The sequence below is a fragment of the Bos indicus x Bos taurus genome, chromosome 3 (genome assembly GCF_003369695.1).
Source record: "Bos indicus x Bos taurus breed Angus x Brahman F1 hybrid chromosome 3, Bos_hybrid_MaternalHap_v2.0, whole genome shotgun sequence".
NCBI lineage: Eukaryota > Metazoa > Chordata > Mammalia > Artiodactyla > Bovidae > Bos > Bos indicus x Bos taurus.
In genome coordinates, this window is record NC_040078.1 from 14,144,406 (window position 1) to 14,424,460 (window position 280,055).

Sequence of the window (280,055 nt, forward strand, 5' to 3'; positions counted from 1 at the left end):
TTCCCTCCTTCTCCCACCATTTATCCAGTCTCCTCAGACTTGATAAATGCCTTTCCCTGACAGTCCCTCTTAGTGGGTCTCCCCACCCTAGACTCCCAGCAGGAAGACAAGTTGACCCCCAAACCCCACAGATGAGGTGGGAGGTGTCCTGGTGTCCTGGCTCCACCTAGTGGCTTCTTGAGACATCACACCCAGCGCGCCCTCAGGAGGCTGCCGCAGGCCTCAGAAAGCCCTTGGAAGGAGGCTCTGGCCAGGAGTCACTCCTTGGCCCCAGCCTCGGCCCTGGGACCCCTCTTCTACTCCGCCAGGGAAGGGGCCGGTGGCCAAGAGCCCAATTCTTCTTCCTCTCCCTTCTCCCACTTCATTTCTGCTTGATCCCACAAGGCAGAAAAGTTCTTCCTGGAATTAATATCCAGGCCTCTTGCTTTGGCTCAAAGAACCGAACTCTGGCAGGGAGTTCTGTGGTGGTCCAGTGGTTAGGACTCAGCGCCACAACCTTAGCTCAATCCCTGGTTGGGGAACTGAGATCCCACAAGCTGCTCAGCTCACCCAGGAAAAAAAAAGAAAAGAAAAAAATAAACACACAAAAACCCACTGACAATTGTTCCTGGCTGGAACTGCAGCTTTCCAGAGATGACATGGGGGGCGCCCTGGGGTCAAGACAGATTGTTTTTCATTCTTGGAGTGTTGGAATCCCCGGGGTTGAAGAAGCCACCAAGGTCCTCTAGGACAGAGCCCAGAATGGATCACCCTAGAGTGTCCTGTCCCCCAATAACGGGGCTCACACTCCATCTGGTGGCAACTTCCTCCAGGACAGAAACAAGTCCTATGGTCACCTCCTTTGTCTGGGCTGGCATCTGGGACCATAGCTTCTACCCATCAGGTCTGGTTCTCATTTCTGGGCCCCCTAAGAAAAGTCTGGGCCCTTTTACCCAAGAGCCCCTCAGCCCCTCACGTACTCCATCAATAAAGAATTACCTTATACACAGAGACATACCTCTCTATTCCCCTTACATCTCCTCCCTCCTCCCCAGAGGGAACTCCTATCCTCTCCTTTTTTATTTAAACCATTATTTTGCCTTTCAAAAATATTTTTACTACATATGTGCATGTCTCTAAACAGCACATGGTTTACTGTGCAGGTTTTACTGCTGTTTGCTTTTTTCTTTTAACAAGATGTTTGCGAGTTTCATCCACGTTTATGCATTTCCACAGTTGCATTGAATGAACACACCTCACAACTGTGGAACATTTAAAAACCCTGATAGTACCGAGACAACGTGGAGCAATGGGAATTCTGTGCACTGTTGGTGGGGAGTAAGCTAGTATGCCCACTGTAAGAAATGGTGTGGCGGGAATTCCCTGGTGGTCCAGGGTTAACACTCCGTGCTTAGTCAGGATCAGATAAGCCTCACTACCAACACAAAACAAAATGAAAATCCACGGATGTGACCGTGTCCAGTGGAGGTGAAGACGTGCCTTCCCTCCCAGCAGCGATTCCTTCCAGTTGGCTCCCAAGAGAACACTAGGAGGCCCAGCAAAGAGTGTTTGCAGCAGCATGGGGGTAACAACCCAAACACCCCTCGGCTTATTCACTCATTTATTCATTTCACAAACATACATTGAACGCCTGTTGAGAATCAGGCGCTTGGACAGACAGGTGACCTCTTTGTGCTCAGGTAGGGTGGGTTATTATTGCCCCCATTTTATAGATGAGGAAGCTGAGAACCAGAGGTTAAGTGTCTCTCCAGGACTCAGGTCTGCCACCAGAGCCTGCACTCTTTTTTACAATTAACTAATTAATTTGTCTGCATTGGGTCTTAGTTACAGAAGATGGAATCTTTCATTACAGTGCATGGATTCTCTAGTGGTGGTGCCTAACCCTAACCCTAGCCTTAACCCTAACCCTTGCGCTGTGTTTACTGAAGCCCACACACTCTCTGCTTCTGGCAAGCGGGTTTAGTTGCTCGGGGACATGTGGGGTCTCAGTTCCCTGACCAGGGATCCAACCGGCGTCCCCTGCACTGCAAGGCGGCTTCTTAACCACTGAACCACCAGGGAAGTGCACAGAGCCTGTGCTGTTAGCAGTCTTGCCACTCAATGGGTACATTATGGAGTGTCTGTGCCCCCTTCAGAGGGGTGCCCAAAGCCAAACTCAGCTATGGAATGTGGCCAGACCAACGTGGGTTTAGACAATCAGTCCGCAAACACCGGAGGGGACCTCAGTGCAGGTAGGGCATCGGGTACCGCCAAACACAGATGGCACCTTCCATGTCTGTTCTGGGACTCCAGCTCAGTCCCAACCCTGGCCCCCAATTCCAGCTCCAGTCCAGCCCCAGATGGCTTTTTCTGTCCACTTCTCAAACCGGGTAGGTGGGTTGTGGTAGGGTGAAGACTGGATGACTTTAACCAGGGGAGAGAGGTTTGAGTCTAAAGTTAATCGTCTCCCAGCTCCATGTGGCCCAGGGTGGCTCCGAATGAGATGCCAGAAGAAGCATGAGGGATGGTAGAGATGAAAGACTTCCATTTAACACATAGCCAGGACATGGAGACAGCCTGAGTGTCCATCAACAGAGGAAAGGATAAAGAAGATGTGGTGTATGCACACACACACACCGGATATTAATCAGCCATAAAAAGGAACGAAATTTGGTCATTTGTAGAGACGTGGATGGACCTAGAGACTGTCACACAGAGTGAAGTAAGTCAGAAAGAGAAAAACAGGACTTCCCTGGGGGTACCGTGGATAAGAATCCATCTGCCAATGCAGGGGACACAGGTTCCATCTCTGGTCTGAAAAGATTCCACGTGCCTTGGAGCAACTAAGCCCGTGTGCCACAGCCACTGAGCCCATGTGCTGCAACTACTGAAGCCCGTGTGCCGAGAGCCTGTGGCCTCCACTAGGCAAGGAGAAGCCACCATAGTGAAAAGCCCGTGCACCGAAACAAAGAGAAGCTGTGGATTGCCGCAACTAGACAAAGCCCTCGTGCAGCAATGAAGACCCAGCGCAACCAATAGGTAAATAATTTTCTAAAAAGAGAAAAACAAGTACCATATATTAATGCATATATATGGAATATGAAAATAAATTGGTATAGATGATCTTATTTAGAAAGCAGAAATAGAGACACAGACAGAGAGAGAACAAACGGATGCCAAGGGGGGATGGGATGAATTGGGAGATTCGGGTTGACATATATACACTGTCAACTACAAATCGGCACTTGCCATGTACCTCGACAAGGATTAATTCATGTGCTACTGCAGCTGCTGACCTTCACCTTCAACACCCCTGGAACGAGTTCAGGGTAGAGAGCACTCCGGGGGGAGATCGGCATGACAGGTCTTCAGATAGTCAGGTATTTTCAGGAGGTATTTTATGAGTCCAATTGTTGTATCTCCCCATATCTAGAAAAGCACTAAAGTCCTTCGTGTTCATGACTGTTCCTCGTGACTAGCAAAGCTTCACAAGATGACCAGAAACCTTCTGGAAAAATACATGCTTGATGGCATGTATTCCTTCTTCGCCAGAATCACATGTATACTGACATTTCCCTCTCTGCCTCACTGGAGCAGTTTCTCAGAGCTAATCTGAAGTGCTGTCTCCCAGGCTGCAGTCCTCATTCTGGCCCCAATAAAACTTAACTTGCAGCTCTCCTGTAGTGCATGTTTAAAAAGCTGACAACACTGTTGACAGTATGTATAAAATAGATAGCTAACGAGAAACTGGGGGCTTCTCTGGTGGCTCAGATGGTAGAGAATCCACCTGCAATGCAGAAGACCTAGGTTCAATCCCTGAGTTGGGAAGATCCCTGGAGGAGGGAATGGCTACTCACTCTAGTATTCTTGCCTAGAAAACCCCAGGGACAGAGGAGCCTGGCGCGTCCATAGGATCACAGAGTCGGGCATGACTGAGTGACAACGCTTTCACTTTCAATGAGAACCTGCTGTGTAGCACAGGGAACTCTACTCGGTGCTCAGCGGTGCCCTATAATTAAAGGGAAGGAAGTGCAAAAAAGGGGACATATGTAAATGTTTAGCTGATTCACTTTGCTGTACAGCAGAAACGAACACAACATTGTAAAGCAACTACAATAAAAATTTGAAAAAATACTCATTCTAGCCGATGAGATTTTACCATGGAAGCAGTATGGTTGAAGTTTTGTTATCAAATTTATTTTATCGTGTATATTAAAAAAATAAAGGAATCACAAATTTGTCTGTGAAAAAAAATAGTCTTCCCCACGTGGTCCTCTCTGATTCATCTTCTGCCCCACGTGCACCCCCCCACCCGACTCCCCTGCTCGCATCATCACCTTTTTCCCCATAGGGAGGTACAGGCTGAGTCAGAACTCTGAGTTCAATTTCTATTCGTGTGGTCTTGGATAGGTTACTTATGTTCTCTGGGTTGTTTCCTTTGTTGGAAATCATGAATGACAATGATAATATTACCGGCCTCACTACCTAGATATTATAATTTTTAAAAGAAACCTTGCGCGCGCTCGCAGGATTTCCCCAGGGAATGTGGCTTTTCTTGAGGCAATAGCGCCCCCTGGTGGCTGTACCCCACTGCAGCCCCTTTTCTTAATACTTTGCGGGGGTGGACACCTGAGCTGAGCCTGAGTCAGGCGACTGCTTCTTTGCAAGTTGCTCATCGAACCACAGACCCAGAGAGTCAGAAGGGAACAGCTCATTATTCTGTCCTCTATCTTCTCTCCCTGAATGACCTAGTCCATGCTCACAGTCCCCCTTATCCACTCCATTCAGGCATCCTGTTTCTAAATGTGATCCCCAGCCTTGCACATTAAGCATCTCTTCCTGGGCCACCATCCCTCCCTGCCCTAGGGCCACACCACGTGTATGGGAATCTTCCCTGCCCCTCCTTCCTCTCACATCTAGCTCTTCCTGGAATGGATACACCCTAAGTATTCTCATACTCTTCCCTCCTCTCCACTAGGTTCCAGTCTCATCACCTCTGAGGTGGCAATTGCCTCCCCATCGGCCATTAGGTCATGACTGACTGTCTCCTCTCCACCCCACCTGAATTCTATCTTTCTAAGATGCAGAGCTGGTCAGGTTACCATAGGTTAAGTTTAAAACCTTTTCAAGGCTCCTTGCTGCCTGGAGAACAAAGGCCCAAATTTAAACATGCTACAGTTTCCTTTGTCCCCTCCCCGCAGTTTATCACGTCAGACTCTTTGTGATCTCATGGACTGCAGCAAACCAGGCCTCCCTGTCCATCACCAACTCCTGGAGTTTACTCAAACTCATGTCCATCGAGTCAGTGATGCCATCCAGCCATCTCATCCTCTGTTGTCCCCTTCTCCTCCTGCCGTCAATCTTTCCCAGCATCAGGGTCTTTTCCAATGAGTCAGTTCTTCTCACCAGGTGGCCAAAGTATTGGGCTTTCAGCTTCAGCATCTGTCCTTCCAATGAATATTCAGGACTGATTTCCTTTAGGATTGACTGGTTGTATCTTCTTGCTGTCCAAGGGACTCTCAAGAGTCTTCTCCAACATCTCAGTTCAAAAGCATTAATTCTTCAGTGCTCAGCTTTCTTTATAGTCCAAATTCAAATCCATAGACGACTACTGGAAAAACCATAGCTTTGACTAGACGGACCTTTGTTGGCAAAATAATGCCTCTGCTTTTTAATACGCCATCTAGGTTGGTCATAACTTTTCTTCCAAGGACTAAGCGTCTTAATGTCATGGCTGCAGTCACCATCTGCAGTGATTTTGGAGCCCCCAAAAATAAAGTCTGACACTGTTTCCCCTGTTTCCCCATCTATTTCCCATGAAGTGATGGGACCGGATGCCATGATCTTCGTTTTCCGAATGTTGAGTTTTAAGCCAACTTTTTCACTCTCCTCTTTCACCTTCATCAAGAGGCTTTTTAGTTCCTCTTCACCTTCTGCTATAAGGGTGGTATCATCTGCACATCTTAGGTTATTGATATTTCTCCCGGCAATCTTGATTCCAGCTTGTGCTTCATCCAGCCCAGCGTTTCTCATGATGTACTCTGCATAGAAGTTAAATAAGCAGGGTGACAATATACAGCCTTGACGTACTCCTTTCCCAATTTGGAACCAGTTCCAAATCAAGTCTCTCTACCCAATTGCATTCTATGGTTTCCACCTCTGTCTTCCAACATGCCCATTGGCTCCCTGAGGATGGGGCTCCCCCATAGTCATTTTTTTATCCCTTCATAATATTTATTTAGTGCCTCTGGGGCACCTGGCACACAATATGTGTTTTATAAATATTATTTGAATAAATTAATATGGAAACCAAGACCCAAAGACGTGAACTGACTAGTCCAAGGTTGCCTAGAGAGACAAGACTCTTTTTTTTCCTGCTCCGTTTTATTTTTTAAATTTTTATTGGAGCATAGTTGCTTTACTATGTTGTGTTAGTTTCTGCTACAGAACAAAGTGAATCAGTTGTACATATACCTATATCCTCTCGTGTTTAGATTTCTTTCCCTTTTAGGTCACCACATAACATTGAGTAGAGTTCCCTGTGCTGTACACTAGGCTCTCATCAGTTATCCATTTTATACGTGTGTGTGTGTGCTCAGTCGTGTTGGACTCATTGCGATCCCACGGACTGTAGCCCACCAGGCTCCTCTGTGTATGGGATTTTCCAGGAAAGAATCCTGGAGTGGGTTGCCATTTCCTACTCCAGGGGATCTTCCCCAACCGGGGATTGAACCCATGTCTCCTGCATTGGCAGGGGATTCTTTACCACTGTGCCACCTGGGAAGCCCCTTTTATATATTATATATCTCCCCTAGAGAAGGAACTAGCAACCTATGCTAGTACTCTTGCCTGGGAATTCCTGTGGACAGAGGAGTCTGGCGTGTTACAGTCCTTGGAGTCATAAAAGAATCAGACACGACTTAGCAACTAAATAACAACAGAGTGTATGTATGTCAATCCCAATCTCTGAATTCATCCCACCTTCGCTTCCCACCTTGATATTCATGTTTGTTCTCAATATCTGTGTCTCTAATTTCTGCTTTTCAAATAAGTTCATCTGTACCATTTTTCTAGATTCCACGTATTATTAGATGATATTTGCTTTTCTCGTTCCGACTTCACCTGTATGACTGTCTCTAGGCCCATCCATGTCTCAGCAAATGGCACTATTTTGTCCCTTTTCACGACTAAGTGGCATTCCATTGTATATATGTACCACATCTTCTTTATCCATTCCTCTGTTAATGGACATTTAGGTTGCTTCCTTGTCTTGGCTCCTATAAATAGTGCTGCAATAAACATTGGGGTACATAAAAATATTTCTGTATTTGGCCTTACTTATAGCATGTGGGATCTTAGTTCCCCAACCAGGAATCAAACCCAGGTCCCCTGCACTGGGAGCAGGGGAAGTCTTAGCCATGGGACTACAAGGGAAGTCCCCTAGATGTGTTTTTGAATTATGGTTTTCTCCAGGTATATGCCCAGGAGTGGGATTGCTGGCTTATGTGGTAGTTCTGGTTTTAGTTTTTTGAGGAAACCCGGTTATGTTCTTCATAGTGGCTGTGTCAACTTACATTCCCACCAACGGTGTAAGAGGGTTCCCTCTTCTCCACACTCGCTGCAGCATTTATTGTCTGTAGATGTTTTGATGATGCCCATTCCATCCGGTGTGAGGTGCCACCTTACCCTTGTCATAGATTAGGCGAACATGGGTGTGTGGGTTTATCCCTGGGCTTCCCATCATGTTCCACTGATCTCTATTTCTATTTTTGTGCCAGGACCACAGGAGAGATAAGGCTCTGTGTGCAATGCTTTTCCCGTCCCGCTTGCAGCCCCTCGGTCCCTCCCCCAGCATGGAGGATGGGGAGGCCATCTGGACTGTTGTGGAGACTTGGCGAAAGGAGAAGGGTGCCAAGCCATGCCAGCCCCATCACCCCTCCAGCTGGGAAAGGAGCAAATGAAGAGAGAAGGAACATTTCTGTCTCCTGGCTCCAGCTCCATCTCTAAGCCTCCCTCATGTGATGGGGAAGAGCAGGATGGAAAGGCAGGGTCCAGCCAGGACCCAAGGCTCTCAGGCCAAAGCCAGTCTTCCCCTGAGGGGCCCTGGGCTAGCTCTCTGCTCTGCTGATCACTTCCTCAGCACCAGCTGTCTTTCCCTCTTTAGTTCTCCAGGTCTCTTGGTACAGAGGTTCCCAAAGTTGTCGTCTCTCTTACCATCTGGTCTCCATCCCGCTCACTTCCTTCTTCCCGTCTCTTGTTGCCAAAAGACTTATGACTCCTTGCTGATGTTACGCCTGCCACATATGTCCAGCAGGACCCATCTAGTCCTGCAAGTGGAGGGGAAGAGAGAAGGGGGATAGAGGGATAAAAAGGAGGGGCCAAGTTAGGAGTGAGGCAAGAGTGACTTCTTGGGACGTCTCTGGCAGTGCAGTGGTTGAGACCCCACGCGTACAATGCAGCGGGTACAGATTCCATCTCTGGGTGGGAACTAAGATCCCACATGCTGCATGGCCAAAAAAAAGAAAAAAATGGGTGACTTCCCACCCCTGCCTTAGCCTCTGCATTAAAAGCAAAGAAGTGGGAGGCAGGGGAGGTAACAAAATGAACAGCTTTAGATCTTTCTGACCACTGCCTGAAATGACATTCTGTTGTGTCTCCCTCTCCTGTCCCTTAAGGACACTTTGGCAGGCCTCCTTCTGAGGCTTCCTTCTCTGAAGGAGGGAGGAAGAGACAGGAGTGACTGACACTTATCCAGTGCTACAGCCAGACCCCCTCAGCTTCCCTTGGGAGTGGTGACTCCCGAAGCTTGCTGCCCATCGGCGAGCTTCTTACAGAGTCCTCTAGGCACACAGAACCTCACCTGTCCTTCTTGGTGGTCCCCTCTATTCCTACCCACCTCTCTTCAGTGTCTGTATATCTTTTACTCAGTAAGGCCCAGGGAGCAGATGAACCAGGCCCCTGCCCTAAAAGACAGCTACCCAGAAGTGGGACCCCAGTGTGCCTCCAGCGGGATGCCCAGTCCTGAGGAGTCATCCCCTTGAAAGGCCTCACTGACTTGCCTCGGTGGGTGTCACCTTCCCCTCTGAGCAGGAGAGGGGAACCCACAGCTGCCCTCCACGGCTGGCCACCCTGCACTCCAGTCCTGCTGCATACAGCCTCTTTACCCTCTGTCTCTCTCTCTCCTGGAGACTGGGACACGGGTAAGCCCTTCCATGTGGGTCTGCCAACTTTCATTAGGATACGTATGATGCTCAGAGCCTGTTATGCTTTAGTTTGAGAATGTACCTTTAATCCTGAGACATGAGTAGATTCAGAAAGTCTTCATCGGGGGCTTCCCTGGTGGTCCGATGGCTAAGACTCTGAGCTCCCAGTGAAGGGGGGCCCAGGTTCAATCCCTGGTCAGGGAACTGGATTCCACATCCTGAAACTAGAAGATTCTACATGCTTCTACTAAGACCTAATAAAAAAAAAGAGAAAATCTTCATCAAACAGTATTCCAAGTTGGCTTACTAACTGCTCATCTTCCTCTGGGATCAATTCCAACCTGCCAAGTTCCCTCTTAAAATACTGTGTCCAGAACAATATTCCAGATGTGGAGGGCAAAAGGAATGTCACCACTCCTGATCTGGAACTTCACATCTATTACTTACTTGTATCCTTTTTACTTTTTCAGGTAGCTTCATCATGGTCCTTGGTTGATAATGAGTTTGTGGTCTGCTAAAATCCCCAGGTTTTCTTTACTAGATAGACTTTACTCTTTCCTTATGCTGTTGATTTTTTTTTGAAATCTAAATCAGATCTTACATTTATCCTAATTAAAATTCACCTGGTTCATTTTTTCTCCTATTCTATCAAAGCCTAACTCCCATTTCCTGAATAATATGTAGATTTAATCAATACAGTTTCTGTGATCTCATCCATCTTTATTAAAAGTTTGTGATCTACAGGACCAAGGACAGAAACCTGAGGGCCCAGGGAGCCCCTCAGCTTTGTCATAGATGTCTCTGGCGATGGCTACTGAACTGTTTTTTGTTTGTTTGTTTAAATTTATTTATTTCAAATTATTATTTTTAAAAATATCTATTTATTTATTTGGCTGTGCCAGGTCTTAGTTGAGGCATGTGGGATCTAGTTCCCTGACCAGGGATCGAACCCGGGACCCATGCATTGGCATTTTGGAGTCTTAGCCACTGAACCACTACAGAAGTCCCTTAAATTACTTTTTATTGAAGTATAGTTGCTTTGCAATATTGTGTTAGTTTCCGCGGTACAGCAAAGTGAACCAGCTATACATACATCAGATATACATAACCCCTCTTTTTGGGACTTCCTTCTCATTTAGGTCACCACAGAGCACTGAATAGGGTTCCCTGTGCTGTATAGTAGGCTCTCGTTAGTCATCTGTTTTGACGACTACATAGTAGATAGTCTGAATTTGGCAATAAGGAGTTCATGATCTGAGCCACAGTCAGCTCCTGGTCTTGTTTTTGTTGACTGTATAGAGCTTCTCCATCTTTGGCTGAAAAGAATATAATCAATCTGATTTTGGTGTTGACCATCTGGTGATGTCCATGCATAGAGTTTTCTCTTGTGTTGTTGGAAGAGGGTGTTTGCTATGATCAATGCATTTTCTTGGCAAAACTCTATTAGTCTTTGCCCCATTTCATTCCGTATTCCAAGGCCAAATTTGCCTGTTACTCCAGGTGTTTCTTGACTTCCTACTTTTGCATTCCAGTCCCCTATAATGAAAAGGACATCTTTTTTGGGTGTTAGTTCTAAAAGGTCTTGTAGGTCTTCATAGAACCGTTCAACTTCAGCTTCTTCAGCGTTACTGGTTGGGGCATAGACTTGGATTACTGTGATACTGAATGGTTTGCCTTGGAAACGAACAGAGATCATTCTGTCGTTTTTGAGATTGCATTGAAGTACTGCATTTCGGACTCTTGTTGACCATGATGGCTACTCCATTTCTTCTAAGGGATTCCTGCCCGCAGTAGTAGATATAATGGTCATCTGAGTTAAATTCACCTATTCCAGTCCATTTTAGTTCGCTGATTCCTAGAATGTCGATGTTCACTCTTGCCATCTCCTGTTTGACCACTTCCAATTTGCCTTGATAGATGGACCTGACATTCCAGATTCCTATGCAATATTGCTCTTTACAGCATCGGACCTTGCTTCTATCACCAGTCACATCCACAACTGGGTATTGTTTTTGCTTTGGCTCCATCCCTTCATTCTTTCTGGAGTTATTTCTCCACTGATCTCCAGTAGCATATTGGGCACCTACTGACCTAGGGAGTTCCTCTTTCAGTATCCTACCAGTTTGCCTTTTCATACTGTTCATGGGGTTCTCAAGGCAAGAATACTGAAGTGGTTTGCCATTCCCTTCTCCAGTGGACCACATTCTGTCAGACCTCTCCACCATGACCCACCCGTCTTGGGTTGCCCCACGGGCATGGCTTAGTTTCATTGAGTTAGACAAGGCTGTGGTCCTAGTGTGATTAGATTGACTAGTTTTCTGTGATTATGGTTTCAATGTGTCTGCCCTCTGATGCCCTCTTGCAACACCTACTGTCTTACTTGGGTTTCTCTTACCTTGGACATGGGGTAAATTCAGACTTAAATTGAAGAAAGTAGGGAAACCCACTAGACCATTCAGGTATGACCTCAATCAAATTCCTTATGATTATACAGTGGAAGTAAGAAATAGATTTAAAGGACTAGATCTGATAGATAGAGTGCCTGATGAACTATGGACAGAAGTTCATGACTTTGTACAGGAGACAGGGATCAAGACCATCCCCAAGGAAAAGAAATGCAAAACAGAAAAATGGCTGCTGAGGAGGCCTTACAGATAGCTGTGAAAAGAAAAGAAGCAAAAAGCAAAGGAGAAAAGGAAAGATATATGCATCTGAATTCAGAGTTCCAAAGAATAGCAAGAAGAGATAAGAAAGCCTTCCTCAGTGATCAATGCAAAGAAATAGAGGAAAACAACAGAAAGGGAAAGACTAGAGATCTTTTCAAGAAAATTAGAGATATCAAGGGAACATTTCATGCAAAGATGGGCTCGATAAAGGACAGAAGTGGTATGGACCTAACAGAAGCAGAATATATTAAGAAGAGATGGCAAGAATACAGAGAAGAACTGTACAAAAAAGATCTTCATGACCCAGATAATCATGATGGTATAATCACTGACCTAGAGCCAGACATCCTGGAATGTGAAGTCAAGTGGGCCTTAGAAAGCATCACTACGAACAAAGCTAGTAGAGGTGATGGAATTCCAGTTGAGCTCTTTCAAATCCTAAAAGATGATGCTGTGAAAGTGCTGCACTCAATATGCCGGCAAATTTGGAAAACTCAGCAGCGTTCACAGGACTGGAAAAGGTCAGTTTTCATTCCAGTTCCAAAGAAAGGCAATGCCAAAGAATACTCAAACTACTGCACAATTGCACTCATCTCACACACTAGTAAAGTAATGCTCAAAATTCTCCAAGCCAGGCTTCAGCAGTACGTGAACCGTGAACTTCCAGATGTTCCAGCTGGTTTTAGAAAAGGCAGAGGAACCGGAGATCAAATTGCCAACATCTGCTAGATCATGGAAAAAGCAAGAGAGTTCCAGAAAAACATCTATTTCTGCTTTATTGACTATGTCAAAGCCTTTGACTGTGTGGATCACAATCAACTGTGGAAATACTGAAAGAGATGGGAATACCAGACCACCTGATTTGCCTCTTGAGAAACCTATATGCAGGTCAGGAAGCAACAGTTAGCACGGGACATGGAACAACAGACTGGTTCCAAATAGGAAAAGGAGTACATCAAGGCTGTATATTGTCACCCTGCTTATTTAACTTATATGCAGAGTACATCATGAGAAACACTGGGCTGGAAGAAGCACAAGCTGGAATCAAGATTGCTGGGAGAAATATCAATAACCTCAGATACGCAGATGACACCACCCTTATAGCAGAAAATGAAGAGGAACTAAAAAGCCTCTTGATGAAAGTGAAAGTGGAGAGTGAAAAAGTTGGCTTAAAGCTCAACATTCAGAAAACGAAGATCATGGCATCTAGTGCCATCACTTCATGGGAAATAGATGGGGAAACAATGGAAACAGTGTCAGACTTTATTTTTTTAGGCTCCAAAATCACTGCAGATGGTGATTGCAGCCATGAAATTAAAAGACGCTTACTCCTTGGAAGGAACGTTATGACCAACCTAGACAGCATATTCAAAAGCAGAGACATTACTTTGCCACCAAAGTCTGTCTAATCAAGGCTATGGTTTTTCCAGTAGTCATGTATGGATGTGAGAGTTGGACTGTGAAGAAAGCTGAGTGCTGAAGAATTGATGCTTTTGAACTGTGGTGTTGGAGAAGACTCTTGAGAGTCTCTTGGACTGCAAGGAGACCCAACCAGTCCATTCTGAAGGAGATCAGCCCTGAGTGTTCTTTGGAAGGAATGATGCTGAAGCTGAAACTCCAGTACTTTGGCCACCTCATGTGAAGAGGTGACTCATTGGAAAAGACTCTGATGCTGGGAGGGATTGGGGGCAGATCCCAATCTGGGGACGACAGAGGATGAGATGGCTGGATGGCATCACCAACTAGATGGACATGAGTCTGGGTGAACTCCGGGAGTTGGTGATGGACAGGGAGGCCTGGCGTGCTGCGATTCATGGGGTCGCAAAGGGTCGGACACGACTGAGCGACTGAACTGAACTGAACTAGTAGATAGTACTGTACGTATGCCAACCCCAACCTCCCAATTCATCCCCCCTTTTCCCCCTTTGATATCCATAAATTTGCTCTCTGTAGCTGTGTCTCTATTTCTGCTTTGCAGATAAGTTCATCTGTATCATTTCTCTAGATTCCACATATAAGTGATATTAAACAATATTTGTTTTTCTCTTTCTGACTTACTTCACTCAGTATGGCAGTCTCTAGATCCTTCCATGTCTCTGCAAACGGTGTAACTTCATTCCTTTTTATGGCTGAGTAGTATTCCATTGTATATATGTACCACATCCAGGTGTCCTGCATTGCAGGCAGATTCTTTACCATCTGAACCACCGGGGAAGCCCTCAACATTCCATTGTATATATGTACCACATCCTCTTTATCCATTCCTCTGTTGATAGACATATAAGTGAAGTGAAGTGAAGTCACTCAGTCGTGTCTGACTCTTTGCGACCCCAGGGACTGTAGCCTACTAGGCTCCTCCGTCTGTGGGATTTTCCAGGCAAGAATACTGGAGTGGGTTGCCATTGCCTTCTCCAGATAGACATATAGGTTGCTTCCAAGTCCTGGCTATTGTAAACAGTGCTGCAGTGAACACTGGGGTTCATGTATATTTTTAAAATTTTTATTTATTTATTTACTTTTGGGTGGGCTGGGTCTTCACCGCTGCGTGTGGACTTTCTCCTGTTCCAGGGAGCAGGGCCTACTCTTTCTTATGGGCTTCTCACTGTGGTGGCTTCTCTTGTTGCGGAGTATGGGCTCCAGAGTGTGGTCTCAGTATTTGTGGCTTAATTGCTCTGCGGCATGTGGAATCTTCCCCAACCAGGGATGGAATCCATGTCCCCTACGTTGGCAGGTGGACCACCAGGGAAGTCCCCTCCATGTGTCTTTTTGAATTATGGTTTTCTCCAGGTATAGCCCCAGGAGTGGAATTACTGGCTGATGTGGGAGTTCTGTTTTTAGGTTTTTGAGGAACCTCCATACTGTTCTCCATAATGGTGGTACCAATTTACATTTCCACCAACAGTTTAAGAGGGTTCCCCTTTCTTCACACTCTCTCCGGCACTTATTTGTTCTGTAGATTTTTTGATGATGCCCATTCTGACCACTGTGAGGTGATACCTCATGGTAGTTTTGATTTGCGTTTCTCTAATAATTAGTGATGTTGAGCATCTTGTCACATGTGTTTTTGGCCATGTAGATGTCTTCTTTGGAGAAATATCTATTCACATCTTCCACCCATTTTTTCATCGGGTCATTTGCTTTTGATATTGAGCTGCATGAGCTGTTTGCATGTTTTGGAGATTAATCTCTTGTCAGTTGCTTCCCTTGCAAATATTTTCTCCCATTCTGAGGGTCTTTTCATCTTGTTTATGGTTTACTGTGCAAAAGCTTTTAAGTTTAATTAGGTCCCATTTGTTCGACTAATGAACTTTGTATCCACTCACTGTAGAATCAGGTAGCCTGTGTGTCCTGGGCCCAGGGACATAAAAAGTGCAGGCAAAGGCCTCACAAAAGTCACAGTAACAGTGCAACCCCGCCTCCCAGCCCCGGGGAAGGAGAAGACACCTGGCCCACCTTGCATCCATTGAGCGTCTCCTGGCCCATGCTGCTGCTGCTGCTGCTAAGTTGCTTCAGTTGTGTCCGACTCTGTGCGACCCCATAGACGGCAGCCCACCAGGCTCCCCCGTCCCTGGGGTTCTCCAGGTAAGAACACTGGAGTGGGTTGCCATTTCCTTCTCCAATGCATGAAAGTGAAAAGCTTCATGAAGTCGCTCAGTCGTGTCCGGCTCTATCGACCCCATGGACTGCAGCCTACCAGGCTCCTCCGTCCATGGGATTTTCCAGGCAAAAGTACTGGAGTGGGGTGCCATTGCCTTCTCTGCTCCTGGCCCATAGAGGGCCTCATTTTCCTCAGCTTCTCATCACATCAAGTAGTAGTTCTCTGTTTAGAACTGGCTGGGTCTTGGTGTCAGCTCCACCAGCTGTGGTCGTGGGACCCACCTTCTCCTGCCTCGGGAAAATCAACATCCCGCTCATCTCCAGCATTTCAGATCATCTCTGGTTCCCAAGACTCTCCAAACTCACAAGAGTGGCTCACGGGAAAGGTATGCTCTAGCTTGATGGCTTTCAAGGCTTTTTGTACAAAGACCTCCCTGTACCTGATCTTGTTTGATCCTCAGAACAAACACCTGGATATGGATAAATATTAACCTCCTTTATAACATAGGTGAACTGAGGCTCAGTTGGAGAACCTACGTGATTTGCCTAAGGTCAATCAGCTAGAAAGTGTAAAAGTCAGACCCAGGGCTCTCTGCATGAGACACAGTGCCAAACATCTCGCCTGTGGGTGACAGTGAGGGGCCCAGGAGAGAAAGTCTCCACACCCCTGCCACTCCAATGTCTCCAGGGGACCCCTTCATGGATCCCAGGGATCTCAAGTATCATCTCTCCCTGAATAGCCAAGAAGTGAAAAGGGAAGGAGAGACTCCAAGTCAGCATTCCTGGGTACAACCCTCGGGAGGCCTCAGCCCAAACCGAACGGCAGGATTGGTGAGGTAATGTGGGGGTGGAGATGCCTCAGCCCCCCACACCATGTCCGCTGCCCTCTGCATTCCAGTGGACCAGTGAATTCAAACTCCACTTGGCCTAATGGGATAGCCTCCAGGTCATTGATCCTGCTGTGCTCCCTTCTCAGAAAACCTTCTCCACCCTCTGTGCTCCCCTGGGTCTCCGTGGACTCCTCGGATGCTAAGTATTATGACAACCTTATTGGTTACCCCCACCACCGTTGTTGCCCTCCCGTTAGCAAATCATGAGCTCCTCCAGGGGTGGAACATACTGCTGACACAGAGTAGGTTTCGAGCTAAATTGGATGCACATGAGCAGAAATTCCTTCCCCCTTCAAGGAATCTCATTATTCTCCGCTCTCCCCCTCTGACGCTGGTTCCCCTTTACAAGCCCCAACTCCCACCTCCTTCACTACCCAGTTCAAGGACCTCCCCTCCTCCAGAAGGCCTTCCCAGCTACTCCCGCCCTCAGTGAGCTCTTTGTCTCCTGAACTGTGGAGCTCTCAAAGGGATGTTTTGAGGATTCAGTCAGATAACGTAAATAAAATGTTAGAACATGATTTGGCACATTCCAAAGGCTGGATAAATTTGGACGCCTTGTGACTAAGAGATGCCTCTTTCTGCTTCTTCGTCTTGGCACAGTCTGAGAGCCACCAGGGGGCGACCTCTGCACAAAAATCCCTGTCACCGAGGACGGGCTGGAGTGTCCTTCCCACTACCCACCCCCACCGACCCCCGAGAACTGAGAGTGAGAGGTGGGGTTTCATTACCTAAAAGGTGGGTATATGAACTTCAGGTTATATGAAAGAGGAGTAGAAAGGATGAGGTGAATAATGGAAAGAACACCCTTTTGCCTGCTCCTTCGTTTCCTGATGGAGACTGAGGAAATGGGGTGTGCGTGCATCCGCGGTGCCTCCCAATAGCACATACTTGGTGCTTTCCAGGCAATGTGTTTTCTGACCTCTGTCTTCAATGCAGCCTTCTTCCAGTATTTCAGGAGGGTGAGTCTTTGCTATTTAGGAAAAACATGGCCACATCTATCCTTTCAGCCGTCCCATGAGAGTTCCATCAGCGCTCCCATTTTATGGATCAAGAAACTGAGTCCGAGAAGAATTCAATGACACTTTTCTTGGATGCCCTGAGTAACAGACACGCACCCCCTCGCAGGCCTAAATCCCTGGATCCCTTCCACAGGCTCAGTTCTGTGTATTATCTCCTTTTATCTGGGTTGATGACCTTGCCTCACGCCCTCCTTCGCCTGAAAGCCACCGCCATCGGATCGGATTTTCCGGCATGGATTTTCCCTTGGTTCCGCTCTACAGTACCCCGGGGCGGCAGGGACAGAGGCTGCCGCCGTCGCTCTGAACCCTAAGGGGTTAAGAGCTGTGTCCCGCCCCTTTTCCCGCCAGGCTGGCGGGAGTATGAATAGGCTCGCTCCCACTCCCGACTCCCAGTCGCTCCGGTTGCTCCTCGCCCCGCCCCGTCATTGTCCCCATCCGCGTCTTTTCCCTTCCGTCCCCAAAGCTTTGAGAGCTGCTGGCTTCTCCTGGTGCTCTCCTGAGTCTCTCCACCTTCGGTGGGTCAGACGAGCAGGATGGAGGGCTGCCTGGGGGAGGAATCTTTTCAGATGTGGGAGCTCAACCGGCGCCTGGAGGCCTACCTGGCCCGGGTCAAGGCGCTAGAAGAGCAGAATGAGCTGCTTAGCGCGGAGCTCGGGGGTCTCCGGGCACAGGCCGGGGACACCTCCTGGAGGGCTCGTGCCGACGACGAGCTGGCGGCCCTACGGGCCCTCGTCGACCAGCGCTGGCGGGAGAAGCACGCGGCCGAGGTGGCGCGCGACAACCTGGCAGAAGAGGTGGAGGGCGTGGCGAGTCGGTGCCAGCAGCTGCGGCTGGCCCGGGAGCGGACCGCGGAGGAGGTGGCCCGCAGCCGGCGTGCGGTCGAGGCCGAGAAATGCGCCCAGGCCTGGCTGAGCACCCAGGCTGCGGAGCTGGAGCGCGAGCTGGAGGCTCTGCGCGTGGCGCACGAGGAGGAGCGCGCCGGCCTGAACGCGCAGGCTGCCTGCGCCCCCCGCGGCCCCGCTCCGCCCCGGGGTCCCCCCGCGCCAGCCCCGGAGGTGGAGGAGCTGGCTCAGCGGCTGGGCGAGGCGTGGCGTGGGGCAGTGCGCGGCTACCAGGAACGCGTGGCGCACATGGAGACGTCGCTGGGCCAGGCCCGCGAGCGGCTAGGCCACGCGATGCAGGGCGCCCGCGAGGGTCGCCTGGAGCTGCAGCAACTCCAGGCAGAGCGCAGCGGCCTTCAGGAGCGCAGGGCCGCGCTGGAGCAGAGGCTGGAGGGCCGCTGGCAGGAGCGGCTGCGGACCACTGAGCAGTTCCAGGTGAGGAAGCCGGGGGCGGGGACGGGGCAAGACAAGGCTTCAGGAAGTCCTTTTGGGGTTCAGAGACCTGGGAAGGGGAGTGGGCAGTGGGCGTGGCTGTAGATTTAGGGGCCACTTTTTAGAAAACCATGCCTGGTGCCGCCAGCCTGGACTCTCACAACTCTGGCTAGTGCAGGGTTGGAGGTTCAGGTTCCTCTCAAAGCACACCTCGAAGGGCCGAAAGGCCCAAGACGTTGTAGCATTCTCCTCCCTGTCTGGATGGCACCTCCCACCCTGATGGCCCCTGGGCCCCTCCCTAGGCTCTGCTATCACTCAGAAGATGCTCAGGATTTGGCCTCTCAGTCTCCAAGTTCTCAACAGCCCTCCTCCCCCTGGCAGGAGAGGGTGAGGGGCCCTGGATGAGGGGCCACCAGCCCCTTCTCCCTTGTCAGGGCTCTTCAGCTCCTGAGTACATTCCAGAGGCCTGGGACAGCTGCTCCCCCTCACACTGCGCAGATGTGACCAGCAGCTGAGAAAACAGCCTCCTGCCTGGCCCAGACAGAGGTCTCACTATCCCCCACTCCCCCTTCAGAGGAGAAAGATTCCAGAACATGAGAACGTGTGGGAAGTGGAGGGGGCGGGGCCGAGGGTGGGGAGCGGGAGACAGTGGCTGGGACCCCGGCGGTTTGGCTTCCAGTCCTGCAGGCTCCAGGCCTGTTGATTAATCGTTTTTCCTTCTGCTTCCACTTTTCCCCCTTCTCCTACTCTCTGTAACCCATCTCCTCTCCTCCCTCACCTCCCCCTTCCTGTGGGAGTTGAATTCTGAGCCGCATGTGCTACCATTTAATCAGCATCCTCAGAGGAGGAGCCAGGCCGTGGGATAGGACTGAGAGGGGCCCTTTGCAGAGGCTCCAGAAGGGGGTTTTCTGGGCAGGGAGTGGGGTAGGGGAGGCAGGAATCTGCTCTGCGGAGAAGTTAATCAGGAAGCGAAGCTGCTGCTGCAGCAGCCAAGGGGGATGGAGGTGAGTGAGGGGGAAGGAGCCCTCCCCTTCACTGACTACCTCTGGGTTGCTCTGCAGCTGGCCGTGGAGGCCCTGGAGCAGGAGAAACAAGGCCTCCAGAGCCAAATCGCCCAGGTCCTGGAAGGTCGGCAGCAGCTGGCACACCTCAAGATGTCCCTCAGCCTGGAGGTGGCCACATACAGGTAGAGCCTGACCCTGACCCATGGGGATACACAGATGCACAAGTCTATGTGGGGGCAGACTCCTCGCCTGAAGGGGCCCAGAGCCATGGGTGGGGTGGGGGCTCTGCCACCACTTGGTCCTGTGACCCTAGGCTGATCCCTTCCACCTAAGCCCACCTGCTCTCCTGTGGGTTCAAGACCGGAGAAGTATCCTGTGCCCAGGAGACCCTCCAAGGAGCGGTGATATAGCTGAGTGGGACAGCCTCGAAGGAGAAGGCTGGACACCTAGAGGTCATCTGCATCCAGAACATTACCCCCAAGGGGCTGAAAAGCCCAGTCCCTGTGTGTGCACACTCACACCAAGAGGGTGATGTCCTTGAGCAGCCTCAGGAAGGAGGAACCGCAGGTGTGGGCTGGTGGCACCGACTTGCCACCTGACCTGGGCCTCAGTCTCCCGGTCTGGAGGATGGGAGATGGGCTAGGTGACAACCAAAGTCCCTTCCATCCTGAATGTCCGGGGGCCTGACTCCTATCAAGCCTTGGTGCCCTTGGCCTTGGCCTTGCCCAGCCCATCTACTGACCATACCCTGTTGGCTCAGGAAAGGTTGAGACCAAGGAAGTGCTGCTTCTCTGGCTCTGTGGCCTTGGGCAAACCCACAGTCTCGCCTGGGAAACTGATCTGGTTAGCCAAGGCCCCACTGAGGGAGCCTGAGGAAGGAAGGGGCTTTGCCATGGTGAAGGATTGCGTACTGCAAGCCCGCAGGGTGGGGCCAGGGCTGGAGAGCCTATGAAGACAATGCCCCGAGAATCCACTGACGAACAAAAGCAGGGGCCCTGGAAAAAGCTCAGGAGGGGAGGGGAGGCAGGGTCCAGAGGAGGAAAGTCAGTGAGGCTCCAAGGATGAGAAGGAAGGGGCTCCACCTCCACAGAGATCAGAGAGCAGCTCGGTGCTGCAGCAGGAAGAACCGAGAAAATGCTAACCAGACTCAGAGATGATGAAGAAGAGCACAGAGCCGATAGATGTTCGGCATAACTTGTTGATTTGATCGGTCCTCCTTCCCCGCAACTGGTCCCCGCCTTCTTAGTCCCCATGGGACACTAAGGCAGGGGCGTGGACACAAAGACCTTCATTGCCCTGAAAGGCTTGGGATCCAGACTACTTAGAGATCCCCAGATAAGAGCCTTGACCCCTTGTCAAACCACTGAGGGGAAAGGTCTGGGCAGGCTTAACCTGGGTTTTGAGGCATGAAAAGGATTTGGAGAGAGGGAGCTGAATTCTTTTGTTTTTGTCTGTAACCAGCTCTGGGGGCCCTGGGGGAGGAGGAGGAGGAGGAGGGGGGAGCCTATCCCATGGGAACGGCCTGAGAATTCCCACTTCCCCAGGGAAGCCCCCTCCTCAGACCCTCCAGATGGCGGTGTGGACAAAGGCAGCAATTAGCATGAGAATCGGCCCCCCACCCGGAGGATGAGGTCATAGGCCTGGGATGGGGAGGGGACTAGTCTAAGCGCTGTGTGGGGGTGTGTGTACTCTGTGTCGACTGTGTGGGAACCGCTTGTGTGTCTGTGAGTCCAGCTGTGTGTTCAAATAAGTGTGTGACTCTGTGTGAGCAGGTGTGTGCTATCTGTGGGTGTGACCATGTGATTTCATGGGCAGAGCCAAGCACAACCCCATTGTGGCTTTTGTGTGATAGTGGTGAAAGTGAGGAGGAGGCCTGCCAGGCGGGGCCTGTGACTTTCCCCTGGCTGGCTGGCCTGCTGGCCTGTGGGCAGAGGGCTGACCCGGCTTTTCTTCCTTCGTCCCCAGGACCCTCCTAGAGGCTGAGAACTCACGGCTGCAGACACCTGCAAGCGGTTCCAAGGCTTCCCTCAGCTTTCTGGGTAAGAGGAGGGGCCAGGTTTCCCCCAGAACTTTACCTTTGCTTCCTCTTCATACCCCAGAGCGATTTATTTTTTGAGATGAGAAGCAGGAAAGCCTAATTCTTGACCCCATGGCCCCTAACATCAATGAGCATGCTCTTAGCCCAGCCCAAAAAAGGCAGGAGCAGGGTCAGGGTACTCCTCCCCATCCCAGCTGATCTGTCCTGACACCATTTTCCCCTCTTTGCCTTTCCAGACCCTAAGCTGGAGCTACATTTCCCTGGGACCCCAGAGGGCCGGCGTCCGGGACCTCTGCTTTCTGTCCTGAGCCCTACTCCCCTCTCCTCACCTTTGCCTGGTACCCTTGAAACACCTGTGCCAACCTTTCTGAAGAGCCAGGAATTCCTTCAGGCTCGCACCCCGACCTCAGCCAGCACCCCCATCCCACCCACCCCTCAGGCTCCCTGCCCTGCTGTAGATGCCGAGATCAGAGCCCAGGATGCCCCTGTGTCTCTGCCCCAAGCACGAGTTGGGAGGCAACAGGTGCCAGAAGTCATGTGGGCTGAAGCCAAGGTGGCCATCCCCGCCAGCGTCCTGCCAGGACCAGAGGAGCCTGGGGGCCAGCAACAAGAGCCCAGTCCAAGCCAGTCCCCTGAAGATCATGCCTCCCTGGCTCCAGCCCTCAGCCCTGACCACTCCAGTCTAGAGACCAAAGATGGAGAACCCAGTGCATCTAGAGAGTCCAGCAGATCCCAGGAGGAAGATGAAGGCCAACTGTGGGGGCTGACAGAGAAAGAAACAGTGGTAGAGGCCAAAGCAGTGAGCAGCTTGCAGCAGGAAACGTGTCAAGAAGAGGCGGGTCTGGACGTGAAAGAAATCCAAGATGCCCAGGGCCCTTTGGAAAAAGAAGCTCTGAACTCTCTGGAAGAAGAGATTCAAAAGCCATCGATTCCACTGGAAAAACAGAGCCATGAGACTATAAGATCTCTAGAGAAGGAGAATCTGGAATCTCTGAGGTCTTTGGAAGAAGAGAACTTAGAAACACTAAAAATACTAGAAAAGGAGAATCAAGAATTATTGAAGTCTTTAGAAGGAAAGGAAACGGAGGTAATGAGATCTCTAGAAAAAGAAACTCTAGAACTACTTAAGCCTATAGGAAAAGAGGATCCACAGACATTGCCATCTCTAGGAAAGGAGAATCAAGAAATAATGAGGTCTCTTGAAGTTAATGTAGAGACATTCTTATATCCAGGAAAGGAAAATCAAGAATTAGTGAGGTCTTTAGAAGAGGAGAACGCTGAGTCATTGAGAACTCTAGAAAAGGAGAGTCAAGAGCCACTGAGATGTCAAGAAGTAGAGAACCAGGGAACACTGAGACTCCTAGCCAAAGACAATCAGGAGCCACTGAGGTCTCTAGAAGAAGAAGACCAGGAGACGTCAAGACCGCTAGGGAAAGAGAATCATGAATCCCTGCGGGCTCCAGAAGATGAGAATCATGAGGCTTTGAGACCTCTAGAAAGAGACAAACCAGAGTCCCTGAGTTCTTTAGAAGAAGACCAGGAGGCAGTGAGACCTCCAGAAAGAGAAGACCAGGAGCTGCTGAGGTCTCTAGAAAAAGAAGACCAGGAGCCACTGAGGTCTCTAGAAGAAGACCAGGAGGCAGTGAGACCTCTAGAAGAAGAAAACCAGGAGCTGCTGAGGTCTCTAGAAAAAGAAAAAGAGGAGTCACTGAGGTCTCTAGAAGACCAGGAGGCAATGAGACCTCTAGAAGAAGAAAACCAGGAGCCGCTGAGGTCTCTAGAAGACCAGGAGGCAATGAGACCTCTAGAAGAAGAAAACCAGGAGCCGCTGAGGTCTCTAGAAAAAGAAAAACAGGAGGCGACGAGACCTCCAGAAGAAGAAAAACAGGAGCCACTGATGTCTCTAGAAGAAGACCAGGAGGAAATGAGAGCTTTAGAAGAAGACCAGGAGACAGTGAGACCTCTAGAAAAAGAAAAACAGGAGTCACTAAGGTCTCTAGAAGACCACGAGGCAATGAGACCTCTAGAAGAAGAAAACCAGGAGCCGCTGAGGTCTCTAGAAAAAGAAAAACAGGAGGTGATGAGACCTCCAGAAGAAGAAAAACAGGAATTACTGAGATCTCTAGAAGACCAGGAGGCAATGAGATCTCTAGAAGAAGAAGGCCAGATGACATTGAGCCCTCTAGAAAAAGTGAAACCAGAGACACTAAAGTCTCTTGGAAAAGATCAGGAGATAGTTAGACCTCTTGAAAAAGAGAATCAAGAGTTATTGAGGTCCCTAAATGAAAAGAGTACAGAGGCAGTGAGGTCTTTAGAAACAGAGACTCCAGAACCACTAAAGCCTACAGAAGAGGAAAACCTGGAAATACTGAAACCTCTAGAAAAGGAAAGTCAAGAGCCACTGGGGTCTGTGGAAGGGAACCATGAGACACTGAGACCCCCAGAGAAGGAGAATCAAGAGTCACTGGGCTCTCTGGCAGAGTGGAACGTGGAGAATTTGCAGTCTCTAGAGGAGGCCGACAAGGGAAGTCTAAGGCACTTGGAAGAGGAAGAGGACGTGGAGCAGGAAGAGAGTCAGGCGTCACTGAGGCCCCTGGAGGAGCAGGGGCAGGAGCTGCCACTCTCTGCACAGCAGCAGAAGTGGGGAGATGCAATGCAGGGGGACCAAGAACTGGATCAGGAGCGGCCTCCGGGGAGGGCTGGAGTGGACAGTGGGGATGGGGCAGAGCTGGAACTGAAAGAACTGGATAGCTCCCCTGCGGAGGGGGAGGTGGTGGAGCAGGGTCAGCTGCAGCTGACAGCCACAGGTGAGGCCTGGGGCCCAGGTGAGGGGCAGCCAGGCAGCCCTGAGCCCAAAGAGCAGAGGCTCCCAGCTGAGGGTGCCGGAGGGGCAGGAGGCGCTGCGGGCCTCCAGGACCCTGAGGAGCAGCCAGAGCAGGTGGGGGCCCTGGGCCTCCCGGCTGCCCAGGGAACATCAGAGGTGATGGAGCCCGAGTTGGAAGATGAGGATGTGGCCCCAGGGGGTGGCCGAGCCTCCCCAGAGGTCACCTTGGAGTTAGAGAGGGCCATGGGCAGGTCTGAGGGAGTGGAACGGGGACCCGAGCAGGAGGCAGTAAAGCTGGAGGACCCAGGTGGCCTGGCCAGAGAGGAGGTGATGGAGCCACCCCTGGGGGAGGGAGGTGTGGCAGCAAAGAAGGTACAGGGCTTGGAAGGGCCCAGAAAGGAGCTGGAGGAGGCAGGCACTCTGGAGCCTGAGTCCGGGAAGAGCAGAGACCCGTTGGAGACTCCTAGGGACTGGGAGGAGTCAGAATCTGGGGCCCTTGGGAAAACAGAGGAGCCAGTCTCAGCTGAGACCTTGTGGTCTCACGAGGGAAGTGATACCCTCCAGCCCAGGCCCCTGGGGTCAGAGGGAGCTGAGGAGGATGCCAAACCACTGCTGGGGCCCCCCAGTCTGAGGCCCACTGAGTCCTGCTTGCCCAGCCTAATCCCTGAAGATGCCCCTGGGCCCCAGCCCCTGGCTGAGGGGAACCAAGAAGCCAGCTGGGGGCTGGAGGGCAGGGCTGAGGTCGTAGGAAAGGCAGGAGGTGAGCAGGAGGATCTGGGCTCTGGGGGGATCCCTGAGGGCCTCCAGGAGGAAGGGGAGGAGAGCAGAGAAGAGAGCGAGGCGGATGAGCTAGGGGAGACCCTTCCTGACTCCACTCCCCTAGGCCTCTACCTCAGGTCCCCCGCTTCCCCCAAGTGGGACCTGCCTGGAGAGCAGAGGCCCTCCCCTCAAGGGGAGCCCAGAAAAGAAGGCTGGGATCCTGTGGTCCCAGCCTCCAAGAGCCTTGGGGCCCAGCCCTCAGAGGAGGAAGAAGAGGAGGGAGCTGAGGAGGAGGAACGTGGCCATGATTCTGAGCTGTCGGAAGAGTTTGAGGACCTGGGGACTGAGGCTTCTCTCCTTCCCGGGGTCCCGGGGGAGGGGGAAGAACCTCTGAGCCAAGTGCCCCAGCTGCTCCTGGAGCCTGCAGCCTGGGATCGTGATGGTGAATCTGACGGATTTGCAGATGAGGAAGAGAGCGGGGAGGAGGGCGAGGAAGAAGATGAAGAAGAGGGGAGGGAGCCAGGGCCAGGGCATTGGGGGCCAGCGCCCTCTGTGGGCAGCCTCCCCGCCCTGAGCGGCCCTCAGGGAGGGCACCTCCTGGAGTCTGAGACCGTGGGTGTCAGTGTCCCCTGGGACGATGGCCCAAGGGGCGCGGCAGCCGACGCCCCCGTGACTGCCCTGGAGACCGAGTCCCAGAACAGCACTGAGGCCTCAGGCTCAGAGGAAGAGTCTGATGCTGCTCCCCTGGAGACGGAGGACCAGGTCCCTGGCCCTCTGGGGACCCTCAGCGGGGTGGAGGACACCCTTGATGGTGGCCCAGGCCCCAGCCTGAAGGAAGAGCTGGAGCGCGTGAATGGGGGCGTGGTGAACGGGCTGGAGCAGTCCGAGGGGGGAGGCCAGGGGAAACCGGGGGCTGCTGGAGGGGACCGAGGGAGCCCCTCAGAGGAGGAGGGGGCTTCCCTGAAGGCCCCATGGGCAGGGGCTCCTCTTCACCTGGGCCAAGGCCAGTTCCTGAAGTTCAGTCAGAGAGAAGGTGATGGAGACTCCTGGTCCTCAGGGGAGGACTAGAGAGAGCTCTCCTACACGGAGGCATTGGGCGGAGGGGCGTCCCCAACCCCCTCCCTGCTCGGGGCAGCACCCTTAACCTGCACTCTCTTGACCTGTGGTTTCTATCCCAGAGGCCCGGTTGGCCAGGGGGAAACGGGTGTGGCAAAGGGGCCCGGTCCAAGCGTGGAGACTCCGGGAATAGCTGCCAGCCCCCTGGCCTCTGCATAGCAGGGACAGCCTGCCTGCACCGTCCCGTGGGGCTGAAGCCAACTGAACCTGTAGGACTAGCCCCTCCTTTCCATCGCAGCTCCTTTCCTCCCATCCCATTAGCTGGAAAAGGCCAGGGCTCAGCGGCCCTTCCAAAGGGAGGGGCTCTGGTGTTCCATGTGCCAGGGCTTACCAGCTCTGCCCTTCCTCCCTGCACCCTCATGAGATGGTTGGCTGGTGGCTAATGAGGGTGAGGGGGTGCTCCTGTGTCCTGACCCCTCCATAGACCTGCCATGTTGTGGCCCCGTCTGGCTCATCCCCGCCTGAATAAAGTAATGCCTCCGCCTACAAAGTCTGGACTCTTCCTTCCTCAATTCAGGGGAGCCTCAGGGTTGACGCAGAGGCAGAAGAGCCAGGGTAGAGGGGAGCAGGAGACGCTGGTCTTGGGGAGGGGCTGCCTGCTGGGGAGAGAAGATTCTGGAAGGCCTCATGGTGGAGACAAGCCAGGCAGGGGAAGGCTGGGGGTGCCAACCCAGGTGACCTTGGCGCCTGCAGAAACCAGGCTTGTCATCATCTCTGCCCACAGCGCTGATTACAGGGATTAGGGCTTGGGGCCACCCCCACCGTTGCATGTCCTCCCTGCCAGCCCCTCAGCGCCGCCAGCATAATAAGCCCCCTTGCCCCCAAACCCAAACAATTGTCTGGCCTTGGTGTCTGTTCAGACTGGCCGGGTCAGAGCCGGGTGAGGGAAGAAGGAGGTCTGTTCTGCCTCAGTCTGGCTGTGTGGCCTCAGGTCAGTGCTCAACTTCTCTGAACCTCAGATTCTGCCACACAAGGACAGACATGGGCCTCCCAGGGCAGAGAGAGCAGGGAGCAGGCTAGGAGAAGCCAGCGGGTTACAGGTTAGATCTTCAGTAGGACCTCCTTGCAAGCGGAAGCAGGAGACAGGGAAGACAAGAAAGTGGAGGTGAGGGGGGATAAACTGAAGCTGTCTGGTGAAACGAAAGAGCAGTGATGGGATATGCTGATGCCTGGGGTTAGATTGGGGGTCCACCCAGCCACAGCAACTTCCCAAGAATACCCCCCTTCCCAGGAGTTCTCTGGGTCCCTGTATAGAGCCAGGAGGGACCAGGGGTGCCCGGATTAGGCTGGGCTTGAAGGCCTTGTAGTCAGGATACCCAAATAGAAGCCACTCCCCCATCTGAGCTCTGGAGGGAAGAAAAGCAGGCCAGCGACACCTAAATACTCTGGGTGGGGGTGGGGCAGGAGCTGCCAGATGAATGTTCTCGGTTGGAGAGACAATCCCAAGGCCAGAGGCAGGCCCTTTCTTTTCTCGGGCCTCAGGTTGAGGCCAGGGGAAGATAACAAGATGAAATCTCAACCCCTCTGACTTTAGCTCGTCCTCCCAACAAGGAGGGGGTGGACAGGAGGCCCCCGACAGGACCCCACTGTCTGCTTCTCTACCCACACCTTCTCTGCCTTCTGGGAGTTTCTGTGTTGGTTATCCAGGCCTCCCATTTCACACACACCCTGGCCCTTGGGGTCTATGATGCTGGTGGCCCTCCTGGCCTCCACTCTCCTTCCTGTGCCCATTGCTAACAAGGCCATGTCTGATCTCACCAGGCTGCCAGGCTGGGGGCCAGCACACTGGCATCCGGGCAAATAAGGCCCCCTCCCTGCTCCTCTGATGGGACAGACGAGCCCTGTACTTGGTCTCCCCAGGCCCTCGGGCACCCCCACTTAGGCGAAGGGCCAAGGACAGAGGCTGAGTCCTTCCCTGTGTCCGGGCCATCCTGCCACCGCCCAACACACACACACCAGGGCCCCTAGTCCCCTGCAGAACTATAGCCATTTCTGCTGACATCTCTAAGAGGGGGAGGAATGTCAGTTAGACAGAAGTGAGGACTCTCTAGAGGAGGTATGGCATGGGAGATGTGTCCTCTCTGGCAATGGAAGTCTGTGCAGCTGGAGAAATAATGGTTGGATGGAAACAGGGACTGTCAGCTGCTAATGGGGCATGTACTGTGCGCCACGGACCATGCTAGCGTTGGGAGTCCAGGGTTCCTGACCCGGAAAGCTCTGCCTTCTAACTGAACAAGGGCTTCTGAGTGGAAATCATATTCGGAAACGGAGACAGGCAGGAGACTGTGGGAGCAGACAGCAGGCTCCCACCTGATCTGAACTGGGGGAGGCTGGGAGGAGGTGGTCAGGGAAGGCTACTCTAGGAGCCTAAAAGAGGAGCTGGAGCTGGCAGGTGTAGGGAGGAGGAGACAAGAGGAGGGGGAGGACAAGCATTCTAGCCAGAGGGAACAGCATGTGGAAAATCCTGGGGCAGGAAGACAAGTTTGTGCATTTGACGGACAGAACGAAGGCTTGTGTGACCAGAAGGTGGAGAGTGAGGGGTAAAAAGGTTCACAATAAGGCTAAAGAGGAGTTGGGGGCCAGGGGGCTAAGGCCTCCCTAGGCAACCAGGAAATACGGCTTTCATCCTAAGGGAAATGAGTCTCCGAACTTTCCGGCTGCTGTGTGAGAGTGGATTGGGGTAGGTAGAAGGGCTTCAGGGTCTTGCCGTGGTCCAGGCAGGGGATAAGGGGAGCAGGGGGACTGCAGAGCAAGCGCAGAAGGGAAGCAGAGTCTCAGGACTTGGTGATCCACTGTGGGAGACAGAAAGGTGGCGGCTCAGATGGTAAAGAATCCACCCGCAATGCAGGAGACCCAGGTTCAATCCCTGGGTCAGGAAGATCCCCTGGAGAAGGAAATGGCAACCCACTCCAGTATTCTTGCCTGGAGAATTCCATGGACAGAGGAGCCTGATGGGCTACAGTCCAAGACGTCACAAAGAGTCGGACACGACTGAGTGAGTAACATTTCACTTTACTTCTGGCCTAGAGGTCACCCAGAACAGAGCCCCCAGGAACTCCAGCTGGGAGGACACTTGGGCAGGAGCCTGAGAAGGAGGACCAGGGGACTGTGGTCCCTCGGAGACGGTGTTGTCTCGAAAGCCCTGGGACAGCGTGGCCTTGGTCTGACACGGTGCCTGGGGGCCCAAGGGTGCTCAGTAACCACAGACTGAATAAATAAGTGAATGAATGAATGACTGTGATGAGGTCAGACAACAGGAAGCATTCGGGAGGGTGGAGTCCCAGGGGAGGGAACCAGGAGGCTGCTCCCGCCATCCCCCAACCCTCCCCAGCACAAGGACAAGTGGGAGGTTATTCTGGGGCCTCCTCTGGGTAAATATAGCCTCTGAACGGGGTGGGGGCAGGGTGGGGGGCCGGAGGTGGCTTCCTCGGTTTGTTTGGGGCACTTCCTTATAAGGCTGTGCAGGCCGAGGCGCCTGGGAGGGTGAGGTCAGGGGCTGAGTTCTCCATTCAGCCCAGCCTGATGCTGTCCCTGCCGCCCTGCCGCCGGCTGCTGCCAGAGTCCCAGAGGAAATCAAAGGCCTGGGCTTTGGGCTCTGGCCAAGGGAGCTCAGAGTGCGGCCTCTTAAAGAGCCCCTTCAGCCTCATGTCTATGCAGGAACCCAGTCTAGGGTGGGACAGGGGGGTCTGTCCAGGGTCCTCTCAGAAAGTGATGCCGGAGGCCTCGGTTTTCCCATCTGCACAATACAGCTCAGACTGGGTCATTCCCTGAGGCTCCATGCAGCTAAGAGACCCCGCAGCCTAACCTCTACCCTTCCCACTGCAGGGTCTACACTTTTTGCTCTGATCTCTCCCTGGTAGCTCAGCTGGTAAAGAATCCATCTGCAATGCAGGAGACCCTGCTTCAGTTCCTGGGTCAGGAAGATCCCCTTGGAGAAGGGAACAGCTACCAACTCCAGTATTCTTGCCTGGAGAATCCCATGGACAGAGGAGCCTTTGGGGCTAGAATCCATGGGGTTGCAAAGAATCAGACACAACTGAGCAACTTTGGAGACCAAAGACTCAGAGTCCACTCATTGCTTCCCGAGGCCCTGGCCCCTCAGCTCCCCACTCTCAGCCCCTCCTTGGGGCACCAGCTGCTGCCACTTGACCCTGCGGTGTCACAGCTGCTGTCAGAAATGCCGTCCTGTCAGGCAGGCCTGGAGGAATGTGATTTAATTTCAGCTGGAATGTGCCCTCTGCGGCTGCCCCTAGAAAAGGGAGCGAATGGACACTAAGCCCACCTAAGCCCAGGAAACCCAAGAAGGCTCTGGGCTTGGGGACAGGCCCCTGGGTCCCTGTGAGGCCCCCACTCCCACCCCAGAGGGAATGGTAAGTTTCAGGACAGGCGCTGCAGCAGAAGACGTCATGTGAATGCCGCCCTACTGGATCAAGGGAGGACCCAGGTACCCGCTCCAAAGTCCTCAGGCCCACTTGGAAAAGACAAAGGGGAGTCTCAAGTGAGCCACCAGGGAAGAGAATTTTTGGCTCAGGGGCAGGAAGAGGGACAGAATAGCCTCAGGTGAGGGCCCGAGGAGTCTGCGATCAGAAGCAAGGGAAACACCGTCCTCTGTTTCCTCTTTGATGATCCAAAGATTCCACATCCATCTCTCCATCCACCCTGGGGGCTCCTCTCCCTTCTCCCCTCCCTTTCTAACACAGCACCTCCACAGCCAGATCGTTTTTCTTTCCCAACATTTGAGAAGTAATAGACTCTGCCTCCTGCTCCCCGACCCTCGCCCCAACGCCACCAACCCAAGGTCTCCAAAGTGGACACCCCTCCTGTAACCTAACTCCTGTTTCTCATGCTGTCACGTCTGTCCCCCCTCTTTCCCCAAAGGGACAGACCCCAGGCCCCAGAGTCCCAGGTCCGAGAGGCCCCTTTGGTCTTCTCCTCTTGCAGTCATAAGCTCCCCTCCCCACAGCCCTTATTCACTCTCCCCACCCCCATGACTCAGCTGTGGCACCAGAAATAAACCGAGGCAGGTGCCAGGGGGCCACTGTCGAGGAACCACCTCCCAGCAGCTGCGGGCTCAACTGCTGACAAGCGGAGCCCAGGGGCCCAGGAGGGGTGGCTGGGAGACTTCAGTTTCAGGGGTGGGGAGATGTCTGGCCCCCTCCTCCGTCTTCCCTGCTAAGGAGAGACACCCCCTCGCTGTCAGCCTCACAGACCCCCTCTCCTTCCTGTCTCCCCCTTTCTGCCTCTCCTCATCTTTCACTCTTCCACTTCCTCCCCTCCCTCCTCCCTGGCTGCTTCCCAACTCTTGAATCCTTTGATGTCTCCTGGATTCCCTCTTTTTCTATTGGCCTCATTTCCCTGGAAGTTCTGTGTTGAAAGAGAACTTCGGTTTACCTTGATGGGGATAAAGGTACAGAAAGACATTCTTGCCAAGGATACTAAGAATCCTAAGATGCCACTTGGGGTCCAAAGAACATGGGCCCAGGGGTGTGGGCTGCTCCTTGGCTCGAGTCCAAAGTGGTCAAGCAACAGGCTTCCCTCTGTTAACGGCTTCTAAAGACCTCGAGGAAGAATCATCAGGGAATAAACACAGAGGTCACAAGATCTACCCACTCAGAGTGTTGATAAGAGTCTAGAGTCTTTCAGCGGAGAATTTCCTCCCAGAGTTCTTCTTTCTCCCTCTTTGCTTTTCTCTCCTCTCCTTCCCAACCTTTTCTCCTGCTCTGCCTCAGGCTTCCAGTTCTCCCTTCCCAGGAGGAAGCAGGCAGTTTTACAGGAGGCAGACAGGAAGTGAGATCTCAGGAAGGACCTCTAGCCTGGGGAACAGAGGAAGCTTTCCACTGCTGGAAGCCTGGTACCTGGACCCTCACTCCCGGCAGGGTCTGACTGCCACTCCTGGGGAAAGCTCTCCCGCCCACGGGGGTCTGACAGGCTGAGCATTTTTGGAAGTCTTTGGGAGCTACTGTGTCTCAGAAGGCAGCCAGGACAATGGGGCCCTGTCTCTCTCTGCACAGGAGACAGGCTCACAGACAGAGCCTCAGGACTGGGACAAAGGCACCAGTGAGGTCAGGGCAGGGTGCGGGAGTCGAAGTGGGAGAGTAGGAGAGGAATGGGGAAGGGGGATGTGGGTCAGAGCAGCCTGAGCAAAGCCGGGGACTCTGGTGGATGGAGGACCTCTGGAAAACCCACCTCCCTGGGCTCTCAGGCCCATTCTCAATGCTCAAACCCCTAATCTAGGCTGGGCCTCCTCTCTCCACATAGACTCAGACATCCTCCGACCTCCCTCAACCCCAGGGGAAAGGAAACCCTGTGGGGGACCCCATTTTAGACATGTGGGAAGGTGGCTGGAGCTTAACCACATATCCAGGGGCTTGGTCAGCTGTCTGCTGTGTCCTGGAGGCCGAGGTAGATACAGGTGGGCCCCTATTCGAGCTGCCCAAAGAGATGGGGCTGACACTCCATGAGGGGCCAAGTCCCCCTGTTCAAGCCAAGAGAGGCCACACACACACACACTGGTCCAGGGGTTAGTTTCTGTACAGGGTGCTGAGTCATCCCTAGACCAGCTCTCTCTTCCCCAGGAAGCCCAACAAAGCCAGGAGCAGGCTTCCGTTTCCGGCAGCCCTGCCTAAGCAGCTCAGCAGGTGTCAGGGGAAGAAGGGGGAGGATTCTCACTCCAGCCCTATATCTACCTCTGAAACTCTCTTTATCCACTGATCAGTGATGGTGGATCCCTGCCTACTACTGTCCTGGAGATTCAGAGAGAAAGCTGATGAAAAGGCTGGGAAACCAAGCCCCCTTCCAGCTCACCACCAGGGTCTCTCGGGGAAATTCAACCTGCTACCTAAACTCTATCTCTGTGAGGATATGTTTCTCAGACAACCTCCCTTAAGAACCCAAGGACAGACACTTCCCCTTCCTCAGCCTTCTTTCAGACCCCATCTTCAAAGGCCCACTTTGGGCTTGATCCACTTACAACTCCAGCCTAATGCTCTCGACCTCCCTGACGGTGCAGCGCGTGGGCAACTGCAGGGTAATAGAGGGTAAAGCGGGGTTCTGCTCTGGCCCCAGGATCATCTTCCCGGCAGCTCCATAAGGAGCAGCCCTGCTCCCTAGCCACGCTAGGCTGGGTGGGGAGGGCAGAGGCTGGGGCAGGAGAGCCTGGGCGAAGAGAGGAATGTGGCTCTTGGTGGCAGGTAGGCCTGGGAGGCCAGTGCTGGCGTCTCAGAGATCAGCTGGCTTGGGGTTTACATACCTGGGGAAGGCCCAGCGAGGCAGGAATGGCCTGGGAGCCCCTAGCTGCCCCAAACAAGCACTTGTCTTTCTCTGTACTCTCTCCTGTCTGGGTCTCTTCATACCGCCCTCTCTAAACCTCTTGCTCCTCTGGGTCTGTCGTCCTGTCCTTCAGCTTTATCAGGTTTTACTGACTTCTACAAAAGGGGATAAGAAATGCCTGCTTGTGTGAATGTGGTGCAACAGTGGGCACAAGCAGAAGTGTGTACACACGACGGTGTGCACACGTGTATTCATGAGTGTGGCCAAGTGTGGGGAACTTCAGCAATAAGATTCATCCCCATCAGGAAGTCAGACGGCACCCTGACACACACTTTCACCAGGAGGCACAAGGCACAATTCAGTGCACTGCGATGAGGCACACACACAGCCGGTCATTCTCTTTTCAGTGTTCAGAGAATGACCTCATCATCTCATTCTCCGCTGACTCACAGACCCCAGGGCCAGCTCAGCCTGGCCGGAAGTCCTACCCTCCCCCTGTCCCTAGCCAGCCGCCCCGCTTCTCTTCCCAGGGCGCTCCTCAGAAAGACAGATCGCCGGCGCCCCCTGGCGGTACCCTGGGACTCCTACAGGTTGGCTCCACCCACGCACGCGCGCACAGGCACGCTCAGGCCGACTTGCCTGCAGCCGCAGCGCCATCTGCTGGCCACTGCCTATGGGCCTCGCAGGTCATTCCCCAGAGCCCAGCCCGCCGCAAGGCTGGGGAATCTCTTCTCTGTGCTTGTTTCCTTGTTCCTGCATCTCTCCTCCTGCTGGAATAGGCCTGCTTGAAGTGTAACCCCCTTCGTTCCCTTCACGCTCACTCTCCTTGCGAGAACTCCCCTCTAGAACCTCAGAACGGGGACACCAGGCACCCACCTCTCTTCCTCTCTGAACCCTCAGCCCCTTTCTCCCCAGACTGAACTCCAGTCTGCTTTACTGGACACTGGGCACTCCAGCTTCTTCCAAATATCCTTACGCTGTTTCCCAAACCCTGTGTTTCATTCATTCCATAAACACTGGACTATTCTGTGCCATGAACTCATATCCACTGACATCTTGACTTCACTGACCTTCAGAAACTAACAAATACAGAAGGTCTATATCCTGTAAGGCCCGGCCCAACTCCACTTTTTTCTCTCTCTTTCACACACACTCACACACACACACACACAGGCATCAGACTTGCTTGGGCTCAAATGCAGCTTTATTTTCTGCTTGTTTTACAGGTACCCCATCCTGCAAACCCATTCTCTTGGGAAACAGAATGAGTGGGTACAGGGGCCTCCAGGGGAATGGAGGGGACAGGATGGCTGGCAAGGAGAGGGCAGTTGAGGCACTTAGAGACCTACTCAAGGCCCTGAGGCCCAGAATAGGAGGGAGAGGGCCTAAGGCAGGACTGGAGACACCCAGATATTGATGTTACAGAAAAAGCCAAACGAATTTTTGGCCAACCCAGTATTTCCCAGAAGCCCCTCTGGGCACTACCATGTGGACTTCAGCTGCACCCCTCTCATGCTGTCACTTCCCGTGGTGGAGAGCATGGGTCTAGGGAGGCTTGGTGGCAGAGGGCAGTGCCTGGGGCTTTGCCCCTTAGGGACCTGGAGCAGGATTGGGAGAGGGATTCAGCCGTGCCTTCCAGTGCCCCACGAGCCTCCACGGACGTCCTTCTTGGGCCTCTACTGGGCGCAGAGCTCGAGCCTGGGAAAGACACACACTCACCCTCCACCCTTGGGCTCCTTGTCTTTTCTCTTCTCAGAGTCTGCCCTCTCCTGTTCTTGCTCCTTGACCTCTGATCTCATCAAAATACTCTCCCTGGCTCAGCCCTTAAGAGCCCAGACTGTGGCTGCATATTCTCAGACAGCAGCGCTGAAGGGGACCCCAAGAGCATTCAGCCCACCTCCTCTGTGCCCCAGAGAGCGGTAGTGATGACTCCAAGTTTACCTAGCCAGCGATGGGCAGAGCTAGGAGAGCCCAAGGCAATATGGGCTAGTGTCTCCCACCTTTCTCCTCCTGACACTCACAGGCCTGCGGGGCACACAGGAGATCTGGGGAAGCCCCCAGCGACCATTCTCCTGGCAGCGGATCAATGGTAGGTTGCGCTGGGTCAGCCCCTCCCGGCACCGGTAACGAAGCACTGTGTCGACTTCATAGCGCAGCCGTGGGCGGCCAAACACTTCAGCCAGGGGCAGCTCTGGTGGGGGCCCACAGGACACTGCAGGGAGAACACAGTCAGGAACTGGGAGCCCGGCTCGAGCAGTCCCCAGAGCTGGGATGGAGGAGAGGAGTAGGCCACGAGCTGACATACAGAGAGGGGGCGGTGGAAGGGCTTCCCTGCGGGCTCAGCGGCAGCGAACCGCCTGCCCGGGCGGGAGACAGGGGCTTGATCCCTCATCCGGGAAGGTCCCAAATGCTGTGGAGCAACTAAGTTCACCACAACTACTGAGCCTGTGCTCCAGAACCCAGGAGCCGCAAGTACGGAAGCCGGGCGCCAAGAGCCTGTGCTTCGCAACAAGGGAAGCCACCACAGAGCTCCTGCACTGCCAGTAGAGAGCGGCCCCCTCACCGCAACTGGAGCACAGCCCGCACAGCAAAGACCCAGCGCGGCCAAAACCAAATAAAATAATAGAACCGTTTAAAAGAGCAGGGGTTCCTAGTGAGCCTGTCTAATTTGTTATCCCTCCCTTGCTCACAGCCTGGGGCACACTTCCGATTCCTCAGTGTAGTTTTGCACTCTCCTCCTGCACACACATCAGTTCCAGGATTCCCTGGCCCCCACCTCTCCTCCCTCTTGCCTGCCCTCACCCAGCCCCATCTTGCAGGTGTAGGACAGGTGGTAGTTGCAGGGAACATCACTCCATTGTCCCTGATCGTGCCACACCATAACCACGCAGTTCTCTCCGGACAGGAAGTAGCTGTCTGGCTGCCCAGGGTTCCAGTTCTCATAGAGCTGGGAGGGCAGGGGGAGGATGCAGGAGGTAATGAGGAGCTCCAGCACCAGGAGTACGAGGAGGAATGGACCTGGAGGGCTTGAGGAGAAGGGGGTCGAGGAGGGGCACCAAGAGAGGGAAGGCTAGAGGGGTGGGGAGTAGGGGACCCCAAAGGGAAAAAATGTCAGGGGATTTGGGGGTAGGGGTAATGGGAACCAGATGAGAAGAAAAGAGAAGGGGACACAAGGAAGAAGGGCCAGGAAGAGGGAAAGGCACAGGGCCAAGAAAAGGAGACGGAGAGATGGGGGTCACTGGGGGTGGAGGGTAGAAGTGCTTCGAAGAAACGACCTAGACCACGTGAGGGGTGGTCGGAATCTCTCACCAGGGGGACGCCATCTGACCACAGGAAATCCCCTTCGATGGTCCTGTCATTGAGCCCGATCCACTGGTACTCCCGGTATCGATCTGGGGGACAACCGCAGAGACGAAAGTGTGCAGTGAGCTTTGCTGCCAGCAGAGGGCGGCCATTCCCCGTCACTGAGCGGTCTGTGGGCGCTAGCGGGCCAAGTCCCCGCAGCCCCAAATCCACCCTTCCCGGTATCCTTATTTCTCCCTCCAACCTCTGCACACGGCAGGAAGGAAGACAGGGGCGTAGGGGTGAAGGAAGAGGAAAAATACCACTAGGGCTAGAAAAGGGAAAGTCTGGAAAAAGTAAAAACTTTCAACAGCGCCAGAGTCGGGGAGAGTAGATGGAGGCAGGAGAGCCAGGGAGGTGGGGAGCGATTATAAACGAGCCCCCAAGGAACCACCAGGCTTATGCAGGTGTGTTTTCTGCGTACTTCTCAGCCCTCCTCTGCCAGAAGCCCCACTGCCCACGTGTGGAGTGGGAAGGAGGGAGACAGGAAGGAAAAGTGAATGAATGGATGAGGTAAACCAAGTAGTGAGTACCTGAATGAACGTATAAGGGAGTTAATAGCACACTCTTTAACTGACTGACTGATGAGTGAGGGAATGTGTGGATGAGAGAACAGGTGGCGAGGGTCGCCTCCCTCCCTGTCCCCAGCCCACTGTTGATGAAGTCCTGTTCCTCCGGCGTGCTGATGCTGGCCAGGTGCGCGCCGTACATCCGGCACTTGTTCTCCGCCTCCTCCCAGCTCCTTCGGGCAGAAAAGTGCTTGTAGCAGGCACCCTGGAAGGCGTCCCAACCGGGGCTGCAGAAGTGGAGGCCTGGGACACAGAAGGGCAGGCAGCTTATAGGGAGGACCCCAGAACTCTGAGAGGCTGGGTCCCCAGACAGGGAGACTGGGCTCCTCCCACCGCCGCAGACCGAGGGGCGGGCCTGAGGGCAGGAGGGCGCGCCCAAGAGCGAGCGCCTGCTTAGGAGCTGGAGGGGCCTCGTGCAGGGCGGCCCTGATGCCTTCCTTCTCTGCAGCGAGAGACCAGGGTGAAGGCTGGAGTCCCGACCTGGGTCTCTGCCATCCGCCATCCGAAAGAAAAGCCGAACCTTCCTCTCCTCCCAGGAGAATGGAGACCGACAAGTACTGAGTGTGCCTGCCAAATTCCAGGCTCACAGACTCCCCGAGAGAGTCGTTTTTGGTTCCACTTAACAGATAAGGAAATTGAGGGTAGGCCTCGGAGAAGTTATGTGATTTGTCTAAAATGGTAATTCATTATCTGCGTTTCCACTGCAGGAGGCCTGAGTTCATCCCTGGTAGGGAACCGAGATCCCGCCAGGCGCGCGGTGTGTCCAAGAGCAAGGACAACAAATGGAGGTTCACTAATGACAGGTCCACAGGGGAAGTGTCCCCTTCCCCCTCCGCCCCCCTCCCCCAGAACCAGTGCACTGTGGCAGGGCCTAGGCTTCAGAGATCCCCCAACCACAGCCCCTCAACACACTCACCAACATCGCACAGGTCCCCCCCATAGCCAGGCAAACACAGGCAGCGGACCCCCTCCTCCTCCTCCAAGCATGTCCCGCCATTGTGGCAGGGGCTGGGGACACAGTCACCTGAGGGGAGAGAAGTGAGGTGGGGGGGCAGGGGAGCACAGCTCTGCAGCCAGCCCTCCAGCTCTGACTCCCTTGTCCTGGGGGCTGTCACAGCGTCCTCAATGTTCTCCCTGAAGCCTGAGTTCTGGGTTTCTCCTCTCCTCACTGTTTCAGCACTGGCTCAGTCCTATGCTGGTCATCGTTATGCCTGCCAGTGTGGGTTCTAACGGGACCAAGGGGATGTGTCCAGGAAAGCTCTCAGGGTATAACTCCACCAAGGGGAAAGATATCAGGCTGTTAGTCATGCACCCTGGACTCTTACCTAGCTTCTGGCTCTGCTGGGTGACATTGAGATGGTCACTTTACTTCTCTAGGTCTAGAGTTTAGTCCCCCAGCCCCTGTCATTGCTCCAGGTCTTAGCATGATTCTGGGTAGTTTAGATAGGCTAGGTGGAACTGAAGGAGAGGACAGTCACCATAGGAACAGTGAGTTCTGACCTGCCCTTTACTGCTTCTGAGACCTGATACTGGGGTGGTCCGGGAGGGAGCTAACCTGGCTCCCCCTGCTGTCCACTGGGCAGAGTCATGCCCAGAAGCTGCTGGGGGAAGATCCAATGTACTTCCCTCACTCTATGCCCTCTCCTTCCCCACTGCCCCCAACCCATCCCAGGAATGGAGCCCAGTAGCTCCCCCTGTCTTGCAGCACTGGCTCCACAGTCTCTCAACATCATCCAACCTCTGCCTCTCCTCCTTATCTCTTCAGACTCTCCCCACTCACCAGACTCCCCTTTCCCCCTCCACTTGGGGCCTTCTGAAGGTTCCCCCAGCCTAGAAACCCTTTCAACTCCTTCCTTCTGGTTCCCTCTCCTCCAGGCAGTCTTCTTGGACTAACACACTACCCTGAAGGCCTGCAATCTGTTATCTAGGTCCAGCTCCAGCTGGCTAGGCCATCTGCCTCCTTTTCTGCACTCTCTCTCAGGATGCTGGGTGGCTGCCCCTACGCTGGGCCTGGGTGCTGAAGGGGCTGACAAATTCGACTGCTTTCTGTTCCAGAGGACCGGGAGAAGATGAGCTCACAGACTGACAGGACAGGTCAGGGTTCTCAGCCCAGCTTGGGGCGGGACCTTCAGACCATGCCATCCACTCTTGGAGGCCAAGGCCAGGGCCCACAATGCTTCACTCTGGCCCGAGATCCCACTGCCTGGTGGGGATCAGAGCAGAGGTGGGGGGAGGAGGAGCTGGAGTTGGTTCAAAGAATTTTTCTGGGATGACCTAGCTGTTCTGGGTAAAATGAATCAGCTGTTCCAGCACCACACTCCCTGTCATCACCCTTTCTGCCAACAGTTTCTTCCAATCTGGTGTTGCTGCCTCCCAGGGTGAAGCAAGGAGGGGAGGTGTTTTACTTAACTCCTTAAGCACTAGGTCCTACACAAGGTAGGAGTCCTGAACTCCCTTTCCATTCCTCACACTTTTCTGCTCCCCCTGGGGTCCTCTCTGCCCAACCCTCCAATCCTGGTGGACAAAGACCCTCAAACTTGGTCTGTGGAGTCCCACCCAAGCCAAAGTTCCCTCTCCCTGGCTGTGAGTGGCAGAACCTGACCAGGAGGGGAAGCTGTGTTGTTGGTGAAGGAACTTCTCAAGACTTTCTGGTATTCCCATCCCCCCACCCCTTTTGGATCAACTATTATACACACTCAGAAAGTTATCCCTGCCTTCCTGCTGCAATAGCGGGCTGGAGGACCACTCACTCATCCCCCAGGTGGTGTAACTAAGACACCACAGATACTTCCAATGGTGCTCCTCTCCCACCAAAGCCCCTTCCCGCCCAGTGCAGCACTGTACTCCAAGGCCAGCTGGGCAGGGAGCCAGTAGTCAAAATGCATGAGCCTAGGTGTGATGCAGAGACCCTGAGCCCACCCTGGACCATCTAGAAGAGTGGTCCTGGGACTAGGAGGATCCCAGCCTTCTCCAGACATCTCCATGTGGAAATTCAGCCTTCACTGAATAGGTAGGGCTTCTTGGTCTCAGACCCCAAAACCTAACTCCCCATTCCCCCTCCCTCCACACTTTCCATCTTCCCTTGCTGATCTGTGTCTTCTCCAGCATTAGCAACTTTGAGATCCTTTGGGTTCAGGGAGGGTAAAATAGCGGGTGAGGGTAGTCATTAGCACAGGAGTTAGTGGAGGAGGGAGAGATCATGGGCATGAAAGTGAGATTCTAACCCCCGTGGATGTTTGCGGGAGGGGAACAGGCTCTTGGGGCACCTGGATGCCAGGAAACGGCCTCCACGCTAGGATGGGCTCTCTCTGTCAGGACCCTGTGTGTGCGGCTCTAGATGGGAGCCAAGAGGCTGGATCAGAAGTGAATACAAAGGGACATATACACACACATGTGCGCACACGCACACACACACACATGCACACACTCTGGGCTGCAGAGGTTTCTCCCTGTCAGAAGTGAGGGAACACAACTCCCAGCACGCCCACAGACTGAGAGACAGACTTCTCTGGGGTAATGTGTAGATGTCAGGGGACAGGAAGGAAGGCAGAGACAAGCCTGAGGAGAGCATGAAGAAACAGCAAGGGGCTGTTAGACCAGTAGGACAGGAAAGGGTGCAGGCTGAAGATGGAAAAGGAAGAGGCACAAAGACACACAAAGACCCAGGGAGAGAGAGAGAGAGACAGAGACAGAGATGGAACCACAAGAAGCACCAAAGAGCTACCCAGCACACAAATCCATGGGATGAAAGGGGCAAACAGCTGGGGGTGGAGACAGAGGGTGCCAGAGTTCTGGTTATAAAGCAGTTTAATAGAGATTTATTTCCAAGGCTTGTTTCCATGAAACAGTTGAAAAAAGTACTTCATAGAAGTAGTTGCTTAAGGCTCTGTGGGGATAAGGGCTCTCCTGGACCCCAAAGGTTGAGGGGTGGGAACGGGACTCCAGGCTTCCCTGATACCAGTGGGAGGCAGCTGAAGGGAAGAGGCATACAGGATGGGGAGGAGGCAGCAGGGGATGGGCCTGGGCCTTGAAGAATGCAAAAGGCTGTGAGGGCACCCACTGAGCAAGGCCTGAGGGTGCTCTGTGGGGCCAGTGAGATGTGAGTCACAGGTAGAGAACTGAGGCTAGGAAAAAGTTCCAGGTGGTTGGTGGTGGGGCTGGGGGTCACAGTGAGGATTCCAGAAACAGGGAGAGGTCACAGGGTGGGAGTCACGGAGTTGGGGGTTATAGGGTGAGAAGTCAGAGAGCTGGGATGGTAGTCACAAAGTGGGGCATCCAGGACTGGAAGCCTGCAGGTGGAGGTGGGTAGGAGAATGAAGGCAAAGGGGCAATGGTGGGTTAAAGGACTATGGGTCAGGTGATCCAGAGCTGCAGGGGGAGGAAGAGGAGGAGGAGAAGGAGGGAGGCTGAGCCTTGGGCAAAGTTACCTGATGAGGGGGCCACGGCCACTCCACCACGGCTGGCACTGTCAGTGGGCAGCACTGGCTGGGCACGCACTGAAGTCCCTGCTGGGACAGTTCTTCTGGAATTCTCTTCAGAGGGGGTCTCCAGATCCCTGGTATCCCCAGGGGCCCGTGTGGCTGGAAGCAGGGAAGGGGCATCCTCGGAGCTTCCTGTCTCCTCACTCTCTCCTCGAGGGGCCCCAGAGAGCTCAGGACCCCCAGTCTCCTCCTCTATCTCTCTTGCCCCAACCAGAGTGGAAGGTGGGGGGGATGCCAGGTTCCCCTCCCTAGGAGTGGGCAGGGTCTTGGTGGGTGGTCCAAGGACCCTTGGAGGCCTGGGAGCCTCTGGCTCATCATAGGGTGGTGGTGATACACCAGGCTGGAGGGCAGCCCTCACTGGAGGCGATGCCTGGGTGAGTGACTCCTCTGGAACGGGCTCAGTGGGGAGAGGGGCCTCTGGGTCCAGGCTGCTGAGCTCACTGGGCCAGGCCCACAGGGCCTCATCCTCCACCTCCTCCTCTTCTTCTTCCTCTTCTTTCTCTTCTTCACCCCTGTATCTCTCTTCTTGCTCCAACACCTTGCCTTCCTCTTCTGAGGACCCCAATGGAGGCACAATGGATTGGGTTTCGAATTCTAGGCAAAGCACAGATGATTCAGCACCAGGGACAGCACCCGCCAGAGGACAGGAAGAAGGAAGGGGAAGCGGTGGACAAGTGGGGCTGGGGAGGGTGAGCCCTGGGGGAGAGGCGAGAGGCTGCCCTGGGGAGGAATTGTCTTTGCTCTGAACCAGAAGAATTTCAACCGGAGTTGTAATATTAAGGCAACACTTGAGAAGGCTCTGTGAGGTGTCATTAGTCCAGGAAAACCTGGTGGTTGCATCTCCCTCTACCAGTCTGTTAAAATTCTGTTTATTTTGGATAGGTGATGGGGAGGAGGGACCAAAGAAAGGAGATCCTGCCTTCCCAAAGGGCAGCTTCTTAGTCCAGGCATCTCCAGATCTAGCCATTTGGGAGTGGGCTCTGCTGGAAAGGCAAAGGTTGGCAGAGGGACAAGGGCGGTGCCTTGCACTACTGTGCTGTTGAGAGGGCAGAGCCACAGTGGGGACAACCCCGGCCTCAGCCCAGGCCGGCCCCTTCTGCCTCTAACTTCTTCCAGGCAAAGACACCCCCAGGATGAGAGACTTGAGTTACCTAGGAGGGTTCTAGGGGCCTCTGCTGGGTCTTCTGGAGTGGAGCTCCCACCACCTCCATCCTCTATAATGGGGATGGAATAGATGGCTCCTCGGGACTCGCTTTCCACAGCTTCCTGGGGCAGCTTCAGTTCCTCCAGGGTCTCAGTCACTGTGACAATGGCTTCCAGTGCATCAGAGGCCAGGTGAGAGGCTGGGTTGGCTGCCTCAGGGATGGCAGAAGGCTGGGCAGAGTCTGTGGCAGAAGGAAAGTGCCAGTGGGAGGTTAGAGAGGTGGCTCTCCCCCCAGCCCATGCCTGCATGTGAGGGCTCTGGGTTAGACTGAGAGATCATGGAATTCTCTTAATTCTCTCTCATCCTCTCTGTGAAGCACTCATGGGGCCCAGGGAGCACCCCAGGACTTCATCACTCATTCCTCAAGCATTAATCAAGTGTCCACTATGTACCATGCCAAGCAATCTCCTGGGCACTGAGGACGGAGTGCAGAGCCAAATAGTATGATTTCTGCCCCTATTATTATATTCTAGATACAGATAAGCAATTAAACATACATTATAACTTTACCATCTAAAGAACAATTCAGCAGAGTAAGGAGATGGGAAGTACTACTTTAGACAGACTGGTAAAGAAAGGCTCAGGAGAGAAGCCATCCCTTGGAGACAGAAGGATGAACAGAATGGCCTCAGCACTGTGGGACCCTGGGTTTGGGGCAAGATGTGAGGGATCCCAGTCATTCCAAGACTTTAGAAATGGATGGGGACAGGCTGCCATCACCACAGGAGAGCTGAAGGACAGAGAACAGGAAGGACATTCCACCATCACCACCAGACGATCTCAGTGTTGGGGCAAAAGGGCAAAGGATGAGCAGACCTATCATTTCAGGACCTGCTCTCTTCAAATAACCAGATTTTTAGAATGAATTGACTTGTCTCTGGGGAAGGGAACCAAGAGCAGAAAACCAGTGAAGGGAAGGTGGAATTGGGCTAAGAAAAGCCCTGGGGGCTGTCCTTGCTCAGCCAGACAGCACAGGACAGCATGTCCTGCCTGCCTTTGTCACCTGCTCATACCAGACGGAGAAGGCAATGGCAACCCACTCCAGTACTCTTGCCTGGAGAATCCCATGGACAGAGGAGCCTGTTGGGCTGCCGTCTGTGGGGTCGCACAGAGTCAGACATGACTGATGCGACTTAGCAGCAGCAGCAGCATACCGACAAGCTAACCTGTGCCCTAGGCTGCTTCTGTCCCCACCTGCTCCCCACTCTAGTCATCCTCCTCCCTAGCTCCATCTCCTGATTCAGTTCCTCTTTCCATTTCATCCCAGAATAGTGCTTGGCATATAATTACAATCAGTGTTAGAAGTGTTAGCTACTGTTATTATAATTATCATCATCACCATTATCCATGTTCCAGTAAGCCTATTCAGATGGACCTGTCTTCCTGTGGACTTGACTTTCCTACTCCACCCAGCCTCAGGCCAAAGCTGTCTGGAGATCAGTCCCAGTGGAAGTAAAGCTTTTCTCCCAGTCTTTCCTCATGCTGGGAGTGAGACATCTTGTCTTCAGTCAGACTCGGGGCTCCCATGGCAGCAGTTGCATCTTCCTCCTTCAGACTAGGGGCTCCCTGAGGGTAAAGACTGTTTCTTCTACCACCATTTCTGCCTCCAGCAGAAATACCAGTATTAGTACAACTAAAGTACCAGTACTACTGAAGGCTCCCAGCTGGGGCAAGGACTCAGATACTCTACGGCAATGCCTCCCTAACTGTCAGTCACCCTTGGCCTGGGCCCTGTGCCTCTCCTCTAGCTCTCAATATAAGACGTGGGCAGGAAGCTGTCTCTACACCCAACTGTCCTTAAGGATCTGCTCCCTGTGAGGGGTAGGGGATTACATCTGTCCATCAGTATTTGGTGTTAAAGAGTTGATACCTTCAAGCTTAAGCTGAAGGCTCTGGAAACCCTGCTGAGGGCTCTGGAGGCTATTTGGTTAAGTGAAGTGGATCATTCCTTGGATTCAGAGAGTGTTGGTCATCTCTGCTCTGTTCATGAGCTGACCAGAGATGGAGACATGATTGGCAGCCCAATAGGGGAGAGGGGGCAGTTTAGGCAATGCAGAGAGGTGAGCCCTCCTTGAGGCCACACAGACCAAGTCAGAGGGCACCACCCGCAGCACCAGGAGGCAAATGGCAAAGACCCAGGAGAAACTGGTCAGGGCCAGGGTGGAACTGGAGGGCTCGACTCTGACTGCCTGAGGTTGGTCTCAGCCTCTGCAAGGGAGTGGGCTCACCTCGGAAGCAGTAGACGTTGAAGCGGCTGTGCTTGTTGGGGAAGCCAGTCTGGTTGGGGAAGAGGAAGAGAGTCTTGACACCAGGGAGGCCCCCACCACAGCGCTGGCTGGGGGTGACGATGGGGTAGCGCACACTGCCATCAGCCAGCCAGCCAGGGCTGCAGCGGTCCAGGCCACCATCCCAGGCTGCATACAGCTGGCCGGTGGTTGCAATCTTAGCACCCCGCTCCTGGCAGTATGTCCGCGCCTCCTCCAAGGTCAGCTTGTCTGGAGGGGCACCCAGGAACAGCTCTCCTGGGGAGGAAAAAGAGGCTGGGTTACCAGGAAGGTAGCTCCTTCCACCCGGGGCTCCCACTGGGACTCTGGGCAAGCTCCTCTGGGCCTCAGTTTCCTCATCTGTGACATGGAGCCCATCGTCCTACTTCACAGGATCAAAGTCTTGACAGAACCTTGCTGCTGCTAAGTCACTTCAGTGGTGTCCAACTCTGTGCGACCCCATCGACGGAAGCCCACCAGGCTCTCCCGTCCCTGGGATTCTCCAGGCAAGAACACTGGAGTGGGTTGCCATTTCCTTCTCCAATGCATGAAAGTGAAAAGTCAAAGTGAAGTCGCTCAGTTGTGTCTGACTCTTTGCGACCCCATGGACTGCAGCCTACCAGGCTCCTCCGTCCATGGGATTTTCCAGGCAAGAGTACTGGAGTGGGATGCCATTGACAGAACCTTAGGATGGATACTACTACTCAAAGGAACCTGGCCCAACTTCCTCATTCTGCAAGGAAGGAAACTGAGGCTCAAAGATGCTAAAACGTAAAGGGATGTATGGAACCTTCTGGTGGGTCTGATGGTAAAGAATCAGCCTGCAATGCGGGAGACTGGGGTTTGATCCCTGGATCAGGAAGATCCCCTGGAGAAGGGAATGGCTACCCACTCCAGTATTCTTGCTTGGAGAAACCCATGGACAGAGGAGCCCAGTAGTGCATGGGGTTGCAGAGTCAGACACGACTGAGCCACTAACACTGGATATCCACCAAAGAGATGTACAGCAGGTGGCAGCAGAGTCAAACTCAATCTCCTATCTCAGCCACCTGTCTGGAGGCTTTGGCTGTGAACCTGTCTCTATGACAGTGTTTGGACTTGTCTCTATGACAGCGTTTGGAGAGAGGGACACTGTTTCCCTTACTCCTGGCTACACACTTAAACACAGTATGGTAAGGTCCAGCAGAGGCCCAGGAGGACCTAAGGGCAGCCCTGGAGAGGGGTCTCTTCCCCTGGGAACCTCCCACCCCCAATCACCATTTAGTTCTTCAGCATAACAGTAAACATCATAGAGGTCATCGGGGTCGACCACTCCGTAGTTCCGGACCCCAGGGAAGCCATCCATGTCTCCATAACAGGCCTCTCGTGGCGTCTGGATGGGATACCTGGGGCGGAAGTACAAATGCCTTCACCAGGAGCCGTCCTGTGGTGACCCCCGCCCCCCACCAATCACATTGCTTTCAGTGCAGCCAAGTGTCTTCTCAGCTCTGCAGAAATGCATCCCCGCCAGCACACAGTCCTAACCCGCCCGCCGCAGACCAACTTCGTCTCCCACAGGCAGGGAGCCCTATAGGGCCCGCCTGTGGCAGCAGCCGGCAGCCCCTGGTAGAATCAGAAGCCATAGCCCCCTCAGAAACAACTAGAAATTCGTGGTCAACAGCCCCAGCCCACCTCACGGTCTGGTCGGACAGCCAGCCAGCGTCACACTGTTCATAGCCCCCGAGGTAGGCGGCATAGAGCTGCTCCGGAGTGGCGATTCGGGCTCCGATGCGGGCACAGGCCTCCTGGGCCCCAGCGAAGGAGAAAGCGTAGCGGGCAGAGCCCTCCCGGTAGAGAAAGACGACCCCTGAGGGGCAGAGAGGACCCTGAGGCGGGATCACCCAGCACACTGACTTCCCCTTACTCTCCTTGTCACTCCCCTGTAGACAAAGGGTAAAGTCCAGATTGTGCTCACTCTACAGCATGAGGGACTTAATTTAGACTGTGGGTAGAATTTTCCTCCGCCTGAAGAAAGAAAGGAGGTAAACTCCTTTTCCAGTTCGGTCTGCGTCTTCTAGGCGTCTGCTTCCGTCCCACACAGTGGGCTCCCCTCCCCTTCTCCGGGAACCCTCTCCATCTCCGACCTCTCACCTTTGACCTTGACCTCCACCGCGTCGCTGCTGTCGTCGATGCCGTGCTGGACCTCGCAGCGGTAAATGCCTGAGTCGTTGGGCCGCAGCTCACTCAGCACCAGGGAGACGTCGGTGAGTGACGCCGGGTAAGCAGGCAGTGCCACGCGGAACCGGTAGGCCTCGCTCACCTTGACGCGTAGGCCCCGCGCCACTAGCACCTCGGCCTCCCGGCCGCCGGACAGGAAGGTCCACTTAACCCGCGGGGAGCCCTGCGCGGCCCGGCGGCTCGGCGACGGCCGCAGGTAGTGAACGTGGCATGGGATGGTGAGGGCGCCGCCCAGCACGCCCTGCAGCGGCGCGTCGCCCGCGATGCGCACGCGGAAGGCCCTGTCCTCTGTGGACGGGCGGAGCCGGCTGGAACTTCGCGTTGTAGATCTACCGCGCCCCACCCCGGGGTTTCTAAGCCCCGCCCCAGGATCCCAACGCCCCGCCCTCGGGTTTTCGTAACCCCGCCCCCCGGCCCCCAACCAGGAACTCAGGGCTCTGGCCGCTGAGTCCTGCAAACTCACCTGTAGGTCCCTCACGCCCACCCCTCAGGGTCGACAGACCCGTCCACAAAGTCTCTCAGCTAGTTTTGCCCCCAGAGCCTCCCAATACCACCCTAGGATTCCTGGGCCCCACTCTGGGTCCTCAAGCCTCACCCCTGGGTCCTGCAACCCTCTTCTCAAAATTTCCCTAGTCTGTTCCTTCAGAGCCCCTTTCTGGATTTCTTCCAGTTCCATCCCTGTTCAGCCTCGCAGCCCCATTCATAGTCCCGGAGGGTCCCCCATCCTCCACCCTAGAGACCGACAGCCTTGTACCTAGTGCCCCACCCCAGCCCTACTCCCCAAATTCCATCACCCTATCAAGGGCCCACAAATCATCCCTGATTTTCAAGTGTCCCTGCATAGGCCCTCCCCCACAGTGCTCCCAATTCCTGGGCCCTGGAGGCTGACAGAGGTTGCTTAGGGCTGGACAAGAGGCTCCTTCCTACCACAGGGGAGATGTAGGAGACAAACCATGACCCTGAGTGGGGTTACTTACCTGAGCTGTCTCCTTCCAGAGCATCAGCCAAGGCCACAGGGATCCAGGCCAGAACCAGGGTTGCCAGGAGGGGCAGGAACAGTGGGGCCATGCTGCAGGATGAGGGAGGGACTGGAGGAGGAGAGATGGGATTAGACCTCAGGATGGACTTCTGACTCCCCACCGGATCCACATGGATCATACATATCCTGACTCCAGGAGCCCACTGTCCCCACCTCATTATTTATTAACACTCCTTCTGATCCCTGTCTCCCCCCAGGGGATTCTTATTCAGAACCAAGACCTGGGTGCTGTCAGCTCACCATGTGACTTCAGGCAAGTTCTTTATTCTCTCATTAAGCCTTTATTTTCTTACTTGTAAAGGAGCACCATTACTACCACTTCACAGGTTGTGATGAGGCTATGTGCTTTCAGAGTGCATTCCATCAAAAAAGAAAAACAACAGAAACAAATAAACCCTGCATACAGTAAGAGCTCAACAAGTGCTTATGGCATATAGCATAATGGCAGATGCTATTATGCTTAGAGTCCCCTCTGTCCTCCCAGGGCCAGACTTGTTTGGACCCTCCTCCTCCCACAATACCTATCCAACTTTTCCTCCCTATACCTTCCTCCCTAGCTTCCTCCAGGAAGACTTCCTAGACTAAACCCAGGCAATGTACAGCTCTCTCCAGTCTAACCCCTCCTTGACCTCCCCCCTCTACACTGCACCATTACTTATAAGGAAACTCTTCTCTTTACCCCCCAGCATCCTCCACCCCCTCCTCCTTGGCTGCCTTCTCCCTCCTTCCCAGCCTTTCCTTTCTGCCTGGCACGGGCTTTCCCACCGGATCTCCTGGCTCAGAAACCAGCTGGGACAAAGCCCCTGTCTCTGCTAGTCTGGACTCCATCCAGCCTCTTCCTCCCCCAACTCCAGCACCAGGCTAAGGGGGATGTGTGAGAATAAATGAGAGGGACCATTTCCCATCTGCTCTTGGCCATCAGAAGCTCTGAGAACTCAGACTATTCCTCTGAAGATCTCAAGGCACTTATTACACTCTCATAATGGATGGGTGGGGGTGGGACATTGAGAAAGGGCTCAGAGAGGGATAGGGTTGAAACTGAGTCCCCAGTGGAACCAAGTCAAGTACCAGGCCAGTGTGCCCCAAGGAGGGAAGGCTGCAGAGCCAACTTCATTTTTTAATGGTTGGCCTAGCCTCAAAAGAGCATGGAGTCCCAAACTGCCATGGAATAGGCCAGGGGTGCAGCAGGAGAGATGAAGGTTAGACTATAAGCAAGACTTCCTTGACATCAGGCTTCTTCCCACTGGCTACTCCCCATCTTCCCTGACCAATCAGGCTCTGCCCTTGTATATATATATATATATATATATATATATATATATCCCATTTCCTGAGCCTGAGCTGATAGGAAATTACCCTCTTCTCCCAGATCCTCCCAAAGATCCCAGATCTTCCTAAGGACGCCTCCCCACCACTGTGATCTCCGTTTCCCCAGTGTGGCTGGGCATCATTTCCTCAGGGTCAGAGGTGGGGGTGGAATGGCAGGAGCCAGATACCCAGAGCCTCTCTTTGACCTTTGAGAGGGAGGAGGTTCTTGTTGGGACCCAATCAGAGGAAGCTGGGAGCAGCTCTGGGCATGGGAGCACTTGAGAGGACTGCTTTCTGGGGTTGGAGAGGGGACCATTTGGCATGAACAGTCAGTGCCTGCCGGGTGCTTGGGAGACTGTTTTGCCGTGCCTTTGAGCTGTGCCAGGTCCTGAGCTAGGCCCCTCTCTGGCACCTTCCCTCCCCTCTCCCTGGGCTAGGGCTGGAGCTACTCACAGCTCTTTGACGGGCGGCCCAGAAACCCATATAGTTGGAACCACTCTGGGACCAACACCCTAGAACCTCCTTTCACCCCTGTTACGTAGGTGGGGGAATGAGGGGAGAAAGTCTGAAGCTGATGAGGACCTGGATGTGCTGAATCATGGAGGGTATCCCACCCCTACCTCCAGGATTGGGTGTCACTGATTAGCAAGGCCAGGAGGGTGGCTCTGATTGTGTGGTTCCTAGGAGCAGAGAGTTCTGCACACCTCCTACCCCCTCACCAGTCCCGCCAAGCTTGGACCTCAGCCCCTTCCTGGAATAGCTAGAAGTCCTGAGAAAACTTAAGCATCCCCTCTTTTGGTCCAAGACTTAGACTCAGGGATCCAAGCCTTAGTCTCCATCCCACACATCCTCCCACCTCCGTTCCATCTTCTCATTCTCCAGAGCTGGACACACCACTCCATCTCTAACCTCAGGAGCTCAGCACTCTTCCTGTCCCTTCCCCTGATGCCACACCATTCCTCCACTCCAGTTTCTGGATTTCTGCCCTTGTGTTGAGTTTCCCCAGCTGTTTGGGAAACTTCCCTCATGTTACAACATTACCATTCCTGTCTGACGATGGATGTCTATCCCCTCACAGGCTTCATAAATCCAGTCCACAGAGAATCAAGACCAGGCTGTGTGTGCCCACCATCTCCATGCTGAATGTCCACCGGCTGGCAGTGCAAGGTCTGCCCCATAGGAACTGAGCTCCAGTGCTCAGCAGAGTCAGCAGGGATGCACAGGAGGCCAGAACTTTGGTCACCTCAGGGGGGAAGCTTTCAGCTATCCCCTTTGAGGCCCTGTGAGGGGCAACAGGAACCTACACAATATCATTGAGGCCTTAACAGGGCCTACAGGAGTAATTGCAGTCATTGTAAAAAATAGGCTTATTTATTGGAAGCACAACTAATAATATGATTAGCAACATCGCCAGCTGAGCTATTGTGAATTATAAAACCTGAAATGTGGGTGATGCTGTTATCAACGGCAAAGTTAGCCATGACAGTACAGGCACTGGTAATACTTGGGGTGGATCTGTGGGTAACAGTGTCCCTTGATCTCACTGTATTACCTGGAATAGGAATAACACAGATACTAATGATGCTAATAAAATTGATGGCAAATCTTAGTCCTGTTAGAACCCCGTGGGCTGAGCTATTCTGATAGGAAGGGAGTATGGAAGTACTTGACGGGGGAGGGGAGTGCTTCCCAGCCCAAAAGCAGTGCTAGGAAGGAAAACAGGAGTGCTAACTGGAATTCCAGCTGACAGTTTCTGTCTACCTGAGCCAGGCCTCTTAACTAAATGCTTCCCATGAATGCCTGTGTGCGTGCTAAGTTGCATCCAGTCCTGTCTGACTCTTTGCGACCCCATGGACTGCAGCCTGCCAGGCTCCTCTGTCCAGGGGATTCTCCAGGCAAGAATTTTGGAGTGGGTTGCCATGCCCTCCTCCAGGGGATCTTCCCCACCCAGGGATCGAACCCTTCTCTCTCATGTCTCCTGCATTGGCAGGCGAGTTCTTTACCACTAGTGCCACCTGGGAAGTCTTTTCCATGTATAACCTCAACTTTAAGAAAAATACTCTTTAGGCATTACATCAATGAGGAATCCGAGGTTCAGGGAGGTCAACTAATTTGCCCAAGGTCACTTATCAAGTAAGTTGGGATTCCATTTCCAGTGGGCGCCAGGACCACCCAATACAGAGGCTCCTGTCGGCTGTCGCGCGAGCTACGAGGAGGTACCCCTAGGGTGGCCCGCCCCGGCTCCTCCCGCGCTGCTGCCTGCACCGTGGGTACCCAGGGGCGGAGGATGAAGGTCGGAAATCTCCGCCGTAGTGCTGGGACTGGAGCCCGCAGCAGGGAAGACGCGAGAACCCAGAGGGGCGTTCCCATGAGCTCGCGGACTCGAGGGGGCTGCGGGTTAGACTGCAAGCAGCAATGGGGGTGCCAGCGGCAGAGCTGGAGATGGCAGGATTGGTAGCAGGGGCCGTGGGCGCTCCGAGCTGGCCGACAGCCGGCCTCGCCGAGGTGTCAGGGGTCTGTGGGGTGAGTGCGCCGGGGCCGCGGGAGGCAAAGGCTGAGGGGTCGGGGCAGCAGACCACAGGGCAGCCGCCGGGAGCGCCCTTCTCTCTCCCTCCCAGGTGGGAGGCCGGGATGCCGTCACACTCACCTACCGGCAGGCAACTGAGGACCGGGGTGGGGGTGAGGCACCGCGAAGTTTGCCCCCTCCTTTGGGGGTCTCTTCTGGGTCCACGGCTCGGTCCTGCAGCTGCAACCGAGACTGCGGCGGGGACTGCGCGGGCGCGAGGAGAGGCTGGGCCCGCAAGACGCTCGGAAGAGGGCGCCGGGCCGCTGGGCGCCGCACAAAACCCCCTTTCTTTCCCCCCGCCCCCGCCCCGCCCTTCCTCGAAGCCGCCCCTGCCCCCAGGCTGGGAACGCGGGGGGCTCGGGAAGATCACGCGACCCGCTGCCTTCTCTGCATCGGTTCCCGGCGGCGGCAGCCGCGAGAGCAAGGACGAGCGAAGTAGGACATCGTCCTGGGGATGAGAAGCCGAAGACTTGGAGTAGGGAGGGAGGGAGGGAAGGCAGAAGGGGCGGGCAGGGAGCGCTCGCGATCTACAGGATGATGTTGCAGCTGGAGGGATGGAAGTTAGACTGTCGGAGGGACTTCCCGTTTTTCAGGGGGAGAGGAGGAGGGACTCAGCCAGTAGAGAAAAGGATGAAGGGAGAATGGGAGGGAGGCTTTGCTCCTGGAGAGACATCACACGTATAAGTGGGGGAGGGAATCTCTTTTTTGGAGGCAGGATCAGGTGCAAGTGACCTTAGTCACCTCCCTGGAGGAAGCTCTGATTGGGTTTTGTCTTCCGTGATGCTCCCACTCCCTGCACAGAGGAGGAGCTGACTTTGCAGCTGGAAGGATGGAGGTTAGGCAGCAGATTCATGGGTTAAGGAAAGCAAGTCAGGACCTCTCTAGACATGGAGGAGGGGACGTGGCACTGTGAGCGGACATTACTGGTCATGCAAACCAATGTGCAAAATGCAGGCGTTGCTGGGAGCCCAGAGGGACCGTAGGCCAGAGCTGTCGCTGATGAATGCACAGCCTGGTGCCAAGGGGTGGGCCTTGAGAACTGCCCAGCGGCTGGGGACTCCTCAGCGCCCAGAATACCAATGACACCCCCTTCACAGCTCCAGAGCCTCTGCCTCCCTCTTCTTTCCCAGGCTCTCTCTCTCCTTCCCTCCTCCCTCCTGGGATTCCAGGCGAAGTCCATGGTACAGACTGCGGGCAGGACAGCCAGACGCCTGGATTCTCTCCCCTGGATACCAGGGAAGGCATTGAGGATAGATTGTCAGGGGCTTGGATCCCCACAAACTCCAGCAGCACCTCCAAAATATCCCAAGGGAAGTGGGCTGCCTGTAATGGAAATGCAACCTCAAGGCAGGTCCCTTGCCCATCCAAGTCACTTCTGTATGGGATTCTGGACTGCACTCTATTGGATGCCCCAACTGTCCCACTCATCACTGCCTGGGCTGCCATTCCCTGTGCTGTGGACTTGGCTCCAAAGGTCTTGAGAAACTCACAAAACAAAAAACCCTCAAACAGAAAACTCTCCTCTCCAAATCCTTGAGGACCTAAAAGGTATTATTCTAGCCCTTTCGCAGAGACCCATCTACTGTAAAGACAGGGCAAGAAAACCAGTAGTGGGTTGTAAGGTCCCTCAGTAAGAGACATGCCCCAGGCAGGGATGCAAAACTGATGGGGACAAAGCAAGGTGCCTGGGGAATCTGGGGAGAAAGAAGCCTCAGTTAATCCATTTCATTAAACAGATACTAACTGAATGTCCACTATGGACCAGGCACTGTTTTAGGTCTTGGGAATGCTGTCCCATGTTTTCTAGTGGAGAGGAGGGGATCTGAGAAGGCCTCTGGGGACAGATCTGGGCAGCACCTGGGTAGTCCTGGGACCTCCCTTTGTTCTCCTCAGACCTTGCATCCCCGAGCTGAGAGACAGTCTCAGCACTGGTGCCTGCATCCAGCCTAACCCCCACTCAGGCTCATCTCCACATGGGGCTTGATGGAGCTTGAGCACAGCCAGGCAGAGCCAGGCAACTGAGTGGCTGAAATTCAATCCCGGTGGTGGCTCTCATGTAACCACAATTCTTGCCTCGGGGAAACCTGGCTGTGACCAGACAAGACAGAGAAAGTGACCTTCCTCGCCACCTCCCCTTGTGACTAGAAATGTGGGCACAGGTTTTGGTGCCCTGGAGGAGTCCAACCTCCAGCAGCATCTGGGTCTGGACAAGGGCTGGAACCAGACAGTCTGTTCCAAGAGGCAGACCCCTGGTGGGAAACCAGACCTGGTGAGAGAACAGTCGGCCACTGCTGTGAAGATGTTGAAGAGAGCAGCGCTCTGGAGTCATGGGCACTGAGGTCAAACTCCTGTACCACCATTTGCAGTGACGAAACCTTGGAAAGGTCATTGTTTCTTTGGAACATTTCTTCTTGTGTACAACAGGCTGAATGGTATCTACTGCACTGGGTAATATCTACTACACTGGGGATGGGTAAGGGAGGCACCATAGCTTAGGCTCAGCAAAATCTAATTGTTTTTTTTTTTTCTTTTTTAATTGAAGTAGAGTCATTTACAATATTGTGTTAGTTTCAGGTGTACAGCAACAAAATCCAAAATCTAATTATTTTCCTTTACTAGTCATACACACAAACTGTAATCTGCACCAGATCTCCTGGCCAGGAGGTCAGAGGGCCACTTCCCTGTGAATGAGGTAGAGGGCTCATTATTTGAGAGAGGAGTCCTTTCCCAGGGGAGGAAATGTGCACCCTCCCAAGACTTTCCATTATTTCCAGATGTGAAAATTCATACCAAAGTCTAACCTTGCCTTTGATCTGGCAATTTTTGATCAGGGAATTTCTTTACTTGCATCTTGACCCATGGCCATGGGACAACCACCCCACCCCACCCCACCTACTGCCCATTTCTCTCCTCTTTCTGAGAAGAGATAAAACCAGGACTTTCCCTTCTAGGACTCAGAAAGGGATCCCCAGGGACTGGCTGGAAGCAAACAGGATAAATGGAAGCAGGAAGACTGAAAGTCAGTTTTCAGGTTGAACTTTCTGCCCCAGTAACAGGAGGAGCATGTCTCGGATAACCTTAGTATCTTCTGGACGAGGAAACTGAGGCCAGAGTGGTGAAGTAACTGTCTAGGGTCACAGGGCATGTACTTGACGTGACCAAAATCAAGTCTCCAGACTCCCAGGCGTGGGTTCTTGCCAGGGACGCCAGCTGTCTCTCTCAGAGTAGGGAAAATGGGGGAGGTAGAAAGAAGAGAGAAGTAAGTGGGGGGCAGCTCTGTGCCCTCTCCCACGTGCAATCCAGCTGGCTGTCTCCCAGCCTCCTGGATCCTGGAGAGTTTTCCAGTCTCTCTGGATGAGAACAATCAATCTCCAGACCACTCCCCCGACCCCCACCCCGCCAATATCCTCCTTCTAGGTCAAAGCTGAGGCCATGACCCAAGTTCAGGAAACAGAATCTCCCCTCTCCTCCCCTAGTTCTAGCATCTCAGCTCCCCGCCATCTCCTCTTAACCCTGGGCCTTCCTCACTGGACTGCCAGTCAGTCACAGTGGCTACTGAGAGAGCTTGTCCTTCCAGCTTCTGGAACACCTGCCCCCACTTTCCCAGACCCGGGTGGGGGCCCAGGCAGCTTGGTTCCTCTCTGAGGCCCTGCACATTGCACAGGCACCTGGATCCTGTGCCATGGGGACATGGGAGTGGGGCTGAGATGGGGGATGGGCATGGCGCTGAAGGCTGGCACAGCTGTGTTTGGAGAATAGGGGCTTTGATAGCTTCTGAAAAGGGCCAGGAAGCATGGGACCCCAGCCCTAGGGAGGGAGGGCACAGGAATGGGCTCCTGAGGGCTCCTGCAGCTGACTGTGGGTGGGAGGGGAAGTAGGGTGGCGGGGAGACAGCGCCGGAACCTGTAAGCTGCCCAGCACTGTGGAAGAGACCCTGCGACATGAGCAGGAGCCAACTGTCCCCCTGAGCTGACAGACCCTCGCTTTGAGGGCTGCAAACTCGTGTTCAGAGGAGACCACAGCTGAAGGAACTGGAAGCCTCAACCCTGAGTTCTTCCAAACCTAGTTCTTGAGAAAAAAGTCCATGCCATCTGCAGGTTCCCTGCTGCCCCTCTCCCACCCCCTGATGGGGATAGACAGCTCACTTTTTCTATTCTGGGGCAGGTAGGTACTCTCTGAGTCTCAGTTTCTTCACTTTTAGAATGGTAATAACACCATTTTATGGTTTTGATGTTGGAACCATATAAATGCTTTATATAATTAGAACAAAAAAATTAAACTGGAAGGAATTAATTTTAAATTAACTTAAATGGAGGAAAAGTGATGTAATCCCTAAAATTTTAAAACAAAATGAAACAAATGCACTAATTATATATGAAGTTGGAGGTAAACCCACATAGAAGAATTTTCTTTCAAGTGATTATAACACTCAGCATTTTCTATAGATCCCCAGGAACAAAAAGAACCATGGAGATATCTTACTGTTGGCATTATTATTTTGAAAAGTGCTATTATGGTGATAAAGCAAACAAGTAATTATAGTAATGGTGTTCAGAAATAAGATTTTCAGTGTAAGAAAAGGAAAATTAAACAAAAACTGCTCATCTTAAAACTGAATTGGAAATAACGGATGAGCTCATGATTTACATATCTATCTTCTGAGAGAAGTCTCTTGAAAAGGCTTAGAAGCAATGACAAATCAATAACAATGAATACCTCTTATATCCAGACTGTGGTCTCTAAATAGTACTTTTCACGAAAAGGAACTCTTTGGAGAAATTCCAGGTCTGGGGCAGGAGAGCCTGTTATACTTGAGAATAAGGAAGTTATAAGACTCAGGTCAAGTTCATGTGAAAAGGACCCAGCAGCCAACTTGAGAAGATTCCCACTGGCCAAAGATGAAACCACAAGGGCATTAAGCTGAAATGACTGGAAGAGACTGAGACACATGAAAAGAACACAGAGTCTCTGAGTCTATGATTCTACAAAACAGGGTCACTGGTTCCCCTCTGGATAGTGATCAGACATCAACTCAATTTTGAAAACGAACTGGGTACAGCAGATCCTGTTGGTGGGCCCCATCCGTCTGCCCTTAGCAATCACCTCGATAGGCCAAAGGCTGCTGACCGCCTAAGGGTTAGTTTTGGATGCGCAGGTACGCCTGGCTAAGTGCATCGCAAGTCAGAATGGCCCTGCAAACGGCCTCCATCAGCGGCAGAGGGCAAGCTGACAGACTGAAACCCAGCCCCTTGCCTCTCAGGAAGGAGCCCTGGGAAGCAAGTTCCTCCCAGAGCTCCCGGCAGCTTTGAGCTTCAGCTGCCCTCGGTCATCACCTGCCCAATTTTATTTACTTAATTATTATTGGATTCCTCCCCTTCCTGTTAAGGTTTCCCTTTCCTATTAAGGTCTGGGAATTTTCAGACCCCTGAGTCCTGAGCACACATGTGTGGGCACAGCTCCAACTCAGTGGTGCATTTGTGACTGGGTGTGAGTGCATGCAGAGACATGAGAAAGCTATGTGAGCAGGAGGCCCGGCCCCCACATAACCTGTCTCTGCTGCACCCCTGCCTCTCTCAGCTCACCCTATAACCTTGTGCGGTTTGTCTGTGATTAGAATTCAGAGGAGGAGAAAGCCTATGCCTGGTCCATGGCTGGGTCACTGTGACATATTGATGGGAGCTAAACACAGGCTGTCACCACACTGCAGCCCCACCCATGGGTGGCCCTGAAAGACAGTGGTGAGGGAGTATCCTCCCAGGGGATTGTTTCAAGCAGTACACTGGTCATCTACTTGGCAGGGAGAGAGGTGACTTGAAGGAAGTATATACATGGACTCTTGAGCATGGCAAATGGCTTGTTGGTTGATCAGGCCAGGAGAGGGCAAGACTGGAAGGTTGGAGGTAAGGAAGTCTAGGCAAGAGCCATAATGGATGGACCTGCAGGGGTGGGCATTGTGTCTGATGGCAGTCCCATTTAAGAGCATTCACTGCAGAGGAGACACTGAAGAGCTAGGGGCACAGAGGACTCCAGTGGATAACAGCCAGCCTTTGTCCTCCACCATGCCAGGGCTTGCACAATGGGCCTATGAATGGAGTAACTGTGGCAATGAATATGGAGACTAGATAAGGGCTCACCAGCATGGGCTCCCTGTCACCAAGGCTGGTCTAGCTGCTGCCAAAGCTGGATGTTCAGCCTGTCAGCAGCAGAGACAGATATTAGCTCAACATGGTACCATCCCTCAAGGACACCAACCAGCCACTGGGGAGCATACTGATTACAACATACCTCTTGCAGTCTGGCGGTGGGGAGCAGTAACTCCTTACTGGAATTAATGCATATCTGGATATGGCTTTGTTTTCCCTGCCCAAGTACCTTGGCCATCACCAATATCTATATCCAAGGACATAAAGGAAAGGGTTTATCCATATGAGACACCATGTAGTATCACCTCTAACCAAGGGGATCTACTCACAGTGAAGTAAATGTGCCAGTGGGCACAGGATCACAGGGGTCCACTGACCCTACAATATACAACGTCTCTTTGAAACTGCCAACCTAGTGGTACATTAATGTGGCCTCTTTACAGCATATCTAAATACCAGCTTGGGGAAAATGTCCTCTGGCATTGGGGTACTGGCTTTATAACGAAGAATATGTATTTTGAACCAGTGGCCATTACGTGGTGCTATGTCCCAGATAGCTAGAAACCATGGGTACAGGAACCAGGATATGGAGGAAGCAATACCCTCTCACCAGTGACCCACTTAGGGAATTTGTGCCTCCTGTCCCTATCAATTTAGGCTCTGCAGGATTAGTAGTCCTAGTTCCTAGGGCAAGAGATGCAACTACCAGGTGTCCTGGGAAGGGAATCACTAAACCTAAGGCTGTAGCAGCTTCTGGGTCAGCTTGGGCACCTCGTGCCAACTGACCAGTAAGCAAAGAAAGAATTCTATTGGCAAAGATGCTTGATCTTGATTATCCCATGTCCAGTGGTAATCATAAATAGGCAGTTCCAGCAATGTTGGCCTGTTAAGGGCATGATAATGAAAGACTGAGGCCTGCGGGGATGAAGGTCAGGGTTTTTCCATTGTTAAAGCCTCATAGACCAACAGAATGAATCGTAGAGGAGGGAGATGTTGAATATTGATTTCAGCCTTGGAACCAGCTGCAGAAGCTGTTTGTCCCACTAACCCTCCTTTTGTAAGACTTTCTTGTTAAAAAATTGTATGATCACACCACAGGGCTTGTAGGATTTTAGTTTTCCTACCAGGGGTTGAACCCAGGCCCTAACAATGAAAGCGCTGAGTCCTAACCACTAGACTGCCAGAAGAATTCCCAATACTCTCTTTTTAAAGAGTTAGAAATTGTGATCAGCTACCACCTTGAAGAATCCGTGAAGGAGCAAAGTGATCTTGTTATGGAGACACACATGGATCTGAGCAGTGCAAAGGGTGGAGCCTGGCTGCGGCCCACATCCTTCGCATTCACCCCCGAAGTGGAAGGCTTCTGGGAGAGCATCTGTGACTCTACCTGGGGGTGTCTTCTTCTGGCTGTGGGAGCCTGTCCGTGCTCAGGGCTAGCCAGGAATGCGAAAGGGTTAACGCTCCCAGAAGCAGCCCTCAGCTTTCAGACAGGAAGTTGACCAGTAATACAATAAGTCCTCTACATACAAATGAGTTCCATTCGGAGAGCACTTCATATGTCCAAATTGTTCGTAAGTCCAACAAAGTTAGCCTAGGTACCCAACTAACACAACTGGCTATATAGTACTGTATTGTAATAGGTTTATAATACTTTACACACTAGTTATATGTATATAAAAAACAAACACAAAAAGTAAAGGTAACCGTTTTAACTTTATAGGACAGCACCTTGAAAAGTACAGTAGTACAACAGCTGGCACACAGGCTGGCATCAAGTGAGCAGGCAAGAGGAATTATTGACTGGAGGAGGGAGAGGAGGTGGGAGATGGTAAAGCTGAAAGATTGTCAGCAACAGGAGACAGAGGGCAAGCCACAGTTTCACTCTCACCTGGCGTTGATGGCACGGGTTCTGGTTCCTCTACAGTGTCAGTTCTATCTACCCTCTTGAAACAACAATCTAGTGAAGAATGTTTGCATTTTTGAAAGCTTACAACTTGAAGGTTCGTATCTGGGGACTTACCGTACTTTAGTTTCTTTGCCCCTCAGGTGGTATTTCCTGAGACAGGCTCTGCACCGCCTTCCAGAATTCCTGAGCAGGATTCAGCCCCAGTTCCTCCGCTGGCTCTATCACAATTTCTCATCAGCTTTCTCCTTTTTCCTGTCTCCCTTTTTCAGTCTTCAACCAGTGCCCCTTGGCATGACCTCCCAGATAAACTCCTTGCACTCAAAGTCTTGACTCACCTCTACTTGTAGGGAACCCTGTTGTCTTGGTCAGTTCAGGCTACTAAAACAAATGACCATAGCTGGGGTGGCTTAAATGTCTCACAGTACTGGAGGCCAGCATATCTGGCATCCGGTGAGGGCCTCCTTCCTGGTTTGCAGACAACTGTCTGCTCATTGTATTCTCACATGGTAGAGAGCAGAGAGAGGAAACAAGGTCTCCCAAGTCTCTTCTTCTAAGGGCACTAATCTCATCATGAGGGCTCCATCCTCATGACCTCATTATCTCCCAAAGATCCCATCTCCAAATACTAGTACATCCAGGATTAGGATTTTAACATAGGAATTTTTAGGAGCAGGGAGACACAAACATTCACTCCATGACACTTACGACAAATGGAAGAGAAATAAACATTTTAAAATTTTTATTTATTTGGCTGTGCTGGGTCTTTGTTGCAGTGTACAGGCTTAGCAGTTGAGGCATGTGGTGCAGTGCGAAGGTTTTAGTTGCTGCAATGGCAGGTGGGATCTTAGTTCCCTGACCAGGGATTGAACCCACATCCTCTGCATTGGAAGGCAGATTCTTAACCACTGGACTGCCAGGGAAGTCCTGAGAATCAAACATTAATCCTACCCTCCTGAATGGCTTATCATCTGTCAGGTTAACAAAATAGTTGATAAGGGACATTTTTCTTTATAGACAATTCACAGCTAATAAGTGAAGGGGGAATGGCAAAATTAGAACATCTCCATTTCACACTCCTAATAAAATAATAGATCTAGAAAGTGATCCTCAGTAGCCATTAGATAAGAAGTTGAGGAGTGTAGTGGGTTAAATGATGGCTACAAAAAGATATGCCCACATCTTAATCCCTGAAAACTGCAAGGGTTAACCTGTTTCGAAAAGGGCCTTTGTGGGTGTGGTTCATTACATGAATTCACTCCTGAAATTTGTTTAATGTTTTTGAGAAGGGATCATCCTGGATTATCCAGGTAAGGCAAATGCAATGACGAGTATCCTAAGGAGAGACAGGAGAGGAGGGGCACAAGCACTTGAAAGGGAGGAAGCAGAGTTCAGTGAAAGTCGTTCAGTCGTGTCCGGCTCTTTGCGGCCCCATGAGCTATATGGTTCATGGAATTCTCCAGGCCAAAATACTGGAGTGGGTGGCCATGCCCTCCTCCAGGGGATCTTCTCAACCCAGGGATTGAACCCAGGTCTCCCACATTGCAGGCAGAGTCTTTACCAGCTGAGCCACCAGGGAAGCCGAGAGATTTCAGTGATGCAGCCAAAAGAGCCCAGGAATGCCACTCGCCCCCAGAAGATAAAAGAGACAAGAAAGAATTCTCAGAGCCTCCAGAGGGAGTGAGACACAGCCAACACCTTTAGTTTGGAATTCTGGCCTCCAGACTGTTGTTAAGAGAACAATTTCTGTTGTCTTAAGCCACCAAGTTTGTGGTAGTAGCTTGTTACAGCAGCCATAGGAACTAATACAGTGAAGAACTTATAATGAATGGATCAGACTCACAGTACCTGAATTAACTGATCAATCTTAGCATCAGTATTCTAGTGCAACAACCAGACACCATGTGCCTCCTGATGTGATGAAGGAGGAAGTACACAGTTGTTCAATTGCTACGTCATGTCTGACTCTTTGTGACACCATGGACTGCAGCATGCCAGTTATCACTTATGAAATATTCCTGGGGAAAGGAGTGAATATAAGCTTAATCGAACTCCCAAATGTAATTACAGGGGGTGGAGGAATATATTTAATGACACTTCAAGGATACACTCAGCCAGATCCAGAAGGTGGGAAACTCGACAGGAAAGTGACCTAGTTTCATAAACAAGCAAACAAGATGGCATAGAAACAAAATGAAAGAGGAAGAAGTGTTATGGTTTAAAAGATACTTAACCAAAAAAAATCAAATGCAGTGTAGATCCCGGCTTGAGCAAATAAACTATAAAGTTATATTTTTAGACATTCAGAAGAAAGTTATAATGAACTAAATATTAGATAAAATTAATGTAATTTTATTGAGGACTGTGATAGTAGAATTATGATTTTTAAGTCACTATATATTAGAAATACAAACCGAGTATTTACAGGTGAAATGATAGGCTGTTTAATATTTGCTTTAAAATACTCCAGCAAAAAGCAAACACAGATGAGAGGACTCAAGAGATAAGAATTTTGAAATCGTCAAGCTAGAAGATGGAGTCGTTTGTTATTCTATTCTATTTTGTGTATGTTTTAAATTGTCTATAACAAAAAGATAATATTATTAGCAATATGAATAGTTGTAAGAATTCATGGTTATATATTTTAATGGGCAAAGAAACAAAGCTTTGCAGCAAATGAAAAGCTTCTCCCATGACCATTTCTCATATACTGAAGGGAAAAAGCTATCTTCTTACAGTCTGAGTTGCGAGGCCTCAGATATTGAGTCTGGGACTCTGACTACATAATAGGCCAGAACTTAGAAACCCAGAAGAGTAAGGGAGTGGGTGACTACCAGTATGTCCCAGAATTTAGACTGTTCTCCTTGCTGCTGCTGGTAGACATGGGTGCTGTTTCTGTTCACCAGGTATTTCCAATTCTTTTAGGCCCCCTTGTGGTGGAGCGGGGCCCTGTGATTAGTTCTGGAGAATGAGTTGTAGACAAGACTGGTGTCCCTGGGACCTGTAGCTTTTAATTGCTTGTATAAGACCCTCTAGAGCCAGTACTCTTGCCTTGAAAATCCCATGGACGGAGGGGCCTGGTGGGCTGCAGTCCATGGGGTCACTAGGAGTCGGACACGACTGAGAGACTTCACTTTGACTTTTCACTTTCATGCATTGGAGAAGGAAATGGCAACCCACTCCAGTGTTCTTGCCTGGAGAATCCCAGGGACGGGGGAGCCTGGTGGGCTGCCGTCTCTGGGGTCGCACAGAGTTGGACACGACTGAGGCGACTTAGCAGCAGCAGCAGGGCTCTTTTATTTTTTCCTTCTGGTATGGTGATTGATGGCATATGACATGGTGGCTGCTCTATCAATCCGGATAGATACCTGAATGACTAAAATGAGAAGAGTCCACTTATTGACCATAACGAACATGTGGCCAATTAAGAAATAAATCTTTATGTTTTAAACCACTGAGATTTGGGGGTTGTTTGTTATCAAAGCATAATTTAGCTCATCCTGACTAATCATTGCTGTACAGCAACAAATTCTACGGGCTACCTGGTAAGAACTTGAATAATAATTATTATTGTTATTCTGTTACCATCATTATTACTCATTAATTATTAAAGGCACCACTTACTGAGTGCCTCTTATGTGTATCAGGCATGTACTACCCAGTCCATGCATTGTCTCAATTACTGCTCACAACAAATTCAGGAGGCAGTTATTATTATCCCATGACCAAGATGAGAAAATCAAAGCTTAGGAACTGTCACAAATATTTCATTTGCTATATGCCAATTATTGAAGATTATATTCATTCAATCATTCTTTGTCCCTTATATAAAGTCCCATGGGATCAATTCTCTTTATCAATGATTTCAAGAATCCTCTTGGAAAGCCATTTTACAACATGGATCAAGCATCATTGAAAACTCATACTCAAAAAAAAGAAAAGAAAGTTCTACTCTTTGCTCCAGTCATGATTATTCTCTAGCCCAGGCTTTTTGTGGTACAGATTGCTTGAAAAGGGAATTTCCTAACAGTCCAGTAGTTAGGGCTCCCCACTGTTCACTGCCTGGATGGTGGGGGAACTGTGGCATGGCCCAAAAAGAAAAGGTTGCTTAAACAGAAATAAGTAAATAAAATATATAATATACATTAAGGAAAATGAATTAATGATATTGGAGTTTGTCTCTTGAGTTACAGGTGTGTTTCTTTTAGCCTGATGTTAAGAGTGCTCCCGGTTCAGTTACCCCTTCTGCCCTGGCAGCCACCGCGGCGGTGAACGCTAAACCAAATGCACAACCCCCTGAAGTATCAGCCCTCTGAGGACCTTATTGTGTCCGTTTGCCACCTCCTCCTTCCGAGTTTATTTCCTGTCAGTTGTAACAACGGAGTGACTTTCCTGCCTTTAATAGTAGTCATGAGAACTCTTCTGGGAGACTGGCAGGATACAAACACATTTTGAAATATATTTAGGTCCACCTTCTGTTTGTTCTGCGGTGCCCAGGGGCTAGGCCTGGGGCTTTGGAGCGCTCCTAGCCAGTAACCTTAGGTAGGCGTGTGGCGCCCCCGCGTGGTGCCTGGCACAACCATCACTCTGAATTCTATCCAAGGCCAGACCGCCCACGACGTGTCCAACTCTCCTAAGGCCTTTTGGTGCCCTCTCCTCCTTCCAGTAGGTGGCTCCATGGTAAAGAATCTGCCTGCAGTGCAGAAGAAGCAGGAGACACGGGTTCCATTCCTGGGTCGGGAAGATTCTCTGGAGGAGGAAATGGCAACCCGCTCCTGTATTCTTGCCTGGAAAATCCCGTGGACGGAGGAGACTGGCAGGCTACAGGTCATGGGGTCGCAAGGAGTCGGACACGACTGAGGCGAATGAGCACAGCACAGCACAGCACCTCGAAATCCCGACTCTCTTGTAGCCTCATACCTCAGGGGCAGTAGCCCCTCCTTTTCCTCTGTATTTCGAGGCGCTGGCTCAGCACGCTGGATCCAACGTGATCCCCCTCAACCCCCGCATCCCCAGCCCCATGCCTCGCTGACAGCTTCACTCAACACAAAAAGTCCTCAGGTTATTTTTATTGCCGGATAGAAGTCAGTTAATGCCCATTGGACGCCTCTCCCGTCACCTAGCCGTGGCTGCGTCGTCTGCTGCGGGGTGGAGGGGCGGAACCGCCTCGGGTCAGAGGTTCGTAGCTGCGCACTACCACCCGGGGCGCCACCACTTCCCCTCCCGACGCCGGGCCAGCCGGGATCCTTGGCCCGCAGCCTTCGGTCGAGAAGGCGGGTCAGGAGGAGCTGCTCCTCGTCCGATGGAAGGGGAGGCTCTCGGGAAAGTGGCGAGAGACCCCCGCCACGACTCCCAGACTTTGTCGCGCGCGCTGGAGGGGGTGCGGTGGGCCCCTATTCGGAGTAGCAGTAGGTCCCATAGTCCGCCTGCTGGGGTCTGGGGAAGCCAAAGCTGCGCACTCCGGGATCCGGGAGGCCCCCGCAGCGCGGCCGAGGCGTCGTGATGGGAAAGCGCACGCTGCCGTCCGCCAGCCAGCCGCCGTCGCATTGGTCCAGCCCGGAGAACTTCCAGGCGGCATAGAGGTGCCCGACCTTGGCCACCATGGCCCCGCGCCGCCGGCAGGCCGCGTGGGCTTCAGACAGCGACAGCCGCCCGGGCACGAAGAACACGTGACCTGGGAACCGAAGCAGGTCACCAACTGACCGAGGGCAGGGCCGGCCGGGGCGTGGTGGAATTCAGACTCCCAGGGGGCAGAGTCGGGGTTGGGGAGAGGGGCAGGTGTGGATCGGTGGGTCCGAGCCTGGGTAGGAGGAGTGGGAGTATAGAGACTGGGGGTGCAGGTGAGGTTGTAAAAGGCAGGCTGGAGGCTGGGTGGGCAGAGCGACGGAGGGGCGAGGCCTTCAAAGGAGTTGGCCTGTAACCTCAAGCCTCTAGCCTTCTACCTTCCCCGCCGCATTCTTGAGGCCCGAGTTCTGGCCCCGCCCCCCCTCCCCCATCCCCCGCCTCATTCTCAGGTCGGATCCTCCTCTGTCGCGTGCAGGACAGGCCCGGCCCGCTCCTAACGCGGAGGATGGCTCGCCCCGCCCCCTTACCTGACAGCGCGGAGGTGAAGCAGAAGGCGTCGTAGCGGTCGCGCTTCCGGTCGCGGGGCCCGTAGCTGCGGATCCCGGGCCGACCTCGGCCACCGCAGGGCGCGCGCGCCGTAAGGACAGGGTAACGCACGGAGCCCTCCAGCAGCCAGCCCGCGTTACACCAGTCCAGACCCTCGGTCCACGCTGGCGGGAGATGGCGGGGGAAGGAAGGCGGGTAGCGGGATCAAACGCATCACAGGCGGGAGCCAAACCCGGAGTTTGCCTCCCCTGGGGTCCAGGCGACAGCCCGGAGAGAACCTGGGCGGTACCCGGCCACTCACCCTGGTACAGCTGGGCGTAGGTGGCCAGACGTCCGTCCTGCTCCTCGCACGCCTGCTTCGCCTCGTAGTAATTGAACTGGTACCGGCCCCGGCTGGGCTGGTACGGAAACACCACACCTGGGAGTGGGGGGCGGACAGCCTGGAGAGGGCCGGCAGAAGGAGAGGGGGAAGGAAGGGCGGTGCAACCTAGGAGAAAGGGCTGGGGGCTCCGGGAGCAGGGAGGGGGAGAGGCTGGAGAGGAGCCCCGGGAGACCTGAGACGATACGGCCGAACCACCGCCAGAGAGGAAAGCGGCAGCAACCGAAGGGCCTCACCCTCCAGGCGCAGGGTCATCGCCACGCTCTCGTCCTCGATGCCGTTGATGAGCTCACAGCGGTACCGGCCCTCGTCTTCCAGGCGCACGCCCGCGATGACCAGGGAGGCGTCCAGCCGATGCCCTCTTCGCATCCTGGCGCGCCCCCCCAGGGGCCCGTAGCCCCGGGCATGCAGTCCGTTGGTGATGAGGATGGGCGTTTCCCGGAGTTCCCCGGGCTCCACTTTACTCCAGCGCACCTTGTAGCTGGGAGGCGGGGCGCCCAGGACGCAGGGCAGCGTGGTCGTGGCCCCACGACGAGAGTGAATGACCTCGTGGATGGGGGGCAGGAGGTAGTGGGGGCCAGGGTGGGGTGCTGAGCAGAGGGGGCCACAGTGGCAGGAACCCCCTGACCCCCACTGCCCAAGTGCCTGTCCAAAGCCAGCGTTCCCCAGACCCCCCAAACCTCTCTCCATTGCTCACTCAGAAATGACTCAGTCCCTGAGGACCTCCAACAACCCTTCCCACTTTCCCCACCACTGTTCTCCAGATTCTGGGCCGAATTAAGGTCTTACCTTGGCTCCCCAGGGCTCTGTGGAAGGTGGTGAAGGCCCAAGGGAGAAGGAAGTGGCAGAGAGTGGGGAGGCTGATCCTGCCTTGCATGATGGGAGTCAGCCCAGTCTGTGGGGCACAAGGTTGGGCATTCCTTAGCACTCTCCTTCCTCGGAGAAGGCAATGGGAACCCACTCCAGTACTCTTGCCTGGAAAATCCCATGGGCGGAGGAGCCTGGTAGGCTACAGTCCATGGGGTCGTGAAGAGTCTGACATGACTGAGCGACTTCACTTTCACTTTAGCACTAAGGAAATGGGATGGGGAGATGATGAACTCCCATCGGGATTCCTCAGAGGGGACTGTTCAGCTGGAAGCCAGGGCAGCAGATAAAGGGGCTGAAATTGTTAGCAAAGGATGGTGATGGGGAAGGGGCAGTAACAAAGTCTCCTCCCCGCCCCCACGCTCCCCCCCACCCAGGACTCCTGGGCCCATCCTCTCCTCTCTTGTCCCTTCAGTCAGCAAGTCCTGATTGAGCCTCCTCTACCTATCCATTTTCAGCACAAGTACTACTTCTCAAGTCTTCCTTTCTGGATTGCCATCTCTGGCCTCTATCTTCAGCCAACACCCATTCTCCATCTGAAGCCAGAGTAAATATGATCTTGTCACTCTCCTGCTTAAAGCAGTGACTCCTCGTTGCCAATGAGGATCAAATCCAGTGTCCTAACCCAACTTCCAAGGCTCTCTGTGATCCAGCCTCTCAGGGCACCTCCAGCATTGCCCCCCTACCCCACTCCTCACCACCTGTGCCCTCGGCATTATGCTCCAGACATGTCCTGGCTCCAACTCAGTCCAAGTTCACCCTCACCTTCTTCTTAACAGGCAATCAGTTTGGGCTTCACCTCCGCTGGGAAACCTTTCCTCTCGCCTCCACTTCATCACACTGCCATGCACTGTGATCTACCACTCTGGTTTTCCTACTGCTCTGGACTCGGAACTTTTTCCCTTAGAAGTATTTCTATTAGCAGCTAAATTAGCAGTGTGAATTTGAAAGTTAAATACATATGCATATGTAGACTACATCAGTGAGCTTTCCCGTAATTATAAAGTTACAAAGTATGAAATTATAAGGCTACTAAAAATTATTTTGAACACAGCTGTCTATTTCAGTAGTTGATTTCCCCCCTTCTTTATCTTATCTATTCTTTATCACCTTGGCCATTTTTTTAAATAATTGAGCTAAAGACCCCTTAACCTAGTTTTATCCCTTTTTAAGATCTGATTCCTCTACTTCCTTTGAACAAGTTGCTTAACCTCTATCTGCTTCAATGTCCTCATCAGTAAAATGCTGGAGACAGTAGCATGACTACCTCACTGAGTAGTTGTGGAGTTAGATGAAGTAACATACATGAAATGCTTAAATAGGTCCTGATATCTATGGATAAGTGCTATGTATACGTTAGTTGTTACCTGCAACTGCCGGCATAGTTTCTGGCACACAGTTGGTCCTAAATAAATATGCGTGTTAATGAATGAGCTCACATGAAGGACTTTTGGGAAGAAGAGCAGAGACATGGCAAGAGGAAGGAAACTTGGAGGAGGACTCTGAAGGCTAAGGAGCCAAGCTCCATCTTTCTGCAGATGAAGGTCAGAGCTGAGTATGCGGCAGGAGACAGAGGTTAGGTGCAGAAAGGACTTCCCAGTGGTTAAGAAGAAAAGCATCTGCAACAGGGAAGTCAGTGACAGAACATGTCTCCTGTACAGGACAACCTGGTAAGCACCTGGTTGAGACAGTGGGAACTGGTAAGAGAGAGTGGGAACTGAGATCAGTTGAGGGATCCATAGTAACCACAACCAGCACCAACACACTAAAAGTTAAATGTGCCTGAACCTGCTCTAAGCACTTTTCAAGTACACTTTTATATTTACTCCCCCTAGCAATCCTATGAGTTGCGAATGGTTATGAATCCCAATTATACATGCCCGAAGGAGCTGCCATGTCAGGATTCTTGAATGAGGTCACCCAGCTGTTAAGGGGAGGGGTTTGCTGGGACTTGGGTCCAGGCTTAACATGAGGTTCAAGCTCTTAGTCACTGGCCTGTATTTCTGTGTCTCAAAGCAGGCACACACATTCCTTCTTCATGTCCCTTACAGAGAATGAGAGAGTGGCCAACAGCTCCAGTGCCTACTCCCTTTTTGTTTTCACTTATAAAGCTTTATTTAAGATAAATATTCAAACATTTTATGGGATACTTTTAGATATAATACAAAATCATTTCTCTGATAATTATTTTATGAACATTCTGATCAATAATATGCTGTAAGATACTTTGACACTGACCTGTTAGAAGTGGGCCTCTTCACAGAGATGGCAGGTGCAGTGATTGGCAGCTTTTGGTCCTGCTGGAGAAAGAGTTTCCAGGTGAAGGAGTTGCCTGGGTCCGGGGAGGTCCAAGCACTTAAGAGCCTCAGGACTTGGGCCCCTGATCAGTGTGGTCTCTCCTTTTGCAACTTTGAGGAAATGCTTCTGCCCTGAGTTCAAAGAAGCCAAGGTACCAGAAACTCCCCCACTCATCATTCCACCAAGCCACGTTAAGTGACTCAGATCCAGCTTTGTGACAGGGCACTGTGTCTGCGGTACTCACTGCCCTGGGCCCAGGGGAAGACACAGCATGAAACGGGAACCCATGAAGAGGGATGGAGTGAAGGAGGCGACCCAGGAATGATTGCCTGAAATGTTGCAGACAGTGGGGTGCCTTGTTTCTTCTAGATGCTCTTGGACCAGAGAAGGGATAGATTGATTGGTGGGTATAAGGATGTTGGACTGCTGGGCAGGGGGATGCATTACAAATGAGGTTCAAAGATCTATGTGTCGAGTTCCAGCTGCCTCTGCTTTTCTATATGATCCTCCTCTAAGCAGCACCCCTCTCCCTCCCCCAGCAAAGTCCTCACCTCTGCCCTCCGGCGCCTGGGTGCGCATTGCCTATGGGAAGAGGCTGTCAAGGTGGGAACCAGACTTCCAGGACCTCCACTTGCTTCAAGAAACCTGACCCCTTCTGTCCAGCCCCCTCTGTCTGTCATCTGTCTGTCCTTTCTTTCTCTGTCCCCTCCCCATCGGAAGCACAATTTCCCATTGTCTCCTTTTTTTCCCCTATTGTTGGATAACAGGGGCCCTTTCTTTATCCTCTGGGTAATGGCAACGAAATGTCAACAGCTGGGGATGTGGGATGTAGGACCGGCTGGCACACACCACCGGAAAAAGGGCCTGGGTAGGGGCGGGTTCAGAACAGGAACTGACATCCCCAAGGAGAAGAAAATGGGGAGAGAGAAAGTTGGTGAGAAGGTTGAAATGGGATCTGCCTTAATACTCAAGCTTCAAGTCTCGAAAGAGATTTGGGGTAAGGCCAGGGAGGTGGCTGGGTGCCAAGGAGGGCAGAGTGACTAGTTAGCATTGCAATAGGAGAGGATGGAAATTAGAGAGTAAGGAAAATTTTTCCGTCTCTGGGAAGGACTCAGGAATTTCTGAGGATGGAAAGACTTTGGAAAGCTCTCACAGAGGTCATTTTATTTGTTCCTTCATTCCCCCTTCCTCCTTCAGCAGATGCATGAAGCTCTCAAGAGAAGGGAGATCCTTAACTTCCCTAAGTAGAGATTGACTTCTCTAAAATTCCCCTTATTAGGAAGTTCTTTCTGAAGTCTAAACTCCTACTAGAGTTTAAGCTCATTTTTAAAACCTATTGAGATAGAATTTACATACAGCAAAGTGCAGATCATAAGTGTACAGCTTAATAATTTTGACATGTGTACATACCCTGGAACTACCCAGGCCCAGGTCAAGACATAGAATCTCTCTAACACCCAGAATAGCCCATTTATTTTTTGTATGCTATCGATGCAAAGGGAGCACTCCCTCTGTAAATAGCCACTTTGAAAAGGTTCAAGCTTCAAATTGCCTCTTGGCCTTCTTTTTCCTCTGCCACCCAACATTAGTGGCTTCAAATGACTAATCCTACACTTTCAAAATTGGAGGGGACCTTGGGATCATTAGCGTCCTCATTTAATTTCATTGGAAAGTGACTTGTCCAAGACCACACAATGCAGTTGTTGACTCAAGCCTAGAATGTTCTGCTTCTCCAGCTGATTCCTCTTCCATTCCTTTCTTCAACCTTTGGAGTCAGCCCCCCAGCTACAAGGTCTCCCCTGGGGCCATATTTGACAGCATGGTGCCCACCAGGATGATGCTCTTTAGGAACTGGATTGATTGTCTTATCTCATTCCTCCATCTCTTCCTAATTTCTTCCCTCTTCTTCCCAGAGAAAGGGACAGATGAGAAGAGACAAATAGCTGCCTGTCTCCTCTGCCAGGACACCCTGATCCCGTGCATCTGATTGGCTTCAGCCCAACACAAACAGCCTCCCGCAGAGAGGGAGCATAAAAAGGCTCCACAGCCACTGGTTGTGCTCCTATTCTCCAGCTCACCTCTTTCTCCCACCGCTTCTGAGTCGTGGTTTGGAAGTCTCTGGTGTATAAATTCGTAAAAGGCTGAGTTGGGCAAGGAGGGAGGGTTAGAACTGTGATAGATGCCAAAGAACCCTTTGAGTATGGAATGAGAAAGGAACAGACCAGGAATAAATATACCCTGAGTAACCAAACTGTGTTGAGTTTGCTCAAGGTCACGCTCATTCTCAGTTCTCCCGAAAGACACTGTGAGATAAGAATGGGATAAGATTGCTCAGGCTTGAGATGGCATCTTTTCTAGCATCTTCTGAGGACAGGCCTTTGCCATTCTCACTGCTTACCAACCAGGATGAAGTGGAATCATCTGGGATGAGCCTGGAGTTCCAACACCTCTTTTCCTGACACCCCAGGGTCAGCCTCCGCCTTCTAGGCTCATTCAGCTGACCAATTTGCTGGATCTTTGGTAATGGCAAGCAGGGGCCCAGTTTTCTATGGGATTGTTGCATGGAGGACTGGAGGAGTTGGCAAAATGGTACTTCAGGGGGCATAGCAGAGAGGGACCAGGCATGTCTAGTGGGGCTTCCCTCTCCTTCCAATAGAATTTACATTCACACCCAACCGCTTGCCCACCTTCCTGTCTCCCTGCAGCGCTGTCTTTGGAAGACGTTTCAGGGCAGTCTCGTGCCCCTTTTCTGGCGGCTCTCACCCTTGTCCTCCTGCCTGGGAGCCCCAAGCCTCCCTTTTTTCCTAACCCAGGCTCAAGCCTCTTATGGGGCTGGATCCTGGCCGCACTGCAGGACGTTGTAGGGGGTGAACCTGGGGGACTCAGTCTTGTGGAAAGACATGTTTTCCTCTCAGGACACACCAGCGTACTCTGAACAGTGTTTGTACTGGGGTTAGAGTCAAGGGTGGGAAGGAGGGGGAAGATGTGGTCCCTGCCCTTGCAGGGGACCTGCCAATCTGAAGGGGGCATGAGGCCACGTGGCCTAATGGGAAAAACTCTGGACCATGAATCAGGAATCCTTCTCCAGATGCTGACTTCCTATGAGGCTCTGCCAGCCTCCTGGAGCTTCAGTCTCTATAACTGTCAAATGGGCACCACACCTGCCCAAAGGGGCTGGCTGGTGTGAGGGTGATGGAGCAGCCTTCTACCAAGTGAAAGGCACGTTATGAATGATGTTCATTGTTTCAACAGTTGGTTCAAGTTAGAAAAGGGGAGGACAAGATGGGAAAGAGCTGAGACCCATTAGACCCACTCATCCTTGCACTAGCCACACCCTTCAAGAACGGGGGGCCCCTCATGGGGCTAGGGTCTGTCTAAACAGTGGGGGTGTCCCTCTCTGTATTTCTATCTTACTCTATTTCCGTCTCTGTGGAGAATAGGAGGAGATCACCACCATGCCTCAGATGCCAGGTGGAGCCCTGATTGTGCCTCATCTCAGGCTGCCAGCCCTGTTCCCTGTCACTTCAGCCCCTTGATTTGGGGCTTTTGAGAAGCGGACCCCACAAAGCCCACTTCAGTCCTGACCATAACCTAGAAATTAAAAGTGAAGATGTCCAGAGGGAGCAGCTGGCTGACTCCAAAATATCTTGGAGGACTGCAGTGGGGATATCTTGTCCTCATCTCAACCTAGCAAATGCTCAGGCTTATCAACCACCTCCATCCTTAAGGTGGGGTGGGCAGGGGTGGGGCCAGAGTAGGGCTTTTCTGAAACCCCTCTTTTCTGAAGGGCTTCAGGATATAGAGAACTGTTTGAGCAACTCAGTAAATGAACTTATGAAGGTCTTGACCTTATGAAGTGCTCAGTCTAGTGAACTAACACCTCTCCTGTCTTAGAGGTGCTTGCTCAGTTGCTAAGTTGTGCTTGGCTCTTAGTGACCTCACGGACTGTAGCCTGCCAGGTTCCTCTGTCCTTGGGATTTCCCAGGCAAGAATACTGGAGTGGGTTGCCATTTCTTTCTCCAGCCTCAGAGGTAGATGAGGGTAAAATAAAATGATGGAAAGTGCAGAGAACAACAAAAAACAAATATCTAGAAGGTATTTTCATGATTACTAAGATTTATATTTTACATATCACTAACCATGTTACCTTGGAGAAGGCAATGGCACCCCACTCCAGTACTCTTGCCTGGAAAATCCCGTTGACGGAGGAGCCTGGTAGGCTGTAGTCCATGGGGTCGCAAAGAGTCGGACACGACTGAGCGACTTCACTTTCACTTTTCACTTTCATGCATTGGAGAAGGAAATGGCAACCCACTCCAGTGTTCTTGCCTGGAGAATCCCAGGGACGGGGGAGCCTGGTGGGCTGCCGTCTCTGGGGTCGCACAGAGTCGGACACGACTGAAGCGACTTAGCAGCAGCAGCAGCCACGTTACCTACCCTTCTGTTTGTCACAGTCACTTCGTGGCTGTACTCAGGTGGGCCTTCTCTTCTGGCTGTGCTGAGTCTTAGTTGTGCCACTCAGGATCCTCGATCTTCATTGTGACATGCAAGATCTTTCGCTGCAGCATGTAGGATCTAGTTCTTGGAGCAGGGATTGAACCTGGGCCCCCTGCATTGGGAGTGAGGAGTCTTAGCCACTGGACCACCAGGAAAGCCCAAGTGGGCCATTTAAATTGTATTTCTGTGGTGCAGCCACTGTGGAAAACAGTATGGAGATTCCTCAAAAAGCTAAAACTAGAGTTGCCAAATGATCCAGCAATCCCACTCCTGGGCAAATATCCAGAGAAAACTATAATTTGAGAATGTTCACTGTAGCACTGTTCACAACAGCCAAGACAAAGAAGCAACCTAAATGTCCATCTACAGATGAACAGATGAAGGTGTGTTACATATATACAATGGAATATTACCCAGCCATAAAAAGAATGAAATAATGCCATTTGCAGCAACATAGATGAACATAGAGATTATCAAACTAAGTGAAGTCAGAAAGTGAAAGACAAATACCATACGTGAAGTCTAAAATACGACACAGACGAACTTATCTATGAAAGAGAAGTAGACTCACGGATATAGAGAATAGATTTGTGGTTGCCAAGGGGGAGGAGGGCTGGGGAGGGAAGGATTGGGAGTTTGGTGTTAGTAGATGCAAACTGTTACATGTAGGACAGATAAACCACAAAGCCCTACTGTATAGCATAGGGAACTATATTCAACAGCTGATGATAACACATAATGGAAAAGAATATGGTAAAGAATGTATATATGTGTGTAACTGAGTCACTTTGCTGTACAGCAGAAATTAATACATTGTAAATCAACTCTACTTCAATAATTTTTTTAAAAAATTGTGGTTTTGACCTCTGCAAATTCCTTGAGCTCCCGAGGCCTCATTTTTATCATCCCTTCTCATGCCCCTGGGCCTCAGGCTTGCTCTCTCAAATTCCTGCTTCTGTCCTCCTTCAAGCCAGCCTTGGCAGGATCTAACTCGATTTTGTACATAGTCTCAGTCTCACGTGGCTCAAATTTAAGCCCAGAAGTAAGAAGATTTGCAGGTATTAATCAACCGTTCTCAGACCCAAATGTGAATAATTTTAAAAAGTTAAGTCCCTGGGCTTCCCTGGTGGTTCAGTGGTTAAGGATCTGCCTGCCAATGCAGGGGACACAGGTTCGATCTCTGGTCGGGAAGATCCCACGTGCTTCGGGGCAACTACGGAGGCTGCGCTCTAGGGCCAGCGAGCTGCAACTACGGGAGCCCCTGCGGTGAGAACCCAGTGCAGTGCAGCGAAGAGCGGCCCCCACTCACAACTAAAGAAAGCCTGCGTGCAGCAACGAAGCCTCAGCACAGCCGAAAATTTTAAAAATAAAAAACAAATATAAAAAAGCAAGCACCAAATTATTGCTTTACATTCTGTCACTGACAGATACAAATACTCTCACAGTGTCATTCCCATTTTATGGATGAAAAAATCAATATCGAAAGAAAGTTACTAAATTGTTAGTAAGTAATCCAGGTAGCTCATCTCCAGAGTTAGATGAGTTCTCCCCTTCTGCAGAAGAATAATTCCTCCAAACCTAGAAGAGGTAAAAGGAGGATTGCTTCTTTTTATTTTGTTTTGTTTTGATTTGATTAGAGCTTCCCAGATGATGCTAGTGGTAAAGAAACTTCCTGCCATTGCAGGAGACATAAGAGACATGGGTTCGGTTCCTGGGTCAGGAAGATCCCCTGGAGGAGGGCATGGCAACCCACTCCAGTATTCTTGCCTGGAGAATACCATGGACAGACGACCTTGGCGGGCACAGTCCATAGGGTTGCCCAGAGTTGTTTTGATTATTGGGGTTTTTATTAGTTTGGGGGTTTTTTTGGTGTCGCTCTGGTAGACTGTTTAAAAGCTTGCTTAACACTCAACTGGTTCTCTTGGAGATTGTAACTTTGCTGTTGAAGTGTATTTGATAAATAATCTACAATCAAAAAAGATAAAACATTTACAGTCCTGGATCATAGAAAAAGCAAGAGAGTTCCAGAAAAACATCTATTTCTGCTTTATTGACTATGCCAAAGCCTTTGACTGTGTGGATCACAATAAACTGTGGAAAATTCTGAAAGAGATGGGAATACCAGACCACCTGATCTGCCTCTTGAGAAATTTGTATGCAGGTCAGGAAGCAACAGTTAGAACTGGACATGGAACAACAGACTGGTTCCAAATAGGAAAAGGAGTTCATCAAGGCTGTATACTGTCACCCTGTTTATTTAACTTATATGCAGAGTACATCATGAGAAACGCTGGGCTGGAAGAAACACAAACTGGAATCAAGATTGCCGGGAGAAATATCAATAACCTCAGATATGCAGATGACACCACCCTTATGGCAGAAAATGAAGAGGAACTCAAAAGCCTCTTAATAAAAGTGAAAGTGGAGAGTGAAAAAGTTGGCTTAAAGCTCAACATTCAGAAAACGAAGATCATGGCATCTGGTCCCATCACTTCATGGGAAATAGATGGGGAAACAGTGCAAACAGTGTCAGGCTTTATTTTTCTGGGCTCCAAAATCACTACAGATGGTGACTGCAGCCATGAAATTAAAAGATGCTTACTCCTTGGAAGGAAAGTTATGACCAACCTAGATAGCATATTCAAACGCAGAGACATTACTTTGCCAACAAAGGTTCGTCTAGTCAAGGCTATGGTTTTTCCTGTGGTCATGTATGGATGTGAGAGTTCGACTGTGAAGAAGGCTGAGTGCCGAAGAATTGATGCTTTTGAACTGTGGTGTTCAAGAGAAGACTCTTGAGAGTCCCTTGGACTGCAAGGAGATCCAACCAGTTCATTCTGAAGGAGATCCAACCAGTCCATTCTGAAGGAGATCAGCCCTGGGATTTCTTTGGAAGGAATGATGCTAAAGCTGAAACTCCAGTACTTTGGCCACCTCATGCGAAGAGTTGACTCATTGGAAAAGACTCTGATGCTGGGAGGGATTGGGGGCAGGAGGAGAAGGGGATGACAGAGGATGAGATGGCTGGATGGCATCGCTGACTCGATGGACATGAGTCTGAGTGAACTCCGGGAGTTGGTGATGGACAGGGAGGCCTGGCGTGCTGCGATTCATGGGGTCGCAGAGAGTCAGACACGACTGAGTGACTAATGTGATCTGATCTGATCTGATAGTTAGTGGTTAGCCTTCCCTGGAGGCTCAGTTGGTAAAGAATCCACCTGCAATGCTGGAGACTTGGGTTTGATCCTTAGGTTGGGAAGATCCCCTGGGGAAGGAACTGGCAACCCATTCCAGTATGTTTGTCTGTGAAATGCCATGGACAGAGGAGCCTGGCGGGCTACAGTCCATGGGGTCTTAAAAGAGTCGGATAAGACTTAGTGACTAAACTACCACAACCATGGTTAGTGGTTAACTTGCTAAAGTTGCTAAAACAATAGGGTTTTATTGCCCAATAGAGAAATTAACCACAAAGGTATTTTGGTTCTATTGTTCTGGAAAATTGACCAATCATATCTAAATTAGCAGTCTTATTTCAGTATTCCTTTTGCTTATTGACTATATAAATTCCCTGTTTCTCAAATGCTCTTCAAAGCAGCTCCTTTGTCTTCTTCTAGTTCCCTCATTAATGAGTTAAGCCAATCTTTAATGTGTGTTAACAAATAACTTAGAGAAATGTGTTTTTCCACTCCTCAGCTTCCCTATACTTCTGGCTGTTTTCCCTCCAACTGCAGATCCACTTGCAGAACTGGCACAGGAGTGTCCTGACAGCCTGAACCTCTCTGAGGGTAGGCTCCTTTGTGTCGCCAGCCTGCAGAGAACCAGCAAAGGCACGAGCATGGGGTGGCCATTCTCAGCAAGAGTCCCCTACAGTGCCTCCTTGTAGTTAAGGCTGCGGCTCCAGTGGGCCGCCACTGGTACAGCAACTCAGTTTCATTAGCTACATCAGAGACATCATAATGCATCCCTTGTGCTTCCTCCAGGAAGTCATCGCCTCCCCCAAATTTGACAGCTTTCTCACATGGCATATAGGAGGCATTCAGAAAATGTTGACTGAGTAGATAGATAAAATTGAGGTCTTCTTTCTCTAATTCCTGCAAGCTTAACCAAAAGGCAGGGCATAATGTTGGAGTTTCACAGGCTCTGGAATTTGAGTATCTGGAGATCAATCTCAGGCAACCCACTAGCTGGATAACATTAGGCACCTTACCTTCTCTTCATTGTTTTCATAGGAAAATGAGGATAACAACATCAGTAATTAGAACTGAGCCTGACTCATATTGGAGAAGGAAATGGCAACCCACTCCAGTATTCTTGCCTGGAAAATCCCAGGGACAGAGGAGCTTGGTGTGCTCCAGTCCATGGGGTCACAAAAGAGTTGGATACTACTTAGCGACAAAAATAAACTGACTCATATAATGCACTCAATATATTTTAGTCCTTAGCTTTGGTAAGGGGAAGAAGTGCCAAAGGGAACAGAATCAATCAAAACACAGATACTGATTGATTGATTCTAAGGGATCACCTGATCTTAAGAACACAGATACCATGAACGCATATAAGTCAGTGTTCCGCTTATTTCTATCACCAAGTTCAGTTCAGTTCAGTTCAATCCAGTCACTCAGTCGTGTCCGACTCTTTGCGACCCCATGAATCGCAGCACGCCAGGCCTCCCTGTCCATCACCATCTCCTGGAGTTCACCCAAACTCATGTCCATCGAATCGGTGATGCCATCCAGCCATCTCATCCTCTGTCGTCCCCTTCTCCTCTTGCCCCCAATCCCTCCCAGCATCAGAGTCTTTTCCAATGGGTCAACTCTTCGAATGAGGTGGCCGAAGTACTGGAGTTTCAGCTTTAGCATCATTCCTTCCAGTGAACACCCAAGACTGATCTCCTTCAGAATGGACTGGTTGGATCTCTTTGCAGTCCAAGGGACTCTCAAGAGTCTTCTCCAACACCACAGTTCAAAAGCATCAATTCTTCAGCGCTCAGCTTTCTTTACAGTCCAACTCTCACATCCATACACCAAAATACAACAAAATTAATGCATGAACAGAATAAAAAAGAATTAATCTACAAACAAAGGAATAAAATGAAAAGCAAAATCCTTCCTTCTTCTTATCTTCTGGAGCAATTAAACTATTGTTAAGCTTCTTCTGTAAATGCCCAGAAAGTTGTAAAGAAACTACAAGAATGCAGATAAATAGAAATATACATCAGGTATATATTCTTTTTAAAAACTATTTGAGATTATATTATACAAACTGTTCCCTACTTTGCTTTTTTTAACCTAATAATATGTTGTGAGCATCTGTTCCTATTAGTGCGTGACATAAAACTTCATTCTTTTCCATGTCTGCATAATATTCCAGCTGTGATCCACACAGTCAAAGGCTCTCGCATAGTAAAGCAGAAGTAGATGTTTTTCCAGAATTCTCTTGCTTTCTTTATGATCTAACGAATGTTGGCAATTTGATCTCTAGTTCTTCTGCCTTTTCTAAACCCAGCTTGTACATCTGGAAGTTCTTGGTACAAGAACTTCAGAATGGTGAAGCCTAGCTTGAAGAATTTTGAACATAATCTTACATGCATGGGAAATGAACACAATTGTATGGTAGTTTGAACATTTGTTGGTGTTGCCTTTCTTTGGGATTGGGATGAAAACATATTTTTCAGTCCTGTGGCCACTGTTGGGTTTTCAAAATTTGTTGACATATTGAGTGCAGCACTTTAACAGCATCAGTTTAAGCATTATTTTGAAATAGCTAAGCTGGAATCCCATCACCCCCACTAGCTTTTTTCATAGTGATGCTTCCTAAGGTCCACTTGACTTCACACTTCAGGATGTCCAGTTGTAGGTAGGTGACCACACCATCATAGTTATCCAGGTCATTAAGACCTTTTTTTTTTTTTTTTTTGGTATATTTCTGTGTATTCTTGGCACCTCTTCTTAATCTCTTCTAGTTCTGTTAGGTCCTTACCATTTCTGTCCTTTATCATATCCATTATTGCATGATATGTGACTGTGTGGATCACAACAAACTGTGGAAAATTCTTAAGATATGGTTTACCAGTTAGCCTTACCAGTCTCCTGAGAAATTTATATGCAGATCAAGAAGTAACGGTTTGAACCTTACATGGAACAACGGGCTGGTTTAAAATTGGGACAGGAGTACGACAAAGCTGTATATTGTCACCCTGCTTATTTAACTTCTATGCAGAGTACATCATGTGAAATGCTGGGCTGGTTGAATCACAAGCTGGAATCAAGACTGCTGGAAGAAATATCAACAACCACAGAAATGCAGATGATGCCACTCTAATGGAAGAAAGTGAAGAGGAACTAAACAGCCTCTTGATGAGGATAAAAGAGGAGAGTGAAAAAGCTGGTTTAAAACTCAACATTCAAAAAACGAAGATCATGGCATCTGTTCCCATCATTTCATGGCAAATAGAAGGGGGAAGTGGTGACAGATTTCATTTTCTTGAGCTCTGAAGTCACTGCTAACATTGACTGCAGCCATGAAATTAAGACACTTGCCCCTTGGAAGAAAAGCTATGACAAACCTAGACAGCATATCAAAAAGCAAAGACATTGCTTTGTGACAAAGGTCCATATAGTCAAAGTTATGGTTTTCCCAGTTGTCATATACAGATGTGAGAGTTGGACCATAAAGAAGGCTGAGCAATACTTTTGAGTTGTGTGGTGCTGGAGAAGACTCTTGAGAGTCCCTCAGACTGCAAGGAGATCAAACCAATCAATCCTAAGTGAAATCAAGCCTGAATATTCATTGGAAGGACTGACACTAAAGCTGAAGCTCCAATACTTTGGCCACCTGATATGAAGAGCCAGCTCATTGGAAATGACCCTGATGCTGGGAAAGACTGAGGGCAGGAAAACGGGATGACAGAGGATAAGATGGTTGGATGGCATCATAGACTCAATGGACATGAGTTTGAACAAACTCCAGGAGATAATGAAGGACAGGGAAGCCTGGTGTGCTGCAGTCCATGCGGTCACAAAGTATCAAACACAACTGAGCGACTGAACAACAACAAAGCCATATATAAAATAAAGAGCCAGTGGAAATTTGCTGTGTGATGCAGGGAGCTCAACCCGGTGCTCTGTGACAGCTTAAAGGGGTGGGATGGGGCGGGAGGTGGGAAGGAGGTTCAGGAGGATGGGGACATGTGTATACTTACAGCTGATTCATGTTGATGTATGGCAGAAATCAATACAACATTGTAAAGCAATTATCCTCCAATTAAAAATAAATAAATTTTAAAAAGTGAAGCCAGAATAAGTCACAGAATAATAATTTTTAAATTGGAGGACCACTTTTTATTGCTTTCTTAAAAACTGATCCCACAATGAGGCTCCTAATTGCAGGCAATTTAACAAACATAAAAACATTTAAAAAGGAAAATCCCTCTTAATCCTACCATGCAGAAAGAATTAAATTTTTACATTTTGTTGTCTGTCCTTCCAGATTTTCAAGGCATTTTTGTTTCTTAAGGCATCTGGTCCCATCACTTCATGGGAAATAGATGGGGAAACAGTGGAAACAATGTCAGACTTTATTTTGGGGGGCTCCAAAATCACTGCAGATGGTGATTGCAGCCATGAAATTAAAAGATGCTTACTCCTTGGAAGGAAAGTTGTGACCAACCTAGACAGCATATTGAAAAGCCGAGATATTACTTTGCCAACAAAAGTCCATCTAGTCAAGGCTATGGTTTTTCCAGTGGTCATGTATGGATGTGAGAGTTGGACTGTGAAGAAATCTGAGCACCGAAGAATTGATGCTTTTGAACTGTGGTGTTGGAGAAGACTCTTGAGAGTCCCTTGGACTGCAAGGAGATCCAACCAATCCATCTTAAAGGAGATCAGTCCTGGGTGTTCATTGGAAGGACTGATGCTGAAGCTGAAACTCCAATACTTTGGCCACCTCATTCGAAGAGGTGACCCATTGGAAAAGACTCTGATGCTGGGAGGGATTGGGGGCAAGAGGAGAAGGGGACGACAGAGGATGAGATGGCTGGATGGCATCACCGATTCGATGGACATGAGTTTGGGTGAACTCCAGGAGATGGTGATGGACAGGGAGGCCTGGCGTGCTGCGATTCATGGGGTCGCAAAGAGTCGGACACGACTGAGCGACTGAACTGAACTGTTTTGACTTTTTTCATGATTTAATATGCAATACATCACATAGCCAGCAGGTGGCGGGAGAAGGCTGCATTACCCACTGACAGGCCCTGCAGAGCGAGGGACTCCGCCCTCAGCTGGCGTCCTGGGCCCTGATGGAAAATCACCATTTGTTTAAGGCGGAGAACATTCTGAAATGGGAATGCTACAGCAGGGACTTTAAAGTTCTGGGGGCGTCTACCAGACTCAGAGCGCCCTTCAGACTCTTGCTTGCCAAGGCTTAGCTAAGCTTCAGTTCAGAGGGAGAGTTCCAGTTTCTCAAGAGTGTTTTCCTTCTTGATATATGCGGCAGCAGTGTCAAAGGAATGAGGTGTTTCTCTTTTCAGCTCAGTCCTTTTTCCTACCTCTGCTCCCACTCATGTTGGTGTCTTTCATACTTCCCCCGTTCAGAAAATTTTCCATGACATTTTTACTGAAATTTTTCCATTTCATTTTTTAAATATAAAAAGCAACCCAAGTTGGAAGTATCTGCTGTCTTGAAAACTTTAATCCTCTAAGCTGACTCTATAAGGGGCAGCAAGCACTACAGAGGAAAGAAGACCTCTTCGGTGGTTCTCCCCTCACCCATTCTCCCCACCCCCGACCACAACCAGCATGGACAGGCTCTGGGGTGTTCAGGCCCCTTCACAGGGGACACTGAGGCCAGGGAGAGTTAGAGACGAGAAGTATAGGGACCGTGATGCCAGACTTAGAGAAAGGTCTTGATCCAGACCGGAGAGAAGCATGGGACCAAGGAGCAGTGGCAGTGATGATTCAAAGAGAAATAAATGTTTGTTAAGCAGAACACACACTAAACTGCGTCAAAGAACAACCCCCTGTGGCTGAGACCATTCGATTTCCTTTTTCTGTGCTGAATGGCCCTCAGGTTACTGCTAAGTCGCTTCAGTCGTGTCCGACTCTGTGCGACCCCTTAGACGGCAGCCCACGAGGCTCCCCCGTCCCTGGGATTCTCCAGGCAAGAACACTGGAGTGGGTTGCCATTTCCTTCTCCAATGCATGAAAGTGAAAAGTGAAAGGGAAGTCGCTCAGTCGTGTCTGACTCTTAGCGACCCCATGGACTGCAGCCTACCAGGCTCCTCTGTCCATCGGATTCTCCAGGCAAGAGTATTGGAGTGGGGTGCCATTGCCTTCTCATTGCCCTCAGGTTATCTACTTACAAATGGGGAAGATTGTGTACAACATGGGATTAGGCTGAAAATCAAATATATTAATGTTTGTGAAAATATTTCAAACTGTAAACCACTGTTTTAAATGAAATCCACTATTTTTAAATAGCAGAGCACTCTACACAAGAAATTGTATTATTTTTATTGTTATAAATTCCAAATGGTTAATGGAATAGGAAAATTAGAAACTGCCTAGGCCTGAAGATTAGGAAATACTATCAGCCTAAAGAAAAACTCTAAGAGACAGACAGAAAAATAATATTATGTTAGGGAATTCCCTGGTGGTCCAGTGGTTAGGACTCCTCGCTTTCTCTACTGGAGGACTTCTGGTTTCAATCCCTGGTGGGAGAAATAACATCCCGAAAGCCTTGCAGCACAGTCAAAGCGCACACACACACACACACATTATACTAGATAAACATTGTCAATATTTGTGATACAAACTTTTTAAAAATCCCCATACTGTAGTTGCAACCACAAGTTCTTTTCTCTTCCCTCAATCTTGCAGTTCAGTAATAGAACAAATAAATAAATGAGAAGAGGTAGAGGAAAATGTTATATAAGTTTATGCACCAAAGGTATTTGTTAGCAGAGTATGATTTTTATGACATTGGGCAGACTTAGAGTAAAGAAAAATAACCTAATACCTAGTTTTTAGGATTTCATTCTGCTCCAGAAATTTAGAAAGGAATTCAAGTGTTGGTCATCTCAGGGCCACACTTACCTCCTCTTGAAGATCCCCCTGTTACCAATCATGAAAAAAGTGAAAATGTAAGTTGCTCAGTTGTGTCCAACTCTTTCGATCCCATGGACAGTAGCCTGCCAGGCTCCTCTGTCCATGGAATTCTGCAGGCAAGAATATTGGAGTGGGTAGCCATTCCCTCCTCCAATGATATTTCTCCTTATTTTCATACCAAGTTTCTTAGCACCAAGGAACTCTGATTTGTATCCATTTGCTGTTTTAAAGTCATTTTTCCTGATAAAATAGGTTAATTATAGTAAAACTAAAATTCAGAAAAAAGTTATAAAGAAAGGGACACACCCACAGCTCTTTCATCTCAGAATGACTGCCTATAACATGTTAGCATTCTTCTCTTGTTCTTTTACTGTATATATGAATTTTTAAAAGATAATTCACATAACATCAAATTTACCCTTTTAAAGTGTACAATTCAGTGAGTTTTAGTATTGTCCCAAGTTTAACCATCACCACTGATTCCAGAACATGTCATCAACCCCAAAAGAAACCCTGTATCTGTTAGTGGTCACTCCATTTTCCTCTTCCCAATTGACCTATGTCAATGGATTTGCCTACTCAGACAAAGGCACGTAAATGGAATTAAACAGTATGTGGCCTTTTCTGTCTGGTGTCTTTCACTTAGTATATTTTCCTAGTTTATCCATGTTGTAGAATGTAGCAACACCCTATTCCTTTTGATGACTGAATGATATTCCACTGTGAATTTACCATATTTTGTTTATCTGTTCATCAGTTGAGAGACATTTGGATTTTTTCCACTTTTAAACTATTATTATAAATAGTGCTTCTATGAACATCTGTGTACAGGTTTTGTACAGACATATGTCTCCAGTTCTCTTGGGTGTATACTTAAAAGCGGGATTGCTGGATCATGCAGTAATTCTACATTTAACTTTTGGAGGAACTTTCAAACTGTTTCCCAAGGCAGTTGCACCGTATTACCTCTCCACCAGCAGTGTATGAGGGTTCCAATTTCTTCACATCCTCACCAACACTTGTTATTGCTTATTTTAAAAATGACAATTACCCAGGACTTCCCTGATGATCTAGTAGTTAAGACCCTGTGCTCCCAAGGCAGGGGGCACAGGTTCAGTCCTTGGTTGGGGAACGAAGATCCCACATGCCTCATGGCCAAAATACCAAAACATAAAACAGAAGGAATACTGCAGAAAATTCAGTAAAGATTTTAAAGATGGTCCACATTTTTTTTTTAAAAGTCTTAAATTACAATTATCCGAGCATGTGTGAAATGACACCGCATCGTGGTTTTCACTTGTCTTTCTCTGATAACTAGTGATGTTGGGCATCTTTTCACGAGCTTATTAGCCATTTGCCAATCTTCTTTGGAGAAATGTGTATCCAAATCTTTTACCCATTTTTTAATTTACGTATTTTCTTCCATTCTGTAGAGAAATTTTTTACTTTCTTTCTTTCTTTCTTTTTTCTTCCAGCTGCACTGCAACACTTGTAGGTTCTTACTTCCCTGACCAGGGATTGAACCCCAGGCCATGGTGGGATCCTAACCCCTAGGCCACTGGGGAAACTCCTTCTTTTTACTTCTTTATGGTGTCTTTCGGAGCACAAATGTTTTAACTTTGATGAAGTCCAATTTATCTGTTTTTTTCTTTGGTTGCTTGTACCTTTGGATTTATATCTAAGAAACTATTGTTTAATCCAAAGTTATGAAAATTTACATCTGTACTTGAAGAGTTTTAGAGGTTTCACTCTAACTGTAGGTTTTTGATTCATTTTGAGTTAATTTTTGCACATGAAGTGAGGTAGGGGTCCATCTTCATTTTTTGGCATGTGGCTATCCCATTGTCTTAGTACCATTTGTTGAAAAGACTTTTCTCTCCTCATTAAATCGTCTTTGCATTCTTGTGGAAAATTAATTGTCTGTAAATGTATGGATTTATTTCTGGACCCTCATTTCTATTCTGTTGATCTTTATATCAAGCCTGTGCCAGAACCACAGTCTTGATGATTATAACTTTGTCGTAAGTTTGGAAATTAGGAAGTGTTAGTCCTTCAACTTTGCTCATTTTCAAGAGAAAGGATCCCTGGCATTTCCACTTGAATTTTCAAATCAACTTGTCGAGTGATGCAAAAATCTGACTAGGATTTTGATAGAGATTGTGCTGAATCTGTAGACCAATTTGGAGAGTCAGTTCAGTTCAGCCGCTCAGTCGACCCATGAATCGCAGCACGCCAGGCCTCCCTATCCATCACCAACTCCCGGAGTTCACTCAAACTCATGTCCATCGAGTCGGTGATGCCATCCAGCCATCTCATCCTCTGTCGTCCCCTTCTCCTCCTGCCCCCAATCCCTCCCAGCATCAGGGTCTTTTCCAATGAGTCAACTCTTCTCATGAGGTGGCCAAAGTACTGGAGTTTCAGCTTTAGCATCAGTCCTTCCAATGAACACCCAGGACTGATCTCCTTTAGAATGGACTGGTTGGATCTCCTTGCAGTCCAAGGGACTCTCAAGAGTCTTCTCCAACACCACAGTTCAAAAGCATCCATTCTTCGGTGCTCAGATTTCTTCACAGTCCAACTCTCACATCCATACATGACCACAGGAAAAACCATAGCCTTGACTAGACGAAACTTTGTTGGCAAAGTAATTTGGAGAGTACTGTGATCTTATTAAGTCTGACAATCCATAAACACAGGTATTTTTCCATTTATGTAGGTCTTCTTTTGCTTCTTTCAATGCCATTTTGGAATTTTCAGTGTATAATTATTGTACTTTTTTTTTGCTATATTTTGTAAATTACTAAGTGTTTTATTTATTTTTGATGCCATAGTCGATTAATTTTTTAACATAGATGGCTCTTACTATTTAGGACCAATTTGTACCTGCTTTTTTCACTTCAATCATATCACAGACGTTTCCCCCAAATTATTAAGAATCCTTCTTAACATTCATTTTTTAAGACTATGTATTAGGGCACTGTATAGTTCCACTCTTTGAGCAAACTCTGGGAGATAGTGAAGGATGGGGAACCTGGTGTGCTGCAGTTCAAGGGGTCACAGAATCAAACATGACTCAGTGACTGGGCAGTAAGCAAGAGTGGTCCCACTGTAAGTTATTTAGCCATTCTCCCGTTGCGGAATATTTAGGTTCTTTACATTTTCCCCCCCATTTTATAAATATTCCTGTAATAAATATTTCCGCTGATCTTTATATGTCTGCATTTCAGATTATTTTCTTACAAGTAGTCATGGCCCCTTCCACTACAAAAGAACACAGCAAGAAGTTGCCAGATATGAATCAGGAAAAGGGCCATCACCAGAAGGTCATCAACCTGGTGTCTTGATCTTGGACTTCCCAGCATTCAGAACTGGGAGGGGCTAAGATGGAGGAGTAGAAAGACCCTGAGCTTACCTTATAAATAGTCATGTATTCTTGCGCTCTCATAATGGCTTTTATTTTGTACAACTCTTGTGAGAAGTTTGAACCCCCTGAAATTTCGAACTCCTGGAGGCCCATTTCTTCTTTGGCAACCTCACATAGCCCCCAGGGACAGGCCTGCAGGGGCCCTGACTTCTCCTCTTACCCCCCCAGCACTGTGTTCCGACCTTGCCACAGCTCTCATCACTCACTGATATTAATTCATGGTAACTTGTTACACCCCCACATGATCAAGAAGCCCAACAGAACAAGGGCTGGACCTTTAGTCCCTGGTCTATAGAAGACCCTTAATAAATGTTTATCAACTGAGTGAACCAGGCAGAGCAGGAGTTCAAGTTCCTAGGCCAGACTCGGAATCTTGAGTCAACAAGTTATGTTGTTGTTGCTGTTCAGTTGCTCCGACTGAACAAGTCGTCCCCAACTCTTTGCGACCCCATGGACCACAGCACGCCAGGCTTCCCTGTCCTTCATTATCTCCTGGAGTTTGTTCAAACTCATGTCCGTCAAGTAGATGATACTGTCCACCATTTCGTTCTCTGTTGCCCCCTTCTCCTCCTGCCCTCAGTCTTTCCCAGCATCAGGGTCTTTTCCAAGAGTTGGTTCTTCTCATCAGGTGGCCAAAATACTGGAGCTTCAGTTTCAGCATTAGTCCTTCTAATGAATATTCAGGGTTGATTTCCTTTAGGATTGACTGGGGACTCTCAAGAGTCTTCTCCAACACCACAGTTTGAAAGCATCAATTCTTTGGTACTCAGCTTTCTTTATAGTCCAACTCTCACATCCATACATGACTACTGGAAAAACCATAGCTTTGAGTATATAGACCTTTACAGGAAAGCGATGTCTCTGCTTTTTAATACGCAGTCTAGTTTTGTCATAGCTTTTCTTCCAAGTAGCAAGTGTCTTTTAATTTCATGGCTGCAGTCATTGTTTGCAGTGATTTTGGAGTCCAAGAAAATGAAGTCTGTCACTGTTTCCATTTTCCCTCCCCCATCTATTTGCCATTAACTGATGGGACTGGATGCCATGATCTTAGTTTTCTGAATGTTCAATTCAACAAATTATGGCCATTAGGTTTTCATAATGGCCAACAAAGAGTATGCTGAACAGAAATTGTGGGCTGAAAAGGGCCCTTGCCCTATTCATGAGTGTTCAAACTTCTTTTATGACCACAGTATAATATGTAATATTAGATAGACAGGGGAGATAGAGTGAGGAAATGGTGGAAATTGAAACCCTATCTATGGAATTTTCTCAGTGGCTCCTGAGACACTACAATAAAACCAAGTTTGTAAAGATGATTGCACTAGTCCAACATTCTAATTTTATGGACCAGGGAAAGGTTGCTCTTGAGCAGGAAAAGGACTCAGATCTGACTGCCATTCACGAAATGTTCCTCTATTGAATCCAACCTCTGAACAGTATGTTTGAAGCATTCCACATCACTTACGAAAGCATCTAAAAGCCCACTAACCAAGATCCATTGTTTAAGGTATTGTTCCCATGTAGCATATTTTAAAAGTAAAATTAATTTCATGTAAAAAAAAAAACTTACTGGAATGAGGTAGTATGACATACTGAGCAATTGTGACAAAGCTTGAGTGAAATGGCAGCTTTTCTCTTTTGAAGATCCTGGGGGGGGGGGGGGGGGGCGGGGGGGGCTAAGTTACCGTAAATATTGATATAGGGACGCAAATAAGGGAAAACTTTTCCTTCAGATTTTAGTTCCTGGGTGGCTCAGTGGCCCCTAAGAACACTGTGGGGATGAGAGGATGTGCAACCTCTCTTGCTGACTTCTTTGCAATATGTTCTTTCCCTCTCCTGCTCAATGGATTCTCATACTTACAAGGCAAGTCTGAACTCCTCAACCTATCATGCATTCGGGATTTTGCCTCTCCAGTCCCACTCGAGCTTCCAACTTTGCTTGGGCTAGACAAAGTGCTCCTCGAAGTCAGGACTCGTCTCTTATGCATTTTTGTATCACCAGTACCAAAGAACAGGTCCTGGCACACAGTGGTGAATCAAAATGTGTTTGATGAACCTATTGAAACCTCTTACCTCTAGGATTTTATTTAAAAAAAAAAACAAACAACACAAAAAACTGTCCCCGTAGGCTGAGTATTCATCCCCTGAATTATTAATCACCTCAGAGGTACTACCTCCTTCTCTGCCTCCACGAACCTCTCAGGCCACTCTCAATGCTTTCACCTAAATTTTTCCTTTCTCGTATTTGTGCCTGGGACTAGTCAATGTCGGACCCAAAGCTATTCTCCGAACCCCAACAAAGCCAGGTAGGACTGAAGTCCCTTAGCTGCTCAGGGCCTGCTGGGAGGCAATAAGTAGAATACCACTAGAATCTCCAGAAATGGGCTCGCTCTGGGGCGGAGTTTCTATGGCAACCATATGGCTAGCCGGCCTCTCCGAAATAGTTTCTCTGGGAACCACAGAGACTCAGTTCCAGCGTGCATCTCTATGGTTTCCACAGCCTAGAAGGGTCGAAACAGCACTTCCGGAAGATGGCTGCGCACAAGTCACGTTTGTCACATGTTTCTGCGGAGAGGACCTCGCAATGACGGTAAGGGGCTACAGTCCCCCAAATGGTGACTGTCATAGCCCGGGCTCAGGGGCAAATGTGACAGAAAGAGAATAGTTCTACTCAAGTGAAACTGCGGTCGGAGGGCTGGAGTTTTAACCTCCACAGGAAGGAACCCTAGGGAAAGGAGCCAGCTCTTAAGAACCTCTGTAAGAATGGTAGCCCAGGGCCCCTTCTCCAGAAAACTCACGTTGACTGGAAAGAAGACAGTTCCTGAAAATGTGCTCCCAGCCTTCGCAAAGACTGCGGAGCACAGCCTGGGATCTAGCTTCTGTCCACAGTTACCTGTTCTAGGTCGGTTAAGGAAATTCCTACCTGTGTCATTCAGTTCAACAATTAAGGACTGAACGCATTCAGGAGCTGCATTAAGTGCATCAGGGATTGCAGAATAAGACTAAGCATAGGCTGTGGTATATAATATAATTTCGAATTAATGCGACAAGGCATAGGCTGTGGTAAGTCTTAGAGTTTAAAGCGTAAATGGCTATGAACCTGTGTGTAGTGATTGAGAACACCAGTTCTGGAGTGCCTGAGATCCTAGATCCGCTACTTAACCAGCTATTTGATTTGTGCAGGTAGCTAAACTTCTCAGTGCCACTTCTTCAGTTGTAAGTTACAGTAAAAACACCTTCGAATTCGCTGGTGGTACAGTGGCTGGGACTCTGCACCTTCACTGCAGAGGGCTAGAGTTCAGTCCGTGGTTGGGGAACTAAGATCCTGCAAGGAACCTGGGGCAGCCAAAACAAAAACCCAAAACACCTCCCTGTGGGGTTGTTGGAAGGATTAAATGAGATAATATGCGTGAAACAGCAACATGCTGGCACTGAGTAAATGCATGTTAGTTGTTTTTGTTATAATAGATCAGAAATAACTTATGAGAAGAGGAAGAGTTTTGAAATGTCCTTAAAGCCCTCAGTGTTTGAATTTTATTTCTCTTGCAGTATCAAGAAGCAGGATAGGGCAATTTCTTCACTCAATGCTTCTCTGTTGGGACTCTCAGGGTGAAAGTTATGTTTTCAGGTAATCATCCTTCAAAGTAGAAGTGTGAACAGAAATGTGAGTCACCCTAAATTTACTACTTTTCATATCTAACCAGACTAGTCATCATTCTTAAGCTTAATATGTAATGTTTAGGAGGGGTAGGTAACTTAACGATGTGTCTGATTTTTTTACTAGCGTACTTAGTAAACCTTCTTAAACACAAATGAAAATTTTAGCTTTCAAAGTCCTCACTTGGGGACGCTAGAGGATTACTCCAGTAGTGCCGTTGTTGTTGTTCAGTTGCTAAGTTGTGTCTGACTCTCTGCAACCCCATGGACTGTAACCCAACAGGTTCCTCTGTCCATGGGATTTTCTAGGCAAGAATACTGGAGTGGGTTGCCATTTCCTTCTCCAAGGGAACTTCCCAGACAAGGGAGCAAACCTGCGTCTCTTGTATTGGCAATCTGATTCTTTACCACTGAGCCATCAGGGAAGCCCCAGTTTTGCAATTAATCAACTTTTAAAATGGTTCTGCAATGCCTCTAATAAGTGATCTTAATACAAAAGTTAACTTTAGTAACTCAAAGCAGCAGTGATTGTCTTAGTTTTGAATGTCTGTGTAATAAGCCATCTTAACCATTTCAAGGCAGATTTTGACATATAAGTTCAGTTCAGTTCAGTCGCTCAGTCGTGTCTGACTCTTTGTGACCCCATGAACTGAAGCACTCTAGGCACCAACTCCCGGCGTCCACCCAAACCCATGTCCATTGTGTCGGTGATGCCATCCAACCATCTCATCCTCTGTCCTCCCCTTCTCCTCTGGCCCTCAATCTTTCCCAGCATCAGGGTCTTGTCAAATGAGTCAGCTCTCCGCATCAGGTGGGTTCAGCTTCAACATCGGTCCCTCCAGTGATGGCATTGGATAATGGCATTGCGGAGTCCAAAAAGGAGGAACACCTGAATGACTATGAAGAAATGCAGCTACAGTGGGTCCTTGAACAGCATGAGTTTGAACTGCATGGGTCCACTTAAATGTGGAGTTTTTTCAATAAATACTACAGTAGTACCATTGTGGTTAGTTGAATCCTGGCATGTGGAAGGCTGAGTGTAGAATTTGGGTTTTGGTATCAATGGCAGGTCCTAAAACAAGTTCCCCGCTGATAACTAAGGGATGACTTGTAGCTGGGAATGTAATAGAAGCAGGGCTACTATACAGTCATGCATCCTGGGCTCATATTTCTAGCTGCATCTCTTACCAGCTGTATAAGAAGCCAGGCAAGAAACCGAGATTTTATTTTTCTCCTCTATAAAATAAGGATAATATCTGTCTTACAGAACTGTCAGGGTTAAATGAGACAGTATAATAGTATGTGTAATCCTCCTGTTAAATATAAGAGCACCTTTCCAAGCTGGACAGTTTCAAAAAGGGTGCTCCAACAAGACGGAAAGACCGTGGTGGTGAAGCCCCCACACCAAGTAAGAGGACAGTATAAATGCTGGGCACAGGTATAGGATACAGGCTCTATTAAGCACTGCTGTCTTGTAACTGGAGGAGGAGATGGCAACCCACTCCAGTAGTCTTGCTGGGAGAACCCCATGGACAGAGGAACCTGGCGGGCTGCAGACCAAAGGGTCACAAAGAATCACACAGCTGAGCACAGACAGACATCACTCAGGTTAACAAACATCTCATTGCTTTGCTTTGTTTTTAACATGGTAGTAAATCATGGGAGATGTTGTCAGGTAGCGGTAAAGAGTGGGAATTCTGCAGACCAGCTGCCTGAGTTTGAATTCTACGTGCATCAGCTGTGTGACCTTGAGCAAGTCACCTAACCTCTTTAGGCTTTAGTTTCCTCATTTGTACAAAAGGGTAGTAATACTTTCCTGAATGCAAAGTTTAGGAAATCTTCCTGGACTGGGACGATTACATGAAATGATCCATGCAAAGCGTAGCAAAGTGTGTGGTGCGCTCTCCATAAATTTAGGTATTATTGTTAATATTGGTCCTCCTTGACTTTCAGCATGTTGACCTCTCAGTGGTCAGGGAGCTCCCTAAGGACCAGGCCTCCCAGCTCGGTCTCTGCTTCAGCTCCAGGAAAGAATTATTCTAAGAGCAGTCAGGACGGATTTGGTACATGATTTGAGCACTTTCTCCTCTGCTCTTAAAGGGATGACAGTGACTGCTTCTTCTCCAGTGAGAGCCTGAAGACAGTGACTTTTCTCACCATGAGTATCACCCCCGAGGTCAAGAGTCGGGGGATGAAGTTTGCTGAGGAGCAGTTGCTAAAGCATGGATGGACTCAAGGTGATTCCCGTGGGGCCTCTTCCACATCCCCCAACTCCCTCACTACCCTGTGCCCAGGGGAGAGGCATTATCCTGGATTAACCTCTATGTAGTCTGTTCAATGGAAGAGGAAAAGTTAAAGAGAAAATTTGCAGAAGAAAATTGCTGACATTTCCAGAAAAGGGAAGAAATATGACTGTGGATAGTGAGAAGGAAGTGGCTGAGAGAACTGGGAATGGGAAAGAGACGACCTCTGTCCTGAGAGAATTATGAGAAAAGAGAGTTTGGGCTCAAAGACATGCAGACCGTCTGGAGAGGTACTAGAAAGAGTGAACTGGGAGGGTTTCTGAGAGGGACAGGGCACGCCCAATGCTAGGTGTGTGGAATGACAAGGAGTGGCATGTGCCAGGGTTGCTTTGTGAGGGCTTAGGGCAGGCAGTGGAATAAGCCAGGTCATTCGCTGTCTTCTGCAGGCAAAGGCCTGGGCCGGAAGGAGAATGGTATCACCCAGGCCCTCAGGGTGACGCTGAAGCAGGACACTTATGGGGTAAGACTGGACAGACTGTGGGAGGTCAGTGGGGATGGAAGATGGGGGCCTTGAAAATAGGATGAGGGAGGGGAATGACAAGCCCTGAGTTCACATTTCTCTGGCAGGTGGGACACGACCCTGCCAAGGAGTTCACAAATCACTGGTGGAATGATCTGTTCAACAAGACTGCAGCCAACTTGGTGGTGGAAACTCGGCAGGTATAAGCTCTAATAGTAGGCATGTAAAACATGAGGGCCTGGGACACGTGGGGGTGAGGGTGACGTGGCATCCACTCACACATACTTCCCCCAGGACGGAGTACAGATAAGACACCTATCTAAGGAGACCACCCGCCAGGATCATGCCAAGCCCAACTTGCTGTATCAGAAGTTTGTGAAGGTATTAGAGGCTGGGGGTGAGAGGGCTCACCCTTTTCCCTTCCCTGGTCTCTTGGGGTCTGAACAATTGCCTTGCATGCCCTACCTGTTCTCAGGACTGTCCTAAGTGGGGTCCTGTGACTAACCTCGCTGTTGCTGACCCAGACTGCCCAGATCCTCAGCAAGAATTGAAATCTTCAGGCTGCATGGATCCCTGCCATCTGCTGAGGGGGCTGCAACAGGGAGTGGGAGGTGGGGGACAGTCAGGAGCTGCCAGAGGAGAGCAGGGCGGGGACATCTATTTCAAAGGACTTAGAAGCCAGAGGAGACCTGAGAGATTATTGGACCCATTGTCTTTTATTTTGCAGATGTGGCCAGAAGGGGGCAGGTGGCTCACTGAAGAGCCCACAGGTGGCTAGTAAAAATAAAAACCTGTTCTAGCCAAGGACTAGAACCCAGGTGTTCAGACTTCCCTTTTCTGGCGTGCCAATGGAAGGGAGCTGACATTTAACCATCTTCCATTACCTGCTTAAGGGCTCTGCATGTTATCCAGCAGATCTCTCCCATTCATCCTGTGGCCATCTTCAGCCCCAGTTCAGACCATCATCTCCTGCATGATTTCTTTCACAGCCTCATAACTAGCTAGGCTCCTCACTGTAATCTCAATCCCCATGCCAATCAGTTCATCCTCCACAAAGCATCCAGAGTGTTCTCTGTAAAACACAAGTTTCACTGTGTCACTGGCTCCTCCTTGACCTAGGATGACACAGTCTACAGGTGTCAGACTGACTCGGATGGCCCTTCAGGCCTTGTCCTCGCCTTCTTCCCTAGCCTGTTTCTTGCCACTTCTCAGGACCTCTATCTACGCTTTAGCCAGATTGATTCTGAATCTTTTTCAGGTACCGTGTTTTTTCACCTTCAAATTTTTGCATATGCTCCCTCTGTCTGGGACATTCTGCTTCCTTTACCTGCTGACCTTTTCCTTGTCTTTCAAAGCCAAGTTAGTTGTAGGAACTATTCCCCAAACCCTGAAGCCTGAGTCAGGTACCCCTCCTCTGGCAGAGATAATTGTTGTTCAGTCACTAAGTCATGGGGACACTACGGACTGTAGTCCGCCAGTATTTTCTTCATAGTTGCCTACGTTCTGCCACATCTCCTTCCCTGTTAACCACGTAGGATCTATGTTGGCTGCACCCATTTCATTCTTATTCCACTCTGTATCCCTAGCCTTTTAATCCATAGTAGGTTCTTAACCTGGTTAAATAAAGAACTGTGCATAGGTATTGGGGCAGGGGCAGGGGGCGCACAGGTTGTGAAAAGAACCATCTTTATTGTCTGTTGCTAGAACCATAAGATGACCGCCAGGGGGCACTTGTCCCACTGTAAAGACCTGATGACCCAAGCACTTGTCCCTCCCTTCTCCTTGTTTTGCCCACTAGCTAGCTGGCTGTGGGCCAGGGAGCCAGGACTGCGCCTGCCCCACCCATTCCCAACTGCAGCCCACTTCCTGCCCAAGTTGACATATGCAGGTTGGCACACCTCTCTGGAGGTCTGTAAGGAATGACGTCGGGGGCTGACAGATTTGTGCCTCTGGCTACTTGAGATGGTGTTTGGGAGTGGTTTCCAGAGGGAAGTGGGATGACGGTGGTGTTGAGTGGGCCTTGTCCATCCCCACAATTCCTCCTTCTAGACGGCCACACTGACTTCAAGTGGGGAGAAGCCAGACAAGGACTGGGAAAGCTGCAGTGATGACGACAGCCAGGAGCCCAAGCCTCCAAATGTGTGAGACTTCTTTCTAGTGCTGGGGCATATGGGAGGAGATGCCTTCAAATCTCAGAAGAAAGGACCAGTATAACGCTTGACTGTGGTCTTCTTGGTGGGTGGAACTGTTGTACTAATCTTTGGCACTTCCAGGTTCTAAATAGGAACTCACTGGTGAATGTTTTAGAGGGAAGGAGAGGTCAAGCCTTTCCACCACTTGTAATTCCTGATTCCCACCCCTCTCCAACAGTCTGACCGATGAGATGCTGCTCCAGGCCTGCGAGGGACGAACAGCACACAAGTAAGTAGTGGTTGGCTTCTTGGGCTCCCTTCTGTTCTCCCCATCACAAGCCCACCATTGAGGGTGGCCTGTGCCACTCTTCACCCCAGAGGAAATGATTCCTACTCTTTGCCCATTTCTGAAGCTGCCTGAAGATAGGTAGCTCCTCCTTACCAACTTTGCCTGATTAGGGAAAGATTAGGCCTCTTTTCCCTGATAGCCTCCCTCTGACTTGCTGCTGCTACTGCTGCTGCTAAGTCGCCTCAGTCGTGTCCGACTCTGTGTGACCCCATAGACGGCAGCCCACCAGGCTCCCCCGTCCCTGGGATTCTTCAGGCAAGAACGCTGGAGTGGGTTGCCATCTCCTTCTCCAATGCATGAAAGTGAAAAAATAAAGTGAAGTTGCTCAGTCGTGTCCGACTCCTAGCAACCCCATGGACTGCAGCCCACCAGGCCCCTCCGTCCATGGGATTTTCCAGGCAAGAGTACTGGAGTGGGTTGCCATTGCCTTCTCCCCCTCTGACTTGGGCCCCATCTATTTCAGGGCTGCCCGTCTTGGGATCACAATGAAAGCTAAGCTTGCTCGCTTAGAGGCCCAGGAGCAGGCCTTCCTGGCTCGGCTCAAAGGCCAGGACCCTGGGGTCCCTCAACTGCAGTCTGAGAGCAAGTCCCCCAAAAAAAAGAAAAAGAAAAGGAAGCAGAAAGAGGAGGAAGAGCCTACAACAACTGGAAGGAGTGCAGAAAAGTACTCAGAACACACTGACGAGAGCATCAGAAAAAGCAAGAAGAAGAAAAGACGGCATCAAGAAGAAAGAGTCACAGATGAGAGAGAGGGCACAGCCACAGAAAATGAGGAAGAGACCATAAGAACAGGTGGGCTTGGGGAACTGAAAAACAGAGAGCACGTCGACCGGTCCTTCAGGAAAAAGAAGAGGAGGGGGCAGCACCATGAAGAGGAGAAGGTGGAGCTGGCGGTCTTAGATAATGAGGGAGGCAAGGTGGCTGTCAGTGGAGTTGGGACAGAGGAAGCAGAGAGGAGAGTATATACTCACCCATGTGGCAGAAGCAAGAAGAGGCGGCAGCATGAGGAAGAAGACTTGAACACAGAGGATGAAGAAGTTGAAGAGGCTCTCGTAGATAGTGGGACCAGAGAAGCAGAAAGCAGATCGTGCAGTGATCAGAAAAGGGGGAGAAGCAAGAAGAAAAGACGGCAGTATCAGGAGGAGGAAGTCTTGGATGGACCTGGAGTCAACACTGCGCAGAAAGCAAAAAAGAAGAAACAGAAGAAGAGAGACTGAAGGCCAGGCCACGGCGGGGCCCAACTGATGCCCCTCCAGGAGCTGAGGCCTCAGGGGCCTGAGCTGACGCAGTCTTAGGCACCCTCTCAGCGAGGAGTCCCTCCTGAGGAGGAATCAGCTGCGGAACAGCAGTCTGCTGAGAGGAGAGTGGTAGTGCCGTGTCTGAGTCAAGGGAGAGGCAAGTCCCCCTTACAGCATCTAACCCAGAGATGGTGCACTCAGGCACCTGCAGGGGCCAGGCAGCTAAGGGACCAGGATACGGGGAGCTGTGGCAATAGGAATGCAGACATCTGAAGAGACATCTTGGCTAAAAGAAGCTGAAAATGTAGATCTATGGAAAATATACTGACTTTTTATTTTGAAGGCTAAGAAAAACATGTAAATTCAGCCCATAGATTGCCAGTTTCTAACTATACCAAATTGAATAAACATCAGCTTGGTCTTCTAGCCTGTAGATAAGTTGTGACTGTCATCTCCATTCTCAGCCCGGGAAGGTCTTGAATACAAACTAGTTTCCTTAGAGGCCTCTGAAGAAATTCCTTCTAAGTCTGGTAGTCTTGCTATGCTGTTAAGTGAAAAGAGAGAGTTCACAGAACCTCACTCAGCTCCCTGTCAGCATCCCTAATAAGAACTCTGTGCGTGTAAAGGACGCATACCTCAGCTGGGAGCCTTTTTCAGCATCTTAAAGTCAACTGTCATTGCCCCCAAATGCCATAGAAACCTCTCATGCATATTGTTCTCCCAGAGAGAGTGCACCATCTCTCCAGAGTTGCTCTCTGGCTGTGCCATCTCTTAACCGTTATTGTCAGAAGAGCTCCTAGGACTCCACAGTTCTGGGAGAGAGGCACTAAGTCTTTATTGAAAAGAATGCCCCCCACCTTCTCTCACTGCAGACGATAGACACATTCCGTGTCAGGGTAGGGTGGTAGGTTCAGCTGGTACTTCTTTTCCAGAGCAGGTGGCACGAAGCGACCCCCCAGGTAGTGGTAACGACCAGTAAACTGGGTTGCAGACTTTTTGGGTGCTGTCAGGGAGATGAGCAAGTCTGGCTGGATCCCTCCAGAGCTTCCCTTCTCCACGTCCCATCCTGAAAAGGTGGTGGTAGTCAGAGCAGAAGGGACCAAGATGTCCAGTCCCCTTCCACACCTTGCTCTGGTCTAATCTTAAAGGAGTGGGAAGCCCCCTGGGTCACCCCATGAGGAAATCATGTCCTTGGAGCTGCACATACTCCTGGGCTCTGGTCTCACAGTCAACATATAAAGGGCATTCCTAAACTCAGCCATACTTTGGCTCTGTTCTGCACCTCTAGACTCTGAAATCAGAAACCTTGAATCAGAAACAAGAACTCCTAGGTACCTACCTACCTCAAGACAGGGCAGGGCCCTGATCCCCCCAACCTCCTTGAACCCAGCACCTGATGGAATGTCGATGCTCGCAATGGGCACAGTGAGCCCATTCAGGACACTCAGGATGCTGCGGAATGGCTCCCGAACCTCACCCGTGAAGCTGAAGCCAAAGATGGCATCCACCACCAGCTCATACAGTTCATCAATCAGCATCGGCTGTGGTAGAGCAGGAGAAGGAGATGTCAGAGCTAGCAGCTTCATAAAGAACCCTTAACAGAAAAGGGCTGTCCTCTGTACCCAAAGGCCATAGGCACAGGGAGAATTTTTAATCTCATTCTAGGCCTGGAGTTCAGTGCAAGTCACTGATTGAGGCCAAGCTGAGTCCAGTCACATTTTCCGCTCTGAGTGTCTGCCAACCACTGGAGAGGCTACAGTGTAGGGCAGCCTGAGACCCGGAGTTAGGAGAGACAGGCTCTGGCCTTGCCTCTGCTGTGAACTGATGTGTGACTTTGGACAAATCACTTAACCTTCTTTTGCACCTCAGTCTCTTCATCTGTAAAACGAGCTAAGGAATTTTAAAACGTTCTCAAGTTACCCACTCCTAAATCCATCATCTGAAGAAAGGGTTTAGGATAAGGATAAGGTAGTCAGTTCCCAAGAGGGGCACATAATGTATTTACCACATGCTAGGGGAAGAGGAATTGGCTACAGTGTGGAAAGAGTGACCAGGGGAGATTAAGGGGAAATAAAGCTTTATTTATTTCCCCTGGCAACTCATAAATGGAGCACACCCTATGACACCAATTCCATTCAGGTAGCATACTTTAAGCACCTGTGTCAGGCACTCTCCCTGCCCTCTAAGAGTTAATCTAGAGAGGAAGAGTCCTAAGTGAGCTCAGCCTGGAAAGGTGAGGGAAGAGCAGGATGCAGGCAGCAGTACTGAGGAGGGCAGTGAACAGGAGCCACCTACCTCTGGGGGCATTTCACCAAGGAAGGGGATGTCCATTTTCTGGCACTGCGTCACCAGTGCAGTGAAAAGTGGCTTGTTAGGCCTTTTAGGGTAATAGATGGTTGGCTGGTAGCCCTATGAGGAAAGGAAGGGGGTTAAGTCAAGCCCAGGTCTTGGAAACCTCTCCCCCACAGCCCTTCCCTGCGTACTCACAAAGAGTTTGAGGTGTCGAGCACAGACCAGGCCATCTCCTCCGTTATTCCCAGGGCCACAGATGACCAGGACGGTAGGGGGCTCCTGGACAAGGACGTGGGGGGATATGCCTGAAGGCAGAGTCAAAGGGGATTCAGAGGGGACTCTGGGCAGTGACAGACCAGGCTTGGCCTGGCCGTCCCTCCCCTCACTTCGTTGTGCCTAGGCCAGGGGAGCTTGTACAATGGCTTGCCCCAAAGGTCGAGAGTTGTGCCACTGACCTTGGCAATGGCTGTGGCACAGCTCAGACCGGCCAGCTCCATAAGTTGGTCCACGCTGAACTGGTACTCATTAAACAGCTCCTGGTCCACGGCTTGGGCCTCCTCCTGGCTGAGGAAACCCACGGCCTGAGTCCCCACCCCTCAGGTGCTCCCTCGCGCGGGCGGCTCTGCCGCCCCAGGTCCCGCCCCCTTGGGTTCCACCCAAGTCCTACGCCCCGCTTGCCCGCTCAGAACCTCGCCTACCTCAGGTACTTCACTGCTGAACTCGCCATGACTTCTGAGTCCCCGCGGCCACCCGAGATCAGTCGCTGCGGTACCCACCAGGTGGCTCCTGCGCGACAGGAGCCGGCCTGGACTCTGACGCGTGACAGGCGCGAGCCTGCAACCAGCAGCCCGAGCCCCAGAAGCGCCCGCAAACCGGACATCCAGCTAGCCAGGAGGGAGCCCTCCGAGCCGCCCGGCGCATGCGCAGCACTTAGCCCTGCCCCCGAGGGGCCGGGCCCGCACTCACCCTTGCCGGAAGCGGTCCTAGGACTGGCAACTCCGCCGCTTCTCCTCGTGTTACCGTGTGCGCCAACGCCCGGGTGCCTTCCCACCCCGGCCCCGCCTCCGTCAGGGCGTCCGGTCTTAAGGTCTGGGTCCCTGCCCATCGCCGAAGCATTTTCATATTGCCTCACAAATGACCCGAAGTGCTTTGCTCTCAAGCGCCCGTCGATAATAATTCGTCATTTCTTCATGTTTTGGTGTAGCAGTTCTGTTACTGCTAAGCTGTACAGCACAGCAGTTAACCCGGGTTCCTGCCCTACCACTTACTGAGTGAACTTGGCTCTCCAGATTTGTTGCCTGTCTATAAAATGGGATACGAGTACATATGGGGTTGTATTCCATGCAAAGCCGTAGACAGCGTCAGGCACATAGGGCTCAATAAGTGAATGTTCTTATTAACACTACTAAGCGTTTCATATAACTTGGGACCCCTCTCCCCACTCAATTAGCCTCGCCTATCTCTGCTTACCTGGCTTCCCAGGTAAAGAACCCGCCTGCCAATGCAGGAGAAGTAAGAGAGGCGAATTGGATCCCTGGATGGGGAAGATCTCCTGGAGAAGGAAATGGCAACCTACTCCAGTATTCTTGAATCCCACGGACAGAGGAGCCTGGCAGGCCACAGTCCATGGGGTCACAGAGTCAGACACGACTTAGCGACTAAACAACAACAGGATCGAGGAGGGTGTTTTTATGCTAGTTTATTCTTTTTCTGTAACATGAATTCCATTCCTGGCTAGTTTACTGAGAAAAGCAAAAACCCCTCCTACTTTAAAAGAAAAAATTATTTATTTCGGCTGTGCTGAGTCTTCATTGCTGAGTCTGAATAAGGGTTTTTCCTTCTTCACAGCGGGGGGCTGGGGGGGGCTACTCTAGTTGCAACCCTTGGACTTTTCATTGCGGTTGCTTTTCTCGTTTCAGATCCGGGCTTTAGGGCACTCAGGCTTCTGTGGTTTGCGGTTCCTGGGCTCAGTAGTTGCGGTTCCCCAGCTCTAGAGCACAGGCTCAATAGTTTCGGCACGTGGGCTGAGTTACTCTGCGGCATGTGGGATCTTTCTGGACCAGGGATCGAACCCATGTCTTCTGCATTGGCAGGCAGATTCTTTACCACTGAGCCTCAAGAGAAGCCAGAACCCCTCTTACTTTTAAGTATTCCTCTGATGCTGTGTAGTGAGTGCTGTGCTCAGTCGTGTCTGACTCTGCAACCCCATGGATTGTAGCCCACCAGGCTCCTCTGTCAATGGGATTTTTCAGGCAAGAATACTGGAATGGGAGGCCATTTTCCTTCTCCAGGGGATCTTCCCAACCCAGGGATCGAACCAGTGTCTCCTGCATCACAAGCAGATTATTTAGTTATCCACTGAGCCATCTGGGAAGCCCATTCCTCTGATAGTCTCCTTTTTTTATTATAAGAGGCTTATGATTGTCTATGGGTTGTACCTTGCCTTCATCTATGTTTATTTTACATGTCTGATGTGGAAAATTGAATGTATCAGACTGTGATTGTGGTGGAAAATTGCTTTGGTTAGACTATGTTTGTGGTTTACTCATTTTTGTTTTTTAGTTTATTCATCTTAATTGAAATAGAGTTTACATTACAATTGCATAATCTTATCTAAGACTTCACTAATTTTGTTTTATAGCTTCACCAGTATATAAGTAGCTTCACTTTTATATATTAGTCATGACTTAGTGACTGAACAACAAGACTCCCTACAGGCCTACTTGAGAAAATTGGTCAATTCTGAAGATTCATTTCCAAAACACAATGTGCAGAATGTGTCTTTGACATAGATAACATTTTGAGTATATGTACCCAGTGCTGATGTGAGTCTTCTCATTTTATCCTTACAACAACTGTTATTATCCCTATTTTACAGATGAGGAAGTGAGAGTGTTAGTCACTCAGTAGTGTCCGATTCTTTGCAACCCCATGGACTGTAGCCGGCCAGGTTCCTCTGTCCATGGAATTCTCCAGGCAAGAATATTGGAATAGGTGCCATTCCCCTCCCCAGGGCATCTTCCTGACCCAGGAATTAAGCCTGGGTCTCCTGCACTGAAGGCGGATTAGGAAACTGAGGCTCAAAGATGTTGAATGATATGTCCAATGATACACTGATAGCTGTCAGTGGAGATAGGACCCAAGCAGCTTGACCTAAAGTCTGAAGTCTTAAGCATTATTCTATGCTTAAATGCCTCTCCAAATGCAGAGCTATATATCTGAAGCTATATATCTGAAGTCAGCAGTTATTAACTGCTGACTTCATTCAGATGAGATGTAACTATAAAATAATAACACAAAATATATCCCACCATACACACTTAGAATTTATGAAACAACCAATGAAGGCTATCTTCAGGAAGGCAGTGCCCAACCTACTCCACCTTGCTGCCTTTCACATTTTGGAGTGTACTCTAGAAAATGCTTTCAGAATCAATTTAAGAAGGGCATGTCGGGCTTCCCTGGTGCTCAGTGGTAAAGAATCTATCTCCAGTGCGGGAGACCCAGGTTCAATCCCTGGTCTGGGAAGATTCCACGTGCAGAGGAGCAACTAAGTCCGTGTGCCACAACTACTGAGCCTGTGCTCTAGAGCCCAGGGGCTGCAACTACCGAAGCCCATGTGCCTAGACAACCCGTGCTCTGCGCCAAGAGGAGAATCCATTGCCATAAGAAGCCTGAGTACCACAACTAGAGCGTAGCCCCTGCTCACCGCAACTAGAGAAAAGCCTGTGCAGCAATGAAGACCCAGCACAGTAAAAAAATAAATGAAAAATTTTTAAAGAAAGGGGGCATGAGGATTGAGTATTTGCTAAGTTCCAGATGCTCTGCCTATATTATGTAATTTGATCCTGTCTATCCTACGATGTATTTTTGTCCTTATGTTATAGATGAGAAGTTGAGTAGCAGAGGGAAGTAAAGTAATTTCCCTAAGGTAATATAGCTATAAAATGGTAGAGCCAGTGATGCTTGATCCTGACAGTGTGGCAGATGCTGCTACTTGTCCCTCAAAATCATTCTCCTTTCTTCTTTCTTCATTTAAAGGCAGTTTGATTGGCTTTGTTACAGTCATGTAATCTACATCTCAGTCAAGACATCTCCAATGCCTGACAAGATAATAAGCTCCATTGAGATAAGGAAGATTAACAAAACCTGGTTTTGTGCCTGAAACCTAGTAGGTCCTCTATCTACAAGTATTTTAATGAATCCTTAAAATCTCACTGTGAAGTAATTCACAGTGCAGTAGAATGCCTCTTATCTGACACGACTGGGACTAGATTATTTTATTTCAACAAACGTTCATTTGCCATCTGTCAAAGTGTGACCAGGGTCTTGCCTTTGAGGATAAGAACAAAGATTGTAGTTATCCATCTTCTTTCTTGCATAAACTTCACCACTTACATATCACCTAACAGTTTGAAGTTTGCTTCCTTAAGGTGGAACAAAAAAATTGATGGTATATTTAAAGCAATCTGAGTGCAAAATTCACCTAGATTTTTATGATTTCCCCCAATTTGTAATAGTCTCTCCACTCATATCTAATTCAACAGCAGTTTTTAAAGTCACTCACCTGAATTGTGTCTTCTAAAGAGTCAACTTAGTTGTCATAGAAACAGCTTGTTTCCACACTCTTAGTTCATCAGTTTAATTACGAACAACGATAACACATACAATTGGAATAAACACATTTGGTATCAAACACGAACAACTGTTGGTAAGCAATGGCTTAACTGGGGGAGTTGAACTGCACAGCATCCTACAAGGTACTCACTGCCTAGGTATGAATCTCAGCTTCACTTACTAGTTGTGTGAGCTGGCAGGTAGACCACTTAACCTTTGTGCCTACTTTTCCTCACGTGTGAAAGGGGATTCATCTGCTGTGAGGATTAAAGGAGAAGACACTTGTGAAGCACTTACAACAGGGTGTGGCATGTGCCAAGTTAGCAATGTTACAAAATACTGTTGTTGCAGCAGCAGTAGTAAAGCTGCTAGAGGCCCGAGGGGCCCCGCAGCCAGCATCTGCTTTTATTTTGTGGAGGAAGAGGAGTACATCAAAAGCTCCGTTAAGGTGTATCTTCTGTAGCATGAGATACACATTTCCCATATGAGAAAATGGAGTCAGTGACCCTAAAGTGTCTTAAACAAGATGTCATGCTTTTAAGAACTGGCAAGGCCAGATTGTGAGGTTTGATGCCAAAAAGACAGGGGAGAAATGTACCATCCGTTTTCCTTTTTTCTTTTCCCTATTGAATCCAAAAATCCCAATGAGAAGCACCCAAAACGCCTTGGTGCTAAGACTGGCAAGCCCTCGTGCAGCCTGCTCAGGGGCCTACTTGCAGACATTGCATTCCATGCGCATGCAGTGCTCACCAGAAATGACGGGGAAGGGGTTCAGCCCTAGAAGTCCCTGAAGTGTGCATGTTGGGAGGGTACTGCAGAGGCCATGCTGTGGCTAGCCGGGGATGGTCACATGATTATGCAGAAGCCAGACTCCATGGATCTCTTCTGAGGGTTCCTGCCAGGGGGTTCCCTGGGCTGTTTGAATGACCTGAAGGAGGCAGAGAGGGGCTTGCCAGTGAGAGTGACTAGGGAGAGAAGAGAAGGGAGCTTGCTCTGGCTCCAACTTCTGTAACCCTTTCTGGCCCTACCTCTGCTGGTGGGCTCCAGGGCAGTGGGGAGTATGCTTAAGCCATGCGTTCCCCCATTCAGCAGGATTCTCCCTTTCACCGAGGCCTACACTCAGGCCATGCAGGAGGCGGGGGACACTCCGGACCTCCAGAGCTGGGTGAAGATTATGCAGACTGCTAAAGGGCAAAGTCAGAGAGGCTCAAAGCACCATGTCCACAAGCAACAGACCACCTCTTCCCCCAACTTTAAGAGATCATGTTCCATTAAAGTCATCCAAATTCACATCCTCTCCTACTTCTTTATCCATTCTCCAGGCTTCATCCCTCCTCCCAGGTACCTACCTATTGCCACGGGGCACGTTGGGTACCAGAAGGCCAGGGTTCTCCATTCTGAGGGGGCCTTGGCCTCCAAATGAGAGATGAGCCTTGGGTCTTGGGTCTGGATGGAGAGACAAACACATTCATCACGGGCCTCGCTGCCCCAAGAACCATCATGGGGGGAAAGAGACATCTTTGGGAGAAGAACCAGGAGGGTGGGTGTCAGGGGATGTTTTGGTCACTGTATGCAGAGGATCCCCCTGTATAGGGCAGGTGCTTAGCAAACTTGGACTGACTGGATGGGAATGATTCACCAGTGTGCCTGGTGCCTGGAAGAAAACACACTGAAAAGAAGACATCAGTGAATTCAAGTCACCAAGAAGCAAGGAACTCTGTCCTCAGAGTGCAAAGCCTTTGGGGGAAGAGCCTAGTAAGCCAAGGTGAGAAAAGCATCCAGTGCCTGGCATGCAGTAGGTGTGGAAACCTTGGTGCTCCAAGATACAGAATTCTAGATGTTAGAAAAGCCTCAGGAGCAGGTGGGAAGAGGCAGATTCAGGAAAGGGTTTAGGCAAAATGGTCCAGGGTCTTGAGAGAGGAGCAGAAAGCGGGGAGGGCTGGTCCTGGCCTTGGGAATACGACGAGTGGGAGGGTGGGGTAAAGGAAGTAAGAGCACTCGCATTTGGGGGGCGGCGATGCTAGAAGCAGCTTCCTTAGACTCACCCTCCAGCCTTGGTGCCCGAGATGTGGGAACATTCGCGGATTCTTCCTCTTTCCCCTCGTGGTCTTCCTCTAACTCATCTTCCCACCCACCAGAAGATCTGTAGAGGCAGGAAACAGGGGGCAGAGTGGTACTCTGGCCAGCTCCCTTCCTACCCACTGTGCCAGGCTGTGACACCTCCCAACACACCCCTGAGACCACATCCATCCCTGAAGCTCTGCTTCCGCCCTGCTTACCTATGCTGCACTCCTGGTGCGCCCCTGCCTACCCTGGCTGGGGTCCCTTCCACCAGGCCACCTCCACCTGGAGCCAGGGATCTCTCTGGAGCTGAGGTCTAGGAATAAAGAGGGGTAAATGGGATCAGTTTGAGAAAAATGGCTATCCCAGCTGTGGTTGTGGTGTGAATGTACGTTCCTTCCACACACAATGGCCCCAGAGAGACAGAGAAGTGCTAGAGACAGCTGGGCTGTGCCTTGTGTCTAAGGATGAAACTACAGGGCAAGGCTCTTTGTTCTGTTAAGGTCCCCAGGAGTAACTCTCAAGTTAGAACTCAAGCTCATGGACTATCAGACCCAGCCAGAGCTTGATGACCACCTCATCCTTCTTGGGGCCTCCAGGGACAAAGTCATAGAAAGCTGGTGGCCAACTTCGGATAGAACCCAGGTTTTCTAATGCCTAATCCAGTCAACTGCTTATACCAAGATAATTTTACCTGCAAACTATAAATATGATATCCTAGTCTTTCAAATAAGAGAGGACATGGATGAAAAAGTGCAAGTGTTAATCACTCAGTTGTGTCCAACTCTTTGCAATCCCATGGACTGTAGCCCACTAGGTTCCTTTGTCCATGGAATTCTCCAGGCAAGAATACTGGAGTGGGTAGCCATTTCCTTCTCTAGGGGATCTTCCCAAGAGAGGACATCAGTTCAGTTCAGTCACTAAGTCGTATCTGACTCTTTGAGACCCCATGGACTGCAGCACACCAGGCTTCCCTGTCCATCACCAACTCCTGGAGCTTACTCAAACTCATGTCCATCAAGTCCGTGATGCCATCCAACCATCTCATCCTCTGTCGTCCCCTTCTCCTCCTTCCTTCAATCTTTCCCAGCATCAGGGTATTTTCCAATGAGTCAGTTCTTCGCATCAGGTGGCCAAGTATTGGAGCTTCAGCTTTAGCATCAATCCTTCCAATGACTATTCAGGACTGATTTCCTTTAGGATTGACTGGTTGGATCTCCTTGCAGTCCAAGGGACTCTCAAGAGTCTTTCTTCTCCAACACCACAGTTCAAAAGCATCAATTCTTCAGCGCTCAGCTTTCTTTATAGTCCAACTCTCACATCCATACATAACTACTGGAAAAACCATAGCTTTGGCTAGACAGACCTTTGTCAGCAAAGTAACATCTCTGTTCTTTAAAATGCTGTCTAGGTTGGTCATAATTTTTCTTCCAAGGAGCAAGCATCTTTTAATTTCATGGCTGCAGTCACCATCTGCAGTGATTTTGGAGCCCAAGAAAATAAAGTCTCTCACTGTTTCCATTGTTTCTCCATCTATTTGCCATGGAGTGATGGGACCAGATGATCTTAGTTTTTTGAATGTTGAGTTTTAAGTCAGTTTTTTCACTCTTCTCTTTCACTTTCATCAAAAGGCTCTTTAGTTCCTCTTCACTTTCTGCCATAAGGGTGGTGTCATCTGTGTATCTGAGGTTATTGATATTTATCCCAGCAATCTTGATTCCAGCTTGTGCTTCATCCAGCCTGGCATTTCGCATGATGTATTCTGCACAGAAGTCAAATAAGCAGAGTGACAATATACAGCCTTGACGTAATCCTTTCCCAATTTGGAACCAGTCTGTTGTTCCATGTCCGGTTCTAACTGTTGCTTCTTGATCTGCATACAGATTTCTCAGAAGGCAAGTAAGGTGGTCTGGTATTCCCATCTCTTGAAGAATTTTCCACAGTTTGTTGTGATCGACACAGTCAAAGGCTTTGGCGTAATCAATAAAGCAAAAGTGGATGTTTTTCTGGAACTCTCTTGCTTTTTTGATGATCCAGTGGATGTTGGCAATTTGATCTCTGGTTCCTCTGCCTTTTCTAAATCCAGCTTGAACATCTAGAAGTTCATGCACTGCTGAAGCCTGGCTTGGAGAATTTTGAGCATTACTTTGCTGGCATGTGAGATGAGTGCAATCGTGTGGTGGAGACATAAAACCCAGCAAATAAATATAACAAATATTCAACCATAATTTCAATTCCTTGGGTAAGTAGGTTGCCTGAGAAATCCCAAAGTGTGAGGGAAGAGGCAGTTAAAGAGACATTGACCTGTTGAGAGAGGATGGGAGGTAGACAGGGAGGGAGGAGGAGTTCAGAGAAGGAGGCGCACGGGTAGAGACCCACAGAGAACTGTCCCCTAGAGAATGAGGAGAGAGAGCACATCCTTGGAGCACTGCTCCCATCCTGTGGCTCTTTGGGGAACTGCAGCTAGAGACAAAACCACGTCCTGCAGGTCTGGCTCAGTTACCTTTGATGGTGTGCATGCATACAAGTGTGCTCAGTCATGTCTGACTCTTTGGGATTCGATGGACTGTAGCCCACCAGGCTCCTTCTGTCCATGGGATTATCCCAGCAAGAATACTGAATGGGTTGCTATTTTCTCCTCCAAGGGATCTTCCAAACCCAGGGATGGAACCTGTGTCTCATGGGGCTCCTGCATTGGTAGGTGGATTGCTTACCACTGAGCCACCTGGGAAGCCCCATCTTCAATGGGGCCTTTGGCCTTCACCCACTGGGCTAGTTACCAATCAGCCAAAGCCCTAGCACAGCCCTGGTGTTGGGGACGTGCCACAATCCCCCACCCACCTCCCCACCCCCAGGTGGCCTCTGGAAAGTGGTATGTGCCCCACACGTAGGCCCTGGGGCAGATGAACACAGATGAGCAGTCAAGTGCAGCATCCTTGACATCAGCTCCACTTATCACCACCCCTTTCTCCGGGTAACCTCCCCCCCACCCACTACTGCTTGTCTCAGGTGTCATCTCACCAGGGTGTGAGTCGGAAGCAGTCCACCCCGGGCCAAGTGGGTCCTTATGGCATCTGTCAGCTTGGCCACCAGCCGCTCTCGCACAGAATCTGACTCCTTCTGGGGAGAGAGTGGATAATGGGGTAGTGGGAAAAGCCTGGGCTTCAGGACCGGGGAGGAAATAGAAGAGGAGGAGGGGAGGGGCCTTTGTCTCTTCTCTTCTCTAGCCCATCCCCATGCCTTTGCCAGCATCCTGCCACCGCCTACCCAGAACCATGGACAGAGGTGGGTTCTTCCTCACAATAGTGTCCCAGGACCCAGCACACTGTGTGCCCAGTGCACATTTGGTGGGTGAATGGATGGTGGGGAGAGACAGGAATATTAGCTGGAGAAAGCATGTCAGGAGAGCAACTGGAGGGCTATTGGGAAACAGTTCGATTCTGGGATGGAGGGTCTCACCGGACTCCGGGCCAGCGCTTCCTTATAGTACTTCAGAGCCTGGTCATGCTGTCCCAGTCTGGCTGCAGCAGCCCCCAGACCCTCACAGGCCTGCCACTGCCCCTTCACGTCCCCTGGGGAAGACAGTCTGAGAAGTCCTCCCCTGGCTCCCAACCCCACCAACCTTCCCCTCTAGAGGTCCTCCCACCAGCCCCAAGGATCCTCAGGCTTTGCCCCACCCCAAGCCGCCTGCAAGCCGCTCCCCTCACCAGTGTCCCGGGCAGCCTGCAGAGCATGTAGGTAGTTGTCTCTGGCGGCCTTGTGGTCTCCCAGCTGGCTCACTGCAAATGCCAGGCTGCCAAAGCTCCAACCCTGCTCCCTCCGCTGCCCCACAGAGCCTGGGGACAGAGCCCACCCCATCCTAAGAGAGGACTTGGCCTGCTGGGGCATCAGAACCCTGCCCCCCAACGAGGAAGGGAGGGTTGCCAAGAGTCCTGGTGTGCAACCCTGGCACACCTCTAGAGGCACCATGAAGGCTTGAACCCTTGAAACCCAGCCTGAGTTTTGGTCTGAATGCCTCCCCAGGCTACTCTGAGCCACATAAAAACCCAGGGAGGCAAGCAAGGCAGGTATTAATAGCTTCATTTTTATACACGTGCAACCTGAAGCTCAGAAAGTGAAGGTAATGTGCTGAAAGTCACACAATCATTTAGAAGAAGCGCTGGGCTCCATTTCAGGCCTCCCCTTCCAGCTAGGTTCTTCTCTCTGCCCATTGCTGCCTTCCCAACCCCAGGCTTCAGCCTCTGGGCCCATAACCCTCTGTCCTGCCTGGCTATACCACCCCCACTCTCTCTTCCCTGGTTCTGGACTTCCCAGTCTAATTAGTTCTAAAGTATAACCACAATTAGCTCTAGAGTTCCAGCCTTGGGGCCCCAGCTGGAACCCCCCTCTTAGCCCCTCGGTCTCAGTCTCACTCCCCAGTCCCTGGTACCCACCGTGCAGGTCGGCAGCCTTCTGGTGGAGCTCCCGGGCTTCCTGATAGTTGCCAAGGGCATTGTGGACCATCCCAAGGTTCCTTAGCACCGTGGCCTCCTCTCCTGGCTCCCGGCACAGGGGCAGGGCTTGCAGGAAGGCCTCTACTGCTAGCGGGAACAGCTGGAGCTGGGAGTAGCCCAGGCCTAGATCGTTATAGAGTTGCCCTAGAGGGCATGGCCAAGGTCACTGGCCAGATGCTGCTGAAGCTGTACTGGTGCAGCCTCTGTCCCACTCTCCCAGGGTTCTCCCAGCCCCTCCCAGCCCTCAGAAAGGCCTCTGCTTCCACCCCATGTCTCAGAGTATCACCCGGTCAGAAATCCCCCAGATCCCACACCTCAGCCCCAAGGCCTCACCCAGCAGTCCCCGCTCAGTGCTTCTCTCAGCAAGCCTCCGACTTTCCTCCAGCACCTGCATGACTTCACCCGCCCCATGCTGCCCGCTCTTCAGCATACACCCCGCTGCAGCCCCCAATGTCAGGGCTGCAGCCTGGGGCTGCCCTGCTTGGGCATAGGCCCGGCTCGCTTCTTGCAGGCAGTGGGCTGCTAGCCCAGGCTGTCCCAGAGCTCGGTAGCAGGCTCCCATTTTTGCCTGGGCTTGTCCCTGGTCACCTAGTGGCTGGTAGTGGCACAGGGCCTTGTGGTACCAGGCCAAAGCTTGAGGCAGGTCACCCAGGGCATGGTAGGCCAAAGCCACATTGAAACACTGGTCGCCATGACACCCGCCCTGGGCCGTCTCTTGAGGTTGAGCACGTAGGAGCAGCTCAAGGCCTCTGGCTGGGTCCCCAGTCTCCACGTAGGCAGCCCCCAGGTTGAAGGCACAGGCCCGGAGAACAGGGGTGTCTCTGGTTTGTGGTGACTTGGAAGCCAGGAGGAAGGCCCTCTGGAAGCTGGTCAAGGCCTCATGGTTCCAGCCAGCCAATAGGGCCCTGTGGCCAGCCCTGGTGAGGGCTTGGATGGTGGCCTCTTGCTGAGGCCACTTTCTTTTCTTCTTTTTCTTCTTGGAGCTTGAGGACGAGAGTGAGGGTTCTTGGGGGGTATCCTCAGTGTTGAGGGAAGACATAGTGCTGACAATAGGGAGCAGAGGGGTCAGTATGTTATCTTTGGTCTTCCAAAGGACCACTGTCCCTCTATAGCAATTCAGCTCTACTTCTGCCCTGGTGTGACCCTCAGGGTTTCAAGGATTTCTCTCTGCCATCTCACTTTGCTCCACCTATCCCATTGGACACCACATCAACTCTCACTCCAATGTCCTGACTAATTGCTCATCCTCCAAGACTCATTTTAAGACAAGGAGGGGGCAGGGCACAGTCTTTAAAAAAGTGACTTAGCCTGAGGACACAACATAAACTGATTAGAACCAACTGGGTCCAAGATGGCGGACTCAACTTCCACTTGACCTTGAGCCTCAGTATATCTCAATGTAACACACCCTGGGTGCCATGATGGTTCTAAGGATGACCACAAAATGTCAAAAAGTGGGTGTGGCCCAATTCCTTGAAATCCCCACCCCTTTTCCAAAACAACTGGAATACTCCTCCCAATCATTAGCCTGTGTAATCACCTCAATACTAACAATACCCACCAAGAGCCTATGTAAAAATTGACAACCCCACACACTCTGTCTATGGAGGGTGTTTCTTCCCTGAATAAACCTTCTTTCTCTTTACTATGGCTCAACATTGAATTCTTTCCTGCATGAGGCTAAGAACACATACTTGGCATCCACCCCAGGGACTCGGACCTGGGATGTGACCATCCTCTCTCGAACCACTCTCTTTCTTGCAACAATTTCAAGTAACAGCTTCCTTCAGAAAGGCCCTCCCCTCAACCAACTGGGTCCTTCTTCTGTACTCCCATAGTGCTTATCTGTCCTTAGGTCTTTTATGGCATTTTTCACACCGGGTTAGGGTCGTTGACTTTCTTGACCATTTCCCCTAAGAGATTTGGAGCAACTTGAATGTTCTAAAACAGTAGATTCTCAAAATATGTTTCCCGAATGAGACGAAAAAGTTGTGGAGATGGATGGTGGTGAAGGCTGCACAAAAATGGGAGTATACTTAATGCTGCTGAACTGTAAGCTTAGAAAAGGTTTAAAATGGTGAATTTCATGTTATATATAGATTTTTGCCACAATAAAAAAGGTATACTGAATGAATAAATGAATGGATGAACGAACAGAGCACATACAGGGCCTCTGCTCCACCATCTCCTTCACTTGGTGCATCCGAAGACATCCACTCATAATCTACATACTCCTGCTGTCTAATCTCAAGGTATAGTTCAAGTCAGTTCGACAAAAGCTCAGTGCACTCCTGCTGTATGCCAGGAGCCATACAAGGCACTAGGGGCACAAAGCTGACTAGGCCATGTAATTGGCGACGAGCCAACTTTCAGGAGCAAGGCTTCTGTGTCTCCGTTTACTGCCTACTCCCTATCTCAAGGGGAACCTCTCTCCCCGCTACCTCCTTGACTTTCTGTCTGCTTGCTAGTTTTGGTCGCCTAACATCCTGCTGTTGTCTCCGGGGCACTGTTAAACCCAAATATATTTCTCGCGTCAGCATGTGTTTCTTGTTAGTATCTCTCCCCAAGAAAGGCAAAGCCTTTTTCCTGAATTCTTCTCCCAAGAGATGGGAAAAGGAGTGGAAAAGGCCCAAGAGCTCAGTTCTCAGTCCCTCCCATTTTCTTCTTCTTCCCTGCTGCTTTTTTTTTTTTTTTAGGAGAAGCAAGCAAAGGTGATACATTCTCTTTTTAAAGAAACTACCCCTGCTCCTAAGAGCACCCAGAAATTCTGTCTCTTTGAGGCCCTCCTTCCTGGGCATTCCTGGCTACCCCCACACCAGACCTTGGGGCCCCAGGCACAGGCGCCTTACCTTCTTTGATCTTCTCTGTAGCTGACTTTCTGGAATGGTCCCTCTGGCTAGGATTACCTCTCTCAGCTCTTAGCTCAGAGCCCCTGGGGTTACCAGACAACCAGGTACCGCCCTCAATGCCTAGGGAATTCTTTGATTGACAGCTCAAATATCCTATCTTAGTGCTGAACTCTGCTGGTGCTTGGGCACAGAATACCTGGATTTCTTCGCCCTTCCTGCCTCACCTCTCCCCACTCTTGCAGACACATGCTTCAAGTCCTTCACTTCAAGCAAGAATCAAAGCAGCAAGGGCTTGTTGCTAGTTATAGCTTCAAAGATCATCTATCACATTCCCTCATTTCACAGAGGAAGGGACCTCAGAAGAGCAGGTGTGCCTGAGGTCACAAAGCAGTCATGAGGCTGAGATTAGAGCCCAGGTTTTCTGATTCTGGGCTAACTAGCCTAAGGTCCTTCCCACTAACCGTGATTGCAAGTTTTAATGAGGCGTGGGTTGTCCCAGCAATGAACCCTTTCACACACACACGAACACACTCATACACTGTGCTTCTGTGTGGTAGTTTTACATTTGGGAAGAGGGTGAAAAGTTGATGGTCAGGAAAAGCCTGGAGATCAGAGGAGCCTCTCTGCCCCCGGACTCCTTTTCCCAGCTCCACTGATCTGCAACCTCCAGGTTCTGCTTAATGAGAGAACAGCAGGACCCAGGAAAACCAGCACCTCCTGCCCTAACTCACCAAGGGTGGCCTGCATCAGAAAGCAAATGTCCTCATTTATCTAGGAGAAAGGCCTCTTTTAAGTAGAGAGGCCATGGCCAGAAACACAATTATAAGGAAGTAGTTGGGCTCACCTGCATTTGCCAGGCAGGCTTGGTTGAATGCCTGCTGTGTGCAAGCCTAGTGCTGTGTGCCACAGATAGTGCCCATGCCCGAGGTGGGCTCTCCTAGCTGCCTGCGGCTTCTGCCCATGGGCTGGGCCTTCAGGATGCTACCACAGCATAACCAGAGTCAAATATGCTGCTCAGTCTGTTGCTCACTGAGCAGCCTCTCTTAAAGGAATAAAAATGATTTGGGAAGGGGGAAGGGACTGACACTGATCTCACCAAGGTTCCAATGACCTCTTAATAATCTAGTGATCATTTCTGGATCATTTTTCTTGTTTGATTCCCTGCTGTATCTGACATATCCTTGCAAATCTCTGCTTACATGGGTCCATGAGCCACTGTGTCCTGGCTGTCTTTCTCCTGTGCTGACAACTCCTTCTCCATCTCCTTTGCTTGCCTTCTGTCCACTTTTTTTTTTTTTAATTTTTATTTATTTGGCTGCACCAGGTCTCAGTTGTGGCATGCAGGATCTTCAATCTTTGTTGTGGCATGTGGGACCTTTCGTCGCAATATGCAGACTCTTTAGTTGCAGCATGTGGGATCTAGTTCCTTGACCAGGGATGGAAGCCCTGTGCCCCTACTTTGAGAGCATGAAGTCTTAGCCACTGGACCACCAGGCTGTCCACCTCTAAAATACCAGTGTTCCCCAACACTCCGCCCTTTGCTCCTTTCTTATTTTACATACTCTTCCTCAAACACTTACTTCATCCAGTCGTCTGAATTTTTTTAACTGAAGTATCATTTATTTCTAAACCTATGTTAGTTTCAGGTATACAGCATTGTGACTCAGTATTTTTGCAGATTATTACCTATTATGTGCTGTGCTTAGCGGCTCAGTCATGTCTGACTCTTTGAGATCCTTTGGACTGTAGCCCACCAGGCTCCTCTATCCATGGGGATTCTCCAGGCAAGAATACTGGAGTGGGTTATGCCTCTTCCAGGGGATGTATCCTATTATAGGCTATTATAAGATATTGGGTATAATTTCCTGTGCTATACAGTAAATCCTTGTTGCTTTTCTATTTTATGTATAGTAGTTTATATCTGTTTCTCTCATACACTTAATTTGTCCCTCTCCTCTTTGGTAACCACAAGTCTGTTTTCCGTGTCTGTCAGTCTGTTTCTTCTTTGTATATACATTCATGTATTATTTTTTATATTCCACATATAAGTGATATCATATAGTTTTTGCCTTTTTCTATTTGACTTATTTCACAAAGCATTATTATTTCACTGCTCTTAACAACAGCAATTATCTGCTCCCTCTGTGTATCACTGACCTCTGAGTTACTTGATTATGTGTTTATCACTCAAGCAAGTTTCTTTAGGGCATTAGCTATGTTTGTTTATCTCTACATTGGGCTTCCCTGGTGGTGCTAGTGGTAAAGAACCCGTCTGCCAATGCAGGAGACATAAAAGATGCAGGTTAGATCCCTGGGTCGGGAAGATTCCCTGGAGGAGGGCATGACAACCACTCTAGTATTTCTGCCTGGAGAATCCCATGGACAGAGGAGCCTGGCGGGCTACAGTCCATAGGGTTGCAAACAGTTGGACACGACTAAAGCGACTTAGCGCGCACGCATCTCTGCATCTGCACCACGTTGATCAGCGCATAGCACAAAATAGGCCCTCAAATTAGCTAGACCAAAGAACACTATAGGAACGGGAGTGAGGTTAATGCGACTATTAGGGGGAAATGAAAGTGGCAGGGACAGGAGCAGAGGCTACTCGAAATAAGACGATTTAGCAGCGAAGAAGCCCTGGAGAAATAGCGACCCAAAGTACCACAAGAAGGGTCCTCCCAGCCTTGAGGGGTATCCTTCCTTCTACCTGGTGTCACGCCTCCGAAACCTGGTACTACAAATCCCAGAGCCCCCTGCGGCATAGACCGGAAGTATCCTGTCCGCCTGTGGCAACGGTGAGGGGCGGTGGCTGGGCGGCGGGAGATTCAAACCTGGAAGAAGGAGGAACATGGAGCGGAGAGGAGCGGGCCCAGGCCGGGCGATCTGTGAGTGCTAGAAGGGGCCGAGTAGGATCCGGTTGTGGTGCCCCTGGTTGGGGACACGGCAGTCCTGGGAGAGATTGGGGCTGGGGCTGGGCGCGGTACCCGCTGGACAAGGGGCGGCCGGACTGTGTTCATTGGAGAGGGAGCACCCAGTTCGGACTCTGGCGGGCAGGAGTAAAGCTGTGAGCTGCGAAATGCTCTGACTTCTGTGTCGCGTTTCAAAGCTTACAAAGAGTTTTCTCCCTTATTCCCAAATTCTGGGGCTCCGGGGCTGGGAGAATGTAGGTGGTCTGGTTGGCTCCTTAAAAATTCAGCAGTTCATACTTGCCAAGCACTGTCAGGGGACGAAACGCCTAACAAGACATGAGGGACTTCCCTGACTTTTTGGTGCTTCTTTGAGATAATGCCTCTTAAACTTTATGGTGTCTGTTCTATCCCAGAGCGTTAGCAACAGTAGGTCTCAACTTGTGTCCATAATCTTCATTTATACAGGCACCACTGGGCTTCTTCCATAACCCCACCTAATTGTGATGCAGGTAGTCCATGTACCACACTTTCAAAACACTGCTTTAGAGTGGGGTCGGAAAAATGGAAGTGCAGAAAGGTTTTCATCTGACCTGAGTGAAAGCAAAATCTTCTACTCCTTTCCCTTCTTCTCCATTTGGATTCAAAAAGCAAAGTCCATGTCTACCAATCAGTTGAAAGAAAGCTAGTTTCAGACCTGAAAAGAACAGGAAAACTGATTTTTTTTTTTTAAGACTCTGTGTATGTACAAAGTCCCGCCCATCTCTCACAGTCCTCAGTTCATAATTCTGGAATGATGTCATTCACTTACTGGTTTATTTTCCATGCTTAGTAACCAACACTTGTTCCTTGTACACCCCCTCAGAGGAACTGGTGGATTTCCTGCTGTTGGCCAGTGCTTTCAAATCTGAACATGGAGGGGTGTGTGTGTGTGTTTTAACTTGCTTAACTGCCAATTCAAAGAAGCCCTGCCCCTCCCCCAAGTCATATCATAGGATAAGCAATATAAGGAAAAGAGATAAAGAGTCGGAATGGCATTAAGTGCTGAGTCAGAGACAGATTTGCTAAACTCTCTTTTCAAGTTCTCTGACGTTATTTTCTTGGTGTGTATATGTAGCTTTCTCTCATTTTGTCTGGTTTTGTATTGTCTTCCCTAAGGAGACTGACGGATGGGAGAGAAGAGTTAGGGGAGGGATAAAAGGAGGTTGTGGCTAAGGCAGAATATGAATGCGGCCTCATTTAAGGGATTTCCTGTTCTTGAGTTTGGGAGTCAAATTATTGTCTGCATTTTATTTAGCTTGGAGATTATTTTCTTCCTCAGGTGACCTATAGCAAAAGGTTACACCTTTGTAATCTTTTAAAATTCTCTGTCATTCCATTTAATCCCAAGTTGAGTGGCTTTTTTTTCACATGGTACTCTCTGTTGAGTTGCTTTTCCTTCCTTTCTGCTTGGATTTCCCTGGTGGCTAAGATGGTAAAGAATCCACTTGCAAAGCAGGAGACCTGAGTTCAATCCCTGGGTGGGATCCCAGGGATCCCCTGGAGAAGGGAATGGCTACCCACTCCAGTGTTCTTGCCTGGAAAATCCCATGAACAGAGGATCTGGCGGGCTACAGTCCCTGGGGGTCAAAAAGAGTCAGACAGGACTGAGCAGCTAAATAACAACTTCTTGAGAGTAGGGGTCCACTAGTCTAGTGCGACATACAGGAGGTATTGAATGAATGAATGGTTGCTGATTGATGCATCTTAGCTGGTTCTGTTAACCTAGTCTCTGGGAGAGTACATGAGGAGGATGACAGAAGTCCAGTTCTTGGAGAACTCAGAGCCTAATTAGGGATAAAATGAGGAGCTAAGTTCCCAGCCAAGGAGGGATCTGGACATCCCTGAAAGGAGGTAACTGAGGGAAGGGCTATGAAGTTTCGGGAAGGAGGAGGTCTGGAAGATGGCTGGAGAGGAACATGGCTGGAAAGGGAAGGAATGCCTCCAAGTAGAGGAAGGATCCTCCCTCTAACAGGGTGCTGACTAGGATATTTTTACTGAATGGTAGCAGAAGAATGGTAGCTCCCAGGAGCCAGTGTCCTGGGAATAGGGGGACAGGCATGTGGGAGCTGCCACCAGTCTCTGAGCAGAGTTGCCTAAGAAAATCTACTAAGAAGAACCTGGCTATGGCCCTCTGTCTAATGCTCCCTTTGACTCCTCAGATGAACGCCTCACAGCGGAGGAAATGGATGAGCAGAGGCGGCAGAACATCGCCTACCAATACCTGTGCCGGCTGGAGGAAGCCAAGCGGTGAGCAGAGGGGCTGCCTCTTTCTGGCCTCTTTTTCCCATCTTGCGCACCCCAGGCATCTGCCCCCAAAGCAAACGGAAAAAGACAAGAGTCCATTCTGTGGGAAAGGGAGAGTTGAAATAGCAGCTTTTATTTTTTTAAAGACTTTATAGAGCCTATTTAGGTTCACAGCAAAATTAAGATAAAGATGCAGAGATTTTTCATATATCCCCTTCCTAGTAACACACATAGCCTCCCCACCATCAACATCCCCCTCAAGAGTAGTACATTTGTTACAATTGATGAACCTACTTTGACACATAATCTCTCAAAGCCCATAGTTTGCCTTAGAGTTCACTCTTTGAATTGTAGGCGTTCTATGAGTTTGAACAAATGTATAATGACATGTATCCTTCCATAATTATAGTATTAGTTTCACTGCCCAGAAAGTCTCTGTTTCACGTATTCACCCCCTCTCTCCCACCCCACCCCCAATTCCTGGCACTGACTCATCTTTTTACTGTCTCCATAGTTTTGCCTTTTCCAGAATTTTACTTACCTGGAATAATGCAATATGTAGCCTTTTAGGATCAATTTCTTTTTACTTAGTAATATACATCTAAGTTTCCTCCATGTCTTTTCATGGTCTCATAGCTCATTCGTTACTAGTGCTGAATAATATTCCATTATCTAGATGTACCACAGTTTATTAATCCATTCACCTATTGAAGGTCATCTTGGTTGCTTCTAAGTTTTGACAGTATGTTTTGCAGATGTAGGTTTTCAACTCCTTTGGTTAAATACCAAAGAGCACAATGGCTGGATCACATGGTAAAAGTACATTAACCACCAAATGGCTTCCCGAAGTGGCTTCCCATCAATGAATGAGAGTTCCTGTTGTTCCATTGCCTCAGCAGCACTGATGTTGTCAGTGTTCCAGACTTTGACCATTCTAATAGGTGCATATTGGTATCTCATCATTGGTTTAATTTGCATTTCCCTGATGACATATGATGTGCAGCATCTCTTCAGATTATTTGCCATATGTTTATTTTCTTTGTATATCTTTCTTTCTTTCCTTTTTTCTTACGAGAGGAGAATAAAGTTTATTAGAGTGGGAGATGCTGTTAGAACAGCAGGTTGGCTCAAGGGAGAGCCAAACCTGTACATTTTTCTTGGTGAGGTGTCTGTTAAGATCTTTATCCCATTTTTCAGTCAGGTTGTTTGTTTTCTTACTGTTGAGTTTTAAGAGTTTTTGTATATCTTGGGTAACAATCTTTTATCAGATATGTCTTTTTTTAAAATACGAATTTAATTTAATTTATTTATTTTTGGCTATGGGATCTTAATTTCCTGACCAGGGATTAAACCTGGGCCCTGTCAGTGAAAGCACCAAGTCTCAATCACTGAACCTCCAGGAAGTTTCCTCAGATGTGTCTTTTGTAAATGTTTTCTTTTGCAAATATTTTATCCCAATCTGTGACTGTCATATTATTTTCTTGACATTGCCTTTTGTCGAGCAGAAGGTTTTAATTTTAGTGAAATTTAGCTTATTATTTCTTTCAAGGACTGTGCCTTTGGTGTTGTATCTAAAAAGTCATTGCCATACCCAAGGTCATCTAGGTTTCCTCCTATGTTGACTTCTAGGATATTTATTACAGTTTTGCATTTTACTTTGGAGTGGATGCTCCATTTTGAGTTGATTTTTGTGCAGGGTGTAAGGTCTGTGTCTAGATTCATTTTCTGCATGTGGATATCTAGTTATTCCAGCGCCATTTGTTGAAAAGAATGTCTTTGCTCCTTTGTCAAAGATCGAGTGACTGTATTTACAGGGGTTCTGTTCGGTTCCACTCATCTATTTGTCTGTTCATTCAGCAGTACTGTACTGTCTTGATTACTGTGGCTAAGTCAGGTGGTGTTAGTATTCCAACTTGTTGTTGTTCTTCAATATCATGTTGGCTAGTGTGGGTGTTTTGTCTCTCCATGTAAACTTTAAGAGTCTCATGCTCTACCAACTAAGCTAGCTGGGCGCACCTTTTGTGAACTTTAGAATCGTTGTATGGACAACCACAAAATAACTTGCTGAGATTTGATTAGGATTGAATTGACTTATAGCTCAAGTTGGGAGGAACTAACGTCTTGACAATATTGAATCTTCCTATCCATGAATATGGAATGTTTCTCCATTTATTTAGTTCTTTGATTTCATCATCAGTTTTATAGATTTCCTTATGTAGATTTATACCTAATTTCATTTGGAAGGGGGTGCTAATATAAACAGTATTGTGTTTTTAATTTCAAATTCCACTTGCTCACTGCTGGTATATAGGAAAGCAGTGGAATTTTATATATTAACCTGGTCTCCTACAACCTTGCTATAATCACTTATTATCTCCAGGAGTTTTTTGGTGTCATGCTTTCAGATTTTCTGCAAAGACGAGTGTGCCATCTGTGAACAAATACAACATCACATCCTTTTATCCCCCTTATATACTTTAATATATATCTCTGTATATGGACATTTGCTTTCATAACCACAATGCCATTATAATATCTACCTAAGTTATCCATTAATCCTTGATCAACACTCAGGCCATTTTCAAATTTTCTTGATTGCCTAAAAAATCACATATTTTTACACTTGACTTATCCAGTTAAGGATCTGAAAGAATTCATATATTACATTTGGTTATTATGTCCTATTAAGTCTTCTTTCATCTAAAACAGCTCACCTCCCCTTTTCAGTTCTTTATGTCACTGACTTGTTGAAGAAACCAAGTCATTTGTCCTTTAGAACATCCTACATTCTGGCTTTTTCTATTCATTTCCTGTCTCACTCAACTTGTTCCACTCTACCCCATATTTCCTATGAATGGATGTTGGCTCTAAAGGAAGGATAAATGCTTAATTTTTTCCTTTCAATCAGTAGTGTAATTTTAATGTTCTCCCAAAAAGTAGGTAGGATGGGGTAGATAGGAAATCAGGTGTCTGTGGTAGAGAAAGCATAAAATGAAGTGTGACTTGCTCTTTCTTTGAAAACAGATACTTTCCTATAGATCCCAAAATGTGGAGGAGGAGCCCACATATTGGGCCTCTCAGATGGGAGCCCGTATTCTCTCCCTTATATACTCATCAACCATAATAATACTTAATATTTACATTCAAGGTGTTTTCACATTCATTATCTCATTTAATCATGGCAGCTGCCCGCTGAAGTGGGAAGTACAGGTGGTATCTTCATTTTGCAGATTATGCAACTGGAGGCTCAGAGACGTGAATTTGGGAGAGGGTGTGGAAAGCAGGTCTCCTGATTCCTTTTTGTCTGTTTGTGCTGCTCCCCTTGCTTCAATCCTACTCCCCTCTTCGTCATCAAAACCATCAAAACTGGGTTTTGAGCTGTGTAGACATGACCTTTGTGTGCCTGGGTTCTGAGAACATGCAGAATAAAAGAAGTGAGCAGGTTTGGTTCAGCACTCAAATGCATAACCAGACTGAGTGAGAGGTTATATCATGTAACAGGTAAGAGACTGTTTAAGCCTCACTGAAGATGGGCAGCTTCAGTATCTGTCATGGAAGATATATGGGGCAGATGGGGGCTGTGGACTGGCCAATCCAGGTGTTTAAGGCAGCTTGGAAGACTGTGGAAACAGCCAGGCAGTGGGCAGAGGTGGGTGTTGGGGGCAGGGCAGGAGCAGGAGTCAGGAGAGAGTGAGAGGCTGCTTAAAGGGAGCGAGGGAGGGAGGAAGGTCCTGGGATTGGATGTAGTGCTGTGGCCTGCCCGAGCGGGTCACAACTACTCTCATGCTCTCAGCTGGATGGAGGCCTGCCTGAAGGAGGAGCTGCCTTCCCCGGTGGAGCTGGAGGAGAGCCTCCGGAACGGAGTGCTGCTGGCCAAGCTGGGCCACTGTTTCGCACCCTCTGTGGTTCCCTTGAAGAAGATCTATGATGCGGAGCAGCTGCGGTACCAGGTGGGGAGCAGAGGTCTCTACCCTCTACATTCTTCCTCTCAAACTCCCTCTTCTCAAAGCTGTTAGAGTGGGATGACCATACAATTTATTGTCCAGACCTGGTTACTGTTGAGGATGAAAAGGATGCTATTAATCTTTGCACTAGAACAACAGGTTTCAATAGGTATCTGCCAGCCAGGCAATGTGTATCACCCTTAACAGGCATTTGCTAGGTGGGTTTTGAGAGGCCCTAATATGAGAACCTCCAAGCAGGCTTTTCTACCTACAGTCTACACGCAGAGGCTGTGGGCTCTACTACCTTGAAGGTACTTCCAGGGCACGCTTCCCCTTCCCTGTGTTCTAGCCAGCCCAGCCTGCCTCTCCTTCCCATCCCAGCTCTGGACTCCCCTTTTCTCGGAAGCCATACTAGCTTGCTAATCCCATCCCTGTGCCATCCTTCCCAAATGCCCCGCTGGGGCATCCATACCTGGTGGTTTCTGTCTGTCTGTGTGTCTCCATCCTGGGGGCATGGGAAATCCATAGGGCAGGGTCCTCTGCCCTCACCCCTTGAATCTTCAAATTCCGGTCTGGACTCTACCCATAGCAAACCCCAAGAACTGTGGAAATAGATTCTCTTCTCTTTCCTTCCCTTTCAGGCAACTGGCTTGCATTTCCGTCACACGGACAACATCAACTTTTGGCTGTCTGCAATAGCCCACATCGGTCTGCCTTCGGTAACACTGGGCCTTAAGATTGGGGTTCATCTTTGCTCTTTACCAGTACCCCCACCATACACATGCTTTATCTCCCTGGGACCCTTCAGTGTTCATCTCCATGTGTCTTTGAACCTTGTTACTTGGTCTCTGCCTCTGTTTCCCTGTGGGTATGTCAAGTGAAGGGAGGTGGAGGCTCCCTGGCCCAGGATGCATTGTTCCCATTAGTCATTGAGGCCCCTGTATAATGCAGGAGGTGGGCCTTGTGTTGACGGGCTGTCTTTCCACCAGAATTTCATAGTGTGAAGTGAGGACGCACCACACTCCTAGGTGACAGGCTTGGAAGCCTGGGCCAGGACCCCAGCTGGACACATGCCGTGTGTCCTCCGGCTCTTTGACTCCTGGTCTGTCTCTCACCTGTAAAATGGGGATAGTGATCCCTCCCTATCTACCATACAAGGTTGTTAGGAAGATCACATGGTCTGTTTGATCTCTTTTTGTAGATTGTAAAGACTATACATATTAAGGCATGGTAAGACTATGCTGTGTTTTTCTGCACTATAGGAAAGAACTATAAGACAAGGAAGTGGCAGTTAAGAAAGAAGCTTTAGTGAGAGGCAGAAACAATAGAAACATGTGTCCTTGATGAGGCTAGAATGCTTTTAAGTCCCGAGATTTGGTCCTTTCTTATGTATCTAAGGTAACCGAGATGTATTGAGGTTAAAGCTCATTACTGTCATCAGGTGGCATGGGAAATCATGCCAGGGGTGACTTAGCTCTTAGAGGGGTCCCCACTGGTTAGAGACCTCTGGCTTGGACACAGTGATGGCACATCCTGATCCTGTGTGGTCCTTGGCAGTGTGTGTCTCACTGGGCCCTTTTTGGGGTCATGGCCAGCTCCCAGCATGCCGCCTCTGGTGAGAGTCCAAGGTGAGGGATAGAGGCTGGCTGTGTCTGTAGGATGAATGGAGGCACCTATTTCTCCTGGAGCGTGTGGCCTGCATCCTGTAGACTTGATAGTCTCGTCTGATGTTGGGTTAATGTTTGGTTTGGCTGTGTGTCTATGGCTGGGCCTCAGCTGGAGTGTGTCCCAGTGCCTTTCTTTTACACTGAGTATGTGGATGAGTGCTGGCTGTAAAGAGTTGGGGAAATTGACCCAGAAGCCCCAGGCAACAAAGGAACACGCATCCCAGGTCAGATAGGAAGACCCATTCCTCAGCCCCTCTTTCCATATCTGGTGCTGCTTAGAAGTCTCCAGTGGCAGTAATTGGGTGGTTTCCCCTCCAGACCTTCTTCCCAGAGACCACGGACATTTATGACAAGAAGAACATGCCACGGGTGGTCTACTGCATCCATGCACTCAGGTGAGAGACCATGACTTTATCATCTGGGTTCCATGGGTGGATGCAACCAAGAGTCAACAGCGACAGACACTGACACAGGAAGGACGGAGGGTGGACCACGGGGAGCACTCCTCGGACTGACGTTTTCCATCTACCTAGTTTTGTTTAGATTTGTGTGTGTGCTGGAGGGCACCTTTACGTGTGACCTCTGTGGGTGAAGGGAAAGGGCAGGCAGTGAAGAGTCTTCAGCTTGTGACTAGGGTGCAGAGAAGTCCGATTAGGATGTATCAGGAGGGTCACATGCTGTCACAGTCAGTGTGAAGAGAGACGGCTGTTTAGTCCTGCTTACAGCCAGCCATCAGCAACCAGTTGGCTAAATCACAGAAAGTGATTGACCTGTTTCTGTGTCCACCACGTCATCTCCTCCTGGCTTCATTTCCCGCATCCTTTCACGTGGCCATGCCTTAGCTCAGTGGGTCTCTGCTTGCTATGCCCTTTGCATCCTACATCTCCATCCAATGACCTGCTGCTGCAATGTGTCCTTCTCTGTAAAGCCTTCCCAATCCCCACAGACCTCCTATAGCATCTTACTTATCTGCTCCAGCATTGCCTTGGGCCGACTTACATTGCCTATCTCCCTATAAATGGGGGATGAGTTGTGGGCAGGTGCTGAATGGTCTTCATCTCTAAATTCCCGTAGTATCTCCTGCAAACCTATTCTAGGCAGCCTGTCAAAATGAATAGGCCCCAATGCCTTCCATTCTTTCCCAGTCTCTTCCTCTTCCGGCTGGGATTGGCTCCTCAGATACATGATCTATATGGGAAGGTGAAATTCACAGGTAAGCCCATCTCCTCCCCCAACCTCCACAGTCTGGGTGGGGTCTTGGGGGTTTGGGGCCTGATGAAGGGCACCTGTCCTATCATTGCAGCTGAGGAACTCAGCAACATGGCCTCTGAACTGGCTAAGTATGACCTCCAGCTGCCTGCCTTCAGCAAGATCGGGGGCATCCTGGCCAATGAACTCTCAGTGGATGAGGCTGCAGGTAGAGATCAGGCTCACCTGTTGGTGTCACTCAGTGGGTATGGGAGGACTCTGAGTCTTATGCCCCCACATAAACTTTGGTTACCTCTCATCATAGGCAGGGCCATATGATGGCTACCTGACTTGCCTGGCCTCGTGGATAGAAAAAAGGGTAATGTCAGAGTGGTCTGCAGCTGATTATGCTGTAGCTGGACTGGGGTTTGCTCTGGCCTCCTGACCTTGTTTTCATGTCCCCTCCTAGTCCATGCGGCTGTTCTTGCCATCAATGAGGCAGTGGAGCGAGGGGTGGTCAGAGACACCCTGGCGGCCTTGCAGAATCCCAATGCTCTGCTGGAGAATCTTCGAGAGCCTCTGGCAGCCATCTACCAGGAGCTTCTGGCTCAGGCCAAGATGGAAAAGGCTGCCAACGCTAGGAACTGCGTAAGGAGACTTGGCTGGCAAGGGCCAAAAAGCTGGGTGGCCTGGAAAGTCTCTAGTGAAACCAGGACTCCTGTCTGTCCTGTCTCTGAGTAAAGTTGCCTGGAGAAACTAACTTGTCAGTTACTATAGAGAAATAGGAGAGGAACTGAGGAGAATGATAAGAATTCAGAAGAGACAATGGGGGAAAAGGTTCTGGGGCAGGGCTAAGAGATTGGAATGTAGAACTGGATGAGACTGGACTGGAGATTCCCCAGGTTAGTTCAGCTTAACTGTGTTAGTACTGGCTGGCGGGGGGAGGGGGTTAGGTCACACAATTTCCCCAGATTCCTTCTAACCAGACTGATCTTTGGCTTTGAGAAGACCCCCAGAAGTCCAAATAGTTATACAGGGAGGGAGGAGTAAGAAAGATTGAACTGGTTTTCCCAGGTTCCCCTCTCAATGTAGTTTTTGCAGAATGATGGAGAAAGCCAGGACATCTATGACTGCTACCTAACTCAAGCAGAAATCCAAGGCAACATCAACCATGTCAATGGTAAGAGGGACAGGCCAGGACAGGTTTGAGGGATTAGCCCCCACCCAGGGAGTTTTGAGGTTAGCTTCTCTCAGGCCAGAAGGCCCATGACCTCACTTGGGTCAACCTTTATTTCAAAGTCAAGGCTATATGTGTTCTTTACATCTGTCAGTGTCTGGAGAAGCAATCTCTGTCAAGGGGGCTTCTGTTTGAATGGAGAGCCATGGAGAGGACAGAGACAAAGGGGAAGGCCGTTCAGCCCTTGGTGCTGGGGGCAGTTGGTCTGGGGTCCTTCAAGAAGAGAGTTTGGAGGATGGATGAATGGGGATGGGGGATCAGGGCAGGAGAGGCTTCTTGAAGGCCCAGGATGGAGTCTGTACCTGCCTGTTTGGGTAAGGGTATCCTCAGGTTCTGGAGTGATGAGCTGGGAAGACCATGAGGATCAAGCTAAAGAATTTAGGCTGGGTCCTAGGAGCCCAGGGGGCAGGGGTGGAGGTAACCCTGGGCAGAAAAGAAGCGGGCTGAGCTGGGAATGATGAGGGGTTGGCTTTCCATTATGGAGTCTTGGTCTTTTCAGTCCATGGGGCCCTAGAAGTTGTTGATGATGCCCTGGAAAGACAGAGCCCCGAGGCCTTGCTTGAGGCTCTTCAAGACCCTGTCCTGACCCTGCAAGGAGTGAGGAGAGACTTTGCGGACTGGTACCTGGAACAGCTGAGCTCAGACAGAGAGCAGAAAGCGCAGGTCAGGCTCTGTCTATGACTTGCTACCTTCTCTATCTGACTATGGGATGGTGGAGAGCCTCACCACTGTCAATTCTTTGTATCTAGTACGTGCTGACTACATGCTGTGTGTGTGTGTTAGTCGCTCAGTTGTGTCCAATTGTTTGCAACCCCATGGACTGTAGCCAGGTTCCTCTATTCATGACATTTCCCAGTCAAGAGTACTGGAGTGGGTAGCCATTCCCTTCTCCAGGGTATCTTTTCCCACCTATGAATCGAACCCAGATCTCCTGCATTGCAGGCAGATTTTTTACCATCTGAGCCACCAGGGAAGCCTATTTAAATGGTTAAATTACCCCAGAGTCTAATGGACCAGATTGGTCAGCTTCTGCCCTCTGAGCATCTCTCATACTGACCAGGGGGCCCCGGGGAGCATCCTGATAGGCAGTGATATGCTCCGCCATTGCTGAGTTGAGGCTTCAAGTTAGCAATCTTATTTTCAATGCTGTTGACTTTCTCCCAGACACTATATTTGTGTTGCCTGTGTTGTTACTTCCGATGTTTGCTGGGTAAGAAAAAGCCAGAGGTTAGAGATGAGTTCCTAGGGCTGGGCGGGCCAGGCTAGTCTGCCAAAAGAGGGGGGAGGTGGGCTTGAGGGTAGGTGACTGGGTGGACCTGGGGTGCTCACTGGCTGCTCCTGAAGCACATTCACGGCCCCAGGAGGACTCTCTTCTACTGCATCTCTTCCCTCTTCCAGGAGCTGGGCCTGATGGAGCTTCTGGAAAAGGAGGAGGTCCAAGCTGGTGTGGCTGCTGCCAACATAAAGGGTGATCAGGAACAAGCCAGTAAGTCACCTCCAGGCTGAGACCTGGTCTGGCTGTATCCCTGGTTCTTGGAAGAGTGTAATTCCTTGGCTGGCTTCTGTACAGAGCAGTGCAGACTGCTGCTCCATTTCCCAGCTGCCACCTAGTATGCCCTATTCTTGGCTCCCTAGAGGGATGCTACAGTTAAATTCATTAAGGCCTTGGAGATAATGACAGTCAGTTCTGCACCAGGCTGAACTCCTGGGGCAGGCAGTTTCCTTGTAAGCACTTGCCCTGTATTTTGACCGTTTCAACCTGCTTGGGTTCCTTTGGCTTCCAAAATATAGTGATGGCCCAGATGAGAGAGAAACTCGTGATGCAGCTAAGTTTCCCTTAAAATTATGCTATACAGATAGAATTCTTCAGTAAAAGAATGTGAGTTAGTGATTGTCTCCCTCCCAGGGGATCAACCTGGAGAGCAAGCATGAAGGAAAACAGAGCCCCAAGCGTCCTGCAGAGGCCTGTGGTCACCATACCTGGCGCGAATGCTTGCCTCTGTCTGGACTTGCTCGGTCACCTTTCACCTTTGTCTGGCAGGCTCTGCGGAGCCCCCAGGTCACTCTTGGCTAATGGTCTGCTTATCACTCAGTTCTTTCCTCGTGCCAGAGTAATCTGACAAATCTGATCTGATCTTCTTTGTTGCGCACCTTCAGACCTTCACGGGTTCTTCCATATTTCTCCAAGACTTGAGTCCCTTTTCCTCCTCCTCCTGGTATGTGAGACCTTCCGAATATCTCTCCGACCCTTCTCTTCACATCCCACCAGCCTAGCCGGGTCAGACGACTTATTCTTGCTTGATGGCCCCAGCCTTGCCCACTGCCAGGCCTCTGTCCTCTAGATTACAGTTCCCCCACATTGTCACCGGTGGAAACCAGATGAAAATGTCCCGCAGAGCTGCCTCACAGCTTCCTCCTCTGTGAAATCGTCCTCCTCTCTCCCCTGAAGTCTCCCCTCCCCTGCACTGCCAGGGTACTAGTGGGGAAAGGAAATACCTTTCATAGCCGTGACAGCAATGCCATGTAGTAATTCTTTATCCTTATTTTTTTCCAGTAGATTTTGTGCTCCTTGATGGCAATGCCCATATCTGCCTGGCATTTTATAAGCCCCAGCATTTGAAAACTAAAACTACATTGATGCACCATGGCCCCTTTGCAGCCCAAATGGCTCCACCTTTAAGCTGGTTCCCTATTCCTGTGCCCTGTCATCAAGATTTGGTCTCTGGAGGTTGACCAACCTCATCTTAGCTGCGCCCCATAACCTCCTGTCAGTCTTGCGCTCACCACCTTAGGAACTCACCTCAGCTATGACAGCCACTCCTTGTTACCTGCTGAGCTATTCCACTTCTAGGCCTGACAAATTGCTTCTTCCAGAACCTCTTCTCAAAGCGACCCAGCCCCTTTTCCTCCTGAACATTTAGAAATACATTTGGAACCTAGCAGAGGTTCAAAGCTATTTCCACTCAGAGATTGCCAGCAGAATCTATTTAGCTAGGAGAATGGAAATGGCACTGGATGCCCAGCCTCCACGGCCTCTCTCTCCTCCCCTGCAGTGCTCCGGGCTGTGCAGAGGATCAACAAAGCTATCCGGAGGGGAGTGGCAGCTGACACTGTGAAGGAGCTGATGTGCCCAGAAGCCCAGCTGCCTCCAGTGTACCCCTTTGCCTCGGCTGTGTACCAGCAGGAGCTGGCAGTGCTCCAGCAGCAGCAGCAGGGGGTAAGCCCTAGAAGTGAGGGTCCAGCTCTCGGGTTCCCAAGCAGCTGGAGGGATCAGAGCAGTCAGTCCAGAGCACCCATGAGAGCACTGTTAAATGCTGGCAAGTGACTAGGGGTGGGAGGGGGGCTGCCATCCTTGCCATCCTGGGTATATTATAATAGCAAATACCTTTGAGCAAACGCTGCTTTAAACACTCATTTAATGCTAAAAGAACCCTATAGGATAAGTAGTATTTCCATTTTAGAGATGAAGAAACAGATGCTGAGGTTAAGTAATTTGTCCCAAATGGCTATAGCTGGCAGTGCTGGGAGTGCATGCAAAGCCGAGTATACTTGAAGCCTATGCTTTTTACCACTCTGCTATCCCGCCTCCCCTCGTCCATACAGCTTCTCTGATGGTGAAGTGATAGGGCCTTCCCAGCCTGCTGGAGAAGTTAGAACACATCCGAGGGTCCAAGCAGAGACAGGGAGGGAGGTGTAGATGATGCGAATGAAGACAGTTTCACAGTAGGAGAATGGAGGGGGCAGAGCTTGGGGTAAATCTGGGAAGTCTTCTTGGAAGAGAGGAGACTCAACAGAGAATCCTCCCCACAGCTGGCATTTACAGAGCCTCAAGTCCAGGCACAGCACATGGGAAGGGGCTGGTCTCAGTGAATGTGAGGAAGTCTATGACAAGGAAGCAAAAAATAAGTCCTAAGAAGTAAGATATAGCCACTAATGTGGACTTTAGAGCCAGACCGCCTGAGTTAAATTTCAGCTCTGCTACTTCCCAGCTATGTGACCTTGAGCCAACTATTTACCTCCTCTGCCCCTCGATTCATGTATAAAATCAGAACAATAATATGTTTATCTCATAGGATTGTTGTAAGGATTAAATGAGTTAACATCTGTGCTTAGAAATGAGCCTGGCCTGAAAGTTTTAGCCATTATTATTATTAATTATTTGCAGCATTCTGTTTGTAGAAGACAGGAAGGGTGCTCCAGACAGGGCCAAGCACAGGGTGAAGACCCGGCAGGAAAGGGGCCCTTTGGTGTGTGGTATAGCACAGAGGGGCCTACTTTCTCTTCCTCTCTGTGTGCCCAGGGCTGAGTGCAGTTCTTAGTGTGTGGTAGGGACCAGTAGAACTCACTGGTTGAGTGTGGGCTCTGGTGTCTGGCAGTTAGGTTTAACTTATATTACTTAACTATGGTCTCATCTGTGAAATGGGGATATCAATGGTACTTACTTTTTTGGCTTGTTAGAAAAATTAAGTGATAGTGTGCGCTAAGTACTTATACATTGAATATGTAGTAAACATTATTAAGTTTAATTATTAGTGAGTGGATTAGGCCGTAGGGGTTTTGAGATGTAGACTCTGGGATGTGGGAGAGGCTTGGGGGCAGGAGGGCAGCTGGGCCCCCAGCCCTTCACCAGCCCGTGGAGACTCAGCCCTCCCTGTGTTGCAGGAGCTGGCCCAGGAGGAGCTCTTTGTGGCTGTGGAGATGCTCTCAGCTGTGGTCCTGATCAACCGGGCTCTGGAAGCCAAGGATGCTAGTGGCTTCTGGAGCAGTCTGGTGAACCCTGCCACGGGCCTGGCCGAGGTGGACAGGGAGAACGCTCAGCGGTAAGAAAGGTGTAGCAGCATGCTGAGGGAGGGGATGGGTGATGGAGAGAGTGTAGCCAAGACCCCAAGTTCTTGTGCTCGGAGGCTAGCCTTCTGCATGATGTCCTGTTTCTGGGCCCAGGCCCGGTCTCTGGGTCTTTTTGCAGTTCCCTGACCTGTGTTTCTTCTGGGAATGGTTGGGTTCACAGTCATTCCCCTTCCCTCCATTTATTTAATCTTTCATTGCTAATGTTTGAGTACCTACTCACGTGCCAGATACTAATCTAGGTGCTGGGACAATAGCGAACAAAACACAGATTCTGCTGTCATCTGACTTTGTGCTAGCAGAGGAAGAGAGGCAAAAAACAAATACGTTAAATGATAAGGAGAGCTATGGTGATAAATGGGCTTCCCTGGTGGCTCAGTCGGTAAAGAATCCTCCTGTAATTGGGGAGACCTGGGTTTGATCCCTGGGTTGGGAAGATCCCCTGGAGGAGGGCATAGCAACCCGCTCCAGTATTTTTGCCTGGAGAATCCCATGGACAGAGGAGCCTGGTGGGCTGCAGTTCATGAGGTCGCAAAAAGTCAGACAACTAAGCGACTAAGCACAGCATACAGGGTGATAAATAAAACAGGGCAGAGAGGATAAAGGATGTGGGCCTGGTAAGCGTGGTTTGTGTCTGCTACATGGCATGGTTATAGACGGCCTCTTTGGTAAGAGTGTCATTTTGAGGGAGACCTAAATGGCATACGTGATTGCCATGAGCTAGCTGTAGCACAGACTCTGAAAAAGAAGAGTGCTTGGTGTGTTCACAGAACACTGGGAGACCATGAGTTGGGGTGGAAGGAGGGGAGGAGAATAATGGGAGGTGAAGTCTCAGATACCTGACCATGTAGGCCTCTGGCTTTTACTCCAGGTGAGGAGGAAGCCATGGGAGGGATCTGAGTGATGAGGGAGGTGATGCAATCTACTTTTAACAGGATCGCTCTGGCTGCTGTGCCAAGAATCTCGACTATAGGTTAAAAGGGAAAAGTAAGGAGACCTGTTAAATGTCAGAGTAATGCAGGCACAAGATGATGGAGGCTTGGCCTAGGGCCACGGTAGTGGAGGTGGTGAAAAGGAGCCATATTTTGGATATATTCTGAAAGCTGAACTGACAGGATTTGGTTATGTGGTGGATATGGAGTATGAGAGAGAGTCATGTGTGACCTCAAGATTTTTGGCCTGGGAAGTTGGAGTGGATATTTACCAAGATGGAGAAGACTGTGGAAGATGCAGAGCAAGTGGGGGAATCAGGAGTTAAGATGTGAGTTCAACATGAGGTGAGTGTCAGACATTCATGTGGAGATGCTGAGCAGGCAGCTGGCATTCATGAATGGGTTGCAGGTGTACTTTGGGGAGTCATTAGCACATGGTGCATCAAGCCATGAGGTTAGGTGAGATCACTTAGAATGTGAGCATGGAGAGAGAAAGGCTTGAAGACTGAGTCTTGGGGTGCTCTGTGCTTAGAGGTGAAGGAGGAACTGGCAGAGGAGACTCAGAAAGGACAGCCTGTGAGGTTGATGTGATGTCCTGGAGGTCAAGCGTGGAAAAGTCCAGAAGTTTCCCCTGACCTCTGGCTGATGATGCACACGCTCTCCCCTCATCCTCACTCACCTGGCTGCCAGGTACTTTGATGCTCTGGTGAAGCTGCGACAGATATGTGGAGTGGATGGGGCCTTCCTGAGCTGGAATGACCTACAGGCTGCAGTGAGCCAGGTCAACGCCCAGGTCCAGGAAGAGACTGATCGTGAGTGGAGTCCAGGACAGGGGGATGACGGCCCAACTCGGACAGCCCCGTCCTTTAGCCATAAGCCTGTGCCCTCCGCCCACCTCCATCTCCCTTTCCCAGAGATCCTTGCGGTCAGCCTCATCAATGAGGCTCTGGACCAGGACAACCCTGAGAAGACCCTCTCCTCCCTTCTGCTTCCTGCTGCCAGCCTGGATGATATCAGCCTTCCCGTTGCCCCTCGGTACCATCTCCTCCTCATGGCGGCCAAAAGGCGAAAGGCCCAGGTGAGGTTTGGGCTGGCTGGGTTGGTCACAAGCACAGGAAGAATATCGCCTGTGCGTAGAGCTGTGCCCAGTATGCACCCTGGGAAAGCCAGTCTGATGGACATGGTCCCTTCTGGGGGTGGGAGGCAGGGGGCTTCTGATCTGGCCTTGGGGAAGAAGGGCAGAGGTCCAGTTGACAGCACAGAGTGGCCTGTGGGCACCTTGTGTGTGGGAAGAGCACAGGTCTGGGGGGCTGAGAACCCAGGCTGCATTCCCTGCTCTGACGCTCAGTGGCCATGTGACTTACAGCAAATCCCTAACGTCCCTGAGCTCTCCTTATACACTATGTAAAACACTACATGCCCTGGTCCTATCTCCCCACTGGAATGGGGGTAGAAACCAAGTGAGCTGACGGATGTGGCAGGGTTTTGAGCCTGTAATGCCCGGAGTCGGTGGCAGCATAGAGAGTGGCTGAGGGCTACTAGTCCTGAGCCACACTAGCTGAGTTTGGATCCTGGCATCTGACCCTGCACATGTTACTCACCATCTCTGGGCCTCAGTTTCCTCACCTACAAGCTTGTTATAATCATAAACTTACCTCAGAGATAACAAGGTTTAAGTGAAATAATAAGGCAGGGACACCAGCTAATGTTGATCGAGTTCTCACCCTGTGCCAAATATTGTCTTATGTGCTTTACAAATGTTAGTTCATAAGTGCTTTAGAACACTGCCTGGAACACCAGGGCTCAATAAAATGTTAGTTCAGAAAGTTCCTCTATGAATGAGTAGAGTGGGGAGGGAGCGGATTCTGGGGTTGGGGTTGGGTAAATCTAGGGAGGGAACAAGCCTGACAGCGAGGTGCGCACAGGCTACCTTGACCTGTGGGCAGAGAAGCCTGGGGAGGAAGGGGAAGGTGGAGGTCAGGGTCAGCACTGGCCTGAGAAGCTGTGCGTTGAGGCATAAGGGAACAGGGAGGAGGAGTGGGGAGAGCCCGTCACCCTCCGACGTGGGCTCTCCCTGGACATGGCTGAGGCACAAGGGCAGGAAAGGGAACTATTGAGAGCGTGGTGGATGCTGAAGGTTTCAGAGGGTTCTGGGGTGCTACGGCCCAGCCGAGTTGACACATGGCCTGAAAGCAGGGTGGGGAAGAACCCTGTGAGCCTGGCAGCAATCCAAGGGAGCCACATGGCTGTGCCCATGCAGGGTTGGCAGAGGGGCACAGAGACTGCTTATCCCTGTGGCTCCCCAAGTCAGCCTGCAGTTTGGCTCCCCTGGGCACCTGGGCTTGGGAACCTGGGGAGACCAGCCTGAGCTCTCATCATATCCCATTGTTCTCAATTTATCAGGTGACAGGGGATCCTGAAGCTGTGCTGTGGCTGGAAGAGATCCGCCAGGAAGTGGTTAGAGCCAACCAGGATACAGATGCAGCTCAGAGAAGTAAACGGGCCGGGGTGGAGGTGGGGGGCAGTACTGGAGGGGAGAGGGTTTGGGGGAGGTGAGGCGATGTGGGCTCTGTGGGAGCCTAGACAGTCAGGTAGCCTCCCCAGTCACCTCCTTCTCCATTTCAACTGATTTGGGGAGGCAGGCCAGAAAGAGAACAGGAGGGCTGCTGCTTTGACCATAGGATGGATTTCCTAGCAGTCAGCTGGCCAGGAAATCCTCTGGAGTCGAGAGCCCCTGGTCCACCCACTGCCTCCTTCTATGCCTTCCTGTGTGCGCTTTCCTCCTGCAGCGTGAGCATGTGAAACAGGTGGGGGCCAAAAACTCATCCCATTTTCTACTGATAGCTTGAGTTTGGGTTTCAACAGTTAGCTCTGGTTAGAGAATGTTTAGTCTTGAAGTTGGCAAAGAGGGGTTGGATTTGAGGAAAAATAAAGGCCGAGTCAGCACAGACACTGGCCTTCTTGTGTGGGATGCTGATGATGTTAGTTCTCAGTGTCTGGAATCCATCTGTATGTCTGTTAGTGACTGGAAGGCAAGGGCTACATCAGTTCCCCCCACTTCTTGGACTTTATTCTCCTCCTGTGAAACTGTCCTGTGGTGTCTCTGACCATGTCTTGCCCCAGAACTTCTGTACAAGCCTTCCTTTTACCAAGCCCTAGTCCAGCCCTGCGTTCCCTGGTGGCTCAGTGGTAAAGAATCCGCCTGTCAGTACAGGGGACACAGGTCTGATCCCTGGGTTGGGAAAATCCCCTGGAGGAGGAAATGGCAACCCACTCTAGTATTCTTACCTTGGAAATTCCATAGACAGAGGAGCTGGATAGGCTACAGTCCATGGGGTTGCAAAAGAGTCAGACATGACTAGTGACTAAACAACAGCCCAGCCCTACACTGCTTTCTTCCAGGAAGCCTTCCTTGACTGCTACCTTTCCCTTTAAGCACAGCTGCATGCTGCTTCTTTTCATCTGTCCATCCTGGGATGTCCTTGTCCCTTCCATCACACAGCGTGATTTTGAGTCCTCCTTCTCTGGATTCCTTCACAATAGACAGGACAGAGCCTGTGGAAGGGGCTCAAGGAAAAGTTGACCACTTCCTCTCTATACCCTTGTTAGTGGCTCTTGGTGTGGCTGCCATCAATCAAGCCATCAAGGAGGGCAAAGCAGCCCAGACAGAACGGGTATTAAGGAACCCTTCCGTGGGCCTCCGAGGAGTGGTTCCCGACTGTGCCGATGGCTACCAGCGGCTCCTGGAAGATGCCATGGCAAAGAAGCAGCGCCCAGGTAGTGGCCTCACCTTGCCTCTCCCCTTCTTGGCCGGCCCCAGCTACCTCTCACCACCTCTGAGCCTTCTTTGCCTATTTGGCTTCTGCTTAGGAGATACAGCACTCTGGGTTCAACATGCCATGAAGGATGGCACTGCCTACTACTTTCACCTGCAGACCTTCCAGGGGACCTGGGAGCGACCCCCTGGCTGCCACCTCAACACCTCCCACCTAACTTGGAAGGAGATCCAGGTTGGTGGAGCCCCTGTGAGAGAGGGGGCTCGTGGTTGGGAGGTTTCCTGTGGGAGAGGCTCCCACCCACCAGGACACCACAGGCCCTCTCTTCTTCCACTTCTGCAGTCAGCTGTCACCAAGGTCACCACTGCCCATGACCGCCAGCAGCTCTGGAAGGCCAACGTGGGCTTCATCATCCGGCTCCAGGCCCGCCTCCGCGGCTTCCTGGTCCGGCAGAAGTTTGCGAAACATTCCCACTTTCTGAGGACCTGGCTTCCAGCAGTTGTCAAGATCCAGGTAGCAGACTCTGCCCTTCTGAGGTGGCACAGCTGGGCTTCCCTGAAGTTCAGAGGTTCCTCCTGCTGCTTCTTTGCTGAGTGGAGTTGGGGAGATCTTTTGGCCTCTGTGCAGTAGTAGTAAGGGATGGATGCTGGAGCCCAGACTCCTTGGGTTTGAATCCCCTCTCCACCATGTTAACTAATTACTCACTCTCTCCCAGTTTCCTCATCTGAAAACTAGTCATCTGAAAGTTGTAGCACCCCTCTTTAGGGTGTTATGAGGTGATATCTAAAGTACATTTAAACAGTACCTGGCAGATAGGCAAGAACACAGGCAAATGCTAGTTACTGTTGTCCTCATCATCACCATCCAGAGGGTATGAGAGCTGCTTTTTAGCTTCCCCACAGAGAGAGCGGAACAAGATTTAGCATGACATCAGGGTTTAGACACCAGGAGGACTAGAAAGGAGTAGTGAAGAGGTGGTAGTGGTGATTGTTAAACAGAAAAGGGATGGAATCCCTTGGGGAAAGAACTTCTACCTTTGTCTCCAGCCAGCCCTTTCCATTTTTATTCTTCCACCCTTTGGGTGGTTCAGTGTGGCCTCTGAGACCGACCCATAAGTCACTCAGGCATGAGGCGTTGGGCTGAGGTGCTTTCCAAGCCAGGAACAGTGGGAGCTGAGCAAACAGAGGCCACCTCAGGCAGACATGCTCTGGAGGGTCTCATGGCAAGGTGGGCAGTGTAAAGAGACTTTATTTAATGAACACCTCCAAATGCCCAGTATCTGCAAAGGATACCATTTGGCACTGGGCAAGGGTGAGAGATGGTGTGTGAGACACAGATGCGTGCTCACGTGTCTTCCATTGCAGGAACTGGAATACAGTGGGTGTTAGATGTTGTGATAGTGGGGACACACAAATAATAGCAGAGAACCCAGGGTTCCTGAGGGAGCCAGAGGCACAGAGACGGGCAAATGCCCTCGATGGTGATATGGAATACGTGGTCACTGAGCGTGCAGGCTTTAGGTCCTGAGGCTGCAGTTTGCGTTTTGGTCCTGTTACTTATGGGCGCCTACCGAGCCCTTGCCAGCCCTCGGTTTCCTTATTCATATGGTGCTTGCCTCATGCTGGTTGTGAGGGTAAAGCAGGAAAATTACATGTAGCACTTAGTGTGGGGACATGCTCTATTGGTGAAAGCCGTTATGAGATGTTAAATTTGGGGGCATTGATCCCAGAACTCAGAACCTTAGCCATCAGCATTTAGTGTCTCAATCAATCCTCCTGAACACAGCCTGGAATTTCACACCAGCTAAGGAGCAGAGAAGCCACACCAACAGTGGGAGAGGGGACAGAGTCAGAAAGTGAGTTCGCCACCCATCCTAGAGCTGTGCTGACTCTGGCCTGGGTCTGGGAGGCAGAGAAGGGAGAGGGGGTCGGAACCCCAGGCCACCTGCCCTCCAGCTAGGGAGAGTGAGAGTCAGAAACGAAGCAGCTTGGGTCTCCTGAGAGCTTTAACCCTGGCCAGGACTCCAGTCAGGGTCAAAATTCTCACCAATCCAGACTGAGAGGCTTTCTCTCTTGAAGGAGAAGCCATGTGGGGATGGGTGGGTGGTAAAAGCAGAGAGGAGACCCCTCCGCCTTTTCCTATAACAACTAACAGTGTGTCAGGCAGTACCTGGAGTGGGAGGGGAAGGGGTGCTGAGAAGGGACATAGACTTGGGGCTCCCTGGCCTCTAGGCTCCAAAATAGACAGCTGGTACCATGGGACCAAGCTGCCTGTTTTATATCTTTCCCAACAGAAGGACGGTGTGAGTCTTAGGTGGAAAGCCTGCCCAGGAGAGTTGGCTTTAGGAAAGGCTGGAAGAGCAGTTGGCTGAAAGGGGGTGCTCTTTTAAAAAATGTTTTGGCTGTGCCATGTGGCATCTGGGATCTTTGTTCCTCGACCAGAGATTGAACACATACCCCCTGCACTGGAAGCACAGAGTCTTAACCACGGGACCACCAGGGAAGTCCCTGAAAGTCAATGCACTTAACACACTAAACCATGACATCTTCAGCGGCAGAGTGTCCTCCAGGGTCTGAGTGCCCAGGAGAAGTTTAATATGTGCCCTAAAAGACAGGTATCAGTAGGTAGAGATAGGGCTGGGGTAAGGGCATAGAAAGACAAAGGTTTGGGGCAGCAGATCATAAAGCATGTTTGAAAGAAAGTGAAATGTCTGAGGTGGCTAGACTTCTTAAGGATGTAGGAACCAGTAGACAGACAGAAGTGTGGGATCAGATGGTTGAGATGTCCTGGAAACTGGGGCTATGAGAAGGATGATCCAAGTAGTGTTTTAGGAAAATTCACACAAGCTTGGGGTGAAGGGGGAAAGGCCCACAGGAAGGACACCAAAACAGAAGGGAGTCATGGGATTTGTGTCTTAGAGACCAAAGCGGGTGTGATTATTAAGGAGAGGGTCATTTAGACACCTTTGCAGCAGACTAGTCAGCGAGGAAAGGCCATCAGCCTGACAGCTGAATTACTAGGGACCTTGGAGGGAAGATTTGCTCAGAGCTGAGGTTCAGAGCTAAGTGGTAGAGTTGTAAAGAGAAGTGTGAGTTATGAGAACATGAATGACCCGCTGCCCAGAGGGCCGTTGGCAGAGATGGTGGGCACACAGCTCTGTGCCTGCACACACTTTCCAGCCATTGCACCATGCACGTCTCCAGACTTTGGATTGTGTGATGGTGTGTGGGTAGTTTTTTTTTTAATATGTATCTGTTTGGCTACATTGGATCTTAACTGCAGCACGCAGGATCTTCGCTGTGTCACGCAAGGTCTTTCATTGCGGATCACAGACTCTCTAGTTGTAGCACGAAGGCTTAGTTGCGCCATGGCATGTGAGATGTTAGTTGCCTGACCAGGGATCAAACCCACATTCCCTGCATTGCAAGGCAAATTCTTAACTACGGGACTACCAGGGAAGTCCTATGGGTAGTGGTTTTATGGGTGGATGAGTATGTTGTAGGGGATATGGTACATGCTGTGGTGAAGTCGGTAAGTGTATGCTTTACTAATATCTTTTAAGCTTGTGTCTTAACTCTTGTTTCTGTGAGGAGGTGTTGGTTATAAATGTATGTTTGATTGCATAGTGCATGCGTCAGAGTTTGTGTGCGTGAGTATGTGTTTGCTGGGTCCAGGGAGTGTGGCAGAGGGCCTGAGTGGCTACATGCAGATGTTTAGTCTTCCCCATGAAGTTGGCAGTTCTTTGAGGACAGAGCCAAATTTGCCTCTCCACTCTCCTTTCCTGCCTCCCCACCACCCTTTTCTGGAGAGTCCAGAACGAAGCTTTTCCCACAAGCTTTTCAGGGCCATCGGGACCAGCTGGGGTCATCTTTCTCCCCCTTCTGATCTGCAGGCTCATTGGCGTGGTTACAGACAGCGGAAGATTTACCTGAAACGGTTGCAGTATTTAAAAGCGAACACAAATGCCGTAATCAAGGTAGCTCCCATGATTTGGGTGGGTTTCTGGCTCTCTTAAAGGACCCTCTGAAAGCCATTTGTAGTCTTCTCACCTCCCATGACCTCTGGAGAAGGCTGAATTGGCCTGGGTCTAAGGGTGGGCCCTGAGCCTGGAGCTCTGAGTCAGTCTGTCTCTGCCCCCAGATCCAGGCTTGGGCCCGGATGTGGGCAGCTCGGAGGCGATACCGGAAGCGTCTGGGCTACTTCCAGAAGAATGTGAGTGTCATTCTGCTTCCCTTGTCCCCATACCCCACCTTTATACATGAGACCAGGGCAGGGGCCACCAACAGTCCTTTTTCCATCTGCATTCATGACAGGTTAACTCCATTGTGAAGATCCAGGCATTTTTCCGAGCCAGAAAAGCCCGGGATGACTACAGGATGTTAGGTAAAGTGCCTGGTTTCCCTCCTCTGTCTGTGCAAGTGACTGTCCTTGTGAGCTTCCTGGCTTTCAACAGTGAACGAGGCAGAAAGCCATACCACCCCATAAACAGGGGCCTTGGAGAAGTGGTCTGACCTTCCTGAGCCTTTCTCTCACCAACAGCTAACGCCTACAACCTTGAGCATGCACCATAGGACCCAAAGTGGGCTGAGGAGTGAGGAGGTGTGCTCCTGCCTTTGCCAATCCCCCAGTTTGGTGGGAATGATAGGAGTCCCCTGAGAGTCAGGCAGGTCTAGGTATCCCTCCTGGAGCCACACAGCAGGTTAGGGGAAAGTACTAGTGCAGGAATGTGGGACAGGGCTGGTGACAAAAGCCCCCCGCCCCACCCCAGCAACAGATAACCTCATCACAGGAAAAGTCCCTCAAACCAGCTACTGTCTGTACCAGGCTTTGATTTTCTTCCTCTTACTATGACACAAGTCAAAAAAGCAAAAAAAAAAAAAAAAAAAAAAGAGAGAGAGAGAGAGAAGGGGAAAGGGAAGGAAAAAGGGAAGGAAAGGCTCTTTTCCCTACAGTTCCAGCCTTCCCCCTCTTTGCCCTCTTCCCTGACCCATGACTCTAACCCCATTAGTGGCCCAACCCACAGGAAGGCAGACCTGGAGTCCTTTCTGCGGTCCTGGGGAACTTGAGGGGGTTCCATCTTCCTGCCCCATGGTTCCCAATAGTTGAACATCTCCCTAAAGGCTTACAGAGGTCCTTCAGAGCCCTCTTGATTCCTGTGTTAAAGCCCAGAAACCCAGCCTTGGAAGTCTGCCTCCTTTTGGTGAAGTGGACTAGTGGTCCATCTCCAGGTTGGCCCAGCCCTGGGTTTCCTGAAGAGGTGGGCCCCTTTCCTTCCTGGGCCCGAGACCACGCTTCTGGGCTTCAAGGTTGAGTACAGTGTCCAGGAATCGTCTCCTTCACCTCTTCAGTCCCTCTTCCTACCCTGTCCTGTGGCAGGGGTGCCCCTGCCCCTCTCTGACCAGAGAAACTCAGCCCATTTGCTTCTGGGCAACTAGCTGCTTTTCCCTCCTTACCTCTCCCCAGCTTGGCCATTTCTGTTTTCTTTCTTGCTGTTACATTAACACCAGTGCCCTGGGGCATCCTTTATCTTCTTTTTCTTCCTTAGTTTATAGTTTTTTCTGGAAGAATTTGTTTTTTCCCTGGTGTGTCTCCCAACTTCATTAGTCCCACTCCACGTAGGGAACTGCCACTTACTAGCCATGTGGCCCTAGGCAAGTTGCTGAATTTCTTTATTGCCTCCACCTTCTCACTTATAAAATGGAGATAAGGATCAGGTCGAGTTGTTGTGAGGATCAAATGAGTTAAGTGCTGGATCTTGTTGAATCCAAGATGCCATCAGTTGACTTTGGTTCCACGACTCTTCACTCCTCAAAGATCTGTCCTCCGTGCAGTAGCCAAATTAGTTTATTAAACCTTGTGATCTTATCACTCTCCTTCTTAAAACATGTCAGGATGCCTCACCGCCCTGGGGATAAAGTCCAGCCTCCTAAGTGCAGCTTCCGAAACTCTCTGACCCAGCCTCTCCTGCAGCTCTGGCCTCACTAGCCCCCGCCCTGTCCCCCCCCCCCCCACCTGCACCCTCCACTCCATGCTCCAGACACAGCCTTTGGTGGCACACTTTTACTTCCCCAAAGGCCCCCATGCTTGCCCCTCTCAGAGCACTAAACCATACTGTAGTGAGTTGTTTAATTGTCTGCTTCCTTTACTGAATAGCCTTTAAGGACCAGGCCTAGTTTTGTTCATCTTCCATAACTGACCCTTTTATTTCTTACTAGCTGTGTAGCCTAGGGCAAGTTACTTACTCTCTCTGTGCCTGAGTGATCTCATCAGTAAGTTACAGTGTATAAAGTATGTAAAGCACTTAGAGCAGTTTCTGTTCCATAGTGAAAATTGTATGTCTTCAGTTCAGTCAGTTCAGTTCAGCCGCTCAGTCATGTCCAATTCTTTGCGACTCCCATGGACTGCAGCACGCCAGGCCTCCCAGTCCATTACCAACTCCCAGAGTTTACCCAAACTCATGTCCATTGAGTTGGTGACGCCATCCAACTATTTCATCCTCTGTCATCCTCTTCTCCTCCTGCCTTCAGTCTTTCCCAGCATCAGGATCTTTTCCAATGAGTCAGTTCTTTTCATCAGGGGGCCAAAGTATTGGAATTTCAGCTTCAGCATCAGTCCTTCCAATAAATATTCAGGATATTTCTTGTATTCCCTGTAGCTCAGCCCTGAGACTCTTCTTTGCTCAAATGCTCATTCCAAAAGAGATTCAAGGAGAATCCATCTAGCTCTGATCTCCCTATATTATAAAACCCATTGTTGTATGAGGGTCAGGCAGGGCCGCGTGGAGGCTGTTAGGTGGAAGTAGACTCGGGATGAAGGATGAGTAAGTCAACCTGGCACGAGGTGGGAATGAATCAGAATGGGGGGGCCCTAGGGGATCATCAGAAGCTGCTAGGGCTCTGACTTTAGGGCGGGATGACACTGAGATAGGCCCAGGTTAGGGGGAACACAGGCAGAGGAAAGCAGCTTTTGTGTCATCCCTGGTTATAAGACAAGGAGTTCAGAGACAGGACTGGCTGGGAGGCTGCCCACTGCCCTCCAGCTGCAGGCAGAACCATTAGAAAAGAACTGGAGTTGGGTACCTGCTGGCTTCAAGCAGCATGGACACTGAGGGTGGGGTTACTGGGGAAGAGGGCGGCGAGGAGGTGTCTGGTGAGGACATGTCTAATCCTGGCACCTCATCTCTTCCTGCCAGTCCACACACCCCACCCCCCACTCAGTGTGGTACGCAGATTTGTCCACCTCTTGAATCAAAGCCAGGAGGACTTCTTGGCTGAGGCAGAGCTGCTGAAGCTCCAGGAGGAGGTGGTCAGGAAGATCCGGTCCAATCAGCAGCTGGAACAGGACCTCAATCTCATGGATATTAAGATTGGCCTGCTGGTGAAGAATCGAATTACCCTGCAGGTGAGGGGCCCACCCGAAATCTAGCTAGTGGCCTCTGGAGAGGTGATGCTGGCCATTCTCTGGTTGCTAATCAGATATTTTCTAAATATCTAGATTTTATCATCTGGTTCAGTTCCTTGTTCCAGCGGTCCTCTGCCCTTCTAGTCATTTGTTGGGGGCACATGACATAATGGAAAGAGCACTGGACATAAAACTGTAATGCCCGGCTCTGCTGACTCCTAGTGATGGAGGTTAAACAACCAACTGGAGGCTGGTTGTTTAACCTCTCAGTCTGTTTCCTCATTAGTAAAGTGGGAATAATGAGAGTGCTCACCAGGGCAGATGTGAAAATAGATATGAGAGCTCCTTAACCTGTCAGTTACCATACATATATGCTGTGATGAGGCAGAAGTGATGCAGCAGTATCTCCACCTCAACTCTGTACAACAGGCTAATGAGAAGTCAGAGCAGAAATGGACAGACCTGGCGCCTCAGTCCCGCAACCCAGCTCTCTTTGGAGACTCACCTGGTGAGAGCAGAGGTGCCAGGTGGAGTCTCAGGACAGCAGGAGGCCCTTCCTCATCCTAGAACCATTTGTCTCCCCCTGGCTCATGGCTTGAATACCTTGCACAGCAGAAAGCCCAGGCTCTTCAAAGCACTGACTCTAGACCATATGTTCTGTGCTCTGTGCTGGCCTGGATGGGTTGTATCACCTGCTCCCCCGTCCCGGCAGGAAGTGGTCTCCCACTGCAAGAAGCTGACCAAGAAGAATAAGGAACAGCTGTCGGATATGATGGTTCTGGATAAGCAGAAGGGATTAAAGTCTCTGAGCAAAGAGAAACGGCAGAAGCTAGAAGCTTACCAACACCTCTTCTACCTGCTCCAGGTGAGCAGAGGGCTTTGGGAGGAGACATCTCTATTCTCTCCTGAGGGCCTGGGACCTGAGGCCTTCATGTCTAAGCCCTCACCTGCGTACCAGGAGTCCTTTCCTGCCATCCTAACATCTTGTACCCAGGGAAAGAGACTGCCTCCTTTCATTTGTCTGGAATGTTCCTAGGACCCTTGAGAAAGTATAGCAGTGCTCTCTATTCCTAGTTCCAGTCAGCAAAGCCTTTCTTTATCTGATCACTAGTCCTTGAGGTACATTATCAGCCATTCCTATCTCCCCATTGCTTTCAGACTCAACCCAGCTACCTGGCCAAGCTGATCTTTCAGATGCCTCAGAACAAAACCACCAAATTCATGGAGTCAGTGATTTTCAGTCTGTACAACTATGCCTCCAACAGCCGAGAGGCCTATCTCTTGCTCCAGCTGTTCAAGGCAGCACTCCAGGAGGAGATCAAGTAGGTTTTCCAGAAGCAAAAAGAATGGGAAGAGAAGGGGTTAAAAAATGCCACTGTTGGCTCCTTCACAAAGTGACAATTTATTGAGGTTTGAAGGTAGAAATGGACTCAGAAGACCTCTTTTTTCTGCCTCCCAGGGAGGCAGGGCATCTCTTGGGACAGCCTGGGGGGAGGACATGTGCTGACATGTTAACATCACAGCTGAGACAGATCTAGCAGGACTGTCCTTAAGAGGAGGGATGCCAGCACAGGCTTTAAAGAAAATCTCAAAAGGAAAAGCAGCTCTTCTATACCAAGGCAGGAGACCAGCTTCAATAACCTCCTAATCCACAGGTCAAAGGTGGAGCAGCCCCAGGATATGGTGACAGGCAACCCGACTGTGGTGAGGCTGGTGGTGAGATTCTATCGGAACGGACGGGGGCAGAGTGCCCTCCGGGAGATCCTGGGCAAGGTGATCCAGGACGTGCTGGAGGACAAGATGCTCAGTGTCCACACAGACCCTGTCCACCTCTACAAGAGCTGGATCAACCAGACTGAGGCCCAGACAGGGCAGCGCAGGTGGGCAGATGGGCAGAGGGAGAGCTCTCTTTGATCAGCTTGGTCTTGGGCCTCACTGGGGAAGCTTGAGTGCGCTTTGAAGGTGGCATATAAATGAGCTTGCTGATTTATGTAAATATGACACCAGCCCTATAGGATGAAATAAGGTAGCCTTTTAGACCCCCTCTGGTAATTAACATGGAACTGATGTAAATGACACCGGACCTGGTGCGCTTAACATAGAGTGAGCCCAGATGAATATGCAAATGTGTATAATTGCTGTGTCAGTGCTTGCAAATGATTTGTCAGATATACTGGGAGTTGGGATCGGACTCCTTATTGATAGGCATATAGCTGAATATTCAGATTTATAGATGAATAGACAAATGAGGTAGTGGAAGAAATACATTGGCCTTCTAGATTGGAGGCATTAACTGAGGTGCATAGGTACTAGGGAGATGGAGCCACAGAGGAGAGTAGGCAGTGCTAGTGGCTTCTCTGGATGGCGCACAGGCATCCAGGTGGGGGGACGGCAAGGCCCTGGCCCAGCCTTCAGCATCCCCACAACTACCAGAGACTTGCAGGGCAGCCCTGGTCTCCTCTGGTTCCCCCTGGGATCTTTCCACAGACCCCAGGCCCTCTATTTCCTCCTACACTCTTCCACCTTCCCATAGGTGCTTCATCTCTTCTTCCACCCACATCACTCTAGTCCTCTCTGAGTCCTTTCTCTTATTCTGGCCTAAACCCTGGGCTGCCCTCAGCATGTATGTATGAGATCTTGTAGTGAGATAAGTTTAAGGGATGGAGCCTCAGGGAGGGGAGGCCTTGGGAGGGGTTTCTGGCTGATAGTTTGTCTCTCTCTGCCCACAGCCACCTCCCCTATGATGTCACCCCAGAGCAGGCTTTGAGCCACCCTGAAGTCCAAAGACGACTGGACATCTCCCTCCGCAACCTCCTCACCGTGACTGATAAGTTTCTTGCAGCCATCATGTCATCTGTGGACCAAATTCCGTATGTGCAACAGCCTAGGCATGGATCTCCGGAGGGCTCGGGCATGGTGGGGAGAGCAGAGCAGTCCTGAAGGGTGGCAGGCAGGAAGGGAAACTGGGCTGGGGGTGCTCACGGGCTTCCAAGAGGTGGGTGGAGAAGGTGTGAAGCCCCTGCTAGAGACTTGTGCGGGATTATAGCACACACGGATCTAGTGGGCAGTCAAGACATCCCTGGGCCAGAGAAAGTTACCTCAAGTGATTATGGGGACATATGATTGTCTGAATGTAAGTGGTGGAAAATATAAAATTCTTCAGTCTATAAAGTCAAAAATAAGAAAACTTCACACCAGTAAAGCACATTATAAAAGTCTTTTCCTTTCTTAAAATTTAGTCAATAATTATTTTCTGAAAAGCAAATGATTGAAAATATTGACAAGGTGGGTCTCCTCTAGATCTTCACTCATCCAACCAGACTTCCTGGTGCTCAGTGGTGCCCGGGGCAAGGTGGGGATGCGGGAGAGGGGAGCCCACAGAGCTCATGTCCCTGCTCCCCAGACCTGGAAGACTGGATTAAGGATTTACAGTTAGGATTCAGAAAAGATTGTCCTAGGACTGATAAAGGAAAGCACACAGTGAGCTGTGAACTTCTCTCCCTGGTACCCCAGGAGGAGGCAATAGCTTTTTAAAGTATTTAATTAAATTTTTAGGTGGCACATCCATAATAGGAATAATAATAATAAGGTCCCAGGGATCAAACCCAGGTCTCCCACCTTGCAGGCAGATTCTTTACCATCTGAGCCACCAGGGAGGCCGTTTGAATTGCACTCTACCATTACTTTCACAAAAATAATTTTACTTGATCCTCACAGAAGCCCTAGGAGATAGAGAGGGCAAGAATGAGCAGTCCCATTTTCCAGACCAGGAAACAAACTTGTAAGGGGAGTGCAATAGCCTGAGCTGACATCTCTGGTTAGTGGTGGATTCAGGACCAGATGCTTCTACTCCAGTTCATTGTCCTCCTGGGCCTGCCTCTAGCCCAGACCAGGCCCGCACAGATGCTCTGTGATAACAGAGCCTCCCGGGCTGTCCTGGGATGGGGTTCTGGCTGTAGGTGTCAGACACCTAACATACAGGCTCAAGGTGCTTCTGTGGGGAAGGCAGGATGGACACTGGGATCTGGGGTGTCCCCAGGAGAGACTAAAGGGGGCCAAAGAAGAGGCTCTGGAGACAGGCTGGAGGCTTCAGGAGAGCTGGCTGGGCCCTGGTCCTGGGTGCTGACACAAGGGCATGAGGGAGGGACAAGGCCCAGAGATGTTTGGAGGAAGCCGCAGGGAGCTGGCTGTGGGAAGTGGAGGGTCAGTTCTGGTGTGGCTATGCCCAGGGAAGGAGAGGCGGGCACTCAGGCCCTCGCGCTGGGATGGGGGCAGGGCCATAGTGCACCTATTGCCTGGCCCCAGGTACGGGATGCGATACGTGGCCAAGGTCCTGAAGACAACTCTGGCAGAGAAGTTCCCCGACGCCACAGAGAGCGAGATCCATAAGGCAAGTGTTGTCGCCCATCCCCACCCTGAGAGCTCTGCTTTGCCCTGATGGTGGCTGTGAACCCCCAGAATGAGACCAAAGCACCAAAAAAAAACACCTATGCTATAAAAAGCCAAGAAGGCGAATATTCTCCACCCCGTCAGTCAAGCCTGGCTCACCAGCAGGGCTCAGGTGGCAGGTGGGAAGGCATCCAGGACAGCAGTTCCCAGTACACAACCCTGGGCTTGTCAGGGCGGGTTCTAGTCCCAGCTATGGCTAACGTTTGCTGCGTGACCTGAGCAAGTTGCTGCTCTGCTCTGGGTCTGTTTTCTATACAAGGATGGGATTGACCCAGGGGCTCCTTCCAACCAGCTGAGCTGAGAGAACGGGGCTGGGGCTATGGAGGTGGGCCACAGGCGCTTCTACGACAGTCTCCTCTGCCCGCAGGTGGTGGGGAACCTCCTATACTACCGCTTCCTGAACCCGGCTGTGGTGGCCCCCGACGCCTTCGACATCGTGGCCATGGCAGCAGGTGGCGCGCTGGCGGCCCCCCAGCGCCACGCCCTGGGGGCTGTGGCTCAGGTCCTGCAGCACGCTGCGGCCGGCAAGGCCTTCTCCAGGGAGAGCCAGCACCTGCGCGTCTTGAATGACTATCTGGAAGAGACGCACCTCAAGTTCAGGTCTTGGCCCCAGCTTCCTGTTCCTCTCTGTTTCCTTTTTCTCCTCCTCTTCCCATCTTCTTTTCACAGACCACTTCCTTTCACGCACAACTTACTTTCTCAAATCCGTGAGGGAGGGAGGCGGGGAGGATCGTTAGTGGGCTGGAGGATAGATTGTTGGAGGGACTCCCAGTGAAGAGGAGAGAGGGCTATAGAGGGAAGCTGGTTTGAGGGGGCCACTGGCAGAGGTGAGGCAGCGGACGGGGGCAGAGAGGCAGAGTTGGCTGAGCAGTCCCCGGCAAGGCGGGAGAAAGGCTGATGGACACAGAATGTGAGGGGCATGCCGGACCACCCCACCCTCACATGCTTTCCCTCTGGAGCTAGGAGGTTCATCTGCCGAGCCTGCCAGGTGCTGGAGCCAGAGGAGCGTTTTGCAATGGATGAGTACTCAGACATGGTGGCTGTGGCCAAACCCATGGTGTACATCACCATGGGGGAGCTTGTCAACACGCACAGGGTGAGGGCCTGTGCAAGCTTGGGGCAATGGGTGGGTGGGCTGGCCCTGGAAGGAAGGCGTGGCTCAAACTCTGTGTCTCCTTTACTCCCCCCATCCTGCAGCTGTTGCTGGAACACCAGGACTGGATCGCCCCTGATCACCGAGACCCCCTGCATGAGCTCCTGGAGGACCTTGGGGAGCTGCCCACTGTCCCTGACCTCATCGGTGCGTGCCCTCCTTGACACTGGGGCGGGCGGTAGGGCCTGCAGGAGGGGCGGGTCAGCAGGTGAGCAGGGCCTTGGAACGTGCCCTCTCGAGTTTTTGTTCAGTCTGGGACATGTGCCAGGAGGCTGGCTACACACTCCCTCTTTCCCTCTGGTCCTGAGATGGACACAGACTGATGGAACCCTGTACCATCATATAAATGTGATGTTAAATCACATGAGATAGGACAGAGGGATAATGGCCTGTTTTGGGTCCCAAAATGCATCTCTGTTGAGGGTAGAGTTCAAGAGCTGTGAAATGGAAGGAAGTTGGCTTCCAGAGGCAGAAGGGCAGGGCAGGGCGGGGGACAGATAGAAGAAAGCCAGGAAGAGCTCCTGGCCTAGAGAGGCACAGCCGCAAAGACACGAGGGTTAGCTATGCGGGTGACAGCCCTTCTGTTGGTGCTCAGGGCCTGAGGGTACAGGGTGGTCAGAGGGACAGAGTGGGAAGAGGCAGAGGGGCACGTGGAGCAGCATGTTCACCATGGCCCCATCTGTGCGTGTGCTAATCTCTCTCCTTCCTCACCTGCCTCAGGGGAGAATGTAGCTATGGATGGGAACGTGGATCTGAGCAAGCTAGAAGTGTCCCTGACTCTCACCAACAAGTTTGAAGGACTGGAGACAGACGCTGATGACACCAACAGCCAGAGCCTGCTCCTGAGGTGGGAGCACAGCCTTGGCCCCCTAGGACTCCCCGGGCCAGCAAGCTGGCTGCTCTGGAGTGGCCATCCCACCTTCCTCCCAGACTCTCTTACCCTCCAGAAGTTCTCCCCCAAGCCTAACTGGCCTTCCCCTTCCTGCGGCCTCAGCTGTTTTCCTTCTGGCGGCCTCAGCTTTTGGCTCCGCGTTGTGGCCGAAGGCAAAGGACTAGTTGGGACATTGGCAGCATGGTTATTTGCGTGTTGTTGTGCTGTCTACCAAGTGCTTGCTTTTTTTATTGTTTGTTTATTTATCTGGCTGTGCCAGATCTTAGCTGCACCATGCAAAATCTTCGTGGCATGTGGGATCTTTAGCTGTGGCGTGCGAGATCTAGTTCCCCGACCAGGGATTGAACCTGGTCCCCCTGCATTGGGAGCACAAAGTCTTAGCCACTGCACCATCAGGGAGGTCCCCCAAATGCTTTCTTACACTTCATTTAATGTAAGGGACAACCAATGAGGTAGATGATGGTTTCCCTGCCTTCCAGTGGAGGAAAGAAACTCAAGCTAAGTGACTTGCCTGAAGTCCCACAGCCAGGAGGTGAAGGAACTCGTGTTCTAATCAATCCCCTGGCCTTGTGAACCGTGGTCAGGAGATGGGTGTGGACCTCTTCATCCCCAAGTCTGCAAATGTGATGCAGGACCCCCAGCAGGCCTGGGCTGGTCATCTAGGCAAGAGAGGAGCCAGGTCACCACTTTGACCCCCCTGCCAACAAGACGGCCTCTCCACTCATCCATTCACTGAATAAACCAATGAGCTGGGTGTTCAGCTCTGTCTTGCCACGGAAGGCCTCACAGCGGGGCCAGGCTAGAGGCCAACACATGTCAGAGGACACCGAGAGGGAGGCAGGCGTCGGGTGCTTGAGAGCTCAGAGGGGCCCCTGGATGGGAAAGCGTTTCACAGAGGAGGAACTGCATCCTTCAGCCAAAGGACCCAAAAGAAGGCCATCTGTGGGAGGCGCTGTAGGCAGAGGACACAGAGGCATAAGAGAGTACAGTGTGTTCAGACGTGGTGGTTCGGTGTCACAGGCCATCGGTCCCCCTGGGTCTTCCTCCTCGTTACGTCCTCTCTTTCCTTACCTCCAGCCATGCCGGGCAGCCATCATGCAGGGCAGGGCTACTTACTGGCAGCTCCCTCGCCAGCCCCAGTCCAGACCCTCCCCCGTCCTTCACCTCTTCCCCCATCGCTCCCCTCCTTCTGCAGCACCAAGCAGATGCTGGCTGACATCATGCAGTTCCACTCGGGAGACTCCCTCCAGGATATCCTATCCCTTTCAGCTTCCAGGGAGGAGGTGAGTGGCATCCTGGCTGCCAGGTCCTGTCTCGTCCACCCCACTCCAGCATGGCTGGCTCCTTTCCTGGGGCCCTGCCCACAGTCGGCTCCAAGCAGACACCTTGCTCACCAGTCATGCGAGCTCTGGAGGGCTGAGGCCTCTGCCCTTAACCCCAAGAGACCCTCAGGCTGCAGAGTCCTAAGACTGCAGCTCCTCCCTACTCTCCACTGAAACAAGAGTGAGTCCTGCAGGAAAACCAGTGCTGCTGCAGCCCTGCTGTCAGTGGGAGGGGGGGTCGGGGGTGCAGAGAGGCAGACTGGGCAGACTCCCTTGAAGAGCACCAAGGAGCTGGCGCTCAGCATAGGGAATGGGCCGCTTGAGGGCCTGAAGGCAGGAGAAGGTGGTTAAGTGTGGGAGGCCAGGGGCAAGCTGGACCAGCTGGATCACAGGCTTAGCCAGGGTCTTCCCAGAGCACAGGTGGGGACAGCCAGTATAGGCCTGACCCAAAACATGAGACAGAAGGAGGGAGATGCCCCCAGGTCCCCTGGAGCCATCACAAATCTCCACCGTTGGGGAGTCGCAGCCAGTGTCCACCGGACTTTTTATGCCGTCCTTCTGCTGGGTCTCCTGGGCCACTCGTCCTCTGTCCTGGCCCACAGGGCCCTTCAGTGTCTATGAAGTTGTACACTGTGATGTTCTTCACCACCCCTAGTGTGGGGACCCATGGATGGGGCAGCATGTCAGCACCCGCTAGACCCCTCTAGCCTCTCTGTCCCCCAGGAAGCAGCCCACAAGCGGCTGATGTGCCGACGCCAGGCCTGTGAAGCCCAGACCCCGGAGCCGCTGCGACGACACCGCTCACTGACGGCCCACTCCCTCCTGCCGCTGGCAGAGAAACAGCGGCGTGTCCTGCGGAACCTGCGCCGACTCGAGGGCCTGGGGTTGGTCAGTGCCAGGGATGGCTACCAGGGGCTGGTGGACGAACTGGCCAAGGTAATGGTCTGGAGGGAGGGAGAGATTGTATGTGTGTGTAAACATGTTCATAGTGTTGACACTTCAAGGGCAGGCCTCTCCCTGGGAAGTGCCCACCCAAGATTGTCACCAGCCAGGGGAAGGCCAAGCGACCTCCAAGGGCCCTTTTGAAGGAAAGGTCTCAAAATTAGTCAGGGAAGGGAGTATTCTTAAAATGCTCTTTTACTAAAAAGCAAGCTTTGATCCTGTTACTGCTCAGTAGGAGGGAGGCCCTGAAACATCCTTTGAGGGTTTGGGGTGGGGTCCTTGAGGTTGTTCGCCTCCTAGAGAAACTGCCTTGAAGTCTTCCTCTTCCGGCTTGTCCTGAAGATCCTCACAGTAAGTTGTTCTTGGGCCTGAGTCAGGCCCTGAGGCTCTCCTGCCAGGAAGGGTCGACTCACCCCTGCCTTGGTCCCCCCACCCCCAGGACATCCGCAACCAGCGCAAGCACCGGCAACGGAGGAAAGCAGAGCTGCTGAAGCTCCAGGCCACGCTCCAGGGCCTGAGCACTAAGACCACCTTTTATGAGGAGCAGGGCGACTACTACAGTCAGTACATCCGGGCCTGCCTGGACCACCTGGCCCCCAGCTCCAAGTAGGTGCTCCCTTCCTGCAGTCTGAAGGTGACCGGTGACCTCTCCTCTCACCCATGTCGACCTTTGCCCCACTGTTTACCAGCTTTGGAACAGACATCTTCCCCCAGCACAGCGTGGTCCCTTCCCGACACTGTCTTTGAGTCTCCCTCGTAAAGTCTTGGGCTCTAGTGTCTTCCACCAGTGAGAAGTCTTCCTCAGGCTCTAATTTCCTTCTACCAGCCACCGAGAGAATTAGTGTGTTTGGTGTTGAAGAGTTTGTTAAATGAACTGTCTGGGCCTTTTCTTCATCAGGAGTTCTGGGAAAGGGAAGAAGCAGGTATCTCTCCACTACACGGCTGCCCAGCTCCTGGAGAAGGGTGTCTTGGTGGAAATTGAAGATCTTCCCACCTCTCAGTATGTGTCTTTGGAGGGCAGAATGTCAGGCCCTAACCTGGGAGGCGGATGGGGGAACTCTGGGCTGGGCACTGGGTGGGAGGGAAGAAGCGTGGTCCCTGCCCTGAAGGAGCTGTTACGTTGGGGAAGACAGGCAGCTCCAGACAGAGAGCGAAGGGCAGTGGGCGTGGCCTGGCACAGTTCTAGACACCCCAAGGCACAGGATGCTGGGAAAGCATCCTGGAAGAGAAAACAGCCAGAGCAAAGGGCTGAGGTGTGCTGAGCAGAAGTAGAATCGGAAGGAGGAAAAGAGAGAAGGGGCGCAACACAAGGGAAGCCTGGCTCTGGGTGGTGCACGGTGCTGCCTGGGTTGAGCAGCCCTGCGTGGAAGAGTCAGGTGTGGCCCCTGTTTTGAATCCTATTCTTGATAGTTTCAGAAATGTGATCTTTGACATCACCCCTGGAGAGGAGGCGGGAAGGTTTGAAGTAAACGCCAAGTTCCTGGGTGTGGACATGGAACGGTTTCAGCTCCACTACCAGGTGAGGGGACACTCCCGTGAGCCCTCCAGATACCCGGCGGGCTTTAGGTGCTAGCCTGAAGACGGAAGGCCGGCCTGGCTTCCCTGGGCCTTGGACGGTATCAGCTTTGTTCCCTATCCAGTCTACATTGTCTGTTCCTGAAGACAAGAGTGATGGTCTGTGTAGTCCAAGCCTCCCCCGTGCCCTGACACAGACCTCACAGCCAAGCAACAGGAGAGTGGAGTGGGCTGGCGGTGTCAGAGCAGATTAATACTTGACGCCCTATCCCATGTCAGGGGCTTTACACATTACCTCATTTAATCCTCTCCAAAGCTCTCCAGCATTATGCCTGTTTTATAGGCTCTGAGGCTAAAAGGTTAAGAAGCTGGCCTAAGTCATAGGCCAGTGTTCAGGAAAGCAGTGATTTTAAATCCAAATCTTGCCGCTCTGCTACTTTGCCTTTTAAATGATTTCAAGCCCTGGCTCTGCTTGAGCTGATATTTGGTCAGGTCACTGCACCTGTCTCTTAGTCGTGGTTTCCTCATCCGTGAAGGGGGTTTCCATGCCCGCTTCGGCGGCCAGTGCCACTGGATGACTGTGGATGGCTCCAAGATGTTAGTGTTTTGTAGACTCTGTGGGCCACGGTGAGCCCCTCCAACTCTCCTCCCTGCCCCTTCCCTCCCTCCTAGGACCTCCTGCAGCTCCAGTACGAGGGTGTGGCTGTCATGAAACTCTTCAACAAGGCCAAGGTCAACGTCAACCTTCTCATTTTCCTTCTCAACAAGAAATTCTTGCGGAAGTGACTGAGGCAGGCGGTGCTCCCCAAGCCCTTCTTACCTCACTGGATGCTTTTCTGAACACTAACGCACTGCTCCACTTTCCTGCAGACACCCAGAACTCAGGCCCAGGCAAGGCTCAAGGAGTCTCGCCCTTTCCCCAGCTGGGAGGAGTCTGGCTCCCTGGCCCACAGGCAGGGTCTCTAATTGGCTTCAGTCTGGCCATGTGGCTTATAAGCCACAGAATCCCATGATTTTCTAGCCTGATGGGAAGGACTGAACTCAGGACCTGCCCTGCGAAGGCTACTGCTCTAGTGTCTGCTGCTGCCCTCCCTGTACGACAAACACTGTCCCAGCGGCCTGATTCCTGCTGCCTCCCTTCTCTCTGCAGGCCCAAGCCAGGGCTGGCTCCCTGTCCCACCCCACTTCAGCAGCAGCTTATGTTCTGTCCTGCTGAGGCCCAGGCCACTCTGCTGCAGCGACGCCTCCCACCCTCCCACCCCTGACCCTCACCCCCGGGTGGACAGCGCTTGTTAATGCCCACTCGGCCTTGTGACACACGGTGGCCTGGGCCAGATGACCCTCCATTAACCTCAAATCTCACTCTCTTGTTTACAGTCTGTTTTACATGTGGGTCACCAGGGTATTTATTCTCTCCTGTGCAACCTTAATCATGGTTTTTATTCTTTCTTCCTGAGCTCAGAGAAAGAGTTCCCATTTCCCTATTCAAACTAATACTCATGCCAATCTTTTATACCTTGTATATAAAGTCACCTTGGGTCCCTGGTGTTTAAAATCTCATTATTTCAGCCTCATACGGTACAAAAAGCAGTCTTTCCCTTTTCTCTCTCACCCAACAGGATTCTTGCATCTGAGAGCTAACTTCCTGTCCTTGTGGCCCCTCTGATTTCACTTTAATATAAACAGCTGTTACCTCCGCATCTGTTGTTAACGCCTTATTTCATCTCCTGCAGAGCAGGCCCCTGAGCTCTGGGATAAATCCGCCCTGGTGAGCGGGGGAGTCTTTCCTGCAGCGCCCCCCTCACCTTTCTGCAGGCGTCTGCTGTGGACCCTGCCTACCTGAGCTCATTGGTTCTTAATGAGATGTGGTGTTTATTCCTCTCTTCCCTCCCCCAGGGGACAGAAAGGAGGAAGAAATGCTTAGATTTCGATACCATTTTTATTGGCCACTCTGAAGACTAAAGCCAAGAGGAGGGGAAACCAGTCCAGGCTCTACTCCACTCGTTTTGCACACATTTGCAGCAGGTTCTTTGCCTGAGCCACAGCTTCTTGGTATCGTGGGCTCTACACTCTGACCCAAATCCCCTGTCCAGGAGGAAAGCCCCCACTCTTTTCCCCCTGGGTTTCAGGAAGTTGGGAGGAGGGGACAGTCTAGATGGACACCTATCCTGCCCTCGGAACTCCCAGGCAGCTCCTGCTGGGCAGGCACACACGGGTCTGCGCAGTGCAGCCTGTCTCCCTGCACCCCTTTCCATTCTGTCGCTCAGGATCTGTCTTGCTGTCACATTCAGTATCAGTCACACCCTCCCCCCGTCGCTTAACATGCCACAGCAAAGACTTCAAGTACCGCCTCGCTCTGGGTGACAGTGACATGTACCAGTGGATCCAAGTTTCCACACATGATCGGTCATCATTAAAAGACTTAGATTCACCAAATGATTCCAACACTATCCCCCTGTGATGCTCCCCCACAATCATAGGATCTCCGCCACATACACCAGGTATAGAAAAGTCCCAATGGCTACTGTGCTTGTGGGATATTTACACACGCGCAGTGCTCACAACAACTACAAAGGGAAGCAGTCACCATTTTCATTCAATAGATGATGAAACTGCAGTTCAAAGGGTCAGATAACTGCGCAAAGCTCCACCGCTATAAGGGGAAGAAAATCTTTAAACTCAGGTCCATCTGCTCGGATTTATATTCCCCTGTTCTTTTCTCTGAAACATTGCCACTTCCATCACCCCACACTCGCATGCCACTCTTGTCTTTCAAGCCCACCCCACTCCACCCTGGTGCTGGTCCCTGAGGCGCTTCAGGTCCTCTTTTCCTAACGATTGGTGCCCAGTCTGAGATACAGGCACTTAGTTCCAATGGGTGGGACTAGATACCAGTACAACCTCTTCAGTGGACAATTTTGCAACATCAGAAATAACAAGAGCAGGGACTTCTCTGGTGGTCCAGTGGCTAAGACTCTGTGCTCCCAGTGCAGGAGGCCTGGGTTTGATCCCTAGTCAGAGAATTAGATCCTGCATGCTGCAATTAAGACCTGGTGCAGCCAAATAAATAAATATTTTAAATAGATGCATATTTAAGTGCAGGGTACCAGGACAATTCAATGGGGAAAGAGTAGTCTTTTCAACAAATGGTGCCGGGACGCTGGATATCCACATTCAAAAGAATGAAGTTGGACCTGTACCTCACACCATAAACAAAAATTAAAACATCACAGACCTAGATATAAAAGCGAAAACTATAAAACTCGTAGAAGAAGCATAGATATAAATTTTCATGACTTTGGATTTGGCAGTGGCTTCTTTAGATACTGAAAGCACAAGCCACAAAAGTAGATAAATTGAACTTCATCAAAATTCAAAACTCTTGTGCTTCAAAGGACATCTTCAAGGAAATTAAAAAAAACAACCCACAAAAGTGGGAGATATTTTCAAATCATATATCTGACAAAGGATTTATATCTGCAATGTATAAAGAACTCTTACACAACTCAAAAAGATAGCCCAATTAAATGGGCAAAGAATTTGAAAAGCCATTTCTCCAAAGAAGATATATGGATGGCTAATAAGCACATGAAGTGATGCTCAGGGCTCCCCTGGTGGTCCAGTGGTTAAGAATCTGCCTGCCAATAAATGTGGGTTCGATCCCTGGTCTGGAAAGATCCCACATGCCCTGAGGCGACTAAGCTCCTGGACCACAATTACTGAGCCTGTGCTCCATGACAAGAGAAGCCACTGCAGTGAGAGGCCCAGGCACTGCAACTAGAGCAGCCCCTGCTCGCAAGAGAGGAGAGAGCCCCCGTGCAACAGCGAAGCTCCAGCACACCCAAAAACAAATAAAATCTTTGTATTAAAAAAAGACTGTAAAGTTCCAAGATGATTAGAAAAAATGATATCCAACATCATTAGTCATTAGAAAAATGCAAATCAAAATCATAAGATACCACTTCACCCCCACTAGGATAGCTAAAGTACAATAGGGAATAACAAGTGTTGGTGAGGCTGTGGAGAAATTACAAGTCATGTATTGCTAAGGAGGCTATAAAATAGTGGAGCCACTTCGGAAAACAATTTGGCAGTTCCTTGCTAAACACAGAGTTACCATATGAGTCAGCAATTTCACTCCTAGGTATAAATCCCAAGAAAATTGAGAGCATATGTCTGCACAAAAATCTGTATACAAATGTTTATAGCATCATGATTCTTAATAGCCAAAAAGTGGAAATAATCCCATTGCTCATCAGCTAACAAGTGGATAAACAAAAGGCGATATATCCACACAATGGAATATTCAGCCATCAGAAGGAAATACTGATATAAGCTACAATGGAAGAACCTTGAAAACATGCTAAGTGAAAGTCAAACATAGGCTTCCCTGGTGGCTCAGTGGTAAAGAATCTGCCTGCCAATGTGGGAGACTCCAGTTTGATCCCTGGTCCAGGAAGATTCCACATGCTGTGGGGGCACCTAAGTTTATGCAGCACAACTACTGAGCCCACGCCCTAGAGCCCAAGAGCCCCAACCCCTGAAGCCCTTGTGCTGCACCCACTGAAGCTCGTGTGCTAGAGCCCCTGCTCTGCGACAAAAGAAGCCACTGCAAGGACTGGCCCACACGCTGCAACTGGAGGGTAGCCCTGCTCGCCACAACTAGGGAAGGTCCACGTGCAGCAATGAAGATCCTGCACAGGCAAAAATAATTACATTTTTTTAAAAGAAGGAAAACAAGAAACGGTGAGCTAGATCTGAGTGTACTGATGTAAAAAGCTGTCAATGGTATATATGTTATTTGGAATGAGACATGAGAAACGTGGCAGTGGTCCACCTTTGGGGAGTAGGAAGTATCTTTCTGTGCTGTTATTACAGTGAGCTTATCCTAGTCTTATAGAAAAGAAGGCCAGCACACACTATGCGTCTAGAACTGAGGGGTGAGCAACACAGAGGAGTGGCGTGGCCCTTGTTCTAGAGCAGTGATGCTCCAACTAGGTGCTACAGCCTGTGCCTGGTCAGTACTAGGACACATGCAGAAATCGACAGCAAGCACTTAGAAACTCACAGCTTGCAGTTTGACCCGTGATTCTAATGATAAAAAACTGAGATTATATTTTATAGGTCTCTTCATTTCATTTTTCTAGTAACTAGGTTTTTTCGTATTTCACGAAAATATTAGTCGATAACAGATTGAAAATTTTAAGGAGTTGCCCTTTACTACAGACTGTTTGAGAAGAACTGTTCTACAGGGCATACTTCTAGTCAACTGACATAGAATGCATTAGCACTGATGAATTAAACCAGAGGGACTGAATGGAGTAGCTGAGTTCACACTATATGTGCAATTTTGGATTTTGCTATATTCTTTGAGCCATGAAAAACATTCTCCATTTCTTTAAAATTTCTTCAAAACATTATGTAGGCCATATAGTTCATGTATTTAACATTCCTACAATATCAGTTAGTTTTCCATTATCAATAACATATAATTCTGCAATGAATATTTTTGAGTTCAGTTCAGTCACTCAGTAGTGTCCGACTCTTTGCAACCCATGAACCACAGAACGCCAGGCCTCCCTGTCCGTGATCAATTGCCAGAGTCCACCCAAACCCATGTGCACTGAGTCACTGATGCCATCCAACCATCTCATCCTCTGTCGTCCCCTTCTCCTCCTGCCCTCAATCTTTCCCAGCATCAGGGTCTTTTCAAATGAGTCAGCTCTTTGCATCAGGTGGCCAAAGTACTGCAGTTTCAACTTCAACATCAGACCTTCCAATGAATACCCAGGACTGATCTCCTTTAGGATGGACTGGTTGGATCTCCTTGCAGTCCAAGGGACTCTCAAGGGTCTTCTCCAACACCACAGTTCAAAAGCATCAATTCTTCGGCACTCAGCTTTCTTTATAGCTCAACTCTCACATCCATAAATGACGACTGGAAAAACCATAGCCTTGACTAGATGGACCTTTGTGGACAAAGTAATGTCTCTGCTTTTTAATATGCTGTCTAGGTTGGTCATCGGAGAAGGCAATGGCACCCCACTCCAGTACTCCTGCCTGAAAATCCCATGGACGGAGGAGCCTGGTAGGCTGCAGTCCATGGGGTCGCTAAGAGTTGGACATGACTGAGCGACTTCACTTTCACTTTTCACTTTCATGCATTGGAGAAGGAAATGGCAACCCGATCCAGTGTTCTTGCCTGGAGAATCCCAGGGACGGGGGAGCCTGGTGGGCTGCTGTCTATGGGGTCGCATAGAGTCGGACATGACTGAAGTGACTTAGCAGCAGCAGCAGCAGCAGGTTGGTCATAACTTACCTTCCAAGGAGTAAGCGTCTCTTAATTTCATGGCTGCAATCACCATCTGCAGTAATTTTTGGAGCCCTCAAAAACAAAGTCTGATACTGTTTCCCCATCTATCTGCCATGAAGCAATGGGACTGGATGCCATGATCTTAGTTTTCTGAATGTTGAGTTTTAAGCCAACTTTCTCACTCTCCTCTTTCACTTTCATCAAGAGACTCTTCAATTCCTCCTCACTTTCTGCCATAAGGGTGGTGTCATCTGCATATCTGAGGTTATTGATATTTCTCCCGGCAATCTTGATTCCAGCTTGTGCTTCTTCCAGTCCAGCATTTCTCATGATGTACTCTGCATAGAAGTTAAATAAACAGGGTGACAATATACAGCCTTGACGAACTCCTTTTCCTATTTGGAACCAGTCTGTTGTTCCACATCCAGTTCTAACTGTTGCTTCCTGACCTGCATACAAATTTCTCAAGAGGCAGATCAGGTGGTCTGGTATTCCCATCTCTTTCAGAATTTTCCACAGTTTATTGTGATCCACACAGTCAAAGGCTTCGGCATAGTCAATAAAGCAGAAATACATGTTTTTCTGTAACTCTCTTGCTTTTTCCATGATCCAGAGGATGTTGGCAATTTGATCTCTGGTTCCTCTGCCTTTTCTAAAACCAGCTTGAACATCAGGCAGTTCACGGTTCACGTATTGCTGAAGCCTGGCTTGGAGAATTTTGAGCATTACTTTACTAGCATGTGAGATGAGTGCAATTGTGCGGTAGTTTGAGCCTTCTTTGGCATTGCCTTTCTTTGGGGTTGGAATGAAAACGGACTTTTTCCAGTCCTGTGGCCACTGCTGAGTTTTCCAAATGTGCTGCCATATTGAGTGCAGCACTTTCACAGCATCATCTTTCAGGATTTGAAATAGCTCCACTGGAGTGTGATCACCTCCACTAGCTTTGTTCGTAGTGATACTTTCTAAGGCCCACTTGACTTCACATTCCAGGATGTTTTTGAATATAAGATTTTTATTGCTCTTTCGTCTAGGCCGCCGACATGCCATCCAGACTAAGGAAGACCCGGAAACTTAGGGGCCACGTGAGCCACGGCCACGGCCGCATCGGCAAACACCGGAAACACCCCGGAGGCCGAGGTAATGCTGGTGGCATGCATCATCACAGGATCAACTTCGACAAATATCACCCAGGATACTTTGGGAAAGTTGGTATGAGGCATTACCACTTAAAGAGGAACCAGAGTTTCTGCCCGACTGTCAACCTTGACAAATTGTGGACCTTGGTTAGTGAGCAGACACAAGTAAATGCTGCCAAGAACAAGACAGGAGCTGCTCCTATCATTGATGTGGTGCGATCAGGTTACTACAAAGTTCTGGGCAAAGGAAAGCTCCCAAAGCAGCCTGTCATCGTGAAGGCCAAATTCTTCAGCAGAAGAGCTGAGGAGAAGACTAAGGGTGTAGGTGGGGCTTGTGTCCTGGTGGCTTGAAGCCACATGCTGGGAAATTCATTAAATGTTAAGTGCTTTTCTAAAAAAAAAAAAAAAAAGATTTTTATTTATATTTCTAAATATCTCCCTAGAATACTAGGACAGAAATTGCTAGATCAAAGATTATGAACATTTTTGAAAATTAGGTTTTTCTATATTATAATACATATTCATTGTAGAAAATTTCAGTTCAGTTCAGCTGCTCAGTCGTGTCCGACTCTTTGCTGCCACATAGACTGCAGCACGCCAGGCTTCCCTGTCCATCACCAACTCCCGGAGCTTACTCAAACTCATGTCCATCGAGTCCGGGATGCCATCCAACCATCTCATCCTCTGTCTTCCCCTTCTCCTCCTGCACCCAATCCCTCCCAGCATCAGGGTCTTTTTCAATGAGTCAGTTCTTCGCATCAGGTGGCCAAAGTATTGGAGCTTCAGCTTCAGCATCAGTCCTTTCAATGAATATTCAGGATTGATTTCCTTTATAATTGACTGTTTTGATCTCCTTGCACTCCAGGGACTCTCAGGAGTCTTCTCCAACACCACAGTTCAAGTGCGTCATTTCTTCCGCACTCAGTTTTCTTTACGGTCCAACTCTCACATCCATACATGACTACTGGAAAAACCATAGCTTTGGCTAGATGGACCTTTGTTAGCAAAGTAATGTCTCTGCTTTTTAATATGCTGTCTAGGTTGGTCATAGCTTTACTTCCAAGGAGCAAGTGTCTTTTAATTTCATGGCTGCAGTCACCATCTGCAGTATTTTGGAGCCCAAGAAAATAGTCTCTCACTATTTCCATTGTTTCCCAATTTATTTGCCATGAAGTGATGGGACCAGATGCCATGACCTTAGTTTTTTGAATGTTGAGTTTTAAGCCAGCTTTTTCTCTCTCCTCTTCCACTTTCATCAAGAGGTTCTTTAGTTCTTCTTTCATTTCTGCCATAAGGGTGGTGTCATGTGCGTATCTGAAGTTATTGATGTTTCTCCCAGCAAACTTAATTCCAGCTTGTGCTTCATCCAGCCCCTGCATTTCGAATGATGTTCTCTGCATAGAAGTTAAATAAGCAGAGTGACAATATACAGCCTTGACGTACTCCTTTCCCAATTTGGAACCAGTCTTTTGTTCCATGTCCAGTTCTAACTGTTGCTTCTTGACCTGCATACAGATTTCTCAGGAGGCAGGTAAGGTAGTCTGGTATTCCCATCTCTTAAAGAATTTTTCATAGTTTGTTGTGATCCACACAGTCAAAGGCTTTGGCTTTTAGTCAATAAAGCAGAAGTAGATGTTTTTCTCTAGTCTTTCCCATTCTGTTGTTTTCCTCTATTTCTTTGCATTGATCGCTGAGGAAGGCTTTCTTATCTCTCCTTGCTATTCTTTGGAACTCTGCATTCAGATGCTTATATATTTCCTTTTCTCCTTTGCTTTTCGCTTCTCTTCTTTTCTCCACTATTTGTAAGGCCTCCCAAGACAGCCATTTTACTTTTTTGTGTTTCTTTTCCATGGGGATGGTCTTGATCCCTGTCTCCTGTACAATGTCACGAACCTCCATCCATAGTTCATCAGGCACTGTATCTAGCAGATCTAGACCCTTAAATCTATTTCTCACTTCCACTGAATAAGGGATTTGATTTAGGTCATACCTGAATGGTCTAGTGGTTTTCCCTACTTCCTTCAATTTAAGTCTGAATTTGGCAATAAGGAGCTCATGATCTGAGCCACAGTCAGCTCCTTTCATTCCAATCCCAAAGAAAGGCAATGCCAAAGAATGCTCAAACTACCGCATAATTGCACTCATCTCACACGCTAGTAAAGTAATGCTCAAAAATCTCCAAGCCAGGCTTCAGTAGTACGTGAACCGTGAACTTCCAGATGTTCAAGCTGGTTTTAGAAAAGGCAGAGGAATCAGAGATCAAATTGTCAACAACTGCTGGATCATCAAAAAAAGCAAGAGAGTTCCAGAAAAATATTTATTTCTACTTTATTGACTATGCCAAAGCCTTTGACTGTGTGGACCACAATAAACTGTGGAAAACTCTGAAGGAGATGGGAATACCAGACTACCTGACCTGCCTCTTGAGAAACCTATATGCAGGTCAGGAAGCAACAGTTAGAACTGGACATGGAACAACAGACTGGTTCCAAATGGGAAAAGGAGTACGTCAAGGCTGTCACCGTGCTTCAGATCAGACCAGATTAGATCAGTCACTCAGTCGTGTCCAACTCTTTGCGACCCCATGAATCGCAGCACGCCAGGCCTCCCTGTCCATCACCAACTCCCGGAGTTCACTCAGACTCATGTCCATCGAGTCAGTGATGCCATCCAGCCATCTCATCCTCTGTTGTCCCCTTCTCCTCCTGCCCCCAATCCCTCCCAGCATCAGAGTCTTTTCCAATGAGTTAACTCTTCTCAGGAGGTGGCCAAAGTACTGGAGTTTCAGCTTTAGCATCATTCCTTCCAAAGAGATCCCAGGGCTGATCTCCTTTAGAAGGGACTGGTTGGATCTCCTTGCAGTCCAAGGGACTCTCAAGAGTCTTCTCCAACACCACACTTCAAAAGCAACAATTCTTCGGCACTCAGCCTTCTTCACAGTCCAACTCTCACATCCATACATGACCACAGGAAAAACCATAGCCTTGACTAGATGGACCTTTGTTTGGCAAAGTAATGTCTCTGCTTTTTAATATGCTATCTAGGTTAGTCATAACTTTCCTTCCAAGGAATAAGCGTCTTTTAATTTCATGGCTGCAGTCACCATCTGCAGTGATTTCGGAGCCCAGAAAAATAAAGTCTAACACTGTTTCCGCTGTTTCCCCATCTATTTGCCATGAAGTGATGGGACCGGATGCCATGATCTTCATTTTCTGAATGTTGAGCTTTAAGCCAACTTTTTCACTCTCCACTTTCACTTTCATCAAGAGGCTTTTGAGTTCGTCTTCACTTTCTGCCGTAAGGGTGGTGTCCTCTGCATATCTGAGGTTATTGATATTTCTCCCAGCAATCTTGATTCCAGCTTGTGCTTCTTCCAGCTCAGCGTTACTCATGATGTACTCTGCATAGAAGTTAAATAAACAGGGTGACAATATACAGCCTTGACGAACTCCTTTTCCTATTTGGAACCAGTCTGTTGTTCCACATCCAGTTCTAACTGTTGCTTCCTGACCTGCATACAAATTTCTCAAGAGGCAGATCAGGTGGTCTGGTATTCCCATCTCTTTCAGAATTTTCCACAGTTTATTGTGATCCACACAGTCAAAGGCTTCGGCATAGTCAATAAAGCAGAAATACATGTTTTTCTGTAACTCTCTTGCTTTTTCCATGATCCAGCGGATGTTGGCAATTTGATCTCTGGTTCCTCTGCCTTTTCTAAAACCAGCTTGAACATCAGGAAGTTCATGGTTCACATATTTAACTTCTATGCAGAGTACATCATGAGTGACGCTGAGCTGGAAGAAGCACAAGCTGGAATCAAGATTGCCGGGAGAAATATCAATAACCTCAGATATGCAGATGACACCACCCTTATGGCAGAAAATGAAGAGGAACTAAAAAGCCTCTTGATGAAAGTGAAAGAGGAGAGTGAGAAAGTTGGCTTTAAAGCTCAACATTCAAAAAAAAAAAAAAAAAAGCTCAACATTCAGAAAACTAAGATCATGGCATCCGGTCCCATCACTTCATGGGAAATAGATGGGGAAACAGTGGAAATAGTGTCAGACTTTATTTTTTTGTGCTCCAAAATCACTGCAGATGGTGATTGCAGCCATGAAATTAAAAGACGCTTACTCCTTGGAAGGAAAGTTATGACCAACCTAGACAGCATATTAAAAAGCAGAGACATTACTTTGCCAACAAAGGTCCATCTAGTCAAGGCTATGGTTTTTCCAGTCGTCATTTATGGATGTGAGCGTTGGACTGTGAAGAAAGCTGAGTGCCGAAGAATTGATGCTTTTGAACTGTGGTGTTGGAGAAGACTCTTGAGAGTCCCTTGGACTGCAAGGAGATCCAACCAGTCCATTCTAAAAGAAATCAGTATTGGGTGTTCATTGGAAGGACTGATGCTGAGGCTGAAACTCCAGTACTTCGGCCACCTCATGAGAAGAGTTGACTCATTGGAAAAGACTCTGATGCTGGGAGGGATTGGGGGCAGGAGGAGAAGGGGACGACAGAGGATGAGATGGCTGGATGGCATCACCGACTCAATGGACATGAGTTTGAGTGAACTCCGGGAGTTGGTAATGGACAGGGAGGCTTGTCGTGCTGCGATTCATGTGGTTGCAAAGAGTTGGACGTGACTGAGCGACTGAATTGAACTGAACTGAAGATGTTTTTCTGGATCTATCTTGCTTTTTTGATGATCCAACGGGTGTTGGCAATTTGATCTCTGGTTCCCTTGCCTTTTCTAAATCCAGCTTGAACAACTGGAAGTTCATGGTTCACGTACTGTTGAAGCCTGCCTTGCAGAATTTTGAGCATTACTTAGCCAGCGTGTGAGATGAGTGCATTTGTGTAGTTTGAACATTCTTTGGCACTGCGTTTCTTTGGGATTGGAATGAAAACTGACCTCTTCTAGTCCTGTGGCCAGTGCTGAGTTTTCCAAATTTGTTGGCCTATTGAATGCAGCACTTTCACAGCATCATCTTTTAGGATTTGCAAAAGCTCAACTGGAATTCCATCACCTCCACTAGCTTTGTTCGTAGTGATGCTTCCTAAGGCCCACTTGACTTCGCATTCCAGGCTGTCTGGCTCTAGGTGAGTGATCACACCATCGTGGTTATCTGGGTTATGAAAATCTTTTTTTATATAGTTCTTCTGGAAAATTTAGAAAATATTTACAAGGCAAAAAACAAAGGGGGGCTTCCTTGGTGGTCCAGTGGTTAAGAGTCCTCCTTGCAAAGTAGGGGACACTAGTTCAGTCCTTGGTCTGAGAGGATCCCACATGCCACAGAGCAACTGAGCCCATGCACCTCAACTACTGAACCCACTGCGCCCACGTGCCGTGACTACTGAAGCCGGCCCCTGGAGCCTGTGCTCCCCAGAAAAGAAGCCATCACAGTCAGAAGCTGGCACACTGCGCCTGGAGAGTAGCCCCTGGGCTGCGACTATAGAAAGAGCAACGACAAAGACCCACCAGAGACAAAAAATAAAATAAATACATAAATCTTTTTTAAAAAGAAAAAAAGGTTAAAATAATTCATGATACCATCACTAAATGATAGCTACTTGTAACATTTTGATGCATCATATTTGTAATTAGAATCACACTATGCATCTTATTTCATTAACTGCTTGTTCCATTTAACACTGTAAACATATCACCATATTAAACGGGATATACCCTAATTTACTTAATCTACCCACTATTAAATAACCATTTAGAGGGTTAAGTTTTGATATATAAAAGAATGCTATGTTGCAAATTCCTTGTAGGGGGCTCTGTTGACATTGTTCTCTCTGGGTCTTTTTTTTCCTTTTTTTAGTATCTTAGTTACCTCACCAAGGATCAAACCTGTGTCCCCTGCAGTGGAAACACAGAGTCTTAACTAGTGGACTAGCACAGAAGTCCTGGATCTTTTCCTTTAGTGAATTGATCCTCCCTTCCTCCAAATGACTGATGGGGTTAATGATTTGCAGAATCTGCCTCCCACTGACCAGGACACTGGACTCCAGGTTCTAGAATAGACACAGACTCTCTTCCCGTCTGCCATGAGAATTTGAATTCTGAGGGCGGCACCCAGGAAGGGAAGCCAGTGGTAGCTGAGTCACCAGCTGGCAGCACGGTAAAGAGACAGCCACCAGTTTCTGGCACTGAGATCCCCAGAAGGGTCAGCGTGTCACCTTTCCCAGCACAAGTCACCTAACCCCTTACAACCCTGAGTGCCCCTCAGCATCTCCCAGCCAATCCCTGCTTGCTCAAGTTCTTCAGTGCCATGTTTTATTATTTACAAAGATTCCTTCCTGATTCATCTTAGTACCTAATCTTTATGCCTGGATTTATGTTCTCAGACTATATTCCTAGAAAAAAAGATGCCGTGTTGAAGGGTAGGCACTTTTTGTATGTGACCTAACGACTTCCAGAAAATCAGTATCAGTTAACACAGAAAGGGGGCACAGAACGTGAGAGCAAACTGGTGCAGCTTGCTGGGGCCAGGAGTCCTGGGTCCAGCATGAAGCCCAGCATGACTTGCCAGTCAACCTAAACCTGCCCTCACGGGACTGTGAGACCCCTCAGTTGCCTTTCTACCACCATCAGTGCAGCATAGGTGGCCCCTTCCTCTGCAAGGAACACACATTTAAAAAATACAGGTTGCCAAGACTTCCCTGGTGGTCCAAGGGTTAAGAATCTGCCTTGCAATGCAGGGGATGCGGGTTCGAACCCTGGTTGGGGAACTCAGATCCCCACATGCCTCCCAGCAACTAAGCCTGTGTGCTTCAACCTGAGGGAAACAAATAAATAAAAGAACTTAAAAAAATAAATGAAAATAAAAAATACAGATTTCCAAATGCAGTGTGGTACCCTGGACTGGATCCGGGAATAGAAAATAAGACATTAATGGGAAAACTGGTGAAACTGAATAAAGTCTAGAGTTCAGTTAATAATAATATGTTAATATTGGTTTCTTAGTTTTAACAAATGTACCATAGCAATGTAAACGGTTAACCGTAGGGATAGACAGGAACTCTCTGTACTGCTTCTGCAACTTTTCTGTACATTTAAAACTATTCCAAAATTAAAAGTTTATTTAAAACTGTATCACACCAATTTAGAGTCCCACTAAGAGGGCATAGAAATGTTAGTCTTACCACAACCTTGCCAACAGCAAGTATTTTTAAAAATTCAGTCTTTCAGCAAATATTTATTAAGTACCGTCTATGTGCCAGGCACTATCCTAGGTTCTCGGGACATCTTTAAACAAAGCAGACATAGATTGATGCCCTCATGGTGTTGACATTGTAGCAAAAAAGACAGATATTTTGGTCTGTTAGAAGCAAAAAGTACTTTGAACAAGGATTTACTGTATAGCACAGGGAGGTATACTCGGTTGCTTGTCATAAAATATAATGGAAAAGAATTGAAAAAAGAATATACATATATAAAACCGAGTAATTTGCTGTACATCTGAAACTAACAAAATACGTAAATCAGCTATACTTGTTAAAAAAAAAAAGAAGTAAGGACTTCCCTGGTGGTCCAGTGACTAGAACTCCAAGTTCCCAACGTAGGGGGCTCAGGTTTGATCCCTGGTCAGGGAACTAGATCTCACATCATAACTGAGGGTTCGCAAGCTGCAACCAAGATTGAAGGTCCCACATGCTGCAAATAAGACCCAGCACACTTCAAATAAATAAATTAAATTAAATAGATATTTTTTTTAGAAAAGAGAGAAAAAGAAGTAATTCTACTTTGGAAAAAGTAGAATAAGGAGCAACACAGGTGAAGAGAGAATAAGGGGTGGGCTACGATTTTCAACAGGGTGATCTAGAGAGGCTTCATTGAGGAGGTGACGTCACAGCAATGACCTGAAGGAGGTGAAGAGGTGAGCCATGCGGATGGCTGGAGGAAGGGTCTGAGAGATACAGTGGAAGGACGGATCGCATATGGCCTTGTTGGGGGCTGTACAAGATGTGACAGCGACCAAGCTCACCCCAATCCTCAACTCCTCTGCTGCATTCCCCAGCCCCTTGCAGCTAGACGGGACTGTAAGAACAGTTTGGACCGATGAAACATGAGTGGACGTGTAATGTGTCACTTCCAGGTTGAGGCAATAAAAATCCCACATGTGATTCTCTGGTCTTTCTTTCCCTCATTTCCCACTATCTGCAGTCCAGATAGTGCCGCGACAAGATGCTAGAGCCTTCATCAGCCTGGATCACTCTTGAGTGACTGCATAGAGCAGAACCTCCCCCTACTAACTAACCAGTGTCATGAGCTGAGTCACCAGTTGGTGGCAACCTGGAGAGATAGCCGGGCGCAGGCACCGAGACTCATTATGTTAAGCTACTGAGATTTGGGGAGTAGTCGTCACTGCACCACATCTTAGCCCGTCTGGCCTGACATGGAAGGACTTGGCTTTGGGTTAACTGACTCCATTGTTTCTTTAGAAATTCAAGCATGATTGTTCAGTCTTCATTTCTTTGGTAATTACTGAATATGGCTTTTGAACTATGGTGTTGGAAAAGACTCTTGAGAGTCCCTGGAGTGAAAGGAGATCAAACCAGTCAATTCTAAAGGAAATCAATCCTGAATATTCATTGAAAGGACTGACGCTGAAGCTGAAGTTCCAATACTTTGGCCACCTGATGCGAAGAACTGACTCATTGAAAAAGACCCTGATGCTGGGAAAGACTGAAGGTAGGAGGAGAAGGGGAAGACAGAGGATGAGATGGTTGGATGGCATCATAAACTCGAGAGACATGAGTTTGAGCAAACTTCGGGAGATGGTGAAGGACAGGGAAGCCTGGCGTGCTGCAGTCCATGGGGTCACAAAGAGTCAGACATGACTGAGCAGATTGTATCTTCTAACATGGGCATAACAAATTCTCCCATCCCCCGTGCTCTTCTTACCATGGCATTGACACTCCACCCATTGAGAGGTGGCCTCTGTGTTCCCTTACCTTCAAGGGGCAGGCCTAGCACTACACTGAAGATGAAGCTACGTGACGTCTAAATCTAGGTCATAACAAATGCTATGCCTTGCATCCTGTCTCGATGGAACATCTGCTCATGGAAGCCCACTGCCATGTTGTGAGGAAGCTGAGGTGACCCAGAGGAGTCAGGCGAGCGTGTTCCAGTTCACGCTCCCAGAGGAGGTCCTAGCTGACAACTACACGCGTGAGGAGGCCTTTGGGAGTACTCCTGCCACTGTCTGTCTGCAACCTCATGAGAGACCCTAGGACAGAACTGCTGGGCTGAGCTCAGTCAAGCCCAGGACCATATGACGTGATGAGGAGGAGGAGGAGGAAGTTTTAAGCCATTAAGATTTGTTTTTTTTTTTTTTTTCAGATTATTGAATGAACTTAATCCATGTAGGATATTTGAAAGAATGCCTGACACATAATATGCCTCCAATAAATGTTACAAAAATTACCTGAAATTTCACCTCTCAGAGAAAATTACAATTAAGATTCTGGTAAATGTCCTTTCCAGGAAACACAGCAGTTTACTTCTTCAATTGTGTATACAAATGAGACCGAACTCTACATGATGTTCTGAAACAAATGAAACTCAGTCTCTGTATACACACATCCCATCAGTTCTGCTTCTCTGGAGAATCCTGACTAATACAGTTTATTAGGTTGCTCAGCTCAAATGTTTATTGACTTTCTGTATTTATTTTCTTTTTATCTTTCCTTTCTCTCCTCTTTTTTCAAAAAAATTTTATTGGAATATAGTTGCTTTACAATGTGGTATTAGTTTCCACTGTACAGAGAAGTGAATCAGCTATACATACACACATATTCCCTCTTTTTTGGATTTTCTTCTCATTTAGGTCACCGCAGAAAATTGAGTAGAGTTCTTTGTGCTAAACAGTAGGTTCTCATTAGTTATCTATTTTATACTTAGCAGTGGTGTATATGTCAGTCTCAGTCTCCCACTTCATCGCAGCCCCCTTTCCTCCCTTGGTGTCCATAATTTGCTCTACAAGCCACTAAGTTGTTTTGAAAATGTTTATTTATTTGGCTCTGCTGGGTCTTATTGTAGCACGTGAGATCTTCGATCCTTGTTGCAGCATGGAAGCAGCTGGAGCATGTGGGATCTAGTTCCCCGACTAGGGATCAAACCTGGGCCCTCTGCATTTGAGGCACAGTCTCTTAGCCACTGGACCACCAGGGAAGTCCCTCAAAGCCACTAAGTTTCAAGGTGGTTTGTTATATAGCAATAGATAACTACAAGAGTGAGGCTGAACATTTTCATTATTCTTACCTAATATATTGAAGTATTTTTACACAAAGATACCAAGCCTGCCTTTTCCCTTTCCAGATAACCATTGAAAAAGGATGAGGCAATGGATGAAACTACCAGAGATGTCCCTCAGAATGGACTCAGAACAAAAATGTTCTCAGAATAGCTGTTCAATTAACACATATAGGTACTCAATAAATACTTGTTAAATTAATAATCTTATCCATAGAAGGTGTGGAGATATTGGTCGAAGGGTAAAGACCTAGTAATAAGAGGAATAAATCTTGGGTCTAATGTATAGCATGGTGACTATATTTAACAACACTGTATTCTTATACCTGAGAGTTGCTAGGAGACTTTTCTCCTAGCAAAGACGGAGAAAAGTGTCTGTTTTTTCTCACAAAACACACACACACAAATGATAATTATGTGAGGTTGTTGGTGGCATTAACTAAACTTATTGGATAATCATTTTTCAATACATAATTATCAAATCATTGCACTGTACACCTTAAACTTATACAATATTATATGTCATTATAGCTCAATAAAGAGAATAATAATAATAACCATATTTCTGTATCTTGTTTAAATATATTATAATCAATCTAATTCAGTGTTTTCATGAAATTCAGATGCATTATACAGCATTCCCTAGAAATACCAAACTGTTAAATAATTTTATTTTAAAAGGCTTACAGCAAAGTTTTACTTTTTCCTTCTCTTTAGTTTCCTTTAAACGAATAAAATAATGTGTATTGCATGGATGCTCAGTCACTCAGTCGTGTCTGACTCTTTTCAACCCTATGGATTGTAACCTACCAGATTCCTCTGACCATGAGATTCTCCAGGCAAGAATACTGGAGTGGGCAGGAGATGCCAGAGCATCAGGTTTGATGCTGGGTCAGGAAGATCCCCTGGCGAAGAAAATGGCAACCCACTCCAGTATTCTTGCCTGGGAAATCCCATGGACAGGGGAGCCTGGTGGGCTACAGTCCATGGGGTCGCAGAGAGGTGGACAAGACTTAGTGACTAAACAACAAGCATGATACGCGTGAAGGTAAGCTAAAATATATTTGCATCCCATTTTCCCTAGAGATAAGGTTTACTGGTAGTTTGGTATGGATTCTTCCAGATCTTCTTTCTATATATTTGCATTCCTGGATATGAACTTTTTGTGGCAGAATGTATTTTCCAAAAATGGCCGTGACAACATTTCCCATCCCACGTGCTCTTTCAAAACCTTGACACACCCCATCAGGCGGAGGTTCTGTCCTCCACACGCCATCAGGCGGGGGTTCTGTCCTCCACACCCCATCAGGCGGGGGTTCTGTCCTCCACACCCCATCAGGCGGGGGTTCTGTCCTCCACACCCCATCAGGCGGAGGTTCTGTCCTCTGTCCGCCTGAGCACGCCTCTCTGCCTGCCTCACTAAAGTGTGACGAAAGTGATGTGAGCTGACACCAAGGCTTGTCATAAGAAACAGTATTGACTCCCCTTGGCTGTCTGTGTTAGGACACATACTTCCAGAGCTGTAAGCCACACTGTAAGAAGTCTGGCTACCCTGAAGCCCCCATGCCAGGGAGATCACAAAGACAGACTAGAACCCCACCTCCTTGAATGTTCCCACCCCCGGTGCCAGACAGGTGAGGAAGCTTTCATGTTAACCCCTGTCAGAGTGGGACAGCGTGAGACCTGAATGAAAAAGCCACTAACCATTGGGTAATTGATTAATATATATATACACCTATACATGCTTATTTGTATAAATGACCTGCTATTACATAGATGTCTCTGAGACTTGTTTTTTTTTTTTTTTTTTTACTTTTAACTGAAGGATAATTGCTTTACAGTATCATGCTGGTTTCTGCCAATATCAACATGAATCCACCACAGGTATACGTATGACCCCTCCCTCTTGAACTTCTCCCCCACTTCCCTCCCCATCCCCATGCCTCTAGGCTGTTACAGAGCCCCGGTTGAGTTTCCTGAGTCATATACCAAATTCCCATTGGTTATCTATTTACATATGGTAATGTATGTTTCTTTGTTACTCAGTATGTCTCACCCTCTCCTTCCTCCCCTGCCACCATAAGTGAGACTTGTCTTTTGTGGGATCTTAGTTCCCCAACCAGGGATCCACTGAAGCTGTGCCCCCTGCAATGGAAGGGCAGAGTCTTAACCACTGGACCACCAGGGAGGTCCAAGGTTTGCTTTTTGCACTGAGCAATTTCTGAGACTGTTGTGTGTCAGTGGGCTCAGATCCACTCAATATTTTGTAAGGCTGTGCAGTATTCCATAGCATAGATATTGCATAACAGAGCATAGAGAATTTTCAAACATCTTTAGCTGTGTCCTCCCTTATGGCAGAAAGTGAAGAGGAACTAAAAAGCCTCTTGATGAAAGTGAAAGAGGAGAGTGGAAAAAGTTGGCTTAAAGCTCAACATTCAGAAAACTAAGATCATGGCATCTGGTCCCATCACTTCATGGGAAATAGATGGGGAAACAGTGGAAACAGTGTCAGACTTTATTTTGGGGGGCTCCAAAATCACTGTAGATGGTGATTGCAGCCATGAATTAAAAGACACTTACTCATTGGAAGGAAAGTTATGACAAACTTAGATAGCACATTCAAAAGCAGAGACATTACTTTGCTAATAAAGGTCCGTCTAGTCAAGGCTATGGTTTTTCCAGTGGTCATGTATGGATGTGAGAGTTGGACTGTGAAGAAAGCTGAGCGCTGAAGAACTGATGCTTTTGAACTGTGGTGTTGGAGAAGACTCTTGAGAGTCCCTTGGGCTGCAAGGAGATCCAACCAGTCCATTCTAAAGGAGATCAGTCCTGGGTGTTCTTTGGAAGGACTGATGCTAAAGCTGAAACTCCAATATTTTGGTCACTTCATGTGAAGAGTTGACTCACTGGAAAAGACTCTGATACTGGGAGGGATGGGAGGCAGGAGGAGAAGGGGACGACAGAGGATGAGATGGCTGGATGGCATCACCGACTCTATGAACATGAGTTTGGGTGAACTCCGGGAGTTGGTGATGGACAGGGAGGTCGCAAAGAGTCATTCATGGGGTCCCACTGACCCCATTCATGGGGTCCCCATTCATGGGGTTGCAAAGAGTCAGACACAACTGAGCGATTGAGCTGAACTGAACTGCCTCTTCAAAGGAAAAGACTTCCTGGAAACTCACGGTTTAAAACAAGTCAAATAAGCTGCTGGTCCAAGCCAGTGCCTCTCCTCACTAACCTCCATACAGGGAGAGGCCTCTGAAGAGACTCCTAGCTTTAGATGACATTTACAAATCAATCACCTTGTAGAGGGTCTAAGGACAGGTCAAGCTGTGCTTGTCTATCTATTTGTTTTGTTTTGCTTTAATTTATATTGGAGTATAGTTGATCCAGGCTTCCCGGGTAGCTCAGCGGGTAAAGAATCTTCCTGCAATGCAGGAGAGCCCAGTTTGACTCCTGGGTCAGGAAGATCCCCTGAAGGGACAGGCTACTCACTCCAGTATTCTTGGGCTTCTCTGGTGGCTCAGATGGTAAAGAATCTGCCTACAATGAGGGAGACCTGGGTTCAATCCCTGGGTTGGGAAGACCCCCTGGAGAAGGAAATGGCAACCCACTCCAGTATTCTTGCTTGGAGAATATCCCATGCACAGAGGAGCTTGGCAGGCTACAGTCCATGGGGGCCCAAAGAGTTGGACACCACTAAGCACAGCATAACTTTGATTAGCACAGCAAAATGCTGTTAGTTTCAAGTGTACAACAAATGAATCAGTTATACACACACATATATCCACTTTTTTTTTTTAGATTCCTTTCCCATACAGGCATGTGTTGTTTTTTAGTTTGTTTGTTTTTTAATTCTCTCCCTCTCTTTTTAAGGTACAATGGACATATAACATTGTATTAGTTTCAGGTGTACAACATAATGATGATTCAATATTTGTATATATTGTGAAATGACCAGCACAATCCACGATCGCAATGTAGTTCCAATTTTCTCTTGTGAAGTTTTTTGCAGTCTTGAACGTACATTCGAATCACCCCTGAAATCTTGTTAAAATGAACGCTGTGATGAGTAGTTCTGGAGTGGGCTGACCTTCTCAGCAGTGCTGACCGTCTTCCAGGTGATGCCCGTGCCCACTGAGTCAGGGGTTACCAAACCTCAGCTAGCTCCTGATGACCCTTGCTTTCCTTGCTCACCTTCCAAAATGGTGTGGGGGTGGGGTTCAGGCCTGGAGTTTTGAAAACTGATCTTTCCCTCCTCCTAAAGACTGGAAGCTCCTATTTTCACCTCCAGTCTTTGCTTCCCTTCTGTTCTCCAGGATTCTTCACAGACCGGGGAAAATGCTACCACAACCATCTGTGCAAGGTCCCTCGATGCTGAACTTCATGGGGTGGAGACCAGAAGTCACTGAATGAATGGGCTATAGATGTGATTCTCACTTTTCCAGAACTTCAGTGCTTTCATTTCCACTTTAAATATCTGATTTAGGAGAGAAATGGGTAGAGAACGGGTGTTGGGAATTGTGTTCCCTCTGTCATCTGTCATCATTATTCCGTCTGTTCCAGTAGAGGACTCTTTTTTGGCCCTTTCTTGACACTTTTGCTCTAAACATGACCTTCCTCCACCCTGCCATGAGAGAGAGAGAGAGAAACCTCTGCCATGCTTTGAGCATCCTGGTACTATACCAACAGATTTGCACCACTCTGGCATCTGGGCTCAGTTACACACAATCCTCTCCTTCTGTAGGGGATGGAAGGAGAGGGACTTGGTAGCAAGGCACATTTACATTACTTATTGTAATATTTGCAGTAGTTTATGAGTATCACCCTCACATCATCACTGAGGAAACTGAAGCTCAAAGAGGGTCAGTGACTCATCTAAGGCCACACTGCTAGAAATGACTAGCTGGGATTGGATCTCAGATCTGCCTGACTCAGCCTTCTCCCCAGGTTTTCTCCCCAGAAATCTGAGCAATTCCGAGGTCCCTGTGTGACCATGCTGGGTCTCTCAGTGCGCTTTTCTTCCTCATTAGCAGCTGCAGCACTGAATTCATGAGAGTCCAGTTCCAATTACCCACCGAGGTCTCCCCTCTGTGTGGAGTCCTGGGCCCCTCCAGTGTTCCTTCTTTTGGAAACAGTGAAACCATTTTCTCTCTGACCCTTGACTCGCCACAGATGGGCCTGGGTTGGAATCCCACAGCCACCTCTCGGACAAATATGCACACATTCCTTAAACTCTCTGTAAAATAAGGATGATAATTGTATGTCAGCTGAGCTATTGTAGGGTGATGAGAAGAGGGCATCTAATGCCTTTCAGAGTGCCTTGCATCAGGCAGGAATGAAAACAAAACAAAGCTTATACCTTTTCTATCCTTGATTTTTAAACTTTTTCATGGATAAGGACTAAGACAGCCTCTTATTGGCCCCTGAGTCTCCCTAGCAACACAGCCTTCCTGGGGCAAGTGGGGAGTGTGTGAGATGAAGTGATTTCCCAGCTCTTACTGAGAGCGGGGGTGGCGGGCGTGGGGGAGTGGATGTTTGGGGGTAGGGGGGGTGTCTTCCCAGGGGGAGCAGTGGTAAAGAATCTGCCTGCCAATTCAGGAGATGCAGGAGACATGGGTTTGATCTCTAGGTTGGGAAAATCCCCTGGAGGAGGGCATGGCAATCCACTCGAGTATTCTTGCCTGGAGAATCCCATAGACAGGGGAGCCTGGCGGGCTACAGACCATGGGGTCGCAAAGAGTCAGACACAGAACACAACAATAATAAATAATAACAGAGCAAGAGGGGGCTGAAGCACACCCTGTTCCCTATGGAATTTGGGGACCATACCCGGACAGACCTCCAGAAGTTATTAACCAGTATGTGCAACATGTGTGAGTGGAGGGCAAGGGGGAGAACCAGAGTTTGGCAAGACACCAGCAGGCAGGCTGGCACTCCAGAGGGGCTGCTGAGCATGAGCCACCATGGTGCCCACCCCCTGTCACTTCCCCAGTGCCCTGTCACAGGTGCTCAATAAACAATTGTTAAAGGAAGGTGCTCTCTGGGGACAGGGGCTGGCTGAGCCGATGGAGGAAGCGGTGATGGCCCTGAGTCCACACTGCATGAAGGCCTGAGCTACTTCCTGACAGACTTGTTAGAGGTGCGGGTGAATGAGCGACAGGGCTCATAGGAGAAAGAGTATACTCTTTCCTATTGATGGTTGCTTCTGTCAAACTCCAGCCCACCTGAAAACAAATTTTAAGTAACAGAATGGAAATAATGAAATACAGTGGAGATCTTCAGTTTTGAGAACAGTTTGGAGATCTTCAGTTTTCCAGAACGAGTGAGCGACCCCCACTACCACACTGCCTCTCCTTTATGGAGCCTCCATCAGACTTGGGAGGCCAACACAAGGTCAACCAGACTCTCCATTCCAACTCCTGCCAAATTTCTACCCTCTGGCCTATGCATTTCTGCAGAAACTCCTTTAAGCGGATGGGGCATTTGACCCCTTCTGTCACCTGATGAAAAATGCTTAACCTGGTCTTTTGTCCCCTAGCTCGCATCCCCACCGCTGACTGCTCTCAAGAGATAGTCTGAGGAGTATATCACAGACAAGTGCACATACAGTCACAGCACCCTGGAGAAGGACCACACACTTACATACTCATTAACATGTGGATTGACAAGTACCTCTCTCCTCTGTAACCCATGAGGAGAGGGAGCCTTGAGTCTCGGCCACTCTGTTCCCTTACTGTCTCCCTGCCTGCCCTGCCCCCTACAAACGGTGCCAGGGCCCCCTCCTATGCTGCCAGGTACACAGCCTCTAGTTGCTTAGCAACGGCGTGCCTCTCCTCCCTGTCTCAGCAACCTCTCCATAGCTTTAGTATCAGCCACAGCAGGGAGAGCCAGGCTGGACCTGACAGGAGCTGCTGCTGCTGCTAGGGAATGTGTGGGGAAAAGTCCCCAAATAGGCCCAGGTTCTTTTTTAACATTTATGTTCCACACTGACTCTCAGAAAGTCCTGCCACCCTCCCTTGTCCCCAACTTCTGCCAGGCCGCTGATTCCCCCTCCCAACTGGACATCTCACCCCACTGCTGTGCTCTCTCTGCCCTGGGTCTCTGGATCTGTCCCATGTGATCTGTTCCTCTTTTGAGGTTCAAGGCCCCTGGTAATTCCTTGTAATCCTGTAACTCCATGTCCACAGGTGTCTATCTCTGGGGTCTCTGTGGTTGTCCCAGGCTCTCTTTAGGCCCCTCCTGCTTAGAATGAGTAACTGTCTGTCTCCCCTTCACTAACACTTATCCCCTCACTCCCCACCTCCAAAAACTGATCACTGTGATGACCCCATGTTGCCTTAGCAACCATGACCACACCCCTTGTTTCTACCTTTTCAGGAAAAGTCTGTGGTGGGAGGTGCCTCACAGAAATGACCCCCAGGCTTTCTGCACTCAGCCAGCCCCCACTTCAGGTTCAATGGAAACTGACATTGAACTTCTGGCTAACCAGAAGAGGACTGGCTCCAGAAAAGCAAGTCCTCTCTGCTGCTCTCCCTCCATCTCATCAGCTATAATGTCAGAGTCCCAGAGAGAAGCTCTTGCAGAGGCTCAGCACCTGCAGTGGGCAGGAACCCGCCCACCCAGAACAGTGCTGCCTAGCGCTGCCCCAGCTGACAAGAGTGCCTTCCTAGGGCATGGCGACGATCCCCCTGTCTGTGTCACCTGGCCTGATCTCTTTACCTACCCCATCTCCCTCAGTCCCCGAGGCTCGGGTCTGACGATATCATCTGTGGATTAAAAACCAGGACTAGGGAGCAGTCAGCAAAGAGATGGCTGAGAAAATACTTCCAGAGTAAAGGAAGATGGGGTGGAGCCCAGCTCCTAGGCAGGGTTGGGTTGGAGGGATGCTGAAATGAGGGCATGAGAGAGATTTAGGGAGGGAGGCCTGGATTCTGCCTTCTAGCAGAGGAAGCCAGCAAACAGCAGATGGAACTTTCAGGCAGGAGGCCGGACCGAGTGACCTCACCCAAACCCTGTGGTCTGCTGCTATTGCAACCTGGCGAGTCTCCCAGCTCTCCTGGGTCCCCAAGTGGGAGAGCTTTTTATAGTTCACTCCCCAACTTGGGTTTGAATAATTAAACAAGATGGACAGAAATAGAAGCCGGACAGCTAAGGCGGGTTATTTTCGGGTTTTCTAGAACACAGAGTGCTCCTGGGCGGCACCCCACCCCTGTAGGGGGTGGAGCCAGCATGACGGCGATGGGAGATTCCTGTGGGGGAAACCCACCCGCATCCCCCAGGGTTCCTTGGGGTGACAGGTTTGCTGTCAGCCAGAGGAGGGTCTCACCGCTTCTTCCTGGTCTTCAAGGAAGGAGAGGGCTCTCTCAGCCTTCTGCTCATAGCTCCACCCCTGGCAGGAAGTCCCTTCTGTTGTCTGTCAGCCCTTCTACTTCAGAGATGGTGACAGATATTGAAAATCAGATCGATAAGCAGCTTCAAGACAGACTGAATCAGGAGGAGGTGGCTACAGCTCCTCTGGCCAAGAAGCTGGAATCAGGTGATAGGAGGTTTTGTGTCCCTCTCCACCCCCACTCCCCATATATCTGTTGGGAAGCCGTGGTTGGGGGGAGGGGGATGAGGACTGGCGTGGAGGATGGGAGGCAGAGCAGGAGAGAAGAATTGAGGGTGTATGTTGGCGGACGGGGTGGCGAACTAGGCTCCAGAGAAGAAAAGACCAAAGCTGGATTAGTGTCAGGGCTGAGAAACTCTGAAGGGGCAAGAAGCTCTCCTCTTCTAGCTCCCTGGTGTCCTGTGTTCCTGGCATATACTCAGCCTGGGTTTGCTGGGACAGAGCTTTAGCAGCTGAGCTGGGGATGGGGAGCGGTGGGGAGGGCCCCCTCAGTTCTCCATTGCAGACCAATCATTTGTGGCTTGTTTGCATAATACTTTTGGTTCAACCGCAGAGATTAGGGCCTCACCCCAACTCTACCCTGAGGCTTTAAAAACCTGGGGCACAGAGGGGGCACTTGTCATGTTTTCTCCCTTTAGATAACAATTTCAGGGGTGGGTTTGGAGGTCAGATTTCAGGAAATACTGAAATACTCATTCATTCGTGTTTATTCATTCAACAAACATTTCAAAAGCACAACTCGAAGTCTTGCCTTGTGTTGGTGCTGGGAATAAATTAGTATGGCAAGCTCCTTACTCTCAATTAGCCTGAAGTTTAGTAGGGAAGATGGCCATCTTAAAACCTACTCTCCACCATTTTTGAGCGCTTACTATGAATTAGATACCATACAGGAACTTCGCAGAAATTGTCCCATTTAATCCTTATAACAAGTCTGTGGTCTAAGCAGCATTCGCCCCCATTTGACAGTTAGTAGAACCGAGAAGAGATCTGTCCAAAGTCACAAAGCTTGTAAACGGAATTGGAACCTGTGTGCACGTGATTCCAAGTTCTGTGCTCTTAACCAGTGCCGTTGTGGTGGCTAACACAGGAAAGAAAGATGTAAGTTCATTAAATGCCGTGGATATTCAAAAGAGAGCGAGACTGTCTTTAGCTTTGGGTATGTGCTATGCGTGGTTGGGTGGAGCAATCAGGGAAAGATGTGTTTTTGCCCTGTACTTCATTCATTCTACAAATTCTTAAACTGAGTATCTACATACTCCGTCCTTTGCTCTTGGTGCCGAGGATCCTGAAGTGACCGAAGTCCTTGCGCTGTGGATATGCTCTTCAGGGACAGAAGAAAGGCTGAAGTTATAATTGGGCAAATCGTAAAGCCAAGTTGCCTTTACCCTCAGAGTTGTTCTGTTCTCTCCCAGGGACAAATACCCAAATTTCTGGGTAATCTAGAGGAAAGACCCGGCCGTCCTACTCTGGGAAGTCCTTCCTAACGTCTATCCTGCATTTCTTTCTGTTCCAATAGATTTCCCCACCTCGCATTTCATTTCTCTTTTTCAAGGCCAAACCTCACAGCAGTAACCCGGCAGGACGAAAGCGTCTGGCCCTTTAAGGCCACCTTCTTCCCCCCACGTGCCGTCTGGTTGGGCTGGCGACGCTGACGCACGCGTGACGTCAATGGCAGCTGGCGGAGTCTGGGCACGAGGAGCGAAGTTGGGATGGGGGTGGAGGGGCGAAACCCAGAGGGCGGTTTATTTGCATTTAAAGGGGCCACTCCAGGGTTGGCGCTCAAGGCTTTAAAGATTCGTGTATTTGGAAAACTTTCCGTCTTGCGCTAGGGGACAAGAAAAAGGCGTGGTACAGCTAAAATCTGTCGTGACTAGACTTTGCGATGTCGATTATGTCCTTCCGCGGAAAGGGCGAAATAGTCCCTCGGTGCCGGGACTGGAACCACGTGACCTGGAGGGGGCGGTTGGGGGGTGGGGAGAGGGAAAAAGGGAGGAGCTGGGGAGTCGACTGTCAGGCTTGGTTTCAGCTGCCCCCACCCCCACATCCTGCCCACCCTCCTGCAGCTGCCACCACATCCTGCCCAGCCGGGGGCAGGGAACTCGTGTTGGGGGGCACTGACCCAGGACCCGGCTTAGGCACCCCGTCCCTGCCCCCTTCAGTTCCAGGGTGGGGCATCTGCCCTTTGCCCCGGGCCTGGCCCCAGGCACCCTGGCTCTGAGCTTGGGGGACAGCTCTGCCAACAGTCTTGGACTCCTCTCTGCCTGACTCCTCTTCGCGCCCTACCCCCAGCTCAGAATGGGACTTGTTCGGTCCCAGATCAGAGCCCCATCCCTGGCCTAGCACAGTTATCAATAGACAAATAGAGGTGTTCAATAAAGTTTTTTGTAATCTTAACTCAGTTACACAGCTACAAACACATAAAGAAATTCATGCAACAGAATGCTGAGTGCATACCATGCCAGCCCCTACGAAGCTCAAAGTTGAGTTAAACTGCTGCCCTCAAGGAGCTCAAAATTAGCGAAAGACAGTAAATTAGAAACCAAGAATGCCAGTACAATGAATGCATTGTGTACCGATGAGGTAGATACAAAGAATACAGTATACAGAAGAACAGGAAAACACAAGTTCTCATGGAAAATGTGTACACAGAAGAATCACCAGTATATTACGTGTGCTGATGGCACAAGCAAGGTGGAAGATGTGGGGAGAGATTGGGGGCCTTTGTTGGGATTACTGGAAAACTGGGAGGAAGAATGATCAGCCCAATGGAAAGGATGACATGGATGGAGGTGAGGATGGAGATTATCCAGATGGCTGTGGAGAAGGCAAGAGGGGTTAACCAAACAGCCAGACAGAGGCTGAAACGGTGGTAATGGAGTCCCAGAGTTCCATAGTCAGGACAACAGTCAGGAGAGCAGCAGCCCTTGTGGATTAGGCAGACCTTTCCAAATTAAGTTGTACAGGGGTGTTTGGGGAAGCACGAAGCAAGGGAGCTGCTGAGGTCCCTTTGCCATACAAATAGATGAAGATGATACTGTACAGAGGAGTTTACACACTTTTTAGAACCTTGGTGGGCATTTGTCTAACTCCTAGGGGATTTTATGGCAACATTAGGTGACTTTTCTCTAAGAAAGATGAGTTGGTAAAGGGAGAGAAAGATAAGGGAGACCCAGGCGTCTGAGCCTGTCTAGGCATTTTTCACCTAGTGCATCCTGGGATGGGTCGTCCAGAGGCTAGAAGAAAAAGATATAGTGAGTCATTTTCCGGAAGTCTTTGTTATAGTCTAATTTGCAGCAGTACTCCCTAGATCCTTTCTTAGTTCTCCATGGAAATCAAGACCTCATGTTTGTTACTTTTCCTTTCCTATGAAGTTCTCTCTATAAATAAGTGTATATGTAAATCCTATTCCACTTGTAATGTCAGCCTGTTCTACTCTTTCCTACTCTGTTTTCTACTGGATTATCATTTCAGCGTCTCAGGGTCCAGGATACTCCATCTCCTCTGCTGAGCTTATACCTCCCTTCCTTTCTCTCTCCTGCTCTTCCTGGCCCTTTATCAAACCCTCCCAGGTGACTCACCTACCTTCCTTCCTCATTCCTTTGTTAAGGACCCAACATTCCAAGGCAGGGAGGACCAGCTGGCCAATCACAGCCCTGACAAGCCAGCCTCGGGCTTGAGATTGGCTGAGCTGCGGCTGGCGGGAGGCTCACCACGTAGATATATAGGATATTGTGGAGGGGGCTTCTGGGAATCAGCTCTGGGAAAGAATTTGTACCGGGATCGTTGATGTTTTGGGAGAGAATCCTTCAACTAGAGCTGGGGCCAGAGGGGTCTTCAGCTGGGAGAGCCTCGAAACTGAAGCAGGCTGATTGACCCAGCTCTCTTGGTCTCCTGGGACCTGGTTGCCCCCTCCCCACTTTAATTTTTTCCTGTGATCTGGGACCCAGTAGTCTGAAGGCTTAGTTCCCAGGCCCGTCCCTAAGAAGTCTTTTCTAGCAGCCCTGGATCTCTCCAGTCTCAACATTCTGCTTTCCCGACGTCGGAAACAGCCGGAAAATAAACACCCTGATGACTAAACGGTTTCTCCAGCTAGAGCCTGGGGAAGCACTAAAAATAGAGGCCACAAGTGAGGGGAGGTTCCCCAGTTGAGGGGTGGGGGGGTGGGGGGGCACTTTCCCATCGTGCTATTGCCACAGCCCCAAACCTGGCACAAGGCTCTGTTCTTCTCAGAGTCCTTGGGGACCAGGCAGATGGGCTCCCCCTGCTTACCCTGAGGTCCTTCAGGTAAGCCAGCTGTGCCTGATAGGGAAGACAGACATCTTCTGGTGCTGGGGCCCCAACTCCTAAATCTAATGGGGAACTAAGAAGCCACTTTTGGGGTCAAAATGGGACAGTTTAAATCAGGTTTCCAGAAGGAGCGGTCAGGTGGAAGAGACAGAAACCAAGGCCAAGGAAATAGCCTGCTGGCTTCCTGTCTTAAAACATAGACAAGCCTCCAACCTATTTGCAAAGCAATTCCACTGAACTTGCCTCCTCCGAGGCTCCTGTGGGATAATGGGCCTAACGGGGTCTTGCCCTTGAGTTTATTATAAAGCAGCATGGGCTATCATTCAAAGCAATCTACTTGTATGTACTAATTTAATCTTCACACCAACTTATGAGTTAGGTACTATTATCATCATCTCTATTTTACCCATGGGGTACAGGGAAGTTAAGTAATGTGCCTGTGTTCCAGTTAATAAATGGTGGAATAAGGATTTGAACCAAGATAGCTTGACTCCCCCAAAGTTGATGCCTCTAATCACCATAACATGCAGCCCCTTTCAGGGATATATTTGTCTTAGCAACCCTTAACCTAGAATTGACTCTTTGTCCAGTAAATCAGACCCAGTAGAAATCAGAGTATGTGAAGAACTGAGTGCCCTTCTGTTCTGCAAGGTTCTTTGAGATCTAAGCCAGATTCCATCATTTCGTCAAGCTCAAGGTAGGAAGCTGACATTGGAGTAACGGGGAGTAAGTCTGACAGGGTCAGTTGTCCAGTACACATGGCACCCACACTCCTGTTGCAAGGCAGGAGAGGATTCACCACACCCTGGAGCAAACAGGAATTATAAACTTTTTAAAACAGCTACTACTGCTTCTTTAATAAGATGCTTTTGGGCGTTTCCTGTGCTGGGGGAAATTAAGGTCACACCCCTTTAAATTGCCCCCTCGGCTGTAAGTGCTCTGGGGCCGCAGGCACCCGGGATTAGGTCACCCAGGAACTATGAGCTGTCGCTTTAAATTGCTGGGCGTCAGCCGGGTCCCGGGAAGGGAGGGGGCCTGTCACAGGTAGAGGGAGCAAACGAGCTCCCCAGGTAACCCCCTAGAAATGCACCTGTCTCTTTAAGTGGGGCTTCGGCACCACCCTAAGTGAGAGAGATGGAATTTTCTCAACACCTAGCATCTACCCTAAATTTATCTACTAAGACTCCCACCTCCAACTCTCTCGGAGCTTGGGGGTTGGGGGAGTTGTCGATATAGCTTGAGAGCATGGGAGAGTATACGCGGAGTCCGCTGAACCTCCCCGGAAAGGACCTCCTCAAGCGCATGGTGGCAGCAGTGCTAGGCAGCCGTCCCGCCGGCTAAAGCCGGCACCACGGGCACGGGCTGATCCCTTTAGAGGCCTCTGAGTCTTGCCCCCCCACTTTGTCTTGCTCTGTCGCTTCCTCCCTCCCTCCCTCCCGGCAGGCGGAGGGATCTGCCGCTGCCGGCGCCGCAGCCTAGCTTGGAAGGGCGGTGGGGTGGGGGCCGACCCTGCCCGGCCCGGCCGGCCCGAGGGAAGCGAGGGGCGGGGCCGCGTCTCCGGGACCGCCCCTACTCCGGCCCCGCCCCTCCGCCCCCACGGGTTCCTCCCATTGGCCCCCCCGCCTGTCCATCACCCCCGTTCCCCCACCCCTCAAGCTAGGCTGAGCTGTGCCTACGTCGGCCTCGACTCCCGGGGGCTGGAGGAGTTACCTTTGGAGCCTGAAAGGAGGAAGGAAGCAAAATATCAACAACAGCCGAGGCGGCTCGGGCGGTCGGCTCTGGTCCCCCGTCTGCCTGCCCGCTCGCGCGCCCACGACGGGGGCCCAGGCCCCCCGGCGCCGCCCAGGGCCCGCGCGGACGCCGTCCTCACTAATTATTCCCCCTGCCCGGAGCTGCGGCTTCCAGGTGCTGAAGAGCCCCGGGACTAGGGGCGAGAGCTACCCCCTCCCAGCCGTGACATCCTCCCTTCCCCCAGCGGGGCCGGTGAGTAAAGAAAAATAATGCGCCTGCCGCTTTAAGAGGCCCCCTCCCCCACCCCGTCCTGAGGTTGGGGTGGAGGGTGGTCTAGACCGTCCCCCTGAGAGGTGGGATGGGGTGGCCTCCTGGGCTGGGAGGAACTCGCGGAGCGGGCTCTTTTCGTGTGGCGTTGGTGGGAGATTACATGGGGGACTGTTTGGGTGAGGGAGTCGGCTGACGGGGACAAGTAGAGTGGGCTGTAATTCCCTTGGGTGTTGGGATCGGGGTGGGGACGGACGGCTTGGGGGCGCGCCGGTCTGTTGGTGTCCCGGGGTTACGGCGGACCCCCCAGTGGTCTGGGAAGGGGCGCCATCCTCAGAAGGGGTCTCCGGTGACAGCCAGGAGCGACTGACATTTTAACAGCCGGCCCTCCCTCCCTCTCCCTCCTCGCGCCGCCTGTTCCCTCCTCCTTGGCCCGAAATGGTGCAGAAGGGGGCCTGGGAGGGCGGCGGGAGGGTGGGGGCGGGGGGAGCCGCAGCTGTTTGGGAAGCGGGGGAGGGAGGGGGGATGTTGTTCAGATGACACCAGGGTGGTGGGTTGGGGTGTGTGAGTGTGAGTGTGTGTGTGTGTGTGTCCGGGGCCCGGGCTTGCCCGGTGCCTGTGGAGTTGGGACGCGGAGTCACCGCGGAGGTGGCCAGGCAGGGCCTTTCCTTGGGACCTCCTCGCCCTCTCCTCCCGAGACCCCTGATCTGGTTTGTCAGTAGACCCAACTGGAGAACCCCCGGCCAGAAGTTTGCAGCTGTTCAACATCTGGGCGAGAGTTCTCCAGTCGCTTTCTTCACCTATGGCAGGCTGAGCTGGGCTGGGAGTGGGGGGTCTAGTGAGTGTTGGGGGGCTTTTGGGGACGGAGAGCCAAGGAGACTGAGATGCATCTAGTCTTTTACTCCAGTGCCAGCCCCTTTCCTGTCTGGTTTGGTCTTACAGGCAGGGTCTCCTTTCCCCTAGTGATTCAAGCTAATCTCTCAAAGGCCTCCTGAGGTCTCTCCCTAATGAAAGGAGGGCTCCTGAGTGTGGGCACCCTTGGAACCACTGACTTAGGTTATCCCAGGTTTGTCCTTTGAGTGGGAGGCTTTCTCTGCCTCTTTTTAAGCAGCTCATTGTTGGTGGGTTGGGGGAGGGTACAGTGGGTGGATCCTGTGTCCCCCTTTTCAGTGCCCAGCCCCCTTTTGAGGTCTCTGTAGCCTTGGTTTCTTTGGTTTGGGTGAGTGGTCCTCCCCACCCCTTCCCCCCATTCCCTCTGTGGGTCTTCTAGGCAATTCAGGGCCCAGCCTGGACTATGGGAAGTTTAACGTCTGGGGTGGTGACCTTGGGCTGCTCTGGCCTCCAGATAGCAGGGGAGCCCAGGCCAGCAGGAGATTGGGTGTTTTGAAGTTAGGGAGCTGTCCACCTCCCACTCCCCTCCAAACCCCCAACAGGGAAGTCTTAGTAGTCAAGGAGAGTGTTGAAAAAAGCACATGTCAGTGTTCACAGATGTCCACCCTCCTGTGGCCGCCGGGTCACACCCGCCCCAGGACTTAGCCTGGCTGTCCCAGCTCCCACGGCATGCCTGGGAATGAATTTCCTTCCTGTGGTTTCCCAGTGTGTTGGGCAGAAGATGGGGGTGGGGTGGGATCAGTGTGAAGGTGGCTGAGTACCCGTTTGTATAGAGTGACTGGGGAATCACTGGAGTTCATGTGTAAGTCTTTCCCCACTTTGCCCAGCAGACATATGGACCCTTGGGTCTCAGTGGTCATACTCTCTTTGTTGTAACTTCCATGCCACCCCTCTCCCAACACTACCAGTAGGTGTTTGTAAATTTGTGTGTGTGTACATTTGTAAAGGGAAGGGTTTCTGATTTCTCTGTGGGAATGGGGAGCTTTTACTTACACTCCTTTAGAGGCCAGAGAGGTTGTTTTTTAAATCTGAGGTCACACAGCAAGTCTGTGTCAGTGCCTTAGTCCAGCCACCACTCTCAGGCATGGCTTCATAGCAGGGAGAGACCTCAGGAAGGAGGACTCGGTCCTTCCCCTTGGAGGCCCTGGTCCAAGGGGAGAAGCAGGGCCCTGGTAACGGGGCATGGGCATGGGAGGTTCTGTCTGCTGTACCCAGTGCCTGGAACACAGTAGTGGAGGACTTGGGAGTGTGACGGGGGTGCCCGTTCCCCCCTACTCTGTACCCGCTGTCCCTGTGCTGGAGGAGCCTGGGCTTCCCCACTCTGCCTCTCTTGGCTCCTGGCTCTTCTCATAGGCTGGGAGATATGATCGTCTTTCTGGCTGCTTGTTACATAATCTCTCCAGAAGGTGTTTTTTTGTGTGTGTGTGTTTTTTTTTTAATCTTTCCTGGGTTTTTCCTGGGAGGTGTGATGAGGGGAGAAGGCAGAGGGTAGGCTCTTGAGGTTGGGGCTGGAGAACCGACAGTCAGGAGGCTGGAGGAGGCCTCCTGGCCTCCAAGAAGGACAGGAAAGAAGAGGCCTTGGGGTTAGGCCCTCACTGATTGTGGCCTAGCCCCTCCTCCTCCCCGACTCTGCCCTGGGAACGTCTCTGTGCTGTGGATTTTCCTGGCCCTTGTGCCCCCAGAGAGGCCTGCCTCTCTACTCCTCCTGTCAACCGTCTTCTGGCCAGCCAGGCCCCCACCCTCCCCGTTTGGCTTTGGCCCAGGCTCTCAGTGCTCGCCCTGGCCTGGTGTGGATGGGACCCTGTGTTGGACACTTTGCCTCCCACTTGTGTGCCTCTGTGGGCGGGAGGCGCCAGAAACGAATGGGTGGGCCCAGCATTTCTCCCCTAGCTGTGTTGAGAGCCAGGCCTCTTGCCTCCGTGTCTCTCTAGTCCAGAGCATGGTGGCCTTACTGGAGAAGGGGACTTGGGGGGGATGGGTAATGGAGACCTCAGCTCTTGGGAACAAGTCATAGCTGGTGTTCACCTGGGTTCTGGAAGTGGGTCTGAGGATCAGACCTGGCCCTCGAACCTCAGCTCAGGTTCTGGGTCTTGAGGCACTATGCTGACAGGCGTGCCCCACCCCTTGGGATCAGGGCTGGGGCTCTCCAGGCTCTCAAGCCAACTGGTTTGAGGCAATTATCTGCCTTTTAGAGGGAAGGAAGAGATGGTGGCGGGGCCAGCGTAGCCTTAGCATCACTGTAATCGCTAGTGGCTTTTACGAGCCAGTCATGGGGCAGGAGTCCGGCCAGCCATCTGTCCTTCGGTCCCAGTTTGGTGACTTACTCATGGGGTGAGGGGGAGGCGTCGGTTGCAGGTAGTTCTCTTCTGGGAGCTGAACCCCTTTCTCTGTGGCGGTTGATGTCCCTGTCTGCCCACAACTTCAGCAGGCAGAATGGAGCTTAGACTTCAGGAAGGACTTAACAGTGGAGGTGGACGAGGGAGAGAGAGCGCGCTCCAGCTTGGCCGGAGAAAGACGGATCTCAGAGTACTTTCTTCTCCAGTGGCTCTTGGTGGCTCTGCTGAAAGGCCTTGAACTTTGGCCTAGTGTGGATGGTGCTATTTGGCTCCTGGAGTATTTATCTTCTCTTCTCCCTCGCTGTCTGGGACTGCAAGTATCCTGAGGAGAGTTTGTCCTGGACTTGTGGGATGGCTCGCCTTTGGGCCCCTTTCCCCTGGCAAGGGCGGGTGAGTGGGGTCCTGTGGAAACCAGCATGCCCGGGTATATCTGGCGGGTCCATAGCGTTTAGTGGCACACGTGCATGGAGGTGTGCAGCACATACATATGGTGTGTCCACACCCTGGAGCCACTGCGTCCTGTGGGGGTGGGGGCACTGAAAGGCAAAGATAATTAGAAGATCAGAGACTGGAAACAGGGTGAGGGGACTGGAGGCAAGAAGGCAGAGGCGTGGAGAACCCTAAAGAGAGGAGTGTTGAAGGGAGCTCGAGGAATTGAGTCTAGAGCTAGAGCATGGTGTGTGAGTTGGGGAGGCCTGGCTGACTTCCATCACTGCCCTTTGCCCACCACTCCATCCCCGCCACCATCTGTCCCTCTGTGGCCCTGGCTCAGCCTGCCTTGGCCCCTCATGCTACCCGCATGTCTTTGGGTGAGTCCACTTTGCAGATGTACAGGAGTTTGACCTAGCTTTGTGGTGAGCAGAGCACCTGGGTCTTTGGGTGGTTTGTCACTGGTCTCCGTCGCACTCCCCACTCACCCAGATAAACAAGGCCAGTCCGAGGTATCAAGGTTACATCTGAGCCCTCAGGCATCTCGGGGCTGACCCCTAGCCTGGGCGATCCCCAGGGCCCTTTGCATCTGATTTTCCCTTTTCTTGAGGCCGTGTCCACAAGCTCCCCTTCCTGGGAGCCTAGCCATGCTTGTGGCTGATCCTCTCTAGGGTGGAGGTGGGCCATGCGTTCACTGACTCTGCACGAGATCCTGAGAGCTTGGGACTGGGGGATGACAGTTGCGCCTCCTGTCTGGTCTCTCTCCCCTCTGTTGTAGGCTGGGAGGAGAGGGACTTGTCTGGAGCTCTGGCCTGTTGCTGGCCTCACCCAGGCGGGACCATATTTACTCACTTAAACTCACCCTCCCAGCCTCCCAGGAGGCTCCAGGCTCTAGGCCTGGTCACTGACCTTGGCTTGGTGCTCTGGCCACTCCCTGAGGAGTTAGAAAGGCCCAGGAAGCATATAGAGAGGGAGCTTGTTTTGCTCCGCGGTCATGAGCACTTTACCCTCAGGCAGTACCCCACTCACCGTGTTTTCCAATATGCTTTGGAGACCAAAAACTAAAACTTTTGAGATCCCTGGGGACTGGAGGAAGGAAACCTCCATTTATTGTGTCCCTGTGTGCCAAGCTCTGTGCTAGGCATGGAAACGTAGGAAGATTCATTTATTTCTCATACACTATTTCATTTGTTTTTTCCTTTGTAATTAGGGAGACTGAGTAAGAGATTTAAGTGACTTGCTCAAGTTTTCCTAGTTAGGAGTTGCTAAGGGTTTTTGTCTAAGATTAAGGGAAGGATCATGCCCACAGGAAGGGCAGTGGAAAGGAAGGCCCAGGGAGACCTGGGGGTAAAAGGAAGATACACTGAAGGGAAGGACCAACTCAGTAGGATTCCCCGACAGGAAGGCAGAGGATTAGGGTCTGGTGGCAGGTTGGGGGTGGGGCGGGGCATGCTTTGGTTCCCTGAGAAGGTCTTCTGATTGACTGTCATGGGGTAAGGTTCCCAAAGCACGGATATGTAAGCAGGAACAGGTGACACTCAGACTCCTCCTGGGTACTGGTTAGTACCCTCTAAAGCTGCCATATGAGATGACTGAGGATCAGGAAAGATTTGAGCCACAAGAGTCCTGGGCTTGTGCGAAGGGTGAGAGGCATGGCTGACTTGAGCCTGATGGTAGGGAATCTGCCCCGGAAGGAATGTGCTGTTGCTCCCAGGAAGGGAGACCCTGCCTGCTCTCACTCCAAGCTGTGCAGGGAAGCGCTGTGCCCACCAGTCAGCCCACCTCTGCCTCTTACTCCTGGTGACCTTGGGCAAGTCCCTGCCCATCTCTGAGTTGGTTTCCATATCTATGAAACAGAGATGCCTCCCCTGGGGAAAAAAAAGGTTAAAAGGTTCCATGGGAAAATTTGTGGTACTCAACACAGTGCTTGGAAAGTGGCTGTATCCTTTCTTCCAGACATCAGCTCCAGCCTGGCCCTGGACTTGGCTGCTAAGACCATAGTCCTGAAGGTGGGGCAGGGGCGCACTGTGTCCCAGGCAGGAACTTGATGTGAGGGGGGCTGAGGAGGGCCTCGAGAAGACCCAGGGGTGGGCTTGGGAAGCTGAGCCCACCTCTGCTCTCCCCATCCAGACATCTCCTTGTCTCAGAACTGTCCCCTCCTCATTTCACCCCAGAGTGTTAGCAGATCCCTCTGGCTGCTTACTTATCTCTCATGATTTCCCTGCCCCCACCCCTGCCAGCAAATACTTGGGATTGAGGGTTGGGAGAACGAGGAGGAGTAAGAGAGAGCTGATGCTCAGACCTCAAGGGAAGACCGACAGCAGGAGTGGGTGTGGGTGGGGAGAGGAGGGTTGGTCTCTTTGTGGAGTCTCCCCGCTCCAGCTGGATCAAGTAGCACGGAGGCAAGGGGATGGGGCAGATGACCTCAACCTTTAGAGCCTGTGTGTATTGACGGTTGGGGGCAGACCTGGAGGGAGGGCTGCTTTGGAGAGTGTTGCCTCAGGCCTTCCCAGTCACATCTCTGGGCCGCTGAGCCCCTTCCCTCCACCCCCCACAGCTGCCTGCCCCTCTCTGCTGACTGCCCTGTGCATACCCCATGGTGGCCTGTGAGGCCCAGGCTGACTGGGTGGGGACAGGTGTCCTGGCCCAGCTGTTCCCTCTTGTCTCCCCCACCTGTCAGCCCAGAGGGTGGGGAGCTGAAGGGAGCAGAGAGGAGGAACCTCTTGGCCTCCTCACCTGCTCGCTGGGGTGGGGCCCTGGTTGTAAAGTGTAGCAGAAGGATTGAGAGCAGACGATAGACTGGACTTCCTCCTTAGACGGAGGGTAGCTCTTGATGATAGAAGTGGCAGAGAAAGCTGGGTACACAGGGATCCTCACTGTTAGTAATCAGAGGGGTCTTTGTACAATATCTTCAAGAAAGGGTGAGAAACTGCATATCGGTGAAGGGCGTGGATCAAATTTGGGGGCAAGTGTTTGCATAGATCTGTGCAGGTACTTTCCCCCCACCACTCCCCCCCACCACTGTCTGCCCGTGGGGGTGGGGGGTGCTCCATCTGGCTGGGCATCTTAACCTCACCTGGCACCTTTCCTGAAAGCAGCAAGCTAATCCTGTAAGAGCTGCCTGGCTGGCCGCCTCGGCAGGCCCACGCAGCCGCACTGCCTGCCCTCCCTTGCCAGGGGCTTAGAGGACTGTCCTTCGAGTCAGAAGGAGATCCAGCTGCCACCCGGAGCGGCCCCTTTAAATCCTCGGTGGCTTCCCGAGGTCATGATGTCTCTAGGAGGATTTGCTCTCCCTGATTGGATTGGCCTCTTTGGGGTGGGGGTGCTGGCGGTAATAGTAGGTGAACACTTTGCATTCTCCTCCACTGCCTTCCCTTCCATTGGAATTGGTGCTGTCCAGTGTGAGGGCTCAGCCTCAGGCCCCTCCCTGTCATGTCCCAGCAGTGAGGACATGCAATCCCTTCACCTGCTTCAGCCTGAGCAGCCGTGCCCCGTTCTGTGGATGGGGAAAAAAGGACCCTGCTGCTTTAAACAAGGAAACAAACCACTGCCGTGGAAGAGAGTGCCCTTCTGAGACTGTACTGCCTGCTTTTCCCCACTTTTTTCTCTTCAGTTTGCTCTTCCTTTGGCCAGGGGCCCACACCTCATAGTTTTCCCAAGCCCTCATTTCCATGGGCAGTCCCTCTCCTGATCTAACCATCAGCCCACCTGCTGCAATGGCAGGCAGCCTAGACCCAGCACTGGTGGCATTAAGCTCACCCCAACGGCTCTCAAGCTGACCCGCCCCCAAGGCCCCAGCTGCCACTTTCACTTCTGTCTCCTGAGACCCCAGAGGGAAGTTGGGTGGGGAGGTGGAAGGTGACACACTAACCGTCCCAACCGCCCCACCTCCTCAGCCGAGGCTTCGCTGGCCGGGCCCCCGGCCACCACTCTGATGGAGATGAGTGGAGTGAGCTTAGGTTGCCAGGGAAGGGTTGGCTGCAGTGGGAGGCATGGTGGTTAGATAGCAGGAAGAACTTCCTGGGATAGGAGACCATTGCTTGACTTCATTCTTTCAGGGGGTATGGCTGGAAGCGTAGGTATTATAACTGGACGAACAGAGGTCAGTTTGACCTCTTCAAGGTAGGCAAGGGATCAGCTGTCTTCTAGCTCCCGTGGTTGGACTATAATGCTGTGGCCATCATCCCCTCCCAAGAGTTACCAGCTGCCCATGCTTGGTCGAGTAACGTCTAACAAAGCAAATTTTAGCCCCAGAGATGACTGAGTTCACAGACAGCCCTGGGAAGTCCTCTCTGTAGTCTTCACATCTGTCTTGCACACTGCACTAGGCTGTTTCCTCTCACTTTGCACTCTTGAGAGTGGAATTTAGACATGGAGACAGAAATAGAAGTAAAGGACGGTCCACCCCTAGCCTACCGCTGCCCCAGCCTTGTCACTAAAGAGGGGACTAGGGCTTTTCTCCGGAGGACCCCCAGGCCGTTGTGGAAAGATCACACTTCACCTCATGAATCTTGTAAAATTCCTCCAGCTCCAGTGTTCAGTTGCTCCTCGTAATTACACCTTCTCCCCTCTCATCCCTTCCTGGACAGGGGGCCTAGACAAGAGGGGAGGACCCTGTTGGATTGAGAGCTCTAGACGGTACCACTGGATCAAGTGAGGGATGTTTTCTGGAGAAGGATGAGATGGGAGACCTGAGGTGCCAAGAACTCCACCTGGGGTCCCTGAGTGCCTAGGGATGCTGGGTTGGGGTGTCCCAGGCCCTGGAGTGGGAAGTAGAAGTTGATGGAATAAGATCAGATACACTATGCAAATGCCCATGCAGATGAGCAGTAGTGAGTCATTACTGATCAGCCTGCTAGCTAGAGCATGAAGCGAGGCTCCAGCTCGGCTTCCAGAGCTGGCCCCCCTAATGACCATGACAGCGACCTTGGGTCAGTCACTGCTCTAACCGGAAGCAGGTGCCCCAGCCCTGGGTCGGATAGCATTCTGTGTGTGTGAGGGGATTTGTTTGGCAGAACCTCTGCCTCCGGGGCCCGTGTGCCCCGCCTGGCACCTGCCCTCACCTACCATGAGCCTCTTGTCAAGCCTTGGCCATCTGTTGTGGAGGTTGTCGTTCCGAAAGCACCCCCTCTTCGTCAGGCCTGTGCCTCCTCTCCTGGCCTCCACGTTGCCCTCCCCTCCTAAGCTGGAGGACGGCATGTAAGCGGGCCACCTCCACTGTCACCTCTCCATGGTGTCATGAGAGTCCTGATCTCCCTTTCTTTTTGGGGTTCTATAAAGAGCATAGGAACAGAATGTCTAGGCTGGAAGGGCACTAGGGTACCTGGTCCATGCCACCTTCCCATTGTACTGGCCAGGGGAGGGGGGTGAACCCTGGAGGGGGCAATGACTTATTCAGGTTCACACAGTGAGTTAGGGCCAGGGCAGGGACTTGAACCCAAGCACCCAGAATCCCTACCCACAGTCCCAGTATTTCCCTGGGCTGTTCACTGCCCTTCCTCACCTCTCCCTTTTCTACGAGGACTCCATCTCCTGTTACCACTTCCCCCGTCCCCCCCTCCCCCCAGTTATTTCTGAGGTCAGCAGTGTGGCTCCCAAACCTGCTAGGGACTAGGGTGGGTCCTGGGAGCCAGCCCAGAGGCCACTAATGGAAGGCCAGAGCTGGGTGGGAAGTGCTAGAGGTTGGGGGTGGGGGTCGGCAGCTGCCTCTTTAGGGAGCCATTGGGCCTCTGAGCTGCTACAGGAAGGATGAGAGCTAGACTACAGGAAGGACAAGCTGGGGTGGGGAAGCAGTGGAGGAGGCTCAGGAGACAGACCCTCACGAGAGAGGCATCTCCTGGGCAGAGAACAGGATGACCCATCCCAGGAGACTTGCCAAGGAGAAGAGGGCGGGAAGCCCAGGGTGGAGAGTTGTCCAGCGGAAGCTGGAGGGAGGGCCTCTAGCCCTGCTCTCCACGCTGGGTGCTCCTCTTGGCAGGTCAATTCCTGTGCCTTCAACTGGGGCTGCAGTGCCTGCCTCCACTTAGGGCGCCTGGGACCTAAGACACCGCCCCCCCCGCCCCCCGCCCCTGCTGCCCCAGGTCCAGCTTTCTTGGACTGGTCCTTCTCTCCCTCCCCCCAACCCGACAGCCCGCCCCCAGGTCCCCTGTCGGTGAGTTAAAATTAGCTCAGTGCCCAGACTAAAAATAGCCCCTGCCCAGCCCTGAGGCTGCTGGGCTGGGGGAGGGGAGTCCCCGAGGGAGGGGACGATGGTGGGAACCAGGGGTTTGGGGAGTGAGCCTGCCAAACAGTACGTTGAAGAGAGGAGGAGGAGGATGGGGATGGGTCCGGCCTGTGCCTTTGAGAGCAGACCCTAGAACTCTAGGGCAAGTGCGTGGGAGGGGGCAGAGAGAATGGAGAGCAGAGAGGAGCCAGGGAGCAGTGGGTGGGGAGCTGGCTGGGCGTGTGAGAATTGGACTGTGCAGGGTCAGGGAGAGGGGCCCTGCCTCGGCCCAGACTTTGAGGGGAGGGGAATGCCCCCAACTCAAGGACTAGTATAGCGTTTGTGAAGAAAGGGCTCTGCATCCCCCTGAGGCTGCAAACCCCAGGACTCCTGCCTGGGCCCCACCTGTCAGTGGTCCCTGAGCTCGCCTTCCCACCCATCTTCCAGAGCCCCCACCCAGCTTGTGTCTGTGCTTAGAGAGAGTGGCTTGGAAGGTTGTGAGCCCTGGAGTGGGGCAGGAATAGAGGCAGTGCCCAGGGTGTTGAGAGGGCTCCTGGGCCTTACTTACGCTTACCTCCATCCACCCGCTCTCACAGCCTGCCTGCCCTCAAGCCTGGACCTAGCCAGAGCCCCAAGAGCCAAGATGCTCTGTCCCAGGCCAGGTCTGGGCCCAGTCCTGGCCCCTGAAGGTCTCCCTGGCTCTCCCTGCCCTGCCCTTGTCTGTCTCTTGGTGGGACTGCAGGTTTTTGGGGCGGGGATGGAGTCCTGTGGAGTTATGCCCCATGCCCAGCCTCCATCAGGGCGCTGCAAGCAGTTGTTGAACCTGCCTCTCGTTCTCTACCCGCCTCTCTCTGAATCTTTGTCTCTGGTCTCCTGCCTCTCGCTTTCTCCTCTGGCTCTCTCTGTCTCTGTCCACCTCTGCCCCTCACTCTGCCTTCCTCTTGGACTCTACTTCTTTTTCTGTGTCTCTTTTCCTGCGTCTGTGTGTCTGTCCCCCTTTGCCACCCCCCTCTGTGTCTGGCTCACCCACGCCTCCTCCCTTGTTAGTGAGCAGGCTGCTTGAGGCCGCCTGACTGTGGGGGTGACAGGTGGATTGGATTGTCACCCCCTCCCCCAGCGCCTGCTGCTTATTTCATGCCCTGCAGCCCAGCCACAGGGAAGGGGCGGGAGGAGGGATGACAGCTGTCTCCAGCGCCTCTTGCCTTCCCCTCCAGTCCACAGCCTGCAGCCCTGAGCAGCCTGGGAGGAAGGGATGAAGGGCCTGCTTAATGAGAGTTGCCTTTCTCACTGTGGAAGAGCAGGGGTTTGAAGCCCGTTGCTCTGTGACGGGGGCTGCTCACTCAGCCTCTCTGGGCAGCTGCTCCATTTTGACTTGCGCTGGTGTGGCAGCTCTGAAAGCGGATGCTCTGCAGTGCCTCCGAGCCTCTGGGCCACTGGGACAGAGGATGGATCTGGGTGGAAGGGGAGCGGGGAGGTAGGTGGTCCCCTGACAGCAACAGGAGAGAGGAGGTGGGGGTTACCTTTGGAAGGTGCCTGTCCCGCAGCTCTCCCAGGAATGGCAGCCCTGCTGCAACGGCAGCTCCGAGAGGCTGCCCTGACCGCTCCCCCCACTCCTCCAGCTGGCCCCAGGCCACCCTCACACAGGAACTGAGATAGCATCATTCTGAAACCCGAGAATGGTTTGAATATTGCTCAGGTACCAAGAGGTGTTACATTGGGGGAGGCAGGGGCCTGTTACTTCTCCCATGCCCCCTCCAAACCAAGACCCCCTTTAGGGTACACTTTATGTATTATTTGCAGCTCCTTTGCTTGTCAGTACAACCCACATGTTCTTGTTGGGTCTGTGGCCCAGCAGAGAAAACTGGTCGTCCGTGGGGTCCTCCTGGAACCCCACCGTGTCTGGTCCCCTCACTCAGCCTCTCCTCCTTGTCAAGAGTGTTGTGAGAGAAGCCTCCTGGCCTCTTTGCACTCCACTAGCAAAGGCTTCTCTGCAGCCACCCTTCTCCACAGTGGGTCCTCGCCTGCCTCCCTGGGGCTCAGCTCAGCTGCCATCCCCCTCGTCCTACACTCCTTCTGTCTCTGTGGGGTGAGGCCCTCTCTCTGTCTGCTCCCACTTACCCCCCAGTCCTGTCCTCCCAGCACTACCCAGAGTAGGTGAATCAGAGTCAGCTGGAGCCTTTGAGGGGGGACTTTCAGTGACAGCTGCCAGCCCGAGTCATAGCTGTGGCCTGAGGTCAGGAATGATTCGGCCCTGGGGCCATCAGAGCAGAAAGGCCATCCTGGACAGCCCCCTGTCTGCATAGCAGCTCTTCACCCTCCCAAGCCTTTGGCCTCCAGGAGAAGCAGCCAAAAGCCAGTCATCTGGGAGGGCTTCCTGGAGGAGGAGTGACTAGCGAGGGGAAGAGGAGTGGGGCTGGGCCCGGCGAGGAAGAAAAGGCTCACATCTGCATAACAGATGCTCAGGCCTCCGGCTCCTGGCAGTTGGTTAGGTAATTAGGCAGAGGGCTGATTAAGGAGATCCAGGTGTTCATTAAAATTTCCCTAATTGGCTAGGAGGGAAGCTTGGACAAGGTAGGCTTCCATACCTTGGATAGGGTCAGTTTAGGGTTCATCATGCCCACCCAGGCCCCAGCCAGCCCTTTTACCAAAGTAAGGGCTGAGTTCATTTTCTTGCCCCCAAGCTTTCCAAGACTCTGCAGCAACAGAGAATGGATGGATAGCAGAAGGGGAAAGGATACAGACTGAGCCTGCTTTATGGGAGCCTCCTGGTGAGATAGGAAGAAGGACTGCCCGTGGAAGGGGCATCTTCTCCTTGGGCAGTTAGCACAGAGGTGAGAGTGGTAATAGGAAGGGGCCACGGGAACCTGGAGTCATGAAAGTGCTTTGGGGCCTTGGCAGGGACTGAGGGTGGCTGAGGCCTGGCCTGTTTACCCGGCTCTCCTCTGTCAGCCAAGGCTCAGTGGGCCTCGGTGCCTTCCCTGTCTTCTCAGTCCTGTTCCCTCTTGCATCCCGGCTCCCCCAGCATGAGGCGGGGGTGGGGGGGGCGGTGTAGGAGATCAGCCAGGGAGCTGGTTGCCAGGCGACAGTTGCCTGAGCAACCCCATCCTCTCCATCTCCATGTGCTCAGGGCTGCTCCTTAGAAGACTTCAGAGTCTCACCCTCTGTACCAACCAACCTGAGGGTAGGGAGGGTTGAGGACTGAAGTGGCAGGAGTGGTTGGAGGGTAGATGGTGTCCAAATAGGCAGGCTATTGGTGCAGCTGGGAGAGGAAGAGTTGTGTTTCCACAGAGCACAGAGTGAGGGGAGCTGGTCCTGCAGCAGGACTAACAGAAGTTAGACCCCAGGACGAACTTCTCACAGGGTCATGGCAATAAAACAGCCCTTCCTTCTTTTCAACAGACATCTCTAGAGCTCCTCTTCACAGGGGATAGAGTGGTGAAGAATATAGACGTGGTTCCTGCCCTCATAAAGCTTCAGTCCTATAGGGGAGCCAGGCAATAAACAGAAGCACGGAATGATGATTATTTACATTCATGATAGGGTTCCCTGGTGGCTCAGCTGGTGAAGACTCTGCTTGCAATGTGGGAGACCCCAGTTTGATCCCTGGGTCAAGATCTGCTGGAGAAGGGATAGGCTACCCACTGCAGCATTCTTGGGCTTCCCTGGTGGGTCAGCTGGTAAAGGATCTGCCTGCAATGGGGAAGACCTGGGTTCCATCCCTGGGTTGGGAAGATCCCCTGGAGGAGGGAACGGCTCCTTACTCCAGTGTTCTGGCCTGGAGAATTCCATGGACTGTATAGTCCATGGGGTCGCAAAGAGTCGTACACGACTGAGCGACTTTTACACACACACACAAACACACATATTCATGATAAGTGCTAAAAAGAAAAGATTAGAATACTACGAAAGTCAGTAATTTGGGGAGGATCTAAGGAAAGAAGTTAGATTGTAGGAATGACTTTTCTGAGGATCATGAGAGCAAAGAGAGCATGGGCCATAAGCTGAAAGTGGTTATATCTCAGCAAAAATTTGCTGGTGAACAAAAGGTGACAAGAATGAGGTAGTAAAAGTAGGAGAGAGGGACAGGTGGTGCTATAAGCCAGAGGAGGGTTATCGTGACTGCATTACCAGTCTGGATTGGGGTTTTCAAGGCTAGATCAGAGAATCCTGTTTTAAAAGCCCTCTTCTCGAATAGTTAAATTTTAGGAAAGCCCTCCCTTGCCCTCAGTATTTCACTGCCAAGCCCATACCACTGAAACTCTGGAAAATACAGCCTTTGGGTTGCACTGGAAGGCAGAGGAGCCGAAATCCTTGAAGTAGAGCCTTTACAGTGTTTGGCAGATGTTGGGGTCACAGGCAAGGGATGGGATGGCTGGAGCTGGTTCTGGGTCCAGATGTCGGCTCAGCCAGCTCAGGGTTGACTGGGCTGTTGTTGGTGATGTCCTAGGGCATGCGTGAAGGTGGACAGTAGAAGGCCCAGGGTCCATGGGGCACCCTGAGGGTAGGAAAGCGGGGAGAAGTGTTTGGGGATTTCTCCCTGGGAAGAGAGAGGGAGAAGTGGAGGGTCCCTCCTGGAGTAGAGAGAGAGCTACATTGTTTTCCAGAGATACCTGGACTCAGCAGAAGTGCTCTTCCCAGCTAACTGAGCTAGGGAAGGCCTGAGGGAAAGTCCTGGTAGTGGGAGAGAGTGGGGAGGGATATTCCTGGCTCCTTCCAAGTCCACAGAGTCCCTGCCGGCCCTCTCTGCGCCCCTCTGTGGCCAAGGCAGAACTTCGGCATCTGCCGTGGAACCCAGGGGGCCACAGTTGATTGGATATGTAAAGGCTCCAGAGAAACTCAGCAACCACTGAAATGGGGGCTGGGGAGGGGGTTCCAGTGACACCTCTGTCCGAGTTGGGTGGGGGAGGTGAGAGCCCACCCCCCTGGACACTGGTGGGCTCTCCCGCAGGGACTCTGCGGAAGGGGAACTCTCGAGGAGGGCTGGCATGTGGCCGGGACTCCTCCCAGGACCCTTTCAGAGTGGCTTTGGGAGGTATGGGCCCCCTGCCACCGTCCCTCACTAATCCATCTCTGGAATCAGAGCTGGAAGGGCCCTGGGGTCATCTTGTGCCTCCATCCTGGGCCCTTCCTGCTCCCCCACCCCCACCCCAGCCGCCTGGCTTGTTAGAGCACTGTCCACCCCGAGCATGCTCCTTTTCTGGCTCGAGCGTGGCTGCCATCTCTGTGCCTCCGTCCATCCCGTTACCTCATGTTGTTCAGTGTGGGGCTCCGTTTCCCCTCTTGGCTCTGGAACTGGAGTTCTTCGAGCAGCGGGCCGTGATGGGTTTGTAGGTGTCCTGAGATGGGGGTCCCTCTACCTGGTGCCTGTGTCCCCTGGCTGCCAGCAGCCTCTTTCCTGTATGGCACTGATCTTATATTTTACCTGCTGCTCGGAGTTGAGCAAGGTTGGGGGGCACTACTCTTAGTCTGAACTTGGGCTCTAGACATGGCTCATTCCTCTAGAGCAGGAGTGTGCAAACTATGACCCATGGGCCAAATCTGGCCATGCCGCCTGTTCTTAAAAATCTAGTTTTACTGGGGGCACAGCCACACTCATTCCTTTAATTGTGTTGTCCACAGCTGCATTCACGCTGCAGTGGCAGAGTTGAGTAGTGTATGGCCTGCGAAGCCTGAAATACTTACGATTTAGCTTTTTAAAGAAAAAATTCACAGACCTCTGGTCTAGAGGGTTTGTTTGTTTGTTTAAAGCAGCAGAATCCTTTCTTCAAGCCTGAAGTTTAGGCCAAGGCCCACTGAGTAGAACAGATTGGTGTCCAGGAGCCCTGGTTGAAGGGAGAGAGGGCTTCTTCAGCCTGAGCCCTACTCTGGATCTGCAGGCTCCAGGGCTCCAAGTCAGGTGTGAGACCCACTGCTCTGGACCTGCACTGGTATGTTCTTGAGCCAGGGGCGCAGACACACTGGTATTCTGGTAGCAGGTACCCCGTGTGAGCTGTTCACACTCTTGGAGTGTGTTCACTCGGCCCATTCTCTGCACCAGGCTCCGTATGGGAACCGCCATCCTCGGCCAGTGGGGCAGCCGGGGAGCCCAGGTGTCTCTGCTCTGGGTGAGCTCTGGGAAGAAAGAGGGCCTGAGGCATTCTCTAGGACCCAGACCCTTGGAAGTCAAGGAGCTTCCTGAGTGTATTCTGTCTGACCTGAAGCCTGAGGGCAGCTGTGATGGTGTGGGGAAAGCCTTTAGCAGAGTCCTGGGCCTGAGTGAATTCTAGCTTGTGCTTGGCTGTAGCGTGCCATCACCTCTTCACCACCATCTCCTCGGTTTGTGGATGGGGCTCAGATGCTGCCAGCCTCTCACAGGGGTGCTGTGAGCCTGGTCGGTGTGCCCAGGGAGCTGGGCTGCAGGTAGCCACGGCTGACAGTCCTCTTGTAACCCTCCCCACCCAGGAGGCTGTGCAGAAGGTGTCCTGCAGACCATGAACTGAGCGCTGGTCCAAGACCGTTCATGAGCACAGTGTAAGGTGTGCCGAGACCCGCCACCCAGCAATCCCCTCCCTTTCCTGGCACTGAGGATCCCCAGAAAAGATGGGGAGGAAAAAGATTCAGATCCAGCGAATCACCGATGAGCGGAACCGACAGGTGAGGGGATCCTGGAGCCCGTTGTGGATAGGGAGTTGGCCTCTGCCTCCAATCCTTCTAGCCACTCCAAGAAGGCTTCCTGGAATAAGGGGGCTCTGGAGTCTATTATGGAAGGGCAAGGGCTGAGTTGGGAGAAGAGGAACCCCCATCTCCCTGCATCTCTTAGGAGTCTTGAGTCCTAGAACCCTAGGGCTCACCGCTGCTGCGGCCAGGCAGACCTGCGTCCCTCCCACGTTCAGCGTGCAGGCCTCAGAACATGCCCAGGCACTTCCCCTTTCACAGGGTGAATCCCTCCCCTCCTCCTATCCCAAAGGAAGAGCCTGGAAGCTCTTGTTTTCTCCTTCCCTAACCTCTTCGTAGCCTCCATCCCAGAGGTGTGGAGTTCTGTCCATCTGACTTCTTTGCCTTCAGTGAATTGGCTCCAGGCTGTGTCTTGGCCATGTTTTGGCAGAGAGGTGCTGACCTGTTCCTTCCCCAGACAGGGGCTCCTAAGAACAGGGCTGTGTTACCCTGAGGCAGGGGCTATGTCCAGCTGCCTGTGGGTGGAACTTCTGGGCAGCCCTTGACTGAGCCACACCTGGCTGCCCACCCACCCATCTACAGGTGACGTTCACCAAGCGGAAGTTCGGGCTGATGAAGAAGGCGTACGAGCTGAGCGTGCTCTGTGACTGCGAGATCGCGCTCATCATCTTCAACCACTCCAACAAGCTGTTCCAGTACGCCAGCACGGACATGGACAAGGTGCTGCTCAAGTACACGGAGTACAACGAGCCCCATGAGAGCCGCACCAACGCCGACATCATCGAGGTGGGCCGCGCGCAGACCCCGCCCCCGCCTGGAGCTGCACACCCCACGCCCACGCACACACACGTGTACACCTGCCCCGTGAAGCCCCCTCACCCATGTGCACACGCATATAAACCCACATCCTCTCACACAAACCCCGGGCCCGAGAAGGAAGGAGGGCAGCAAGGTAGCTGTCAGCTGGGGCTGCCCACTCAGCCCACGCCCACCCAGCACTGTCTGAGCCATTTTCTTCTCATCTGTCAGGTATAACATGACATCTCTGCTCTGTCTTCTCTCAGATTCTCTCTCTCTTTTTTCTTCCTTCTCCATCTTTTGATGTGCTCCTGCATCTGACTCTTTGTTTCTCTGTCTCGTTCTTTGTTTCCATCTCTCCTGCTCTGTCTTTGTCCCTTTGTGGGTCCCCGTGGCTCTGTTTTCTGTTTCAGAGAGCGCCGACCTGATGAACCATTAAAGGACATGGGCTTTGGAATCCAGCTCTGGCCTTTTACGGGCTGTGTGGCCTTGGGCAGGTGGTTTAGCTTCCACAAGCCTTGGTGCCCACCCCCATGAAATGGGGCCAGTGCCTGCTTTGAAGAGTGTTGTGAATTGAATGAGGCAGCCCAGTGTCTGCTTCTCTCACTGGGGGTTCAGGACCTGTGCCGATGAAGAGGGCGCCTGGGAAGCCACAGGCCTGCCTTCTGGGAGCAAGACTTGATTTCAACAGATAGGGAGGAAATTCCTTTATTTTTATATTAGAGAAAACAGATTTACTCTAGACTAGAAAGTAAAATTTACATTCATTTCCAAGACAAAACAAGTATCTGTGAAGATGTTCTGAGCGTGGAGAGGGCGGCCTGGGGGTCTCCTCTAGACGCACCAGGCGTGCGTGCCCTGCTCTGTATGAATGCACGAGAAAAGCATGAGCCTTTGGTCAGGGACAGCGCACAAGGTGGTGCATGCTAGGAACTCAGTAAATGCAAGGAACGATTTTGCCTTTTTCCCTCTTATTCTTCTCCCTTTCTGTCTCAGTCTCTACTTCTCTCTTCCGTTCTTTTTTTAAATAGAGCCCAGGGGTGGAGTCAGGCAGTCAGCCCTAGAGCTGCCTTCTCCTGAGGACCTTCTGTGCCTCTGGCCAGCTCGCCTAAGGCTGCACAGGCACCAGCGGCTCAGGGCTGGCCCCTCAACCCATCCCCCAGAAATGCCCCGCCCTGCCACCAACCACAGAGCCACACGGTGCCCCAGGAGGGGTGGGCCACCGTGAGGGGAGGGGGCTGAGAACCCTGAGGTGGGGAGACAGTAGGGGAGTCTTGGGGAGGGGCTGGAAGGAGCGCCAGAGGGCAGGCAGGGGAGGACCCTCACCCCTGCTGACGGTGGTGGTGCGGTTACAGACCCTGAGGAAGAAGGGCTTCAACGGCTGCGACAGCCCGGAGCCCGACGGGGAGGACTCGCTGGAACAGAGCCCCCTGCTGGAGGACAAGTACCGGCGCGCCAGCGAGGAGCTGGACGGGCTCTTCCGGCGCTACGGGGTGAGCCCCACTCACTCTCTCTCTGTTGGCCCCCCTCCCGGCCCCTTCCCCCCAGGCGCTGCACAAGAAGCACAGGGAATGTGAGAGCCCTGAGGTGGACGAGGTGTTTGCCCTGACCCCCCAGACGGAGGAGAAATATAAAAAGATAGACGAGGAATTTGATAAAATGATGCAGAGTTATAGACTGGCCGTGAGTAGTCGCATGGAGGAGCGCCTCCCTGTGGTGCATGGTGTGGCTTTGCGCCCCGCCCCGGCCCTCCGCGGCCTCTGGTGGATGTTCTGCTCTGAGCCGCGTGGGGCTGTTGGTGACCACTGAGGACCCTCTGACCTTGGTTGTGATAAACCCGTGACCCTTGTCATGGAGCATAAGCTGGGAGAGTCCTGGAGTGTCCCCCTCACCAGCAAGAAGTGTGTAGATGGACTGAAATCCTTAGATGACTAGAAAGTAGAGAATGTGCTTTTTGTCCAGATCTGTTTTGGGGAGAGGCCCCTCTCAGCCTGCTCTGACACCCCAGACCAAGATACTCAGTTGCACTGTTGAGGGGAGGCAGAGACTGCTGAAGGGGAAGAAAGTGAGGTGGGTGAACACCCTCTATAGCAGGCGGGCGGATGAGAGACGACTAGTGAGGTGACGCCCCGACCCATGCGCTCGGCCTTAACAGCTCTGTGTGTGAGTTGGAGTCTATACTCAGGGCCTCTAACCTGCTCTCTGTGTGTCCTGCCTGGCTGAGGACTAACCCACCTCCGCTAGGGGGGTTCTAGGTGTCCCGGGTCCATCTGCAGTGAGTAGAGTCTTCTTCTCATTCTCTGGGCCAGAACTGGATCCCAAAGCACTCCAGCCTGCGTCCTTCCTTGGTGGGAGGGGCAGGCATGATTCCAGGGGGGCCCAGAGCAGAGAGATCGAGCTGCTGCTGGCCACAGGACACACAGCCCAGAGACTATAGAGAAGCCCCGGCCTGCCCTCCCAGGCAGAGTGGGTCCAGGCTAAGGGGTCACCCTGGCCTGACCCTGCCTCTCCTTCTTCTGTCTAGTCAGCTGTCCCGGCCCCCAACTTTGCCATGCCTGTCACGGTGCCCGTGTCCAGTCAGAGCTCCCTGCAGTTCAGCAATCCCAGCGGCTCCCTGGCCACCCCTTCCCTGGTGACGTCGTCCCTCACGGACCCACGGCTCCTGTCCCCCCAGCAGCCAGCACTGCAGAGGAGCAGCGTGTCTCCCGGCCTGCCCCAGCGGCCAGCCAGTGCAGGTGAGTGAGCCGACAGGCTGGGGGAGGCGGCAGTGAGGTGTGAGGACGTGCGGACTCTGTCTCCACAGCGACTGTCCCACGTCCCCCACTGCAGCGCTGTCCCATGTGCGGGGCTCCCGAGGGAAGGGGCTGCAACTCCTCTGCCTGTTCAGTTCCCAGGCCTCCCCCTGGAAGGGGGCATCCTGTCAGCTCATGGTTCTTTTTCCTGCAGGGGCCATGCTGGGGGGAGACCTCAGCAGTGCTAACGGAGCCTGCCCCAGCCCTGTTGGTGAGTAAAGCTGCTCTTCTGTCTGGGAGTGGGCCAGAGTCTGCCTGCTCAGTGGCTTCAGGTGTCCAGGGACCAGGAGGGACCTAGGTCAGACGAGAGAAAGATCGCAGAACCTGAGTTGGTGGTATACAGAGTCTGAGGACTTTTAAGCCCCTGGATTTTTTTGTCTGTAGCAGTGATTGGTGCGGATGATCAACAAAGACGTAGGCTTAGGGAATTCTGGGCAAACTGAGAACTCACCAACATTTCCAGTGGGAGGAGAGGTTCCAGGGTCTTCCAGTTGAGTTAGGGGTGTCTGGTTGGGGTCTGGAGGACACGAATATCTGACATTGCCGACGATAGAGGCATGGACTCACATACACTCTCACACACAGATATTCTCACTCGTATGGGAATATCCAGACAATAGATGTGTACTTGTGAGCACACATCTATGAACCACAGAAGAAAGGCTGCTCCCTCCGTGCGTACCCCCACCCCCACCCCCAGCAGCTGACAGCCCCTCCTGCCTGTGCCGTTGTCCGCTGGTGACTGTGACTTCGAATGTCACCATTGACGTCACCCTGACATTCCTGCCATTCCCGGAGTGATCCGGGAATTGGGATGGAGGCAGCCACACACTTCCAGGGAAGCAGTGTGCTCTCAGGAGACAGAGCAAGGTGACACTTCTGATTGTGGTCACTCCCACATCTCTGGGATTTAGAATTCCCCAGGCGCCATGTACTACTACCTCCTTGGCAGTAGCTATATATGGGGCGTGAAATGGGTGAATACCCCTCCCCCGCAAAGGAAGGGCCAGAGAAATGTCTGCAGACCTTAAGGAACAATGATCCTTGTAGACCCTCAAGCACAGCAGTAGAAAGTGGTTGTGTGGCTCTGGACACATCACACCTCTGCCAAGCGGGCTTTGTTTGTGCTTCTGTAAATGTGGTTAATGATACGTGTCCTGTCCGTCTTGCAGGGTTAGTGTGAGGATTAAATACGCTGAGATGTATGTGAAGGCCCTGTGTTGGTTATGGAGCGTGGAACAAGTGTAAAAGATGGTTATTCTGCTTATTACCAGTCTAATTACGGGGGCAGCTATGTCACCAGTCCGCTAGTTCCAGTAACACCACCACGACAAGTTCATGGTGCGTCTTTCCTGGCATTCCCAGCTCAAGGCAAGGGGAGCAGTCTGAGTATTGATTTGATCTTGTGACCAGGATCCTCACTGAGTCTTAGCTTTCAGGCTGCCACCTTTGCACAACCTGTGTCTTTATGGGCCTGGTTGGGGGCAAGTGGTAGACTTCCTGTCATCGGTGACCAGCTCCTACCACCTAGCCCCATCACATCTAGCTTGGAGGCATGGGGATGAACCTGATGATTGAGGAGTAAGGAGTGTTCTCCCCCTATTGCCAAGACAAGGTCGTTTTAGGGGAAAATTAGAGAACTCAGGCCCTACTCAAAACCTGAGCATGATTCTGAGAAGTTCTGGGTGACAGGCGTTCTGGCACAGCTAATAAGGATAAGTGGTAGGTCCATGTTTTTCCTTTTACCCCTTTTTTTTCACCTCTCCAGGAAATGGCTATGTCAGTGCTCGGGCTTCCCCTGGCCTCCTCCCCGTGGCCAACGGCAACAGCCTAAACAAGGTCATCCCTGCCAAGTCTCCACCCCCACCCGCCCACAGCGCCCAGCTTGGAGCCCCCAGCCGCAAGCCTGACCTGAGGGTCATCACTTCCCAGGGAGGAAAGGGGTTAATGCATCACTTGGTGAGTGGGGTGTTTGGACCAAGGGCAGGGGCTGAGGAATGGGAGAATGGGGAGGGAGGACAAAGCTGACCTCCAGTGGAAGAGATGAAAGTTAACCAGCAGCCAGGGCTTCCCGAGAGAATGTGGAATCGTGGCTTTTTATGAGCTCTTCCTCCCAAAGGGCCTTACGAGAGGTTGGAACACAGAATTACCAGCCTCACAGGGGGTGAAACGGGACACAAGGTGGGAGAGAAGGTTCCCTGGTGATAACAGGGGGATGAGAGGAGGACTTGCCCTTACAGCAGAGGGACGCGGGTTAGCCTGTGAGGATTTCCTCACTGGTGGGCTCTGGGAGATAGCACCTTCGGAGATCAGTGAAGAGCTCTGTCATTCTGGGCCAGAGAGCTGCCCTGCTCTGATGCAGAGGTAGATGGGATGGCCATGGGGGCAGGGGTGTGAGGGAAGGGCAAAGGCCAGAGACTGAACCATCCCCTTGGTTTTATTTCTGCTCCCAGACTGAGGACCATTTAGATCTGGTAAGTGAGGCTGTGAGGTGTTTGCTGTGGCTTTGAATCCCGGGCAAGCCCGTTGCTCTGTGGCCCCAGCATGGAGTGCTGTGTGTGCCCTGTCCTTGTACCTGAGTGTGCGCGTGGTGCTTGGTTAGCTGCCAGGAGTTGTGCTTAGTGCCAGGTGGGATACAGAAGTGAATGGGGTGGGGGCAAGGGGTCACACGTGCACGTGTGTGTACCTGAGTGTCTGTGGACATCTTCCTGTGATGTTGCTTTTGTGCAGACTCATCTCTGCGTGTGTGTGCACATGTGCGCGAGAGGGGAGCGGGCTTGCCCCAGGCCTCAGAGGCCCCATCTTGTTGTGTCCAGCATGCCTGCATTAGGCCCCTGCCCTCTGACTCTACTCAGGCCCACCCAGGACAGGGCCCTCCAGCGGAGTGCCAGCCAGACAGGAAAATTGGCTTTCTGGGGAAGCTGAGGCCAGGCAAGGCCAGAGTTGTCCTTGGCTGTGGGTTTCCCTGCCTCCCCCATCTCCATGTGCTCCTTCCTGCATACAGCCCGTCTTACAGACACTCAGAGGAGCACACAGCCACTCTTTCTCTCTCTCACACACACACACGTACATACCCACCCTCAGCCGGAGTGGGGCGGGGGCTCCTCCCCCCCCCGCCCATCTCCCTGACGGGAGGCCAGAGAGGCTGGAAAAGGCAGGCAGGCTTTGGCGGCCAACACGGCGGCAGTTTCTGCCCCACTGTGGAGTTGGAATAAACAAGTGACTCAGCGGCAGATGGAGCTGACAGCCCCACACACGTGCGTGCGTACACGCAGGCACACGCCACGCCAGGCCCCGCGTTCCCTTCACACATGCCAGCGTGCTTCGAGCAGGCTGTGTGCTGCAGTGTGGCGGACGGAGGGGCCAGCCAGGAGGAGAGTGGGGGTGGCGCCCCGGCTGGTGCTGGGGCTACAGGGCACCTTCCCCTTTGCACATGTGTAGGTGGGAGTACATCTGTGTGTGCACGTTTCTGTCTGTGGATTTCAGCATCTCTGTATGCACCTGTGTGTGTGTGTATCTCTGGGGCCTCCATGTTGAGGCATCCCACCTGGGCCTTGAGTTGCCCAGGTGGGCTTTGGAGTGGGGGGCCTGGGTAAAGCAGCCCACACATCTGCCACCTCTGACAGACTGTTTTCTCTTGCAGAACAATGCCCAGCGCCTCGGGGTCTCCCAGTCCACCCACTCGCTCACCACCCCAGTGGTTTCCGTGGCAACACCGAGTTTACTCAGCCAGGGCCTCCCCTTCTCTTCCATGCCCACTGCCTACAATACAGGTGAGTGTCCATGTTACATGTAGCCGGGTGCTGTTGACCTCGGGGCAGGGGTGGGACCACAGAGGAAACACAACGTATTCTCTGGGGGCTGCCCCAATCTGAGGAAGGTGTTGATTTGGGGGAGTCCCCAGGAAGTGGTACCCCGTTCCAGTATTCTTGCCTGGAAATCCCATGGACAGAGGAGCCTGGTGGGCTGTATAGTCCCTGGGGTCGCAGAGCTGGACATGAATGAGCACACACACAGCACACTGCCTAATTAAGGGTGCCAGGTTTAGCAGATAGCAGCATCAGATGCTACTCACACGGTGCTGGTGTTCCTGGAACTGTCTCTAAGACATAGTTACAGAAGAATTATTCATTGTTTTCGTCGGAAAAATCAAATTTAAGTGAGTGTGAGTATCCCTTATTTTTACATAGGATCTGATGGAGATGGAGAGCCCTGTCCTTGGGCAGCTCCCGTCTGAGGTGGGCTGAGCAGCTGGGTGACTCAGGCTGACCAGGTCGGGGAGTGGGGAGGGAAGCATGTCCAGGTCCGGAAGGAGGAGGATGAAGAAATGAGAGAGAGGGAGGCGGTGGAGGCCCGAGAGGAAGCATGGTTAGGAAGGTGTATCCAGCTTCCTGGGGAAGCCAAGTAGGGACTCTAGGGCAAGGTGGAGGAGGAAGAAGCGGGCTCTAACCCTGATGTTGGCTTGGTGGAATGATGATGGGGGAAGGGAGGAGGAAGTCCCATGAAGGTGGGGGAGGGTATCTGAAGTCTGATGAAGGTGGGGGAGGGGATCTGAAGGTGACGTGTCGCTTGGTGACATGAGGGAGGCCTCTGGGTAGAAGAATTCAGAAAGGACACCCAGTGCTTGGACTGTCTTGGGTCCCCAGGGCTGTCCCGGCCTCTGTCACCCACTCACACCCTCCCAGGAACAGTCTGTGACGGAACATCCTCGCCTGCATTCCAAGCTGCTGTGTCAAGAAGGACTTCCCAGTGCAGAAATGCCTTGTCACCTTGCTTCATAGCATCTGTGTGGCTGTGACCCTGGTCTGTTTTTCTCACTGAGGCGAGCCTCTTATGTTCCCCAGCTTCTCTCAGCTGTGAGTGACTTGCATCAGGGCTGTTCTGCAGTGAAATCAGACTAGACCAGAGACCGCTAAACTTCTCCCCACTCTCCAAGCCCCCATTCCAGAGTTGAATCATGCTAGGTAGGTCCCAGACACCAGTACAGAGAGCCACAGAATCCCACCTCTTCCCTGTGTGTAGAAATCAGAACCCAGCCCTGTGTGTAGGAAAGGCCCTTAGGGCAGGTGAAAGAGCTGGAGGGACTGCCCCATGTTGAGGGGCAGACCTGGCATGTGTGCTGGGGGTCCAGAGTGTATCACCGGGTGTTTGTGCAGCCCGTTGTCCCTTGCACGTGCTCCTGTGTGTGCACTCCTGAGTTGTCGTGTCCTTGGGCAGCTTTAGAGAGGACTGCTTCAGATGGCTGCACCCTTGGAGCCCAGCAGGAGTTCTCCCCAGTGAGTTGTGGGTGGCCGGGGTCTCTGAGGCCCTTTTGGCCCTGGCAGCCTGGGTGGTTGGTAGAGGGCAGCGCTCAGGAGCTGCTGTTGACTGGAGAATCCCATGGTGGTGGTTTCCTGCCGTCTTCTCAGGTCCTTCACCGGTCTCTGTGGAGCAGGAGGGAGGTTAGTCGGTGTCCGTGAACCTGGGACAGACATTCAGCAAAGCCAGACTTTAGACTCTATTTGTCAGGCTGGTGAGAAAGGAGATTCTGACCCTGGGCTGCCCTCGGAGCCCTGCTGGGAAGTGTTTGGGCTTTCTCACATCCTCTGGAAAACCAGGGGCTCCAGTTCCTCCTGCTGCAGGAGTAGTTAAGTAGATCTCAGTCTAAACAGCAGGTGTTTTCAGGTGACTCTCTGTATACAAACAGAACCCCAGTGAACACGTTGCTGTTTAGTTGTTCACTGTTTACAGTCCCTGGCCCCCGTCCAAACTCCAGCTGGGGGTGATCTGCCTCTGGAAATACCACGGGTAAGGGACAGGCCTGGCCCCTTGTTGACACTGGCTGCAGAGGTCTGGCTGTGGTCCTTCTAAGAGCAGACCAAGGGGCCGGTGGGGAGTCAAATCTGTAGGTAGACAGGGCGGGAGTGTGGTGGGAAAGTGCAGGAGTGGGGGTTGAGTCCCTACCAGTCACTGGCTGGGGGCGTCGGGCAAGGCACCGCGCTCCTCAGAGTTGGTGTCCTTGTTTCTGAAATGAACGTTGTAAAGAGTTGGTCCTCCGGGCTCCTGTCTGCCCTTGGTCTGCCTTTTAAATTTAAGTGTCTCAACACTCCTGGCTAACACTGTTGTAAGACCAGAGGCAAGCATAGACCATCTATAGAGTGAGATTCAAAGATAATAAAGAAGCCTGGGGTCTTGTCTGAGCTCTGCCATTGGTTTTCACTGTGACCTGGGGAGAGTTCCTCAAACTTGAGGCTGCAGTTACCTTGTTGGTGAGTGAATAATAACAGCAGGTGAATCCTGTGAATATTTACTATGTGCCAGACACCGTTCTCTAAGCTTCATATGCATTAACTCACTCAGTCCTCAAAGCAGCTGTGTGAGGCAGGCAGGTTTATTGCCTCCAGTTTACAGACAGAATGAGTTCACCAAAGTCACATGGCCTGTGAGTGGAGGTGGCCAGGAAGTCTGACCCCATGGCTCGCATCCTGCTCCTATCTGTTCCATTACACAGATAATCCTGTCTTCCCCGCTCCAGAGGCTGCAGCAGACAGCCCCTCAGGTGGTGTGGCAGGGGGCTGGCTGGTCGGCACGTCCTCCCCACCACAGCACAGTGCTGTCGGCCCTGTTCCTCAGGGGAGACATTTTCTAAACAGTCCCAAACAGGCTGCGGCATGAAATACAACAGGGCTGTGTAAATTGTGAAACATTTCACGGTTCTGTTTGTTCTGTGACAGTGCAAACATCACAGTTTCTTCACTGAGACAGGCATTTTGGAAAACAAGACGCGCCACCTCATGGGGAAATCACCAGACCCCGGGCGGTTGTCCCGCAGGCCCGTTTCCCTCACAGGCCCTCCTGGGCAGCAGAGGTGCGTTCACTTGAGTTTGTGGGCGCAGCAGCTGGAACCCTTGCTGCCACCTGTCCTGTGTGTTGGGCTTGAGGAATGGTGGTTCCAGTCGTTCGTTTCAGAGGCGCCACTCACCTAGCCTTTCCCTCGACTCCCCTCTGTCCCAGAAAGGCACTTGGAACTTGGCAGTTGAAGAGATGACAGTTAGACATATATTAGACTTTCCCTACCTACCTTTTTCCCCTTCTTTTTTAAAACTGGCATTCTAAAAGTGATACCTACACATGGCTGGGGGAAAAAAAAGTTCAACACTTGTTTTAAAAAACCACCTCTCTTTTACATCCTGTTAAAAAGCAGCACCTCGTGGTTAAGATTTGCGTTTCTTTGAGTGCCGTCTTCACTGAGTTCAGATGGGCTGATTTAATTATTCACAGCTATCATTAACAGCTCCCCCCACCTTAATAGAACTGGAGGCGGCTCCCCAGGGCGTGGGAGCCTCTATTCTCTTTCCCACAGTGGGAAGCTCCCCCTCACTTTCCTCCCTTACCCTGTACAGATTACCAGTTGACCAGTGCAGAGCTCTCCTCCTTACCAGCCTTCAGTTCACCTGGGGGGCTGTCGCTCAGCAACGTCACTGCCTGGCAGCAGCCGCAGCAGCCACCCCAGCCGCAGCCTCCACAGCAGCCGCAGCCGCAGCCACCCCAGCCACCCCAGCAGCCACAACAGCCACCTCAGCAGCAGCCCCACCTGGTCCCTGTGTCTCTCAGCAACCTAATGTGAGTCCTGGGGGCCGCCCTGCCGGTGTCCGTGGCGGGAGAGTGACGGGCGGGAAGAGGAGAGGCCTTCAGAGATCTGAAATCCCTTCAGGGTTGTTGTCAGTGGACAGCATGCGAGCCACTAAGTGGCAGGCCTGGCATCCCTGGTGTGGGCCTGGGAGACCCACCTGAGCCTCTCCCCTAGCCAGCCCAGGGGTGGGGGGCCCCCAAGGCTGCAGAAGATGACATGGGTTAGAAAGAAAACTAACACGGTTTATCTTCTTCTTTTCCCTCCTCGGCGCCACCCCCGGCCGCCCTGCCTTTCTGGTCTCTTTCTCCATACACCTGTCCCCAACCCAACCCCACCTCCCATCTTCTCATTCTCTGTCCTTTCTCTGTCTTGTGACCTCCCCTCACTTTTTCTGTCACTCATGTCCTCTCTTCTGTCCCCTGCACTCCTGCCCATTGCCTATCTCCAGCCCGGGCAGCCCCTTGCCCCACGTGGGTGCCGCCCTCACAGTCACCACCCACCCCCACATCAGCATCAAGTCGGAACCAGTGTCCCCCAGCCGTGAGCGCAGCCCTGCGCCTCCGCCTCCAGCTGTGTTTCCGGCTACCCGCCCTGAGCCTGGCGACGCTCTCAGCAGCCCGGCTGGGGGCTCCTACGAGACGGGGGACCGGGATGATGGACGGGGGGACTTCGGGCCCACACTGGGCCTGCTGCGCCCAGCCCCAGAGCCTGAGGCTGAGGGCTCAGCTGTGAAGAGGATGCGACTCGACACCTGGGTACTGTAGCGTCGCCCCTCCTGTCTGCCGTTGTCTGCTCCACCCAGGGACTGCCCCATAAGCCCCCCAGCCTGTCTCGTCTCCCACCCACAAGGCCTTGTGGCCAGCTAGCCCTTCCGTCAGCCCTCACAGGGCAGGACTGGCACCCTTTTCCCCCGCCAGAGGCCCATCTCCCCTGCCTCCAGCATCAGTCCTGCTGCTTGATGACTTCCCCCTCAGAGCTGGCCCTGCCACCAGAGTCCTGGCCCTACTGGGAGAGGGGCGTGGGGGCACAGAGCCTGTAGTCTGGGCCACGCCCTCACACCCCCTTCTCCATCTCCTCTCTTCACAGACATTAAAGTGACGATCCCCACTCCCCTCCTCTCCGCCTCCCTGATGAAGAGTTGACAATCTCACCGCCCACCCCTCCCTGTCCTGGGCTCCTCCTGCTCGACCCCCCACTTCCTTTCTTGTGCTCCGTGTCCTGTTGACGGTTACATTTGTGTATAATTATTATATTATTATTATTATTATTATATTTTTTTTAATTTGGATTCTCGCTTTGGAGAGGGGATGCACCCATCCCCTCTTTCTGCACCCCCCGCCATTTTCACTGGCTGGGAGGGGCTCTTTTTTGCGGGAAGGGGGGGACACTTTGCACGTTGTACACATATGCTGCAGGAGGGGGTGGGGGCCCGACAGGCCTTGGGAAAGGACAGGCGCCGAGCCCTGCATGCGGAGCCCTCCCACCCCATCCCCCAGATAGAGGGAAATAACCAAAAAAACTACCAAACAACAAAAACCCCTTACAATAGACTGAGACCCAGAGTCGGCTCAATGAGTGGTGGTGTGTTTTAGGGGGAAGAGGAGGCAGAGGTTCTGAAAAGGGTCTCTGCCTCCGGGCTGTTCTTGTGGCCACGGGCCCATGGGGCAGAATACCCAGGCCTGGGCCCCAAACGCCCCTGTGCACGCGCACGCACACTCTCCCATTCTTGTGTGAGCTGCGCCTCCAAGGTGTGGAGGTGCTGGCCTAGCGAGCACTGGGGCTGGAAGGCTGCCTGGGAATCCGGGGCTGTCGGGGAGGGGGTTGAGCTGGGGCCCCCTGTGAAGCACAGTAGGAGAGAGACAGAGCCATGAGGAGAGAGCTGAGGAGGGGCCGAGGGGCTGGGGCAGGGGGTGAGTTGGGCCCCCTCCCTTCCCCAGCGTTTTCTCTAAGATATACAGTGCAATAGCTCCCTGTCCCTCAGCTGACACCAGCCCAGCAAAGCTGGCCACGAAGTGCAGGGCGAACCGGGAGAGGGAGGTGGCTCCACAGGAGACGCCTCAGGCACCCTGGGGTCCTTGCATCCAGGGACTAGAGTGAGTGAGGGGACTCGCTCTTCCTTGCACGTACACATCCCCAGGGGAGTGGACCTGGGGTGGTGTGCGAGGCTGGGAGAGGGAACAGAGGAGGCCCGAAGAAAGCCTGCCTCCCTTCTTTCCTCCTTGCCCCTCTCCTGCCCGCCTCCCAGCTCCTTCCGCTCCTGGCCCCCCTCCCCTGCTCTTGGCGCCCTCATTGTCTCGCTACCTCCTGCCCCACCACCCCCAGGCCGCATCCCACCTTCCCTCTTGGCTACTGTAATTGTAAATAGCAACCTTTGGAAAACGTTAGCAGTGTAACAGTCCAGGAAACTGTTTTTTTGTTGTTGTTGTATTGATATGAAATGAGATTCTATTTTTGTCAAAGTATATTGTAATAATAATGACTCAAACGGCCCGTACTGTACAGACGAGATTCTTCTGCTGTTGTTCTTGCTCCCCTCCCTTCCCCCCAAGTCCACCCTCTCTGCTGCCTCCCCAGTGGGGGCGGCCAAAACGTGGGGTCCAGGGACCTCAGGCTGGATCACAGATCAAACTGGAGGGGGCAGGCCCCCGGCCCGCAACCCACCACCACCCCCTGCCCTCCAGGGCCTGGCCTGGGGTGACGTGGGCAGGCAGACTGGGGCCTGCCCCACTCCTTCACAGAAGCCCAGCTCCTCTGCCCAAGGGCTGCAGTGCTCCCTTGGGGTTTCATCCCGATGAGAAAGTAGAGTTAGACAAGGCCCGGTTGGTTGTGTGGTAGGTGAGTCAATGCCTGCCTCTGCGATCCAGCTGCTTGCAGTATTCCGACACTTGATGCAGGGAAGGAAACAGAAGCAGAGGGGTTCGTGTGACCGCACAGGTACCTGAGTGTGTTTATGAGGGCACCTGGTATTTATGTGTCTGAGTGTACCTTTGTATTTATGTGTGTGTGTATGATTGCATGGGTGTGCCTTTGTGTCTCTGAGCCCGTCTGGGCATGTATGTGAGTCTCCGTGTGAATTGAGCTCTGAGGGCGCACGTGCGTGCCTGTGTTTGTGTATGTGCACGTGTGTGCCTGAGTGTGTGTTTACAGAGGGACAGATGGCTCTTGCAGCCATACAGCCCTGGCTTCCTGCTCTGTGACCCTCCTTCCTGAGCCCCACTCTCTTTTCTCTGCTCCATCACCTGTTCCCACCCTCAACTCTAATGTTTGTACTTCAGTTCGGGGGGATCTGGCATTGGCCCTCTTCGCTTCTCCCTGTTGCCCTACCTCTCCTGCAGCTCCACGCACAATTGTCCACCCAGTGCCCACACCTCTATCCACAGGTCCCTCTCCTGGAGTCCCCGCTTCCCCCCACCCCCATCCTGCTCTTAGGATGACACTCAAGTTCTTCTTCCTCTCTGAAGCTTTTTCCGTGCTGGGGCAGTCATTCTTCCTTACAGCTTACCTGCCCCCCCAGCCCCTGCCAGCTGGGCACGCACACAGCATGCCCAGTCTTCTGCAGGTTCCTAGAGGGAGTGTCAGGAATAGAGGAGACTCGATCAGGACCTTGGAAGAAGCCAGGGTGTAGTTTCGCGCATGCATGTGTGCGTCCCCGGAGCCTTGCCCAGCGCCTGGCACATAGCCAGCGCTCGGTAAGTGCTGAGTGGGTGAAAGGTGAATGACAGGTGCTCAGTGAGCGCTGAATGGCTGGCCTTCCCTCTCAGGCTGTTCCCGCCATCAGCCCAGCCCCTTTCTAGGCCGGGCTCGGCCACGTTAAACCCGGGATGGGGGTGAGGGCCCCTGCAGTTCACGGTGCAATATTCACCAGTTTTGCCCTCTGCCTTGTATCGGCAAACCTGGCTTTCGATTACCATGTGTGGATGTGTATGTGTCCTTTTCTTTCTATTCCTGGGGGCAGGAGCTGATCCGTGATTGAATATGTGACCTTTCTGCAAGTCAGTATCCCAGAGTTTCTCCTGGGGGTAGCGGGCTCCTGGCCGGCCCAATGAGCTGGTCCCTGAGAACCCAGATCTCAAGTAGAGACTTCATTTCTTCTTCTTCTCACAAGCCAAATTTGCCTCCACCCACTCCTTCCTCCAAAGAACTGGGCATTTGCCAAAGTAATCACTGGAGTCATCTAATGCCCCTCCCCTCCCCAGGTTTCCCACAGCTTTCAGGGATAGTGGGCAAGAGGACCCTCCCCCCGACACACACCCCCCACAGTGGAACACACCATTTCTCCTCCCCCCAGCAGTGCACACAATGCAGCGAGACTGACCCCTGACCTTTATCCAGCCTTTCCCACCTTGAACAGGAAGGAAGTAATGCACCTTCTCTTGCTGATTATTTATTTGTTTGGAGAGACAGAAATGATGTAAAAGTGTATCTAGAAATATCTATATCTATATATTTTTAACTGACTCTTTGGAATCCCCTGGGGTGGGGTGGGGGGTGCAATTAGGCTTTCATGGAGGAGAGGCAACATGGAGCCTGGGAATGCCTCATCTCCCCTCTTACCACCTCTCTCCGTCCCCTAAGCAGTTGGTAGAAGGAATGGGACTTGTATGGGGGGAGGAGGGGCTGGAATGTTATATGGAGAATCTGGATTCTCTCTGTCTTCCCCACTAAAGTTCCAGAGGGAAGGCGGGGAGGCGGAGGGAGGGGGAGACAGGCCGTGGAGGTGCCCCACCCTCAAACCCGACAATCACCCACACTCCTGGGGCTCCTCCTGGGTCCTGGGCAGGGCGAGTCCAAGTGTGTGGCTGTTGATTTGTTTTCAATATTTCTTTTCGTGCTGTATGGTGATGCTTTCTTAGTATTCTACACAATAAGAAAAGACAAAGTCCTCGAGATTCTTATGAGTTTTGTTTGAAAACTCTTTCACTATATTTGTTGTAAAGAGGTTTACTATTAAAAGAAAAAGAATACACGTTTCTGATACTTCGGCCTGGGTTCTGGTTTCTTTGGTGCGGTCGGCTGAGGAGGGGAAGGAAGGGCTGAGTGGCCCTGTCACGGTGAGAGATCATAGCTTCACCTTGGCAGGAAAGAATGGTGGTTAGCCTGCCAGATACTCAGCATATCTGAGGTGGGGGTTTCAGGTGAGAATTTCTTCCAGATGCTCTGTCAGAAGCAGAGGCAGCCCGAGGACTAAGGGGGGTTGTCTGGTTAGAAGCAGGGAAGGGAAGAACCAATACTGCCCAAGGCCAAGTCAGGAATGATTGGAGTGTGTGTGGTGGAGGAGTAGTGGGGTAGAGGGAGACCTTCGCCTACTGAAAATTCTTCCACGGGAGCAACTTGCCCAGGCATTATGTTAGGCACAAATGGATTCCGTGTTCACAGCACCCAGAGTTCCCTCCAGCAGGGGCAGCTGCCCCACCCCTTCCTTTTGAAGTGCTTTTAACAGTTCCATGGAGCCTCTCTCTGCCCTCCTCGCTACCCCAAAGGGCTTCCCCACCTGCCTTTCTGCAGAGGCTGGCAGAGGCTGGTGGCTCATACTCTTGCAGCCCCATGCCCTGCACAGCCAAGCGGTGGGGCAGGTGCAGGCGCTGTGGAGGAGAGTGCATATGCAGGGCTTGTTAAGTTACTAAGTCGTTGGCCACCCCATGGACTGTGGCCCACCAGGCTCCTCTGTCCGTGGGATTCCCCAGGCAAGAATACTGGAGTGGATTGCCATTTCCTTCACCAGGGGATCTTTCCCACCCAGGGATCGAACCTACGTCTCCTGTATTAGCAGGCAGGTTCTTTACCACCGAGCCACCAGGGAAGCCATAGGGAGGGCTTGGCTCACTACTAACAGGGTTTGGCCACTCCTCTGTACCAGGCTCACACTAGGTGCTGCAGAGGCAAAGATGGAGTATGAAGGGCTCGTATAACGGCGGAGACAGGCCTGCAAATGCCTAAGATCCACAAACCATGGTTTCCATGCTTTGGCTGCTGTATATGCAGGTACCACAGAATGCTTCCATTCCTTGGGCTCTTCATCTGAAAACTACGTGATCTGTACCAGTCCTCTCTCCCTCTCAGAGTCATTACAGATGTTGCCTCTCTTCCTCAGCTGGGGCAGAGGTGAACCATGCTGAGCAGGAAAGGGGTAAGAAGGTACTGTCTTTCAAATGAGGCTCCCCTGCTGGCTGGCTGTGACAAGAACAGCCTTGACAAATCCTGAGCCAAACTTTGTATATCCCATGTCTGTTCCTTAGGCTATTTGGCCTGCCCCTCTATAGTCACAAGCCTGGGTGGGCATTACTGTTGCTCACGAATATCTCCTGTCCTCTTCCCTCCCTAGGCACTAGAAGACTGTTTCCCAGTCTCTGTGTAGTCAAGTGAGGTCATCAAACTAGTTTTGGCCGATGGATTACACTGGAAGTAATGTATGTCACTTCCAAAATCAAGCTGGTAGGTGATTCTCTGAGTGCTCTTTGCCTATTGTGGGAACTGTGGAAACATCAAAGCAGCCTGGATGGCTCAGCTGCCTTAAGGTGTTGTCCAGCACCACAGTGGACTTTTGCATTAATCAAAAATAAGTGTGTTGTATTAAGCCACAGATTTTATTGTGTCTGCCATATAACCTATCCTGTCCTGATTAATGGAGTCTCCATTCACACTGGGACCACCTTGAAGCCCCATCTACTGCTTACCTGCTATGGTGTGGTGGTACAAAGATCTCTGGATGTGGCACAGTCCAGAACTAGTTCAGCTGCTTACCAGCTGTGTGGCCTTGAGTAATCATCTGCCCAAGCGACAGTGTCATAGACTGGAATATAGAGCTAATAGCTGCTTGTCTTCTCTAACCCCAGCCTTCATCTTCTCCAACCCATCCTACCAACTTTGGCACAACACCAATCATCCAACATCTCATGGTTCTCCGCTGCCCACCAGATAAGTCCAAACTCCTGGGCAGGGCTCCCAGGACCTTCAGAGAACTGACACAACCTCTTTTCCAGGGTTAGTCCATATGTCTCCACTGCACATACATCCCTTGGACTCTAGGCCAACCAGGCAGCACAGTCCATTCCTTGACAGACCCTTTTGCGTCTTCGCTCATGCTATCCTTTGTCTGAAATGCAGCAAACATTTATTAAGCACCTGCTCAGTGTGAAACTCTTTGTTAGGTGCTCCTGCCTCTCAACTCGCAGTTTAGTGGGGACGAGAGACAAGCGAACCAACCGTTAACACCTGAGTCAGCAGCCTGTGCTAAATGGCATATTGGAAGGATGTAACGGCTGTGGCATCAGAGGAAGCTTCCTACGGGAGGTATTTGAACTGGATTTTGAAGACATACAAATGAGGGCAGGGAAGGCATTCCCAGCTGCAGGAATAGCATGTAAGTTATGGAGGGAGAATGGTGCATTCAGGAAATCAGATACTGTGGTATGGGTCAAAGGTGTAGCAGATAAAGCAGAAGAGGGAGGCGGAAAACTTCTTTTGAAGGGCCTTGATTGCCATAATTTGGATTTTATTCTGGAGATATTTGGTCAAAGGATTTTAAGCAGAGGAGGGACTGAATCAGATTTGCATTTTAGAAAGCTTCCTGGCAGTACCAGCTCCCTCTGACAGAAATGAAGAGGGAAGCTATTCATAGTGTTGGTCACCCGTGAAGCTGTCCTTGGGACATGGGAACTCCAAGGACCATGGAAGAAGACTGGAGGGCAGGGCAAGGAGAGAGTCACACGGGGCCTCAAGCAGCATAAGGGTTTGCATTGTATAGATCAGGTGAACCAGAAATGTACTGCCCATCTGTGATCTCCTGACTTCACTAAAGGCCTGCTTGACTCCCTAGTCTTTTTTTTTTTTGTCCATATCACATCAGGATCTTAGTTCCCTGACCAGGGATTGAACCCATGCCCCCTGCAGTGGAAGCAGTGGAAGTGTGGAGGCTTAACCACTGGACCATCAGGGAAGTCCCTTGACTCACTTCTGCTACCCTTGAACAAGGGAAAGCTCCCTGGTGTATTCTTTGGGGCACTGAAGTCAGGGAGGAGTGTTTTACTGCCCAGGGGTAACTGCGGGGTCAGGTGTGGCAGACCCAGTGCAACCCTAGAGGTCATTGGTTTTCTTTTGATAAGGGAAGATGACACTTCTTTACTAGCTACCTAGTGGATATTCAGAAGGAACTACCTGGATGGATGAAGCCAGGGCTCAGGACAAGGGCTAGGCCAGAGGCAAAAGAAGCCTGTGAGACATGAGCCTAAAGAGTACCTTAACTTCTACATGACTCAAGTCACTTTATGTGTAAAATGGGTTGCTGTGAGATTTAAATAAATATTACACATGAAGCACTTAAGACCCGTTTCTGATCCATAATAAGTGCTCTGTCAGTGTTATGTTTATTACTGCCACCTGTAAAGACATGAAAATAGATGAGCTTACTTGGGTAAGAAGAGTTTCTATGGAGGAAAAAAAAAAAATCCTGTTCTACAATCCTTATTTCTTTGAAAACTTTCCTATCATTCAAGCTTTTACTCCTACAATTTTCCTTCCATTAACCTTTTGCTGATTTCCCCCATCCTACCCAGCTGCCTATGTTCTTGTCTTATGAATTGTCTTAGGAATCTGCCCCTTCTTTATAGCTCCTACCACATTACCTGAAACTGTAGGTAGTAGTTTCTATTTTCTCTCTATAACTGGACTGAAAGCGCCTCTTAAAAATTTATTGCCTCACCCATTTTTGTGTCTGGCTCAGTGCCTGGCACAGAGTATGTGTTCAGTCAGATAAAATGAGATAATGCATGTGAAAGTGCACTTCATAAACTGTAGTGCTACCAACTACAAAGGATTTTTTTTTTCCCCTGAAGGGCGTGGTGACTTTCTGCAGCTTTTCTACTTTCCAGCACCAGACCCAGTGGGGCCAAGGAATGTAGATTCGTTTCTTCTAGTTATCACTCCACTTTAGAATGAGAACCCAGTGGGCTCCTGCCCCTCTTTGGGTGACTCTTGGGAGGTGGGAAGCAGAGGGTGGTATCTGTTCCAGCCAAGGACATCAAGCAGTTCCCTGTAGCTCATGTTCTTGTGACTCACCCCTCAGTCCCATGGGCTGAGTAACTTTTCCAGCCTTGTGATTGTGGAAACTTGTTTCAGGAACAGCAAGCGGATGGGTAAGGCGACCCCACCCCAGGCTCTGAAGCGATTCCTACCGAGCCCATAGAGATTGCTTGTTTCTGATTCCAAACTTAAAGTCATTCGGTGTCACTGCCAGTCTAAGGGGCACGTCCAGTCCCCTGCTCTATTTCACAGCTGGTAAGCCCTAGTCCCAAAAGTAAAAAAAAAAAAAAAAAAAAAACCCGGCTCTCAAGTTCTTTCCACAGCGCCTCACGCAGTTCCCAGGTATAAATCGCTTGAGCCCAGGCTTTATTCGGCTTCCAGTTGGGCTGATTTGCGTTTACCCCCGCCCCCTTTGCTTTGTACTCGTTTCCACGTGTTTACAGCTCCTTGGCCTCACTCGGGCAGTTTGGCCTCTAGTAAAGTGAGGTAACCGCCTTCGCAGCGTGGCTGCACAGAGTCACTCCCATTTACTGCGCATCAGCCGCCACGTGCCAAATAAAAGCTGGTGACGACGCCCGAGGACCCAAAAGGGAAGAGGAAGGGGAAGGACTCCGCCTATAGGGAGGTCACGCGCCCGCCAAACCCCCGCCATCACGTGACCGTGGCGCCAGTCCTCACAGCCCTCAGCTGGGAGCGGAGGCTGGCCCTGGCGCCTAGGTGCCCAATCCCTGCGCTGCCAGCCAGTGCTGGGTGGGACCATGAAGTGATTCAGGATTAGGGAAGAGGAGAATCTCCATCTAAGGCGAAGGTGAAGAAGGGAGGGACGAAGCAATAAGGCACTTGTTTAACCTGTCCCACTGGGCTGTAAGTTCCCATGGAGGCAGCGATCGCCGTTCCAAAGGGCCTCGGGCAGCGTGTGGCATACAGTCGGTGCTCAACAAATGACTAGCAACTACCCCTCGGATGCTGCCGGAAGCTGCGCTGTCCCTGTCTCCCTTTACACCGACTCCCTCATTCACCCACGCCAAGGCAGTCATTTGGCAGCGGGTGACCCAAGTTTACTGCCCGGGCCCAGGCACTCCTCAAACAGTTCGTACACACCGGCATGGGTGCGGACAAAGACTCAAATCCACTCCTAGGCCCCGCCTCCACCGAAGGGCGGGAAGTGGGTTTTGAGGCTCACTCCATTGGCTCGTCCAATGACGGATGGGGCTGTTAGCCAGCCGCAGCCTAGACAAGACGCATGCGTACACAAAAGATTCAGCCCCTGTAAGGGAAAAACCCCAAGCGGAGCGAGCCAATTTTGGCTGGGTCTCATCAGAACCTCGACGAAGAGATGCGCAGGCGTGAATTTAACTGCCTGTCGTCTTGCCCAGTTCGAGGGGAAGGGAGCGCCCTCTGGCCGTTTTCCCGGATGTTTAGCCTCCGTCTGCAGTTTGGCCAGATCTGGCACTACCTGGAGGATCCCGAAGAAAGGAAGAATCCAGGTCCCTGCCCTCGGGGGTGACACGGCCGTCCCCAAACAGCCAGGGAGCCCTGTTTGTAGAGGCCCTTCTGGAAACTGGGGGCCAACAGTGATGTCAATATTAATTTGACCAAAGCGAAGTTTACCAAGACCATTGTTTCCACTGTCTCAGGAGTTCCTCACAAAACAAACACAAACAAAACCCCCTCCAGTTAGCTTAAAGAAAGAAGTGGAGGCTCAGGAAGGCGAAGGGATGAGGCCGAGGACACTGCCTTATGAGGGTGACACCGGGACTGAAACCCAGACCCACCCATACAGTACTCTCCTACCATGATAAGGCACCTCCCTGCTCTCCAAGGAATTTATGTCTAGTTGAGATGATGCCACTTAAGATATAGGAAAAGTGATGGTACAATTTCAATCCATTTTAAAAACAGTGACTACTAGAGGCGTTCAGAGTGGGAAAGGTGAGGCTGCATCAAGGAGATGAACTTCAAAGTATGTATAATTAGAAGTATGTATAATTGACTAAATCTTAAGAACTGTGAAAAGAAGAGAAGCGAAAAGCAAAGGAGAAAAGGAAAGATATTCCCATTTGAATGCAGAGTTCCCAAGAATAGCAAGGAGAGATAAGAAAGCCTTCCTCAGTGATCAAAGCAAAGAAATAGAGGAAAACAACAGAATGGGAAAGACTAGAGATCTCTTCCGGAGAAGGCAATGGCACCCCACTCCAGTACTCTTGCCTGGAAAATCCCATGGACAGAGGAGCCTGGAAGGCTGCAGTCCATAGGGTCGCTGAGGGTTGGACAGGACTGAGCGACTTCACTTTCACTTTTCACTTTCATGCATTGGAGAAGGAAATGGCAACCCACTCCAGTGTTCTTGCCTGGAGAATCCCAGGGATGGGGGAACCTGGTGGGCTGCCATCTATGGGGTCGCACAGAGTCAGACACTACTGAAGTGACTTAGTAGTAGTAGTAGTAGTAGTAGTAGTAGTAGTAGTAGAGATCTCTTCAAGAAAATTAGAGATACCAAGGGAACATTTCATGCAAAGATGGGCTCAATAAAGGACAGAATGGCATGGACCTAACAGAAGTGGAAGATATTAAGAAGAGGTGGCAAGAATACACAGAACTATACAAAAAAGATCTTCATGACCCAGATAATCATGATGGTGTGATCACTCACCTAGAACCAGACACCCTGGTATGTGAAGTCAAGCGGGCCTTAGGAAGCATCACTATGAACAGAGCTAGTGGAGGTGATGGAATTCCAGTTGAGCTCTTTCAAATCCTAAAAGATGATGCTGTGAAAGTGCTGCACTCAATATGCCAGCAAGTTTGGAAAACTCAGCAGTGGCCACAGGACTGGAAAAGGTCAGTTTTCATTCCAGTCCCAAAGAAAGGAATGCCAAGAAATGCTCAAACTACTACCACACAATTGCACTCATCTCACACGCTACTAAAGTAATGCTCAAAATTCTCCAAGCCAGGCTTCAGCAATATGTGAACCGTGAACTTCCACATGTTCAAGCTGGACTTAGAAAAGGCAGAGGAACCAGAGATCAAGTTGCCAACATCCGCTGGATCATCAAAAAAGCAAGAGAGTTCCAGAAAAACATCTATTTCTGCTTTATTGACTATGCCAAAGCCTTTGACTGTGTGAATCACAATAAACTATGGAAAATTCTGAAAGAGATGGGAATACCAGACCACCTGACCTGCCTCTTGAGAAACCTGTATGCAGGTCAGGAAGCAACAGTTAGAACTGGATGTGGAACAACAGACTGGTTCCAAATAGGAAAAGGAGTTCGTCAAGGCTGTATATTGTCACCCTGCTTATTTAACTTCTATGCAGAATACATCATGAGGAACACTGAGCTGGAAGAAGCACAAGCTGGAATCAAGATTGCTGGGAGAAATATCAATAACCTCACATATGCAGATGACACCACCCTTATGGCAGAAAGTGAAGATGAACTAAAGAGCCTCTTGATGAAAGTGAAAGAGGAGAGTGAAAAAGTTGGCTTAAAGCACAACATTCAGAAAACTAAGATCACTGCATCTGGTCCCATCACTTCATGGGAAATAGATGGGGAAACAGTGTCAGACTTTATTTTTTGGGGCTCCAAAATCACTGCAGATGGTGACTGCAGCCATGAAATTAAAAGACACTTGCTCCTTGGAAGGAAAGTTATGACCAACCTAGATAACATATTAAAAAGCAGAGATATTACTTTGCCAACAAAGGTCCATCTAGTAAGGCTATGGTTTTTCCAGTGGTCATGTATGGATGTGAGAGTCGGACTGTGAAAAAAGCTGAGTGCCGAAGAATTGATGCTTTTGAACTGTGGTGTTAGAGAATACTCTTGAGAGTCCCTTGGACTGCAAGGATATCCAACCAGTCCATCCTAAAGGAGATCAGTCCTGGGTGTTCATTGGAAGGACTGATGCTGAGGCTGAAACTCTAATACTTCGGCCATCTCATGTGAAGAGCTGGGAGGGATTAGGGACAGGAGGAGAAGGGGACGACAGAGGATGAGATGACTGAATGGCATCACTGACTCGATGGACATGAGTTTGGGTGAACATGAGTTTGAGTTTCCGGGAGTTGGTGATGGACAGGGAGGCCTGGCGTGCTGCGATTCTTGGGGTCACAAAGAGTCGGACACGACTGAGCAACTGAACTGAAGTAAACTGAACTAAGAACCTACTATTGAATAATAAATCCCAGATTTATTATTATAAAATACTGCAAATATTTGAAACCACTTTCATAAATTTCAAAACCAAGGAAAAGTAAGCAATATATTGTTTGGGTATGCACACATGTTTTAAAAAGCAGAGATATGATCACAAAATTCATTAGTAGTGACCTTGGAAAGAGTTTATGGATGGGCTGGGGAAAAAAACATAGCTGGTAATGTTCTGATTATTGAGTTAAATGGTAGATTTGTGGGTATTCATTATATTTTATGTTATAACACACATGCAACAACTATTCTTTTGTATGTATAAAATATAATTTAATAAATGATAGTGAGATCACCACCACTACCCACCATCATAAAATACAATACACAATTGTAGACTGGGGGACAGGAGTGCCTTACCTTTATTACACTTGGTTTCCAGAGCATGTCTACACAGTTGATCTTCACAGAAACGCTCTGAGATAGGTATTATTAGGTCCGTGTTAAAGGTGAAGAAACTCAGCTGAAAGTTCTTGAGGCCAGTGAATAAAGGAAGGGAAACAAACACAAGTGGGAATACAGAAGGCCCGTGGCGAGCCTTGTGCAGCTAAAGATTCAGTGTCAAAAGGAGACATTTTGAAGGACAAATTAATAGGACCTTTTGCCAGAAGAAGTGTGAGGTGTGTTGTAGTTGTTGCTATGTGTGTTGTTGCATGTAGCTACAGGTGTTGACCCATATCAACTGGATAAATACTTGTTCTACTAAGAAAAGCAAGGAAGTAGAGCTTCATTTACAAATGCCTAGCAAACAGTTGATAATACAGTTCAGGAGAAATAAGGGTTGAAGACACACTGAGATGTGAGAGAAAGAGCACTAGAGTTTGAGTTAGGAGACCACAATTCTAAACCTGGCCTGCCTTTTATTACCAGGGTCACCTTGGACAAGTTACTTAATCCATCTGAGTTTGTATTCTCAGATATTAAGGAACGTATACACACATCAAGAACTAATAAGAAGAATGTGCCCTATCCCCTTCTCAAAGTTTAATCTATGCATATAGTTAAATATACAGATAGCCATCTTTGAAGCTTTGCTGTCCTCTCTTGCCCATTAATATGTTCTTTCTCCATTATAGGACTTGCCACATTTTTTGTCATATATGTGTGTGCTAGAAGTGAGTTCCTGAAAGAAGGAACCCTATCTCGTTCAAGTTTATGTTCCCCACTAGTGTCTTGCACGAAGTAGTAGATGTGTCTTGAACTGCACAGAATTATATGGTAAGTAGAAAGAGCAATGTTTAATCTCTGTGAGACCTCAATGTCCTAATTTGTAAATTAAGCTAATTCATCTTTTTTTTTTTTTTTTTTTGGCTGAGTCTTGTCTTAGTGGCTGCATGCAGGATCTTCATTGTGGTGCTTAAGCTCAGTCGTGGTCTTCCTTGAGGTTCGAGGGCTTAGTTGCTCTGTGGCTTATGGGATCTTATTTCCCTGACCAGGGATCGTCCCTTGCATTGCACAGTGGATTCTTTTTAAAAAAAAAATCTTTTAATTTTATATTGGGGTTTAGCCAATTAACAATGCTGTGATAGTTTCAGATGAACAGCAAAGGGACTCACCCATACATACACGTGTATCTATTCTCCCCCCAACTCCTCTCCTGCATCCAGGCTGCAAGACACATTCTTAACCACTGGACCCCCCAGGAAGTCCCTAAGCTAGTTCATCTTTAAAGTTCTTTTGAATTATAAAAGTCTGTTAACCAACTATGTTCTATGGATTGGGAAGATTGAGCTATTCAATTTTTAAATTCCTTTCCAACTCCAAAATTCAAAGATTTTATAATATTGATTTACAAGTAATCCCCACAGAAGTGACAGTTAAACATAATCTCAAAGGGAATATGTGTAGAAGAAGAAGGTTGAGAACAGAAGCAACACCCAGTTATCCGATGCAAGAAAGAGAAACCATTGAAAGTGACATAGAAAGATCAGGCTCAGAAGTAGGAGAGAGAATCATAGCAGGGATGACAAATTCAAATGCCTGGAGGAGCCAGGCAGATAGCATAAATAAGTGAATGGTCCTGTGGTAAGTCTAAGGGAAGTGGTGGAGACTGGAGAGGCCACAGCCCATCTAAAGAAGTCAGCAGTCTCTGGTTACCAATGCTTTCATTGCCACATCTTCCAGTTTTTTAGATGAAGCTTTCAAATTTTTGTTTGAAATCTCTTGATTAAAATATATATATATATATATTTAGTTTTATTTATTTAGCTGTGCTGGGTTGCTGCACACAGGAACTTCGATCTTTGTTGTGGCATGTGAGATCTTTAGTTGCAGCATGTGGGATCTAGCTCCCTGACCAGGGATGGAATGCAGCCCCCTACATTGGAAGCGTGGAGCCTTAGCCACTGGACCACCAAGGAAGTCTCTGAAATTTCATGATTTTTAAATGTGGACAACCAGTTCAGATTATTTTAAAGCTCTATGCAGGTAAACATACACACACAAGCATCTGTAGGCCAGATTTGTTGGGCCACCAGTCATTACCCACTGTAGTATAATACCAAGGAAGGACTCTTTTCCCACCCTCAAATCATACATCAGTTCAATTCAGTTGCTCAGTCGTGTCCAACTCTTTGAGACCCCATGGACTGCAGCATGCCAGGCCTCCCTGTCCATCACCAACTCCAAGAGCCTACTCAAACCCATGTCCATTGAGTCGGTGATGCCATCCAACCATCTCATCCTTTGCCATCCCTTTCTCTTCCTGCCTTCAATCTTTCCCGACATCAGGGTCTTTTCCAATGAGTCAGTTCTTCTCACCAGGTGGCCAAAGTATTGGAGTTTCAGCTTCAGCATCTGTCCTTCCAATGAATATTCAGGACTGATTTCCTTTAGGATTGACTGGTTGGATCTTCTTGCTGTCCAAGGGACTCTCAAGAGTCTTCTCCATCACCTCAGTTCAAAAGCATCAATTCTTTGGCACTCAGCTTTCTTTATAGTCCAACTCTCAAATCCATACACGACTACTGGAAAAACCATAGCTTTGACTAGACGGACCTTTGTTGGCAAAATAATGTCTCTGCTTTTTAATACGCCATCTAGGTTGGTCATAAATTTTCTTCCAATGAGCAAGCATCTTTTAATTTCATGGCTGCAGTCACCATCTGCAGTGATTTTGGAGCCCGAGAAAATAAAGTCTCTCACTGTTTCCACTGTTTCCCCATCTATTTGCCATGAAGTGATGGGACAGGATGCCATGATCTTCGTTTTCTGAATGCTGAATTTTAAGCCAACTTTTTCAATTTCATCAAGAGGCTCTTTAGTTCTTCACTTAATGCCGTAAGTGTGATGCCATCTGTATATCTGAGGTTATTGTTATTTCTCCCGGCAATCTTGATTCCAACTTGTGCTTCATCCAGCCCAGTGTTTCTCATGATGTACTCTGCATATAAGTTAAATAAGCAGGGTGACAATATACAACCTTGACATACTTCTTTCCCGATTTGAAACCAGTCTGTTGTTCCACATCTGGTTCTAACTGTTTCTTCTTGACCTGCATATAGATTTCTCAAGAGGCAGGTCAGATGGTCTGGTATTTCCATCTCTTTCAGAATTTTTCACAGTTTGTTTAATCCAGTCAAAGGCTTTGGCATAGTCAATAAAGCAGAAGTAGATGTTTTTCTGGAACTCTCTTGCTTTTTCAATGATCCACTGAATGTTGGCAATTTGATCTCTGGTTCCTCTGCCTTTTCTAAATCCAGCTTGAACATCTGGAAGTTCACGGTTCACATACTGTTGAAGCCTGGCTTTGAGAATTTTGAGCATTACTTTGCTAGCATGTGAGATGAGTGCAATTGTGCAGTAGTTTGAGAATTCCTTGGCATTGCCTTTCTTTGGGACTGGAATGAAAACTGACCTTTTCCAGTCCTGTGGCCACTGCTGAGTTTTCCAAACTTGCTGGCATATTGAGTGCAGCACTTTCACAGCATCATCTTTTAGGATTTGAAATAGCTCAACTGGAATTCTGTCACCTCCACTAGCTCTGTTCATAGTGATCCTTCCCAAGGCCCACTTGACTATGCATTCCAGGATGTCTGGTTCTAGGTGAGTGATCACACCATCATGATTATCTGGGTCATGAAGATCTTTTTTGTATAGTTCTTCTGTGTATTCTTGCCACCTCTTCTTAATATCTTCCACTTCTGTTAGGTCCATACAATTTCTGTCCTTTATTGTGCCCATCTTTGCATGAAGTTTTCCCTTGGTATCACTAATTTTCTTGAAGAGATCTCTAGTCTTTCCCATTCTATTGTTTTCCTCTATTTCTTTGCATTGATTGCTGAGGAAGGCTTTCTTATCTCTCCTTGCTATTCTTTGGAACTCTGCATTCAAATGGGTATATCTTTCCTTTTCTCCTTTGCCTTTTGCTTCTCTTCTTTTCACAGCTATTTTTAAGGCCTCCTCAGACAGACATTTTGCCTTTTTGCATTTCTTTTTCTTGGAGATGGTCTTGATCACTGCCTCTTGTGCAATGTCATGAACCTCTGTCCATAGTTCTTCAGGCTTTCTGTCTATCAGATCTAATCCCTTGAATCTATTTGTCACTTCCACTGTATAATCATAAGGGATTTGATTTAGGTCATACCTGAATGGTCTAGAGGTTTTCCCTGCTTTCTTCAATTTAAGTCTGAATTTGCCAATAAGGAGTTCATGATCTGAACCACAGTCAGCTCCCAATCTTATTTTTGCTGGCTGTATAGACCTTCTCCATCTTTGGCTGCAAATAATATAATCAATCTGATTTTGATGTTGACCATCTGGTGATGTCCATGTGTAAAGTCTTCTCTTGTGTTGTTGGAAGAGGGTGTTTGCTATATGACCAGTGTGTTCTCTTGGCAAAACTCTATTAGCCTTTGCCCTGATTTGTTCTGTATTCCAAGGCCAAATTTGGTGTAATCCCAGGTATTTCCTGACCTCCTGCTTTTGCATTCCAGTCCCCTATCTTTTTTGGCTGTTAATTCTAGAAGGTCTTGTAGGTCTTCGTAGAACTGTTCAACTTCAGCTTCTTCAGCATTACTGATCGGGGCATAGATGTGGATTACTGCGATATTGAATGGTTTGCCTTGGAAACGAACAAAGATCATTCTGTCGTTTTTGAGATTGCATCCAACTACTGCATTTTGGACTCTTTTGTTGACTATCATGGCTACTCCATTACATGCTTAAGTATAATTTTAGTGGAAGAGGCTCCTGTTCATATTAGTTCTATAATACCAATCCCAACTTTCCATGGTGTTGCCCCATCAGTTATCACCTTGTCTTTTTCTGCTTTCAACTTTTCCCTTTCTACTTGCATCTTTCCTTCAGTCTAAGAACATGCTGAAGTCTCTCCACTGCTCCATTGTCCTGTAATTCCATCCAGGTACTTTTTCCTTCTCCAGCAAATGTCATAACAGAATTAATTGCATTTCTTATTTTTGTTCTCTCTTTCTCATTATAAGTTGGCTTCACTCTTCAATTCACTGTAGTCTGAGGTCAGCCTCCACATTCCACTGGAGCCTTTCTGACCAGGGCAAAAGTCTCTGTTGTGAAATTCATTGAAATGCTCCATCTGGGCTAAACTCCTCAGAGATCAGGTATTATCCTTAGCACCTAACTACCAGGTGTTCATCAATGCTTACTGAACCAAACTAGGAACTGTTTTCAACAAAGAATAATGGTCACTTTTCAGGAAGCTCCTGAAGGATGACCTTCTCTAAACACAGAAGACTGTCCAAGAGAGAGGTAGGCAAGGTATCCTGGAAACAAGGTTTATAACATAGGAGTGGAGTGAAGGCATTTCTGAGGATGACCTAGAAGTCTCAGAACAATTGACGTGTGGCAGACCTCTGAAGTCCAGAGCAGGACGGAGCACCCCAGCAGTGGTGTTTGCAAGGAACAACAACAACAAGGACTTCCCTGGTGGTCCAGTGGTTAAGACTGCATGCTCCCAATGCAGGGGGCCTGGGTTTGATCCCTGGGCAGGGAACTAGACCTCACATGCCATAGCTAAAACCTGGTGCAGCCAAAGAAACAAATGTTTAAAAATAAATAAAACTATGGAAGTAGACACCAGAATAAACAGTCAAAAAGAGAAAAAAGGACAAAGAAGGATGGTCAGCATCATCAAACTCACAAAAATTTCAAAAACTATGTGGGCCAAATGAAACCCATTGGATTTTAAGATAAGGAGATTATTGGTAACTTTTGAAGGGATAGTTTCAACAGAGGGAATTGGTAGATATATTGCTATGGTTTATGAATAAAAGGTCTTGTGAGGTGATGACAGAGAGTATAAATCTTGCAGAGAAGTTTGGCACTACAGGGAAGAAAAATCAAGCAGGAAATATTGGAGAAATAGTGCCAGTTGGAATTCCTAAGAGTGAGAAAATTCTGTTGTGGCATATTTTGTAGGTAAAGGGGACAAAACCAGCAATTTGGGAGATGTTGAAAATGCTTGAGAAACGGAACACTTCAGCATGTATCATCAGAGGGGATGGGAGAGAGTTGAGAAATCAGCTAATTGAAGAGACTGGTTGGCCTTTGCAAGGAAGTGGGAAGTCTCCTTCTCTGAAGTAGCCAGAAGGGTTAAAGGGACAGGTCATAATTACATACAGACACTTGAGGTGAGAATGGTGATGTCGGAGCACTCCTGTGGATTTTATCAGTAGGATGGAAGCAAGGTTCCATGTCTTCACTAACGGGGTGGGGCAAGAGCTACAGATGGTTGGCGATCCTACAGACATTATTCTTTACTGGCTATACTCCTTTTGCTCACTGTGCATTGTTTCTTGGGGGGTGGGGGGTTAGTCTTTGGCTGCTCCTTCTTTACTCCTTCACAGGGAATTATCATCTACTCCCGAGGTTTAAGCAGCCACCTAAATCTGAAGACTTCCAGTCTAGGTCAGTAGCTTAAATCTCTCTCTTGAGCTTCAGATGTATATATCCAGCTACCTATATAACATATTGCTGAGGAATTTCACTGATTAAACTGAACAGGAACTCAGTATCTCCAGGACTGAAATTTAATTTCGCCTAAGTTGTTTATCATAGCTAATAATCACAGCACTTTCTCTGTTGCCCAAGCCAGATACATGTCTTCATCTCTCTCTTTCTCTCCCTTTCTCCCTCTCCTTCTCTCTCTTTCTCCAAATGTGTTTGTAGGTAGATAAACATTTAAGAGACTAGGAACACACATATTTTGTGTATTTTTTTTTCACTTACTAATGTCATGATCATTTTATTATGTCAGTAAATGCTTTTCTAAATTTTTAGTGGCTGCATAGTATTATCTCCTACACATATACTGTATTCTATTACCCCACTGAAAATTGTTTGTTTCCTTTATTCTATTATTATTCTCCAGGCAAGAATACTGGAACAGGTTGCCATTCCCTTCTCCAGGGGATCTTCCCCACTCAGGGATTGAGCCCAGGTCTCCTGAACTGCACCATCTGAGGCACCAGAGACCACCCCCATTCGATTATAAATAGCACTGGATACATATGTGCATATTTTATTTCCTTAGATTTAATACTTAGAACTGAGGATGGAAGGCCAAAGAGTATATGTGTTTGAAAAGCTTTTAATGCATATTGCCACATTGGCCTTCAGGAAAAGTTGTGCTAGAAGTATATGGTAACATTCATTTGCCTGTACCTCTGCTAACACTGGATGTTAACACCTCTAAGTTTTGCTGATTTAATAGATTATATTTGGCCCTCCAATTCTCAGCCCTTGTCTTTCCACCAGATCATTTATCCTTTCTGTCTCACAACTCTGCTGAGATACATAACTCACTTGAAACGCCATGGGGAAAGTTGCACCAAATCTCCCATAGAGCTAATCCTCAACCATCCGCCCTTTCTTTGAGCCTCTAGCCTGACTTCTGCTGCTCTTGTGCACAGTGCTTTCTAGGCTATTCTATATGATTTCCCAAAATATGTGTTTGGGAACTCTTTAGTGTTTTCCTTTATCTCCTTCTTTTCCTAAATTGTTGTCTCTAAGAAGTTCTTTTTTCTCCCTCTTGAAGGCTGACCCTTCCAAAGCACTCCTGCCTTTCCCTCTTGCCCTAGAACTTTCGCTTTATTTTAGCAATATCTCCCATCAGTAGAGTATTAATGTCTTTCCTCTGCCAGCAAATATACTTAAATCTCTCCTACACAAGAAATGAGTTTAAAAAGAAAGACAGAAAAGGGTTCCATTAACCTTTTTACTTTCTCAAACTTCGACCTTCTTTTCTCCTCTTTTCATCATCAAAACTTTACCAAAGAGAAATAAAGAAATGTCTTTTGACTCTTTTTTTAAAAATGCACGTATTTGTTTTAGTCGCGCTGGGTCTTAGTTGCTGCGCGTAGGCTTTCTCTAGTTGTGGAGAGTGGGGGCTGCTCTTCCCTGTGGAGCTTGGGCTTCTCATTGTGGTGGCTTCTCTTGTTGCAGGGCATAGTCTTTAGGTACACAGGCTTCAGTAGTGATAGCATGCAAATTCAGTCATTGTGACTCGTGGGCCCTAGAACACAGGCTTAGTAATTGTGGCACATAGGCTTATTGTTCTGCAGCATGTGGAATCTTCCTGGACCAGGGATCAAACCCATGTCCCCTGCATTGACAGGCAGATTTCTTATCCACTGTGCCACTAGGGAAGTCTGTCTTTTGACTCTTATTTACCTCTCACTTCCTGAATTATGTGTTCCAGCCCCCTTTTTCTCCTGAAATGGCAGCAGTCTTTGAGGTCCCAAACAATCTCAAGGCTATATTGAAAGTCTTGGTCTCTGTTCTCTTCCTTCACTTCTTGGTAGCTTGTGATGCAGAACCATGGCCTCCATCCTGAGGCTGTCTTCTGGCTGTGGTTCTGTCCTCTCCTAGTTCTCCTCTCCAAGAGATCATCTGTGATTCTTCATTCCCTGTAGATGTTTGTGTGCCTCAACTCTTTTCTATCTCTTCCCTCTCTGGGTTTTTTCACCTACTTCTGTGGCTTCAATAATCTTTTTACATCGATGATTCAGTCTTTCTCTTGAATTCCAGACCCAAATGGCTGCTAGACAGCTCCACTTGGATGAGACTGCTCAGATTCCACAGGTCCTGAAATGAATCTGTGAGACAGCGACCCTCTCCGCTCCCCACATAGAAAAACCTGCTCTCCCACTGTTTCCCATTTCAGTCAATGCTGTCACTGTCCTTTCAGTTATCATGTTCAAAATCATAATCTAATAGCTCCCATGTATTTAATACCCACTGTATGCCAGATTCTTTCCATACACAGTCAAGTTCAGTCCTCTTACAATATTTATGTATTACTGATGTGCTATTCCCATTGTTATAGATGAGGAAACTACTAGAAGGAGCTGGTGCTCATTGAGTATAGTTAGTGCTAAAGCCTCCGTGTGATATTCCACCACATCATCTCTTCCTGCTCATCCATTACATTCACCCAGTTTCCAGGTCGCCTGAATTTCTGCATATTCACTGTACATCCCTCCCTCCTTTGTCTCCGCACCAACTTCTTCAGTCAACCTTCGTTCCTTTTGCCTGGAAATCAGCAAACCCTCTTCAACTATCACTGACAGATTTCATTCTAAAGCATCAGTTCAGTTCAGTTCGGTCGCTCAGTCGTGTCCGACTCTTTGCTACCCCATGAATCGCAGCACGCCAGGCCTCCCTGTCCATCTTTCAACATATCACTCCTGGACTTCCCTGGTGGTCCAGTGGTTAAGACTCTGCCTGCCAGTGCAGGGGACACAGGTTCGATCCCTGGTCTAGGAAGATTCCACATGCTGAGGGACAACTAAGCCCATGTTCAACTACTGAGCCAGCATGCCTGGAACCCATGCTCTGCAACAAGAGAAGCCACTGTGATGAGAAGCCTGTGCGCCACAACTAGAGAAAGCTGGCACATAGCAATGAAGACACAGTGCAGCCATAAACAAGTAAAGTGTAAGAATAAACATATCACTCCTTGTAACTAAAAATGGCTCTTGGTGCTGAATCAGGTTCTAACTCTTTAGTTTGGAACCCATGGCTCTCCACCCTCTAATGCCAGCCTTTCATCGCACCAGTGCTCTTTGAAAGCGTCTGTTCCACCTAACAGCTAAACTCCATCTAAACATCTAAAGCTCCAAGAACAGGAGCTTTTAGTGTGCCTTGCACCCCCCGCCCCACCAACCCAGTCTTTGTTCTTGTTATTGCTTCCCTCTTCAATTCCTTTTCTTCCTTATCTAAACTCCCCTCTCCTATGTGTCTGTTAAAATCCTACCACACTTAAAGCCCATTTCAGATGCCATCTCCTACCTAAATTGTTGTAAAGTTGAAAATGTTAGTTGCTTGGTTGTGCCTGACTCTGCGACTCCATGGACAGTACCCTGCCAGGTCCCTCTGTCCACGGAATTCTCCAGCCAAGAACACTGAAGTGGGTAGCCATTCTCTTCTCCAGGGTGTCTTCCTGACCCAAGAATTGAACCCAGGTCTCCTGCATTGCAAGTGGATTCTTTACCACCTGAGCCACCAGGGAAGCCCACCTCCTACCTAAAACCCTTTCAGATCCCCTCAGGAGACATTTAACTCTAGCTCTTACAATCCCCACTCAGTAGTTTTTGCTTTTCTTCATCATATTTTTCCTTGTCTCAGAAACATTTTTGTAAATGTTTCTCTTCCCAACTAGTCTTTTACATTCTCAAAGGCTATGGACTACTTCTTGGCTGTAGCTCCCAACTTTTCCTCTGCCCCTCACAGTAGGCAGTGTCCTAAGTAGTCATGCGCTATGTGTAAATTTTAGTTTGGCTGATTTGAACCAATTGAATAAACATTTGATCCAGTCTCTTTTTTAAAAGAACAGTTATTTTCTATTTATTTATTTATTTGGCTGCTGTGGGTCTTAATCACGACATGTGAGATTTAGTTCCCTGACCAGGGATTCCTTATTGTCCAACATGATGGAGTAGAAGTGCTCATCTTTTCCTGTAAGAACTCCAAAATTACAACTCGCTGCTGAACAACCATTGACAGGAGAATGTTGGATCCCACCAAAAAAAGATACCCTGTGTCCAAGGGCAAAGGAGAAGCCCCAGCAAGACAATAGGAGGGGCAAAAATCGCATTTAGAATCAAACCCCATACCCACCAGAGACACTCAGAGGGCTCAAACAAAACCTTGTGCACACCAGAAGACCCCACAGAGACCAAGCCAGACCTGCCTTGGAGTGTTTGAGTGTCTCCTGAGGAGGTAAGGGTCAGCAGTGGCCTGCCACAGGCGCAGGGGCTCTGAATGCAGCAGTTCTGGGTGTGGCATAAGCCCTCTTGGAGGAGGTCACCATTAACCCCACCGTAGAGCTGCCAAGCAGATGACCTACAAATTGCAGAATTATACCAAAAAAATTCTTGCACTGTTAAGAAAGTTCTGGGACCCACAACAGATTTCCCAACCTGGGGATCTGGCAAAGGGACTGAGAACCCCCAGGGAATTTGACTTTAGAGGCCAGTGGGATTTGATTACAGAACTTATACAGGACTGGGGAAACAGACTCTTGGAGGGCACAAACAAAACCTTGTGCACACCAGAACCCAGGAGAAAGAAGCAAGGACCCCATAAGAGACTGACCCAGCCTTGCCTGTGAGTGTCCAAGAGTCTCTGACAGAGGCATGGGTCGGCGGTGGCCTGCTACAGGGTCGGGGGCACTGAGTGCAGCAGTGCATGCATAGGACCTTTTAAAGGAGGTTCCTGTTTTCTACATTACCTCCACCATAGTTTGGTCTCAGGTCAAACAATAGGGAGGGAACACAGCCCCACCCATCAACAGAAAATTGGATTAAAGATTTACTGAGCATGGCCCCACCCATGAGAACAAGACCCAGTTTTCCCCACAGTCAGTCTCTCCCATCAGGAAGCTTCCATAAGCCTCTTATCCTTATTCCTCAGAGGGTAGACAGAATGAAAACCACAATCACAGAAAACTAATCAAACTGATCACATGGACCACAGCCTTGTCTAACTCAATGAAACTATAAGCCACCATGTAGGGCCACCTAAGATGGACAGGCCATGGTGGAGAGTTCTGACAAAACATGGTCCACTGGAAAAGACAATGGCAATCCACTTCAGTATTCTTGCCTTGAGAACCCCATGAACAGTATGAAAAGGCAAAAAGATAGGACACTGAAAGATTAACTCCCCAGGTCAGTAGGAACCCAGTATGCTACTGGAGAAGAAAAGAGAAATAACACCAGAAAGAATGAAGAGATGGAGTCAAAGTGTAAACAATGCCCAGTGGTGGATGTGACTGGTGATAGAAGTAAAATCCAATGCTGTAAAGAGCAATATTGCATAGGAACCTGGAATGGTAGGTCCATGAATCAAGGCAAATTGGAAGTGGTCAAACAGGAGATGGCAAGAGTGAACATCAACATTTTAAGAGTCAGTGAACTAAAATGGACTGGAACGGGTGAATGTAACTCAGATGACCATTATATCTACTACTGTGGGCAAGAATCCCTTAGAAGAAATGGAGAAGCCATCATAGTCAACAAAAGAGTCCAAAATGCAGTAGTTGGATTCAATCTCAAAAACGACAGAATGATCTCTGTTCATTTTCAAGGCACGCCATTCAATATCACAGTAATCCAATTCTATGCCCTGATCAGTAATGCTGAAGAAGCTCAAGTTGAATGGTTCTATGAAGACCTACAAGACCCGCTTATTTAACTTATATGCAGAGTACATCATGTGAAATGCTGGGCTGGATGAAGCACAGGCTGGAATCAAGATTGCCGGTATAAATATCAATAACCTCAGATATGCAGATGACACTACCTTTATGGCAGAAAGTGAAGAACTAAAGAGCCTTTTGATGAAAGTGAAAGAGGAGAGTGAAAAAATTGGCTTAAAACCCAACATTCAGAAAACTAAGATAATGGCATCCTGTCCCATCACTTCATGGCAAATAGATGGGGAAACAATGGAAACAGTGAGAGACTTTATTTTCTTGGGCTCCAAAATCACTGCAGATGGTGATTGCAGCCATGAAATTAAAAGACACTTGCTCTTTGGAAGAAAAGCTATGACCAACCTAACAGCATATTAAAAAGCAGAGACATTACTTTGCCAACAAAGGTCTGTGTATTCAAAGCTATGGTTTTTCCAGTGGTCATGTATGGATGTGAGAGTTGGACTGTAAAGAAAGCTGAGTGCTGAAGAATTGATGCTTTTGAACTGAGGTGTTGGAGAAGACTCTTGAGAGTCCCTTGGACTGCAAGGAGATCCAACCCGTCAAACCTAAAGGAAATCAGTCCTGAATATTCATTGGAAGGACAGATGCGGAAGCTGAAACTCCAATATTTTGGCCATCTTATGTGAAGAACTGACTCATTGGAAAAGACCCTGATGCTGGGAAAGATTGAAGGCAGGAGGAGAAGGGGATGGCAAAGGATGAGATGGTTGGATGGCATCACGGACTCGATGGACACGAGTTTGAGCAAGCTCCAGGAGATGGTAAAGGACAGGGAAGCCTGGTGTGCTGCAGTCCATAGGGTTACATGGCCGGACACAACTGAGTGACTGAATTGAACTGAACTGACCAGGGATTGAACCCCAGGCCTCCTGCATTGGGAGCATGGAGTCTTAGCCACTGGACCACCAGAGAAGTCCACGGTCCCTTCTTGATAATCCTTCAACTTCCACAGTCCAGGCTCTGCCAGGTGAGCTGCTATGCTGAGTTTCTGGACTGAGTGGCCTTGCAAGAGGGAGTCATTCCTGGAAACTGGAATAGATCAGAAATACCCCTAAGAGGGTTATTTTCTCCAATTGGATTCTGATATAAATAAACCTTGCCTACTTTTACACAGTCAGTTTCTATTCCTAGTGTTGGGTAGAGGGAAGTGATGTTCCAGGCTTTAGAGTCAGCCCTGGTCCCACCACATATTAGTATGACTCAGCACGTTGCTTAACCTCTTGGAGTCTCTGTGAGTAATTACCTCATAGAGTTGTGAGAAGTCAATATAATGCAACTACAGCACTTAGAACAGTGCCTAGCAAAGATTAAGAGCTTAATACATATTAGGCATCGTAGTTATAATTGTTGTTGTTCAGTCACTCAGTCGTGTCTCTTTGTGACCCCGTGGACTGCAACACACCAGGCTTCTCTGTCCTTCACTATCTCCCAGAGTTCACTCAAATTTACGTCTATTGAGTCCGTGATGCCATCCAACCATCTCATCCCCTTCTCCTCCTGCCCTCAATCTTTCTCAGCATCTGGGTCTTTTCCAATGAGTTGGCTGTTTGCATCAGATGACCAAAGTATTGGAGCTTCAGCATCAGTCCTTTCAATGAATATTCAGGGTTTATTTCCTTTAGGATTGACTGGTTTGATCTCCTTGCTGTTCAAGAGATTCTCAAGAGTCTTCTCTAGCACCACAGTTTGAAAGCATCAGTTCTTTGGTGGTCAGTCTTTTTTATGGTCCAACTCTCACATCCGTACATGACCGCTAAAAGAATCATAGCTTTGACCACACAGACCTTTTGTCGGCAAAGGGATGTCTCTGCTTTTAAATATGTTGTGTAAGTTTGACATAGCTATTCTTCCAAGGAGCAAGCGTCTTTTAATTTCATGGCTGCAGTCACTGTGATAGTGATAGTAAGAATATATAAAATACACTTAAGATAGGTTTAATCTACTGATACTTTAGTATGAATGTGCCTGTCTTTCTGGAAATCCACATTAGTGTAGATTAAATAACATTACTTGTTAGCTTCTCTTCCCAGCCCAGGTCAGCCCCTCCAGCCCTGCTCTCCTTTCTCCCCTTACTCCTCTTTGTGGAGGAGGACAGTGCCATAGCCAAGCTTGGCCAACAGGAGGAGTATTTGTGCCAAAGAAGGAGTTCCAACTCTCGCAGGAAAAAGTTGGCTTGAGTCTCCTGGCCACACACCCTCCCCTCTAGAGCTTGTCGCTGGGTAGTGTGCTGTTTTGCGATGCCACTACTGCCATCTCTCTCTCCCCACCTCCTCCAGGCATACGTGGGGCTCTCTAGTGTTACATTTCCATTCTCTTCTTTCAGACAGCCTGTTCTAAAGGAATGAACCCTGGATGAGAGCCAGGAGACCTGTGACTTACCGAGCTGTGCCACTGATTAGCTAACCGCTTCGGAGAAGGCAATGGCACCCACTCCAGTACTCTTGCCTGGAAAATCCCATGGATGGAGGAGCCTGGTGGGCTGCAATCCATGGGGTCACTGAGGGTCGGACATGACTGAGTGACTTCACTTTCACTTTTCACTTTCATGCGTTGGAGAAAGAAATGGCAACCCACTCCAGTGTTCTTGCCTGGAGAATCCCAGGGACGGGGCATCCTGGTGGGCTGCCGTCTATGGAGTCGTACAGAGTCGGCCACGACTGAAGTGACTCAGCAGCAGCAGCAGCAGCTAACCGTTTGACTTTCTTTAGCATCAGTTTCCTCACCTGTGACATGGGGATACTAACACCTGCCCTGTGAGCCTCACTAGGTTGTTATAAAAATTAAATGTCCCGACATATGTTGCCACTATTTATTAACTATAACGTGCCACAAAGTTTACATCTTTGTCTACTCTCATACTGTATCATGGCTCCCTTCCGTGGTCTTCGTGGTCTGTGCTCTTCACTCCCATCAGTTCTGGCCCATCGATTCTGGTTGGAAACTCGTGATCAGGAAGGGAATCCAGAGCACTGTTAATCTGCCTCTGCTAACAAAAAAAGAATGAGTTTCAACCATAGCAAGAGGGGTTGGAATTGAAGTTATCTGGAGTGTGTAGAGAAAGGCTGGAGCCTCTTTTCAATGGGGTAAAAAGAGCAGAGAGGGTGCTGTCTAGAGCAGCATGAAAGCAAGGGCATGTAGAAACTGGTGACGGGATAGGGTGACTAGCTCCAAATCGGCCAGAGAGAAGCCTTAGCATACTTTTGCTAAAACCTTAAAGGAACCTGGGGCTTCCCTCACAGCTCAGTCGGTAAAGAATCTGCCTGCAATGCAGGAGACCTGGGTTCGATTCCTGGGTCGGGAAGATCCCCTGGAGAAGGAAATGGCAACCCACTTCAGTATTCGTGCCTGGAAAATCCCATAAAGAGAGGAGCCCAGCGGGCTGTAGTCCATGGGGTCGCAAGAGTCAGGGAATCTGTGAATAAAAGAATGACTGTATCAGGAATTCCCTGGTGGGCCAGTGGTCAGGGATCCATGATTCTACTGCTGGGGGCCCAGTTTCGATCTTTGTTCGGGGAACTAAAATTCCACAAGCCATGCGGGGCAGTTAATTTTTGCTGCTGCTGCTGCTAAATCTCTTCAGTCATGTCCGACTCTGTGTGACCCCATAGACGGCAGCCCACCAGGCTACAGTGTCCCTGGGATTCTCCAGGCAAGAACACTGGAGTGGGTTGCCATTTCCTTCTCCAATGCATGAAAATGAAAAGTGAAAGTGAAGTCGCTCAGTCATGTCCGACTCTCAGCGACCCCATGCACTGCAGCCTACCAGGCTCTTCTGACCATGGGATTAAAAAGGTATAAAAGAGTCTGAATGAGTGAATGAATGAATGTGGTCTCTCCCTGGGGTAAGGGATTTGAGGTTCTAGGACACTAGGTGGCAGCACAAGGCAAGAAACCGAGAGATGAGATGGGCACCTCCTGTGTATTCCCCTGACTTTAAGCCCCTTTTCCCTTTTCCCTTTCCCTACCAAGATATTTCAGATGACACTTTCTAATGGTAAAGACACTAAAGCAGGCAGGGAAGAAAAAAAATTTGAGGGGAATAAAATACATATTTCCTAGGGGTGTTTCCAATAGCCCTAAGCTGGAGTTTTCCAGCTTTTAAAAGGGCATTAAAAAAAAGAGAAAATTCAGAACACTGCATGAAAAATCTGGATTAGGATAAGGAGGCATTCAGACTCCCAGTCTAGACTGATTGGGGAAGGAATGTGTCAGGAATCTTTTTTTTTTAAATCAAATAATAGTACACTGAGGAAGTTAGTGCCTTATCCATTCCTGCCCAATGACACCTCAGACATGTCTCCTTCAATTTCTCCAAAGATAGAGAGCCCATCGAATTTCTCTGTGCTATGCTGTGCTTAGTCGCTCCGTCATGTCTGACTCTTTGCAACCACATGGACTGTAGTCTGCCAGGCTCCTCTATCCATGGGTATTCTCCAGGCAAGAATACTGGAGTGAGTTGCAGAAACCATAGCGTTTCTCAGCAAAGCAGAAATCAGGAATGTTAGTTGACCTTTCATTTTATCCTTCCATTAAGAATCAGTTATTTGCTGCAGGGAAAAAGGCTCTGCTAAAAGTGAGGGGGCCATTGGTTAAACCCCCATCTCAAAAGCTACGGTGGTACAAAGCAGGAACCTTCGCCACCATAATGCGAGTCTTCTGTATCATGAACATCATCCCGGTGCAAAGATGCTGCCTTCTCCTTACTTCACTCTTCTTGGTTTTGTAACTCTAAGACAAAATTCCCCTTTCTAATCATTTCTGTTCCTCCTATTGCTCTGTTCAACCTCCTATTTTAGTGGCCATCCATGGGTGTGCAGCCCAGGGATGCCCCTCCAGACTTCCTTTAGCACAGTAGAACAAAGGCCCCATCTTATCCTGTTTTCTCTGTCTATGGTCTGTGACTCCTTGACTCTTCCTATTTCCTCCAGACCTCACTTCTTCTCATGCTTTTCCTTTGAACTGTAACACTTACTGTCTTTATAATAGTGCATACAAAGCATTTGAAACAGAGCACTCATTTATTCATTCATTGAGCAAATATTTATCAGATGCCTATGATATACTCTTCTGGGCACTTGATAGAGAAATGAGTCAAATGGCCATGATTCCTGCCTTCATGGAACTTTCAAGGAAGCTTATAGTTTTCAATTTAAGCTGACACAATGAATGCTTTTTGTTAGAATCCTGGCATTGGAAGGAATATTTGAAACAGCTCGTTCAATCTCTTACTCAGATCAGAAATTCTTTCTTCTCTGTCTTTGCTGGGTGGCCATTCTTGACCAAAAATTCTCTGTGTTGGTCTTTTCTGGCCCTTTATTATTCTTCGTCCCAATCTTAATCTGTTTCCCTGTTTCCATTCACCATGTCTTCTTCTCCACTATTAGTCTGCCCCTCTTCTACATGATGGCCTATTAAATAAAGACATATTAAGTCTTATATTTTCCATGTGTCAGGCACGTTAGTAGGTGTTTTCATATAATTTCATTGAACCCTCACTTTCTGTGTAGTAAATGTCATTCTCACCTTACTTAATAAGAAGGAAACTGAAGATGAGACAGGTGAAGGAAGCTGCCCAGAGTCACACCCCTTACATATTACAAAGCCCCCTCACTGTTCTTGGCTTATCCTCTTTTCAGTGCTATCTTATACGTGAGTATCTCGCTCCAGATGAAGCCAGTTCAAAGAATAGTAGCATTCTCCATCTTTGCTGATCTGGATGTGATTCTTCCCCTCATAAAGACAAAGACCATAACGTGCTCATGATTACCTAAATGTTCAAATCTTACTGATACGTATTATCTATTGATATACATTATCATCAAGCATGGTCTCTCCCATTCTCTCCTTTCCCCTACATTCTGCATGTTCAGGTCCTATTAATCCTTCAAGGCCTGCCCAGCTCATGCCATACCCCTTAAGGAAACCTTCCTGATTCCACCTTACCCCGACTGGATTTTCTCTCTCACTCTCCCCTTCAAATTTCTATTTCATTTCCTGAGTGCATATCATGTCCTGCAATGTATGCCAATAATATTTGTCCTTCTCAGTCTTTAACCAAGGTATGTGCATCATTCCCTTTTGTAGCGCTTTGTATATAGAAATATCCAGCCACATTTGCCAAATGAACCAGTCTTATAACTGAGAAATCAGCATTGTGTCCCTAACTACGCAAATGACTTACACACTGCTGTTAAAACTCTTGAGCCAGCACTTTCTAACTTCTCTGTGGGGTGGGGGCACAGTCCCTGCTCTGTCCTGCATAGTGTTTTGAACAGAGCACCCACCAGGAACTGTGTATTAGCTCACTGATTTTTCACAGCAGTCCTGCGATGTAGGCAGGATCTGTTTTACAAATGAGGAAAACGGAGAGTCAGAGCTGAGGAGCCAGACCCAAGATCCCCTGGCTGGGAAGCAGCAGAGCTGGGATGATTCGAGCTGAGAGCATCCTGACTCCAATGCCTGTATTGTTCCTGTTACTACGCTGCCTTTCTAAAGTAAGACGTGTGCCCCTTCTGGAAAACAAGTACCTTTGGGCAGTTGCTCCAGACAGGTGGTGAGTTATTTGGCAGAGTTGGGGGAGACCTGCCTCTGTAGATTGTCCTGTGGATGACAAGACAGTCTGCTGGGAGGCCCTTTAGGTTCTTGAGCAGGTTAGAAGACAGCTAGAAATAATGACTGAGGGACAGAATGGGTTAGAAGTGGCCACGACACAGGAAACTGTGGGAAGAGACCAGTGATTCTCCGTATGCAGGACTCTCCTGATTTCTTCCTGAATAGTTCTCTCACCACCTGTAAATCTTTGTTCAAACGCCACCTTCTCAGTGAAGGCCCACCCCCTCACTCCCTCACCGTTTTATATTTCATTTGTTTTCTATGGCAGTTATCACCTTTTAATACATAACTTGCCTGATCTAATTCCTAGAGCTGATTTGCACATACATATTCTTCCTGGTTCAGCCATAAACTTCCCATGCGGCTCCTCCGGAGCCTCTCCCTCTGCCATTTATGAAGCCTTTTGGCCACAGAGGAATAACACATAAGAGAATAAACGTGAAAAGCCTATAGAAGAAATGATTTTAGGTGGAATCAAATTAGTGTCTATGTGGATTTTCATGTCCGCTTCCCCAGCCATAGTTCTGCCAAGGGCGGGATGCAAGTTCGATTCAATCATTATTTCCCAACAGTCACAGGTGGGAGAAACTTGAAGAGACTAGAGAGAAAGAGAGACCAAAAATGGGCTGGGGGAAGGCGGCCTCAGAGCTGAGATAGCAGGCCAATGGGGCACCGAACAGGCCGTCCCACAGCTCTGCAGGGGGTTGATCCCCAGAGACCCCCAGAGCCCCGGGCCCGCCCCGCTCCCCGATTCCCATCGTCGCAGGCTCCCGAGAAGAATGCAGGTCAGGAGCATAAGTGACCTTTCGCACCTCAGACAAGCTAAGTTTGTTTTCTCCCTTTCTGTCCGGCCCACAGCGGGAGGGAGGGGGAAATGGGATGGGCCTTGTCGAACTTTCTCCCGCTACAATACCCCAGAGGAGCTGAAGTGGAGAGAGTAAAGGGTCTATTTATTTTAGCTCAGGAGGGACAATGTAAGCAGATGGTCTTTGATGGGATTAGCGGCGTAATCTCTAAGACCCTGGTAAATTGGAAAATGATCCATTATATTCCAGGAACCTTTGGAGGCTTCAGCTCCTGGGGAGGGAGGGGCAGGGCCCGGGGGCACCTTGTTAGAAAGGACCCCCCTCTGGGAGCAGCCAAATCTCGCACAGAGAATTTGGGAAGAAGTTCGTTAGCTGAGCGACGGAAGCCCCTCTCCTCCTGAGAGAGCGCAGAAATACGAATACTCCCAGTGTCCTCTCAGAGCCTCTTTTTTCCTTCTTTGCCCTCCTCCCTCTCCTGGACGTGCTGGGGTGCCTCCAACCCTTTCCATTCCCAAGAACTCTTCTTTGGGGAGAGACTGATAAGCGGTGTCCAGCCTTGGGAGAAAATTCTTAGAATCCAAATGCTCTCCCTCCCAGTGTAATCTCAGTCCACTTCCCACTCCAACGCTAACAGCCTGGGAGGACTCCCTCCACTCTCCATAGACTTGAAAGCCAGGCAAATGAAGAGCCAAGAGGAGGGGGATGGGCAAACTGCAACTGGGGGCAGGGACTGGGGAGAAGGGAGAAACGTGAATGGGGAGGTAAGGTGATAATGAACCACTCTGCCCAATGAACCACCCTTTTAACTCACCTCAATCCCCCTAGAGCCCAGGTGCCTCCAGGCTTAGGATCCCCTCCATCTGGAGAATCTGGGTTGCTGAGTTGGAGGCATATGGGAGACCCATTCAGTACCAGGTGTGGTGCAGTAGGTCGGGTCATATATATTATTTGCGGTATGGTGTGATATCTTGCATTCATATAACACTTTGCAGTTCATAAAGAAATTTTGATGTGCAGAATGTCAATTGGATTTCATAACAACCAAGTGAGGGAACTTGAAATAGAAAAATTGGAAAGCAAAGGGGTCAGTGACTAGTCTAAGGTCACCCACTTCAGTTACGTGACAGAGCTAAGACTGAAACGTCATTTCATCATACTAAGACATCTACTCATGTTGATAAATATACGTAAATTTGTATTTTAACTGTACAACATGTTGTTTATTTATTTCAGCATTTTATCACTTCTCGGCCTTTCTGCTATGATCAAGTGTAGTATTAATTTCAACGTTTAAGTAATTTCCAAAGCTTTATTGTTACAACCATTCTTGAACAGATATCTGCCTGAAATTGTAACAAAATTTATAGATTAAACTTGGGGGATTAAAGAACAAAAATACAAATAGTCAAATGTGTATTTTTTCCATACATAGAATCTCCACAATTCTTTGAAAATAAATATGTAAGTAAGAAAAGGGGGGGCAGGGCATATAGAAAGGCAGCACAAATTATTCAGTCACAAAGAGAAATTCCAACACTTTTGAGTATATTAAATTGTAAGGGATGTAGCACTTAACTGGTGGAGGTTCCAGGATGAACTCCACTTGCACAGCATTTTATTTCAGGCTACTTCAATGCATTGAGTGTGTTTTATTTTACTATCATTTTTTTAAAAACGGACACTTTGTTATGTGTGTATTTGTTTGAGATAATTTGAGGCTGAAACAAGGATTTGTAGACTGAGTAAAACAAGAAGGCAGAGTAAGAAGCAGCAAGCTACAGCCATTCCCCACTTTCCAAGACCCCCCCTTCCCTCAGAAAATATGAAAGTCAAAAAATTGACATAACAATCCTGGATTGGAAGAAAGTACTATTTCTTGACTGTCTATGAGGAGCCAAACAGATACACATTGCGTGCATTAATTAATTCACTGAGTTCACAACCAGGGAAGTATGTTTCCTCTCCTCCATGTGACCTGTTCAGGACAGAGGCTCAGAGAGTTCAAGTAACTGGCTTAGAGTCGCACAGCCAGTTAAGTGGCTGGGCTGCCATTGCAGCCTGTGCTCTTCCCAACACCTTGCACCCTCCATCAAGCTGTCCTGCCTTTATGTCATCCTCTGCTCAGAGCGCCCAGCCTTGTTATTCACCCTCCTGAGAGGTCCTCTTGCTCTCTGTTCTCCTGGGTTTCTTCCATAGAAGTAGCCTACTCCTCACCTCCCACCCCCACAGCTGGAGGCTTTCTCTCAAGTTGGCCCACGCATTACTGAAAATTAATACACAGTATGTTTACTGATGAAGTCCAAAATGTTCTAGAGTGAGATTGTTTGACCCCCAAACCTGGGTTGGTCACATTTCTTCCTAGCTGTGATCATCTTTCCAGTGGAAGGACTGGTGACTCCCAGCCCCAGACTCTTCTTTTATAAAGGAGGAAATGACTTGGTCAAGGCCACAGAGTTGGTCCTAGCAGCAGGCTCCCCACCAGTCCACAGATGTGGGGCCTGGGGGAGAGACTAGTGTACCTATGTATTCAGGTGTTCTGAGAGTGAAATGGCCTCTGAGTCTGATGACGCTGAAGTCAGCTGGCACTTATGGGTGGGCTGTGAACTCGGCCACCCTCTTGGTGGCTGAAATTCCAGAAATGGCTCTGCACCTTGATCTGGGGGACTTGAGCTTGCCAGCTGCATCTCTTAGGCACTTTCTCTGTGTGCTAAGATATTACAGTTTCCCCACAACCTCACAGCCTCTCTGTCACCTTTCTCTGCTTTTGAGAGCCACAAACATCTTGAACATAGTCTACACATTCCTAATTCTCTGGAGCCTGTTTCGGGCTACCATGTTATGGCCTCCCCATCAGCTGCGCAAACCCAGGGTTTAAGGGTAGAATTTGGCAGCTTTGGAAGATAAGGGAAACAGCCCCCAGCCTTTGGGGAAAAGGGGCTATCAGGGTCTCCCGCCAAACTCCTTGAGCGGCTCGGCTGCCCTTCCACCACCATTCTCCGTCTTCTTTTCCCCTTTATTTATCTCTGTGTTTCCTTCTCTCCTGCATCGCTTGCTTCCTCTTTTACCCGCCCAATTTTTGGCCCCCTCTTTTCTCATCTTCCCTCTCCTTGTCTTGCTAGGCTCCCCTTACACCCTAGCTTCTCCTGGTTATTCATTACCCAGCCCCTCGCCCTGCACCACAGTCCAGGACTTCCCGCCTGGAACTGGGCCCCGAAGTTACGGGCAGGGAGTGGGCGCGGGCAAGGATCCTCAAGCCCTCAAGCCCCCACGCTCTCAACAGACCTGTTTTCCCCAGGCTCCGCTTGTCGCCACGAACCCAGAGGGACATCTACAAGGGCCTCGCGGCCAAAAACACGAACCTTAGGAAGAACTGACCCTGCCAGTTGGGGGATGGGGGAGAATCGGAGGATCTTTCTTGGTTTTATTTCTCGCGGGGGTGGGTTCAGTAGTGGAGATGGGGGGCAGAGGCGGTCCTCCGTGCCACCGCTGCTGGCGGCGGGCAGTGGTGACCAACAGACTTTCGAGCGGGGCTTTTCGCCGGACCCGGGTCCGGGGAGCGGGCGGGAGAGGCCAGGAGGCCCCGCGGGTTCGGCTCCGGCGGGCGCAGCCGTCTGGATCCCCGAAACTCTCAAATGCCACGTCGCCCCGTCTAGGCCCCCATTCCCCTCGGGGGCCTTGGAGTCTCTTCTTTTCCATTTTGTTTCCCTGCCTTTCTATTATTTAGTTTAATATTTTAAATGCCTTGGGTATGTTTCCTTTTTAAAAAACAAATCATTTAGTGTTATTTTATCTCTTTTAACGTTCTGTTTCTTTTCAGATAGATTTTGTTTTTCCCTTCTGTTTCCGATGCTCTATTTTCTCGCGCTCACTTCTGGCCTCGGCTCTTCCCGGGCTTTCGTTTCCTCTCCCGGGCGCCCGCGGCCGTGCGGCTCTCGCGTCGGGAGGCGTCCTCGGTCCCGCCCCGGGGAAGGAGCGAGGGTCCCACACGTCTCGCCCTTCCCACCCGGAGCCCCCTCCACACCGCCTGGCGAGTCCGCGTCCCGAGCCGCTGCGGAGCTCGGACTTTGTCGGAAGCGGGAGCCGGAACTGCAGCTGCCCGCGAAAGCGCAGAGGAGAGGCAGGGACGCCGGTTGGGGCCGCACCGGCGTGCTCCCGCCGGACTTCTGCCCGGCCCAGGGACCCGCAACTCACACACAGAAGCCACAGGTTCACGCACACTGGGATTCAGGGGCTTGCAGACCATGGTCCGCAAGCCATACGCACGCCGAGCCACAGCCAACTCAAAGGCGTGCGCTGCACATACCAACAAACCCCCAGATCACAAATGTCACACATAACAGCCCCGAACTACACACAGCGCTCACAGAGCGTAGTCATATGGACGTATGTGTGATTCCAGTATACATACAGCAACCAGCACCCTGCGAACACACACACAAACCTACTTGTGCACACAAGGCGGCTCAGGGGGATTTCAGTGCTGACTCAACCCATCGCAGTGGCGACCCTGAGGGGAGCACCAGGCAGTCGGGAGGGAGCCTGCCTGGCCTCACCAACGGGCACAGCCATAGCCGTACACACAGCCACCCGGAGTTCAGTAGCTCTGCCAGGACTAACGTTATCGGGGCTCCTAAGGTGGGGAATACTGGCTGCTTGTTTGGCTGAGGGATCCAGCCCAAACCCAAGAGCCTGAGCCCCAGAAATGAGCATCAGACCTAAAGAACCCTCTGTGAAGCAGACAGAAACGGGCACTGCACCAAGAAAATGGCACCGTGTTAGAGTATAAAGCAGGCATGCAATATGGGTGCCAGGATGTATTCCGTGCCACACATATCCCACACAGAGCGGGTGTTTGGCCAGGTGCCCACATGGAGACCATTATTTTTGTGAAAATGAGCAGAGGAGATGTATACCGTTCTAAGAATAAAAGTAACACATGTATACAGATATAGGTACCAACAGACAACCAGGGAGATGTCAAGGAGAAAATCTCTCTCCAGCTCCTGGGCATTGTTATCAAGCTGGCATGCGAGACCAAGTCTCTGTGGTGAGGTCTGTCTCCTTTCCAGGGCAGCTGTGACTGTTTGGTGCCGTGGGAGTTCTGTGGTGAAAGACTGGTTTGTGAGACAACCAGATGTATCTGACATATTATCAGCCCATCAAAAGGGGAGGTTTTGGCAGCTTTAGTGGGGATCTTTGGGGGTAGAAAACGATCTGATTTGTATCTCAGAAGTGCTGGGTTTGGAGGATGCCCTGGGCTGTAGCAGTGGTGGCCAGACATGCCTGGCCGCTGGATGGTGGAGCCTGAGAGCTGGCAGGTGATGGTACGCATAGACTGTGCTGGATACAAACATAAACCTTTTCATGCCATACACAAATCCACTCCACACACAGCTCCTAACAACCACACCGGGTAATGTGCAATTATGGATGTCCAATGGGGTTGCCAGAGAGATTAAATTTGTAAAAGAGAAGATAAAAGATATTTAGGTGCACACACAGAGCTCCATAGGTTTGGAGCTCAGTTACTGTACAGGAGAACCAGAGAAGCAGGAAAGTGCCTCTCGTTCAAAAGAGAAACACTGGCAGGCGAGTCCCCGTGGCAGGCAAGTCCCCATCCAAGTCCCCATCGTAGAAATGCCAGGCTGCCAGGAGATGGGTGTCTAAGCGGGCAGCCCTGGGAAGGATTTGATCCGTTGTCCAAACAACTCCAGGAGCATGACGAAGGATGTGCCTGAAGAAGCTACAAATCTACTCACCAATTTTGGGCTGAGCCTGGGGAAGAAACAGGCAGAACTGACGACCACATCCCCAGATCCCCAGTCTCTAATGGGGGATAGAGAATGGAAAGTGCAGCTCCTGGGCTGGCCGACTGTCACTCTCTGGTCTTCCCTGTTCTTGACTGGCTTTCTGGTGCCTCTTAGCACCTATCTCTTTCCCTCGCGAAGGCTTCTGTCTCTGAGGTGGTCTCTGCCCCTCAGCGCTCTCTCAGTTTCTCTCTCTGCTCCATTTGTCTCGCTTTCTCTCACTGCCTCTTTAGTTCTTTTACTGTTCTGAATCATATGGCCACAGAGAAATGCAGCCAGATCCAGGAGCAGATACAAAAATAAATGCATAGTGTAGATGCAGAGGTCACTGGAGATAAAGCCTATCCATCTTGCAGGTCTAGATATATCTATGTAACAACACATTTTCATTTTGGGGTAAGAATCTAAGTGCAACATTGAGATTTTGTTTCCTTGCAGTCTTTTGGCAGCTGTCTCTCTGGGCGTCTGTCTCTGTGTCTCTCAGAGACCCCTCCTCTTCTTCGTTGTACCACTGGAGAGCAGGTGTTTTGGCTAGTGGACTCTGCCACAGGTTTGGTAATACCCCCTCCCCCACATTGCCTCATTTTAAGTTTTCCTCACGTGGGCAAAGGTTTTTTTTTTTAAAAAAAAACAGGGACAGCTAGATTGCCACATTGCAAGTGGTACCTGGAGAAAGGCATTTAAAACATGATGGAGATACAGGAATATCTAGGGCTTTGGGACCAAACAAAGATACTCCTCCCTTAATGCACCTGGGGGCTGGAGGCTCCTTCTGAGTGCAGTGGGGGAAGGATATAGGTGAGGCTCTGAGATCCCAGCCGCTGATCCATTGGCAGCCATGTGCTAGCAGAATCCCATCCAGCAAGGCAGAGGAAGAGGTACCCAGCTCAGCAGGTCAAGCCATGGAGCAATATGAAGGAAAAGCAATGACAACTGTGAAGGTCCCACTTCCCAAGTGTGGATCTGGTAAAAATAGTGTCTTAGTAAAAGAGGTATAGAATGTGAAAAGGGAGGCAGTGGTATGACTGACTCCCTAGAGACCTAGGCAGCCTGTGGAGATCTAGCGGAGAGGGGGGTGGGGGGACCAGAGACTGAATGGGCTGATGGCTGCCCAACCCGGGAGAGGAGAGGAGGCAGGAGATGGAGAGCTCCCGGCTCAGCACTGGTGTGAGAAAGGAAGGTGGAGAAGGAAGGAAGGATGTAAGTGAGGCTCTGAAATCCCAGCCGCTCGCTGGTCCATGGCAGCCATGCACCAGCAGAATCCCACCTAGCAAGGCAGAGGAAGAGGTACCCAGCTCATCAGGGCAAGCCACGGGAACAATATGAAGGAAAAGCAACGACAAAGTTAAGACTGTCATTGCTTTCTTCATGCCATTTATGCTTACCCCGTGGTGGTTGGAGTAAACGATGCTTCTGCTCAGATCCCTTGCCATTTACTGAGTGATGGAAAGAGGGCAGAGGACTTGGTACTGTCCTTGGGTTGGGCTCTGGAGCCCGCAGACCACTGGGGAAGGCCTGAGCCCTCAGGCTGCCCCAAGCCCAAGCCTGAGTGAACCTAGAGAACTCATCCCTCTAGCTTTCAGATCCTTGTTTTCTCTGAGATCCATATTCTTGGTGACTCTGAGTTCACCCCTCTGTTCCTGGCTTCTTCACTCTCTGGAACTGTGGATCTGCCTCTCTCCATCTCTGTCATTGCTTCATAGTTTTTCTGGCTTCATCTGTCTCTGTTCTCAGGTCTCTGTCTCTCCATATCCCCTCCCTTTGTTAATTCAAAGTATTCTCAATGAGCCCCTCCCTAGGCTTCACAGAATAACGTTGAGTAAAATGAGATAAAACCCGCCTGCAGGTTTTTTTTTCCCTTGTCCTATTCCCCTCAGCCCCCTCCTCTGGGGCTACAACCCCCTCTTATAATGTCAGATAATTGCTGGTGTGCAGCTCTGAGAAGCCAGAGCTGATACCAGAGAAGGAGAGAGGGGGAGAGAAATAAATAATAATCTGCTTCCATTCAGCGTATATAGGTTACCTGATTTGCATATATGCTAATATTGCTATAATTACCCTGCTGTTCTGGCCTATGATCAAGTTCTATAAATACATAGGATAGCAGAGCTAGGCCTAGCAACACCACCCTGAAAATTATCCAGTATACATACATATGCATCTGTGTGCCTTTCTGTGTACTTTAAATCTACGAGCCTCTCTTAGACACAACACACTCCCTGACAGATCCCCCTAGCTCTTCCAGCTTTTCATTACCCCTCTCATGTTTAAAGGCCCCTCCAAGGAAGGAGGAAAGAGAAGCCTGAATGAGAAGATATTCTAGGTTATATTTAAATTCTAGTATCATTATGAATAAGTTATAACTATTTTATTAGGAAAATCAAAGGTTTCCCCAAATTATTGAATTAGTTATTATTACCTGAATGCCCCCACCTCCTACAGGCCCATGTTTTGGGGTACAGGTTGGGGGATAGGAAGAGGATATCTCCACATTCCTAGGCCTCTCACAATATCTGAGAAAGTGCTGTCTATGGGAGAGGAAGTAGAGCCCCCTTCCCCAAATCTGCACCCCCAGCCTCACTCTCTTAGCAAACTCCCCACACTCAGGAAACCAGGGGGAAGATGCTCAGGGAGTTGTGCAGATTTTTGGGTGCTAGTGGCAGAAGTGGGGAGGAAGCTTGGAAGAACATAAAAGACGCAATCCACAGCTGTCTGCTTTTAATTATAATTATCCCCTTTCGCTTCCTTTCTGGCTAATGAGGGGGGGATTACATTTTTTTTTCCTCTCTCTCCCCCTCCCTCTTTTCTCGGGAATTGAGGGGTGGAGTGAGTTCAGGGTCCTCCTCCCCTTCCTCCCCAATCCCCTGGTTACTGGGAGAAAGGCAGACTCCAGAGGGTGGTGACAGTATGAAGAGATTTGTAGGAACAAAGGAAGGACAGGTTTGGATTGCTGGACACGTCCCAGAGTTGGAGAGACCCCCCCCCATTCCACTAGCACCCCCTCCCTTCAACCCCCAGCTCCCTAGACAAGGAACTCAATGTCTTCCAGGCGGTGAGAAAGGAGCTAAAGGGAGCCCTGGTCTAGAGAGAAGGAGGAGGGAAGGGGTGGGGAGCTGGGGGTGGGGGGTGCAAAATTAGTCTCAAAGGATCTTTATTTCTGAGCTAGTGAAGCAGATGTAATCAAGGGGAGAGCAAAATAATCATAATGGGAGGAATGAGGGGCGGGGGAAGCTGAGGCTGGAATGGGGGGACTGGGCCAGGACAGGGCTGAGAACCGGGGCAAGGAGCCTTGAGTGGGGGCTGTCTGGTATCTTCTCCCGCCTCCCCAAAGTCTCCCTACCTTGGAGGGGAAAGGAGGACCGGGTCTATAGACTCTGACCTTTGCCCTCAGAATCCCTCTTTCAGAGCTTAGGGATGGCCGGGCCAGAAGGTGGCTGGGAAGGCACCAGGGAGAAGGGAGCCCCCCGCCCCAGCTGAGGGAGGTGGTGAGGAGAGGGGAGACTGAAAGCAGTGGGGGAGGGTGAGAGAGGGGAGCCAGCGAGACTCAAGTGGCCTCCAGGTCTGTGGGACAAAAGTTGGAGGGAGATTTGTGTATGAGAGAAGAGGGGAGGGGGCCTTGTGGAAGGGGGGGCTTTGACAATGAACTTGAGACAAACTTCATTAGCATGCAGGCCTGCTGTCTGTCACGTCGAGCTCAGACTGAGTTCCCATGCAGGCCAGGAAGAGTGGGAGGGAGGGAAAGGGAGGGGCTGAAGGTGGGGGTGAGAGAGAGAAAAGAGACCCGACCATTGTACCATTCTGGGCCCCAGCTTCCACCAAGTATCGGGACCCCAGCCCTGGAAACCAACCCCCAAATCGCTCTCCTCTTCTTAGAATAAGATAATTTATCTCCCACTTTGAATCTGTGGTCCCACCCCTCCTCTTCTCTTGTCTAGACTTCCAAGTGCTGGCTTTCACCACACTGCCCCACCTTGTTCCCCCCTCAAGCTCTCAGCCTTCATCTTCGGATTGCCACTTTCTCCTTCACAGCTAAGGTCTGGATTTGTGATTCGTTGAGCTGACAAGGACAGGGAGCTGGGGCAGGTTTGGGAAAGGGAGACTGGAATACTTTGACCCTCCAAATGACAAACTGTGTCCTCTTTCTATCACTTCTTATCAACTCCACTCCCCACCCTAGACACACATCATTGATCACGCTCTCAAGTTCGAAGGTGAATTAGAACTGGAAGGAGGCTGGGAATGGGGTATCCCGTCACACCCTTTCTCTTGCTTCCTTTGGGAATGAGGGGTCCTGGAGGAACAATAGCTTTCCTTAGTCCCTTCTTCCTGCCTCAGGTTAGAAAAGACAGGAGGAGGAGATGGGAAAGAGTGGAGACGACAAAGACCCCTTCCCTGACAGGCATGAGATGGGAGAAGGAGGGGCTTAATCAGAGTGGGTTGTTATCCTGAAGGGGGGGGTGTCTCCAGACAGGGGCAGCACCCCCTGTTTGCTGCCTTTCCAGGGAGGGCAGCACGAGAAAGAAAGAGGGAGGCAAGCGAAATTCCTGAATGGATAGACAGATGCTACGTCATCGGAGCCGCATCCTCCACTCCACAAGAGGCTAGGAGCCGGAGAAAGAGGCAGGCCAGCGGCAGGGGCCACCGAGCCAGCGCGCCTCCTCCCAGAAGCCGGTAAGTGGCCATTCATCTGGAAGGGTCCTAGCCCCTCAGACATCTGGGCTGGGGGTGGGAAGGGATCCTTTAAAATCAGTTAGGGCGTCCTACCCTCCCACTTTGCCCACTGGCTAATGGAGGCGGGTGCAGGAATCACAGAAAGGCTGGGGAAAGATTGAGGGGGTGGCCAAAAGGGAAGAGGCATGTGTGTGTGTGTGTGTGTGTGTGTGTGTGTATAGGAGCAGCTAGCAGAGTGGGATTTCAGCTCCCGCTTCCCCATCTATCTATCGAGGTGAGCTGAGGCTGGGCCCTGCCCAGCTGCCCCAGAGCGCCTCTCCGTCTCCCTCCTCCCTGCCAGCCCTGGCCAACCCGGAGACAGCTCACTAAGTTTGTCAATGGGATTCAGGGGGGCTTTAGGGTCACGGTGCTACTGATCCTATTAATCCGCCCCTCCCTTCTCCCCACCAGACAGGGCCAACATCTTAATGCTTGCACAAGAGGAGAGGCAGGAAGGAAGATTGTAGTGGAGATGTGAGGGAAGAGAAAAAACGGTTCTGTATTCAGACTCCTGACCTTCTTTCCTTGCTCTGGCTCTTACTCTTCTCTGCCCCAGAGACTTCAGGTTTTAGGGGCAAAGTCTGAGGGACTGGGGTCACTGGGGGTTGGGGAAGGAGCCATATCTCTAAAAGGGAGGAGACCAGAATTAGGGGAAAAAAAAAAAAAAACACTTGTAGAATTTATAGTAATTTTATTTCCCCCTCTCCTTGTTTTTCTCATGAGCTGGGAGGTGGGAAAGGGGCTGAGGGGAGCTTAAAGGCAAGTGACGTGTTGGGGCAGATGCTTAGGTTCAAAAAGGGGAGAGAATCCTGCCCCAGCCCTCAGGAGACCCATCTGATGGTGGCTTTTTAATTTCTTGTTTTTTAAGAAGGGTCAGAGGAGACAGAAAAGAGACACTATTCTTATCTCGAGTCCCCACCCGCACGGTGCTTGCTGGGAGGCAGGCTGGGACCCTTGTGGGGTGGCAGAGGCTGGAGACCAGCAAGTTATTTCTGGTTCCCCAGAGCCCAGCTGTCTGGGAGAGGCTGAGGCTACCAGCCACAGAACAAGCACACATATCCCATGCCTCCAGGGGTGTGGTCCTTGTCGCCAGGTCCCCCTGTACATTGTGTGTGTGTGAGGCAGTAGAGTGGGGTGTGGGGCACAGGTCAGCAAGAAGAGGCACAAGCGTTCCAGGGACCCCATGACTCTTTGTGAATAGGGTGAGGGGAGGAGCCAGAGGCTCCTCAATTGCCCTTGTGCTTAATGTCTAGCAATAAGACAAAGTTGGGGTTGGCCCTCACTTTGGCTTGAAGATAATTTCAGACTGAGATGTCCCTTTATGAAATGGATGGGCTGGCAGAGCTGAAGCTGGGCATTAAGTGGGTATTCATGGATGTTAGAAGAGGGGAGAGAGGTATATTCAAAACACTCCCCCGCCTAGAAATCAAGATTGGATTTAAGTCCTAAACCTGCCCCCCAGCCTTCCTTTTTTTCTGATTTCCTCTGCATTTAGGTATGTTATCTTCCTGACTTTAAAAAAAAAGAAGAAGAATTAATTGTAAAATTGAGTTTGAGGTAGAAGGATTCACTAATTTATCACAACACACACACACACAATACACTTCTCTTAGTATTTTAGGACCTGGGTTACCTATAGTATACGTGTCTAACTTCAAAATCATAATTTAGTCTGAAAGCAAAATACTGAGAAAGTAAGACTATAAAATATTGAGACGGGGTTTCATACCCAACATTAAATTAAAAAAAAAAAAACTGCTTTGTGTTCACACCTTTTGTATATGTGAGAGAGAGAAGGAGAAGAAAGGGAGAAAATTGGTAGCTACAGGATATGTCTTTATGGATCTTTAGTGATATGCATGGATAGATGATAGATAGGTAATGATGAGAAGAGAGAAGAAAGCTGGAGACATAATGTGATTGACAGTGTCTTAAGTACCTAGAACTTTAGAGTTTCCAGTACAGTTACACTTAGATAGATAAAAATATATGCCTGACCCCAGACAGATCCTTCCTTCCATCCTGAGCATGCTTTGTCATGGTGTATCGTGAGCAGCGGGAATCTGGGAGGAGATGGTAGCCACTGGGCAGGGGATTATTCCTGTAGGTTCAATCAGAAGGGCCACAACATCTTCACAGGCTCAGTGCAAATCCCTGGGCCCAGTGATTTCGGAGGGAGCTAGAGGGAGGTTGTGAGGATGGGCCCGGCTTAGAGGTATCCAGGCAAGATGGAGCCAGAGAGCTCAGGCAGGGGTCCTGCCTTCCTTGCCTATCCAGGCTTTTCTCTTCCAGCTGCCTCCCTGTGCAGCCCAGAGCCCTGTTGGTGAAAGAGTGTCAGGGAGACAGGGGTGTTAGGGAGAGGATTGGAGCCACAAAAAAGACTTTAACCTTTGCATTCTCCTCCTCGACAGGAGCAGAGCATCGGAGAAGAAGCAGCCTCATTTGCTTCTGGTGTCATCGTAGGTGTCCACCTTTGGCTTTGGGGGTACTTATTTTCTTATTTGTTTGTTTCTGATGGTGGTGTTGCGGGGTGGGGTGGAGAAAGAAGCTGGCTCTGCAGTCACCTGGGTTTTCCCCCGTTCCTTATACCTCTCAACCCCCTGCCTGCTCTCTCCTAGCTTTCAGGCCCTGATTTGGGTCTATTCTAATTGTAGTAAGACCTGGATAGTCATTGATAATGGGAATGGAACACGGTGACTTGAGAATGAGGGCCACCCTGTGAGCCCAGTTCCATGAGAGAGAGGAGAGGCCCTGAGGATTCTGGGGACCCTTTGCCCTTCTCTCAGAGGCTCCTGAGGGCAGAGATGGAGGCCCATCGACCCAGGGCGGGTGGGGGTGGGAGGCAGTTAGTTGTAGAGGAGCAGAGTTATGGATGGAACATGGATGATAGAGGTGAGAAAGGAGAGGGGTGTGGGTGGTGGTGAAGGGGGACTGGAGAGCTTAAACAGCTGTGCGTGGGTGTGTGTGCAGGGTGTGTAAGGACTGGGAGGTGGCGCTGCTGCACATATCTGTAGATATGTCACTGTATTTGTCTTAGTTGATAGGCTTGCGTGTATGCGCGTGCATGTATGCATACACAGACCCTTACACATTCATGCTTTGCCCCTCGAGGAGACCATTTGCTTATGGCTGACCACCTCTGTCACCTTCCTGGCTCCATAAGGCTCTCAAGCAAGTGAGCGGTGTGTTGAGTTGAAGGAGAGAACTGAGAGCCATCGGGGGAGGCAGTGCTTAGACAAACCTGAGGAATTCTCAGGCTGGCCTCGAACAGGAGGAAACACACTTTGTGGGAAGAGAAGGGTGGTATCTCTGGGGAGAAATCATCCAGATTATATCTCCATTCCCTTTAAACTCATCTGCCTATATAGAGGTTGATTTTGTGTTGTTTTTTTTTTTGCAGCTTCCCAATTTTTTTTTTTACTGCCAATTCTTGCTTTTATCTGGTGCAATCCCATAGAAAATGCAAATATTCTGTAGCAAAAGAATAATGTATGATAATGTTCACAATAATGAACCACTAAGACAGAAATAAATATCTGAACCCACCCTCTTCCAAATGCAGCTTTCATCTGTATCTTCAAGGCAAATTAACCTGATAATTGAAACAAAGAACAAATATGCTTTTTATTTAATTATCTGAGTATTTTCAAGAGAGTGGCATGATGCCAAAAAATACTTTGGGACCCAAACTAGAAAGATTCATCCAAAAGCTGCATCCAGAGGGCATAATTCAGGCCATGTTTTTCTATACATGGGCCTCTTCAGGGACACAGACAATGGGTGGGCATTGGGGCTGTAGAGGCGGGGGCGGGGACAGGAACTGGCAAAGCATGTAAGCTCCTTGGATAACTGAGACACTGAGAGACTCAGACCAGCACCAGGGGTTTGGTGTGCTCGCTCCTCAGCCCACCAGAATTTCCCTGGAAGGACTTGGGTGGGGTCTGTAGACCATTGCTCTAAGAACACTGCAGCAGAATGTGCTGTCTGCTGGAAGCAGAGAGCTCTGCTCCAACTGAGGCCTTCCTAGAGGGACTGAGGCTGGTGGGCCAAGAGCAAGGGGGACATAATGCGCCCATTCTGCTCCAGCTGTTAGCTTCTCCCAGGTCTGCTGTATCCAGTTCTTCATAGTAGAAGGGTCTCCTCTGGTCAGAGGAGCTGCCAAATAGTCACTAACATACACCTCCCCCATCCCCTCTCAGACCCATACACAGATCCCATAGGACACACATTTTGTCAATACCTTCCTTCTCCACCCACGATGGGCTCAGTCCACAGGAAGGCAAACTCAGACTTGCAGCCTCACCCACAGGGATGCACATTCTTCTATCAATTCATCAGTTATTCATCAGGCACCCACTATCTTTTAGGCATAGTGTTAGATACCATAACGTTGAATATGTATGAAACCACCTTTGACCTTGACGGACTGTCTCTTTTGCTACCCTCAAAGTAGTGTATTTTTTTGAAACTGGAGCAGCATGGCTTGGTATACAAACCAATCCCAGTTAACATGATGGTGGAGAGTTCTCTCCTTTCACGGCTTGGAGCTCTGTCTCCATTAGAATAAAGGCAGATGCCCCACTCATCATCATTTCTGAGCAGGCACTGTGGGAGATCAGGTTGTCAAGTCCACCCAGACAAAACTAAACAAAACATTACTTCATCAGAAATCTAGGCAGAGAGGGGGATTCCAAGTAGATAGCACCAGGACAATGTAGAATAATCTCTGTTTTCTTTTGTGCCACCCCACCTCCTTATATTTGGACACTGTTTAGACTGAGGTACTCTGGAGGAGCCAAAACCACAGTAAGATACAAGGGTGGTTAGCTCTTTATCTAGCTATTTGGAGAAAATTAGATATGTACTCATTTCTTTCCTGAACTTGGTTTTTTAGGAAATTCAGTTGAGTTGAATTTGGGCAATAAGTTGGAGGGGGGGGTTGGTTTCTGTTGGGCAAAAAAAACCCTTTCTGTCCTCCTCTCTGACAAAAATGTGGCTCCTACTGATCCCAACTATTTCTTGCTAGGCTGTCTGGATGGTCCAGCCCTGGGTAAGGAATTGTGGAGCTAAGCTTGGGCCCCATAGAGGCAGGGGACTTGATTGGAAATTAGGGACAGAGAAGAAAGGGGAGAGTGCTAGCTAGCAACACAGCCTCTTTCCTATTTGCTGGCTCAAGCTTCCAGGCAGTGGGTGAGGGGAAGGTGGAGGGGCAGAAAGGGTTTATTTAAAGTGATTTAAGGGATCTTGTGGGGGGGGGGTGGGGGGGGGGAATACTTGTAGGGGAAGTTGGTGGTGTGTTTGAAGAAGTGTAGTCCCTATTTAGGATTGCTAGAATGTCTAGAGGATGTTAGGTATCCTGTAGAGGGTGTGAGGTGGTATACTGGGAAAAACTTGCGGAGGTTTGTAGGTACAAAGAGGCCTATTGTTTCTCTGGGGCCTGGCATGGAGGACTCATTTAGGGGATACATTTAGCAGCACATCAGTAGGGTAGGTCAATCTCCGAGAGTGGGGAGGGTTCGTCTTTCTGCAGTTGTACCCCACCATTGACTCGTGTGCTCTCAGTTCTAGGAGGGTGAAGAATTGATACTGTGGCCATTTCTAGAAAGCCTTTCCCTTGGGTAAGGCCCTTGAGACGCTGTGGAGGCAGACAGAGGGGTGAAAGGTGTGCCAAGCACAGCCCCACCGTTAGTGTCCTGTAACCTGGGAAATCAGGCCAACACTTCAGCTTCCTACTGTCACTCTGGTGGGGAAACAAAGTCCCTGGCCTTTGTCCTATTCCAAAGTACCCCCCCCCACACACACACACACCCCCTACCTCACAATCATTCAGCAGTTATTCAGACTTCCCAGTCTTTGAGGGGAGCACCAAATGAAACCCACAACTAACCAAGGCAAATAGCATTCCGGCTGGGCTTTGTCCTAGACTATGCAGAGGCAGGCCCCCGGGCTCGGATAAAACAACCTGGCTGGGTCTGATGGAGAATTCTGGGTCCCCTGGAGGGCACTTCGGTTGTTGTAGGATACCTGTAGAAAGGAGCCAGCCCAGATTAGGCAGAGGGACTGGCTTCAGGTATCCAAGTATTAGGGTTTGTTGGTTTGTTTTTAGAAAAGGAGCCCAGAGGAGGGTGGTGGAGTGATAGGGTAACTCGCGACCTGTCAGGCGCAGCGGCTCAAATGGGAGTTCGCAGCTCGATCACAGAGAGCTCCACCGATCTGAGAGAGTCCAGACCCTGCCTGCAGACTGGTGTGTGCCGTTTTCTGATTCTCCCGGCCAGATGGGGATGCAGGTCGGAAAACCTTGTCTGAGAATGATTTTTCTCCCTGTGACTCCGGCTCTCCAGACGCCTGGAGATGGAACCCGGGGTGAGGGTGCCAGGCTCGCGATTGGAGGCGCACAGGATGGGGGGAGGAAGAGAAAGCGCTAGGGAGGGCCTCCAGGGCTGAGTCAAATCTGTGTGTGTTGCCCAGATTAATGTCAGCTATGATTCCCCAGCCTACCCTACCTGGAACTTTGGTGCTGAGAACAAGTTCCTGAGATATTCTCATTTCTGCACGGTGAAAAAGGAGATCGAGGCTCGCTCACACCCTGCATCTCCCAGTAGGAATCCCGAACTTCCAGGATCTTTTCCTCGCTGTTTTGGGTTGAAAACCAATAAGGGAGGTTCCTGTCCATCCTAAAAGATTAAGATTACAGTCTGGAATGGGTCAGAATCTTAGAAGCACAAAGGATATCCTGACGCGAGAAGGCCGGTAGAGGTTGAGTCTCCAGTAATCTGGTTCTTTTTGAGGAGATATCACCTGATCTCTTTTCCCATCTTTGAACCCTGGACCTGGTGCAATATACCTTGGGTCAAAATGGAAAATGTAGAACCTACAGTGAGGTTGGAGATCAAAACCACAAATGGCAATGGATTGGAGATGGCAGGCAGGTCTCGGGAATGAGTGAGGCAGCAAAAGGCTGAGAATCAGCACACAGACATAGTAGTTCCACCCCCTTCACCGTTCTCCGGGGGGAAGGGCGCCCCAATTGCGCTCTCCGGCTCAACCCGGGAAGGGGGAGGGGCGGAGCCGGCGGGAGAACGAGGCGGTGACGTCAGACTCGGCGAAGCCAATCAGAGGCTGGTCTGGGGAGGGAGCACGAAAGGATGAATGAAAAGTCCGGAGCCGGAGCGCGCCCGGGCCAGAGCAGCGGCAGAGGCTGGGGAGGGAGCTAGGGAGGTGAGCTCTGCCCTGCTCGCCTTGGCTCGGCGGAGGCTGAGATCCCGGCGGGCGCCTCCACCCCGGCGCCCGCTGAGCCCTGGCACCTCGAACCCAGGGCCATGGCGTTCCGTGGGCGGGAACGTGCCGGGAGGACCGCGAGGGAGAGCACTGATGGGCACACTGGGCTCGATGTAAGTGGCCTGGCCGGCTTGGGACACGAGGTGGGTTAGTGCCTTGGAATCCGGCGCCTCCGTGCCTGGGCCTCCGCCAACAGGGGTTGGCCGAGCCCCACACCCTCCTCGGGGCTCCCGGAACCTCCTTGATTCCGATTCCGGATCGGAACCCCATCAACCTAGGGCACCTCCTCTGGCTTCGGACCCCCGGCCATTTTCACAGCCCTGGGTGATTTCTGGACCTCTTTGTACAAAGCCATTCTCTGGGGGTCCTGTGGGCCCAGGGACTCGGCTCACCTTCCCAGCCCGCCCTCCGTTTTCTTCCTCCTTCCCCATCTCATGGGTGCGCTATCGGATCCCTTCCCCGTGGTGTCTCTCCCTGTCCTTCTCTCCTAGAGACACTCGCTAGGGAGTCTCCGGCTTGCCTCCCCGCCCCCATTTCCCTCTCTCTTTGGGTTGCCGGGATTTCCCTGTTTCCTACTGGGACGCCTCCGGGGTTTTACCCCCAGGATTTCGCTGCCCGTTGCCCTTTTTAGTCGGTGGCTAGAATCCAGCCTTTTCTCCCCCCTCCCCCCCCCCCCGACGCCGCGGCGTGAGCTCCACTTCGCTTCCACCGCCCTCAGGAGTTGGGAGATGTGGTGGAGTCGGCTCCGCTGTTCCCCGCTACGACCCCACGCGGAGGCTTGGGCTTCTCTGAAAGCCAAGGCTCAGGCTATCGGATGCGGCTGGATCTTCCAGAGGAGGGGGCAGTGTAGACCCCGTGAGGTTTGCGAGGCCTTTGCCTCGGTCCCTGAAGTCTTCCCGGGTGGCACGAAAAGCCTGAGAGTCCCTCCTCCCAGGGACCAGCGGCACTCTGGCTTCTGGCTCGAATGGGGAGCGGGAAACCAGGCATCGCAAGCTTCTGAGATGCGGGGGCAATTCCCGGACTTCGACGCCATCGGCCGTCTCATCTTTCCACGCCTTTTTCGGTCTCTGTCGTGTCTGTACCGCAGCGTCTCTGAGTCTTTTTCTGTCTTGGACTCTGCTTCTCTCTCTGTCCTCCCCCTCTCCCAGTGTACCCTTTCCCCAACCTCCACCGGCGGGCGACCAGGAGGCTGCGGCGATACAGGCGTGGGCAGCGGCAGCCAGGCGGCTGCGTGGAAGAGGCGGCGACTGCAGCCAGGAGGCGGGGTTGGTTGTTATCTTTGGTTATCTAGCTGTATGAGTGGTGTGGAGTCTTCATAAAGCTAGATAACCGAAAGTAAAAATAACCCCATACACTGCGCAGAGGGGCCCCTGGAAAGCTGGCGGCACGGGCGGGCGGGAGGCCTAAGGGAGGGGCTAAAGCCGTGAGGACCCACGGGCCGTGGGAGGCGAGAAGAGGACCCGGCGGCCCTCGGGCCTCAAGACCGCACCGGCTGGGGCGTCTTTCCACCCTCCAACTTCGGTCCGCGCAGGTAGGAGTCGCAGTCCTGTTTCACTTTCGCCAGGCGCGATGCAATGCCTTCCACCGCCTAGTTGCGGGGTAGCAGAAAGGGCGTAATGGTTACCTCCCGAGACCTGGCCGTTTGCGGCACTCAGCGCCCGGGAACGCTGCTCCAAGGGAGAGATCTCTTGAAATCTCGTTTTGGGGTTATTCCAGGCAGTGCCTGGGGTTCCTGGCCCAGGCCTCTCCCGCGGGCGCTGGGAAACGGCTTCCCGAAGGCTATTCACAGCTATTGCTGGGGCCGAAGAGTTTGGGGGAGGTCACCATAGAATGCTAGTCTTGGCTTTGATCTGCTCCCTAAAGCCCCGTCGGTCTATTCAGCTTGGTCGGGTGCTAAGAGTCGCGGAGCGGGAGATAGGCGGAGGGAGGCTGAAGTACTAGGGGTCCAGGCTGGTTGCTCATGGGGAGCCTTTTTGCCCAGGCAGGATTGTGGGCAACGGAGTGCAAAGTATTTCTCAGCCCCCTTGTTTTCATAGTCTTTCCTCCTTCCCACTCAGGACCTGAATTTGATGTTTTGCAAAGCTTCTCATGCCAGCTTTCTCTTCACTGACCAAAGGGGTTGTGATGGGGTCTTTCAGGACACACTACCTTCCCACCCCATCCTCACTGTCTTGGAAATCATCTCCAAGAGCAAACGGCCTCAAGGAGCTCAAACACAAAGGAATTTGTAGCTTGGTATTTATGCTGCTGGGAGAAAGCAAAGAATTAGAGAGATTAATCAGGGCCTTTCCTAAAAGAATCCATTTATCTGGCCTGACCTAAATATTTTAAGCAAAAGAGTGTTTAGGTGCAGTTGGGTGGAGGATGGTCTAGTCACTAGGGAGAATAAAAGTAACAGGCAGCAAAACTAGAAGTAGCTCCCTGTGCATTTATTACCTGTTCCCATCCCAACACACCCCCCCCCATGCCCCCCTCCACCCCACCCCCGCATTCCAGAACACAGGGCAGGGTCCTAAGGAGTCTAAAGGGAGCTGGAGAACTGGGCAAACGACCTTGTACTGACTCCTGTTTCCCCTGTAAATTTAAAATTTCCTCCCAGGAGCTGATTTTATAGCTAGAAGATTATGATTCAATTATATATTATGTGGCAGGAATATTGGGGACTCCAAACTAAAACAATTGGGCTTCAGAGAGACCAGAGTACATATGTCTTCTTTCTTCCGAGGTTTGGAGGAAAGGGAGATTAGCAGACTTTGTCTATTTCAGCTCTTTTGAAATCTAGCTTTTTTTGGGGGGAGGGGGGCAACTGGAGACAGGATTAGGGAGAAAGGGAGTGGGATTGGGGTAGGCACTAATAATCCCTAACGCCACACCGCCACACCGTATTTCTCCTAAGAGCACTCTGCCTGCAAGCCTTTCTTTGATCCTCCAGCCCTGTGAGGTAGCTGTTATTAACCGCATTTTACAAACAGGAGCCACAGACTCAAATGAATCGCTAATGTCACTCAGTGGTTTCAAACCCAATACTTTTTTTTCTTCTCTACTTCTCTACACTTGCCTGAGGGAAGGACTGAGAGGCTAGGTGGATAGGCTGAGATGGGGGTGAGAGGGGAGGAAATCCATGCACCAGGCAAGAAGGAAAGCCGGCTGAGAGATGCAAGGCCCGGTTGTGAACACAGGTTGACCTTTTTTTTTTTTTTTTAACTTTTCTTATAGCTGGCTGGAAATATGTATTCTGGATCTGCTAAGGCTCATAAGGCTCATCCACATGAGACTCAACCTATATTATTAGCCATACAATTTGGATTTATATTATTATTGTCATATTCTATTAGCACATTTGACCACAGAATCTCCAAAGGAGAAGAGAGGGCCTGAGGGAAGTGGTGGGTTGAGGGTTTACATCCGACAAAACAAGCTCCTCGGTGGAAAAGGCAAATAGAAGCCAGGAGAGTTGTGGGGGGTGAGGGTTTGCATCTGCCTCATGTGTGGGTGTATAGATGGGGTTGTCAAGAGAATGATGGGTGACAATGTTCATGAGCTGTATATGTCTGCTTATGAGGGTGAGAAACGGAGTGATGTGTGAGCTGGTGTGAGATTGGATGTGAGTGATCCCTGATGGGGAGGAAGCTCTAATGTGAGATTAGGAATTCCTGGCTACTTATAGCTATAGATCCAATAGAGAAAGAGACACTCTGGAATATGGAGGGGTTTACCAAATGCTGCCGTCACAGTGACACCACAGAGTCCTCCTTCTGCCTTCCCAACCTTTATACCAAATAGCACCTTCTTCAGCTAAACCCAGTAGGAGAACTGATGGAATAGGGATGCGTGGAGGCAGGGTTGAAATTTCTCTTTTGTATCATTACATTTCTGTGTCCAAGAATTTTTAGGTCTGTTCACATCTTGCTATAGCCACCTATTCCTACTGGAAAACAAATTCTAAGCTGGTTTCTTTACCCATTTCTCTCCTCAGTCCTTTATCCCAATACCCTCTCCTATTGAATTCGGAGTCCAGACGTTCAAAGGCAATTTTCTTCTAAATATTTGTCTCAAGTTTTGCATTTTCACTCACACCCTCACCCCGGGGCAAATTTTTCATAGGTCTAGGCATCAAAAGGGTTTTGTTGAAAGATCCTTGCAATAATAGAAATCATCACAGTCAGAAGTCTAGGGAGAGAAAGAAAATGAGCAAATGTGACTGAACACGGTGTAGATTTAGGTGCCATTATTTACCAGCTTCTGATCAGATATTTGTTCAGTGGGGGTAAGAATTTGTATCCTCAGGGTTGTTACATGGAACAAATGAAGAATTCTCTATAAATAAAGATCTTGTACATTATGATACCCGCAGGTAATGAGTAATTCTTTGACTGCAGAGGGGGATAAAGGCTACAGTTTGGAACAACTGTTTGAAAGCATATGATTGATCTCAGAATGCAAAAAGGACAGCTTTTTGGCATATTCTAGGCTGAGGATCTAAAAAGATTTAAATTTAAGGAAGTTCCTCTTCCTCTTCTAGCTTTGAAATCAAGGAGGGACTCTTGGGACCTGAGGAAGCAGTGTCTGAAGCTTGGGGGAAGAGGAACAGACTCTGGAAAGTCTGTTAAGGAAAGAGGCTGGAGTCCACGTGGCAGAATGGCCTTTGAATTTTTTTCTCCTTAGTAAATCTTACCATGTATTGGTAAGAGTATTTAGGATTGGTAAACTGACTTATGTAGATAGAGAGATATGGCTTGTATAAATGACAATTCCAAATTTATCCTATTAAGCTTCTAGAGTTACTAAAAAGAGTTTATTAAATTAAAGGACCAGATAGTGGGTGTAATTAAGGAACCAAAGAGCATGCAGACTTTTCTTCATTGCTCAGTGACTCACAGAAGGAATGTTTTCTGTCCTTTGGCCTCCCAGCCCCAGCCCCCACCTTCTCAGCCACCTACTCCTGATTCCCAAGGTTGATACCTCACCAGAGAGCACAGGCCCCTCTGCATTCTTCCACATCTGGAAGTCTTTCTTGAGTTCTGGACTTCCCGAGGCTTGGGAGTGGGAATCCTGATATTTATTTTTCCACCTCCTTTCCACTCGGATATTCTGGGGATATTTGACCTTTCTTCCTCCCTTCCTTTGCTACTGAGACCTCAGAGATCTTGAGTAGTTATAGCACTGTCTCATCCAGGGCAGGGTGTGCCAACTTCCCTAGTTGTTAAATGAGTTTTGGTTAATGCTTTAAAATTACTGGGAGGAAAGAATAGGCAAAACTATAAAAAACATTCTTGGAGCTCTGAGGAGAATGAGGAGTAGGGCTATGGAAGGTAAGGTTGGGCTGGAGCGTATTTAGATAGGAGAGAGTTAGAGAGAAGGGGAACCCTTCTTTGCCACCCAGGCTCTCCCAGGGCTCAGAGCGACACCCTCCTCCTCCTGCCCTAATCCCCCCATTAAGGCTGCTCTGAGTTTGTTATGACAGCGGCTGAAGGCAGCTGAATTGCTGTTTGCTGTGTCTGCTAATTGGACTGAAGGGTTGGAATCTGGACACTGAAAGAGACCATTGTTGCTGTTTACCTTCCACAACTGCCTCCCTGGGGACCTTCTGGGTGAAGGGGAACAGCATGCCCTTGGGGTCATTGCACCCATTCCCTGTCTCTGTGCAAGGGACCAGGGTGGGGGGAAGTGTATCTCATTGCCTTGGGGTGGTGTAAGCTCTCACAGCAGGGAAGGGACAGGCCCAACACCTGAGTCAGTCTCCAGGTCAGGCTTGGGGCCACTGAGAACTCCTAGGCAAGGGGAGGTTACACGGGCTTGTCCTTCTCCTCCCTCTTCATTCCCTTCTTCAGGGGCCCTAGCCTTGCCCTCTTCCTCCAGCTGATCAGGCTTAACCCCTGAAAATTTTTGCATTTGCTTTCTTCCAGACCAGTGATTCTCAACTTGGTTATGCACTAAAATCACCTAGGAAGCTTTTTAAAAGTTACTGATATTTGGGTCCAGCATATCCCAGAGTGCCTGAGAATAAGGCCTAGGCATCAATATCATTTAAAAGCTCCCTTGGTATTTCTAAATGTGCAGTTAGGGTTAAGAACCACTGATATAGTCTTATCACTCTGCCTGGCAAACACACACTCACACACATACACACACATGTACATATGCAAGCAGGCACACATGCCCTTTCCTATCTTTCCTACCTTTCTACCCACCCCCTCAGGCTCCTAATAGTTATAATACTATCAGGCAGATTGTATATCTTCTTCATCTTTATTACTGAATTCCTTGTAGGAGCCTTAGAATTTAGGATGGAATTTAGAGGTCTGTAATCCATCAACTGCTTCAACCTGAACTATACCCTAAGGGCAGGAACTATGACTCCATATCCCTGTGGATTTCTGAGTAGGATCCAGATGAGGACTGAGCTAATCCGGGACACTTACATCATTAGGGATGAAGGAGTGTGAGGATTAGAGTTTCATTGACTCTTAATCTCTTCCTTCCCCAAAGTAGTATTGGCTATTTGGAGATCTTCAGAGAGGAGATACAGATGTATTTCTTCAGAAATACATCTGCCCCTCTCCTTACTGTTTCCAAATGTTTCTGCTTCCTCTCTTCCCTTTAGTTTTCACCTGGGGTGAATGGGTGTTCCACCACTCTCCTGCCCTCTTTCCGCCACAAGAGCACCAGAACCCTATCCAGCACCACGGACAGCTCCCAGGCGACGAATGAGGTGGCTGTGCTGACCCCCTTTGCAGGGGTTAGGAGGGGCTCCTGTCTGCACGGTTATATATCAAAGACTAGAATTTTAATCTTTGGGAGTTGTTTGCAGGCAATTGATAAGTCTCAGGGAGAGGAGGAGGCTGATGGCAGTTGTCATTCCATCTCCAGGAAATTGGGTTTGTCTACTTTGGAGAGTCTGAATGAGAGGGCTCCAGCAGCAGGAAGGCTGAGGGTTAAATTTCTGGAAGAATTTAAGCTAAGGTCATATAGGATTCAGGCTCCCCTGGTGGCTCAGAGGTAAATAACCCACCTGCCAATCCAGGAGACACTGGAGACCCTGGTTGGATCCCTGGGTCAGGAAGATCCTCTGGAGGAGGAAATGGCAATGCACCCCAGTATTCTTGCCTGGGAAATCCCATGGACAGAGGAGCCTGGTGAGCTATAGTCCTTGGGGTTGCAAAAGAGTCAGATACAACTGAGCAATGAAACAATAACAACACGTAAGAAACAGAGTGTGTGGATCAGGTAGAGCCTTAGATGGCATCAATTCTATATCCCTCATTTTACAGATTCCCAAGAGAGTGGAAGAGATATGACCAAGGTTACTCAGCTGGTTAGTGGAAAGGCCAAAATCCTGGTTTTGGATTTGGCTTTGGAAAGGCCAGGCTCCTGGTTTCCATCCTGGCCCTGTTTATTGTATCTGATACCTCTTTAAGGACTCTCCCTGCTTGAGTTGGGTAGAGCAGGCCTATTGCAGGTAGGTAGAGTTCACCGATTGTCCCCATACAAAAAAGGACAGGATATATGTCCGGGCATATGAGGTGTCCACACAAGCCAGGAAGAGCTGGAATTGACTGTTCTGTCTGAGAAGGTTTGAAAGGGAGGCCTCAGGGAGAAGCACAGGGGAAGGCATACCTAGCAGTAGTTGATAAGCCCATGGGAGGAAAAGCAAGGAGGCAACCATCTGCCAGGGCAGAGAGGGCAGTGAGTGGCCACAAGGAGTCTCCAGAGGCCAGCAAGAGCCACACAGACTGGAACGCAGCCTGGGAAAGGCCCTTCTGTGTGCCCAGTCCTGCCCCCTCAACACCGAAAGCCTAGAAACAAAGGGGCCATTCTCTCTAGGATTTGATGCCGCCATCTCCGGCTGGCAGTGCCAGGTGGTGGGGGCATCAGGGGGTGTCAATCCATTATCCCCCCGAACTCTCTAGGTCCTCTGGGGCTGGATGTTGGGAAGGTGGGTGTTCCATGCTATGTTGCCATGGCAACCACCCCAACCCCCACCTTCCAAAGCACAAAGAGAGACAGCTTGTACCCCCCACTCCCAGGAAGAACCTGGGTCTGGTTGGGAATCTTCCCTTGGGAATCCTCCTTTCTGATGCACAAGCCATGGTGTGCATAAGCATCACCCTCTTTTCAGCTGAAGGTTCAGCCATCAGCGGACCATATAGGCAGGGAGGCTGGTATATCCAGAGTCTCTGGGCAAAGTTGTGTAAGAGAGTCCCTTGTACTTGATCCTCTCTCCCTCCAAGCTCTCCCGTCCCTCACCTATAGCCAAGGCCATCCTAGGCCTTCTCAGCTGAAGTGACAGGGCCTTGACCTTCTTCTCTTTCCCAGAAGTGAAGGACACCTCACTATTCCCAGCAAGCCCCCAGGCTGTGGGAACGGAGAAGAGGGGGTCACTCCTGCCACCTTCCATCTGCACCCTCCGCCATTACTCATTAGGCATTCTGCCCCTCCTTCCGCTCGTTAAGCCTGATTTGCATATATTTGCATAATATAACTCATTTGCATTCCAGGAGGCTCTTGGTAGGAGCCAGGAGAAAAGGGGAGGGGGGCCAGAGAAGAGAGAAAAGGGGAGAGATTTTGTTTTCATCAAAGTATGTGTGTTGGGGAGGGGGAGGTGACAGGAAGAAGACCGAAATAAAAACTCACACTACTTTCTTTCTTCCTTTCTGCTCTCCCTCCCTGAGCTGGACTCAAATGCCAAAAAGAGATGCCAAGGGGCCGGCTTTTCTGTCCTTTTTTTGTCTTGCTTCCTCCGGCCTTGGCTCCCCAGCCTGGCCCCCCACCTTGTTGGGCTCAGGCTTCAGAAAGAAAGGGGCAGGGGTAGGAAGCAAGGCTGTGGGAACGGAAAAAGGAGGCCACCATCTTAGGTAGCCGGAACCAATAAAATGGCCGCCTCTGACAGGTGTGGGCTGAGAGCCAGCCCTGGCTGGAGGGCATGCAGGGAGGCGAGACCACAAGAAGGACTTTCTGGCTGACCAGGAACACTGTTCCGTCTTCCTCCTAGTGGAACTGGGAAAAGAGGATGGGGAGAGAAGGAAGGAAGGAGAGATGAGAGACGGCAGCCCAGAGCAGACGTGAGCCTCACACAGGAGCAGGGCTGGTAGAGAGGTCTCTGTGCTGAGTTTAGTTCCAGACAACTAATGAGTGTCAGTGGACTTGGAGGACTATGAATAGTTTAAAAAAAAAAAAAAAACTGGAGGAATCAGAACTGGGAGTATCAGCAGGAGAGGGAAGGGGCAAAGATGTGGGCAGGCAGGATAATCTGTCAGTTTGAGGGGTCTGTGAAGGGCTGCTATGTACTTGAGATGAAGTTCCCAGTCTTCTCTCCTCAGCCCATCAGTCTGGCTTCCACCTTCGTGACTGGTCATACCTGTACCTTCTCCAGCCACTCACATAGACTCTTCAGCCAGACCCAGTGGCCCTTGTTTAAGCCTGGTGACCTCTGGGGAACATTTCATACTGATGTCTTCTCCTTTTGCCTTTGGCTCTTCTGTTGTATCCCTGACATGTGTTCTAGTCATTCAGTCCTCTGGGTAGATCAAGTCTCCAGCCAGAAGTGTTTCCCAAGGTTTTGCTCAGTTTATTTTTCCTTTCCATTCACATCCTTTTACTTTTTATCATTTCAACCGTCATTTGGAATTATTAACACTCATTTCTTTAAACTCAAGACTTGTACCCTAACTACCACCTGTGGTCCTGCCACTAGGCTCCTAGATCAGACTGGAGTGGTGCATCTGATTGGCTAACCCTGGATCACATGACCAGGCCCTGGTTGCAAGGAAACCTGGGAAAGTTGTTCTTTGTGACCCCATGGACTGCAGCACACCAGGCTTCCCTATCCTTCACTAACTCCTGGAGTTTGCTCAAACTCATGTCCATTGAGTCGATGATGCCATACAACCATCTCATCCTTTGGTTTCTGCAGTAGCATATAAGTACAGTCTCCCTCCAAAACTCCTGAGATGGCCATTCCTCAGACATAAGGAAGGCATTCAGATGTTTCTTCACTCAGTATTGTGCTTCAAGATTTGCCCCACGTTCCTGCTTCCCTACCTCTATCAAGAGCATCGTTAAATTTCTAGGTCCTCTACAAATCCTGAGCATTATCCTGGGATTTGCCCTCTTCCTTCCCCTTCACCCAGATCATTCACATCAGAACCCATCCCTTTGTCCTTTGTAGTCTTCTCATGTCCATGCCTTCTTTTGCCTTACCTGTCAGCTCGTTCATTCAACAGGCATTTATTGGGTGCCTACTGTGTGCCAAGTGCTATGCTGAAGAGGAAGGTGGAATACACAGCTGCTTTGAGGGCCTATACACCTAGTGGGGAGGCAGACACAAGTGATTACAAGATAGTGTGAAGGCTGTGGTCCGGAAGACCTTTGCGTGGGGACAGCATGGGGGCTGAAGCCCTGGGATACCTTAGAGGAGTTGAGGAAGGCTTCCTGGAGGGCCGCCAAAAGATAAGTAATCAAATAAAAGGGATAAACGTGATCAAAGGTAAGTAGGGGGCTGACAGTCTAAGGAGTTGGAGTAAGTGCCTAGTGGGGAGTGGATAGCATATGTGAAGGCAAGACAGTATGGAAGAGCAGGTCATATAAGGCGACCATAGTGTCCACCAGAGAGAGGCTGGATTGGGAGGAGTTGGGAAATGGAGTCAGAAATCCAGTTATTAGGAGACTTACATGTTTCACCAGGGCAATTGGATTTGATAGGGGTACTGGGAAGTTAGCTGACAGCCTCAGAGATGCTGGGTGTGGAGTATGGCTCAGGGGCAGCACATAACCACCCGCAGCATGCAGGGGGATACCCGAATCTAGCTGCCCACTGAGCCCGGCACCAACCAGATATTTAACTGCCTCTTGGCTGGTACTGAACAAATGGAGGATCATGAAAGGACAGTGTCATCTGAAGAAGGGTCTCTGCCTCTCCCCCATCTAGAATCCCCCTCGCTCCTCTCAGCCACACACACCTGCAGGCTCAGGAAGCGCCCCGGGAGGAGATGCAGAGAAGCCAATGTTGGTCCCCAGCACCGTGAGTGCCCTGAGGTCAGGGCAGGGGATGGGCCTCTGGGGACTGGAGTGTAGAACGGTTTTGGTCTTGGAAACTTCCTGGAGGAGAGTGATGGAAAGTGCAAGGGAGGATCTGGGGTGGGCCAAGGCTCTGAGGAGATTCTTTCCAGAGAAGGGGTGAGAGGCTGGAGAGACAACTGAGGAAAGGATGAGGCCACTGCGGGCCACTCGGGTGGAATGGGCATGGCGGGGGATGCTGCCTACCGCCCCTCCCCCAGGCCCAGCCTCTGCACAAAGGCCTCTCTGTGAGTGGCTGTGGAAGTGGCCCTGTCAGGTGAGGGGGCTTAGCTCTCAGTGCCCATTGGGGGTGGGCTGGAATGGGGTTGGAGGAGCGGGAGGAATAGGGGTGGCTTCAAGCTTTAATCGAGTCCTAGAAGAAATAGAAGCCAAGACTTGGCCAGGGAGGCCATTCCCAGGACAGGCTCCTCTCCACACCAAGACCCTGCCCCACTCCCTTTCCATGTCTTTTCAGGTGTGACTGCAAGGCCTGTCCAGCCTGCCTTCCCCAACTGTACATGCCCTCCCACAGTGCCTCTGAGGCTGGCCCCACACAGACCCTCTTTCTTCTTCTCGGCAGAGAGTCCCCTCCAGCTCTCTATGGAGCTACCCCTCCAGAGACGGCTGTGTTGGGAGGGTGGAAATTCAAGTCTGACCAGAGCTCAAAAGGAGTCTAAGGTCCCTTCAGTCTCCAAATCCAGGGGCTTTTCTCTCCTTGCCTGGCCTCAGCATTACACTGACTAATCAGCAGTGCGGGTCTGACCTCCCCTACCTCCAATCCCCATTGTGTATGCTCTCCTAGCTAATAAAAGTTTGGACTGGGCACTGGAAGTGGTAGAATGATAGAAGACACCTCAGTTTATAGGTTGCTCACAGATTTGCTGGAGAGGCTCCATCCACAAGAAGAACAGCAAAAGCAGGAGGTTTGGGATTTTGACTCTGGAGACAGGCTGGTCAAAAGACAAATTCTGTCTTCCCTCCCTTACTAGCTGTGTGCGTGCATGCTCAGTTACTCAGTGGTGTCCAACTCTTTGCAATCCCACGGACTGTAGCCTTCCAGGTTCCTCTGTCTGTGGAATTCTCCAGGCAAGAATACTGAAGGAGGTTGCCATTCCCTTCTCCAGGAACCTTCCTGACCCAGGGATTGAACTTGCCTCTCCTGCTTCTCCTGTATCGGCAGGCAGATTCTTTACCACTGAGCCACCTGGGAAGCCCTACTAGCTGCGTGGCCTTAGGCAAGTAACTTAATGTCTTGGATCCTAGCTTCCTTCCACAGTTATCCTGAGGATCAAATGGATCAGTGTGGATGAAAGTGTTTTACGAGACTGTGTGCAGATGTCCAGTGCCCCTTCTAAATGACACAGAGGAACTGAGGGACGCCGAGTTAAAGGGGCCACTATAGACAGGTGGGGGACAATCAAGGAAGGCCTCCAAAGTTTGGAAATGAGGGAGTGGATTGCTGGGGAGACGAGCAAAGGGACTCTGGCCTGTCTGGGAGGCATGGCCAGGTTCTGTGGACTGGCTGGTTCTCTCTGGTCTCAGGCGGGCCAGCATCTTGCTGAGACTGGCTTGGGAGGCATTTGTTTCTAACTAAGTGGCCAAATGGACTCCATGGCCACAGCTTCTTTCATCCTTCTCAGGAAGAATTTCCCGCTGGCCCTGTGGGGACACTGTCCAGCACTTCTGGGAAGAGAGGGAGGGCGGAGTGAAGCCCGATTTCCCCACGTTGCCCCGACCTGCTCTGCTCCCTCATCTCAGAGTTCACCAGAGGGAACATTAGCCAGACACTGTGACCCGCCCTCCCCCGCAACACACACACTGAATGTGTACAAAATGGTACCTCCAAGCCCCACCACTTTGGACCCTCCCAAGTCCCTGATTTTATGGTTCCTTATCAATGTCAGGAATGTGCTAAATTCAGACCAATTTAGATCTCTTGGCCTGTGGGCCAGGGAGACTGAACAGGAGGGTCTTTTGTCTCTGAGCAGTCATCCCTTGTTGTACACAAGCGAGAGTCAGGAGAGGGAATGATTTTGGCATCGTCCCCCACAAATAGCACTGGAGTCTTTCAGCCTGGAGGGAAAGGCCAGGCTGAGGCTGGCATATGGAGGGAGAGCCCTGGGCACAGGGGGCATAAGCGTCACCCAGCTGGGGCTACCTTCTGCCGGGTTTGTCCATCCGGCACCAGCTGGCTTCCCGGCACTGCCCCCGCAACCAACTAAACTCCTTCTTCTGCTGTTACCATGGCAATTGGCTGCCATCTTGTACTTGGGGCACAATCTCATATCCGGATTTTCCCATGGGGTTCCTGGAGGATGGGAGATAGTTCTCAGGGGATTTAGCCTTCCTCCTGATATCCACCCAATAAGAATTCCTATTAATGTATGATTTTTTTTAATTAAAAAAAAAAACCGGAGGCTTACTATATGTCAGGCTCTGCTAAATAT

The 280,055-nt window shown here is 50.2% G+C and overlaps 8 protein-coding genes, 2 long non-coding RNA genes and 1 pseudogene across 33 annotated transcripts; 6 read left to right on the forward strand and 5 right to left on the reverse strand.

Moving 5' to 3' along the window:
* Positions 1–17,737: 17,737 nt before the first annotated feature.
* On the forward strand, positions 17,738–26,898 carry NES (nestin). 3 transcript variants are annotated; one of them, XM_027529981.1, is made up of 5 exons: positions 17,738–18,670; positions 19,729–19,853; positions 21,637–21,710; positions 21,946–23,567; positions 23,787–26,898. In XM_027529981.1, the coding sequence occupies exons 1-5, from the start codon at positions 17,888–17,890 to the stop codon at positions 26,358–26,360; spliced, it is 5,178 nt and encodes a 1,725-aa protein (XP_027385782.1). In that variant the 5' UTR covers positions 17,738–17,887; the 3' UTR covers positions 26,361–26,898. The 3 variants fall into 3 exon arrangements, with proteins under 3 accessions (XP_027385782.1, XP_027385774.1, XP_027385764.1); XM_027529973.1 differs by having other exon boundaries at positions 21,946–23,482; positions 23,543–26,898; XM_027529963.1 differs by having other exon boundaries at positions 17,745–18,670; positions 21,946–26,898.
* Positions 26,899–34,863: 7,965 nt separating this feature from the next.
* Positions 34,864–52,954, reverse strand: BCAN (brevican). 5 transcript variants are annotated; one of them, XM_027529998.1, is made up of 14 exons: positions 52,753–52,954; positions 48,732–48,842; positions 47,668–48,042; positions 47,209–47,383; positions 46,795–46,922; positions 45,502–45,795; positions 43,221–43,454; positions 42,016–42,663; positions 38,505–38,612; positions 37,673–37,831; positions 36,987–37,069; positions 36,480–36,624; positions 35,699–35,889; positions 34,864–35,375 (listed from the first exon to the last, which is right to left on the reverse strand). In XM_027529998.1, exons 2-14 carry the CDS (start codon positions 48,820–48,822, stop codon positions 35,268–35,270), a joined length of 2,739 nt encoding a protein of 912 aa, XP_027385799.1. In that variant the 5' UTR covers positions 48,823–48,842; positions 52,753–52,954; the 3' UTR covers positions 34,864–35,267. The 5 variants fall into 5 exon arrangements, 4 of the variants coding, with proteins under 4 accessions (XP_027385799.1, XP_027385794.1, XP_027385806.1 ...); XM_027529993.1 differs by having other exon boundaries at positions 52,749–52,946; XM_027530005.1 differs by lacking the exon at positions 52,753–52,954 and adding an exon at positions 49,034–49,138.
* A 12,808-nt stretch (positions 52,955–65,762) lies between these two features.
* On the reverse strand, positions 65,763–71,059 carry HAPLN2 (hyaluronan and proteoglycan link protein 2). 4 transcript variants are annotated; one of them, XM_027530042.1, is made up of 7 exons: positions 70,920–71,056; positions 70,309–70,367; positions 67,993–68,098; positions 67,440–67,793; positions 67,126–67,242; positions 66,806–66,988; positions 65,763–66,387 (listed from the first exon to the last, which is right to left on the reverse strand). In XM_027530042.1, the coding sequence occupies exons 3-7, from the start codon at positions 68,078–68,080 to the stop codon at positions 66,107–66,109; spliced, it is 1,023 nt and encodes a 340-aa protein (XP_027385843.1). In that variant the 5' UTR covers positions 68,081–68,098; positions 70,309–70,367; positions 70,920–71,056; the 3' UTR covers positions 65,763–66,106. The 4 variants fall into 4 exon arrangements, with proteins under 4 accessions (XP_027385843.1, XP_027385838.1, XP_027385833.1 ...); XM_027530037.1 differs by having other exon boundaries at positions 70,309–70,370; XM_027530032.1 differs by having other exon boundaries at positions 67,440–68,098; positions 70,920–71,059.
* Positions 71,060–90,888: 19,829 nt separating this feature from the next.
* On the forward strand, positions 90,889–98,970 carry GPATCH4 (G-patch domain containing 4). 3 transcript variants are annotated; one of them, XM_027530052.1, is made up of 9 exons: positions 90,889–90,988; positions 91,948–92,026; positions 94,156–94,292; positions 94,745–94,818; positions 94,926–95,018; positions 95,113–95,199; positions 96,868–96,959; positions 97,189–97,239; positions 97,763–98,970. In XM_027530052.1, exons 1-9 carry the CDS (start codon positions 90,958–90,960, stop codon positions 98,514–98,516), a joined length of 1,398 nt encoding a protein of 465 aa, XP_027385853.1. In that variant the 5' UTR covers positions 90,889–90,957; the 3' UTR covers positions 98,517–98,970. The 3 variants fall into 3 exon arrangements, with proteins under 3 accessions (XP_027385853.1, XP_027385858.1, XP_027385864.1); XM_027530057.1 differs by having other exon boundaries at positions 90,925–90,988; positions 91,948–92,062; XM_027530063.1 differs by lacking the exon at positions 91,948–92,026 and having other exon boundaries at positions 90,944–90,988.
* On the reverse strand, positions 98,847–101,751 carry NAXE (NAD(P)HX epimerase). The gene is given in 8 exon segments (XM_027530069.1): positions 98,847–99,081; positions 99,395–99,603; positions 99,931–100,078; positions 100,833–100,946; positions 101,025–101,107; positions 101,110–101,134; positions 101,285–101,393; positions 101,528–101,751. Coding segments are annotated over 7 exon segments (864 nt in total). The 5' UTR covers positions 101,710–101,751; the 3' UTR covers positions 98,847–99,081; positions 99,395–99,400.
* A 3,704-nt stretch (positions 101,752–105,455) lies between these two features.
* TTC24 (tetratricopeptide repeat domain 24) lies at positions 105,456–115,040 on the reverse strand. 8 transcript variants are annotated; one of them, XM_027530099.1, is made up of 11 exons: positions 114,850–115,040; positions 112,334–113,043; positions 111,941–112,123; positions 111,215–111,343; positions 110,967–111,079; positions 110,529–110,627; positions 107,726–107,823; positions 107,492–107,589; positions 106,796–106,892; positions 106,475–106,630; positions 105,456–106,374 (listed from the first exon to the last, which is right to left on the reverse strand). In XM_027530099.1, the coding sequence occupies exons 2-11, from the start codon at positions 113,037–113,039 to the stop codon at positions 106,293–106,295; spliced, it is 1,761 nt and encodes a 586-aa protein (XP_027385900.1). In that variant the 5' UTR covers positions 113,040–113,043; positions 114,850–115,040; the 3' UTR covers positions 105,456–106,292. The 8 variants fall into 8 exon arrangements, 7 of the variants coding, with proteins under 7 accessions (XP_027385900.1, XP_027385893.1, XP_027385905.1 ...); XM_027530092.1 differs by having other exon boundaries at positions 106,475–106,627; positions 111,941–112,144; positions 114,850–115,039; XM_027530104.1 differs by having other exon boundaries at positions 111,215–111,286; positions 111,941–112,144; positions 114,850–115,038.
* Positions 115,041–117,641: 2,601 nt separating this feature from the next.
* Positions 117,642–157,004, forward strand: IQGAP3 (IQ motif containing GTPase activating protein 3). Of its 2 annotated transcripts, none has more exons than XM_027530130.1 (38): positions 117,642–117,734; positions 119,957–120,044; positions 123,835–123,991; positions 124,627–124,704; positions 125,971–126,047; positions 126,798–126,865; positions 126,956–127,069; positions 127,310–127,488; positions 127,933–128,020; positions 128,577–128,740; positions 129,476–129,563; positions 131,131–131,294; positions 132,740–132,897; positions 134,545–134,666; positions 134,769–134,932; positions 136,258–136,348; positions 137,464–137,631; positions 137,725–137,864; positions 137,973–138,143; positions 141,523–141,606; positions 141,771–141,842; positions 141,944–142,013; positions 144,823–145,031; positions 145,744–145,896; positions 146,190–146,353; positions 146,687–146,911; positions 147,761–147,901; positions 149,337–149,421; positions 149,848–150,080; positions 150,444–150,576; positions 150,678–150,780; positions 151,354–151,480; positions 152,721–152,808; positions 153,571–153,783; positions 154,229–154,395; positions 154,688–154,789; positions 155,200–155,308; positions 155,977–157,004. In XM_027530130.1, exons 1-38 carry the CDS (start codon positions 117,698–117,700, stop codon positions 156,088–156,090), a joined length of 4,908 nt encoding a protein of 1,635 aa, XP_027385931.1. In that variant the 5' UTR covers positions 117,642–117,697; the 3' UTR covers positions 156,091–157,004. The 2 variants fall into 2 exon arrangements, with proteins under 2 accessions (XP_027385931.1, XP_027385936.1); XM_027530135.1 differs by having other exon boundaries at positions 127,942–128,020.
* Positions 157,005–162,616: 5,612 nt separating this feature from the next.
* LOC113885031 lies at positions 162,617–163,157 on the forward strand (annotated as a pseudogene). The gene has a single exon (XR_003509106.1). The product of XR_003509106.1 is annotated as a 60S ribosomal protein L27a pseudogene (transcript).
* Positions 163,158–176,848: 13,691 nt separating this feature from the next.
* On the reverse strand, positions 176,849–181,369 carry LOC113885042. The gene is made up of 2 exons (XR_003509112.1): positions 181,287–181,369; positions 176,849–177,497 (listed from the first exon to the last, which is right to left on the reverse strand). It is a non-coding gene; the product is annotated as an uncharacterized LOC113885042 (long non-coding RNA).
* Positions 181,370–181,418: 49 nt separating this feature from the next.
* Positions 181,419–183,269, forward strand: LOC113885038. Its single transcript, XR_003509109.1, has 2 exons — positions 181,419–181,556; positions 182,962–183,269. It is a non-coding gene; the product is annotated as an uncharacterized LOC113885038 (long non-coding RNA).
* Positions 183,270–187,334: 4,065 nt separating this feature from the next.
* On the forward strand, positions 187,335–220,389 carry MEF2D (myocyte enhancer factor 2D). Of its 4 annotated transcripts, none has more exons than XM_027530175.1 (12): positions 187,335–187,679; positions 203,994–204,185; positions 204,789–204,992; positions 206,553–206,687; positions 207,529–207,739; positions 207,951–208,007; positions 209,565–209,755; positions 210,250–210,270; positions 211,440–211,569; positions 215,179–215,398; positions 215,857–216,163; positions 216,495–220,389. In XM_027530175.1, the coding sequence occupies exons 2-12, from the start codon at positions 204,132–204,134 to the stop codon at positions 216,504–216,506; spliced, it is 1,542 nt and encodes a 513-aa protein (XP_027385976.1). In that variant the 5' UTR covers positions 187,335–187,679; positions 203,994–204,131; the 3' UTR covers positions 216,507–220,389. The 4 variants fall into 4 exon arrangements, with proteins under 4 accessions (XP_027385976.1, XP_027385990.1, XP_027385965.1 ...); XM_027530164.1 differs by lacking the exon at positions 206,553–206,687 and adding an exon at positions 206,360–206,497 and having other exon boundaries at positions 187,337–187,679; XM_027530189.1 differs by lacking the exon at positions 210,250–210,270 and having other exon boundaries at positions 187,336–187,679.
* Positions 220,390–280,055: the final 59,666 nt, after the last annotated feature.

What these genes read in the sequence shown, in the direction of transcription:
- TTC24 (XM_027530073.1), bottom strand. Translation starts at nt 113,039, where the DNA reads ATGTCTTCCCTCAACACTGAGGATACCCCCCAAGAACCCTCACTCTCG. An exon ending in AACGTGCCCCGTGGCAATAG is followed by an intron (nt 106,631 to 106,795) that starts GTAGGTACCTGG and finishes TTTGCCCTTTAG; the next exon opens with CAGTCTGCATAATCTTCACC. An exon ending in CCTGGAGCCCACCAGCAGAG is followed by an intron (nt 106,375 to 106,474) that starts GTAGGGCCAGAA and finishes TGCCTCCTTCAG; the next exon opens with GTCATTCAAACAGCCCAGGG.
- GPATCH4 (XM_027530052.1), top strand. Translation starts at nt 90,958, where the DNA reads ATGTTTCTGCGGAGAGGACCTCGCAATGACG. An exon ending in AAAGCATGGATGGACTCAAG is followed by an intron (nt 94,293 to 94,744) that starts GTGATTCCCGTG and finishes TGTCTTCTGCAG; the next exon opens with GCAAAGGCCTGGGCCGGAAG. An exon ending in TGAAGCAGGACACTTATGGG is followed by an intron (nt 94,819 to 94,925) that starts GTAAGACTGGAC and finishes TTTCTCTGGCAG; the next exon opens with GTGGGACACGACCCTGCCAA.
- BCAN (XM_027529998.1), bottom strand. Translation starts at nt 48,822, where the DNA reads ATGGCCCCACTGTTCCTGCCCCTCCTGGCAACCCTGGTTCTGGCCTGG. An exon ending in TTATGCTGAAGAACTAAATG is followed by an intron (nt 45,796 to 46,794) that starts GTGATTGGGGGT and finishes TTTCCTCCCCAG; the next exon opens with GAGAGCTGTTCCTGGGTGCC. An exon ending in GGCCGTGGCCCCCTCATCAG is followed by an intron (nt 38,613 to 42,015) that starts GTAACTTTGCCC and finishes CTCTCCCCTCAG; the next exon opens with GTGACTGTGTCCCCAGCCCC.
- MEF2D (XM_027530164.1), top strand. Translation starts at nt 204,132, where the DNA reads ATGGGGAGGAAAAAGATTCAGATCCAGCGAATCACCGATGAGCGGAAC. An exon ending in CTGAGGACCATTTAGATCTG is followed by an intron (nt 210,271 to 211,439) that starts GTAAGTGAGGCT and finishes TTTCTCTTGCAG; the next exon opens with AACAATGCCCAGCGCCTCGG. An exon ending in GCCCACTGCCTACAATACAG is followed by an intron (nt 211,570 to 215,178) that starts GTGAGTGTCCAT and finishes TACCCTGTACAG; the next exon opens with ATTACCAGTTGACCAGTGCA.
- NES (XM_027529963.1), top strand. Translation starts at nt 17,888, where the DNA reads ATGGAGGGCTGCCTGGGGGAGGAATCTTTTCAGATGTGGGAGCTCAAC. An exon ending in CTGGAGGTGGCCACATACAG is followed by an intron (nt 19,854 to 21,636) that starts GTAGAGCCTGAC and finishes CTTCGTCCCCAG; the next exon opens with GACCCTCCTAGAGGCTGAGA. An exon ending in GGCTTCCCTCAGCTTTCTGG is followed by an intron (nt 21,711 to 21,945) that starts GTAAGAGGAGGG and finishes TTGCCTTTCCAG; the next exon opens with ACCCTAAGCTGGAGCTACAT.
- HAPLN2 (XM_027530032.1), bottom strand. Translation starts at nt 67,893, where the DNA reads ATGGAGAGAGGTTTGGGGGGTCTGGGGAACGCTGGCTTTGGACAGGCA. An exon ending in CTACGCCCAGCTGTACCAGG is followed by an intron (nt 66,989 to 67,125) that starts GTGAGTGGCCGG and finishes ATCTCCCGCCAG; the next exon opens with CGTGGACCGAGGGTCTGGAC. An exon ending in CTTCACCTCCGCGCTGTCAG is followed by an intron (nt 66,388 to 66,805) that starts GTAAGGGGGCGG and finishes TTCGGTTCCCAG; the next exon opens with GTCACGTGTTCTTCGTGCCC.
- IQGAP3 (XM_027530130.1), top strand. Translation starts at nt 117,698, where the DNA reads ATGGAGCGGAGAGGAGCGGGCCCAGGCCGGGCGATCT. An exon ending in CGGAGCAGCTGCGGTACCAG is followed by an intron (nt 123,992 to 124,626) that starts GTGGGGAGCAGA and finishes CTTCCCTTTCAG; the next exon opens with GCAACTGGCTTGCATTTCCG. An exon ending in TTTCAGCTTCCAGGGAGGAG is followed by an intron (nt 152,809 to 153,570) that starts GTGAGTGGCATC and finishes TCTGTCCCCCAG; the next exon opens with GAAGCAGCCCACAAGCGGCT.